The 279139-nt window shown below is 36.9% G+C and overlaps 1 protein-coding gene across 1 annotated transcript; it reads right to left on the bottom strand.

The window, feature by feature from the left end:
- Window positions 1-40082: 40082 nt before the first annotated feature.
- On the bottom strand, window positions 40083-194765 carry SEMA3E (semaphorin 3E). The gene is made up of 17 exons (XM_072866597.1): window positions 194640-194765; window positions 119013-119173; window positions 109088-109147; window positions 104171-104290; window positions 86261-86354; window positions 78822-78941; window positions 76638-76780; window positions 73758-73872; window positions 73346-73415; window positions 71915-72059; window positions 66650-66872; window positions 63874-63965; window positions 62647-62688; window positions 59395-59561; window positions 53290-53357; window positions 51627-51766; window positions 40083-40535 (listed from the first exon to the last, which is right to left on the bottom strand). Exons 1-17 carry the CDS (start codon window positions 194752-194754, stop codon window positions 40083-40085), a joined length of 2328 nt encoding a protein of 775 aa, XP_072722698.1. The 5' UTR covers window positions 194755-194765.
- Window positions 194766-279139: the final 84374 nt, after the last annotated feature.

Raw genomic sequence — 279139 nt, 5'->3', positions numbered from 1 at the left:
CAGCCAGCAGGTTGGGGTCAGGATCACAGAATCACAGAATCACAGAATCGTATATGTTGGAAAAGACCTTTAAGATCATCGAGTCCAACCTTTAACCTAACACTACCATGTCCACCACTACACCATGTCCTCAAGCACCTCATCCAAACGTCTTTTAAATACCTCCAGGGATGGTGACTCAACCACTTCCCTGGGCAGCCTCTTCCAATGCTTGACAACCCTTTCCGTGAAGAAATTTTTCCTAATATCCAATCTAAACTTCCCCTGGGCAATCTTGAGGTAATTTCCTCTTGTCCTATGGCTTGTTACCTGGGAGAAGAGACCAACACCCACCTCGCTACAACCTCCTTTCAGGTAGTTGTAGAGAGCGATAAGGTCTCCCCTCAGCCTCCTTTTCTCCAGGCTAAACGACCCCAGTTCCCTCAGCCGCTCCTCATAAGACTTGTTCTCCAGACCCTTCACCAGCTTCGTTGCCCTTCTCTGGACACACTCCAGCACCTCAATGTCTTTCTTGAAGTGAGGGGCCCAAAACTGAACACAGTATTCAAGGTGCAGCCTCACCAGTGCCGAGTACAGGAGGACAATCACTTCCCTGCTCCTGCTGGCCACACTATTCCTGATACAAGCCAGGATGCTGTTGGCCTTCTTGGCCACCTGGGCACACTGCTGGCTCATATTCAGGCAGCTGTCAACCAACACTCCCAGGTCCTTTTCCACCAGGCAGCTTTCCAGCCACTCTTCCCCAAGCCTGTAGCGTTGCATGGGGTTGTTGTGACCCAAGTGCAGGACCTTGCACTTGGCCTTATTGAACCTGATCCAGCCTGTCCAGGTCCCTCTGCAGAGCCTTCCTGCCCTCAAGCAGATCAACGCTCCCGCCCAACTTGGTGTCGTCTGCAAAGTTACTGAGGGTGCACTCGATCACTTCGTCCAGATCATTGATAAACAGAACTGTCCCCAACACAGAGCCCTGGGGGCCACCACTTGTGACTGGCCACCAACTGGATCCAGACCCAGGAGGCCCAGGGCCGGGCACTCACATGGCTATGGCACTGCAGGAGCTGGCACTCACATGGCTATGGACTGCAGGAGCTGGACATGAGGGCCAAACAGTAGAGGCTGTGAGCTGGCCCCGAGGACCCCCAGCCCAGGCGCTAGGAGGGGGCAATGCTGTGAGGGCCCTGACAGTCTCTTTCCTTAGTAATCCTTCTTTATAATCTCCACACTGGTATTTTCCTCACAGGTCGTAGGGGGGATAGGGACAGGGGGAAAGAAGACAGTAGAACTCCCAACTGTTTGAAACATCTGTTAGAGTCTCCTTGGCAGTGCTTCAAAGCTGAGGTGAACTCCCTTAGTGGAGCTTTACAGAGACACCATTTGGTCACTGATGTTTGCAGCTCACGTAACTGTACTCCAAGGCTGCAGAGCTCTGAACAGCTTCCTTTGCTTACATCAGTAAACTGCTCAAATGAACCCAAAACAACTAATCTGTCCATATGCATCTGTATTAGCATTTGCAGGACTCCGGCCAGAGCACGGCAATAATTCTCATCCTGTAAGTGGAATTATAAAGCTGCTCATAAATAACACGTTTCAATTTTCAAGCTGTGTCAATTGGACACAGACCACAAAGCACATCTTTCTTTTGCCCATTTAGCTGCCAAATGGAGTGTGACTATTTGCAGATTTAGAGTACACTTTTCACACATCCACTAACACACAGTAAAAGTAGAATAATTGTACAAACTTACCTGCTAGCAAAATCAGAATGTAAATACAGTGAGGCTGAGAATTAATTTGAGGGAATCATTTAAAAGTAGCATTGAAAGATTATTTGCGCTAGTCATCGTACTTTGCCTCTCCATTTCTAGGAATGCATTAGTAAGCTCTTTTTTGTTTTGTTCCTGATCAAGTCCTATACCCTCAGTATCTAATAAAATTAACGAGGCAATTATCTGGCAAGAAAAGGTAACTCAATAGCTTATTCATTAAGAATGCTCTGATAAATAGTCACAGCTTGGACTTAGTTCAGCACAAACTCAAACTGTATTTATTTTAAAGAGAATTAAGAAACCCAAAAAGAAAATGCCTTGAAGAAATTCAAACCAAATGTGTTAGTCCTAAACCCCACCACAAAATTCAAAGAGAACTTCAAAGATAATTTTTTAAAATTGGTCTTTGAATGTGTAACAGTGTGAAGTGATCTAATTTTCTGTGAACGCATTTAGAAGATGGTAAGGAAAATATGAAATTACAACAGGGTTAGTCAAAAGCTTTGGAAAAGAGTAGCATGCAGCAATTAAGCTAAAAAATGGCAGATTAAGGTATTCAAAAGCTGCAAAAGAACTCTACTGCAAAGTGTGTTTTAGATTTCTAATGTCCTCCACTATACTGGCAGTCAGTTAGTTCTACAGTTCTGATGTAAATATCACACTAACTGCTTGCCCAGAGAATTTGTTGAGTTTTCATCCTTGGAGATGGAGACAACATTCCCCAACTGGACACAGCTATGAGCAACCTGCTGTAGCTGAACCTTCTCCATGCAGGGCAGTTGGACCAGATGATCTCCAGAGGTGCCTGGCAAACTCAAGCTATTCTAGGATTGGGAAATATGTCAAAACAGGTAAGACTGAAAAATTCAGTGTTTCTTACCAATCCAAGTGAATGATTAGGGAGCACAGAAGTAATGCATGGATGAAATCAGTGAGAGAGACAATGCAGAAACTAAGTCTTAAACAGCAGGGAATTACAACCATTAATTTATTTTACTGTTATCTTCACATTTTTTATTTATTCCTCTCTGGTTTTTTTTTCCCTGACCAACAGATATAAATTTTTAACATCTCTCTAAAATACACAGTGGATTCCAGACAAGAGTGGTTAATTATGCTAGGATCCTTGAGCTTGGAAAATCTATGAATGAGCAGTATATGATAGACAACCATAGAGTTATAAGTGGCATGTTATTTGCTGACTCTTCCAGAACAAAAACCAAAGACCATCGTTTGAAGTCAGTGGCAGACAGGCTTAATATAAACAAAAGGAGGTGATTTTTAACAAAACAGGTAGTTTATTTGTAGAACTCATTACCAAAGGATGTTATGAATGTTAAAAGTTTACATGGATTCAAGTTGAGATTGGACAAGCTCATCCACTAAGGATTACAAAATGCAGAGAAGCCACATATGTCTTGAGCAGTCTAAGAGCTGAAAACGGATGGAGCTTCCAAGATTGTTAAGGGAAGGAAATCACACATGCTTCCACTGTTCTTACACTCTTCCCCGGACATCTGCTTGTGGCCACCAGAGCAAGCAGGATACCAGAACAGTCATTGTTATGAAAAACCTATTAAAAACTTACTCTAAACATTTTTCTAGCTTAACATCAAGATATTGAGTGTAACAAGTCTGAGTGCAAGGGATCATGTGTTTATATAACAGAAACTAAGAGACAAAATTCAGATATGTATCCACTCAGGTCCACAGTACACTTTTGCATCAGTATTCATGAGCTGAGCTAGCACAGTGCACCTAACCAAAGTTTCCCTATATATTTTTTTCAGGATAAGAAACAGTTCTATATATACTGACCTCCAGCTTTAAACAGTTGTAAGGGAGTTGAAATTAACATAAACTATATTTTACCTGTCCTGTCACTGTACACAATTTATGTTTCTTAATTCTTACTACTACTTTTCTTTAAATGTCTTTAGGCTTAGTGCAATAAAATTTGCCGTCTCATATCCATCATATTCTAACTGCATGCATTGAAATTAAGGAAACCTGACCGGTTGCAGTGATTCCCCATCTTCATCAAATGTCATCCACCCCCAAGTGTAGTTCATAATTAAAAACAACCCAAAGAAAATCATGAAATCATCCCTGTGGTTGGAAGTCAATCTGTTTTTCAAACTGAATATCTCTGGGGCTAATACACACTTTTAACTACTAAGTACCAGCAAGCATATTCACTATTTTTGGAAAATAAAAAAAATAATGTGAGGGAAGTGCTACAAAATATACACAATGTCTAGGTGCCTTGCAGTCTTAAAGCTGCAAGAGCCCAAGGAAATTAATTCAGACTGAAAATGCTGTTCTTAAGTCACCTGGCTTTTTTTTTTCCAATGACTTAAGAACAGATGGCCAGCCTCAATCCAAAATTTCTTTCTTTTCTGAGTTTGATTCAGCCCCACAGTACAATTTGTAAGTCATTTTTCCTGATTAAATTAAACATTCTGCAATGGAAGAATGAGCTTTGATCTGCTTTCAGGACATTTACATCTTTTGTATGGTAGCTTTTACACAAAATGTAAATTGATGTTATGCAAGATAGGCTATGGTAATTATGATTATTGTAATTGGTTACAAAATGTGAAAAGAGGAAAGCGGGAGTGGGAATTAGAAACTAGAGCAAGATGGAGAATCTCAGCTTCTAATGTTATAGGATACAGAATGTGCACTTGGCTTGCAAAAACCTCCAGATGCTTGTCAATGAAAAGTGAAAACAGGAAACAGAAAATCTGGGAGATCTTAAAGACAGATGCAAAGGGAGTGAATTTTGAAGACTGAAAGGATCAAAACCAAGTCATTCTGAAAATTTTGGCCAGCATGTCCAAAGTTCCTGAACAGAGCATGGGGAGATACATCCTATAAATAAAAATAAGAAAGTTTTCAGAATCTTTAAGGAAAGCAAATTGTACTCAGGTCTGGAAATCCAGTCAAAATGCAAGGAATAGATTCTCCTTCCTCAAAACATCTTTCATACAGACAGATTTCAAGATTAGAGAAAATCATTAAATCATGCTGCCTTACACCCCCTCATAGAGTAAGTCATAAACTTTCAAGTAGACTTGTTCCTACCCCAGGCTTTAAACCAGTATAATTTAAAAGCAGTCTTAAAGTATTTTATACTTGAAGCATACACGTAGTGTTTATGAATATTTTCTGCATTAGGGAAGAAAGAAGAAGCTATTCTCACCCTTTTATTTAAGAAGCAACTTTGGGGGTTAAATTGGAGGCTTTGTCATCTTACATCCTCTATGTAACCTCTAGAGAGAAAAGACTTCACCATTGACTATGCTGGAGCTCAGGGAAATAAGCTGTCTAGCTTAGCTGCCAGTCAAGGGGTGAATGAAGGCCTTCCCCTTGACAGCATTTTTGTAACTAACCAATGGTTAACGATTTAATAACAATTAGTTAAACTGCCAATAGGCATACTTTGCAAAGTCTATTTTATCTTTTCCAATTTTCCTAATGTGGATTAACTATGAAAAATTGAAATACCAGAAAACCTAGAATGACTACTTATTTCTTTATGTAGATAACTTTGGTTCCTGGAGTTTGATTCTTGGTCAGGTGATGGATCTGCGGAGAGTAGAAAAGTTGCATGCTGAGCTCAAGCCATAAATGTCGTGAAAGGAATGAAAATCCTTCAGAGTTAGATTGAATACTGCAATTCAGAAGACACAGCAAATGTAAATCACATTCATTGCCGATCCAAATGTTTTCTCGGTTAGCTACACTTACTCCCAGGGAATTTTATTCCTTTTAACAAAAACTGTTACTTAACTGAACTTCCAATATGAGAATAGGAAGTGGTAAACTACAGTATATAAATAGATCCACACTAGGATTTCTCAGCAAGAATGTTAAGGATGAGGTTTGTCAAATTTTCTTGAATGTATCTTTTTGGTTCAAAGAACTCAGTTAATTTATATCTGCTCTATAGGATTTGCTTGATCTACACCTAACTGATATTCCTTGGGTGGAGTCAATAATTTAGAACATTTCTGGAGGACCAACATAAACCAGGTTCTATCCCTGCTGATACTGCAGCCTCTCAAACAATCCAAAACATAAAGAATAGCTGCCATCATGAGTTCCTCGAGTGACCTACAATTACATCACCTTCCCCATATATACTGTTAATATTTACTACTACTATATGCCTAATTACATTTCAAAAACATCACATTGTCAGAAACATCAGAATGATAAAGATACAAAAGTTTTTTAAAATGCACTATGAAGTAGATACTCATCTCAGGTAAGAGATCACAAGGTCAAACTAACACTGCATATTTAGGAAACCAATTAAGTACATAGGCAGCTGTTTCAATTAGAAGATGGAGGCTAATGGACCTTAACATTTAGTTGCTTTTGCTGTCTTATGTTACATTTTTTCCATGCCACATAGGGAGTTTGCCAGGCAACTTTTTGTCTGTCCCAGGCCATCACCTGATACAGAAGTCTCCAACAAAGGTACTTCAAGTCCTGATTCACTGCTAGGCAGGTGGTGACATTTTGTCATCCCAAATTCAACCATCTTCAGGAGGATACAAGTGTGAACTTACATGCTTTTTCTGAATCAGGCTGCTTTCATGTGTCAGGAACTTTAAGTATAATTTAAGTCAGATTTCTCAATGTGGATTTAATAGCAGTTATGGGGGAGGAAGCAAAACCCTCATGCACTTCTTTGAAAATGGAGTCTGTTAGAGAAGACTCTAAATCAAAGTGTCTGACATCCTGCCATACATGTGAAATAATCATCTGCCAGAATGCATTAGTGGAGGGATGAATTACGTACCAGTGCCTTCACTGCAGCTAACATTAGAGTCTGATTCGTACTCTGGTTTCATATATTTTTTGTTACTTGAGGAAAAGAAACAGAACCCCTGCTTTTCCCTCCCCCACAAAACCCCACAATGCCAAACAAATAAGATGATTTTACAGCTGAGTCTGTTTTTTCACATTTCTTTTAGGAGTTCTCATTTCAGTCCTAGATTGGTGTTTTGATTTTAGATACTAAAACAACTTTTAGCTGTAGCTATCTGTACTGAAAGCATTAATTAGTGAGAACAGTGTAGGAAAATGTGTGCAGGCAGTCAAAGTGCCTTTATTTTTAAAATAAATACAGATGAACACATTTGTATGTCAGCTTGTTTGTTTCTTTAAAAGCCCTGGGGTTTTATTGTGAAGTAATTGTGAAACAATGCCATCAAATGGATTTCACAAAACACATCTTAATGGAGAGGCCAGTAAATATGTTTATTACAGGTCTTTGTTCCATGGCAGAGCTTAAAGGCTGAAACTGAAGGCAGGGCCCCACTTAGGCTATCCACTGTATAAACAAGTAGAAAAGGAAAGTGCTTCCCCGAAGAGCTAATAGAACAAGTTATGAAAGGAGACAGCGAGAGATGCCCAAAGCCACATGGAAAATAGGTAGTAGAGTAACAGATTAGAAGTCCATTTTTCTCGCTGTCCCTGTCAGACTTTTTCTAGTCTCATGGACAGAAGATTATCTGGTCATAAATGTGACCTCAGTGGCCTGACTTTGGCTCTGACAGTGTCTGTGCTTTCTGTGATGGAAATGGACACCCCTTCAAATAACCCCGTTGTCTGGGCAAAGCATTTACACCACACACACACAGACACACACACACATTGCGGTAGCCTCAACATACAGCTGTTTTGTCACATTAAAACATAAAAAGTGGATGCAAATCTGTACAAAAACACTTTACGATAAATTGGAGTTCCAGCTCCCATCATCCTAGTGACACAAATAATGCATCTTTCTCTCTGCTGTTATCCCACAGACACCTAGCTTGCAGACATGCAAAAAAGTGAATAATCTCCCTATTGCTGCTGAGTCACTGTCAGTGTAACACCTGCCTACATATTTAATGAATCACAGTAATGTGCCATGATGGCAGCGCTAGTAGGAGAGCAGAACGTGCTGGGGATAACTGGAGGTGTATGTGTGGAAATAATGCTCTGGCGCATATTCTTGAAGTGAATATTTCAACTCTGACATATCTAGGAAAGGATAGTTTATCAGACCAAAGAAAAGTCATCCATGTATTCATCTGGGGACATGTGTGGACAGAAATGCAGAAGCAAATTAGGGATAAATACTTCTGATCCAAACCGCAGGTTACAGCTGTCTTTTGCAGCATGGAAGAGGGAAGGAGTGAGGGGGAAAACAAAGCAGCACATCAACGCCATCCTGCTGAATTAGACATTGCTGGAGAATACACCCCAGGAGAGCGCGCTGTGTTTATGAAACAGACTGAGTGACCTGACTATTCTTTGCAGTTTCTAATTGTTCCTAAAAATATATTATATAGACTTCTGTGAAGGAACAGGAAAAGGACATGCTTGGATGACCGGCTTGCCGTCCAAATATACTGGGCATATTGCAGTGAACTGGCTATTTCTGTAAGTTGATATCAGGCCTGTGTGAGAGGGTTTGCATCGGCTTCTAGGACAAGAAGGTCCTGTCACCACCATTCACTGTGACTTATTTCATTTGTCCCACAAAAAGGAACTGTTTTCTCTGCAACTTCTAAGCTATATAATAGTTTCGAAATGCAGAAGAAAAAATTAAAGAAGCTATTAATGGAAAAAGTACCTGTATATACTGCTTTTGCTACTCTCACTGAGAATAACTGTGTTTTCAAAATCACCTGGCCAGTTTTCACTAGTTTCCCACAAATTAAAGATATTTGATATCTTTCTTTAATTCCAAACATCCAGAGTCAGATTATAAGGTGAAAAAGTATCTTTAAAAAAAAAAAGTTTTTCTTGAAAGGAAACTTGAACTCATAAGCCAGAGTAACTTGAAAATCTCAAAGTAGAAGGTATATTCATTTTAAAATCTCCTAATGTCACTGTTTTCAGATAACTGTGTATGATAATAGTCCAGTGCTCAAACAGGGCCACTTTGCAATATTTATTTGGCCCAAAGGAAAAAAATGGAAGCATTCTGCTGGGAGCTCACTAAGGCAATCCTGGATTCTGGACTGAACTCACTACTCTGTCCTATATTTGACATTAACATAATCATTATAGAATTGTTTAAAACAGGAATGAGAAAAATACCCAGCTGAACTGTGGGTTTCCAATGTTGCAGTGACCACCTATCTAGTGGAATTTTTCCCAGGTGGTCTTGTAAAGCTTATTGGCTAAGCTGCATTAACATGTAAATTGGGAAATACTTAGCCATAGTAAATGAAATGTGGGGAGATGTAAATGCATCATTTTTTTGTGAAGCAAACTATTTGTTATTGCAGGTATAAAGTCTGAAAATGCTAAAATAGCCCATATATTTTCCTTTGACAGTCTTGGATTAGTAGAATGACATTCACAACAAGGACATTTTTACTGCTGAACATAAACTTCATGGATTTGGTTGTTTGCAGTACAGCTTTTTTTAACAAAACAAAACAGCAAACAGGGCTGTAACCTGGATGCTGTACCAACCAGAGGGTACACTAGATAGGAAAGAAACAGCAGCCAGATGGAACGCAAAGGAGAGTTAACCTTTTAAGAGAGTTAACCTGTATTTATAGAGCTTGCCTAGAATTAGTAGTAATGAGATGAGGGAACTTAAACAATTTTGCTTTACAATATACCTCTTTCCTTAACCAATATTAATATCCCATATATTGTTTTGTATTGGCACTGACATATCAACAGTTTATTAGCATCTGAGGACATTACCTTGCTCCATTTAAATAACCAAAACCCATTCCTCTCCACCACCCCCAGTAATGCTAAATTCATAGTCTGGAAATATTCCTATTTCTGTATTGACCTATCCCTTTGTAGTACAGGTCTCACATTCTCAGTTTGTTTTTCCAAACCTGACTTTTTTTTAAAAGAAATATTTTAACACTACCACTCTCAAATACCTTGAATTTATAAGGCAGCAAAAGAGCACTGTGTACAAATACAGGTTTTCCAAAACTTTGGGTACAATGATGCCTTCAGAGCTGTCCTCTGCTCAGGAGGTCTAGGCTCATTCTCCTTTCAGACAACAGATGTTGCAAAGCTCAGACTCCTAGTAGGCTGCTGGTATAGCCAGACAGGGACTGACAACAAGACAATACATAATAAGTGTACCACAGAGCATTATAAATTAACATTAACAGCAGTTCCAACCAGAGGTGACAAGTATAAGTGCCCCAAGCCTACCTATACACATTACAAACTTAACATTTACTTTTGAAGTTAAGGTAGCCAGAACTTTGTCTAGCTGCAAGATCCAACACTTCCACCTTAGTTTGGCATCCACTGATCAGGTAGTTATACACAATGCGACAATACAAAATTGCCACATCCAACTGATTTTATATGCCTTCCCTTTCTGACAATCATCTTCCCCAAGCACTTCTCCAAAATTCAATGTAAGCAGACATGTGAAGTCTCACACTTGGGGAGCGAGACTCACATGCCCGCTTTGCACGTTGCTTGATAAGCACTGCAGCACTGGCTTTTCACTCAGTCTGTGTCATGGTTTAACCCCAGCCAAGAGGGGAGGGGAAGGGAGGAGAGGGTTGGAGAGCAGATTGGAAAGAATAGCTGAAATTATAAATCATCACAGTATGATATTTAATCATTGTATGATTATTTAATTGTCAGTCCTATAATCATTACAGGTATACTATGGTGATCAAGGCTAATCTGTATCCATTCATCCAGTGATATTTTTCACATTAAAATTAAAGAGCATCTATACCTTATATCAAAAAATCCAGTTAACCCGAGAGTGCATTACAGCACTGTAAAATCTGAAAACCCAAAGTTGTGTAAAAATGCATTGGAGTACAACAGGCAATGCTTGTATTTGCTCACAGTCATCTGAGTGACACAAACCCCTCTTTGAAATACAGTGTTCTAGCCCACCACCAAGGTTAATGTGTACACTCATGCCTCACCACATTTCTACGTGACTGCCTCGACATACTAAATGTTAGGTCCTTTGCATTTTCCAGGCATTACGATCAATCACTTCCAGCTCTGCATCTGGCCTCTGTTTTGCAAGCCTGGTCATTCTTGACTATTAGCTGTACTGTATCTTTATTAATCATACCTGCTATCAACTTCTTAGGTCAAAATCACACTGATAACTATGGAGACAAATTATGATTATTACAGAGACCCAAGAGAGAAAAACCCTTCTCAGAAAGGTTGTAAGCTAAAGTTAATAAAACTTTAATGATCTTTATATTCAGTTGTCACCATTTAATCGTTTGGAGACTGATCCTTATTCTTTTGCCCAAGCTTTTCCTGCTACTCACACACACTTCAACTTTTATGTTTTTTTTCCACCTTCCAGGGTGGAAAAAAACCCATAATTTCTTTATTACATGGTTTGTTTGTTTTTTTGCTGACCCATACTAGTTGTCTTTAGTGAAGAGCAAGGATTGCTGTTTTTAAAGGATCACATTACAATCACAGCAGCTGTTTCCTGAGCCCTGGCTAAGTCCTTTTTTATAATTTGTTCATAGTGGCTCTAAATCGGTTCCTGCCTCTGCCACATTCAGAGAAGCCAAGAGTCTTTTTGATCTGGCACTATTATTTGAATGGATAAAAAATCCTTGTCTGTGAACAGAATCATTTAGACCATAAGTATGAAAGGGACACATTCTAAGCAAATTCAGATTTTATTTGGGGAGAATATTTTAGGCCACCAGAGATATTTTCTGAATTGTAATCATAGTTGAATGCACCCTTCCACAAGTAAGTCACAACTAAGTTAAACTCTCTACTTAAGAAAATCAGGAAAGAATATAGCTGAATTGTACTGCCTAACTCATTAATAAAAATATTACTGGAATATTTGTGGACATGGTGAAGGTTGGGACAAAAGAATTCTATCAGTTTTTATTTAGCTAAAGATTCTTTAACAGAAGTACTCCCGGAGTTTTGAGCAGCAGTAGAGACAAGTGCGATCTCAAAGTCTGTGTGCAGGCCAGCAACCAAAAAGGGTGGTGAGGCACTGGAACAGGTTGCCCAGAGAAGTTGTGGGTGCCCCATCCTTGGAAGTGTTCAAGCCCAGGTTGGATGGGGCTTTGAGCAACCTGCTCTAGTGGAAGGTGTCCCTGCCCATGGCAGGGGCGTTGGACTAGATGATCTTTAAGGTCCCTTCCAACCCAAACCATTCCGTGATTCTATGATTCTGTGAAAGTCCTGTGTGCCAGTCCTGATTCTAACTCTTGGCAGGTAAATTGCCTGTGATTGACTTAATGGCCACTAATTCAAAAGAGCTATTTCCTCACTTCCCTGGGGTAAATCAGTTACGAATTGGGAAGAGTGATTAGTTTGTATTTTATGTGAAGAGTGCTTTGACTACAAAAATATTCTGTAAGTGATGGGATTGTTTAAGATGAAAGGAATCACAAGCAGATTTGAATAAATCAGACTCTATATGTAACCAAACTTTTGGTGTCTAAGAAATGTAAACCCTTGAAAATATGAAAAAAGGAATTTCTGTACTTTGACAGTTGCAAGATGGAGTACTGAGAAAAAACAATTGGTGATATGATCAGTCAAGGAAAAGTTAGGAAATAAAAGGAAATGTGTGAAAGACATGGCATTAGTTAGACACCATCATAAACCAAGAAATTACTGTAGAGATTATAGACCTACAGATCTTTTTATTTCAGAACAGCTTTTTTAATACTACTGTGATATAAAACCTATTCAGATGCTTTTGATAGTGCACATTCAATCATGATCAAAATCACCCTAAAGTCAGTTTAGAGGCAATTTCAGGTTTTGGGGGGTTTTACTTTTCCGCTAGGTGTGATTTTTGCATTTCTTAGCTGAAAACAGTCTCATCAGTTTCCAGTTAATTTCACTCTCCATTTCTCCTGCACCATTCACATCGACATGGTGTCTGGTTGGCAAATACTGCAATGAAGTACCAATTTTTTCGCTATTATTGCAGAATATTCACAGAAAGTACATTTTGAATTAATAAGCACTAGTGTTTATTTTAGAAATGTGATTCTGGAAGTTATATTATAATATGCAATCAAGGAAAATAAAGCCAGGCATTCAAATAATGTAAAGTACCAGGAAATCATGAATTTATCCTTAAAATAATAAATTGTTTGAAATACATAAATGTTTAAATATTGGTTACCTATATTTGCCTCTCACTTTCTAAAACAAGTCTTTGAGTCCAACATTTTCATACCATTTCAGAGTCATATGGGCTATTCTTTTAAAAAGAATATTAGAAAGTTACAGTTTAAGTTAATGACTTGTATCCATGAGCTTACATTTAAAAAATGGCAAATGGTGGGCCTTACAACACTTATCAGGTCTCTGTGTGTAGTTTTAAAGGGTCTCTGAACTTCTCACAAACAAAACAGATCAAGAATTATTCTGTAACTAATTTGCTATAATTTATTTTTATATATTTTTACAAACAGACCAAAAGGTTCTCAGGCCTGTTCTTACTGCTAAACTGAGTATGAGAAACTGCCTCTGATTCCCTCCTGACTTATGAATTATTGGAGATTTTCTCCCCATAGCAGCATTAATACATCTCAATTTGTGTCACTACCTACCATCCCTGTAACTATGTCTGTAGCTTTTTTTTAAAATACAAGGCTTATTCCCCACTGTAAAGTAAAGCCTCGTAACTCAGCTGTAATAAAAACTGAAGAAACCCAGACGACTACAAAGTATCCCCAATTCACTCTTTTAGATAAAATCTCATATTATTTCTCTTTCAGTGCTGTATTTTCTTTGTAGTCATATTTCAACCAATGCTATACATATCTTTCCTTGAAAAAAAAAAAAAAAAAAAATGCCTGGCAGCCAAGGAATAAAGACAGAAAGAAAAGGAGCCGTTAAGATACAAAGACAAAAAGGAAAGTTTTCCAAAGCCTTTTCTAAAGGATTTAAAAGCAAAATTAGAAAATTTAGAGCCTCACCCCTCTTTTCTCTTGCACCTCATTAAATCTACCAGGTAGTCAAATCCTAGATCTACCCCTTCCTAAATTCAAGAGGTGTGCTTCCAACTAATTTGGAAGACAGGTTTCAGATACTAAATTTTTCTGATGCAAAAAGTTTGCAGACACATTATCATCTTAAATCTAATAAATAGTGCGTGTTTGAGTCTAATCATAGCTTAAGTAATTAGAAGAGTCATGGTAAGTTTGGTGATATGGATTCCAGACTCCAGCCGCAGAGCAAATCAATATGGGATGGTGATATTTCCCCTAATGCTCTCCCATCCTCCAACTTTTTCCATCTCTAGGAAGTTCCTAAGCCAGATGTGTGTTTCACAGAACACAACAAATCTATCCTCCCTGAACTTGTCCAGTTTGCTTGAGCCTGTGAATACCCTCAAATACTTTCATGGGTATTCACCTGTTGCATGACAAATCACCTCCTTTGGTTTGTTCTGAAGCAGGTTCCTACTAGCTTAATTTGATTCCCCCCCAGATTTTGTGGTGTTAGAGATAGTGACTAATCATTCCCCACCCACCTTCTCCATGCTGCTCACAATTCTGAAGTTCTTCATTACACAGCCCTCACTCAGCTCTTTTCCTGGCTGGAACGGCTTTATTTACTCATTCCTTCTTCCTGGTATGGAACCCATTCCATACCTTTCACCTTTCTCTTTGAGGTTACACATTTCTGGACCACCCTTCTTAAAAAAAGATACACTAGATTTGAAAAAGGTTGAAAGAATATTTAAGGTGTGGATAAACCATGTATTTGTATAGCAGCAAAATGTCCAGAGACTCTCATTTGAAACAGAAGATTAAGATTTTTTTCTCCGGTTCATCACTTCACATTGATTTCCAGTGGTTTTTTTTTACCATTTTACCAGTCCCTTACTCTCATATTGTTTTCAGTCTGCCCTTGTTCTTATTACTTTCAATAGCTTATTGATAGTGGGAAACTTCTTCATCCCATTCCTTTTTCCAGTTCTTTTTATGATTTGTTGAACTGCACAGGTCATAGCAGAGATCCCTGAGGAACCCCAGTGGTGATTTCCTTCCGTTATGAAAGCTCAGCATTCATTCCTTCCTTTAGATTTCAGTAAAATAGTGATTACATTATTTTAATAACAATCCACTTATACTCTTGTAACCTAGAGCTTGGGCAACTGGGTCTAATTCAGATTGCCTGTTTACGGCACTTCACTGAATCCTTGTAGCTCTTCCTAGGTGACCTCACACACTACCAGCATCAGTCACATGGCCTTTCCTTCTTTCATTAGTTTCATTTGTAATTTTATTTCCTTGGGACAGCACTGACAGGAAAGTACACATCCTATGCCATAGCCAGCAAAAGCCTACGAGGTATATTTTGGAATATACTTTCATGTAAGCTAAGTCAGACAACGTCTGAAAACATAATGTGAACAATGTCAGCTTCTTTGTGGCAAGCTGTCTGGCAGTGGTGGGAATAACTGAATGCCAGGCTATCACTGCTGTAAATAAAGCAAGCAGCAGGTAAATACTACAAAATTATACTATATTTTTCAGCATTGTGTTGATGAATCTTGTTATTTCGCCTTGTAGTTGTCCAGTCTGTATTAAGCAAGGCATAATTGTAATTGTACTTCTGTTTTCTTGCTGATCTTTATTTTTAACTTTGAAAGAAATAAGCGAAACTAAAATACATTGTTATCCTGCTAGAATGCAATTTTCTGTTGCTATGGGAAACAAAGCTTTGTTTACCTAATGGGTTGTTTTGCTACAAAGGGAAAAATATCCCCTGGGGATCAATACAGATTGTGCCCTGTACTGTCACGTCTTATGACTAAGAGAAGCAGAGAAGCTTCCAGAGGGTTATGAACTTCAGTTAGCAGAAAGGGTTAATTTGTTCTCCATCCTCTTCTTCCCATCTTCCATTTCCTCAAAATGAGCACATACATGTTAATTCTTGTACTGCAGCACATTTTATCACAATGCTGAGTTGTCACAGAAGGTTTTACTGACTAGTATATTTTCCTATTATACTGTTTCTCCAAGAAAGATCATAATGAGAACAGAGAATGACACAATATTAATTCATTTGCATTATAACAATGGGAACGAGAACAGAAAAGCACATTGTCTTCCTATTGTCTTGACAATGTGATGGGTAGAAGAAGGCCAAAAATAGCCTGAAATGTCCTATGACAATCCGATGAGCAGAATGAGCAACAAGAAATTATGCATTATACTTCATACTGCTCTTGAAAGCCAGCAATGGCAGCGTTGTGAAGAGGTGACATACCAACCATTTGCTCTTAGGCTATGGTTGTGTGACTTATAGCAGCTTAGCAACTTATCTCTTCACAGCTGTGCTGCCTTTATGGCCTTTTGTACATGCTTTTAGCTCTCTCATTTATGAAGCAGGATATGTTTAGACTTTCTGACAGCTACATAAACTAACTTGTTTTGCCCCACAACCAGAAGGAATTGGGAGCAAGCACTGAGTCAGCCATGGCATTTCAGCTGATAAGGGGCAACAGCTTCAATAATTAAGATTTCCTTTGCTCAGCTACCAGCAAAATCACAGCTAATATCAACAACTATATTTGTTTTATCTTTTACAATCACTGAAACAGCTATAGAGGTATATCTACAAAGGGGCTTGCTGCCATTTTAGTTACCCGATAGGTAAATCTAGTTCTTCATAATTAACTCGTTTTTGTAGCTATAGCCTGTAGTCTTGTAATTCCAGGAGGAGGTTTACCAGCTATGAAACCTCCATAGAGGGCAGGTGTGCAAAGGTGTAGAAGAAGCAGAAGTTACCTGGCACATCTGAGGGTTCTTTCAAACCAGGGGACTATAGCTTGGGCCACACTGACACATACCTTAATGCAGCCATGAAAGTCTGATGTTTTATTGGATGTATAGTCTATGTAACCAAATAAAATATGCTGTAACATTCTGTAGACTGATAAATTATTTTAATTTTAAAATTTGCTTTATTTCAGTGCAGAAAAATGTATTTGTGGTGTTGCTGTGCTTTTGATAAATTTTCTGGAAGCACTTTCATTTTTTTACCACCGCCACTTCTTTGCTCAGGATTCCCTAATGCCTTGTTTTCTGAAGACTATTAAAACTATCATCTGTTTATTTTTCACAGTAGTCATGTGATAGAATTCTCATTATTTTTGTTGTATTTATAATTGTTAATACTCCTCTACACAGAGTTAATGATTAACTGGCTAGTACAGAAAACAGAATGGAGGAAATCAATATTGAGTCAGAGGAGTAAAATAACCTGAGTGTCTCACAAAACCTGCAAAAGAAAGCAAACAAAAACTCAGGTGACATGATGATGAATGCAGAGTAATTGTAATAGCAGAGAATAGAAGAAATGGCTTACAGCTCTCTCCCCCTACACTCCTATTTGCAGTATTAAAATGCTCTGGCATTGCCTCTTGAAAGTAGAGCATGCTTCTGCTACAAAGGACAGTGTTCTCAGTACTAGACTGAAATAGGTACTTAGTAGTGGTTAGTTAGCTGAAAACCAAGCAGGTCCTCTAACCTCTTAAAAGGAATGGTAATTTCTGCCCTGTGTATGTCCTCAGACCAGACCAGCTCCTAAAAGACATCCAAGCAGTTCTGATTCTGTTCAAATTATACTTAACCTCACAAAGTGCTGGAAACTGGAAGCACAAATAATCCAGGTCTGCACAAGCCAAATCTCTTCTCTTTGTCTTACTCCCTGTCCCAAAATCAGGGACTGCAAGGAGTACAACTACCAGCAGACTACAAGAATGCCACACTATCTTGGTATTTTCTCAATATTGGAAGAATTCACAAAAACTTTATGTTTCCAGATGTACGTAGGAACAAAGTAGGCTGGAACATGTCATCAATTAAAAATGTCCTTCTTTTCTAGAACCCAAAATACAGCAATTCACACTTACACACATCTCTTTGTCCCAACAACTCAGACACAAAAATACACTGTCCTAGTATAATTAAAACCATTTAAAAATATTTAACAAGTTGAAGTGTAAGTAGTATGAGTGCATGAAAAAAGGTTATTTTTTAAAAGTTTATCAGACCTTCAGGGCAGAAGGCAGCAACCATGGAAGGATAAAAGTTTTCAGCAAAATCAGTATGGATAACCAAGCCCTTCTCATAGGGTTATCAGCTGTGACAAAATGTGCATCACAGGTTTCAAGTTACTTTTTAGCAACTTAGTCTTTTTGTGGCTGTTGATAAAGCAAGAAAGTTGCTTTCTTCAGACTTTCAAGAGTCCCTGAGATAGGTAGTACTACTGCTTAAAATACAATGCAGTAAACATGGATGTTCCAATAATAGAAGTGGTTTCCTGTCACAGAAAACTGTATTCATTGATTTTCACGAAGACTGGATTGCAAACCAAGGCCTCTTTTGAAAGGAAACAGTATTGTTAAATTGCTTAGACTTTTTAAAACTTAGGCAGAAGAGTACTTTTTTCTGTTAGATTTAACATTATGGGCCTCTACAGTGGTATAAACAGAAAATATTCCAGCAATACCAGACCATGCTAGGTATGCTAGGCATCTGTTTTGGTTTAATCTCCATTTGTGTCATGATATCAGCAGCACATAACTATTCTTTCAAACAAATACTCCCCTTAAACTTTTCAGATGCCAGAGAACAAGAAAAGTTAGTAATACATATTGAAAACTAAATCCATCAGGAATGATGTGGGCTTTTAGTGGTTTGGTTTTTGTTTGTTTTTTTTTTTTTTTTTCCAAAAGAAGCATTTTATTATCTCTTACTATCTCAGAGGTACCAAAATGAATTAGCAGCCTAAATCTGTTCACTTCCAGTGAGTCTCTGAAGTGTGTGTAGTCCGGACACTGCTGCCCACTGCCAAGTGCAGCAGATACAGAACTCGGTGCTCCAAGGGCTCGTTGCCAATATAGAGAGTTCCTGGGTTTTACTCTTAGCCCTACCTCACAGCCCTAGCAACTCCACACATCTTATATGGGTGTAGGAACTTTTTGTAGGTCCTCACTGTAGAGCACGATTCTTTAGTACATCACATGTTTACTCTAAGGCTTTTGCGTAGAAGGAATTCAAAGCTATATTTCACTTCATGCATTAAATACGAGACTTGTGATTCTTGCTTCACAAAAATCCCAGAAACTCACCAAAGTTTTGACAATTCAGCTGTGTAATGTCTGTTCCTTATGTTCCTGTGTGTGCTTCTTACACCTTTAGCACTGAGGATGACTCACCACCCGAACACAGCCGGAGTGAGAAAAACGGTTACAGCCAAGGGACAAAAATCAGCTTTTCACCCTGCCCAGCTGCAGGGCTGTTCTGTGCTCACATGGTATGCACAGCTACTTGGCAGGGCTTTTAATGTGACACATGGCTGTGCCAGGCATAACAGATCGTGATACACTGTCACATTAAAGCCCATGACCCATATAGCGATGTCTGTGTCAGGGACCTGAGTGCAGGGACCATCTCTGCACTCTCTCCCTCTGCCAGAGGTTTGGTTGCTGGTGTTGGAGGTCAGCTCTGATATGGTGCAGCTGTGTAACCTTGCTGACTTGTTTAAGAAAGAGGTCCTTTTGCCCTTTGCTCAGGAGCTGCGTTTAAGCTCAGGCCCTTGCTTGAGCTATCCTGAAAACATGCCTTGGACTTGCTGAGCTTGACCGTGGTCCACAGGCTTGACTTCCCAGCCAGACCTTGGACTTGCGTCATTGCTATGGACTTGTCTGATCATCTGGACTCTGGGCTGAGCCTGGCTCCCATCCCCAGCCTGCCCTGCTCACCTTGCTCAGGGGCCGTGGACCTGGCCTTGGTTGGTGAGGCCACTGCCCTGCCAGCAAAGGTAGCACGTCCCCATCCCTTGCTGCTCCTTGGCAGTCTGGCCCCTTCCACGTTCTCTTCAAATCTGCAAGAAAAAAATAAGAAAAAAAATAATAATAGGAAAAATATTTTGAAATTACACAGTGAACCATCTGTACTGGAGATGACAGGGACCTGAAATTAGGACTGAGGTACCACTGTGCTATACTATTTGTCCAAGATAGCAATTAACTTCATAAAAAGGAGTGGTTTAAATCCTCGTTAGTTTCTATCTATCTTTTCTTGCCCCATGATGACATATTGGCTAATGCTTGGAGGTCATGGAGTATGTTTGAGATAATGTGACACCTTCTGGAAAATGTCCCCATATTATCAGGAACAATTAATAAAATACTGTATATATAGATATATTTAAGCTTTTCATTAAGCTTTTTTTTTAGAAAGAGAGAGTGACTTTGACTTTTCCTCTGTATCTTCAAAGTATTAATGACATATCAGAGGTCTCGCTACGAAGTGATAAAATGAAGTTATCAGTTTAAATACTTTTAAGCATTTCTAGCATCAACATTGACTTAGAAGGTGAAAACTGAATCTGTTCCAAATCTAATCCAACAATATATGACTTTTTCCCCCACAAAAATCAAAAGGAAGATTATGATGAGCAGGATAGCATCAGTGTACACATATGCAGATAGGAACTTTTCCTCATTAAGGAGCTATCGTATATTTTATGTATGCATTTGTGCTACTTTTTAATGTAAAAGTTAGCACTCGTATAACTGATTTTGTTATAAGTATTTATCCCATCATGAACTTGATTCTGAGGATGAGAATCTTTTTGCCAAGATCAAAGAGATGACTTGTTCTCTACACTGACTATACAAGAACACTATGGAAACTAAATCTCTGACTGTCAGATGTTTACGTGTAGTTTTAGGTTCATCTAGATTCTCCACAGATACTTTGAATTATTCTTATAGCTTACATTTTAACATTAATATTCTATTGTTGTTGTTATTATTATTATTATTATTACAATAAATCAAATACAGCTTACAGTGAAAAAACCTCAGTCACATCAATCCGAAAAATCAATGGTTTAAAATCTATTCTGACAGGCACGTTCAGCAGAGATAGACAGTTGCACTAGATCATATATTGTACCTAAGCAAATAAAAAATATTAGTAAAAAAATATTAGTAAATTCTGCCAAATCAATCATTCCAAAGTTAAGAAACATCACAATTAATTACCTCTGTGGCTTTAAATTGATCCTTGAATGTTTATACGTTCTTTACAATCTGTAACAAAAGGAAATCATAGCTCTTCCAATAGGATTCCTGCCTTATTCAGGGCACTAAATGAACAATAAGAAGTTATTCAATATTTTGCTTTATGCTTCTACCAGTTATCCCTGATGCCTTAAATTGTGTACAATTTGAACACACCTCCAACCAGAGAATTTCTTTGATGTTCTGGTCTCTGAGTGCATAATAAATGCTAAGTGATTCATTTCACCATATTTCTCAAGGCACAAAAGAGCCAAAGTACAGACATCTTTTCATTTTCTTTTTTTTTTTCAGTTCAGTTAGTTTACATATAGGTATGTGAGGAACAGACTATACCAGACTATATCAGACTATACACATTTTAGTTCACAGGTCTGCATATGTGCCATGGCAACATCCCATCTCTGTATGATAGGGGCACACACCAATCCTATGCAATGCCTTTCCAATAAAACTTGGTATAGGTCCTAGGTGGGAACGGTGGATGCTTAGAGCATCAAAACTGCAGATCATGCATTACATTGTGGTAGCTAAGTCTTAGTCTTTCCAAAGAGATCTAAATCCTGCAAGGGCCCTGTCACAGCTCTCAGTGACATGGCCAGGCTCAGTAAATCACACGTGCAAAGGGTTACGCACCTGAGCAAAAGAAGCCAGAGACCAATTTAACAGAGATACACCTTAAGCAGCAAGTGGGAAATGGAGAAGAGAGTAGCCCAAGACCTGACCCCAAAGTTAAATGCATTGTTACATTGGTCAAGAAGCCACCATCTATGCCCTTTTTCTGATTATGAGAAAATGCCCCCAACACTGGAGAGCTGATGAGTTGCCAAGTAGGCCTTGTTCAAGGGTCAAATAAAACATCTGTAAACCATAGAATAACTTCCTCTATTTTACTGCCTACCTGGGACAGCAGACTGCTCTTATTCTCCATCACTCACCTGAGGAAATGACTAACTCATAGCAAAAGGGACCAAACTGCTCATTAGTATAATAAGGAATGTCAGCACAGCTTCTTCACATGTCCGTTTTTGTTTTGTTTTTTTTTTTTTTTTACCTTGACCTGGATGGAGAAGCTTCAAAGACTTGTTTGGCAAAAATCATCCAGCCCAGTTAAGCTCAGCCAGGCACAGAAGTCAGTGAACTGAGAAATAAATTTATTACTATGATCAGTGGTGCAGTGATTTCCAATTCAAGGATTAAGTATGCCTCCCTGCAGTTTGTATGGAGGGAATAGAGTCTGTCTATCTGACAAGGAGTTTGGTGTTTTCAGGAACTCGAGCTAAGATGGATTCCTTTCTAATTGCTGAGAGAGATGGCAATGAATATTTATGATTTGTGGCAGCGTGACTGGTGGGTTTGAAAAGGAATTGATGTTAATTCTTTGACCCAAAGATCTGCTAGGACACGAACCCTGAACACAGCATTATACACCAAAAATGTGCACCTCTATGCCTCAGGCAGACGATACTTTCTTTCAAATCTTTTTTTTTCTTCTCTGAAATGGGTGGGTTTAGCCTTTTTTCTTCTCTGCATTTGGATACTTAAATTTGGACCACTTCCAGGCCTGAAGTTCAGATACTCATCCCTATAAATGGTAAATTTAAAGAGGCAAAGGAGGAAGAAGCATGGTAAAGGCAGCATCTTTCCATGATCCACGGACTCTTTGAGAGATGATCAGAGGGAGGCCAGATGATCTGCAGAACATGCATGCCACTGTTTCTCATCCACAGGGCAGGGACTTCCACATGGAGTGGGAGAGTTTTTCATTCATTTAGGGGAACTATGGTCTTCATATTTAATCACATCCTTGCACACAGATCATAGCATTTCCACTCATTAATAATGACTCCAAGTAGCTGTGCCTCAGCAGTTGCACACTATGGATCACTACATACCTATAGCATCCAGCCAGAGCTTGGAATAGATATCCTACCTTCCATCTTAATTCTGAGCAAATGTAGCAACACCATTAGGCTGATTTTCGCTAGTTAGTTACCAAGCCTCTAGGGTTCTTACTACCTTTTGGTGTTTGATAGCAGATTTTTAAAAAAAGACAGACTATCAGGACATTCCTTCTTTGCAGCAGTAGCTTCCAAGGTATTTTTTGAAATTTTGGAATGGAGTATAGACAATAGACTAATGCAATATTTTACATGCCATTTATAACTTTCAATGCACGAGGTGCTGGGTTTGAATATATATTCATATATTCATATATAACTATATATAAAACTATATTCATATATTTATATATTTATACATATACAAATATAAATCTGTGTATATATAATATTTTCCTTGAATAATCTTCTTCTGTTATGTATATATATTGTCCATTTTATATATTTCTTTTCCTTTGAGAAAAGAAATACGTGATATTCCTTAGACCAAGTAGAATGAGGAAAAATCTTAAGGCATTATTTTATGGCAGCTGTAGTTCACCTCACTTCTGAAAAATTAAGGTGATGATTACAGCATGAATGTAACTATCTCCCCTTCCTCTTTAATAGGCTGCTACAGTGCTAATAACTCGAGAGCATATTCTTTCACATTAAGGTTACTAATTAGTTTAAAATCCCCCAATTTAGGTAAAAAATGCAAGAGTACTGACTTCATTTTGCTTACTCCATCTTCCCAACATCCATTTGCTTGGAGTACTGTACTGAAAGGCAAAAGATTCTTCTTTGCCCAGGACATAAAATTTTGACTTCTGGTAGCTTTGTGGTTTAGAGAGAGGGATAAAGTTTTGTATTTCAGAGCATTATAAAATTTTCAACCTATAGGAGATGGGAAAGAAGCAGATTTTTTGTACCTCTTTTATTTACCAAGCAATACCTGTTCCTATGGAGCTAATATATTCTTTCATTGATGGACAGGTTCTTTCAGCTTGCATGGCTGTTGCTACTTCCCAAGGCAATTTTTGGTCCAGCATTCCATTTACGGCACTGTTGAATTTAACCAGTGACAGTTTTGAAAATGCAAATTGTGAACTGTAGAGATTAAACCAGATTCTTTCTTTTTTTCGAATGAAAGATAATAATGTTTGGTACATCTTGTATACTCTTCACTCTATAAAAATTCTTTCCAAATAGATTGTGCAAAATTCTACAGCCCTTTTTAAAAATAAGGTTGGTTTCATAAGCACTGGTTTACCGGTTTGCTTTCCTAAGATACAGATGCTGATTCAAGGAGTAAATTGCACACCACAGGTGGCAGTTCATCAGTTTCATATTTCTGTCCCTTCAGGATTTTTGGGTGAATGCCATCCAGTCCTAGAAATTTGTTACTCTTCCTTGTACCCATTTCTTCCAAAATATCTTATACTGACACTTCTATTAGGGACAGTTCTTCAGCTCATCCTATGAGGAATGTGTATGAACCTTGTTTAGGAAACTCTCTAACACTTGTTTAGTGAACAGCACATAAGATAAATTTGATTTAGCTGTTTTCCTTATCGTCTTTGAATGCTTCTTTTATGGTTGTCATCTATTCAACATGTGAATTCTCTAGCAGGTTTCCTTCTCCTGATGTATTTGAAAATTTTCATTATTAGTTTTCATGCCTCTAGCAAGTTTCTCCTTAAAATATTTTTTTCTTTTTTTCCTATTCTAGCTTATCTCATTGCAGTTTTATATTTAACTTGACATTTTATCCTCTTCTGTGCTTTTGTTTTAAAAAGCCTCTCTTTTTGGAAGGATGACTTTTTGTTTCTAATACTTATTTTCTTTGCCGTTTAGCCATGATAGTTCTTTGTGTGTGTGTGTTCCTCATACATTTTGTTTCTTTCCTTCTGATTAGTGGTGTATTTTTAAATGTAAACATCTAATAAGACAATTTTAACCAATCTTTGCTTGGAAGTGTTTTATACTGTTAGCAGTCTTTTTATTTTGTTCTAACTTTCTTCATCTTGTATGTATGGATTCCCCCTTTAAAGAAGGTATATCCTCCACAAGGATGTTAGATTTCACTGCTGTATGGCTCCCATTACTCAAATATGAAATTGCTGAATACGTTATTACCACTTCATTCTTCTGTCCTGAACCAGGGTGCTATTGATGTAAAAGTCAGTTGGTCCCTTGTGAATGCACTAACTGCTCCAATAAATAGTTATACAAGCTGTTTTAAAGTGTAGCTTATACACCATGTTCCACACGTTCACTTTGATTATGGAGGGTTAACTGAAGATTTACACTATTCTTGTTTTTCTTCATAATTTTTGTAATGTTTTTCATCATTTTCAGACCATAGTCCTCCTTTTATATTTTGGTCCATGTATAACTCTGCTATTACATTCTAATTCAACCAGGAATTTCAATCCATGAAGATTATGTGACATAATGTGACAGAGATGGCTTGCTTGACTCTTTTTTTTTAACATAAACCTCCCTCTCTTTCACAAGTGCAATATGCTCTCTCATTCCTAAATAATTGGACTATAATAATAGACAGTATGATGATTATTTTCTTTCTATCAAGTTTCCACCTGGCATATTAAATATATATTTCTGTCTTATAAATATATATTATTTATCATAAATATGTATTATTCAAAACTGGATATTTTCATCTTCCAGAATTTTGTCAAAGCATAATTGCATAGAAGTATTATATAAAAAGTAAATTCATGTAAAAGTATCAGTACAGATAGTCTAAATCTAGCTGCTTATTTTTATTTCCCCATTTAACTGAATTTTATATGTTTAGCTTTTACTTCCCCTCTTGCCTAAATTTTGTTTACTGCTGTTATATCCTTTTTTCTAAGAATCTGCTTAAGGAACGAATGATCTCAAACTATTTTTTCATTTTTTTCTTTTTTCTTTTTTCTTTTTTTTTCTTTATTGATGCGCAGTTCTAAAACTTCTTTAAAAAAACTAAGTGCCAGACAACATATTTTTCTTTAGATTCCATATTTCTTGAAGAGCTCTCAGGTTTTTTTAACCTAAACCATTTCTCTTTATGTAAGTGGGTTCTGTCTTTCTGCCTGCCTGTCTGTATATCCCTGTGCTTAGAACTAAAGATATTTAGTCTTAGAGCTAAAGATATTTAGTCTTCAGAACACCGTCCAAGAAGTTCTGATCCAAAGCCTCCAGCCAAAAGTCTGCATCTACCAAGAGGACCTTCTCTCCCACTGCAATGTCCTTGTTGGTATCCTCACGAACTGCCAACCACTGGCTCCTCTACAGCACTCTCTAAAAGGCTGCTTCACTGTCTTATGGCTGCTTTGCATTCAATGGACTCTAGAATCAGAATTCACCCGCATATAAGTTTTGTAACTTATATACCAGCTCTCCATCCTGTCTTTACTTACTCCTAAGCCTCTCAAACACAGATCTGATAGAGGCAGCAGGCACATAGCTATAGCTTGTTCTTTGGCACCTTTATTTCACATTTCTCCCTTTTCATATGAAGGCCAGCTGGGGCCTTGTGTACCTTCCCACAATTCACGCTCACTTTTTAAGCACTGCAAAACATATCTGCATGTACACATTTAGGCTGGTTATGAGAGTAGAGAGTAAACAGTACTTAACATGAAATCACCTATGGATTCCAGCTGTTCCTGGAGCTTGTCAGCTGCAAGTACCATTTTTCATGCCATAGCAACAGATTGTAAATAACTGTAAGACAATAATTTATTTCACTGGGGAGGTGAGGTGGCTGCAGACCACTTGTCAGAGGTAAAAGATTTTGGAGCAGGCTGTGTAAGAATCAGACCAGAGGAAGCTTGAACCTTGGTAAGAGGAGGTGGAAACTGGCAGACCAAGTGTCCCATTTTGTGGATTTTCAGCTGGTGGGGTAAGGGTAGACCTGTACGCTGTTTACTGAACCTAGATTTGTGATATATTGCATTTTAAATATATCTGTATAAAGTTCTAGTTCTGAACATTTCAGCCCTGTGACTTCCTCTACTTCCAGTCCAAGCTGGAAACACATTCCTTTGTGTTTAATTGCTTATAAATTTCAGCTATTCCTGACAGATACAAATATGAGTTTTAATGCAACATCTTTAGGTCTTTAAGCATTTGTAAGACAAAAAGTTATTTGAAAGCTGTGCAATCTGATTCTTATTCAGGTTTGTTACATTTTAGCTATACAAATAGAGTGTAAAGGGGTCATATGTCAGAAGGCTTTCTGAATTCTTAGTTTCTGGACTTACTGTTATCCAGGTGTTGGAGTTTTTGCATCTCTTAATCAAGCTATTTAGGGTGCCCAGTTAATGCACCAATGAGAGCAGCCAGGCCAGCTCAACCAAGTGTTAGATACTTCTACTTCTTTAGAGAACTCTTAATTTCTTAGGTTTGTACTGGAGGGAATGCCACGTAGGTTCTGGTTGGTGAATCAATCAGGACCAGAATGAATGGGTTCCCCACTACTTTAGTTTTTATGAAGTGTTTACATTTATGCAAACCACATATATATTCCACACCACTATTTGCTAAGAGGTGTATTTCGTACATACATTGCACATGTTTACGTGTCTGCAAGCCTCAGATATGCACCTAACTCATAAATGGAGGGCAACACATGGAAATAATTGAAATAATTCTGGAAAACAAATAGCTCTGGAGGAAATTTAAGAGTTTTTAAAAAACAGTTTCTGATGCAATTGAATATGTAAAATGATCAAGGATGCTTTTTGCAACAGCAAATCCAGCTTACGCATAAGCTGTTCATCCTGGTTTTTTTTCTGTTTCTACTGTCCTTTGCCCCTCCTGTGCCTTCTGCCCAGTTGTATCAGTCGTTGAATTCCCTGCTTTGGTCCCCTTTACTAACCCCACAAACCCTTGTTCAGATACAGCTGAGAGGGGGATATAGGGGAAGTAATGAGGGGCCAGGACTAGTGTAGTTGGAAGACAAAAATTACTCAAGCTGAGAATGTGGTTATGGAATGAAACGGTGACAAAATTCAACTCCTAATTAAAATAGCACACTTGATAAATTATGCCGCTCATTTGCCTCCTCTTTCTGATATGTGTACCTGGTGCAAGTGTATTATGCGTTACAGCTGTCCTGGTTTGCAATGTCAGGTAGCAAAAGTGACATTCCTAGTTCTTTTCAGGAAGTAGGACATATGGTGCCTATTTGCTGCGCAACATAATTGCATCTTCACCAGTTATCTCAGGTATATCCAAAGGAATTAAGCTGTGCTTCAGAAATGAGACTCTGGAGAAATTATACAGTAAACAAATTCTCTCTGAATGTGTTTGTCCACATTCCTTTTCTGTATAGTTCTGTAGATATTTAAACGTTTGTTGGGTTTTTTTAAACCCTGAAATCTACTTCAATACCAAATGACATATGCATGCAGCCTATTAGCATGCAGTATCATTTAATAAACAAGAAAACTTAGGCATATGAGCTAGCTTTCAGAATCCACAATGAGTTTTTCCAAAACTGTTCCACAGTTTGTGTTTATACATTGCTGTGTAAATCTAATCAACTGCAGATATTTCTCTTTTAAGAATACTAACCATGCCAAGTGTGCTAAAAGATTGGTTTCAAGTTCCTCAAGCTAAATCCCTGATCTGAAGAAGAGTCACTCTCTGCTAAGAAGAAAGTCTGTAGCTGATTTCTGTGAAGTGCCTAGTGTGGTGTTTGCATCTAAATGACATTTTTAAGTACAATAATTAAAAAAAAAATCTTCACTGGAGAAATAAGGGGAACTCAAGAGACTGCTGTTGCAAGAAAAGCCTCATGGAGGTAATAAGAGATTTGAGAATGCAGTCATAGCAGATAGGAGATTCTAAGCAGAAAACTCCTAGTGTAAAATCCTCATTTTATGGGAAGAGAATGCAGGCTTTCACTCTGAAAACCCAAATTATAGACTAGTTTTGCAGATAGCTTTAAAATGTTTGAAACTGATGATATAAACAGAAATGGCAGGAGTATGAAAATGTCAAGGTACCAATAGAAATAGCAGAAGATGTCTACAGGCAAGGTTATTGTCCCTTGTGTAGTAATTATCAGTTAACTCAGCAGTTACCTTGGAGTTCATACATATAACTTTTGACTGTACCTTCATTGGAACTGGATAGGCAACATCTAACTGTAAAAGCTTCAGCTCATACTATCTGAAACATATTCATATCATCTTTGTTATAATCACAACCCATATACAGTAGGACTAGGAATCATAGAATCATAGAATCATAGAATCATAGAATCATAGAATGGTTTTGGTTGGAAGGGACCTTCAAAAGATCATCTATTTCCAACCCCTCTGCCATGGGTAGGGACATCTTTCACTAGATCAGGTTGCTCAAAGCCCTGTTCAACCTGACCTTGAACATTTCCAATGATGGGACATCCACAACCTTTCTGCTTAACCTGTTCCGGTGTCTCACCAAACAAAAGAATTTCTTCTTTACATCCAATCTAAATCTACCTTCTTTTAGTATTACTACAGGCCCTGGTAAAAAGTCTTTGTCCATCTTTCTTATAAGCCTTCCTTATAGATTGAAAGGCCACAATAAGGTCTCCCTGGAACCTTCTCTTGTCCAGGCTGAACAACCCCAACTCTCTCAGTCTTTCTTCATAGGAGAGGTGCTCCAGCCCTCCAGTCATTTTCATGGCCCTCCTCTGCCCCTAGTCTAACAGGTCCATGTCTTTTTTGTATTGGGGACCCCAGAGCTGGATGCAGTACTCCAGGTGTGGTCTCACGAGAGTGGGGTAGAGGGGGACAATCACCTCCCTCTACCTGCTGCCCACGCTTCTTATGATGCAGCCCAGGATATGGTTGGCTTTCTGGCCTGCAAGCACACATTGCCAGCTCATGTCCAATTTTTCATCCACCAATATCCCCAAGTCCTTCTCTTCAGGGTTGCCCTCAATCCGTTCAACACCCAGTCTGTACTGATACTGGTGATTGCACTTGGCCTTGTTGAACTTAATGAGGTTCACATAGGCCCATTAGTCCAGTCTGTCAGGGTCCCTCTGGAGGTTATCCCTTTCTTCTGGCGAATCAACTGCACCACTCACTTTGGTGTCACACAGATGCTGAGGGTGCACTCAATCCCACTGTCTGTCATTAATAAAAATATTGACAAGTACCAGTCCCAGTTCCCTGAGGGAGACTACTTGTTACTGATCTCCATTTGGACACTGAGCCATTGACTGCAACTCTTTGGATGTGGCCATCCAGCCAGTTCCTTATCCATCAAATAGTCCATCCATCAAACCCATATCTCTCCAATTTAGCAATAAGGATGTTGTGTGGGATCTTTTCAAAGGCCTTGCAGAAGTCAAGATAGATGACATCAGTTGATCTTCCCTTATCCACCAACACAGTCAATTCATTGTAGAAGGCCACCAGATTACTCAGGGAATTATGGACTTTATGAAGTCCATAAAACTTTTAATTTTAATTTCAGATAATATAATAATGGAAAGCAGAAACAAACCCATTCTAGGGGGAAAAGAAAATGAAGAAAAGCAGGATAGGGCTAAGCCTGGATCAGAGTGGCATGGGAAGAACTTTCTTTCTGAGCCCTCGCATGGGAACTGATTAGCCTTCAGCATACCACATGGGTATCAGTTAATCTGATCATCATGTTTCCAGTTCATCCATTTGGTGAACTTCACTTAATTGCACTACATGTTAAACAGCAGGCGTTCCCAACTCAGAGTAATGTTCTTCTTTAATGATGCAATTCTGTCTTGTTCATGTTATTCTTGGGTAGAGCCATCAGGTGTTTGATGCCTGGGAAGCTCTGATAATTGGAGTAGCTACAGGGCTTACTTTCAAGTCTTGTAGTATGTATGTATGCCAGGGCTACCGACAGTATCAGCTTTTCATCATTATAACTCAGGCCTACCAGGAGGTGAGTTTTTTTCTATTCTGGACATCTTCTGAACTGAGAAGAATTAGCAGTGGTGCTAACAAGTCAGGAGCAGCTCTCCAATTAAGTCCCATAGAGGGCTGGGAAAGTCATACATGGATAAGGCCTAGCTGGATCGTGTGCGATCTCTCAGCAGCTGTCATTGCTTTTACGAACCTGTGTGAAATATTTCCTTCTAACTCCATCTTTTTGAAGGTTGGAACTTCATTCAGTCAACAGGAAAATCTGTATGCACTTTCTTTTCCCCACTACCCAGTTCTGTAGTGAGGTAAGAAACTGGAGAAACAAGTTATAAAACATGCAAAAAACATAGAGCAGAGAAACCTTCTTCAGTTTTTAATCTGGATATTAAGAGGCACCAAAGAACATGTCATTTTCACGTAGTACTTTCTCTTAAAGATAAATGTCCCTGTTGAGGCATGACGTCTCTCTTTGAGGACCAAGTAAGAGAAAGATTTTACAATTAACTGGCACACAAATCTGAAACCAGAGAAAGATATAAGTAGCTTTACTTTGTGTTCCACACATAATAAATGTGGTGCAATTAATTGAACTGTGATGTTCACAGAATCACAAACTCACAGACCAGACCAGTTTGGAGGGAACCTGGAAAGGTCATCTGGTCCAACCTTTTATGGGAAAAGGAGCTTATATGAGATTACGTTATTTGCTTGTGGTAGAAAGTCCCAAAGAATTCCTGGTAGAAATGGAAAGCAAAGCATTCCTTGTAGTGTTGAACATGTTCAGTCTCTATCAGATCCTGCCTCTGATTTAAAATCAGTTTTCTTTTGAACAGAAATCTGATCCTTGGAGTAGTATAAATCAAAATATGGAGAGATTGCTTAGCATGGAGATCTGTGTGGTAGCTATCTGCTTCTGTCATTAAAGAGGAGGGTGGAAATTAGTTGCTACTTTGCACAATATTGTGGAATAGCCTTGAAGGCTTTGACAAAAGAACCTAGCTCAATTGCCTGAAATATGTTATTGGAAATGTTTCTTCTTTTGCCATGTATTTGATAATCCCTACATTGTGCATCTTACAGTAAAGTCTCATATCTGTCATGCAAAGCACATGAAAATAAGAAGTTTGTTTCTATTCCTGCAGCACTTGTGTGGTACACCAGAAAAAAAAGCAACAGCAGTGAACATATGAGACATAAACTTCTTAGGACTACAATCAGTACAAATGCCTCTTATTGTGTGCCCCCAAACTTGTCATGTTAGGACATAACCGACTCTTGCTGAAAGAATCAAAATAGTTTGTCTCCAACGAAAGCAAAGTTAGAAGCAACTTCTTTTAAGTCTGTTACAAAATATCTACTGATTTCAAATTCAGCAGGTTAGCTTTACTTATTTAAGGTAAAAGTCTTGTATGCATTAAAGAAAGACGCACCACCTGTGCTGCATAAATCACTGCCTTGGCTATGTCCTTGATTAATCAGACCTTGGTCTATTTGCCTGTCTAGACCTTGTGTGGGGAGAACAGCCTTTGCTGTGCTGCTGACAGGAAGGTTCAGTTTCAGGTGAGAAGAGATTTCCCACAACGTGGCTTTTGTTTATGGTTTTTGGTATTGGTATTTGGTTTATATTTATGGTAATTGCTTCATTTGATACACTTTTTAATGTGGCTTAGAAAAACCCAATTCTTATGTAGGAGATGGACTGAATGTGGGACCAGAAAGAGATTATAGTCTGTTTTTCCGCTCTCCCACCTTTGAAAGTCTTTTATAGCCTTATGCCTAGTGAGAGGGAAGAAACCCCACTTCCCCTATAGCCCAAAGAGAATAGGGGCTAAACACGATTCTTCTGCGGCCTTTGAAAGTGTTGCCTGCATGCATAGTCAGGTACCACCAGGCTAATAGATTTTTTTTTTTTTTTGAGGGCTTTGTGTAATTGCAGTGATGATGGCCCCCTGTGCAGACTGCTTTGCAATTGAAAGCTCTGTGGAGCATATGGCATCTGCTGACCAAATGGTGCCATTTGCTTAATTTTAATTCTGTGAAACCAGCTTTCCAAGAGGGAAAATTCAAACTACAGAAGTTACTAACAAATCCTTCTTTTTCCTGCCTCCTTCTCCTACATTGTACAATATCAAATTCACTGAAATGCAAGTAGTTATTGAGAATGAGAAATGGTTCCCTACATCTTCCATCCACTTCCCCACCAGTCATCCTACATCCAACCCTCTCCCACCAATGCATCCTCTAATCTGTCACCCTTTCCTCGTGCCATATAGCTTTTGCAATGTCCCCCACAAGACTTCACAATCCATGTGTTGTCTAATCCCCTGGATCAGAGCAGAGCTGCATTTGAGCTCACTGAAAACAGCCAGTGGTGAGAATCATGTCTACTAAGGCATGCTCCCTGGTACAAGCTGTAGAAGTGGCAATCCTCTTGGCAGCTTCAGCCACACTGACAGCTACAGAAGAGGATGGGGAGGGCTTTAGCTCGTACTGACCCTACGTTCATCACCAAAGACACAGTCGGTGACCATATTAACCAGCCACGAAGCACCGAGGAAGGGAAGCCCAGAAAGGCTACCCTTGCAACTGTTTCTTCTACTCTGCAGTTTCCTAGTTTGTGCATTTTAAGTGCTTTGAAAAGGATAGATGGGATGGAAAACATTTAGATTTTTTTTTAAGCTAAAAAATGTGTTTCTGCCTTTCTGGAGCAAATTCTCTATGAAATAAAAAATTTCCCCACAATTCATAATCCACCCAGGCACAGGAACTATGACAACAAATCACAATTCAAGGTCTTTTCTAAAAGCTTCTGTGGGTAAGAAGTTCTCAAATCATTATAGACTCTAACTCCACACCAATATAAATAATTCGCAGCCAAATATTCACCTGCCAGCTCACAGTTCTCTGTGCCCAGTGTAACATTTAATGAAATTCACAAAACAATGTCACAAAAGTGTGGAAAACAGTCAAAAAGCCAGAGCACAGAAGAGAAATGGTAATGTTCTAGGCTGGAGCATTCATAATTTCAAAAGAATATTTTATATTCTGGGGGTTAAATTAATTGTTACCATGTGTCCACTCTTAAAAGGTCAGTGCACGTAAAAAAAGAATTGCTATATTTTTTAGATGTTAAGAAAAAAACATCTTTGCTCTTTTTCAAGGTGATTAAAAGGCAGAAAGATAGAAAGGTAGGTATTCTTTGGAAGTTATACTTCAGGTTTATGAATGTCTTTTTTCACAGAAATGTGGTATAAAAGTGAGCAAGCACCTAATTCCCCTAGTTTCCAAGCAAATCTAAATAATAATTATTTTTTATTAAAATTAGTCTCTGATGAAACATGACCTCTGAATAAATGAGAGTACATCACTTAATGATTTCTGCTGTTTAAAAAAAAAACAACCCAAAACCAACAACAAAATCCATCTGTCCAAAACCATTCCCCAATATATTTTCTTGTTGAATGCTGTCAGCTTCACCCTCCCAACTGGCTTTATTTCCTAGCTCTCTAAGACAGAACTGCTCAGAGGTAGTTACCATATTTTCAGCTATATTGATAGCTCTGAGGTTTTGGAGTATTCACTTTGAGACAAAAATTAGCTTGAAATGGTCTTTCTGATTACCTTAAAGCATCATGGTGGAATAAATCTGACTAATCATCTGATCCTAATGAACACATCTAAAAAGGACCTTATAGATTGCAATCTAAAATTTTCTATTTTTCTCCAACAATTACAAGGAAAAAAAAAAGAAAAAAACCCCACCCAAACAAACAAAAATCACCACCTTCCCCCCCAAAAAAAACCCCAAAAACCAAAACCCAACAACCAAACCAAAGAAGTCTGAACATCCACAGGCTGTTGTGCTTTAAATATTAATATGGACTGTAGCCTGGACTCAGTCTGACAAGACCATGAATGGACATCACTGTCAAGAGGCTTTGTATTCCTTGATAGACTTACTAACCTCTGATTTTTCACTTTGACCCTCTTCCAGAAGTTTCCACCCTATAGCAGGAATGACCGAGCAGGATGTGTTAGCCTATACTGCCATAAACTGAAGCTGCCTGAAAAAAATGTTGATTAGTACAAACATGCCCTTACACACTGCTTTTGGAGCACGAGCTGGGGTCTCTGCATGGCATCGCACCATGTTGATTTAACTTGCCCGCTCACCTGGCACCGCTCTGTACATCGCTGCAGCGCGACACTGCATTGTGTCGTGGAGGAGCTTTGTCTGGCCACAGGCCGTTTCTGCTCCTGTAAACAACAGAGTAAGGGATGCTAAAATGTATTTTCATCCCTCTGGTGGCTGTTGTGAAACTAAACAAATTTTGAACATTAGAAGCACTATCAAATAGTCATTATTTTTAATGACTGCAAAATAATAATGTAGCAAGTAACACATTTAAGCAGAATAAAATGCAGTAAATTAAATACCAATGATCTGTATGCCTGAGTTAAAGCTACAGGTGGAATATTTCCATTACCTTGATTTTGACAAGGTCCACAGTGCATTCTTCAAATTCTGATTATTGATAGCATCTTTTAATATATCTAGCAAATTAAAATGCAGAAAATGCTCATGGTGGATTAATCATGCCCATTGGCCTGCAAATTTCATCTCTTATTATTAGGAAGAGGAGAAGATAGTGAGTTACAGCTCTTGTGGGTTATGATGATGATGATGATGATAATTGACATTATTACGTGCCTTCACAGACGTGCTTGAAATCCATGTTGAGGGCACTGGGTGAGTGTGATTCTTCAGAGTGGGAAAAAAATCATCATGGGCTATATGTGTGATTTTGTTGGATATGCTGAATTTCAAACTGACTAGAGATACTCTGAGAGTTCATAATTTATATATAAACGCACCCACATTAAATATAATCCTAGACTGTACTTCTTCAAACGCGGCTTTTTAAAGATATGCAAAAACACTCTCAAAGGCATGAAATTGTGCAGCTGAATTAACTGACGTTGCAAGTAAAGAGTTGTTCTGTTTCAATGGAGTTTTCTGGGTGTTGCAATTAGGGAAGTCTACTGAAACAAGTTATTCACAATGACTCTTTAGCCCACAGATGTTCTGAAACAAGATCTGTGACTCACCAAACCATTCATAGATCCAGGCTTCTCCTCCTGCAATTAAATCTGGTCTTTCTAGAGATGGATAAGAATCTCAGGGAATCTATGAATTGGGCAACTAAGGCTCCTGTGCTCCAACTACGTTCAACTATGCTCAGTCCTGCAGCTCTTGCTTCAGCAAATTATGAGCACATGTGTGCAAAGGCTTAACAATATATTTCCTGGTTCAACATTACATGACAGTCATGTCCCAAAGGGGCAAAGTTGTTTTGCGAAATGGGATTACGGTGGTGGATTAGGTTGATGTTTGGTAAATTTGTTCAGAAATGTGTGCATCACTGTAAAACGTTGATTAACTCATAGCGACTAGTAGCTTTACCTGACATTGCTAGCTCTGCCATTTTTCTGTTTATAATGCTTGTCACATAACTTATTTCCTCAAAAAATTAAAATTAAAAAAATCACTCATTACTAGTGGAGAAAGTAAATATCACCCCAAGGAAAGACTTGTCAATCATGGCTTCATTTACGATAAATATTCGTGTTAACTGGACATGAATTCTCCTTTAAAAGCAGGAATTTGGTGAACTGAACAGGATTCCAGGGCTGATAGGAACTGCAGACATCCTGCTAGGTTACAGATGTAGAAAAGCTCACTTTCAGTGCCTCTTATCTGGACAGTGCAGCTTTCAGAGGCATTTGTGCCTTCTGGACCCAGAGACATAAAGTTGCATAAATAACTCCAGCTTCACTGCTCCAAGGTAGACTAAGGAGATTAATGGACTTTGTAAAAGAGAATCTGACTGACTGTTTTTTTGGGGGAAAATGAAATGTATTTTTTCCCCAAAATTAAAAGAAAATAAAAGAAGAGAAACTCTATAACTGTGTTAGTTATGTTAATTCAAGCACTTCTTCAAAAGTGACTGTTACCTCTGCTATTCAGGCACCTGAATGTGGGGCAATTATTTTTCTCTCTTGCCTACATAAGGAGATCTGTTTTATGTTACAGAAAGACTGTGTAGACCCTAAAAGCCTATTTTGAGATATACAAGCTAGGAATTTCACAGCAGGCTAGCACTCTCCTGTCTTGATGTCCCAGCAGAGTCTGAGACCACAGTAGTTTGTACAAGGTGACAATAATCTCATTGACAAGAAATGAGCAAGAGTAAAGAAAAATAAGTGTTTAGTCCAAGCGATCTGCCTTGTCCCTCGTCAGGCAGCAGGGCTTTATCCAAATTGTTGTTTCTCAGTGAATTTCTATCAATTATAATCTTCTGGGTTTAAGTGACCATGTTCTACTCTCAAAATCCATTCATGCAGGATGCTGGTCTAATCATAGCTTTCCCAACTCTACCTGACATTAACAAATTAAATCAATTCATTACCCTGTGCCACAGTTTCCCACCTAGCAACCATATACTAACATCCCTCTGTCCTGATCTGAGATCTGCTCATAAAATGCATGGTAAAGGGCATCTGTAAATAACAACGTGTGACTAGTGATCTGCACATAATCATATTGTCTTGTGAAAATAAATTATGATAAATAATACAGATTATTTCAGCCAAATATGGTTCTTAATTATATTTATAATTTGACCACTTCATGCACATACAAAATACATCAAACTCATAATGAAAAGCAGACCATGCGCCCCAAATATACAAAGAAGCATTTTAAATAACATTGTCTGTGTACGAGCACATTTGTGCGTATCCTTCCAAAATACATTGTCACTCTTTCTCTTCTTCCATAGATGTCATAGTACTCTTTGAACAAGACCTTGTAGTTCTGAATTCTCACAGGCACTGCAGCCATGAAAGTTGTAAGGTGTGAGCTAGAAATTTAAATTTTAAAAGGTAAATAAAAAGTTAATGTAATTCTCCACATGTAACCACTAAAGGGATGGGGAGCTAAAGATACACACTCTCGTATTAAATCAGGAATCCTGATTTGCATATCACATGATTTCCACCTGAAATCTCAGAGTAAGACACAAAGTTATATTTGTTCCATCAGGCTGAGATGCTGTTATTCCTTTCTAACAGTCCATCAATGGTACATTTGGCACTAGATACTAGCAAATGAATAAGAAAAAAATAAAATATAACTCCCATTACTGTTGAAAAGAAGTGGACTCCATAATTCATCAGAAAAGGATTTCAGTGGTGTTTTAACAGTTTTCCATCAAGGATGCCAGTGAGGATTGTATAGGGGATTAAGTATAAGTCAGGGATGCTTGTTCTGTGTATGTTCTCTCTGCCACAGCCTTCAGTGCTAGCACTTTCCATATAACTGTAAACAAACAGAGGATCCTAACTGCAACTAAGTTCCATTAAACTGCCACAGAAAAGTGAGTTTATCCAGCCTTCTGTATCAGATCAAAGTTAGCAACTGCGTGAATTCATGCAAGGTTGTGCACGGTGTCCGGTCCCATCTCTTAGACAGGCATTCTAGCTAAACGAAGTGCAAACCCTCAGATAAATTGGTTTCCTTAACACAACTGGCTGATGGAAAGATTTTTCTGCTGCTATACTGACCCAAGGTGAAACCCTGTTTTCCTCATAGTCCAGTTGCTGACAGCGTGCCCACGTGCTCCTTCCAAACACCGGGATAGTGTCTGTTCCCAGAGGAGCACAGCAAAGCTCGCTGGTCCTGCCAGCAACTGCGAGATCCTCGCACACACAGCCTATTTGGAAAACACGGGGTTAGCATTGATTGCTGCGTTTGTTAACACAGCAAACCTATCAAATCTCTGTTATCCAGGCTGTTAATTCCCACTAAGTCTAAATTCTGTTTCCTGATCAGAAGTTCAAGCTCAACATGAACCTCTTTGTGGCTGATGAATCTCTTTTATATTTTCTTGGTGGCATCAAAATCTGTATCAGCTTGGCTATTTCCCCTATTGACATCATGTTCTCATTTGAGGAGTTAACTCATTTGTGACTCATTTGTGTTTATAACTTCCCTATCTTTTTTTTTTAATTTCCAATTTAAAAAAAAAATCCAACTCGTAATATCAGATTTCTCAAGTAGTGAAATGCTAGTTTTTCTTCATTTTCTGCATCTGGGGTTTCTTGTACTTAAAGAAAGATATTTTTTCTTTTTTTTTTAAGTAAGTCTTGAAAGACCTAGATTGTAAGTGACTTAGTTCTTTGATCTCCTCTCCTGGTATCACTCACAAGAGCAGCAAACCAGCCCTTTTGACCAGGGATCACATATCAGGAAAAGATTTACTTGGAGCAGACCCTGAAACTACAGAAACACAGTGCATAATGCTGTTCTTGTTTTTAATCTACCTCCTAACTTTTTATGACTTCATTTTACCCCAAAAGCACGTTAACAACATAAAGTATTACTTACTTTAAATGCTGTATTTCCAGCATAAATTACTTCCAAGACTGCCTTCTAAATCTGTGGATTTAGCACATGGAGACTAGAAGTGTGTGCTGAAAATAAACCAGCTGTGGATCTGGGTAATACTTCTTCGCTATACCCATTTCTTAAGAAAATAGATGATAATATCGGCTTTTCCTTTGTTTTGCCACAAGAGGGCACTCCCTTAATTCGTGTCATTACTAAGGCAATGTCCGTTACTAGAGACGAGATAGACTCGTTTTCTATCTATCTAAACCGTTATTCCAACTTTTATATAGATGAGTTGAAAAATTTCATTCTGTTTGTGTTCTCAGCATGCATTTGACTTACATCAAATTACTAGGCAATATTATTTAGCTGTGAGAGCACACTGCGCTTCATAAATGACTGATAAGACAAAAAAATGGTGGGAAGTAAATAGGATTTCCCTTCATTATCTTTAGAAATAGCAGTACACTGTATTAATACAACTCATTGTTCTCAGTGATAAACTCAGGTCACAATCAAAAGGAAAGATCTTAAGACGTGCCGCTTTCAGAAGCATGAGAAATTTGTGAAACGAAGAAAAGATATGTGTTATATTTTTCATCCGCTTGTGAACGCTTAGCTATTTGAATTTGCTTAAATATGCCATCATATGCAACAATATACAGCGCAAGCATGGTCCACACAGGAAACTGATTCAAGCACTCAAAGTCTGAAGATTGTCACGACCTCCCTAATGCAAAACTTTGATTGCATTGACCTACTTAGAATCAGATAGTTAAGAAGATTTTGTTTAAAATGCTTCTAAACAGTCATCATGAGTGTACAGTATAACTTACCATAACATTTTTGTTTTCAGTCCCGATATTTTATATATATAAACCTGTGTCATTTACCAAAACCAAGACTGATTTCTCCCTCTCACTTAAGTCCAAATAAAATTTCGTCCAGAAACAGTAGATGGATTTTTGTCCATCAAGAGTCAGCTATGTTCCTGGGCAACCGGTAATGCTCTGGCCTGATCCTTGCCTTCTTCTCCTGAGGGTTGGCATATTTCCACTTGGATGGAGACATTTTCAGCTTTTTTCTCTTCTTATCTGTACACCACACTTTTTCACAGTATTCCTCCACCCTCTGGAAGTTGCTGTAACCTATTAGTTGAAGAAATTCTTTGTACCATGGCTTTGATGCCTGAGGTATACTGCTCTGCATTGGGCATGGCATTTTGTGAGGTATCTCCTCCTCATAGTCTTTATTGAACATTTCATCTACACGTTCTTCCTCAACTATTTCCAGGGTGATTTTCCTAACAGTGTGAACAATGCTGTGTTCCACTGTCTGACAAAAATAGGTCCCTGCATCCAGCCGATGCAGCTTCAGGAATAAAAGGCCAAGGTCCATTTTGATTATTCTATCATCTGTCTTCACCTAAAAAACAAATTAACACAGTTATAGAGCACAGGCCTTTACTATTACATTAACTCAGTGCAATAACTTCTGAAATTTACTTTCATGAATATAATATTACATTTCGAGAGGAAGATTAGGGATCCACAATCCTTTAATTCACAGTTTTTAAGTAATGAAAGTATTTACTTGAGGTAAAGAAGTTGAACTGTGAAAGGAAAGCAATCTAGAGAATCTGGCGAGCATGGTAGAACAGATACTGGAGCAGACAGTTTCCTGTTTTCCCAGCATGGGTTAGTCACTTGTGGCTAAATCACAGAGGGAAATAAGGTTGAAACATGCAAATAGACTACTGGATGGAAAACAAATGGGCATTTGCCAGATGACCTACAATAATTGTCCCTGTGAATGCTCTTATACATTGACAAATGTTTTTGAGGCAACACTCACAGATATTTTTATATCTAACTGCAGGACCATTGCGATCTTAAAGCCTCAGTTCTGAGTTTGGTGTTTGAGTTCCCCCTACAGCTCCTTGTGACGGTGTGCTTCCCCTGCCCCCGACCTTTATCTCCTGTAACCCTGCTTAGGTGATAACCACCAGCGGTGATTGTAATGGATGCATCTGGTCACGATGGCTGCATCAGCTCAAAGTGAATTCAGGAGACAGATAACAACACAATAGCCTAGGGCTATTGTGCAATGCGCCCACCGAAGAAATTAAAACCTGTGGTCGGCATGCAAATATGACTATGGGTCAATCATCTTATCCCCATAAATAGTGAGCAGCCCGAGAGCCCTTTGAGCTCTCCTGCACGGCAGCGGGCTGCACGCCAGGATCTCCCCTTGAGCAGGGACGCCTCTCAAGGTTACTCCTCGAGGTTGAGAGATTCCTTGCCGCAACAGATCCTCGGTAAGTGACTAATAGCATGCTAAACTTTGAAATCTTAGCTAAGTGATATAAAGGATTGATTGTGCATATATAATCCTTTAGATATAAACCGTTGACCAAGTCTGGGACTAGGACTGGATCTAGCCGCACCTAGACTCCTCTCTGAGACGGAGTTTAGAAAGCAAGGGGATCCTTCCGAACCTCATGACTCAACGGGAGGGTCTCCCTGACAGTTTTGTCTGACCCTGTCCTCTATGCAGTAAATAATCAAGTGTGCCTCGCCATCGAATCTTGTTAAAACACTGTCGCATTGAACTTTGTTAACTCCCTATTCTGTATCAATAAACTATATTTTTACTTCTCTCTTACGAGTGAAGCGCACGCTCCTCCATCCGCGACAAATTGGCGTAGTCGGCAGGATGGCAAGTAGTATCACTGATTATTTACGGAGGCATGGAGTGAATCAGTCCCAAATTCTCAGCAGAATGGACTCGTGACAATTGGCATAATTGGGAAGCCATTGAAGAACACCTAAAAGTAACTAGAGGCCACACAAAAAGATGGAAAAGGAAAGGAATTATCTGCAAGATGCTAGGTGCCTGTTTAGAAGCTGCACATCAGGAAAGAGACAACAGAAATAAAAAGGAGCAGGACCTAGAGAAGGAAATAGAAAGTAGAAAGGCAACTGAGTTGTTACTATCTTTTAAAATTGAACAACTCCAGAAACAGTTACAGGAGGAAAAGGAAAAAAGACAAAAGTTGGGAGAAAAGGTCGAGATGATGCTTATACAGGCTCCCCGCCCCCCCGACATCGTACAGATTAGGAAACTAATAGTATCCCCTGAAGACTGGGATGGAGACATCTGGGGTGATCCCGATGATAGCGAGCCAGAAGATGACGACCCTTTGTTCCCCACAAATCCTCCTGAGTATGAAGCCAGACCCATTGTTAAAACAGAAAGAACTGTGGGTCCTCGGGGTGGTCATCCGCGACATACTACGCGAACCATCCCCTGGGATCCGTTGCAATTGACAAATTTGCAAGAGATATAGCAGAAAACCAGGTGAAACTGAAACGGAATACTTGTGGCAGTATGCCTCAGTGGCGGTGACCGAATAATGTTGACTGAGGATGAAGCAAGTGGCTATTGGGGTCCGGGATTTTTCTTAAATTTAGGACCTGACCCGACAAATACACCTCATTCTATCACCAGCCGAGTAGCTTATTGGGCTGGAGGAATAGACAGCATGGAGCGAGGTGAACCTTCCATAATTCCCATTCAATCTTTAAGTGAGCTCTCTACAGCCATCACAAAAGCCGCCTGTATACAAGCCATGCACAAACGAGGGTCCCATGATGTCCCACTGTCTGCTACAGTAGATTTCGCAATGTTAAAACCACTGATTAGAGGAGCCCCGGCAATTCTTAAATCCCATTTAGTTGCAAAACGAGATGAGATCAAGAAAGACACAGAGCACAATGAGGGACTAGGTGAGAACGCTCAAAATGCCCACAAGCAGCTCCCTACCTGGGCAGAACTGATGCACGGCATTGTGAACTACAGCCGTGAGATGGGCTGGGACGATGCACCAGCTGAAAACAAAACCTGAAGCCCCGGGAGGAGATCACAAAGTAAGACCCATAAAACGGGGAACAGAAACTAGATCGAAGGGAAACAAATTTAAAAACCCCCAAACGGAATCTCAAGAACAGAGGAATGAGTTGTGGAGGAATGCATTAGCTTTAGGCATTCCCAGAGCTGCAATTCAAGGTCAGCCTACTGGCATAATTTTGAGTCTAATTGAAGCATTTCAAAAACGAGATAACGGTGAAAGGAAGGAGCGTATCTCAACTCCTCTGCGCCACACCCCAGAAGGAGACAACCCCTTCCTCCCCCTTAGGGAGGAATTGCAGGGCATGAAGTCAAAAAACGAGTAGTGTCCGGAAGGCAATTGGGCCTGCCTGTCCGGAAAGTGGAGGCTTATCAGTGGATAAGTGATAACGGCCCATACATTTTAATTCCAGTTGGTCCTCAAAGACAATTGGTAAAGTTTTTAATAGATACGGGAGCACAAATTTCACTATTAACACAACAAGATGCCGAGAAGCTGGGTGTACAACCCAGACGGCAAAGAGTTAAAATTACTGGTGTGAACGGAGCGAGTGTTCAGTGCCAAACTGCCAAGGTCAATTTATGGCTCCCGGGCGAGAAGCGCATGTCAAGTACTCGCTTTGCAATTAAAGCTCACCATGAAAATATTTTAGGTTTCGATGTTTTAAACGGACGAACCTGGCGCCTGCCGAACGGCAGCGTGTGGTCCTTCGGCTCGAACATCGATCCCAACCCCAGCAGAAGCCGGGAGGCTGCAGTGCGGGCACTGCGCGCAGCCCCTGCGCTCCCCGAGTCAAAAATCACTAACGTACCGCAATACCCCATGTCTGCTGCGGCACGAAATGGAATTTCTGAAGTCATAGCTGATTTGGAGAAACGACAAATTATCTCCAGAGCACTCCCCATATAACTCACCTGTCTGGCCCGTCCGGAAACCCAGACGGGAGGTGGCGTTAACAGTCGATTATCGGCGCCTGAACGCCAGTACAGCCCCGCTCACAGCTGCTGTGCCAAACATTGCCAACTTAACAGCTACTTTGCAAGCAGCTGCACACACCCGTGGATGGCAGCCCTAGATGTAAAAGATATGTTCTTTATGGTTCCCTTAAAGGAGGAGGATAAAGAGAAGTTTGCTTTCACTTGGGAGGGAATACAATACACCTTTAACAGACTCCCACAGGGGTATAAACATTCACCCACGATTGCTCATGCTGCGCTTGCTCAACTTTACAGACAGTCTTACGCCCCAAGAAGTGAAACTGTACCAATATATAGATGATATTCTGATTGGAGGAACTTCCCCTGAAAAGGTTGGGGAAGCGGCAGCAGCAGTATGGCAAGCACTAAATAAAGCAGAAATTGAGATTCCACCTGGAAAATGTCAGGGACCAAGTAAAGAAGTAAAATTTTTAGGTACTTGGTGGATAGCAGGCAGTGCAGTGATTCCTCCAGATACCTTAAGAAAAATTGAAGAGCTGCAAATGCCCCAATCAAGGAAGGAGTTACAACAATTAATGGGAACTTTAGGATATTGGAGGAAACATGTGCCTGGATTTTCTATCATTTCCCGTCCCTTATACTCACTCTTAAGGAAAGGCAAACCCTGGGAGTGGAAATTAGAACATAAAGAGGCAGTCAAAACTCTAACTGAAGAGTTAAAAACATATCAGTCACTGGGACCAGTGCACCCCATAACCCTATTATAGCTGAATGGGGTTTCGCCGAACATGCTACTTACTGTAACCTGTTCCAAATTGAACCCGATGGGCCAAAAAGACCTTTATTGTTTAGCTCAACTGCATTTAAAGAAACAGAACAACGATACTCTGAATGGGAAAAGGGACTTTTATCTTTAGTCCGAGCAGTTAAACAAGTTGAGAAAATACATCAGGGACAACCTGTGCAAACTAGAGGACCATTTAATTTACTAGAAGCAATCCTAAAGGGGACTGCTCCCCCAGAAGGAGTTGCACAAAAACCCACTGTCCGAAAATGGTATGCCTACCTAACAGGAGTTGCAGAAAATATGCAACTAACTGAAGGACACACTAAGCTTTCCAAATTGCAGATGCCCATAAACACAGACCCTTTAGCTTTACAACAACCTTTTAAACCTTCACCCATTCTGGATGCACCACCCCTCACTGAGGGTACACCAACAGAAAACATTTGGTTTACAGATGCTTCAGCAAAAAGGGTAAATGGTAGAGAAATGGCAATATAAGGCTGTTGCATTAGACATTACCACCGGCAAACAAGTAGTAGAAGAAGGTGAAGGCAGTGCACAAGTAGGAGAAATAAGAGCAGTTGTTTTGGCAGCACAGAATGGAGCAAAAATCATATATGTAGAACTCCTATGCTGTGTGGGCCGGTGCCACACAGTGGCTCTGTCAATAGGAAACCTTGAATTGGGAAGTAAATAGATCCCCAGTTTGGAGAAACAAAGATTGGCAATTATTACTAGATATAGCCAGGAAAACACCTTTCAAGATGGGATGGGTAAAAGCTCATGCTAAAGATAATCAACCAGCCACAAAGTGGAATCAAAGGTAGATGAGCTAACTAAAATTAGGAAAATCACCTTAAATCCTGAGTGGTATCGACTGGGAGAATGGTTACATCAAAACCTAGGCCACACAGGTAAAGAAGCACTTTACTTTGCTGCACAGAGTAAAGGCTGGCCTATAAATAGAAAAACTTGTGAAACTATTCTTACAGAATGTCCTCAGTGTAGACTGAAATTACAAGCAGATCATCCTGCTAAAGCACCACCTTTACATATTAATGAAGGCAAAACTTTATGGTCTACATGGCAAATTGATTATATCGGACCATTCAAATCCTCTGCAGGATATCGATACATCCTTACAGGAGTGGAAGTAGTCTCCGGCTTGCTTATGGCGACTAAATGTCGGAAAGCCGATGGGCGAAATACAGTGCGAGGGCTATCATTTTGGTTCTCAAATCTACCTACTCCTGATGTTATCCAGAGTGATAATGGCTCACACTTTTCTTGTAAGGAAGTGCAAAATTGGGCAAAACAAGAGGGAATTAGATGGGTTTTCCACACCCCATACTACCCTCAATCAAATGGGATGGTAGAAAGAGCTAATGGCTTGTTGAAAGGAGTCTCAAACCACAGGAAGCTCCAATGGGATACGAGACTTCCCAAAGTACTCCATCAATTAAACAATCGGTATGGGCCTACTGGAAGCCCTGTAAGCCGAGGCATTCTTTTAAAAACTGAGCTTAGCGCTCCACCTACTAGGAAAAGAGAATATCCAATGACATTACAGCCAGGACAGCCTGTGATGGTCAATTTACCATCTATCGGTACTGTGCCTATGACTTTAACTAAACCTCGTGGCCCACTTGCCTGAGAAGCTACTGATAGCAGTGGTGCAAAACACAGAATTAGTTCACGATGGATTTTTCCTTCTTCTTAATGGGGTAACCTGTTCGGACTCTCCCCACCGAAACAAGTCTCTATTTTCTCTTACAGCACCCCACAAGATGGCAGATGGAAATGCTGTGTTCATGTTACTATTCCAAACCCTAACAATGCTGCTCTTCTTAGCATGTGGTCAAAGAACCCTAGAATGGCCATGGTCCCAAGCTCGTGTTAAGTACACTGGAAGTATGGGAATACACTCTAGTAAGGGGGATTTAAAGCTTTCCACCGTGGTCATGCACGGAACTGAAACATACTTAGAAAATGAATGGAGCTGGGATAAAGATGAAGCTGATGATAAAGTTCCCCAGCTCCGAGGAACAGCAGGGAAAGAAATTAAAATAGGATGCCGGATGATCAATGGGTCTACCCATGAGAGAGCATCTCAGATTTCTGTGTACAACATTACATCAAGGCCAATAGCCAAAGATACGAAACTTTGCGCCTTTGAAAAACTGGACTGTTGGTACAATTTTACCTTAGTACAACCTGTTTTTGTAGTCTGCCTCTGGGCTCACCATCGTGTGGGATTATCCTTTAAATTTAAAATAGACATTATTAAGCCTAGCACAACATCCGCCCTGACTGTAAAGGATGAGACAATTCTATCCCCACAGGTTTCTGAAGTTGGACCATATGTGATCAAAAATACAGGCCAACAACAAGTGTTATTTAATCCATCATGGTCTCTTAAACGAGCAGAACTACTGATGCAAATTAATATCTCTGCAATCAAACCGACCTGTTCACCATTCCTAGGTACGTCCTATGCAGGATGGTTAGCATGGTTACATGGGCGAACCCTCACCTCTCCAAGACGAACAAGGAGAGATGTGACCGGTATCATAGGGACAGGATTGGGAGTCTTAAATAGTATCGATGCTAAAGTACTCGTGAACAAACTGAGCACAACAACAAGTGATTTAAACAAATTAGAACACCCATTGCGGTCTTCTCTATTAGCATTGGGAACTAACCAATGGCTCTTATCTGATATATTACCTCAGTGGAAAAGAATTAATGAAAGGGACCACCAACTGATTGTGGATGCACTTGGTGTAGCCCAAACCAATGGTTCTCTAGCTCTTAGTTGTATCCAAGCTCAACTGTGGATGCAATCTATGGTAGCAGCAATTATAAGAGAAGGTGAAGAGGGCACCTTACCCACTGAAATTCGAAAGGTAATTTGGGATAATGCAACTAAATTTGAGAAAGAATTCCAGTCCTGGTGGTATTTAGTCAATTTCATTTATGACCCCATTAGCAATAAGGCCACAGCTTTTGTCTTAACAATACACAATGCTTTGGTATACACCATATACCCAATCATTGTGTTGGGATTAAATCACAATGGAACTGTACTCTATCCATTAGAACATAGAGTATGGGCCCACCAAAAATGGAAACAAATGGCAAACTGTTGATGTTAATGCATCGTTGTACAGGAACAACAAGGATTTATTTGTAGAGTAACACCCTCAAAGCCCAAGACATCTGTCTTGACACTGAACAAAATGTTTGTCATATCTGATGAAGCCCCTGAAACTGTACTTGTATGTGTTTGTATGAGAACCCTTTGTGATTTTATATTTGTAGATAACATTACTGTAGATACAAGCAATCGCTCAAATATTTGTGTTTGTAACTTTACAAAAATTGTGGGATGTGACTTCAATTATTCAGCTCCTGTTACGTCTTATCAATTGTTACAATCTAACTATACATTGAGTCGAGATTTATTGCCTACCCCCATTGGAATGAATCTTACATTGGTGAAGAAACTACTACAACCACGATGACCTGTGTCAACTGCTAGAACATACGAAACAATTGGACACAAAACTCTGATCACCGTTCATCATGATGCAGAAGAGATACACCATGTCTTGGAAAGAGTAAAGAAGGATGGAGAACACCATTGGTGGGAGACTCTTCTTGGATGGTCACCGACAGCAACGAGTGTTTAATCTTATGCTTCACCCAGTTGTTATTTTACTAACTCTAACATTAGTGTGTCTATTGCTTATAATTATATATTGTATATAAAGGTTTGGCACATGATAAAACAAATAACCCAACTTCAACCACCCAAAACATACAAATTAACGCATAACAAATAGCAGTGCTTCACTGTCTACTTACTGTGGATCTATAAGTGCATAAATTATCAATATACTATTTATGGCACAGAGGCAAGAAGGTGACCCGTACCACCACTCTGTGAGAATAAGATGAATTGACTATAGTCACGGGGTGGAGTGTGACGGTGTGCTTCCCCTGCCCCGACCTTTATCTCCTGTAACCCTGCTTAGGTGATAACCACCAGCGGTGATTGTAATGGATGCATCTGGTCACGATGGCTGCATCAGCTCAAAGTGAATTCAGGGAGACAGATAACAACACAATAGCCTAGGGCTATTGTGCAATGCGCCCACCGAAGAAATTAAAACCTGTGGTCGGCATGCAAAATATGACTATGGGTCAATCATCTTATCCCCATAAATAGTGAGCAGCCCGAGAGCCCTTTGAGCTCTCCTGCACGGCAGCGGGCTGCACGCCAGCATCTCCCCTTGAGCAGGGACGCCTCTCAAGGTTACTCCTCGAGGTTGAGAGATTCCTTGCCGCAACAGATCCTCGGTAGTGACTAATAGCATGCTAAACTTTGAAATCTTAGCTAAGTGATATAAAGGATTGATTGTGCATATATAATCCTTTAGATATAAACCGTTGACCAAGTCTGGGACTAGGACTGGATCTAGCCGCACCTAGACTCCTCTCTGAGACGGAGTTTAGAAAGCAAGGGGATCCTTCCGAACCTCATGACTCAACGGGAGGGTCTCCCTGACAGTTTTGTCTGACCCTGTCCTCTATGCAGTAAATAATCAAGTGTGCCTCGCCATCGAATCTTGTTAAAACACTGTCGCATTGAACTTTGTTAACTCCCTATTCTGTATCAATAAACTATATTTTTACTTCTCTCTTACGAGTGAAGTGCACGCTCACTCCATCCGCGACACTCCTGAGAGCTAAGTTATTAACTACGATGCATTCACAGATGCTAGCAAGCAGGGAACACTGAGCTGTCTAATCCAGCCATCAGAAGTGCCCAGGAGAATGGAATCTCCATCTTTCTATTTAACAATAAGATGCTGAATATAAAGCAAAAGAGAAGTACTGGGTGATGAATGGCTTGAGAGCAGCCTTGCAGAGAAGGACCTGGGGATACTGGTGAATGGGAAATTGGAAATTAGCTGGCAATGTGCACTTGCAGCCCACAAAGCCAACTGCATCCTGGGCTGCATCACAAGAAGTGTGGCCAGCAGGTCGAGGGAGGTGATTCTGCCCCTCTACTCTGCTCTGGTGAGACCCTGCCTGCAGTACTGTGTCCAGCTTTGGAGTTCCCAGCACAGGAAAGACATGGACCTGTTGGAGCAGGTCCAGAGGAGGGCCACGAAAATGATCAGAGGGATGGAACACCTCTCCTATGAAGAAAGACTGAGAGAGTTGGGGTTGTTCAGCCTGGACAAGAGAAGGTTCCAAGGAGACCTTATTGCAGCCTTTCAATATATGAAGGGGGATAAGAAAGATGGAGAAAGACTTTTTACCAGGGCCTGTAGTGATAAGACAAGGGGCAATGGTTTTAAACTGAAAGAGGGTAGATTTAGATTGGATGTAAGGAAGAAATGTTTTACACTGAGGGTGGTAAGACACTGGCACAGGTTGCCCAAAGAACCTGTGGATGCCCCACCATTGGAAGTGCTCCAGATCAGGTTGGACAGGGCTTTGAGCCGCCTGGTCTAGTGAAAGATGTCCCTACCCATGGCAGGGGGGTTGGACTAGATGACCTTTGAAGGTCCCTTCCAACCCAAACCATTCTGTGATCCTATGACTATATTATTCTACTTCTCTCTGCTTGTAATTGTCTTTTTCTAATGACTATATAATTATTCATGAAAAATGGAATAACTTGCAAGGGGAAACATTAAACCAAATTCATCCTAGTAGTATAAAGACATACTGGAAAGTTAGAGTCTGTTCAAATTTACACTCCTGGTTCCAGTATCTGAGCTACTAGGTCTAATGGGATGTGCATATAGTAGAACAGCCTCCCCCCCCTCACAGTTCACTACCTTCTGTGAAAGACCTGATTAATAGTTCTATTGTAAGAATGATTATGCATAGATAGAGATCTTCCAGCTAAATACATGAAGAAATACCAGGTGTGAAATTCCATGCAGAGATTTGGGACTTGGACAAAACTTCAGGCAAAAATGTTCCTGAAGAGGGGATTTTAGACAATTTTAGACATTTAAAACAGACTGTGGCATCCTTGTTTATTTTTGTATTCAGTGATTTACTAGTCATTTTTTAGCTGACCAAATGAAGCTGTCTTGTTAAGCATGAGGTGATACCACTGGCTATAACTGCAACACCATCTAGTCTGACTTCAAAGGCAGCCTGCATCAACTAGCTGCCCGGTAGATCTCTTTATTATAAATGTCCACATTTACTATCAGATGAGTCCTACTCAAGAAATCTGCAGATGTCTATGGCTAAGCTGGGGTCTCATGTTCACAGTAGAGACTAGCTGCTAGGCGGTAAGGGAACCACCCTTGTCCTTCGGTGGTCTGAGGCTTTTCTCCCTATGTCCTTCCACATACTAAGGGGGGGTAGCTACACTGATGTATATCAGAGAAGTATCGAGGAATAAATATAGTAATGCTTATGAAGCAATTTCATAAGAAGGTAATATATGTAAAAGAGGCAGAAAATCCACCAACACCCCTTTTCAGAAGGTTCTGTAATGTAATGGGTGAGGCAGCAAGAATGAATAGATGTTAAGCTAGACTAACATTGGGAATAATATGTACATATTTCACCTCTGCAATAACATACCAAGAGAAGTGTTGGATTCTCTTTTGTTTCAAGATCTTAAATCAAGTTTCACTACATTTCTAACATCTGCATTCAAGATGCTGAATGCAAACACCAGATGAAATTCTCAAGTCTATTAATTCAAGAGAGCAGATGAACATTATGATTTTCCCTTACACCCATGTACATTTCAGCAACTGATGACAGGCCTTTCAGTGAAGATGTAATATTCCTAAGCATGGTCTCTTTTTGTTGAAAGGTTAGGCAATAAGAATATTTACCTCTTCCTTCTTAGCTTCATGTGCTCGCTGGACAAACCAGATTACTTTTGCTTGTAAGGTCCGAGGGATGCACTCCAGAAGGGTGCTGTTGTACTCTATTCCATAAACAAGTCGCTCCTCAGTCTTCTCCAGGACTTCACCTGGGAGGAAAAGAAATGTTTTAAAAATATGTGTTACTGCCAATGCTTGTTACACTCCATATTCAGGGTATATTTTACTTTAATTCAGATCCAACCAGATAGTGACTGAAAAGTAGTGTCTGGTGAAGGTCTGGCTTGCTAAGTGAATTTTCCCATCATCTCAGACTCTCACAGGATCTGGTCATAAGATAAATGGACCAAATTACGCCATGATTCAGCTAAGATAATACACAGAGAAACAGATCTCAGCCTTTCACACCGCTAATTGATTGTGCCTGGTTCTTATGAATAGTTCATCTATTTCATTTTCACTCAGTGAAACAGGAGGATTCAATACATGCTTAAATATAATAAGTAATTAAATATTTTTAGGGTCAAAATGAGAACACATAGTCTTTTGCAGAAAGAAACTCCTAAAAGCTATAAATACCTTAACCAATATAATACATATCCATGTTAGACACATGTAAAATTAATGTATATTTTCGGCCCAAGGGTGCTAATAAAAACAAGGTGAATGAAATTAATCAAACCTCAATTCTGCTTTTCCATCCAACAGAACATCTGGAGGAAGATAAATTAGATGTTACACTGGAGGAGACCAATTGCCTCATTAATGAAATAATCTTATTCCACAGTAGTGAGAATTATTCTTGAGACCAATCAGTTTTATCCTCTAAAAAATACAGGGTTTGATATCATTGTGATTTCTCTGTTGTATTTCAAACTTACTGTATAATTAATATTTCATATTGGAATATACTTTTCCAAAATCTACTATATCCTCCAATGGACTCCAATTTTAATGAAGCTTTCTCTGGTAAAATATCTATCTAATATTTAATATCTAAAATATCTTTCCTTTGACTATTTATCTAAAAGAACCTTTTATATTTGATTTTTTTCTTCTATAAATGTATTCGGTGTTGTTCTGCAAAATATTGAGGATGTCCAGGCAACTGTTTTCTGTCTGTTTTGCCATTCCCAATACCAATGTTTCAAACCATCACTTTCCAAGGTTTGGACAACAGCATTAGACACAGTAATCTACCTTTTTTTAGGAAAAATCTTGATAATGACCATAAATACACATTTGTGTTCTGACATGTCATTTTCCGAGTCTGTGCTAGGAAGGTCCTTCAATTCCCACTTCTGGATGAGTGTCCTGGCAGTATTTCATATTCATTTCAGGATGCAGCCCTGTTGTTTCTTATCCCTGTCCCATCCTTCCACTTGCATTTCTGTTGGAAGCCCTTGAGATGCATTAGCCACATCCCTGGTCTGAATGACAGGGCTGCAGGACTACATAAACGCTATGGGATGCACCTGGACTGCCATCGAAGCAAAGTCATTCTTGGATCTGGATGACATGGGCTCATCCCCATGGCTCTTATAACTTATTATAGGAATATGCCAGTAAAAAAACCTCAGGTGAAATCATGGTCTGGCTCATACTCTTGGCAAAGTCTGTGCTCTCTGCTCCAGGCATTTGCTAGCAATTAGTAAACGTGTGAGTAGATTACCAATGAACTGCTGGCCAAAGCACTGCTGCGCTGCATTTCCGTGTCGAACATCTTGTCTGCGGAAACGTCTAGAGGGGAAAAAATTGAATTGTTTGAGATAACATGTTTAGCTTACAGATTTTTAGGTTTATGATAAAGTGGCATTCACTAAAAACATAAGGAGCTAAATCTTGATTCCTAAAAATTTAGCATTGTTGTGAGAAATACTCATTTATGCATTGGTATTTTCTTTCTACTCAACCTATTGGGGATCACATGTCTGAAAAAAAGAAACACACTTCTCTGGGGAAGAGGCACAACCACGTGTCTAGTTTATATATAACTACACTGATGTTATAAATACTAAAACAAGATCTTCTGAACCAGCTGGGCAATGTTCAGTGCTAGGAAGAGTCAAAGGGACCTTTAGCCTGTCTTTGGGTTCTCTCTCTCTGGAAGCCAAGGAAGTTTTCCTTTTTTAGTTTAGAACAGTTTGCCATGTATGTGAATGGTAGTTCTTTCATCCTTCACTCTCATGTTATTTTTTTCACTTGGGAATCTCAAAGCGCAGAGCAAATACTTTATTTTATTACATCTGTGTAGCAGATAGTTGTTAAGCTCATTTTTCTCAATAGGGAAACAGACACATTAATGACTTGCCGATGCCTAGAAAGTGAGCTAGTGGCAGAACTGTGGTCAGGACCTGGGAGCCCTGGCTGCAACTTGAAATAATGCAATTGCTGTTGAGAGAAAAATTGTTGTGAGTTTTGGGCTTTGGGTTTTTTATATACATTTACAGAAAAATAATGAAAACCATAATTGTACAGTGCATTCCCAGAAGAATTGTACTTTTATATGGCAATTTTTTTTCTCTGACTGTCCTGATAAATAAAATTAAGATTGCTTACTAGGGAAATGAAAGAGCTTATTGGAATGTCATATCTTGCCAGATGTGGTATGTCCAACAACCTGGAATTTAGTTATACTAAGGATACCTTTCCTATATTTTCATAAAGAGTAATTCTACACAGTATTACCAATGCCATACATAACAGATTAACAGAAAGATGCAATGCAGCAAATCTTACACAGCAGATATGTGTACAGTATCTATCATCTATGATAGAAAGAAGCAAAGCCAAGCAGTTTTGTTATTCTTTGCATTTACTATTTAAATAATGCTTTTCTCCAGTGCTATGTGAACACAAAAGGCAGAATTTTTATTTGGCACAAATTGAATTCACTGAAACTATGTAGATTTACACTGTTTAAAGATCTTGCCCATGGACGTTACTCATCGTATTTCTAAACTGGCAGTAGAGAGTGATTATTTTCTGAGTTCTGTCACGCGTACGGACTTCTGATCCAGTGGTGCTGGTGGACCAAGAGGACAGCTTTAACCTTTACTGATATTCAGAGCAGAATCAATGTTTTGCCATTGTTGTTTCAGGGGAATCTGCAAATTCAGTGGGGACTGTGTTGGGCCTTTTAGGCAGAAGTGTTAAAAATACATGCATATTATTAAACAAAAACTGAGATTCTGAGATAGCAACAGGGCTTTATCATGCCCTGGGAGTTCTCATTGTAATGTATAGATGCTGCAGCCATGCTTACTGATAACTGCAAAGTGTCAGTGCTGAATAATGCTGCCACCAGCTTTCCATATCTGCGTATACAGATTATTCAGAAGAGACATTCTCTTGCACGAATATACATAAATACTATAGACATTAGCCTTGAAAAAAACAAACAAGAAAACCCCGCTGCTGTCAGGCCCAGCAGCCCTATCTAGCAGGAACAGGACAGTTAGCAGGCATGTACTATTTACTCTTCAGTCCCTGAAGATCATTGCAGAGCTAAAAAAATCCTAGTCCTGTAAGATAGGATATTTCTGCAGTTGTTAGAACCATTCAAGGAAAAGAAACATTTGTGTGATAGAATTTTACTGTTGTGAGTGTGAAGACTGGGGAAGATACATTTACCAATGCCTTCACTTGCTATTTTTTTGAAGAGAAGGAAAAAACAGGGAGAGGTGCTCAAAGAGAGGGAGATGCTGGAAGATAAACTTATTTCACAAATAATACTGACATAAGCCTGGTATTTGTTATTTTTTCTTAGTAATAATTTCATTCAGAATTACATGAATAATAGAGTACCAGACAATTTCTGAGATAAACTACTATAAGGAATAATTTTCAGTGACTAGCAAATGTACTGAATATATCTGGAAGAGTCTTTTGCAATCTATAACTTCATGAGTTTAGATTTCAGTCTGTAACTCTGCGCTTTCAGGAACTTAGTAAAAATGATCTGCAAGAAAGTGATCCAGTCGTCATCATCATCATCACCATCATCCTCATGTTTCTTTATTATTTCCCAGGGATAGATGAGGCAAAGTCGAAAAGTCTCAGGGACAAAAGGCATCGTTGCGATTTGCACAAGTGAACCAGTAGACTGAGTTTGGGTTTGCCGAACCAAATGTTACAGCAGGCAGACATTTGGGCCAGCACCGGGATTCGGCCGCAAGGCGATGGCAGCCCCCGCCCCGCCCCGCCCCGCCCCGCCCCGCGGCCCCTTCCTGTGGCGCCCCCTGGCGGGAGGCTGCCGTCAGTGCAGCTGCACCACCCCCCCTCCAGCCGGGGCACCCGCTGGCGGGCAGACGGCGAGGAGGGCCAGGAGGTTTGGGGGAAAAAAAACATAGATTTGGGAAAAAAACCCCATCTGTTCAGAGCTCCCTTGCTAACCATAAGAGATGAAGCATGTGTTTTTGTGTTTGCTGGTGGAGTGGGTGATGGAGAAAGAGGCCAGAGAGGGAGAGAAGGCAGGAGGGCGACTGTCAGCTTCTTAAAATTAGCTAAAGCATCACAGGTTACCAGACCTACCCTAGCTGAAAGACATTTTAAAATTACTTCAGCCCTTTTTCAGCCTGGATGGTGAGCTGGCACAGCAAAGAATCTCACTTGTATAATTTAGTGCTTGTTTAGATAAAAATGGAACCTGCTTAAATCAGATTGCAGAGGTAATAATGAACTAAAGAATTTCTTTAAGTCCTGGACCTCTCTGCTTTCTCAAGCGCACTTCATGGAAATTGACTGCCATATAATTCCCTTCTGGCATCTTAAGTATTTGCAGTATGCAGGAGCTGTACACCTGTAACTACCATGATATTGTAGTGAGCTGCACTGCCAGCATCAAGAAATGAGATTCTGGGCTCAGTTTTTATTTGTCCTTAATTAAATCCTATACCCAATTAATTTTCCAGGCTATGCATTTACAAGGAATTATAATATAGGCTTTCACAATTCAACAAATTAATACCAGCTGTTAAGCAGAGGCGTTTTTGTATTTATGGTGCAGTTCTCTCTATATCCTGTACATGCCTTAAGTTTACAGTTTTTCTGTTTCATGTTTCTCATGAAACATGTTTTGGAGGCATTAGGAGCTAAAGCAGAAAGCATTTGAATCAAAGTGGGGAGGACACATTGTACATCCCTGCTTCGGTTCAACTCTTCACCAGTAGGACCGGAATTAAGAAGAGAGCTCTTAGCAGTGCTCTTACTGCACTAGCAGGGCTGCTCTTGCAAGTCAAAAGCCCACCTAAATGTACTGTATGAGGGCCACATTTGAGCAGATAGTGGTAGTATTAAAGCCAGCTCAAGTGTGCTGTAATGTAAGGCACAGCTCTGTAAGTCCTGATGAAGTGAGGGCTGCCAGGAACAGGGGGGAACAAGTGCTATCCAATGCCCCTCATACTCACATTACTTGTACTACCCTGTACAGCTTGGGCAGAAACCTGGAGCCCTGAGACAACGCCAAATCAAGATGTGTATGCTCTGGGATGTAGCGTTAATTGTATCGGGAGCCCAGGGCAGCCATGGCAAGGTTATTGCCTGCTCAGGGTCACTTGGTATCAGAAAACTCCATGTTTTCTACTGAGACCTGCCTTTTCCAGCAGTGCTCTCCACCTGGTACCCAGTGGGAGGCACCTTAAAACAGCTTCCATACACATATCCTGAGTAGCTCTCCCTGCCTCTCCATGTACCACACAGTTAGTGTAAGCTCATAAGTTTAAAATGCTCTGAGCTTCAGCTATGAGCCAAAGTGAACAAAGCAAATGCCATCTGTCCGTCTCAACATTATTAGTTGTTGCTGGCTGTTCCCCAAACTCTTATATGTAAAACAAGTTTTGCAGACTTCAAGAACATTCAATTGAGTGCAAATCCCTTCTCCAACTGCTGCAGTGCTTATCTTAAGAGAAGGAAGGTGATAACAGCAGTATTTTCTTCTTTTAGAGACTGACCTGCTGAATGTTGGGGAGGTAAGGCACAGGAAGGTGCCTGGGGTGCTGCTCATATCACTCAACTCTGGATAAATGTGTGTGTCAGGGGACTTAAGGGCTGCTACTCTGGAAATTGTCTTAGGTGAGAAATATGCTAAAAATGTACAACAGAGTTCAGGACCAAGTGAGTTTCTCTTATCTTTTCTTAGACAATAAGTAGCCTGCAGAACAACGTAAATGCTGATACAGTCCTAGCATGCTGCTGGGAAATTTTTTAACCCCCCACCTTCCCCAAATGACTTTTACATCATTAGATGAGTAACTCATATGCTTTATAATTACGGTAATCCAATTTCTACTTATACTGTAGGAAATTGATCTCCCTGGCCCACTATATAGCTGCTCATCTTTCTTAATCTGGGGCCTGAAAATTTTAGCCAGGCTCTTTTCACATTGAGCAGACAACCAGAGCCCACTTCCTCCCTTAGGTCTGTTTTCAAGAGGCATGAGAAGACTATGCAATCCTGCTTGTAACCGTGGTGTAGATTTCCTACTTGGTTTAAGCTATGCCTTAGTGCAATAAGTCCAAGAGATTCTTAATTATCTTGAGTCATTGGCTGTATTTCTCACTTTTACATTTTAATGTGCCCTGCCCAAAAAGTCGGGTTACCCAATGCTTTCTCTGTTTATTATCTTTTAGATAAATCCAGAGAAAAGTCTGTTGTGCCTGACCATGGTCAGCAGTGCACTTGTTTGAGTGTATCCAGGTTCATGGAAATATAAGGTGTGCAGGACAAAAAACCAAAAACCCACACAAAAATCCTTCCTGTTTTTCCTTAAGAAACAATAATGTTTGGGATACTGTGACTTGGTTTTGACTGAACCATCTCCACTGGTTTTCAAAACTGTCTCCAGAAGTTACTCAATTAATTCTAATCCTTGCAGTCCATGTAGGTCTAATATATATAAGCATATATTTGAAGAAACAGTCAATGTAAAAAAGCCACAGAAAGGATTGAATTATACACTACCAAAGTTTTGCTGACTAAGGCTAGAAATTACTCTCTCTATTGGCAAAGCTGACTCAAAGTCTTGTGAAAAGGTCTGGATTAAAATATGCATGTTCTAGATGCTTGATCAAGTAGCTGTGTAGCTGAGTTGGAGAACCTGGGTTTGAGAGGGAAGGGAAGAGGACAGATATATGGGAAATTACTGCACAAAAGAGTGAAGGTCAAGAGCCATGAATAAGTGAATGGTGATAGAAAGGAGAAGTCCCCCCAAGGGAAGAATTAAGCACCCAAATTAGGTTCGTGCTTTGAAATGACCTCTAGAGTAACTTGTCTTTATAAATTCACTGAAGAAAGCCTAAGCCTAACCTTAGCTTTTGCAGATAGTCTGGTTTCATTTTGGCTGGTGAACGTATTTGACTATTAATACAGATTCTTCTTTGCTTCTTTTTGAAATTCTGTTGTATATGTCGTAGTAGTGTGATATATTTGCTTTATAATACTACCAAAATAGGTCTCTGATGTTGTAAAGAATCTTTCCTCTGCACACCAAAAGATGTATAAGGAAATTGAGGTTTGTTTAAAACTTACTGCAAATAATTACTAAGTGACTTTACTTCATTCATAAAAATATTCCTGGTACTGCAGCTTATGCCATCTTGTTAATTTGGGTCCTTTGCAATCCCCTAAGGTTGCACTAATAAATTAGCAGCTAACATATCTTCTTACTGCTCAGTTATTTTTATGAAGGGGAGATACAATGTACTTTGTGTTGCAGTAGGAACTCTGTAGTAGCAGCTATTTTGCAAAAAGGGTATCACAGAAAGCAGCAGTTCTCACCTCTTTGCCTGCATTCCTGTGGGATAGTATCGGGAGCAGGAGATCCCATCCCAAGCGCAGTACGGATCTCGAGCGAGGCAGCAGTCCGCACAGGCGGTGCCATACATGTCACACTGGTGGAACTTCACTTGCGCTATGACTGACTCGGATCCAACGTAGAGCTGTTGCTGGAAAAAAATACACCATGTACGATTAAATTCCTAGAACTTCCACTAAAACTTCTGTTACCAATGAAGTTATTAAAAAATGTAAGCTTTAGCGTTGCTTGCCAGTTGTGCATCCAGCCTGTGCCCTGAGGGAGGCAGAGTTACTCTGTAGGAAAATATCTGATTACAGACTAAACTGTCCTGCATGAGGACAGAGGAGAGAAAGAAGGTAAAACAAACACGTTTATTTTGGCATTTCCTCGCTTCTGAAGTTTCAGATTTGTAAGCTTTTTGTTTGAATAGGCAGGGTTTTAAGTTTCTTTTTCTTCCTCAAGATAGTTTCCAATACCTCCCTCTTTACACTTCTCTGGCACCTAACTGACCTGCGAAAAAAAACTTGACATGAAAGACTTTAAGCAAAGAAGTTCAAATTTGCAAAGGTTATAAGCAACCTCAATCTTAAAATGGGAGTTATCAAGTAAATTTAGCTCTTGATGTGGCTACTTACAATATAATCACATATACACATGCACAGTAGTACTATGATTTGTGTTATCCCTCAGTGCATAGGAGATAGAATTTTTTTCCTGGCACTGCGCAGTCTTTCCTTACAAATTAACAGGTCACAATCTACTTCTTTAATATTTATTTGTAGGGGTTTTGGTTTTTTTCAGCATTAGTGCTAAGACTGTTTGAATCTCGTGAGTTCACATACGTGTCCTTTTCAAATCAAGTGAAAGATGATCAGTCTGATTCATGAGTTGCTGGCATAATAAATTCAGAAGAGAATAGATTGAATTTACAGGGATTTGAGAAAAAATCTTGTTGCTGGTGAATGTAAATGGAGTGAACACAGAAATATGCAGTGTGCACTGCAATAGGAACTGCTTATGCATGGCTCACTTCCATGGTTTTACCAGTCAGAAAAAGGATTCCTAATGAACACTTAAGTTGTGCTTATCCTAATGGACAAATTTAGTCCCTAATTCCCACTCTTAGACCAAGCTTTCAAAATCTGATACTTTAAAATTCTTAAAGCTGGAAAATACAGGCAGCTCATTTAGTCTGGCTTGCCTATCACAAAACATGAAATTTAAAACTAGGAGAGGCTGGTAACATTAATGCTTGAAGACTTTTTCAGCTGAGGTAAACCAGGTGATAGTAGCAGGAACTCAATCTGCCAACTGGAATGAAGAAGAAACCAAGGATCCTTGTTTGAGGGGAATTCTTTCTTGTCTGCAAAGGCTGCAGTGTGATTGTCCCAGAAGACATGAACAACACTCAATGAGACATATGAGATGGGATTTTCTCTTTCATCTTTTAGCAGGGGTAAAGACTACTCTAAGTCTTGGTTCATCAGAGGAGGGCAAAAAGTATCTGATACCTAAAACTGAACATCAAAGAATAACATTCCTTCCCAGCCTTTGCAGATAACTAGCTCAGCCCTGAAACACGGTATTTTATTGTACCGCTGACTTAGTGAAGACTGGTTAGTGTTATAAGGATATGGAGACAAAGCTAGCAAGGAGGTCTCCACAGGTTCACAAACTCCAAGGTCAAAAGAGACCAGCTAAAATGCTCAAGCAGATAAACTATGTAACTTTTTTCACCTAAACTCAACTAAGTTATACTTCTGCTTACAGATCTCATTTTAAAGACAAAATGACTTGGTGCCAAACCTGTCCCTAACATGTATTGCAACATTTAATTGTCCTCAGTACAAGAAAACTGCATCCGATTTTTAAGTTTACCTACATTCAACAAGATGAAGTTGGTTATTTAATCTTGATATTAAATCTTCATATATAATCTTGCCATCAATGTTCGAGAATCCCTATACACATACACTAGGAAGTCACTTTGCTAGGTAAAATTTTATATCTGTTTATCCTGTTGTCTCTCAGTCTTTTCTCTGATATTTTGAAAAGCTGAAGCTACTTTTACTTCTCACAAGAAGGTTTATTCTTCAACTGCTAGATTGCTTTGGCAGCTTTTTTACATTTTTCTAGATACTTCTTGAATTAGTAGAGTTAGCAGCCCTCTTGAGAGCTGGATGTAGTGGAGGAAGACTACTTCACTTTTATACAGTATCTCCTTTTTACTCTTCCAACATAACCGTTTTACCATGACATTTCATTGAGAGCTAAAGGTAAGGCAAATGTCTGAAATGACACCAAAGTCTTTCTCCAAATAATTACTTAGGCGCAGTGCTAGACAATCCAGAGCTGCTTTTCACATGGAAAAAAATTAGATTGATCCAGGAAATAATTCAGAAATCTTACACCTAAGATCCTCCTCTGAATCACCATCAGAGGAGTTTGTCTTTCTACATTACCTACAGAAAGAATGCGAGTTGACTGGACACCAAGACTAAAATGATCTTTTGGGGCACACTCACACCTCCTAGTAATGCAATTTTCATTCTTTGTTGCTTGTGTTTCATTATGTTTATGTGCACCTACATCGCATCAGATGTTTAAGATCTATTAAGATATAACTATCCTGGGATGTTTATAATGGATCCATCCTGAGATGATATGATGATATGGTACAGATATCTATTATATGGTACAGATGAGAATCTACCTACAAGAGTAATAAATTGGGTGTATATATAAGCAGAAACTAGCAGAAACTCAAAAGGGAGTCAGATCCAAACAGCCCTGCCTTTCATGGGCATCTGAATATGTGAGAGAGCCAGCAAGGCTGTTTTTGCACTGATATCCCCATGGGGCTGAAGTCTGTCTGCATTTATCAGCGAGGAACTTTTCTGTGAGTTGCCATATCCACCAAGCTAATCCATACTGTGATTACTATGCCAGTAACTCACGAAACAGATTGGTTTTTACTTCCTTTGATATGAATGATAGTGTGAACTAAGGAGTTTTAACATTAGAATTGAAAAACATAAAAACTGCATAAAGGAACAGAGAATATAACCATAAGTTTATATTACAAAAGGATTACGTGTATCAGACCAGATCTCATTATAGATGATGTACATCCATCTGTCTATCTATCTATGTATCTATCTATCTCTACACAGTTGATAGCTTTGTTATGTTTGAGTGACAATCTTCACATTTCAAACTTGTCAAATACTTACCCTTTTTGAAGAGATTTCCATAGAAATAATAGGAACCGGCACCTAAAAAATAGGAAATATTTCCTTGCTTAGAAAAAAGAATATCCTTCTGCTATGACAATAAATTAGGTAAAATGGTATTGATGTTTACTTATTATATTCAGCTTTGCTAGATACTTTGACTTTCTTTCAGTTCTGATGCTACAGAAAGTTGTGAGGAAATTGTGACTTTCAGAAGTATTGCCTTAAAAGAGTTTATTTAAAAACAACCAGCCAACACTTAATTCAGGATTATCGGAGCCACAGGAACACTACAATTTCCCTGTCAAACATGACATTAGCTCTTGCCACCACTGAATCTCTTTTGTCCTACTTGAGAGTGATAAGTGGAGTGTTCTTTATAACAAAACATTCATTGAAGATAAGATAAAAATAGCAGGAATTCCTTCTTTTACCATTGTCCTCTCTGCCCTCTGCTCAGATTTCCTGCAGCAATGGCAAGACATAGCCCCTGAAAACCAGCTCAAGAGGGGCAATTTCTGTGATTTTCCCCCTAGGCAACAAGTCAATAGTTACACTGCCTAAATGCAGGTACCAGATTTAAATATCTAATTTTGGATGTTACATTTTCCCTATGGTTGCAAGTAGGTTAACCTCCTACTTTATGTGGCTAACATGACATACTGTGAATACTCACTAAGAGAATTTCATTATATTAATTTTGCCACATACCAAATACTGAGCTTTAGTCATGGGTTATCCTTAAACAGAATGGAGTTTTGCCTCACTAGGACTCAGGTTTACACACTGTAAAGACAGATTAACTGATTCACTCTTCCTGAGGAATGGGCTTTTTTTATCTGGACCTCATTTAAGCTTCCAAGATTGTAGTAGGCACATTTTTGTGTATACAGTTATACTCTTTTAAATACTTAATTGGATATGAGGGAAAATTAAATAAAATACACTAAGTTTCTAATTGAAAGTGACACTACAACCTCCAAGCATGCAAACAGAAAGACAGTAGTCCTGGTTTGCTGTAATATGCTTCAGTACTTGGGCTATAACTCCACCTCAGAAAAAAACTTCAGTTGAAAATGAAGATTTCCTGTCATAAAATAGCTAGATCATTAGAAAATTTCTTGCACACAACTATTATATATTTGTCTATGCTCAGATTTTTTAGACATTTTAATTCTGCAGAACATTCAAGACTTGTAGATATGCTTCATATACAGTACAGTTCACCTTAAATACTTGCAGCTCTTCAAGGATCACTTCTTCCATTGATTCTGTCTCTTGGTTGTAAATTGTAATGACTTTCAGCACAATTCCGTTATCTGGGAATAAATTTAAAAAGAAAAAAACAAAACAAAATTAAATGTTATAATTGGTAGAAACATTTATATGGCCTTCAAATACATTAAATGACTTCTTCAAACAGATAATAGATAGAAATTGTAAATATATACAGATAGTTGCATATTGCTGTTATTGATGAGGATTCTTACTCTTAGAAAATAAACACATATGACAGTTTGTCCCTGGCAAATAAAAGTCAACCGAGACATCCCTGAGATATATGATGAATTGACTTGTATTTTTCAAACTCTGGGTCATAACCCCTTGGTGAGCTGCAAAAGGATCAAAGAGAGTGACCGTATTTCAGAAAAAGAAATGAGAGTAGGCAGGAGCTGAGTCCATCAAGGCAACGGAGTGTAAAGTAGCTTTAATTATAGGATCTGAATGTTTACATTAGTTAGGAAGCTACTAACTATCCTTCATTGCTGGCAGCAGCTCCGTTCCTCCAGGCAAGAATACAAAAACTTTCAGGGGTTCATTGTCTGCAGCCCTTGCCCTCCTCTAGGGAAACACTGAGCTGCTGTTGAGCTGAAGGTGTTAATCAAAGGAAGATGAACCAAAAAAAAAGCTGCCCATTCAAAAAGTCTAAGGCACATTGTAGTTTAAATTTTTCAGCCTTTCTGTCACTACAACTCTTGCAGGAAATTGAAACACACAAATAGCATCTGGTGTTCCACCACTTCAGCTTTGTCTTCGTGACTATTATTAGAATAGTCTTGCTTTCCTTAATCTGAAAATCTGTCATCAACAATGGCAATATCACTTCCTTTCTTCTGTTACTTTCAGTCACCTTTGATTTACAGGGGAAATATTAAGCAGACAAGCACTGGGAAAGATGTTCGGCAAAAGATCAAAGGGGCAAACATAAAGAGGAACGATTAAACTGGGGTCATACACCACTTCTCAAAGAGAATATGTAATCAAAGGCATCCATTTTGTGACAGAAGAGTAAAAAGAAATTGCGTTCTGAGTTCTGATTTTCATAAGTCCCTCTTTGAATCCTGCTGACAGACAAGTGAAAGTTAGCCCTGACATTCAGACTTCATCTTTGATGAACCTTTCTAACCTGCACTTCTACCCTAAGGAAACTTCTGCTTCAGCTGTAAAACTTCAGCTGTAAGACCCTGTTTACTTTTGTTACACAGCAGGTGTTGGACTCCGATAAAAAACGATTAACCCTTTCTAACATTATACTGCCAAGAGAAGCAGTGAGTTTTTTGATGGGAGCTTTGCCAGAGCAGACAATGCAGGGTTCATTTTATAGTTTCTAAAGCCCAAATTCCTATGCTGGAATTTCTTGTCACCTGAGATTAGACATCTTGAGAAGACTAAGCAGCTGTTGGGTGCCAGTCCAGCACAGCTCTAAAGCAGACACTTAAGTCCCCTTGGATTCAACTTTGCTGAACAGAGGACTCGTGTACAAGAGTATTTGATACAACATCTCAATCACAAATGCAAGTGGAAAATATGAAAAATCTAGGCACTATTATAAAATCTGCTCTACAGAGATAAGTGATACATGGCACAATGTTTTATAGACCACACTAAGTCCAATACTGAGACCATACTGAGGCCATTTTAAACCTTAGAAAGCAGCACTAATATAAATAAACCTTTGCTATTCTACAAACATGCTTCTTTTGAATGTTCTCAACACTGAAATGTGCTTATCAGAGGAATTTCATTAGTAAAAAATGATTCACTGTAACTGCTTTCCTAGACAAAATGGTCAAAATGATTTGTGATACCACTCCTGTTGTTAAATTGATAAAGTGTGAATTTATGAATCCTTGGATTTTTTCCAGACAGATTAGATGTGACTAAAGTCTTGCCTAGTTCCAGGCTTTCCTCTTATTTTCTTAAGTTTTCTTATTTTTCAAATATCATTAGAAAGTGTTTTTTTCTCTGGTTGCTTAGAGTTAGGGCAGGTCTATGATATATTTTACCTTAATCGTATTTGTTTGGTAGATGTTTAAAAATCCTCTATGTTTAAAGATGTTTAAAAAAGCTCTCTGTATCTTACGAAAATGGCACAAAAGAAAGACAAGAAAACTTGGCAGAAAAATTCTAACAGTTTCTTTTTAAGAAATTTGGGTATTTCCTCCTTCCTTCCTTGAGCTGTGTTGTAACCCAAATCTGGAAGCTGGCAGTTTCTTTTTAACAGCATCAGCTAGACTTGTGTTCTTCAGAATTGGGGAAAATAAACTGTGGAAAAAGCCAGTAACTTGAACTGATATTTTTGAAAATCGTATCACCTTTGTTTCTCTCAGGTCTCTAGGTTTCAGCTCAGAACTATGATCAGATATATGACTGTGTTCTGACATTTTCAAAATAAGGCCAGTTGTTCAGGAAATTAATTTAAGGTTCTTGTTTGGAAAGAAAAAAAAAATGGAATCCTATACTTAAGTTTCTCTTCCTAGTCTTTAAATGTTTCTCTACCATTATTTTTCTATATAATGTTATCAGCACAGGGAAGCACATGCCTAGAATGACTAACCTCCTTTGTAAGGTGAAGACTGGCACAGTCATGCAAAGAATTGTTGTTAAAAAGGAATGTTGTATTGATTTTTTACTTTTGGACTATACACAACTTAATTTCATTCATCCTGGAGGTAAAAAAACCCTACTAAATAAATTGTCTTCCTTGCTTTCTTAAATTTACCTGTGCCAATGAACAAGACATCATATTGCCCATCTTCAGCTTCCACTCTGTCCACTGCTATTTGTTTAAGATTGTACTTTCCGTCTGTCTTAACTAGTATTGGTCTTTTATGAACAGGCTTGATGGGATGATACATCAGTGGATGACTCCTGGCAAAATGGACAGCTTCATCAGGATAGTCTTTAGTGGTAGTGTACAGACCACCATTCACCTTGCTGGCACACTGCAAAAACATAAAACATAGATTAACCTGAAGGTTTGCCAAATAAATTGTCAGAGACAGGTCTTGTTTTCAGGGGTAATGACAAGTCTACAGAAAACCTGGCATGAAAACAGGCACAGAAGACCACAGTAGGAATTGGGACAGTGAAGTTTGTGCTTTATGCATGTGTGGATTATTAATGATGAGAAGCCAAGAAAGGGAATGCTGAACAAAGCCTTGGCATTGTCATGCTTAGAAAGAGGGAACTCCTTCTCTGTCATACTAACAGTAGAATAAATAATGACCCTTTTAGATTTTGACAAAAACCATAGTGCTTATGTCTTCCCCAAATTCATATTGAAGATGTAATCAAAATAGCCATTGACAGAGTTGGGAGAAAGGGGTTTCCTGTCCCAGTAGAGACACAGCCATGTAAAGTCAGCAGAATACTAATGCTTGAAATCAATCTCTAGTCTTATTACTTTTGATTGCAAAATGTATTACCATAAGAAACTAAGCACACTTAAAAATGATGCCAGCAGCAACAATAATTCTTGATCTTAGGTATTCTAACAGTGTTACATTTGATTCTAATTCCTAACTCACAATGACAGTATTATATATCACAGTTTAGCTTGAAATACCAATGTTTGTATTGATCAATCTACTGTTTTGCAAAGCAAATAGACTTTATGTCAATGGCTGATTAAAAGAGGCTTGCTCCTTCGGTCAAATATGCAATTAGGGATAATTTAATGCATTGAACAGAAAAGTTAATTTTAGGATGCTTTGTGAAGGATATAGTGTTCCCTAACTGAGCATAGATTCTACATTTCCAATTTGCTTCATGATGTCTAATTGAAACCATTTATGATCAAGCTGGAAATATCTCAGTAACCATTTACTTTCTTCAAATATTCATAAGACAGTGTGGTTTTAAGAAGCATTTCAAGCAAAGCCACAGTAGCAGCCTTTCTCTATTTAAATTGGATTTTTCAATCAATAAAATGAAATAAAATACTCTTTATGTTTACTGGAAACAGTAATTTTAAACTTGTGGTCAACTGTAATTGACAATAACAAACTCCTGCACTTGTCAAGTGGGGCAATGTTTGTTTCCACTTTTTGGGCTTAGCTACAGGAAAGTATTTGTTCAGTGTTGACTTTAAAGTAATTGTCTAATCAACCTAGTGATGGAATTTCACCGGCTGTTTGCAATAGAGGCAGAGCTGGAGCATGAAGACAGGCTAAACCTCTGCTTTTCATGCACTGCACAGCATATCAAGTGAACAGGCATTGCCAGGTTCCCTTTGCAAAGTTCTAGCCCTGGATAGATTTAATAAAAATAATCCTTCACAGGCTTTTCATTTTTAATTAAATAAAATCAAGTAGTCTGGAAAGGAAACAGAGGATGCAGCCATCTCTGAAGTCTATCAACACCGTTTTTGAGGTAACTGATGTCATTCCCAGAAGCATCACAGTCTAAATGCACTAAAAGAATCAGCAAAATAGGAACAGAGATTATGGCAGAAGCAGTGCTTCAAGCAGACTTCAGAGAGCAGCGGATTGCAGACTCGTAACAGTCGTTTTCTGTTTATTTAGCTTTAAACTCTACTCTTTCCTTATAGACTCCATATTTACCCATTCAATAGCTAAGATCAAAGAGTGCTGACTCTCAGAGATGCCTAATAGTAAGTTATTTTTGGCCTCTTGTCACTCCCGTAATGGGAAAGGTAGTGGGATTCAGCTTACCAATATGCTGACCTTTTTTTTGGAGTGTGAAACCTAACACTGTGGGCTACAGCCCGAAACATGCTTTCTCTTCATGCTACTGGAAAAGTGTTGAAAAGACCTCTAAACTGTGTCCTAAATGAGCAGCCAAAAATGAATCAATTAATCCTCTGTTAGCTACAGAGCCAGCTACTTCGGCCTCTGATGTGCTCTGCAACATATAGAGACAAACATGGTTAAATCGATTAACACCCAGGAAAGACCTGGTTCCTCAACTAACTTGTTGCATGACATTGGGAAGATTACTTGCGCTCTACTTTTATCCCTGTTTCAGCTCCTATGCCTTGCCTGTTGGGGAGGCTACAATCCAGTCTGACCCAAACGTAGCCATTCAGAGCCAAGGGAAAGAAGCATCGAAAGCGAGTGGAACTTAGGGCAGCCTTTCTGTAAATCATTGTCAACTTCGCTGAAGTGCTGGCTCAGCATTCTCTCCTTCTTGCCAAAAACCCACCATTTAAACTTCAGTGCTAGGAGATATCAGTGTAATGACTGTAGTCATTTATACTGAATTCCTTCCTGTGTTTAATGCTAGTCCAAATAACATATGTGAGGTGTTCTACCACCTGGAAAAAAAATGAATACCACTTAAAGAACTTGGACCATACCATCTTTGTAAAATATACAGCCATTCTGCAATCCATGCATGGTACTGTCTCATTATCTGGTAAAACTGCAAAACCTGTAAATTTGCTGTACAAAATGTCAAACAGGAAACCAATAATTCCTTTGAATTCAACCATTTTGCTCAAAATGAGATAATTTACTTATCTGATTTTCTATCCTCACTCAATACCAATGACTTTGATCTACATCAAACAAACAAAAAACCATTTGGTATTGATGTCAGCACTGCTACAGTGGTAACTTATTGGCCAAGATGGTCAAATCATATTCATAATGTTTAAATCCTAGATAATCTCTTTTTTGGAGCATCCACCCCTGCATTTTGACTTATGGTTCTAACCCCAAGAGAAGCAGAGGAAACCATTAATTTAAAATGAGAGAGGACATGCATTCAAAATCATAATACAGGGAGAAAGGCTGTACTGGCATGGACTAGATAAGCTAATAGGCCTTTTCACCTCTCATTCCTGCGATTCAGTGATAAATGAATTGTATGCAATGTTTATTTCTGCAAATGATTGCTTTTAGTATAAAAGAGAATATTGATTCAGTTAACAAAGGAAAAACAACACTGCAAGTAATGCTCCAGCAACTGTTTATTCCACCGTTAAGCTCAAGAGAGCGAGCCCCTAGCCTGCAAGAAGATAAAGAAGTGAAGTGTGAAAACTGGAGTGGGGGGGGGGGAATAGCCAAACAGCTATTAGAAATGTCTTTGCATCTCACAGTGTAAAAATCTGCACAGTGCTGACATGATAAGGGGTAGACCTTCAGTGAGTGTAAACAAAAACAGCTTTGCAACATATGACAATTGCCATGGGGGGGTAAGTAGTTGTATTCCCAAAAGGTATGGGGCGAAGAAGAAATGCTGGGTGTGATGCTTCTGTGGGTTAGCCTGGCATTGCCTGCTGTGGGGCTCCTCCTGACTTGCAGCAGGAAGGGGAAGGTGAGGGAGGCCCTGGCTGTGCCCCTTTTGTGAGATGCTGAGGGGCCCCTGCAATGCAAAGGGCACCCTCAACCACACTGACAGGCAGTGAACGCAGGGTCGCTCTCCTCACCCCCCGAGCTGGGATTTGAGAGTCTTGGGGCAAGATACTACAGGGATAGAAACTTCAGAAACACCTAAAAAGAGAGTGAAACAGGAAAAGGGTTTGAGACGAAGATTACTTGTGATGCCTCTGCAAAATCAACATAGAAATTAGGAATTCCTTGTAGAAATTAATTACCTGTCTGTAAGTAAGGAGTTTGTGATTTCCTCCAGAATTTCTATTCACCGAATGAAAAATCTAAGTGCCAGGGGAACAACTCTCTACATGACAGCACCTGTGTAGCTGCAGAGTATGCTACAATAGTTGCCATATTAATTGCATTTTTAAAATATGTCTTGTTTCTTTTCTTCACTTAATGTCCATTGAAAAAAAAAGTAGTTTTAAAGAAACTTGTGTGAAAATCAGCGACAAGCATGAGTGATTTTTCTCATTTTGGTTCTTTGCAGTGTTGTTTTAGTATTCCTATATTCTTTGTAAAAGGTACACAACAAGAATGTTAATAAGCTTAGGAACCTGATAATAAAATGTCTCTCTGTGATGTCTGAAAGCAAAGCAATGAATTGTGAGGGTGCTAAACCATTGCTTCTAGAAAGAACAGTCTTGAGAGAAGGACCTCAGGTGATGCTCAGGATTTACTCCTTATCTACAAATGTGTTTATTCTGATTAGTTACTTTTGTTAAAATCTGTGTCTCATTTCTCACCTGGCCACTGACCTAAATCATAGAAATATTGACATGTGATCCTTTTTGAAAAAGAGATTAAAAAAAGGAACCAAAACCACCTGATCTTGAAATAGGGGATCATTTTTTTTTTTTTTTCTTCCTTTAACAATTGTTAAATGCCCTGGTTTCATCAGGCAATAGCAGGAAAGTGAATTGCCTTGTGTAAGCTTGTTTTTTCCAGTAATGAGCTTATTTACAGTGGAAAATATTGCATGTATCTGAAATATATATATTTTTAATGTAAATATAGGTACATGTTTCTAGTTCATCCTGGCTTTATTTTCCAAGTCAGTAAGGACAATTTGTTCTCCAGAAAGTTCTATTAGAAGAAAACCTCATGGTTCACTCAATGCACTTAAATACATTTGATTTTTAATTTATTTCTTTGGCAATTAGATTCAAATTATCAAGGTTCAGATGCAAAAAACATGTCAGCAGTCAAATTTAGAACAGTTATTCTAGGCTCAATAGAAATTGAGAATCCTTCCCAGGTAATGCACTTAACTGCTTCTGAATGCAGCATCTGACCCACCTTCTACAGTGGCCTCTTTCTACCCCTGTTGCCTGGGGTCCTAACTTTGGGACTTTAGGACCTTAACACAAGGTTGCTAAATTCAAGTCCCAACAGGATTCTGAAAAACCTTATATGCTTAATTCCACTATTTTCCTTTGGGAAATGTATGGTTCTAGTATTGATTAAACTTATTGCTGAGACATTCCACACTTTTCCAGAAATGCTAGACTATGTATATATATATTCAAATAAATATACCCTGGACTGTGAAGTCAGGAAGATTTGTACATTAGATTTGTACATGTCTGCTTTTTCTTCCCGAATTCATTTACATGGCAAAGCAATGGAAAATAGATTGTACTTACTGAACCAGGTCTAGGATAAGGTACTTTTCCTTCGTATAGAGCCCAGTGGTATTCAGGTCCTTCTTTATGAGCATATGGTCCATTGAAAGCTGCTCGGACACTTGCCATGTGGTAAACACATATAGCATATCCTCTAAATATATTGCTATGAAGTAAAATTCAAAGACATTATTAAAGCAGTACGTCACATTCTGGACATATAATACTGGTATTGTGTAATTAAAAATAAGTCAGATTTCAGCAGTATTCAGGGAGAAAAAAATACTTATTCTTTCCTATATGCTTTTCTTGTAACTGCTGTGCCCAATGTTCTTTACAAAGTCTTTAATATATTTATAACATTTCTCTAGGAAGCTCCGTGTTGTTATCCCAAAATTTGAAGATGGTGAACACAGGCTCTAAATTACTTGTTTATAAACACAGAGGAAGCACAGAAAACTGAACTCAGGTCTTATACGTCTTTGATTAGTGACTTAAACAGTTAACCATTTTTCTTCTCTAAGATATTTCCTGTTGTTACTTTAGAAAGATGGGAATCATCCAATGCTGACTGAAATGAACAGGAGTCTTTTTATACTGAGTGGGAATGTTGGTTGGTGTTATTAGTTAGATCATCAAGATCGATCTATGTAGATTAATCCATATAAAAGTATCTTTTTTACTTTTAGTTTTTATTCACTTAGGTCTGGAGAAGCAATTCATTATTTTTTAAAGAAGCATCAGTTCTCTCTACAAATACATTATCTCTGAAGACTCCAGAAGGTGATCCAGACCATTTTAATTAGGTGTCCACCTTTCTCTGCTGGCATAGGGAGCCAGTAGGAAATGCTAGGTGCCTGCATCCCTAGAGGACCAGATCTGCCTTGCTTTATTAAAAAAAAAAATCTGGAGAATGAAATAGTTGCAAAAGTAGAGCTGCGCTTCTCTACCAGTTACATCCTGAAGTAACAGTTGGATCTCCAAGAAACAGGTGCTGTGTGCTTGCACTTGAACTAGGCTGCAGTGGAAAAGGAGGCCGCCAGCAACATCACAGCTGGTGTTTTAGGCTTCACTAAGAAGTTAGTAGGAATTTAAGCTGCTATCTACTTAAACTTGAGTTACAGTGGAGCTCTTAAAGGAAGACAGGTGGCTCTCATAGGCTGCTCTTATAAGCATGCAGGAGTGTGTATACTTTGACACTAAGAAATTTTCAAGCAGAGAAACATTTAATTAATTTATGATCCAGATAGACTGGATCACTGAATGAGACTTCAAGACCCTGAGCGTCATAGAGCAGTTTTTACATTAACAAGGAAGCCTACTGTGAATAGAACAAGGATTAAACTGTTTACTATATATTTGCTAAGGGATATTTATAATGCAGCTTCTGTCTCTTCAACAGGCTGTTTAAACATTCCTCTGTTGCTGCTGTTGTTTCTTCTAGTTATTTACCTTGTAGTGTTGAAGAGGCCAAATATCACTGGATTTTTGTTATCACGAGTTTGCAGCAAAAACACATCCTCTGTAAAATTTAAATGCAATGTTATTGGTCACAAACTACTTTTCACAGCCCCAAAAGAGAAACTTCATTGCTTTTTAAAAGTGTAATCCTATTTTACTCATATATGCTATTTAATTTTATGCAGATTTTAAAAGAAATCTTTAAAAACAATGCAATCAGTAAAGGCATAATTGATGATAGTCAACTCCATATGTATAGAAGTTCACATACATTGAAAACAAAACGCTAACAATCATTCCCTGTTAATGAATAGAAATACAATATTTGACAGTAAGATGTGTTATCATGAAAGTTTATGTTTTATGTGATGGTTTTAAGTTTGTTGCAGTCTAGGATATTTACCTAATTCATCAAAATGCGTATCAATTCCGTTTCTCCCAGGCACAGAGCAAACTAGCCTGGTTTTGAGGAAAGTGCTCCATTTATTCACGAGCATTCGCTGGCCTCCCATATCATTCTGCGTAGAAAGAAACAAATGCTGATGGTAATTTGAATGAGTAAGTCTAGAAGCACAAACATCTCTGCTGAATTAGCCGCTCATTGTATGTTTTAATGTCAAAAGCATGCATTTTCAAACCACACGTCTATTACTAGTATTATTTCTCTGGAGTCAGTTTTCAAGCAGGATTGCACTGATCAAGTCCAGGTCTCATTAAGAGCTGTGGGTTTATAAGAATTTTTTAATTCTGTACCGCATCCATGGATAGTTTTAACCGTACAGCTTTGTTAAGCTTTTTTATTTCTCTTTTTTGTTAACTGGATGTACTCAGTACATTAGCAAAGTTTAGCTTTGCTTTGGGAGCTCAGTGCAGGGTTAGATCAACACATTTGGAAACTGAAGCCCTGAATCTATCTATAGAGCTCGTACAGCTGGGGCAAGTCTGAGGCAAGTGTCTACATGGTGTTCTAACAATTTCTCAACAACTTTAAATAATTCCTGCTTTGCTATGGCTGTCTCATCTTTTTCTTGCTATTGCAACTGTTGGACAAGAAAAGGGGGCATTTAGTATTACTTAGTAATCAGATTCTGTAACCTTTGGGTAGCATCCTCAAAGCTATGGCCTTATATTCAGGTAGACTGTGTAACTGACTGTTGAAGGCTCTGTATTAGGCTTGCAAAACTCTTCTCACAACTTCATTCTGAACTACTGAAATGAATTTCTTTCTTCAGCTTCACATTGAGATCTTATAAAAACAGAGATCTATTTTCCTCAGAAAAGTGGAAATATACAGAGTAGGTACCTCTGTGTTACAAAACCTGTTACAGATCAGATGAAAATGTAAAAGCTGGGAAAAAAAGCCAGTTCTTGAATCACCAGCTAGCTGTTTTTTGTATTCATTAAATCAAATTTGAATTATAGCATACGGCTGTGAAGTTAATGTCCAGATGATATGGAGTTTTGGGCAAGCGGAAGAGAAAGGTCTGTGGGATTTTGGTTTAACCCATAGCTAGAGATAAGACATTCAGGTGGATATATTTCAGACTAGAGAGAACTATTAAAATAATCTATTCAGACATCTACCAGAACATAGGCCAAAGAATTCTACTTCAGATCTTGATGCAGGCTTGAATTCAGAAAGCCAGCAGACTTCGTGAACATTAATGTCTTAGGCTGCAATTTGGTACTTTGCATACTTCAGATATTTTAAGTTATACATGAGTACTCCTTAAGAAATTTTAATAAGCAGTATGCTGGTGAGCATATGTGACATATACTATACATTGAAGTAATAGAAGATTTTTAACTTGTGTCTTGCTCTTTGCACAATAGTTTTAGGAATGTATCCCCTACAGTTAGGATGGAGAATGCAATTTTTTTCAGAAACAAAATCAGATGCTAAGAAATAAACTTCTAATTTCTTCTTTTTAATCAAGCTGATGTAGTCCCAATGGGAATGGGAGAACTCCTCTCATCAGCCTTACTGTAGTTCAATTAATAGAAAAGGAATGCACCCAAACTTCCTCAATTGTTCAGAGAGGACCTATTATGGGCAGCTTAATCTGGAAGACCATATATTAACAGTGCTCTTCTCCAGCATCTGCCCAAGATCTCCTTCTTGTTTGTGGGGCCAGGGAGCCAAAAAGAGATGGGATCAACACACCAGGAGCGTGGTCTGAGTGGGAAACGGATAATCGTGCAGGGCAGTGGAGGGAAGCAAGGTCTTTCCTCGTGACTTTTCTGCTCCTTCTAGTAAACCTTATGCCTGGCTATGATAATAATTTGCTGGACAATTCAAAGCTTTTTCTAGTTTTCTATCTGCACAATTTTCCTTCATTGCTGTTGAGAAGAAGAGGAATGAGAGATGAAATGAAAACATTAACTAGCTACTATTTATAAAGCATTCTATAGATGGTTGACATTGCACCCCTCCTATCGTTCATGCATCAGAAAGAGGTTTTCAAAATTTACAGAATCACAGAATAGTTGAATTTGGCAGGGACCTCTGGAGATTGTCTAGGCCAACTGCCCTGCTCAAAGTAAGTTGCTTTCAGCAAGTTGCTCAGACCCGTGTCCAGTTGGGTTTTGAATATCTTCAAGGATGGAGACTCTGGGCAACCTGTGTCAGTGTTCAACCAGCCTGGCAGTAAAAAAAAGTTTGCTTACATTCAGATAGAATTTCATGTGTTTCAATCTGTGCCCTTTGCCTCTTGTCCTGTTCAGCTGGCTACAAAAGCCAGCTGTCTGATAGGCTAGCCATCGATCCTCCACAAATGCAGGTGAGTTAAGTCCCCTCCTTGCTGACAGAATAGGAAGGCAAGAGGGAACGTCAGAGAGGACTGGTGTCTGGGCTGGTCCTGTCACCAGAAATGTGAGGGGACATCAATTTATGTCAGCTGTGAGAGCTGCAAGAGGCCCTGGACCTACAGCCAATACTAAGGGCGATGGAGCCTTCATGTGAATTGAGAATATGGATGGTAAGAGAGTCCTGTGGGCAACTGCTATTACTGTTGCCACGTATCAGGACAAAGAGAGATGGAGTTGAATAACAAGATTTCTGAACTTTGCCCTCCTCTCTCAGCAAAATTCAGTTTCAAGCCCAGATTTCGGATTGCTTTTGAATTTTGTAAGCTTGAGGCTGTTTAGATGCAGGGTTTTCATTCAGACCTATAACTTACTCTCACATACATTAACAGATGCCATATTTGCCTGGGGGAGAAGGACCAAAGAAAAGAATATGCTTTTTTATCATTTAGCTGTGGAAACAGAAAAAGGATCTTACCGCACATACACGTCCCACTCTGGTATATATGGCATGAGTGCTTGTCTCGGCCTCTAATGCTTTTTCAGTAAAGAAGAAATATACTTTGTTATCATCGTGGTCTTCATTGTCAGGAATCATGTATGAGCCAACAAATTTTGGTTCTTTAAAAGAAAACAAAAATTAATTTAATTCAAGTTTATTAAAACATTCTCTTATTTTTTCAATCCTTAAAATCAGCTGGTAGCAAAGAAAAAAATAAAATTAAAGAATCAGGGATCTGTCAGTCAGAGAGCTACCTAAGGGGAACAGGGTCATAGAAATAGAAAAAAAATTATTTTTTTGTGCGTGGGTGTCTATAAATCATGTGGAATACATTAATGTCAAACTATTTTTATAGCTCCAGTTCACAAATCAATATTCCTTTGTATGTGTGCAGGAAAAACATTCAGGACTTTTTCCAGTCCCGTTTTCTGGGTTTTATATCTTTTAATTTGATTAGGCTAAAACCTGGCACTGATATTCACATAATAATCTCTGATCCCAAACCAGGTGTAGGAATGTCAACTTTGGACAAAAAGCCTTTTAGATAAACAAAAAGCTCTGGTGGTTCAGCTAATAGCTGTTATATGAACATATATCTTCATAGTTAGAAGATGCATTGTGTATCTTGGTCATGAAATAAAAACCTTCCAAATTTTTCCTGTTTTGACATTGTGCTGTAAAGTTGAAACCTAAGTTCAGACGTCAGTCCATGCCTTGTATACCTTTTAACCCTACACCAAACAGAGCTGTGAATTATTTAATCTCACTGAATTGTAGCAAAATTTTTACAAGTTCTTTAAATGAGAATATCATTCATACAATTAGTATGATTTCTTAAGAAGCAGTGGGTAATGTAAATATTTTCTAACTTCCTGTTCTCCATGAAAACAGTCATTGTATTTGAAAACACTGATACAGCACTTGCTAATTTTCTGAAGTGTTTTTAATATGCATTTAAAAATATTCGCTTTCTGCAAATTTAAATTTCAAGTATAGACAAAATGAAAACCAAAGTTTGAGGCCATAATTTAGATAATTCTACATTTAAAATAATGAAATCTTCCAGAGAGAAGAGAAGAGAAACTTCATTTGCATATTGTGAACATGCAATTGATTGTTGCAACCCATATATAGCCAATCTGAATACTCAGTTCAGCAAAGCTCTCAGTATTGGACTTAAAGCATATCTAAGCATGTTCTAAACATATTTTTTTTAAAAAAATGAAATTAATTCAAGTCTGAGGTCAGATTCGTGTAGGAAAAAGTATGCAGCAGAACTATTTTCTCTCTTCTGATTCAGGAGAAAACTGCCTTGAAATCTGAAAGAAGAAGCTTCTATGTCCTTTAACTGAAAAGATGATGCTCACCATATGAATCACCATAAAAGGCAAGTATTGACTCTCCTTGCCAAACATTAGCAGTAATTATGTCACTGTTATGATGAAATATTGCAATACTTTTGGAGCAAAGCAAATCAAGATTCTGACTCTGCATTTCACAGACATTTCAACGCTTTGAAATTCAGTTACATTTCACATTGAAGGGTATGAAACAATTTCTAAATTTCCCAGCACATTATTTTTTTCAATATTTTTCTTATGGAATATTGTAATTTTCTTCTTTAAAATTACCTGCTTTAACTTTTTATTTCATTTAACTGTATGATCATTGTATGTTTATTATTTTGCATTATTGCATGACATCTCTTTACTACACAACTTGGCAAAGATTGGGTTGTTTTATTGCAACATAAAGGCAAAATGATCTCATTTAGAAAAAAGTGCACTGTGTTCTAATTAGAATCTCCCGTTAATTAAAGAGATAATTTTAAGATATTATTTTAGTTACATCTGGCATATCATGAAATAGTATAGAATATGCAGAGCATAAATTAAAAGCAATTTTAAAAGTGAAAAATGAAGGACTTAAAAGTTCCACTTGTTAAATCCAGTATGTAATCAAAGTAAAGATTTCAATATGTTCATCCTGCCAGGAGATTCATGAAAAGTTTCATGGAAAAAAGATAGTTTAAACAAATTCATCTCCAAATGGATATACCTATGCAGGAACAATATCATTTTAATTTCTGGTTAAACAGAAATTCTCTAGACATCTGAAACACCTCTGGTTCCATGTTATTCTTTCTCTTTCTTCCCATACCTTTCAACAGGCGCTCACTATCAGGTTCAGTTCGGAGATGGGCCATGCGATTCATGGTGCGAAATAGAGCAGCATCTCTTCCCCAGTAGTCACTGTAGAGACCAGTAAAAAGTTCACCACCTGCAGACCATAGATTAAAAAACAAAAACAGAACACTCTGGTAATGCTCTACTTATTAATTTCATTGCATGTGATAGCAACGGCATTATAAACATGGCTCATTAGTATTTCCTCAAATTCAGGTAAGAAGACGAGTCAGTAAGTTACATATAGTCTAAAGAGCATATGGACATTGTTCCTACCAGCACTGCAACATTCACAGCTGGAACAGAATGAGGAAAAGAATTTTAAATGTCATTCATGGGCTTGGCCTCCTTTGCAAAACTGACTTAATGACTTTGGGATAGATTCACACACAAAACATGAAGGCATTAAATTAACATCTAACCACATCCACCACAATAACATCTGCCACATCAGGCACCTAAATTCAAAGATTTCACTGTCATTCGGTTAATGCCTGGTCCTACCCTTTGTCAGCACCTAAATTTTCACCAGTGCAAAGACTCTGAGCAGTGGTTTGCTTCTGAGCACTTCCAGACTTGCCCTGGTCTTGCTAATGAGAAGCAACAAATTGCTTGGTCCCAGACTGGAAGGGATGTGTTGGGTTTATGAGGAGCCAGAAATAACAGGAGCCAGAAAATGGGATGAAAATACAGCAGCAGGTTTCAGAGGATGCAGTACTAAAGAAAAGAATAGTGATAGCTGCACCAAACCAAGGATTTGGGCTACACTGCATGGATACAGCTCAAGGCTAAACCATACCTGAATCCACAGATTGTACCTCAAACAGAGGGGTGTTTCCTGAGCATAGTTATCAGATTTGGCTCTGTACAAAACATGGCTGAAAAAAAGATTCATTAGTGAAGCACATACTGAAAATACTGGAGAGCTGGATGCAGTTATCTCCCCAGCTGGACAGGTAAGAAGCAGTACCTGTTACCTTAGAAGTGATTTCTATAAACAAGCATGTTTTCTTAGGCTGAGGAGGTTTTCCAGTCAGCCTACTGGAGCTTTTCCACTTTACCTGAAATAACTACAGTTTGGGTATAACTTACTGGCTCAGGGGCTTAGGTGTTCAGTGGACAGACAAAAAGAACATATTTTTCTCTGGTCTAGCAATAACTTGTTTTCATATCCTTAAAATATTCACCAGAGCAGGGACAGGAGCTGAGATCTCACCCATCCTGTACAACTGGTGATGAATATTTCCTGAAAAATTTATGGGAACGGAAATTGGGTCCCATTTTCAAAGGATTTAGGTGGCATTCACAAATTAGCAAGCACAGGAGAATATTACAAATAATACGCTGATTGCCAATAACTGTTGAAAATCTATATGTAGTTTGGTACAACTGGATCACACGTATGTTCAAAAATCCAGCCTATCTCTCTATCTGACCCATCTAAAATTGTGGTATCGGATATATTTTACTTTAGTGAAATACCAGTAATAATTCTACCTTTTAGTTATGCATGGGTACAATTCCCCTTAACTGACCAAGCATTAAGAATAATATATTTCATATCCTTGTGGACTTAGATTAGAAATTTTTTAAACCCAATTTAAGAAGCAGACTGTTACTGTCACTAGGTGGCATCCTTATGTTAGAAAATAAAGCAGCAGGAATTAAACTGCACAAGAAGAGGGAAATAAATTATTTCCAGTTCGTTGCTAATCTGAGCAGACGTTTCAGTGATGCGGCTTCCTACCCCCTAATCAAAAGAAACATAACTGATCCATTCAAATAACATTTGCTGGCATTTATAAAGGATTAGAGCAAAAGCAAGAATTTTGCTTGTTGATCTCCCTCAAAGTGTGAATTTTGTTTCTCTTAAAAGATATATATTACTTAAATGCTACCATAAGTTTGAGTAATGATTCTGAAAAGTTTATAGTTTGGCAGCTGGGCCTGGTTCAGAAACCTCTGCTGATTCGGAGCTGAGTGTAGTTTTGCCTTAGGCTTCACCATATAAAGAATGGATATTGCCTTGTAAAATACATTTAGTGTAAAATATTGGCAAGTGAAATGAAAAGTAAGTACAAATTATAGCATCAGTAGAAGTTAAGGTTACCCAAAACTAATAGAGGGCTTTATTTTTTAAACAACACAGAGCTGCTTAAACAACAGAATTTGCCAGGGTCTGAATAATGTTCCAAACAATCTTCACAACCCTAATTAATGAGTTACATTAGTCATAAATCCCCCTTTAAGAACTCCATTGGAAAAATGTCTCAGACTGCCTGGGTGTTTTTTTTAATTATGGTGATGTGTAATACAAAACATGATGCTTTTATCCTTTCAACACCGTAGTGAATCTTGGAAAATGCATCAGTGCAGGGTAAATGATTCGTCACATATTGCTAGTGATCAGGATTGACATTTATAAGTCCAGATGTTCAGAAGTTTGGATATGAAGCCTATTCCTTCTGTTTGACATAGGTATAAAATGTTAGTATATGTAACTAACCTGCTGGTATGGCATTCTGCCATATACTGAGGAAATTACCACTGATTTTATCTGTGAGATCCTGGGGGAGAAAATGGAAGTTCCAGTCTTGGATGGATATTGTTCCATGAAAGATATTGCACAGATACAGAAATTAAATCTGATTTTCATCCTGAAGTGTTACTAAACTAAAGACAAGTCCCAAGTGTGAGCAGACAGGTCACCTTGCCTAAGGAAACCAACGAGACCATATTGACGAGCGTGACTAGCAAAGATCTCAGCACAAGAACATTCAACATAATTTTGAGGTCTTTTGCACTTTTGACATTAAAAGGATCTTCTCTTTTCCTCTTCAATAGTCTTTTGCACATCCTTTAAATCCATGTTACAAATTTTGAACATTGCTAGGTTTTACAGGTGCTGACTAATTCTAGATTTAGAGACAACCTGAGGTTGAGGTTTGAAAACTCCTGACAAGATTTCTACTCTTTTCCCCTCCATTGAAAAGCTACCACTACATATCAACTCACTCCTGTCTTGGCTTCAGGGTTTTATACTGCTGCACATCACACTGATAAACCAGTATTTTCCAGTGAAAATCAACTGAGCAATTTCACAGACCTTCACCAATCCTCCCCTCTTCCAGTCTAACTCAGCTTCACAAGTATTTGACAAATTAATTGCTAAAATTTAAGTTTTAACACAGCCTGGTTAATCCTGCTAAAACAAGAATAGAAACTTTCTTCTTTCCTTATTTAAACAAACACACAAAAAATCCCATGGACCTCAAAAACCAGTTTTAGCTCAAGTGATACATGCATACTTTTTAGCTAGCATTCTTTTCAAGCAAATACATCAAAGTTCAATTGGGACCACTTAAAAGATACCTTTATTTTTTGCCCTTTTCTCAGAGCAAAATATTAACAAACCCAAATACAAACATCTTCTAAAACCAAGAATTCCTAGATGACAGCCCTTAAAGTAAAACAAATAGAAGCATGTGATTTCATTTTAAAAACTTAATATATATACAAGGGATTTCTATAAATAGGCTGCTTCCACCTTAGAAGTGGGTTTCCTTCGTTTGTTATTGGCGTGTTTTGTGTACCTGCTTCAAATTGGAAGGTACAGCAAACTATTATTCACCAGTATCCTTTTTGTGTGAAATCCCCATTACATCACTTTCTACAAAGTGGAGTAGCTCTGTTATGAATAAAGGAGTAGAACATAATGAGTAGAACATAAGCAGCACCTTTCATGCATTTCTTTGACTGTTGGCCAGTTATCACTCACATGACAACTAAAATCAGAATACCAATTCACATTTTTAGCAAGTGATACTTTTCACAGTAGGAAAAAAAACAAATTCAAAAGAAATTAGCTAGTGGTAGCTAGTCCTTAGTGGTAAACTTCCTCTGTATATTCGTATTTTCTGTCTGTCATTCAAGTATTCTGTCTTCTGTTTTGAGAGAAAATGTATTTATTTTAGTTCATTGCCTAGAGTAAAAGAAGAGACACAAATACATGGAACTGTTTTAAAACTGTAAAAACAGAAAATATTATTGGAATGGATTCCCTGGATAGAAAACATATTCAAATGTAGTTTAGGTTTTTCACCACTTGCTCGTGATGTATTGCAGGTAACAAAACATAGATATAAACTAATTTCTCAGCTTTCAAGAGCAAGTGTGGTCTAAGCTAATTACTGTGCATGATCTGATATCAAAAATAGTTTTGGCTATTGAAAGCAGATGGGAGAGTTCATTAGAAATAGAAGTCTGAAAGTTTTATATACTGTTTATCTAAACATACGCATTTTATTCATCCTGTCTGCCATCCAACTTCTATTCTGTTTCCTAATGCTGGCAATAAATTGCTAAAAGTTAATTGTTCATAAATTGAGGAATTCATCACAAGCTACTTTACCACTGGGACAGATAACCTGTAATAAAACTTACGACAGCATGGATATTTAGTTTTAAAGCCAAGTCACGAACTATTGTTTTTTGAAGTGGGTGTTTTAATTGATGTGTTGAAACACATGAAGAGATACAGAACAAGACATTCTCTTTCTTCCTAAATTAATCTAGCTAAATCTGGTTCCTATTAGTGATGGTACAAATGATCTTTCAAGATCAAGATTTTAAAAGCTTTTAAACTTTTATCAGAGGTATGTAAAGTTTCCTTGTTAGTCTAATCCTCACTGTTAGTCAATAGCCACGCTGGTGTAGGCTACTCTCTTAATGTGAGTTACAGAGGTGGAAGCAGGTTTTGAATTGTTTAGTTAGGAAGAAGAGGATGCTAGGATGTGAAAGCCTTTGCTAACAGGTTTGCATAAAACCTTTGCAAGGACTTGCACATTGGCTGGATCTACATGGGAGAGTGGAGGCAACTGTCTCCATGGGAGACTGGTGCAGCCTCCAAGAGCATGCTGACTCCATACCAGGAGCGGATTTAATTTTTTAAGAAAATTGGAGTGCATGAAGAAGAAGGAAACCTCCAAGCATTGGAGGAAAGACTGGAGGACCAGTTCTGGAGGGTGCATGGTGTAGTTGTCATCTCCTGTTATGGGGTCATGGCCACCGTGAGCTGGAATCAGGGCTCGGCTGAATGAAGGAGCATCCCTTCCTTTACAGTGCACTTAGCATTAGAGGTCTCAGTCTCATTTTCACATGTCCATTAAAAGATTCTTTAATATTCACCATGTTTGCATCTATGTCTTCTACCCTTTTCAAATGGATACCTACAGAGATAAAGGATATACATTCTGGAGTCTAAGGAGCAGCATTAACTCTGTTTATTCTGTAAGCTGCGTGTCTCTGGTTAGTAGAAGTTAGTAGAATATAGTAGAATACATGGAAATACAGACTTCTTTAGGACATTTTCCCTAAGTGTTGGAAGTGTTTAATTTCAATAGTATAAAAAGTATAAAAGCATAAATAAAATAATAAACTCTTTGAAGAATTTTGTTGTGCTTTTAAAATATCATTCTATGATCACTTGAAATTATAGAATTCCCAATGGATGCCTAGAAAAACAGCCTCTAAATATCTTTCTCAGGTCATATTAGTTTTGATGAAGGGGTGAAAGTTTGTCTATTTTTTGGTGTTGCATCAGTGATCTGCTAAAAATGTTTTATTTTCTCCTGTTAATTTTGCCACATTACAGAATTGTGAGCTTTGTGAGATTGATTTTATAAGTCTTTGTCAGTGGATGTCCAAGACTCTGATCAACATTTATCAGAGAATGGCTTATTTAATGGATTTCTCTTTCAGATAAAACTGTGAGGACCTCCCGTAATCCAGGCAAACTAATAAATAGGCCAGGAACACAAGGCCTAACCATTAGTCTTGAAGTGCTCAGTGGGACAATCTGGCTTCCATTTAAGCAAATAAAATTCACATTGATCTCACAGTAGGAACATGATCAGGTTAATTTATTTACTTAGTTCTGTCTCAGGAAAGGTTGAGAAGGACTTCAAGATTAGACCATGAGGTTTCAGGCCTACAGCAAATTCCATGGGATGAGTCTTTGTTCCCAGGCTGAGCTAAGACTGGAATCTGTTAAAAACTGTAGAAACAATTTAGAAATAAGGGTGGAAGAAAAGCGTAACAATCTGTGCTTCATGGATTTTGGAAGGTCAGTCAAAATACAGCATTTTTTTCTGATTCTTTCATGACTTCTTAACCCACTAACTCTCAAGAATTTGAGCTGTATTTTTTTTTTAATGGGAATGAACAATATTTTGATGAATTGCTGCAATTTGAAGGTTTGGCATTACTGGTGAAGATTCTTCTTGTAAGTAATTTGTTAATGTAAAAGAACAAATAAACTTAGCATGTAAAAATACATCTGTCACTCATGACCAATACTCCCTCACCACCATGGGTGAGCTGTATCATTGTAGTTAATAATCAGAGACTTCGGCTGTCTGATTTTAAGATATGAAGTCAAATGTAAATATCAAAAGGCTGTAATATCCTCTAACTTTTTTATCCCTGAAAAGTAGAAAATTTGGTCTTTAGCCTCTTTTTTCTAGCTGTTTCTTTAATGACTATTCCTTTTGAATGCTCAGTTTTCATCTTATTTATGTTTTCTAAAAAGATAAATCACTGTGTTACTCCCTAAGTGCACCTAGCTTTCACCCTTTACCTGCTGTTCCAGTCTATTTTTAGTCAATGTACTAAATTTTGCCAATATTGCCAAGACTGGGTTTGCTTGATCTCACAAAGTGTTTTCAGGAAAACATTATAGAGGAAAAGACATGTGGTTTGCTATGCTACAACTTCAAAGGTCCCAGCCCTACAGTGATATACTTACCAGTAAGGCACACAGGAGCACCAACTCAGCACAGCTTTCTGGCACTGCAGGACTTAGACTTAGAATTATATTTTTATAACTGTCGAGTATAAGATCAACTTTCCTAACAGAGAATCACCAGTTTTGGATAGTTTTGTTAGAAGGCAGCATTGAAAAAAATCTATTTTGATCTCAAAAGTTGTAATTTATATAAACAATAAATGCTCGATATAAAAACAGTTACATTCACATTTTTACAAGATGCTTGTTACTCAGACTACGTCTCAGTAGATGAAAAATAGTAAATTTTGTGTATTTGTCTCAGTGGTGTAAAAGACTAAGCTAGACATTTTACTTTGCTTTGAAGGAAAGCAGGAAATTATTGTTTCCAAAATTATACAACAATCAATTACCTCTTCAGGATGGCACGTGTCATATAACATCTACTTACTTCAGTGAGACACCCTTGCTGCCTGGGATGTAATATTAATGTGGGCAGCACCATGAGGATTAAGTTTGACATGTGGAAGGTTGCAATGGAAGACTGACAACACTTTGGTGTGCGGAAGAAAGAGACTCAGAATGACAGATTGACAGGACCATGAAGCTTGTGACATAAAGATCATTACCAATTAAGATGGAGGTGAAGGAAGAACTGGGGTCAAAAGGGCACCTGCCTCGTCCTCTCTCAAATTTGTGCGATTCCAGTTGAAACAGATGATCCTTTAAAAAAAAAAAATCACAGAAAGCAGCATAAACCCTACAGGCAAAGAAAAAAGTCCTTAGAGATGAGCTTTAAATTTGTTATACCTTTGTAATGGATTGACTTCATTAGGGAAAAAAACACAATTACGGTTGCTTACTGATGTACTAGTAAAAATTCTCTAGGTTTCTACAAATCATCTTTGTGTGTGCACTGCCCAAAACGAATCAGTAAAATATGCACTAAAATTGTACTTGTTTCATTTCTGTGGGAGTAGGGAGTGAAGATTCCTTTATCTTTTCTCCAAATTATCTAAACATTAAATAGATATCTAGCCATGGAATGCATTTTCTCTCTTTAAACATTTTTTTCCAGTAGTTGTTAAATATATCATGCTGTGTTATCTTCTCTTGGTAGCTTTGAGATGTTTATATCTCATCTTCATAAAAATATGTTTAGGAATGAATCCCCAATTATGGTTTTCAGAGCAGATGTGATTTCTGCAGTGGATTTAACAGAATATCAGTATGAAAAGAATATTGGCAACTTAGTTTAATTTGTCTGTATAAGGCTTTAAAAGGCTGAGAAAGAGCTTACAATTTAAATTTTCATTTGCAATGCTGCATTTGTCCCAGCTTTCTCAAAAGAGCCCATTAATGTCTGATTAAAATATCAAGTGAGAGCACAATATTTTTTTAATTTGTATATCAACAAAAAAGCATACCACAAAACACCGGGATGGAGGACAATAGAAGGGCAAATAGAGAGAAAGCTATGAAAGCTTCATAAAAAATACACCACCCAGCCATTAAGTGTATGACTAGTAAACATTTTGATAGTCTAGCAGTTCCAGTTCTGTGTAACAGTTTTACTCAAACGTCTACTGATATGCAGATTATATCAACATATTGGATAAATGCAACCTACCTGTTCAGTAAACTAATCTCAGGTTCACATTGCTAATATACTAAGGCAAATGTTTTGTGAGACATAAAATTACATGTGACAGGATCCTAATTCCCCAGAATTTTGAGGAGAATCTGCCTGGATCTCTCCCTTAGAGCAAACATTCTCAAAGAGGTCTAAGAGGCTTTTTAACCATAAAAATCAGGTTTTATTAGACCTGACTTTTCAGGTATTTATTAGAATAACCAGTATTCACACAGAAAAAAGCTTGATATATCTAGACTGGACAAAATACTGTCCTGGTAGTCCTTATTTAAGTATATGTAGTCCTTTTAGTCCTTATGTCTTTATAGCAGGTTCTTCTTCTGCTGTTGGTTACATTCATGTAATTTTGGGGAGTTGTAGCATATGCAGCTTGGTCCCTAGAAAGTTTTGCTTCTGAGAGGTACAGAAACCTGATTATGTGTTCCCTCTCTGCAATGCTGTATTCCCCACTCTCCTTCAGATCACTCACCTATGTCCACCCATCCCACCCTACAACCTACAAATCTCTCTCTTCCCAAGCAAGTGTAATTGCCCCAAAGCGAAACTAATGTTCTCTTCAGGTAGCTCCACTCATGACAGTTATGGTCTCCTGAAAAAAACATAAAAAGACAAGGAGCAAAGAAGTAGAAGAGATACTGACCATTGCATGAGATGGAAAACTGGTAAGATAATAATAATAATAAAAAAAATTTTAAAAGGACAGAAAGAAAAAAGATATAAGGAAAGTTGGAAAGTTGTAGAGCTGTTAGTTCCCACTCATTGATGAATAATTGAATATTTGTATGTGTTTAATTTAAAACAGTTAATCTTGAATTTCTCACAAGCCCCTGCCCTTCAAAGCATTATTCACTCCTTAATCCCCAGATCAGGCAAGCTGATGTACCTATCTTACATTCCCATCTGTCTAAATAATATATGCCATTTTTCTGCAACTTCTGATCAAAAATTGGGATGTAACCCAGAATGCAGTTCTGGAAAAATAAGATATCTGTTTCATGTCTACTTGAAGTGAACAAACCACCCCAATATAAAAATAGCAAGCAAAAACCACACAAAATTTAAGTAAGTGTCCTAAAACCCACAAGGTAACAAGGCATTCAGAATCTCACCTGTCCAGAAGCTCCTGTGTTAACCTAACCCTGGCACATTAGTGCCTGATGTTAAAGCTGATGCAGCAGAAAATAATCATCCTGGGTAGAGATGGGTAGTGCAGGAATATTATTTTCTGCTGTATCAGCTTCAGTTGCACATCATTAGTAACTATTCCCCCTCTGCTGTTGGGTAAATGTCAAACAATGAAGAAATATTTCCCTGTGTGTGGAAATCTCAGCCCCATTCCATACTTTTCAAACATCACATACCAGGTATTTTTCAAAACTAAATACTATAACATTTTAGGTCATCAGTAGAAAAAAGAGTAAGGAGAACTCAGGAAGAGAAAGAAAAACCTTGTGAAACTGTACAAAAGGACTGGAAGTCATCTTTGTCATAAAATATGATGTAAAAATGTAAAAATATGATGTAAAATCTAATATTTCTAAACAATCTGACTGTCTGATGTTATTTATTCTCTAATCAGGTATTAAAAATAAAGTTACTCATGAAAAAGTTTCTCTTCTGGGATCTCAACTAAACTATTTGTCAATACATCAGTTAAAGAAAAAAAAAGATTTTTAGAGAGAAAGTTGTAGGAGTAAGTGGAGAGATAAACTGAGAGTTAAAATTTAATAGATTTTTCTAGTCTTAATGCTTTCTGTTCACTTTTCCCCACAGAAAAATAAAAAGGGACTTTTCTATTAAAGAAAAAAGTAACAAATTTAAAACTTATTACAAAAAAAAAATAGGTAAAATGATCAGGTGTGGAAACAAAATTATTTTGAAAAAATACTTGAAGAAGTATTATCCATACTTTGTGGTTTGTAGTGTATGGCTCATATTTCATCCTACATAGGGAACAGAAAGTGAAATTTTTGTGTTGTAGAACAAGACGTGATCCCACCAGGGATCACCATGATCCACCATCATAAACCACACTTCATATTCAGGTCTTCTCCTGCTAAATGCCACTAATGCTCAGACCAGGGAGACTAGGCCGGTATGGGAGTCTTCCAGATGATGTGGAAGGATTTTGTGTCACTGTACACCAAATTATAGTATCACAATGAAAAAGCTACCAATGTAGCTAACCATTCCCCTGAGAATCCGAATGAAATCAACGGTAAAGATAAACCCATCTCTTTTAACATTCATGACATGAATGTGTTTAAAACAGCTAACTATGTGACCATGGCATGAAAATGTTAGGCAGTATGCATAGTATCCTTTCATTATCTACATTTTAACAGCTGGAATTTCTGAATAAAAATTTTAGTTTAAATATATAATCTAATGCTAACACTGAAGGCAGACAAAAATTTGGATTTCAGCGCAACTTGGAGAAGTTTCTAAGTGGATCTCTCCAGTTTTGATATAAAGCAGGATGTGTATCTCATAAATGCTTGCAGATGCATGTAAGTGTCTGAAAAGTCACTGAAAATGTAAGCAATGACTCCTTCAAGAGAGATTTTCCACCTTTGCCTTTTAGGACAGCATACCAAATATTCCATGGTTGCAGTAAGTTATTCCCATCACTGGGACAAGTAACTGAAGATCAGGTGTTAGATGTGTCAGCTTCCATGGGATGCCAGTTTAAATGAAATAAGCGTTACACATTAATAATCAGCTTTGAAGGCTAATACCATAATTCTAACCCTCCTTGCTGTTTGTGACATTGGAATCCCTTGAGAAATGTCAGAAGAAAACTGACAGTTTCCTCACAGATTATCCAACACAGCAATTCAACATTGCAATTTGTTTTACGGGCACTTTTCAGTAGTTAGGGTAAAAATTATGCAAAAACACATACGGAGGGCTGGGAGTGGAATTACAAATTTCTACATGTAGTTTGGGAAAAGAAATGGGGCTCTAGGTTTGATTTATGATACCTACAACTCAGGAAATGTAATACAGTTTCAACTATTATTGAAATAATAATGTTGTTTAAAAAGAAATAGAAGATATTTCCAAGGGCATCAAGCATTTTGCCATTAACTTGATATGAATTGATAATTTTAGACAATGAAGAATAATGTAGGCTATAAATAATAATGAAAGAAAAGGTCAATCAGAGACATTAAAATTTAAAGACTGCATTTAACTTTTGTTGCAGAAAATTGCTTTCTCTAATGCCAAGTGCTGCTTTGCTCTGATTCAAGAAAGCATTTATGCATGTGATTAATTTAAAACATATGCTTACTTCCACTCCTATTCAGCAAAGTACCTAAGCCTATTCTCAATGTTAATACAATGGCTGTATCTTTTCACTAAATCAGGGACTTAAAATTATAGAGGCTTTGGTTGGGTTTTCCTGTGATATTATTTGTATGAGAAAAAACAATTTGATTTTCTGTAAGGGGATTTTTTTTCCACTTTCAATTTTTATTATTTTCCAGGTAACAAAAAAGTAAAACATATCATACTGGCAGTTTTTAAAAGGAAATTTAAACCACTTCAGAACCTTTAATTACATTCTTAACTGTGCATGCATATGCTCCAACAGTATAGCCAAGGTCTGCTCTCCAGGAGACCTGTGTCTTTTTGTGGTTGGTACTTTTTTGGTTGGGGGCTTTTTTTGTGGGTTTTTTTTTTGTGTTTTTTTTTTTAAGAATTCCATGTTACATATATTGCAGGATGGTAAATCATATGTAGAGTATTGTGGGGAGAGACTGTGCAGATTTTTGTGAATATAGTTTTTAACATTGGCTATACTACTCATTATTACTGTAGCTCACTGGAAAAAATTCATCCTTAGCAGTAATGATCTCATAGTTATTCAACCTTAGAGTAAGAATGACATTACATGCAAGAGCTGTTTGTTGCGTTTCATTTACTAGGGGTCATATATTTTAGACTTTTTTAAAGAGAACTGTGAATAAGAAAGTTCACGTGCAAAGTACCTCAAATGGGAAAGCGTAAAATAGCCATGCATTGCTTGTGCGAAACTAGGAGAAAAGTTCTTTTAAAAACCTTAATAAAGCCATGTGGTTCTAATGCCGTATGATGCACTCTTTTTTCTGTTCAAGTAATTCCTAAAGCATCAAAAAAGGGAGTGTAAACATCAAAGATTCACCTTATTTGATCATAGTGCCCTGTTTGGGGAAGAAGACTGTTGGGAAGGGATGAGGATATATTAGGACACACTGACTCCACAGGGAAAGGACTTCCTAATGCACCGTCTGTCTGACAGAGTGACCTGGTAAAGTGGGTTTTCAACAAGGGTCATCAGAGTTGGAGACTGAAGCCCAGAGCAAGAGGGAGAGCTGCAAATAGAGAGGATGTGGGAGGGAGAGGGTTGCCAAGGGGATGTTCACATCCCTACTCTGAAGACAGCATGTTCAGAAGCTTTCCTCGAACCTCTGTACAAAAGCTGTGAGGTTAATTTTCACTTGCAGGGTTACATCCTCTCACAGAGCACTTCCATTGAAGTCCATTGCAATTTTGCCCTTGTTCTTTATGAGAATGACACTGACACCCTTATCCCAAAATAGGGAATATTGTTCTTGGATTCACTGGTTCCATGTACTCCTTTTTTTTTTTTCTAATACTGTCTTAAAACCAAAGTAACAAAACAATAAAGTAACACATGGTAAAAACTGTGGTTTAAAAAATTCACCAAGGTAGATACACAGTGGGACACCGTTGCAGCTTTATCAACAGTCTTTAGTGCCATGGAAATGAATGTAACTTATGAAATCTCCAAGACAATAACAGACTTTATTCTGTAGAAAATAAAATTCAAAAATATGTAACATAGCAGGTGTGCTATTTCTAAACAAAGAAAACCTTTGTTGCCCATATGTACTTTCCCATTTATTCACATAATTTTTAAGTCTGGTTTAATCTTAACACTGCACCTTTAAAGTGCATGGATGGCATTTTGCACATCCATATGTATCCATGTGCACTCACCAGCCTCACATGAGGAACCAAAGAACTTATTCCAAAATGAATCATATATAAGATTTGTAGAGCATTTCACTGGTGTAACTGGATTTTTTTTCTCATGTGAGAAATTGAATACTGAGTGAATCCAGATAAATTTTGTGACCACAATAGAAAGTGCAATGCACAGAATAAACCTCATCTTGATTTCCATTCTCTTTTGCACTATAATGTTTTTAGTATAAATTCACATGACACTTTTTTGCAAATATTCTTTTGTTCAGTATATTCTCAAAACATTTTTTTCACTTCTTTTCTTTTTTCTTGTATACTCACTTATCCTTACTTTTTTATTTTGACATAGAAAGACACACTGAATACATTATGCAGAGGCTTCTTTTAGGAAGGATGAACCTTGACTTCCCCATTAAAAAAAAAATCTGAAAAATTACAGAACATGTCTGTAAATCAGCAGAAAATATAATTCAAATATAAGTCTCTAAAATGAACTCTCAACTCCATGACCTGTCTTAATCTGTACACTTGCCTCATCAGGAAGACATGTGGTAAAAGAGATATACAGTAGAATACTTTATCTTTGCATAACAACAGAAAATAACATACTGGGTCAGGCCTGAAAAGACATCTCACATCAGATAGCTTTTTGTATTTAAGCAGACTAAATTTTGGTGCTAAGAAAAATGTGTATTAGCAGTATCTGATAACTATAGCCCCAAATATTAGGTAGGTGCCTAATTGATATAAATCCAACTAACTCATTCAAGAAATTAAAAATCTAAAACCAATAGAAAATGAATCAATACCATGGAGTTTATATAAAGGAACCTGTGCTCCAAATACTTTAATAAGCTCCTGTTGCAACCTACTAGCCTATTTAAGTCAGCATAGCAGAGGCGTGCAGCTATGTGGGTGAGTAAAACTGTGATGTTCCAACAGTGAAAGAACCTTTCATTTCATGATGTAATATCTTCTTAAAAATATCCAAATACTAATTTTCAAAAGGATCTAAGCACTAGGAAAAAATTGCTCTGCTTGTTGTCAGAGGATTAGTAACTTTGAAAATTACACCTTCCATGTTCACTCAGCTTTATTTTCCGAGCCAAATGGGGATACAATATTAGGAATAGAGTCCTTAGAGAACTGGCTGAAATAGTCAGTTCTTTGCTATTTGACATAATTAAGACTATTTGGGAGGCAGTATTTCTTCTGAGGATCTGTTTTCAATCCTCTTTGCTATCCAGTGACATACTGAAAAGATCAATTGTCCTATGGGATGAGACTGCATAAAATATTACGGACATTAAATCCTCCCTAAAAATTCAGATGTATTTTTCAAGTCTATGCATTTTATTCCACAGTTAAATGATTAAGACATGTTGGGCTCCAATGTGAAAACATGTTTAAAATCTGGAGCTATGTCAGACTGCTGTCTGGGCTTGCTAAAAGATTAGCAATTTGTGACTTGTGTCAAAATATCTGGCCTAAAGTGACAAAAATAATATCTTTCCCTGATTTAATGCATGTGAAATACTCTGGCAATAGAAAAAAAAAAACCCAAGCCTGCATATAGAAATCACAGGAATTTATCCTTAGCAGGTCAGAGTGTTTAAGCAGAAGTGATTGACTTGGTCAGAATTTTAGGAGACACACCTTTGTATGAACTTAGCTGGACACATAAACTCATTAGGGTCCTATGGCATAGAATAGGAGCTTTAGCAAAGTAAGTTATGATTATATTGCACTAATGTGACAGTTAGTATATATGAAAGTTCCAGGCACCGCATAAGGGGTCTCTAGAATTAAAAGGTTTGAATAGGTGTATATGGACATACAGTCTTATGACCAGGTGAAAGAGGAGCTAAAGATAGTACAAAATTGTTATACAAAACTGAAGGGATTTCTGTGGGGAAGTGCACAGTCTTTACACAGAGCCTCGCTAGTCAAGACTTTTCTTTTTCCTTGATTTTGACAGTAAAACTTGTGTTGAGATTGTGAGGGTCACATCAGAGCAAATACCAAATAAAAGTCCTCTCATCTAATGATTGCTATCATAACAACTGGGGACAAAGGTCATGAAATAAAAATAAAAAAAGGAAGGATACAGGTCTATGGTTTGAGCCTACAGTCTAGGTTTTGGTGATGGATGGAGCAACAGATGCATTGGGCATGGAGAGGACAACAGGTACGTTCCACAGAAAATGGATTTCAGAAGGAAAACAGATACCCTGAGGAAATTCTGTCTATCTCCGTATTGTGGAGCCTTAGATAGCCAACAGTCCTTTTGCAGAGCTTCAACAGGGCGTGCCAAAGTGGGCCATTCTGGAAGGAAGGGCAGAGGAGTGGATCCACTGCCTCTTGATGACACATATGAACTGCAAGTAATATTTCTTTTTAGTTCACATTTTAATCTGGAATAATTTTCTTGGATAGATCTCAGTCAAATAAGAATAATTATCAGTCATAAATTATAGAAGAATTATGGAATATTAAGGGTGCATTTTATAAACCTGCAAAAATATTAACTAAACCCTGTCATTGTTCAGTTTTTGCTGGTTTTAATTATGATGACTAACATCTGATTGAGCAGTACCTCCACACCTCAAACAATGCCATAGACTTCACCAGGTGCCCTCACTTAGAAAAATACTTTCTCTTATAAATAAAGGTGGCAGAATCTAAAAATCATTATGATAAGAGCTGGAATATTTAACCTACCCCCATCAAATTACCACACAGGTGGAGTATTTCTTTCTCTTCAGGATAATAGTATTATCTCTCTGTATTGATTCATTCTCTCCTGACCATCTGTCTTTAATCTTGCAAAGGGCAGGTTTAATACGACAGAAAATTCATTTCATATGGCTGATCAATTCACATTCTCTACTAATCTGCCAAATTGAACTTAAACTTCATGTATGACCATATTTAGACAGTATTCAAAGGTAATGAATGTCATTCACCTCATTTTATGGATGGAGAGTACTGTCAAACAAACCTGTTGTCTGTTACAATGTGTAAGACTGACTGATAAGAACAACTGTGCTGATACAGAATACTTGGCTTTCTCCAGGGCATTTCACTTAGTACATAGCTATTTGATGAAACAATGTGCAATATCAAAGTATAGTTGTTATTAGGTAAGCATTGATGAATCCTCCTTTACTGAAGGTTTCCCTAAATTTTGTTCCTGATAGAAAGAAGATTTTTCAGTTTAGCAGTGATTTAAAAAATCATATGATTTCTTTCCTAGTAAAGTTTACTGAAAGAGTGTGGGGAGGGGGCATGAATAATGAAGAGAAAAGGTTAATGAGAGCTCTGGGTGCATTCAGGTTATGGAATGCTCTCAGTACTGTGTTAAAGGTCAGAAGTTAACAAAGTAGATTTTAATACAACCGTATCCAAAGTGGTCTATCTGGGAATAAGAAGCACAGTTTATATCTGAAGTACATCAAAATGCCCTAGAAGGTGGAGGTTCAGATCCTCGTCCGGTCTACTTTCATACATTAGACTGAGGTGCCTCATTTAGGATCTTTGACATACCAGGTGCCTTGTTATGGCTGACAGTGACAGGCATCTCTAGAAATCTCTTCATTGACTTTGTCATATGAGACTGCTAATTAGGTGCCTCAACTAAGTGTGTAAACTGGGATAACTTTGGGCTGCAGAGAAGAACTTTGGGTCAAGTGCAAAATGCTAAAAAGAGATTTCTTAATGTGATGCTGTGCCAAGAACTCAGCACTTAAGTCTATGAAAAGAGGAATCTCAAACAGAAGTAGGGTAGTGACCTTGTCTGTATACACACCATCGAATAGCAAGTCTGGTTCTAGTGTCTACACTTCCAGAACATGTGAAAATACTGCAGAGGGGTCACAGGAAGGACACAAATATGATTAAGGAATCCTTGTGACAGGAGGTTTAAGGAGCTATATTTATTCAGCTTATCAAAAAAAGTGAAGAGGTGGCTTGATCTTTGTGCATAGGTACTTACATGTGGAAAAGATGTGGAAAAGATAGTGGGAGACTTTTCAACTTTGCTAAGAAAGGCATATCAAGTTTAAATGACAGGAAGTTGAAGTTAGATAACTTTAACCTTGAGTAAGTGGCTATTTCCTAACATTGAAATAAATTAAATATTAGGACAGCTTACCAGAGAAATAGTGGAGTTACCATTATCTGGATTATTTGAAATGACAATACATATTTTCCTGAAAATGTTTTAATTCAACACCTGGGAGAAATTATCTATGCAGTGTGTGACTGACCACATAAAATGTTCTGATGGTCCCTCCTGGCCTTTGTTTCTATTTATGCAATACCCATTATCCCTTTCCTGGCAAAGCATGGGAAGAACAGAATTGCCCTTTCTTCATTATCCTTACTGAACTTCACATATACAGCTGTTCATTAAGGTAATTATTATAGCCAAAACTCATAAACTTTAATTTCTCACATAACCATATGCATTGGTTTGGAAGGAACTTTTTCACCCTGTTTCACAAGAGGATGTTTGTCTTTTTTTTGGAAGGTTCAGAGACTGGCCAGTTGTGGAGGTTGGGTTGTTATCTGAGCTTGTGCAGAAAATGTTTTTCATGTGTTGCTTGGCTAGTACTTTCCCATTTTCTTAGGACTACATAGATAAGCCATGGGTTCAGTAAGAAATACTTCCTCAGGTTAGGGTTGATGTGGGTCTTCAGCTTTTTCTTTTTCCATTTGCAGCATTCCCTTCTACTTAAAACCTTTGTTTTAAGCCGTGAGCGTAAGGGTAATGTTCACCTAATTAATTTCCTGCCTAATATGAGTTTAGGTACCGTTTTAATCTCTTTTGAAATGCATGCATATTTAACTTCCAAAACCAGAAATGCTTTAACATAACTGAAATTTGGGGCTTTTTGATGTTTTGGTGCAATTTGACAGCCTGTGATGCAGGCATTCAGACTGGATGAAGTAATGAACCCATCTGGTAAAAAATTCTATGACTGGTGTTGCTTACTTGGAGCACTTCATATATATGAACACTTGATATTGGTTTAAACATTACCCAGCTTAATGACTAGTTTCACATGAACTATAGATGCAGAGGACTGCAATAAATAAGCAATTTCATACTATTTAGGATTGCAGATTCAATTCCATAAACAGAGTGAGCTGAAAAACCTGCTAAGATTTAGTGGATGGCATTCTAGCTGGTGGCTTTTTATCCATGCAGAGGGACACTGTGTCTCTGAGCAAATATTTTCAGGGCAAGAATTTGTCACACATTCTAATGAAGGACAGACCAACACCCACTTCTGTTTGGTCAGTGAAACCAGATGTTTCTCCTTCTTAATCATCTGCAAACTGAGAACGGAGATGAGGTAATAAGAAAAAGCATGGAGAGGGAGTAACTGGGCAGATCATTGTTTGTTTTGATTATAAAAATACGTCAGAAACATTATCCTAAAATAATAGATATAAATATGTGTACAATTTTGTTACTTAGCAAAGCTGAAAGAATGATGACATTACCAAATGCTCGTCAAGAGCAGAAAAATTATGTCATGTAAAAATTAAACTGAGATATGACTGGAGCATTCTCTCTTAACTGCCATGTCAATTCACTTCAATTTGTTAAAGCAAGAGCTGAGGAGTTCATGTTGCCTACATTTGTTTGGGGTAGAGAGGCAAATGGAAAGATTATTGCACAGTTGAACCTTATCCTGTTTTTACTTTGAATCACAGAATATGTAGAAAAAGAAGTGCCCCTTCCCACATCCAATGAATTAGAAATAAGAAATTGGAACTTGACTGAACTGTCCTCCAAGCAAATACACCTGCTGATTCACTAAAGGCAATTCCTTTCTAACAGACCTTAAAGACTTAGACTTGAGAGCTGTACTTCCCTGATAAGCAGAATCTCATCTGGCTAATTGAAGAGGAAACAGCATAATAAGGAATACATCAGATTGGGAACACCTAGGAGAGACTCCCAGAAACTACCAGTGCATATTGTGGAAAGGGTGACTTAGTCCACCAGCTTTCTGAGGTGGAGAAATACAGCTGTAGGCAGTTTTAGCCATTGAAAATGGTACTCTGCCAGCTCAATGTACATATTAAAAATTTACAGCGTGTTCTGGAAGAAAAATTCTTCCCACAACTTTCATTCCCTCAACAGGATTTGTCATGCACAGATGCCTTCCTCTCCAGGAAATCAGGTCTATCTTGCCACCATATAGTTTGCAAAAACTTAGGATATTATTTCTGCACATTGTTTTCTTTTGGACTTTCCATTCATTTTGCAGGTCCTATGGAGGCAGAGCAATCTCTTTAGCCGTATTTGGAATTTTTTCCATCTGGAATTTTTAAAGGTGCTTTATGAGTTAGTTAACAAGGCAGTTTGGATCACTGGAAGGTCCCTGGAGCACCCCTAAAACCTGTCACTGCTGAATAGGTAACTCATTAAGATAAAATCATTGCCTGACTGCAGATAGCTCATCTGATTTGTCTAAAGTTCATCATAATTCACCTAGGATATTTTGATCTCTATAGAACAGTAGTGGAGTACTGTTTTACTAGAAGCTAGATGTGGAAAAACATAGACTGAGACAGAAAGCACTTCTTCCGGTACTCGTCTTCTACTACCAAAACTGAGACATTTATATAAATGCAAAAGGAAGAGACTGGATGCAGATGCTCCCTCCCCACCCCCCCACCCCTCCTTGTTGGCATCAAGGCAACAGGAGTGACAAATGTCGATTTGGTGAGAATGGAAGCAGAGTAAATTTTTTTCTCTGCACTTTTCTTCATCTTCTATATTTGGTTTGAAGACGCATCTCAGATTTTTTCTCACAGAGCACATGGGAAGGATGCATATTCAATTCATCATGGGAAATTTGGGGTGGAGGGTCTCTGACTCTTGCTTTCTTCAGAAAAAAAATGTTGATTTTAATGAAATGAACTCTCCTTCATTGCTGGATGATAAACAAATAGAAGCTGGAGAAACCCAGCCTTTTCTGACCTGTATAGATTTTTGACATTTGGAAGCATTTCATGAAGTCAGTGATAATGAACTCACTGGCTGGCAATTAACTTGCTTATGTTTTTTTGGACAAGATTTTGTAATATGGTCTTTTGCAAACACCAATAGTTGTTCTGTCTGCAAAATCAGCACTCCTATTTTTCCCTGTTAGTAATTTATTGCTAAATGGCAGAAAAATGTTGGGTAATTTGCTAAAATGTTTAAATTTGGGAAACCAGCATTCATCAGAGTCAAAGTAATTAGAAAGAGAGAAAAAGATAAAAAGCTGCATGTTGCTGTCAGTGACTATAATTGTATATTTTTAGAAAGGTAATATCTGGCAACAGCTTAACTAAAGTGAACAGCCTGGAATTCCAAAACAATATCAATTAAACCAATATTACAATAGAATGACTGCATTAAGCCGTTATATATTTAACCTTTCAAATGTATATTTAGTGTATCACAGAATTTATAAATAATTTGATTTAGAAAAATATATTTGGTTAGACTCTGGTGGTACAACACAAGTTTAAGGTAGAATTCAATAAATCCAATATTTATTGCTTGTTGGTTTATATGATCAACATATTCAAATATAATTATTTATATTAAGACAAAACAAACAGTATCATGAAATTTCTATAGACCATGAAAAGCATGAAAGAAGCATTTAAACATATATAATGTATCATAGTACACTTTAATTGTGAAAGATTTCAAAGCACATTTCAATTACTACATAGTAAGTTAGATTAATATTTTCTAGAGAGACAAATTGACATTTTTACTGTGTTTTTTGAGAAACTTAAAGGTTCTGATTTTCAGTAAATTCCAATGAGTAATGATCGCCAGTGAGGCAATAAATTCTCTCTATTTTTGGAGACAAAGTCTCCTTTTGGCTTCACTATTTATTGACAAGAGCTCAGTGTTCTGCAAGACACAGCTCAAACCTGTTTTTGATAAGAAAGTATGAATTTGTAGTTGCATAAGAATGTAAGACTTTATACAGGAGGCAGAATGCTCCTTTTCATAAGCTGGATTGCACCTCACAAACACATGTTAAATACTACATCAGGATGCTATACAGTATGATTACGATCATGGTCATGGCTTTGGGATACTCTCACTGTTCAAATGAAGAACTGCAATGCATCATTTTCTTACCAAATGGCTATTCAGAAATGGATTACTGTATATAAACTTCTGTTGCATCAACAACGAAATAAATTTTCCTGCAGCATTGGACTAGTGAGCACCAAGAACAAGAGCCTCAGATGGATATTTTGTTCCACCAGATTTTTTCTCTTTGACCCACTCAGTAAATTGCAAGAGATAAGGTTGTAGAAAATGTATTCCTGCTATTCTATCATGTTCTTAAATGCCTACATCTCTAATTTGTACTTATATACCATTTGTGATTTAAGAACCCTGCAGTTTTTACTGAGAGGGTCGCATCTTCCCTTTGCCATCAGCTCAGGAAGACCACTGAAACTTATGGTGAAGGTCCCTGACCACAGCGCAAATATTTCCTCTGTGTTGATACTGCAGATTCATAGTTCCATATGGAAGAGTGAATCTAGCTTCATATGCTGTGTTAGCTAGGTATCTAGATACATAAAATCTGCTATAAGGGCTTCCTTTTTACCTCCCACCCTTTATACCTCAACATGTCTGCAAAGTGTCATTGTTCAAATGCATATGAGCCCCAAATACACCTTGTGCTACTTAGTTAGATTTTACTTATATGGAAGTTCAATATATTTAATAAACAATGTCAACAATGTCTAAAAAATGTTCCTTTCAGCCAGCTGCATATTATGAACTGCATTTAACTGCATATAACTGCATATTATAAACCAGCATTTACCCTTCAGATAAAGTCTGAGTTTTACTAGTTTTTTAAGAAAGGTGGTTTGGTTCCTGTTTAGAAATGGAATAGTATCATTATATTTTTAAGGCTGTTTTGTTTGTTACTCTCCTTTCCATGACAGTCAGACAGTGAGAAAGAGGCAAGAGAGCTGAAGTGGAAGAAATGGGGAGACTAATCGGAAGTCATTGGATCGGGATTCTCTGACCAAACAGAGAGATCAGCAAACAGACTGAACTGCAGTTTTCAGAGGAAGGATCTTGTCCCTTTGCTTCCTGCAGTTACACGATGTCCTTATCAGTCAAAGAAAGCAAGATTACAATTTGCCCACTCAATCACATACCAAGTGTTATTTTTAACCTACCATACACATGGCACCTGTTTTTTTTTAATCCTGATGGTCAGCTTTTCAGATAATGGAAAAAAATATAGATACTTATTAGAGTAGCAAATATATTTCCTGTTGGTCTACACAAACAGAAAAATGGTAATTTTCCCATGACTTCAGTGTGGGTAAAATTTTAGAACTTCAGTTTAACAAGGGAGAATAATAAACAAAAAGAAGGGAAGGAAGGACAGTGATTTAGAATACATAAGGGGAGGATCATGGGCCACACATTCTTATATACAAGTCTTGTTTCTCATTTTTTGTTTGTTTGGTTTCTATTTTTATTAGACTATTGCTTATGCTTTCTTAAATAGTGTTCCTAAATATACAGGCATTGCTTCCTTTAAACTGTACCAGGAAGCCTGACAGGAGGTTCATGAGAGGAGCAAAGAAGACAGGCAAAATTGCCTTATTTTAAAATTGCTTATTATTTAGTTCCTTCCTCAATTTTAGAAGACAATGTGTTTCTGCAATTCACATAACTTCAAATGTAAGTGCTGTTCTGGGGTCTTAACTTCTGAGATGCTTCTGATTTTAACAGCAGTTGAAGGTGCACAGCATGGATTGGATCCTTGGAGATTGTTTCTGGTGATGTGGTTCTAGTTTGGTTTGTCAAAGGGATGCACCTTTACTCAGAAAAGCTTAGTCAAAAATTTTTACTAAAGTAAATAACTTAATTGATTTATATGAGTACACTTTAAAAAAAAAATTATCTGCAATTAATATTTATTTGAGCCAAGTGCTTATTTTAAATCCGCTCCAGCCCCTGCCCTCTGTTTTCCTGTTGTTCTGATCAATAGACCAGTAAACAATACTGTAGGTATGGGACAAGTCTGAATTGTAGCTGCTTTAAATCATTAGGTCCAAAACTGTCAGTTAAATGTGGAGTACAGCAATTAAAGTGATGTAAGAGACAGAATAAAACCAGTTTGATTTGGAGAGCTTAAACTGAAATTTGTGAGAAAAAGAATTAGGAGAAACACATTATTTATAAACTGATAAACTGAGTAATTCTGATGTGGAATAAGTGAGAAAAAAATTTCAAACATAATTCAAAATTTAGCTTTAATTTTCTAGGATATAGGAGAGTTTTTTCAATTTATCCAAGTTCAGTTGCATAAAACATTAAACACAACACTTTTGTGTTTTCTTTTCTATATGTATACACACACATCAACTGACTATTTATAATGTAGCTTAAAGTTTTTGGCAAATATTTCGAAATATCTGGAAATTGAAAGAAAAGCACTTGTGACTATCTATTTTGAAGCTTTAATTTTTCTCATGGTCATCAGTAAGGTTGGTCTTTATGGTTCACTCTGTATTATTTTATAAAGAATATCCACAAAATTGAACCTGCCTCCAATGTGGACTTATGTAATTGCAATCAGCTTGAAAATTCCACTCCTGACCATAGGGGGAAGCAAGAATTCTCTTGGATGGTGCTTTAGCATCAGCTCCATGACAAACGCTCAGCTTTACCAGGAGACATCACTAAATATGAACCAACTAAGCAAGACCGTTGTCCGGCATCTTTCCTGACATTTGCCAGTAAAAGCCGATCTTACCTTTGGGCTACAGATGATCTCCATCTATTAAGTCCCACCTCACAAAGTGCGTGACCAAGAATCCCTGGTCAGATTCCTAAAGCGGTTACCACATGCGCCTTTATGATAAGGGATAACTTTGAGTATCCAGTTTTCACTAAGTCTGGACTTCCAAGGTCCAGACCTAGTAATGTAATTTATAACTTGTCCACAAATTCAATCTAATAACAGTTGTAGAAATAAAGCCCTTCAAAAAGGCTTTTTTATGTCAGGAATTTCAAAATATATTCATAAACTCCATATGTTTTTTAGACTGGCAAGGAAGCAGGATGTAAGCAGGATCATCCAGTCAGCATTTTGGCCTCCATGTAGCAATGCATAGGTTGCATATAATCAGGATTAGGTTGAATGCCTAAGGAGGCTTATACACTAATTTAAAATGAGAGATTGGTATTTTCGCTGATTCTTTAACCCTGATCTAATATAACTGAGGCAGAAAGGATACAGATTTCTGAAAAATCCAGACAATTTCTCCTTTTGCATAAGAAATGTGTTGACAAAATTGATTATATGCTGCACTTAATGATCTTCTCTGAAGTACTAATTCACTTGGCTACAAGTGTCATTAAGGAGCTAACACACACATGTTGGATATGATCAACATTAAGAAGCTGAATTTAACAAAAAATGATTAAGGTATTCCATCTCCCATCAAAGTAATGTATATTTGTTTTTATACTGTGTATAATTTCATTAAAAAATCCCACAGATTTAGCTAAAAACCCCAAAATATTTAATAATTTTAGCAAAAAATGCTGTTAGCAGCTTACCTAGTAATAAAAGTCCAAGATGAAAATTAATTTGAGTTCTTTGCGTAATTATCCAAAATATACTTTCAATCATTAGTGAGTTCCTCTAGTCACAAACGGAATTTTAGACCAGCATTACATTTCATCAGCAAAAATATCTCTTGTATGGTTTGTATGAGAACTCTGAACACTTGAATTTAAATATTTATTTCTAACCATAGAGGCTTTGCTGGAATCCAGCCTAAAGGAGTCACTACTGTAAAACAAAGTTCTTACCTCTGATGGATGTCCAGCTCTAATAAAAGTACAGAGTGGATCGAAAGCTCCTGTTCCACAAGCCAGAAGATGTGTTCTGTTGTATCGGTGAAGGACACGGATGTAATTTGCACACTCATCCTAGTTTACATAAAACATAAACATAGGAAAATATGAGCATTTTTTTTTTAAGATTTCTTTTTTAGTATCTCAGGTGCCCTTAGGTGACATTCTGCATATTGAAACTTTCTCTTCTGTTAAATACAACATCTTAGTTCTCCCACTTCATACTAGTATCTCAGTGCTACCAAATTCATGGATGGACACTTTTGACATGAAAAAAGCAAGTTCAGAGCACTGATTTATCACAACTTATTTTAGGTGCTTAACCAGTTAGGAGTTATTAAGTTATAAAACACACTTTTGTGCTTCTTTAATCTCAGAGATATTCTGCAAATCTAAATATTTGTTTTACTAAGTATTATTAGATGCACTAGCCATTAGACTCAGAGCATGAGATGTGAACAGTCAGCAAATAGCTGCTCTCTCAAGTTAAATAAACTTTATCTCAAGAAAAATAACACTTTTTTCTTACTTTTTTTTCCATAAGACCACTGCACCATTAATTTCTTGTGTAATTAATTGCTAATCAATATTTTTTTATATTGTATAGCCTCATGCTTTATCTGTTCCCACTGTTCAAACCCTCCTTTGAAGAAGAAATTATTCATTTCCCCCAGGGCAATACTGTGGGACTCATTAGTGTATTTGCAGCTTCATAAATATTACAATTAAAAATTTTTCAAACATCTCTCTGAGATGTGGGGTCATTATCCTTCCTGTGCTAAATTAGAAATGGAGACAGTGAGATAAAAGTATCCATTGATTTTGAGACTCCTGGGACTTGGTTTTACAGAGTATTTAACATTTTGCAATAATTTCTGTGTTTGGACCAAAATTTCTGTTCATTTCCATTCATTCCTCAACATTTCTTCAACTCAGACCCTGAGTTTTAAGACAGTCACATCAAGTTTAAGGAGACAATTATAACGAGATTAATCTTAGCTAACTTTAGCTATTCTAAAGTTTAGACATGTAATTTATGCTATTCTCCTAGGCTTTTTCAATAGTCGAAGAAGAAGGCCAGACCTCTCCAAAAGGCAATTAATTCTATCTTAAAATGAATGTGTAAAACAGAGTGGAGGAATTTTCTTTTTGAAAACTTGCTGTCCTTCACTGATGACTACTCCAGTTTTCGGACTGCTATATTTATATGAGAATAATCCTGGGTCTTATTGACCACCTGCAAGAACTTAATGTCACAGAGGATGAATCTGTGGCAGGGCCATGGGCAGAATTCAGCTCTTGCAAATCCACATTGGGTTCAAAACTAAGAAACTTTCTTCTTTCTTCAGACCCTTGTGTCATGCAGTGTAAGTCTTCCAACTGCTCCAACAAATAAATAAGGATCATAAGGAAAAATTCTCCTTTGCTACAAGATTCTCCTTAACCATTCACCTTGAAGATATATCATGGTAATTGAAAGAAGCAGGTAACCTACCCAGGCAGGTAATGTGTTGTGCAATTAAATATTATATATATGCAAAGGACAAATCAATCTTGCAATATCTTACTTTTGGAATTTTAACTAATGTGTTACTTTTTTAAAAAGGAAACTAAAAAAAAATAAAGGTCTTCCTTTACATGGCATCCACATGGTCTCTCACCTGGACAAAATTTTTCAGACCCACTGAAAGAAACCTGCTACTTGAATTGGCAGACAAATTGAGAGAAGAATGAGTTGAGATTAGTAGGATGTGATCCTCTATACATGGATCAATGCTCAAAGACAGAGGTGCCCACTTTGTATGTGCATTTCACAAACATTTGCTGACTGGTGGTAGCAGAATGGTAATACACAGGAATTCTATGATGCTTTGCAGTTTTTAAATAGATGCTTTACTGGGCACTGATGTTGTTCCTCATTCTCCCTCCCCTCCAAGTATGACCTTCCTGACTTATCCCCTCTGCTCTCTCTCAATGGTGGTCTGGTCTTTACTCCATGGTTTCCTTTTTTATCCACATATGTCCGCAGCTCTTGATCTTTGTCTCAAAAGCACCATAGAGGACGAGAGATCTTAGGATTTTTTTTTAAATGGGCAAAAATTACACATTTTTTTCTCCTGTGCGCCTTCATAGAAATGCCTGAAATTTTCTGCAGAAAAAACAGGATGAGGCAGATACCAAATATAGAAAAAAGTAATTCTAAATGGCTAGATTTATCATTTATAAACAAATGAAAAAAAGTGCTATTCTGGGAAGTGTCAGGCAACTAGGCATTGCTCCTGACCCCACTGATAATATCCTGTACACATAACAAGGAAGAGATGCATCAGCCAAGGGAATATTAAAATAAGTTTTCTTCCTACTATATTAATTAATTAAATGTTGTAGTTTTCTTTAGGACACTCCATAGACATATTAATAGATCTGTGGAATTTTATTCATTTGAAACTTCTCAGTGTGAAGGAATTACTCATCACTACAGAATTTGATTTCTATATCTGAATGATTTCCAATTTTCATAAAATAATTGAAAGGATCAAAAGCTCTCACACCACAGGCCAACAGGTGTGTTTCCTGGCACACAGGATAAGAGCAGAAGGATTTTATTCCTTGGCTTGATCTGGATCAGAAAAGTATGGCCTGAATTTAAGATGATGCACATGTTGTTAAGACAAGGTTTTTCTAACTGTCCTATTAAGTCTATTACAAGCTCTCTGTGTTTATGACTACAATACTTGCAGTTTTACTGCTACAAGATGAACTGATAACTGTTAAAGGTTGTAAGAGCTTGTAAAAGTGGCCTGTTCTTTTATATAGAAAGAGGTAGCAGAGAACACATGAAGTACCTCAACACTGAGTTGGTTTATTACAACATTTTCAGTTCTATTAAATATTAATTATGCACTGAGTAACAGGTCTTTTGCAAAGGAAAATAAAGAAAGAAAAAGCATGGAAATAAGCAAAAAGCTTTGAAAGAGCACTGATGAATGATTTTTTTCTGACTTTACAGTGTGAAAAATAACATTCAGAACTTAGAAATGGCAAAGAGTTGATTTTAAGACATAATGCCATTAAGCCAATATTGGTTTCTGGCTACAAAAAAATGAAGGTGAAAAGAAAAGTAATAGGAAAGTTTTTGATTCTAATTTAGATTCCTTTCAAGTTGAGCAGTTTAACTTACTGAATACTGAGCATGGTAATGAAAATTACTAAGGTTTCCCTGGCATTAATTAGTCTCACTCATTCACATAGTGCCACACATAATTAGGTCTCATATGAGGATCAGAATATTGTTTGGTATTACAATATTTCCAGCTTTTACAATTTTAACATCTTTTTCTTAAAGACTCTGGAGTCTTGTGTTTATTTAAAAATTCTGTGGTTTTCTTTTAAAAAATAGAGACACCTAACTTTCACAGCACAGAGAGATGTGAGAAACATATGAAGTTATTTCAATGATCACATTCATTACAATGCAAATTTGAAGACAATAACAGGCTGGATTGTAAAAGATTTTTAATTTTAGGGAATCTCATGAGCCTGAGGGGGATACCTTTACATTGCATTGGAACAACAGTACCTGTTTCTCTATTTATTTATCCCAAATAATTTTGTCAAAGTGTCAGAAAATCAATCCCATCATGCAGTGGTGAAGGAAAGATGATAGAGCTTTAACTGTAATAAAAGCCTATGCTGAGAAGTAGTATTAAATAAAGCTCAAAGAATTTCGGTTTTGGATTCATTTAATATGACCATGAAGTTTGGATAATGTAGAAAAACACCGTTTTCCACCAAAGCCACCTGAAATTCTCAAAGGTACAAAAGCATCCAGAAAAATGCAATGAACTTTTAAGCTACCTCAAAAAGGATCAGTTCTATGCCAGGTGAGTGTAAGGAGTAAAGTATCATGTTGGTTTTTATTACTACTATTATTTTCCAGTCTCGTTCACCGATTCCCTTGAAGTGGAGAGTTCTCATGCTTGCACTTCAGCAGAAATCTTTATAGCTTCCTCATCTTCACTGGGAATATGTTGTTATCACCAAGGCTGCCTGTTTGCTGTGTTTGTGTGGGAAAACTGTGCATGTGCCCTTCTATGTCCTACATTCCTGTCACTGTTGCTGTAAAATTATCATAATTTTCAAATCTTTTGGTACAGTGTGAGCTCTCTCAGCTGTGCAATTTATTAGGTGTTGTACTTGCTGTGTGTTTATGAGGTGCAGATAATGAGCTTGGTGCATTGCAAAATTAGAGCTCCCATCCAGAAGAACTTTCTTCATGTGGTGCCAATGATATCAGCTGCTGTATGTCAGTGACCTTTCAGGTCTTTCCCCAGGAACTGATTACAGTCAAAGCATTGGATCACAAGAACAGAACAGTTTCGGGGCTCATTAAAACAGAATATTTTTATTAATATACCATAAGACCTGTAGGGCAAAACAGTTTAGGGTATATTTTATAACTACTAATAATTTAACTGCTTTTTTGAAAGTATTCTAGAGAATGTGAATTTTAAAGATAAATTAGAATGTGAAAAAGTTTGAACAGAGAAGGTATCCTATGTATATGAAAATAAAGGGAAATAGAAATGGGAAATTACGATTATTAAGGTATGTCCTTTGATATCACCAGAAAAAGAATTAGGAGAAAGTTCAGATGATCAAAAGTGTTTATTGCCCATTTATGAGCTGGTTTGAAAAGCAATTAAACTAATAATTTAGTATGTTCACAGTAGTTACATGTTTTTAAGCTGCAACACTTAGAATTATATCTGTGCTTTGATCTCTCCGAAGTTCAGGGATGCCTGAATCCTTGTTTTGGACCAGTCACTGGTATAATTAAAGTATACTTGATTTGTAATTAATGATACTTACAGCATCTCTTCCTTTAATTATGCATTCTTCTGCCTGCAGAGGTGTACTAGGCCAATGGATCTGAGGAAAAAAAAACCCCAAACATAGAAAATCATTCAATTGGCAGTCTGATCATGTCAATCCAGCTTTTCCACTACTTTTCATGTGAAAAACTCATAGAACACAATTATAGAATCATAGAACAGCCCAGATTGGAAGGGACCTTGAAAGATCATCTGGTACAACCTTTCGTGGGAAAGGGAGCATAGATGAGATTATCTAACATCCTGTCCTAGCACATCTTTAAAACCTCCAGTGGTGGAGACTCCACCACATCCCTGAGGAGGTTGTTTCAGTGATTGATTGTTCTCACTGTAAAAAATTTCTTTATAATCTCCTGGAGCAACTTGTACCTGTTGCCCCTTGTCTTCTCCATGTGGCTCCTTGTGAAGAGAGCACCTCTGTCTTCTTTGTAGCTGCCCTTTAAGTACTAGAAGTCTAGAATTCTGTGATGAGTTCCCCCTTCTCTTCTCCAGGGAGAAAAGACCTAACTCCTTCAGTCTTTCCCTGTAGGGCAGGTTCTCCAGCCCTTTGAGCATCTTTGTGGTCCTCCTTTGGACCCTATCCAGTTTGTCTACATCTTTCTTGAATAGTGGGGCCCAGAACTGGACACAGTACTCCAGGTGAGGCCTGACAAGTGCTGAGTAGAGTGGGATGATCACGTCTCTATCTCTGCTAGTAATGTCCCTGTGGATGCAGCCCAGGATCCAGTTTGCCTTCCTTGCTGCAGCAGTGCACTGATGACTCATGTTCAGCTTGTTGTCCACCAGAACCCCCAGCTCCCTTTCAGCAAGGCTGCTCCCCAGACACACAAATCCCAGCCTGTACCGGGCTCTTTGGTTATGTTATCCCAGGTGCAGGACTTTGCACTTGTCTTTATACTTGACTCGTCATACCGTATATATACTTTTAACTGTATGTTATAATGTTTAATCAAGCTTCTGTTACCATTTGAACAGTTTTCAAGTAAAATATTCCAGTTTTATTTTTAAATATCTATAAAAGTTTACAATAAGGTAAGAAATTTTTGTTGAAACATAACTGTTTTGCTTAGGGTAACTCAGTAAACTTAATACTAGCCAGAATTTAAAGGATGTTAATGTATTGAACATTTTATATAAATTCAGTAGAAACATCTCTGCTAAATTGTCAGTGACTTTCAACATAGAATATTAATTCTGAACTGCTGATTTCCTGCTTTAAGTGACACTTAGGAAAGAAAATGGTTTACAGTGAAGTTAATGAGGGTCAGCAATTAACCTCATGGGAGTAGGATTAGCTCTTCACAGTCAATTACTAGAAGTGAAGCCAAATTACAGAAGTGAGATTTTTTTCAGTTACCTACTGTATAAAATTTATGTTTCATTCCAGATGCATGATTTGTTTGGATGAAAACAATGTTAAACAATGACTAAGGAGACTAGAATGATTACTTAATTTCTTAGAAATTTTAAAAGTGAAAAGAAAAACATGTTCACTTCAGTGATATCAGGCTTGGCTGAAACCAAATAAGTGTCAAAAAATGGATGTCATCATTAAGAAAGTTTTGTCAACAATCCAATCACAAATTATTATTCTATCTGGAAAACATTTTAAATTTAAGTACTCCTTCTGCTATGCTTTTTTTCTTCCTTTTTTGTAATTGAATTGACTTAGTTTTCTTGAAATAATTATAACCCAAGAAAATCTAGAGATAAATTATAAGAAAAGTAAATTACAAGAAAAGCAGGGGTAAATTATAAATTCTGGAGGCCTAGTGCTTAAAAGCAAGAGGTCAGCTATGTTATTCTTGTCAACTTCAGCAGCCTCTCAGTGTTTAGGTCTCAGTGCCCAAATCAGAATACCTATGTTCAGACACCATCTAAATCCTGCAAGGAATCTAAAATTAATCAGAACATTTCTTTTTCAGACAGATGATCTTATAGTCATCTATGTATGACCAGAAGTAACTCTAATCTAGGCTCTGTATTTCTGCTGTGTAGTCTGGGGAGGTACCCGAACTCTGCTGAACTCCCATGAGGGCACTCATCCAGTCACCCTGGTCAGACCATTCCTGGTTCATTCAGTGCAAACCTCAGGGTCCACAGTCATTTACTTTACTTGCCGGTCAAGGATTGAATAGGCAACCAAAGCCTAGAAGTTAGGAGATATGAACTCTAGGATCTCCAGAGCCTAAAAGTTTGAAGTCACAGCTTCCACTTCCCAAAGAAATGTTCTAACAGGCTAAAATGGAGCTTTTGCCCATATCAGGTGTAGGTGGCTGTTAGGAACAGAGAAATCACAGAGGGAATAAAACACTTGACTCTGTAACTTAATATTAAATACACTGTGTGTAGGTGATTATTTTTGTATTTGGATACTTAGTCCCAGTGCTATTGAACGTTGTGTGCATGTTTATATGCACGTTTTCCACTGAAGACATACTGAATTAAATGCATACAGAATTAAGAGAAAAAAGACAAAGAAGTAACCCAAAGCCCCTGCTTTATCTGGAATGTTGAAAAGCAGCTGCAGTATAAGCAACAAGAATTTAGTCCTTAACACAGAATCATAGAATGAATCATAGAATCATAGAATGTTTTGGGTTGGAAGGGACCTTTAAAGATCATCTAGTCCAACAGCCTGCCATAGGCAGGGAAATCTTTAACTAGATCAGGTTGCTCAAAGCCTTGTCCATCCTGATCTTGAACACTTCCAATGATGGGACAGCCGCAACTTCTCTAGGCAACTTGTTCCAGTGTCCCACTACCCTCATAATAAAAAATTTCTTCTTTATATCTAATCTAAATCTACTCCCTTTCAGTTTAAGCTTTGTCTCTTGTCCTGTCACAACAGGCCCTGATAAAAGTCTCTGTCTTTCTTATAGGCCCCCTTTACATATTGAAAGGCCACAATAAAGTTTCCCTAGAGCCTTCTCTTCTCCAGGCTGAACAACCACGACTCTCAGACTTTCTTCATAGGAGAGGTGTTCCAGCCCTCTGGTCATTTTCATGGCCCTCCTCTGGACCTGCTCTAAGAGGTCCATGTCTTTCTTGTGCTGGGGACTCCAGAGCTGGATGCAGTGCTCCAGATGGGGTCTCATGAGAGTGGAGTAGAGGGGCAGAATCACCTCCCTTGACCTGCTGGCCACACTTGTGATGCAGCCCACGATACAACTGGCTTTCTGGGCTGCAAGTGTACATTGCTGGCTCACGTCTAATTTTTCACCCACCAATATCCCCAAATCCTTCTCCGTAGGGCTGCTCTCAATCCATTCATCCCCCAGTCTGTACTAATATTGGGAATTGCCCCGACCCAGGTGCAGGACCTTGCACTTGGCTTTGTTGGACTTCATGAGGTTCGTATGGGCCCACTCCTCCAACCTGTCAAAGTGCCTCATGATGTCATCCCTTCCCTCAAGTGTACCAGCTTCACCACTCAGCTTGGTGTCATTCACCAAACTTGCTGAGGGTGCACTCAATCCCACTGTCTATGTTGTTGATGAAGATATTAAATAGTATTGTTTCCAGTACAGACCCTTGAGGGACACCACTTGTTACTGGTTTCCACTCGGATATTGAGCCATTGACTGTAACTCTTTGGACATGGCCATCCAGCCAATTCCTTGTCCATCCATCAAATCCATATATCTCTAATTTAGAGGTAAGAATCATAGGCCTTACAGAAGTCTAGGTAGATGATATCTGTAGCTATTCCCTTGTCCACTGATGTGGTCACTCCACTGTAGAAGGCCACTAGGTTATTCAGGCATGATTTGTCCTTAGTGAAGCCATGTCGGCTGTCTGTAATCACTTCCCTGTCTTCTGTATGTTTCTACGTATCTTCCAGGAGGATCTGTTCCGTGATCTAATGAGAAACAGGGGATGTGTGCACAAACCTCTTGCAGAGATGGAGAGCTTTGCTTCCTGAGCAAGTTGCTCTAATCAAAAGACTAATATATAACAGGAGCTACCCTCTGTCCCTGTATCCACAACTGTTGCTAGGTATCTGCTTTCCAAAGTGACTTCTGCACAAATACTTCTCCAAATGAAACCCTGTTCTGTGTTTGTTCAGCCATATGTGTATTTCCTATTGGGATACTTATAATGGCTTATCTTAGCAAAAGCTGCCTAACAGGAGGAGTAAGAAAGGCAGACATCTCTGTACATTTTCCACAGGCTGTGCAGAGGTGTAGGAATCTCTCTTAGCTGCTTGTAGCAAATTACCTACCTCTAAGGCAAGACCATGTTAGTTGCCTGAAGTAGATCGGTCTGAATTATGACTTTAGTAATACATATGAGTCTCCTGAAGAAGCTTTTTTATCCAGAAATTATTTTTTAAGACTCGTAACTCTTATGAGGTTTATGAGTCTTAACATAAATGAACATTGTTTTTAATATCTTCAAAATTATTTTAGACTGGAGACTAAAAAACCTCTGCATATCATGAGGATTTTGCGATCATACCAAATTTCAAAATTCGATTTTACATTGCATCTTAGGTCTAAGCACAGTAGTCAAAGATATGTACAGTAAAAAAAATTCTGCAAAACATAAAAAAATAAATTGTTTTTAATCTTGAAATCTTCATGAGGCCCAAATACCTAGGGCTTTCTGTTGAAATCTTCATGAGCTAAGAATCTTTCTTAGCTCAGTAAAAACAACTGAGATGAGCTTCTTGGTCTGTTATGATCATTTGCAAAGAAATCCATAGTAAGTGGCTCAAGGTAGTAATACTTTACCAAGCTGTAATACTGTACTTAATCATGTTTGTGTAATTACTGCTGTTTTACTTAACTAGTGTAACATAGGATGTGTTTGCACTGTATGGAAATCCAGATATTAATCAGCTGTAATGGTAGCCTTTAACCTGCCAGATATTATTTTTCCTGATGTTTGTGCTTCAAAGTTATGACAACTACCAGCTTTAACTTTCATAGAATCATTGAATCATTTAGGTTGGAAAAGGCCTTTAAGATCATCGAGTCCAACTGTTAACCTAACACTGCCAAGTCCACCACTAAACCATGTCCCTAAGCACCACATCTACACGCCTTTTAAATACCTCCAGGGATGGTGACTCCACCACTTCCCTGGGCAGCCTGTTCCAATGCTTGACAGCCCTTTTGATGAAGAAATTTTTCCTAATATCCAAACTAAACCTCCCCAGTGCAACTTGAGGCCATTTCCTCTTGTCCTGTCACCTGTTACTTGGGAGAAGAGACTGACACCCACCTCTCTACAGCCTCCTTTCAGGTAGTTGTAGAGAGCGATAAGGTCTCCTCTGAGCCTCCTTTTCTCCAGGCCAAACAACCCCAGTTCCCACAGCCCCTCCTCATAAGACTTGTGCTCCAGACCTTTTGAACTGATTCTTTGCCAGGATTACAATCTTTTGGCAAGCTGTCAATAACTATTGTTGGGAAATTTTCCTGTGCGTCTAGACTGGAATAACATCACACTAACATACATTTCACTGGGCTGCGTGCTTGATATAATTATTGGCTTGGACATAATTTTTCAAAACTTTTCACCCCTGCAGGTTGCTATGAAATAAATTTTTAAATTGCTTCTTTAGTGATGTTTTCTCATCTTGCACCATAATGTTATCATCCTTGAGACCTGGATGATATAATTTTAGCACTGTATTTAAAAGACAGGAAAAAGCTACTTTTAAATATATTCCTCATGGGCAAAAATGGAATTATATGGCAATGCAGACAACAGCTGCTGAGCAAATTCAGATAGGGGGAAAACTTTAATTGGAGCTGGAATGCTAATTAGTGTCTCCAAACAGCTTCCTTATTCAGTCACCAGCCTCAAAACACAGGATGGCATGTCTAATGAAAACTAATTTCAAGAAATTATATGAGCTTTAATGCACTTCAGGCCAAAATAGACTACTGTGAGAGCTAGTCTGAACTCTAGTATATGACAGAACAATTAAGCAATTCAACTATCCCGTCCCTGGTTTAAGTCAATAAATAGTGCTCAATTAACACATAACTTGTGTTTGGCTGAAGCACAAATTCTGTAAAAATATATATATTTATCAGCAAATACATAGCCACCTTGCCTCTTGAGAGGTAATTCCAATGGATAATCAAACTCACTGCTAAATTATGTACTTCTTATTTCAGTTTTAATATATGTACATTCCTACATGGTTTTCAAAGGAGATACAAGCAAGCCCTGCTCTTGCAAACTGGTGTTCAGCCAGCTCTGGAGTGGAAATAGAGCTAGCTTCACTAGAGGCAGGATATATTATAAGGGCTCTATAGTTTATTACAACAGAGACATAAATCCTAATCTGGAGCTATCTCATACTAGATCAGAAACAGCACATTGAATTCTGCCCACACAAACCTCTTCACAGAAGTTGGAAGGCTTCTCTTCAGAGCAAGGCCTTCATGAGCCTTTTGAAGCAGAAGCTAGGAAGAAAGAGTGTCTGTAAGGAGTTTGTGGACAAATAGGAAGTGCAGGGTTTTTTCACTCCAACAAGAGACGAAAAGTAGAACCAAAGGTCATCCTTCTCTATGAGCTGTTAGATCAGTGGCGGTGAACTACTGGCATTGGTTCAAGTTTGCTGTCAACAAAGACCTGCTCTGGCACCAATTACAATGAACTGAAATACTTTAAAAAATAAATTTGGCACCAGATATCAAAGAAAGTTCTCTATCAGTGTGTTAGGTCATTATAAGCCTTAAAGACTTTGGATCAAATCCCAAATACGCATAAAGTTTGATTCCAAATGCGGCGTCAAAGGGAATGAGATCTTAGGGAAAGCAAAGGTCACATGGAGGGTACCTCCAAAGCTTTGGCTTTACACAAGGTTTCAAGTACTTGTATGGCTTTAATTATCTGTAAATATTGATATCTACATTTCATAATCTCCCTCATTCTTGCTACTGTCAGTGTTAGGGCATTCTTCATACAGAAACCAAAGTGCGTGAGTAAGTAACTTTGTTTCAAAAGCTTACATTAAGATATGTTAAATACTCTAAGCAAGAAAATTTCTGTGTGTATTATATGAAAGGAGGGATACAAAAGGTACAAAAAATACAAAGTAGGCAAAGGAAATATAATTTTGCCAATGGAGAAGTGAGACTCTGTCTTTGTCCAAGATGACATGGAAAGCCTATGCCACAGTTGAGAGCTCAACCTGAATTTCTGTATTCCCCAACCAATGCAAGAATGCTGGTTGAAGTTTTCTTCCCTGAAAGATTTTTCCCATTTTGTATGTATCTTTTCTTTACTGGATATGAAAAGTGGTCAGGAAAATATGTGCTTAACATAATGTTGGTAGATATATACACAAACAGCTAATAGCTTACGTGAAAAAGCTGTAATCTACCCTTCAAAGTGCTGCTTTGTATTTGAAAGCTGAAGACAATTGAACTTTAAGGAAAAATGTAGTTTATTAAATGCAGATTTATAGGATGCATACCTCATATGCATCACAAGTTGAGTTTTTTGGAAATGCTGGATTACTTTGGCAGTCAATAGGACTCAATGCAAAAGCATTTTATGTCCACTAAGCATTTTGTTGTTTTTCTTTCGGGGTCTTCTAATATGCTTGCTTGAACTGAATTACTGGATCATTTTACAGCAGAAGGGATACATGTCTGATTGGGAATGGGTTTTACTTTTGTTTTTAGAGAGCATATTCATATGTCAAATTGTGGAAAAAGGGATGGCAATGAATTAAAACATATAAACTGTTTTCTAGAACACAGAAGATGAAAAAGATCTATGCAAATCTGCCTCAAAGCTACCAACTTCATGAAACATCGCTTTTGCAGCTAGTGACTCATCCTGGTTACCAGAGAGAGAATAAAACCCAGGAACTTGCCTCCACTCTTATACTTTCACTAGGTTATAACTGGTGGTTTAGATTAATTAAGCTAAAGTCTTCAATCTGAAAGAAAAGGTCAAAGGCTAACCAACACACAGTTAAAGGCAGATTAATGAAGAACTTTGGTACTAATGAATCAACCAGTCGATTCCAGGAACTTCCCCCAATGTATCTCAGTAATTAAGCTCTCATATAACAGAAATGTCTCATTCCACACTTTTGCTGATAGTGCTGTGGGACAATCAAGTTTTCCCTAGCTATCACTGAATGAGATCTGCACTGAGTGAACACTGGGAAAAGAGAAAAGGATCATGACATTTGTATTCAAGGGAGCTAAGTCCCAGAGAGGTCATGTTTCTAAACATGGTAGGTCAAGCTCCATTTATTCCAGTTTCTCATCTTTTGCACATCATAAAAGCAGGCAAGCAGGCAAGAAGAACTTCCATTAATTTGTCATACTCTGCACACAGGTCTTAAGACAGAGAGTATGGTTTCAGGGTAAATGGCTGATCTTCCATCTAAAAACAAGAAGGAGAGCAATGAACTTCAAGAGTGTGTCCAGATGGGACAATGGTGGTTGGACAGAAGCATAAAGTGTTCTATCCTGTCATCTTTCCTTATACAGATTTACTGCCAAAGGGGGAAGAAGAAAGGGGGGAAAAAGCTTATTTTATAGAGACAACAGCTTCCTAAATGTTTTAATATCCCTGAGCTCTAATATCTTGTCACAGGATATTAATAACTTTTATCAAAGGGAAAAGGAGTTAACTCATATCTCACTGTGGAGGGGCAAAGCTCAGTATGTAACATTGCTCTCTGAGGAGTTAAAAAAATCTATTTCATTTTTTTTAATGTAGATAAATTCTCAAATGGCCTCCCTGAATATATCCATTTCCCCATAGCTAGAATTGCCTTTCCCAAACAGTTTACAAAAAGGATAAAGCATATTATATCTGTTCACAGTAGAGGAACATGCTAATTACACTTGGAGATAAGCAAGGTTGCTTGTGGTAAAGTTTACCAGAGTGTTGGCATGAGAATAGTGATATTCACTTACAACAAGGGGGCAGAAAGAAAAGAATTTGAAATATCAGTGATCAATGCAGTATGGAAACCAACAAAATCATATTTCTCTAAAGGGGCTTTATTTACTAACTTTTTCATTAATTTACTAATTTGAGAATGAATGAAAAAGTATCAAAATACCTTGGGGAAATTTCAAAAAGTAGATAAGGAAAACACTGAAATATTTCAAGACATCGTTTATCCACAGTCAAGATGGTTGAGGCAGGAGCAATGCTCCTCCAGCTTCCATTGCCACTGCATGCTTCCAATCCTAGGTGCCAAGGGCAGAATTGAGTAAGGAAGCCAAGACTCATATCAGCTCACACTCTGTCCTCTCCACTTCAATTGCCAGTTTGCCAGTCAGCTGTGGTTTCTATGACATACCAATCTCTCTGGCAGGATTATGACTTAAACTACCTTTCTCCCACGGACCACTGAATAGACTTCAAATGCCACTTTCAGAAACTACTTAATAGCACCTCTGGCTCAAAGCCAATGCAAAATCCAGTTTCTAAAGAAGGCTAAAAATTAGCTGCATGGTTTATGTTGCTATTGAATACCTTTTATAGTTTATGTGCTAATTTTTTTTATTTTTATTTTTTACATTTTCTCTTTTGCTGTGGAAAAGTCCCCCACAAATACCAGGGAGAAATTATACCTTGATAATATAGCAGGGATACATATAGCAGAGATACAGAAATCAGGCATGCACAAAGTGCGAGATGCTCTAAACATCTGTAAACACGCTGAAAAACAGTGAGAAATAGCTATATGACCCCCAGATCTCTTCACCTAGAGTGACCCTTACGGGTTATTACTGGGGAAAAAATGGTAATTAGTGTCTTTTTCTTAAATGTAAACATGACCTTAAAGTTCGTGCACAAAACATCTACAAAAACTCCATTATCTCATTTCCAGTCATGCAAACTCTGATAGTCTGTGCTACACATTATGACACAAAGTGACTAATATATATAGCTTTTTACTCCACCTCTCGGTAGTTGTCGCTGACTCGATCCAAACTGAGGGAATACAAGAGGTCTCTTCCTCCCACGAACAGTCGCTCTTGATACTCATCCAGCAGCATTATATGAAGACCAAGATATCCAAATGGGCTATGAAAGACTGATGTCCTGTTTAAATCCCAGAGCTCTGAAATACAATCAGAGTGTGTGTGATAAATACCAAACAGCTTAGCTTTCATGGCTTCATTTTCATATCCTCCTAGGGAATTAAACAAGAAGTTGTGGGACATTAAAATGCTAATCATATAATCTTTGAATAAGAGACACAAAACACCTGGGAACAATTTTCAAAACAAGCCAGCTCTCCAGGAGGTTTGTGTATGAATCTTTACATCATAATCTTTGTGCTCAATATACCATGAGATGGGGAAGGGGGAATGTTCTTAACATTTTCTGAAAAAGAAAAAACACTGCTTAGGACATGAAGTGCAAACGGGAAAAAAAAAATGAACTGATGGATACTGAAAAAAATGACTGGAAATTGTCTCCTGGTCTTTCCCTGAGGCATGTCAAACTGCAGGTTTTTTACTGTATGCAAAACATTGTTCTGGTTTTGTTTTTGGGGGGGGATGGGGTTGCTTGTTTTAAGCCCAGCACTGTCTCCACTCAGTTTGCTGAAAGTATTGCCACTAAATTCAGTGAGAACAGTATGAAATCTGTAAAATACATATTTATAATTTTCCAAGTGATTACTGATTTTGTCAAGAAATACACTGGCCAGTTAAGTGCTGCTGTGGCTTAGCTGCACGTGATCCAGACTAAAGTCGCTTCCACAGAGAAAGGGAAATTCATCCCGAGTAATGCTGCAGAAACTTGGAATCAGGACTCAGGAAGGAAGAAAGAGGCAAGCACAGGGGTCTCTCTGCACTCTCAAGCAGATGGTGCAGAGCACGGCCTGGCTCGCAGCAGGTCAGAGAGGCTGAAAATCATTTTGCTGTCAAGAAACCTCGAAATAAGTCATTACAAAGAGTACCTTAGGACTGCTTCCAAAACAGCGGAGCTGGGACTAAGAGAAAGGAACTATGTTCCTATATCTATATTGTGGCGAATTATTTTATTGTGAAGAAACAAAAATCACTCTTGGTAAAAGCAACTAAATTCCCTTTAGCTTATCCTCACAGCCATCCCTCAGCATAACTTTTCCAATTGTTTGGATGTGGCCTAGCAGCTGATGTTGGAAGAAGTGGAATTGTCCCAGAGTTAGTGAAGACTAGAAATGGACTCTCATCCAGTTTGGGGTGGAGGCTCCAGCTCGTGTGCCACACCAGTAGTTATGTTCATTTGTCCATGCTGCACCTTGTCAGCCACATAGAGGCCACAGCTGGTCTTCTGCAAGAGGACTGGTCCTACATGTCAGAAGAAGTCCTTGCACAGGTCTATCACTACGGCATGCAGTTGGGATGCCATATATGCAATCTATATATGCTGTGATTTTCAGAAATTGATGTATATCTTTAACTTGAGAATGCAGCCTCATAAGGTTTCTAAATATTAAACCACCAAAATTCATAATAATTATAAAAAATTTATCCTGTGTGCCCTGAGAAAAGGGCATTTCAAACCAATAAGATTTGAATTCTATATTTGAATTTGAATTTACCTTACCCAGAAAAAGATCTAACATGACCAATTTTCCTCATAAGATACCTTACTTATATCCTAAAGTATAGAAAAGAACAAATATTTTGAGCCAAGGCAAAAAAAATAGTATTCAATGAGGATATTAATTTAATCCAACAATTTGCCACAATTTCTTTTTCTTTTAAATTTTTATTGATATTGCATGCATGATGATAAGGGAATTTTAAAATAGGATAAATATGTTTTGTTCCATTTGTTGACTAGGTTTCCTTCAGGTCAACAGAAGCTGAAAGCTACTGGTTTCTCAAAGCTGTTTCCCTAGATGATAAAATTTCTGTCAAAGGACTTGTACTAGAATTCAGTCTCAGCCTCACAACTGATTTATTTCCTGAGCTATCTTCATAAAGAATCTATTGATTAAATAGCTATGGAGATTAATGTTAAAATCTAGACTTTCCATAACATTTTTTAACAGTAGAGGTAAAAACATTTTGTGCCTGGGTGTGACTGGCCTCATTTAACAAATGGAAAAACTAAGTCACAGAGAGGAGCATCATGATGAGCAGAACAAGAAACAAAGCTTTTTTGTCTAAGCTTTGCGTACCGACCAGTAGACAACTATACATTTTTTGACAGTGATACACTCAGCACAAAACTGCATAGCAGTGTGGAAATGGTGCTTTCAAAGCAAGCTTCTCTCACCAAGCAAATCCAGAAGAACATTGCTTTCAGAAGAACATTGCTGTTTCAGAAGAACATTGCTTGTTTGTGATCGGATTAGACACAGAATGCACGCAGAACTGGAAATATTCTTTTGGTCCTAAATAAAGCCACTTTTTATTTGCAAGAATATAAACGATCCAATATATTTTATTTTTGAGTCAGTCTTGGAGTTAAAAGAATTGCATTTTAAATTCTAGTTATATACAAGCCACAAAAGGATACTGTGGTAGCTTCCCCTGATTTATTTCCATGTTGTCCTGAAGGCAAATTTTTCATAAATGATACAATATTTCTTTACATAGATAAGCGATATAACTCGTGTTCTCAAGGAGAACACAAGGCACGATGAACAGTCCTCTACCTCATCACATAAACTGGTAACTACTCATGTAAGACTTAGTCCTGCTAAGTACACCTGCAACTCTCATTGTCTTAAATGAAAGTTGAGAATATTAAACACCTTTCAAGATCAAACTTGTAAAAAGAGATATTTCTAGGACTACCTCCAGCAAAGCTATACAGGCATGTTTTTGCCGTGGGTGTAGAGGCAAGCACAGAAGTGAACCTGACATCTGGAAGGGCTGGAAAATGCCAAGCAGTGGGACCTGGGGAGCGATTTTGTTACTGAAACACAAATGTACTAGTATTATGTAGTTCTTTTGAAAGGTACTAGGATTTCTGGGCGTTGTAGGACATCTGAGATATTGGGATAGTGTAGGCAAATAGGATACAGTACCTTCTGAATGCCAGGAGAATGGGTGGGATATCAGGGAGTCTAAAATGGCACTAGATGCCTGTCATTTCTAGGCAACTGAATCTTACCATGACCTGGCTTGATGTAAATGACCCAGGTTTTGAAGCAGAACATCATTCATGTATTGCTGTGCCCTTCAGCAAAGCTGGTTGACTTCGATGTAGCACTGCAGGAATGCAGCTGTTCTGCTTCCAGACTTGGGCTGCTGCAGCCACAGGTTGCACAGCCTGCACACTCATTTAGTGAATTGTTAGTTCACAGATCATTGCACTTTGCAGTGTTGAGATACCCTGAGTCATTTAAAACAAGGCACAGTTCCGAGTGAAACACTTAAATTCAAAGCTCAAAGCAACTTTCCCCAAAATCTACCCTCAGTTACTTTGAAGAAGCTTATGCTTGCAAGGGTCACCTTGTGACTATAGACTCCTTAAGGTGTCAAGAGTTGTGCTCCTGGTCATGCCCACACTCTTAATTTGAAAAATTCAGTTTCTAGATCATGCCTAAACTCGAGCATAACCCAAAAAGAGGTTGTTCTTCTACCTAATACTAGGACTTAATAGCTACATTTATGCTGACCACATCTAGCATACTTACAAGATCAGGTGCAACTGCAATTTTCTTCAAGAACCTGGCCAGAGAAAATATAGTGCTGCCTAATGTTTTTTAAAATATTCTAGTGGCTGAATCAGTCATCTGAGAAATAGCAGACATGAGTTCAATTTCCTTTTCTAAATGGATTGAAACCCAGATCTTTCTCTTTCCATAAAGAGGTCTAATCACAAGCTATTAGCTACTAAATGGGTAGGGAAGGATGGATGCTTTCTCCATTTCCTGTTGAAGCTGTGCAACAAAATATTCAAGCTTCAGGAAGACTGAACAAGCAGTAGCATGACTCTAATATAGTAGTTAAATTGCTTTTCTGGGAAAGAAGTTCTGGTTCTAGTGCTCGAAATAGTCTATGCATTTTATATTAAACAGTTAGTGGATAAAGTATATAAACTGTTCTAGCGCATGGACCAGAAACCCTTGGCTCCTCTTTCACATGGGAATGGCTAAAGATTTCAGCTGAGTAAAATCCTTCCTTTTATGGAGTTTCTGTAGATTTTTGTGACAAAAAGCATATATCTTCCTCTATAAAGATCTTGTGTAAAGAAATAAAAAGTAAGAGAAAAAGAGGATTAATTGTTCAGGGACAAAATATTGTTAGTGCTCAACACACAGGACAAAAGGGAAAAGACCATTCCTACTCCTATCTTTGGGGAAAAACAGAGCTTCAAGTTGCCTTGGTGTACTGATCCCCAAATTTGAGAAAATTTTATTCAGCTTTTGTACTAAGTGATCTTGCTTACCACACTTTCTTTTATAGCAAATCTACTTTGGTGAATATATTCATATTATATCCTCTTCAACAATATGGATTCTGTTAGCCATTTGTCAAGCAGTGTTAATTATATTCGTAACAGCTGATTTATTGAACATTTTAATGATCAGTATGTAATTCTTTCTAATTTCTAAGATTGTGTTAAAACAGCCATTTCTTCTATTACAGAAAAAAATGAAGTCACCCTTTTATTATGTTATTTTGGTATTTTTTAAATATAAATGCTTGATAAGTAAAATATGCTTCAGACATTAAATGCAAAAACCTCATTGCTGCTCCACAGCAGCCAGAGTATAGTGAATTCTCCTATATAACATGTTCTCAGAAATTAAGCATGTAGTGAGTAAGATAAAACTTTGAACCTTGAATATAGACAAATTTCTCTATAGATTTTTTTTCCTCAGGGAGTGAAAAAGCTGCTGTTGCTCTGCTCTGTTTTTCATAGCATTACATCATCACAACTGCACAAGCCTATTGCTTTTGCCCTTTTTTGCCCTCATAAAAATCTTTGGTTCCCTTTTTAAATTCTACAGAAATATAGTCTCACCTCCCACACTACTTCATTCTGCAGAACATTCTTCCAGCAAAGATGTTTTCCAGATGCAGGGCACTGACAAATGAGTCTGGCACTTTGAACATGTTGAGTATGTAAGGTGGACGTCTCAGTGCTGCTTTACAGGAAGAGGTAACGACTGGGGTTGCCTTCTGTCCCCATCAATAATGTAAAAGACCACAAACATAAAGTCTAGGTAATGTGAACACCTGAATGACATTTTGTGTTTCCAGTTATCAGCATAGTCCTGGAATATAAATATTAAAGTGGAACAAGTTTTATAAGAATTTGGTGAGCCTTATGTAATTTTAGTTAATTTGGCTTTTTGTTATATAGCTGACAAGTGATAACCAAAATCTGCTTACATGTGACGAGAAAGGGACAGAAACAAAAAGGAGGAAAAACAAAAAGGAGACATAGGGGAGAGCCTGAAATATCTGTGACACAGTTTATGAACTGCAGGTTAATAATAAGATCAGGCAATGCAAGTATCCTTCAGTTTTAAACCACCAGTACTTCAAGGCAGATTACTATTCAAGGGTACTCTAAAGAGTCATCCATCACAAGGACAAAAATATAATCTTACAAGTGGTTGGATCTTTCTGACAAGGTTAAGACCTCTAACTGGCAATATTCTGTATAAAATTGGTAACAGCAGGCAGAAGTTTTCTTCCCTGGGAAAAAAAATAGAGATGAAAACTCACCCAAAAAAACTATGCTGCTAAACAATATGAACTATGCTGCTGAACCAGATAATGCATTAGCAATTTTTACTTTCCTGTGTTCACAGTCATCAGTCATCTATATTGTTGCAAAAATAATTATAGAGTCATCACAGTGATTGCCAGGTAGTGGAAGGATACACTAACTCAGGTGAACCAGCAACCAGTTGAGCAATAGAAAAGGGAGCAGTGTAAATTGGCCAGAGCTGGCTGAAGTCAATGCTACCGCATGAGGTTTGCCAGCAAAATCTGAGCCAAGAACTTTAAAGGCAGGATTAATTGCACATAGCAAACTAACTAAAAAATCTTGGTAGTAGTAATGCTGAAAGTTGCCCCTATACTTTTAAAGCACAGTTCTTAAGCTATTTTAGTATCTTATTTGGGGAACATGAATCAGTAGGAGATAAACTTAAAAGGCTGTGAGGGAGACTGAAGTATGAACTTTCACCGCTTGAGGTTTTATCTGTGCGGCTGCCAGGCAGATGCCTCAGAAACTTGGCAGGGTAGGAGACAGAAAGCAAAGTCTAGTAATGACAAGCAAAACCCCATTAGTCCATAACTACTCTCACATGATTCAACCTCTGCTCTTAACAGCAGGTGAGTTTGGCTATCTAGCTATATTTGGAGAATGTAATTGGCTTCATGAAGCGAGCTGGTGCAGCAAAGTCCATGAATAATTTTGTTTGGTTGGTTCTCTTCCTCTGAATGTGTGGATCTAGTGATGAAGTTTAAATTACAGTGAAAACTTCAAACAAAGAACTTTCCCTGTGAGTTTGTTCAAATTACAGAGGCAAAAGTTTCTGAAATTAAAAGGTATCATCTGGAGAGACAAGAATATTTCCAGTCTGTATGCAATACAAAACTCTCTTCTCTCTTTTTTCTAAGAATATTGGACAAACCTATAACTGGAACATATAATAAATCATAGGGTATATTTTTGTTTTTTCTAATTCTATTCAGTTTATGGCACAAAAATTTCAGTGGAACTTGAAAGTCTTCAACACAGCTAATCACGTTAGCTCACGTCCTAATCCTTGATATTTCCATTTCAAATTATTATATGTCACATATATATTGTGACATATATACCTGCTGTTACATCTAGCAAATATTTAGTTTTTCCTCCCTGCTGGCAAAATAACATACTCGGTTAGTCCTACTATAATTGATCTGGGTTTAGTTACTAAACAACAGAAATATAACCATTACAAATCTACCAGGGCTTATAATATTGATATGCTACATAATACTAAAAAACCAAAGTGTATGCTTACACAGTATTTCAAAATGTTTCTAGTTCTTGCTGGAAACTTCTACAGTGTACACTAAATTAAAAATAATCACACATAATCTTCATACAAGCTGGGTTTACTGCAATTTTAACATGCATTTCTAGAAGCACATGCCAGTCCAATAAAAATTATCTGGTATTCAATTTAATGCTGCTAATTCTTGAAAAGAAATTCAATGCAGTGTAATAAAATCTTGGTATTTTTCATATTTAATCAAACCTACCTAGTAATGATGCGCAATTTACAGACTGTATTAGAAGAAAACTTCTTTGTAAATCAGCTGAAAACAATTACAGTACCTGCTTAACAGGAGTGTATATTGAAGTGCTATTTGTTTTCTGACAGTAATATATGTGACCATACCAATTTCTGGACCTTATTGTTGATTTTCATTACAGCAGTAGTAATCTACTATGGCTTCTGATATAAGGCCTAATCCAGAGCTCATCTGCCATTTTTCCCAGTCAAGTTCATTAACTTTGAGCTAGGTAATCACACCAATATAGATTAAATAGATGTGAAACAGTATATGAATAATAGTTTTCCTCCTGTATTTTATCTGAACCTGAAAACAACAGACAGGGGACCAACTCAGAATGAGAGGAAACCTTCATAATTCCAATGTTAAAATATTATTTAAAGGATAATTCCTTCCATGCATTCACAACATGCTTTTAATGACAATATTTAATATCTAATAATATTAATTCAGTCAACATTTATTTTCAAATATTTTAAATTAAGCTTACTATATTGATTCCATATCTATTTCCTTTTAGCTGGATACTGCTTGCCAGGTGATGGATCATTTATTTTTTTGATTTGTTTCAGTATTAGATAGCAAATTTTGGCATGCATTCAAACACATTTTCTATGGTCAAGTTGACATACTCCTTATAGCAGGGACTGTATTATCAAAGGAATTTGTTTAGCTTTCCACTGTGATTTTTCTCAGAAAAGGTATACACATTCCCAAAGTGTTCTCTGACAATGCAGTTCAAAAATGTGTTTGTGATAGGAAATATTAAACCATATTCATTGCTTATGCAAAATGACATAATACCATTGCTGTTACAAGTCCCCAGGTCTCAGTCCAAGGTGGCGTAGATGTTCATTCGCGTGAGCAATATTAAACCAGTATAATGTGGCTGCCTAGTGACTTCAAACCCTGATGATCCTGATGTCTTTAGTAAAGCATTTTGAGCAGGTGATAATAAGTGATAATATTGTGGATAATAAAAATATTTATTAATGTTAGAAACTTTTTCATAAATGTAGAATGCATGATAGAAAGCTTCAGAAAAGTGTTTGTCTATAAAAACATTCCAGCAGAAATATATATTGGAAATTTTTAATATGCAATTATTCCAGTCTAAGGATGACACAAGCATCCATGAAGTAGTCTTTGAGCACATTATCCACTTCATCTGATATATATCTAAGGAAGTAAGCACAGAAAGAAATGTTCTCTTTAAATTATACTCACAGAAGACATTTTACATTATGTTTAATATCTTAATAGTGTCAACAAGTGAAAGAATCAATTTATAAAACTCTTGAGTTTTAGAAGATACATATGGTTCAAATAATCACAGCCCTCTTCTGATGAAACACAGACAGTCCAGCTTCTTGAGGACTTGATTTATTAAGGTGTACAACTTACTACATGCTTATTACCACACCAATCTGGGAAGGGTAGAATTCTTCCTACGGAGAGATCTAGTGTTTTGACAGAAAGAGAATCTGGTGCTTTCATTTAACATGAAGATGCCAAAAGTCAGGGTTTTATGCTATTCAAAATGACTGTTAAATTGAATTTCCTTTGAAAAAGATGGAAAAAAATGAGCTATCCCATGTGACTTTCAGGGGCATATGCTCTTGGGCAGGATGGCATGTGATTGACAGTATACGTAAGGCTATCTGGAATCATCAACATGATAAAAAACAGAACGAAAGAGAAAGGAGGCATTGTAACAAAAGCAAAAGGCAGAGGGAAAATTGAGATGGAAATAACTAAAAAGATGAAAGGAAACTTTCAAGGTATTTTTTTCTACCAAATCAATTACTCACAGCAAATGCAGAGTTTGAGATAATATTCCATAGGTGAGTTTAGAAAGATTTTCTAAACCTCATATATTGAAATAAACTCGTTTTACTGAGCACAGCAACTCTAAACCACAGTGAATGGATTTGTGTAGAAACGAGTACACTGTTACCCCAAAGTCTGTTCTCTTTAATTGAAAGAATAGCTTCTCTGGAAAGATTTAATTCACAGAAAGGAGACAAGTATTCAGCTGCTAAACATGAGTTTCTTCAGAAGACCTACCTAATTTGAGTTATCTAGCACTAACATATCCATTATTTGATCCTGTTTTTCCTGATATGTCCCAAATACTTTTAAATATTAATGAAAATTGAATACATCAAAGGTCTGTTTGTTGGCTTTATTTTAATTATGTTACCTTTTTTATTATGAGACAGATTTTTATGAAAGAATTCAAGCTCTTATATTGTAGGTGGGATATGTCATATTCAGCTTTTGTTTTGTTCAAAGTCAGGTGTTCAGTTTAAGATATTTATCCAGCTGTCTTTTTTTATCAGAACAGGAGAAAGAGGCATTCCCAAATGGCATTTTAAAATTCCTTTATAAAAGAATCTAAACACATATAATCCAAAAGTTGTCATTTCTACACTCCAAATTTTAAGGAAGTCCACTTAGTTTTAGATACATAGTTAAATGTAGATTAATTCCACCCCAAAATGCATTCTATACATAAGCTAAGGTTGTACTTTGTCAATGTTTGCAATTTTAAGCACTGCAATAAAGGACAATACATAGAAATAACTGTCTTTAAGAATCTTTGTTCTCTACTGTTTCTGCCCCAGTATGCCTAATTATCTGTAAAATGCTGCTTAAGTTAAATGCCTTGAAAGAAAGAGACAGAGAAAAGCTTTATTTGAATAACTTGGGACATACTTGAAACCTTTCAGAATCAATAAGGCTTTGCAAATACTAGCAGTCAAAACCAGAGACATGCTTCTACCATTTGACTTTGAGCCAGTAGAATTCAACAGAGTTGATCTTAAGTAGTGTAACCGGAGAATAAAAGTCAATATTAGGCAGCTATTAATGGTCACATAACTGTTATGAATTGTATTACAAACCATTGCATATTATCCTTAAACCTTCACAGATACATGCACCCATCCTCCCCTTCCTTTTTTTTTTCCACACTACTCATTTGTTTCTGGCAGATTTTGCAGGGCAAGGGCGAAATCCTAGTGCTTGTTTAGAAGTTTATTGTACATTTGACATAAACATTATCTTTTCTCATGGTAAATTTGAGCATCCAGCAGAGTCAGACAATAGACTCTACGGAATTTCAGATGTAATTTGCGCTCCTGAACCCTTCAATGCTTTTAGAAAAATATCCACTGGTAATAAAAGCCCTGTCAGACTGTAGAGAAATCTGCATGTAGAGGGAAGAAACAATCTCCCCAAATTACAAGTAACATCTCTATAACCTCATTTGACCTGATGATAACCATAAAAAGAAAGAACAGCCCTTCCTCCTACAAAATGAAACATCGTCTCAGTATGACTCTGTCCTGATTCATTTTGCATAGTATGTATAAACACCATATGGGGTGTTCCTCTGTTAGTCTTTTCTTCACTGTACCTTTAGAACTTCACCTTCATCTTGATGCTTGGTTTAGCACTGGCGCTTAACTTCAGATGTTTTGGGGGTCAACTTGTCTTTTCTTCTTATAGCTGACTTTACAGTAGATAGAACGTAAGATAATTTCATTAATAGCCTTTATTTCTCACAAGGGCTACTGATCTTTAGAATTCTAGAGATACTATAGAAATGAGGGGTTGATACAGCAGATTCATTTTTATATACTAGAATGTTGTGCAGAAGCCCATAGTGACCTAAGGATTAGATCATAGGATCATAAAATCATAGAACCGTAGAATGATTTGGGTTGGAAAGGACCTTTAAAGATCACCTAGTCCAACCTGCCCTGCCATGGGCGGGGACATCTTTCACTAGACAAGGTTGCTCAAGGCCCTGTCCAACCTGACCTTGAACACTCCCAGTGATGGGGCATCCACAGCTTCTCTGGGCAACATATTCCAGTGTCTCACCACCTTCATCATAAAAAATTTCTTCCTTATATCTAGTGTGAATATACTCTCTTTCAGTTTAAAACGATTACTCCTTGTCATATCACTACAGACCCTGGTAAAAAGTCTTTCTCCATCTGTTTTATAAGCCCACTTTATATATTGAAAGGCCGCAATAAGGTCTCCCCAGAGACTTCTCCAGGCTGAACAACCCCAACTCTCTTGGCCTTTCTTTATGAGAGAGGTGTGTTCCAGCCCTGTGGTGATTTTCATGGCCCTCCTCTGGACCTGCTCTAAGAGGTCCATGTCTTTCTTGTGCTGGGGACTCCAGAGCTGCATGCAGTGCTCCAGATGGGGTCTCATGAGAGTGGAGTAGAGGGGCAGAATCACCTCCCTTGACCTGCTGGCCACACTTGTGATGCAGCCCACGATACAACTGGCTTTCTGGGCTGCAAGTGTATATTGCTGGCTCACGTCTAATTTTTCACCCACCAATATCCCCAAATCCTTCTCTGTAGGGCTGCTCTCAATCCATTCATCCCCCAATCTGTACTGATATTGGGAATTGCCCCAACCCAGGTGCAGGACCTTGCACTTGGCTTTGTTGGACTTCATGAGGTTCGTATGGGCCTACTCCTCCAACCTGTCAATGTGCCTCTGGATGGCATCCCTTCCCTCAAGTGTACCAGCTTCACCACTCAGCTTGGTGTCATTCACCAAACTTGCTGAGGGTGCACTCAATCCCACTGTCTATGTTGTTGATGAAGATATTAAATAGTATTGTTTCCAGTACAGACCCTTGAGGGATACCACTCACTACTAGGTTATGTACTGCTCAGCACTGCAAAAATATGCAGCCCTGGACAATCCTTTTCTCTAGGAATTTGCAATCTAACTGGAAGACTCAGCCAAATAAGAAAGAATTTCCATTATGAAGTTGGGGAAAATGAGAAAATAATAATTTCGGTTTTCACCAAATTCTCCAGGGTTTGGATTTAGCCCTACATGGTTTGCAAAGATCATTTGGGAAGTCTGTATGTAACTGTTGGACACTTCCTATTTTGAATGTAAGTACAATGGGTGATTCACAAGGCTACTGTCCTGTGATGAGAATTTGTCCTCAGAAAAAAGGGAACAGAGCACACACGAGGTGTTAGAACTGGGAGGAAACATTTTTCGGCCATGGAAAGAATTTTTAAATGCTTTGAAAAATGTTTCCATCCCAAACTGGAATAAAATCTTCAAATACAGAACATTTTCAAACATTGAAAAAGGTTGCTATGTTCACATTGATGTGATGGAACTATTTTGATAATTTTGCATATTTTATTTTGATTAAAGCAGTGTCACCTCTTTATTATAAGTTAACTCACATTTCAAAATATAATGTTCTTTGAACGAAATAAATAGAAGTCTTAATTTAAAATGTGTAGATATCCTTTTTTTCTGCCAAAATACTAATCGATGAAAACATTCAATTTCCATGATTTCATAATGTTTCTTAGAGGGAAAAAAAAAACCCAAAACCAAAACCAGGATCCATATAACAAGCAAAGAACTTCTGCATACTTTTAAAGCACCTACTGTTATTCATTCTAAAAAATGTTAATATTTAATAAAATTTAGTTACCTCTAAAACAAAAAGAGCTTTTGAAAAAGTGTTTCATTAGTTTAACTGCTATGGATTTTTCATAGTAGTATGTAGAAATGCAAAGACGTAGAGAAGAAAAGACACATAGAAGACAACATTCAGAAACCTTTTAAAGGATTACAAGACAATTTCTAAATATTAACTTTGAGATATGAAGATTACTTTCAAAATTAGCTTCAATATAAATATGAAAAATTTTAAGATATTATATTAGAACTATATATCACAAGTACCAAATTACTGAATCTGACAGCAATGCTTTTGTTTACAATACAATAGAAACAGAAATTTATATTCTGCACATTATTTATGAGCATGGGACTATCTGAGGACATGTTAGTTTTGTAATACATACTGCATATTGCTCCAGTTTTTATCCATCAGGATACAATTGTCCATTCCTGATACCATGGAAAATATGTAAAAAGAACATCATGAACTGTATGTAATAGCTTGTCACAGAATAATATATTTATCAAGCTGTCACACGTAAGTACTCTTAGGAATTAATAGGTCCTAAACATATATTATTTAACTGAAAGCTCTTTAATTGTTTATATTATATTTCATTAATACATTATAGGAAAAAGTTACACTTAAGTAGTTCTGCCATTTACTATACAAGCTTAACTGAAGTTCAAGGGAATTTCCTCTCTTTAAGAATTAAAGAATTGGGAATATTTTATTCTATTCTGACCCTTGTAGGATTTTATAAAATAGTGTCTGGTCTGAAGGAAGTGAGACAACTTTCTTTATAGAGAAAAATAAAAAGCAGGAAAAGCATTAGAAAATGCTCATTTGTGTAGATGTAAATGCAATATATGTAGTTTATTTATGCCAGCTTTATTCACAGAAATAAGTATCATCTATATAAACAGTTTCTGATTTTAACAGGCACTTTTGCAGAGGGATATATTTCTCAATCTAAGATTTTGTACCAGAGTTATGTGCCAGTGGATGGCTGGCACTAAGAGATCACATGGTCCTGATGTGTGTTGCATTTGTATCACAAGAAAACCAAAAGGAAATAGTCTTCATTTCATCTTTTGTAATCTCGTACACTGTTCAAGTTGAGTGTAAGCTAAGTATAAAACATTCTCTCCCCACTTTCCACTGTTGGAAGCAATGGAAAATAAAGTAGTTAAAACACAGCACAATTGTATATAATTGCTTTGGAAAGAAAAAAAGGAAAACAGGAAAGAAAGAAAACTGCAAATACTGGAAGGACAATACAAGGAATTGTGTTGGGTCATTTAACAGTAAGGATACAAATAATGTGAAAGTCAGATGTATTAGCTTCAGAATAATCTGCAAAGGCAAGCACCAGAACTCCTATTAGATGAGCCAATTAAAAAAAGATAGGAGGAAGCATTTGGCAATCTACTCGAGTTAACAGCCATGCACTAGTTGCAAAAGGATTAGCTATCTTCCAGGGTATTTCCCCATCTTCATTTTCCATGATACAATTTACACTAAAGATCAGAGTTTTCTATACTCACAGGATATTGATACCAGGTCATTAGTTAGAGGTGTCACCTTTCCAAGTAAAACATTTCTGTGTAACGGTAAGATAAAAAAGAGTATTTACATCCATCTCCTTGGGAGTACAAGCATCTGAGGAAAACATTCGGTGATCCATAGAATGTTTGTGTGCATGTTTGTGTGCATGTATATATGTATGTTCATATGTATATATAAAATGTTATTTCACACAAAGGTCTCATTTTATAGGCAAGGCTGCTTGCCATCTCAAACTATGCTAATGAAACTGGTGTTGGCAAATTAATAATAAATGTACAAATATGATAACTATAAGGAGGATCTATATTTTAAAAAGATTATGGATCAAATGTAAATTTGATGAAAGCAAGCAAGTTTTTTTTCCTGTTGCAACTTATTTCTTTTTTTTTTTCCTTTTGAAACTAGTCTCAGTGACACCATTACAGAAAATAAAGATCATATCTAAAAATTGTCACAGGGCTAATTTATACTTACACATTTTCTATGCAAGTCTAGCCCTGTGCTACTATTAATGCCATTTGGCAATAACTATTTTCTCTGTGATTATCAGTTTTTTTGTCCATGGCCATCATCATTATTATCTGAATAGCTTTAAAAAATGCTAAATAGCTATTGAAAACAATTACTTTTTCTTCCCTATAGAATTTAGCATTTTGCTAATTCATAGCTCTGTTGGTCAGTGTCTCTGTATCAATTATTAAATTATTTCAAAGAGCCTAAATTTTTGGAATTTGCACTGCTTGCTTTCTTGCTCTTTTTAGAAGGGTTATAAAGATCAGAAGGCAGGTCCTTTAGAAGGATTTATGTTCACTGTGTATCTGTTGGTGGGTTACTATGATAAGGGTTTACATGTGCTGTTATAGTAAGGCAGCAATACAGATGCTGACTGTACTGAAATCTAGTAGCCATGGTGTTCGCATAGGTGCCTTGACATTGTCAAGGCGGCTGTGGCTTCCACCAAGTCCAGCTACCCCTGTTCTTGCATTTATACCAAAAATATAAGCATCAGCCCTTTAACACAAATTATGCGTCTTGAAAAACCATCCTCTGCTTCAAGTAAGTTGTACTGAAGACATGTAAGGAATCCCTTCATGTTAAATATTTACTCTACCTCCTTTTTACATTCTTATGTAAGAGAGCTTTAAATGAAAAAACAAGTGGAGTAAGTCTCCAGAATATTACTGTAAACATTCAGAAGTTTCATTACACAAGAGTTCTAGGAAATTTGGATTCATTTATGCTTAATCACCTTCATCTGTCTTCCAATACCACCCAATTTGGGCTTTCAGTCACAGAACTCAACACACAACTCTAAACACTAAATTTCACATCAAGCTACAAACTCTATACAGGTACTGGCATTTTTTCTTGAGTTCTAATGAGCCTTTTGGGGGAAAAAAGGAATAGAAATATAGGTGATTAGAACGTAGTGTAAGAAATCCTGAAATGGATGGATTTGACATAGATAGGGATTCAATTTCAAATGTGCCATTCAGCCTTAGTGTCTCCAGGAGAAACATAATAGCAGCAAAAGAAGATGGCATGAAAATTGTGCAAAAGATAGTAGCATAAATTGCAAGTAGTTTTGCACTGCTGAAACATATTATGAGGGCCAGCTATGTAGGGGCGAAACTCATTTCAGTTAGACTATTTCCACTGGCATAAATCAAGTTTCACTTACTTATACCTGTGTGGAATCTGGCCCTTGATGCACTACATTTCTGTTTCTGATTTATTTATACATTCTGCTGATCTAAATTACAGAAAGCATTTTCCTGTGTTAGGAACAAGAACATATGATGCCTACTATTAAAATCCAAAACAATTGTGATTTACCAAACTATTTTAAAATAAATTTAAAAATGCACATCCAAACCTACCAGTAATGTTTGTAGCCCTTTCTTTTATGACTGCAATGATCTCTAATGACATTGAACTATCAGTATAACTTTCAGTTCAGATGGTACAGATTCATGTGTTTAGACTAAAGATTGCAGGTTCAGTCTCCACAGTATTTGGCCTCTCCTTACCCATTAATCATGTGTAATAAGTGGCAGAAGCCTTCAGAATGTATTAACACAGGTGGACCTTTGGTGCTTATTTGTAGCCCTGTTGAATAAGCATGCTTCAGGCTGTTTGTATAGGTCCAGTAGCAGGGTTAGAACTTGGGAGTGATAAGGTTACCTAAACCGTAGCACAACTAAAGAAAGTCAAGCCATCCAAGAAAATCAAGGTTGATTTCTACATGTCACATTTTAAAACTAAATATGTACTTTGCCTGAGGAATGCTTTTGAAACAGCAAAGTCTGGTAGGAAAGAATGTTTTAAGAGCACTATTTCAGCAGGGACATTTCTACTGGGAATAAATAAACTGCTGAACGTGCCTCATTTTTTAATGCCCCACAGATGTAAACTGTACTTGATTCTATTGTCTATAATTTAATTTAATGCTTGGAATGTTGCAGTAATATACAGTAACTGATATGCCCTTTGATTGAGAAACAGCCAGACCAAAAAAGTTTATAATTTTTCCTGCACTATAGAGCCTTCTTATTGTAAAGAAAAGATTAGTTTTAGCATGAATTTCTATTATTCAATCTTTATTAGAAATGACATACAGAACTAAGAGAAAGACAATGCCTGCTTTATGTCTTTTCTTATTAATTGGAAAGCTTTTCTGTTGTAGATGTATGGGATTTTTCTTTGTGTCATTAATTGTGAACAATATCTTGCAAATTTAAATAATGGTTTGATAGAAGCATTAGTTGAATAGCACCATCAGCAGTACAGTGAAATTCTTTTTCTGCAATGATAGAATTGTTTTTTACCTATCCTTATCCTCACTCCTGTTAAATGCTTCTAATTCCTTGAGGAAGCAGGGACTTAGCATTCAGTGCAGTAAAGATGCAAAGGAGTGCAGTAATATTCAAAAATACTTTTCATTTTGAAGTATTTATAGTCAGAGAATTGACTTAAATATTTATATGAATGCATAGCACTACGTAGTGACTCATGGTGTAATAGAATTTTAATGGTTTATTCCATGTTGTTTCAATACATTTCTAAGACATATAGATTAGAAAAATAATATATTTTGATGTGTCAATGCTTTGCTTTCTTTTCAAATCAGAATATTTCTGTTGTTTTGCAGCTGTTCCTCAGACAACCAGCCAGATATAGGATATCTATGTTTTAATTTTTAGAAGGGACTAATGGAATATTTATAATGCAAAAATTGCTCAGTTAAACAAAAAATGTATTTAACCTTTTTTTTTAAACTCCCGTTTTTCTGTAGCCAGAGACTAGTGACAATCTGTTAAGTGGCCTGAAGGCTGTCTTATTTTTTCCATAAATCTAGACCTTCCTAATTTTATGAACTTTATGTTAGGAGAGTCTTTTGTGTTGTTGTACTCACATAGACTAAAATTGCCAACACAGGTGCAAGATATTGCTTATACTCAATTTATAACCTGTTTTACAACATTGTCAGCTTCCATCATTTTAATGTGACTGTTGCAGTACTGACTTTTCTGAATGTCTTTACAACTGGAGTGTTGAGTGTATGTGAGAAGCTAATGTTTTTAAACTGCAAGTTTCTCTTCTGATTGTGGGGAAGATACAGAACGTGTGACAGAACCATGGAGACCATGAAGCCAGAAGAAAATAAAAGATAAACAATCCAATTTCATTTCATTTCATTTCATTTTCAAAATACTTTGAAGTCAATGCTTCTGATTTTTAAGCTGACTCCATGATTTGACATATACAGTTGACTACTTAGGTTGGGCAGTGCTTAGTTAGACAGTATATTACCTTTTGTTCCTTTCATAAATTAATTTTGACATAAGCAACTGACCTAAAGTTATGCTAGTTATGTGCAAAGTCTGCTTCTGACAGAAACAAAACTCACACAGAAGAGACTTAAGATCACTTCTTAAAATGGAGAATAGTGGACAACAGATCTATACACTTCACATGTTTTCTGTGCTTTGTGCTACAAAGTAGCTAATAGGAAATCAATGTCAAACTCAGGGATTTGTAAGTATCAGTTTAATACTGTTTAATATATTATAAACAAGGAAAGGTGGTGGTACTAGACTGCTTATTTATTTACTCATGCATACGAATCAATAGAAATAGAATATTAATCATTCATTAACATCATAAAATAATCTACTTCCTTCTTCTGAAGAAGTGGAGATTGTTGAAGGCTCAATCCCTTGCTACTGAGGATACATTCTGAATACAAATATTTACATTCCTTGGAGGATATTCTTCTCCACAGAAGCTAGGAGCACTTAGCTTTGGCTTTATGCCTAACTACACACCTTTAATGTGCGACTATCTCAAAACTTTTGGACACTGTATTGTACCTAAAGGTTAAGTGTGGCATGTTAAGGAGAGACCAATTGCAATTTAAAAGGCAATAATGGCATTAAAATATGCACTGCCATAGCTTCAGTAAGGTCTCTTGTCTGTTACTGTCAATAGGAGCTTATTAGGGTTTGCTTAATTATGTGTGCATAGGGAATGATATAGTTGCTAATGGTGTGGACAGTAGCACCTGAGCTGCGTTTCAGAGTAAGAAAAAACCCAGCATTTTAAAACTGATCTTCACATTTTGGCACTTCACTCTATCCATGGCGGACGGTAGCAGGTTTTACTTTCAGAGCTGCTGAGAATCTCCAGTTTTCTGCTGACTTACATGAGGAAAAAACATGGGGAAAAAAAGAGATATTTGGTAATGTCTAATTTAAGATATATTAAGTAGCAGAAATATGTTAAATGGGCACCAGCAGCACTGCCCAGAAAATCAATTAATTATATGGCAACAACAGGGTTGCTGTGCTAGATAATTACACAACTTTACACAGTGCTCAGCACATGTGAATCTGCCATTTAGACTTGGTGAGCTAACAGACTCTGAAAAGTATTCCAGCTTATTTAAAAGTCTACCTTGAAACTGGAAGCTGATCTACGGTTGGCAGTTTGCTTGCCAGCTATTTTATTCACTTACAAGTTCAAAAGATATAAGCTTCTGAGCTTCAAGGCAGAGAGAGGGAAGTTGCCTTTGAAAAAGCAAGGGGAATAAGGCAAGAAGAAGATGACTGAGACTAAAACTTTTTATGTCTTGAAAAGAACATGCACTGACTACTGGAAAAGCATCAGTTATTAGTGCTGTGAGCAGTAATTACTATTACTAACAAGCATCCTCACTTATAGATATGATAGCACATGTTTTAAGACAGATCCAGTGGCAGATTTTTAATGAGCTCACTTCATAGTTACAAATACTGCGTTGCTCCCCCACAGAAGTGGGGGGGACGTAGAAGTGTTTAATGTCTTTTCTCACGAAACAAAACTAATAGTTAATTTGCTTGCTGTTTCTGTAAAGATCTCTTCTTTCCCTCTGAACTAGTTAGTGAGCCACATATTAATTTTCTCAGTTCAGTTTTATAACAGATTTTGAAAAATTCTTAGCCCTTTTTGTTTTATTATATGGATGTAGCCCACTGCACACCATGCAGCAGCTTCTCTTTGTTCTTCCATGTGTGCTAACACCAGAGATAGTTGTTAGCATGCAAAGAACATAACTTGCAATGCTGGTGCTGATGCACCTGGGATAGGAGCAGAGTCAAAGGTTCAAGAAGCCTCGGTGAGAGCTTCAGAGATGGCCACAGGTTTTTACTGATTCTTTTGCCTCTTCTGCACTTCTCTGTGAGCATTTTCTTCTGTGAGATTATCCACAATTGGAATGAAGAAGTAAAATAATGGTTTAAAGATGACCATTTGGCTTCTGCATAAGTGGATACTCTCATTTATTGTAGTTTAACTCACTTCTTTTCACTCTTTATTGCTTCCAGGCATATACTCAAGCCATATAATCTGTCACTGAACACTGAAGTTGTTTGTCAAACACAAGTATAGGATTCCAGCACTGCTGAGGCTTGTTTTTATTTATTTTTTCCCTGCACGAACACCATTAGTGCATGTGTGTCAACTGAAATTCAAATTGTTTTCATTACATGTGAAATGGAAAATAGACTAGCAATGGCTTTTTCTGTTCAAATACTTTGTTAACATGACACTCCATAGAAGACGTAGAATGAAAAATAGTTTTGCCAAGAGAGATGAAAACTGTGTGGTGGAGAAACCAAATATTATGGCAGCAGTTTAGTGGAAAGGTTCCCTGGAAAGCCAAGGCTTTTTGGTGGATAAGTGACAAAAAAGGTGACTATCTGGGAGGATGATTAATTCCCTTTTGTATAAAAATGCTATAAGAACAATTCTCAAAAAAAGAAACTAGCTACAAATGTCAAGTATGAGATACTATGAATGCAAAGATTAATCAAACTGGGCTATATCCCATTAATCTTATATCTCAAAATGGCATAAAAAGAGCTTTGCTTTTATACCTTTTTTATGCACTGTTGATGGATTTCATGCATTTTTGTGATGTAGCCAAAATGTCAGCTTGAGAAATGTTTTCACGTGATCAAAAAGCTCAAAATGTGTTATTTCTGTTGCATGCTGATGAATGCAGGAAACTATATCATAATAAATTGCAGTCTGAATCAAAGATGACTTTATTCATCTCAGCAAAAAAATTTAAGATATTTAACAAAAATTTATAGAGGAAAGTCACTCTGAATCATGTTTTCTCTATTCTGCATTCCATTCAGTTATGAAATGTAGATGAACAAAGAGATAATTTTCAGAGACTGGATTAAAATTAATTTGTACTAAAAAGTGAACATAGTGAACAACTCTGTATTAGCAGTCTTATAGGAAAAAACTAATGAATTATATTCGGTACTTGTGATCATTATCTAAATTGCATTTAGCCACTCTTATTCTCAAATAACAAAATAACAAATAACATCAATAACAAAGAGCTGTATCTGATGCAATTACAACACAACCTGTACAGCTGTGAAACTAAGGCCACCTCTTCTGTTTGAGAAGTATTAATGCCGTAATAAGCCCTGCTAGTGTGAAAGACCATGGTCTCCTTGGCTGCATAAGTATTACTAAATAAAACCATTTTATGGCTCAGAGGCCACATGGCATACATCCATAAAGCTAAACTGTTCCACTGTCTTCATCTCCAAGCAACATAACGTCATCCAGCCCCCCTATGTAGAATGGTCCTTGTTGTCCTGTCTCCTGAACCATGCCCAAATATTATTTGGAAGAGTGCTAGGTTTCACAGTTGCCAAGAAGAACATAAAAAATTTAAATACTAGGGATAATCACAGGTCAGTGCTTCAGTGGGTGCTTGTGCTCTGGATTTGCTTTTAAAAATTATATGTAATCTTTACGAAGTCTATCCCTGCTAGGTTGGTTTTAATTTGGATAATTTCTTATTTTATTGCATGTCTATTCTATTCCAGAATAGAATAACTATTATTTAACTGATATATTACAGCAGAGGTGAGAGACGTAAGTGAGAAGAGTTTCTGTTGTCCTAAGCATCTCACGTGTGCAATAAAGGGACCAGTTCTTTGCCTTTGAGTTTGAAGAAATAATAGGGAAACACTCACTTGCTGTATCATAGCCAAGGGGCAATAATGAGCACAAGTAATGTTATCACAGCAATGTTAAGGAGCAGTGGTTACTTCAGTTACCATCAACAACAGCTTAAGAAAAGCACATCTGTAATCTGTTGATTAAAATCTAGTTAGAAGCTGCTTTGACGTATTTAGGCTGACCACATAGCTCAATAATAATAATCTTGTTTAATCTAGGAAGCATTTGAGTATGGAATGCAAAATTAAGAAATGTCTTTTATTTTAATTAATCCAAATCTCATTCTGAGGGCATGTCCAGTCCCTAAGAAATTTGTATCATGGGAAAGGTTCTAGGATATAACAAAACAAGCTAGTTCACAGTGACAATATATGAAATAATTGCTTCAAATCATGGAAATTGTAATTACATTGAAGATAGTGAAGTAATATAGGTCACTTTTACCCAGCATGGTCTCGTCATGAGATAAATACATGTTCTACAGTAGGTATATATTCATAAAGCATATGATATTGTGCATAGGTACAAACTCTGGTCCTTAGGGAAAACAGTACAGTTGCATGAAAAATACGTTATTTTTTATAAGTAACTTAGCAACTGTGACTTGTTCTAGAGCCAAGAACAGAATCTAAAAGTTGTAGTCAGAATTTTGCTTCAATGTTTTTTCCTTCTGTCATCAGTGCCCCCCACATTCAGAACTGCTAGCATTAGGTACTGATGTGGGGATTCCTGCTTGGAGCAGAGCTTCAGATACACTACTCAGCATATTGAAAGGACGTGGTTTTTGGGCAGGGGAGGGAGCTGTATACTATGTCTCCTTAAGGAGTAATCTACAAATGATTGCTGTTATTATGAATGCAATATTTAGAATTTCAAGCTTTTCCCTTTTTTGTGTATATTAATATAATCTATATTATAAACCATAATAGTGTAACTCTGCCAACTTCTTACTCAACTAAAGCATGAAAGAGTTTCATTTTCATATTTCTCTGCTAACCTCTGCCTTCTCACTTCAACTATGTGATAAATCACCATCTTATTTGCCAAAGCCAACTTTTCTCATTTAAGAAATGAATAATAAGCTTGAGTGTGCTGCAGAATCAACCGTGCCATGCCAATATATCCGCACTCACTTTTTGCTGTAGGCGTAGTGCTACATTTTCCACTCTATAATGTAGACATGCTGAAGTGCATAATCCAAAATTAAACAATCTAAACTACAATACCACATCAAAGTAGCACAAGGGAGTTAATTAGCCCCACAAGAGGATTACAGATATGTTTTCCACTGCCTCAAGTCCATTTAGCAAATTGTTCTGAAACATTTTTCTGATACTAAAAAGAGAATGCAAGATTAGCTTTAAGTTAAATCATTTGCTTATATTGACTGGCATTTTTTTCTGACTGGCAAAATCTGGTGCTTCAGGAACTATGAATAACTCTAATACTGACCAGGTGACATAGTATATATGTTGCCCCAGAGTCTTCTAGTATATAATACACATCTAGAAGCATGAAAATGGATTGCTACTATCATTAATGAATAAGTACTAATGTCAATAGCATTAATAGCTCATAGCTAATTCTATTAGTACATTCAGTTGTATAAACATTCAGTCCTGTAGGTTGCTGAAAGCACATAAACCTTTTAATGTGCTCCACCTTATGATGTGGATATAATTTTAAACAATATTGTATATTCGTCTTCATATTCGCTTACCAATAGTACTTGAGAATATAAAATCCTTCCCAACTCTCTGTTAAGTGTTACATTTAATTAGGTCCTTGATAACTAGATCACATTTAAATACATTCAGATAAGATTAGGACAAATAAAAAGCCACAGTAAGTAATCTCAAGTAAAAATAAGATTACATTATTAATCTGGGCTAAATATCAGCTCCAAGATATTAATGTCTTCAATATTTTTAACTATTAATAAAACACAAATATTCCCACTGCACACTTCCAGCAGTTGAAGTTTGAATACTCCTCTTCAAGAAAATATTTGCCTTTTTTTCAGTATACTAGTGTTGTGAAAAATGTGTCAATAGACAAAATTTTCATTAGCAGTATCAAAGCATAAAACATAAAATTAGTCGAACACCAACAATATAAAACCTTAAACAAAGAACTTATGAAACCATTTAAATTAATAAAGCATCGTGTTTATATTGTGTAATATAGTTTTACTACATTTATTACGTGTAACACAGTTTTAGTTGAAAAACACAGAGCATGGTAAGATTTTTCAGAATTGTTTAGAAATTGAGAGCCTACTAAAGTTTTCAAAAGTACCCATACAAATTAGGCAACCAAGTCCCATTATTTCCAATCTGGCTAGTTTGGAAAATCACTTTGATCCATTTTCAGGCTAAATTCCTTTGAAAATATGACTATTTGTGATGTAAAACTTTCTGTCACTAACCTCTGGGCATGTTTTCTTGTTTTTACAAGAAGCTCCAATCTAAGGGCATAAGCACAAATCCAAATTTATTTTTTCAAATATTTTTTTATTTTTTCTTTGTACAAGATAAATACAGATATTTGTATGGTACAGACATGTTAATGTAACATTTACTTTATTTCTAAATGCAGAATTTAAAGATTCATGATTTTTTCATTGTTCAGCAGTCTTGGATTAGAACTTTCTAAAAATAGTAAGTATAATTTGACAAATAAAAATGTCTGCATATGTTGCAACAGTCCCATCTCCTCATCACTGAAGGCTGTTAGAAGGGTGAAAAACTCTTATACCTCTCAGAGAAAGGTGCAAATATTCTAGAAACCTTAAACTGATGTTTCTTTCATTTACTTTAATATATTCGAAGACCGTTTTCCCAGGAGAAAAATGTAAATGAAATTCATTACAAAAATACAATATTAAGAATGTAAATAATATAGTATCCTGTAGAGATCTGTTGTTTACCTTTTATCATCTTCACCTACCCTTCATTGTATTACATTTTGTAACCTTGCTTGAAGTACAAAGGAAAAAAAAAAAGGAATACTGATCTAAGGTTGCTATATATAATCCTTTACTTTACACTAACATTTCCCTTGAGAATGAATTCATGCCATTCTATAAAGCAGAAGAGAAATTGCAGATATTTAGGAAAGTGTATGTTATGACGCTTAAAACTTATTACACTTAAAACCAGGTAAATTATACAAAAGAAGTCTCTCTAGAGGCCAAAGACACTAAATACAAAGCCATAGAGAACAAACAAACAAACAAAAAAAAAAGAAAAGAAAAAGAAAGAATATAAAGAATCTGTCTCATCTGCTGCTCATTAGTGCACAGTAACTCACAGACTAGATAAACATATAAATGGACTCCCTGCTGTTTATACCTAACCGTTGTTTACATGGAAATATTTTCTATCAGCATAAATGTGGCCATATTCCATTCTGGTCACATTTTAGTGGCATGTTCATTCTGTTTCATTTATAAGACCTCCTGATGTCACATAGAAAACTCTGAAACAGTCTATTTAGGGAAAACACTGTTGTAATAGAATATATTTGTTGTTTCACTTTTGTCCTTGCCTTATTCCTGGATACATTTGTACAAAAATAGTTTGTCCCTCAAAGTTTATTTTCATTTACTGCTTATAATTTTTAGCTGAGGTCATATTTCTAAATTTGCAATTTTGTAGCTGCTTACTACTGTCTTGCTACTACACAACTCAAGCAGGATTTTTCTATGGCATGAGCTATGATGAGTGGGAGATCATCTATGCGGAAGGAAAGGAGAGGACACTGCGCCACGCATTGGCACTGTGCACCCTGAGCCATGTACATCACCAACCTGAGACTTCTTTCAGATCATGCTGCTTTATTTTTTTTCCTGAGTAAAAGTCATTAACTCTCACTCCTGACCTGCAGCAGGGATACCATGTGTTCACAGAACTCTGCTGTGGGTTCTGGCACTAGAAGTAGGAAGCTGGAGAAGTTTTACAGAGCTGCACAAAATTTCTACCTTCTCATTTGGAGTCCCAGTCCATGGGCTCAGCCCTGGTAGGTAATAATGAAGCTTGTCCTAAGGCTTGATACAGGAATTATTGCTCAGCATCCTCACCTACCCACGCCTTGTATAATAGTATTTCCCAATTCGATTGGAAATACTTTGCTTAATAGATTTTAGGAGCCCCTTTTTCTTTTTAAGGCCAATTCCACTGTCTAGCTGATAATCTCTCTGGGATCAGCCCTTAGATTTCTGTTTTCTCCTTCCCTGTGGGTTCCAAAAATCTTGTCTGCAGCTTTTAACAGTCATTTGTTATGGACCTTTATGCTCACCACCGAGCATTCGGTACTATTACAATTTCATCCAGTTTATTTCAGTCTAACACTTTTTTCTTAAGGTCATCTATTTTGTGCATTATATGCTAATTTCATTAGCACACTGCTTGTTTTTCTGCCAAGCCATTAATGAGTCTATTAAATAAGATGCATTCTGTGAACAACCCTTCTGGAATTAAAAAAAAAGTCCTTCTTCAAGCCCAGTTACTCTCCTTTCTTTATTTATTTTATAAGGTGTGTGCCAATACCCGTCCAACCCTAACTCTTTAGCTGACTAATAGTATCTCATAGCACTATATTAAATATTTTACTGAAGTCTAGACACATTTGCTCTACTACATGTCATCTGTCTGAAGAAATGAATCATCTATCAAATAACAATAAATTAGTACAAATAAGTGCATTTATCTTTGATGAAGCTGTCTTCAGTGTCATCTTGCTGTCGATTTAATTCCATGTTTTAAGGACTGTTTTTTTCCTTTAACTTGAAGAGATACTCCACCTAAATTTAGCAAAACAGAATGTAGGCATCTAGTGTAAAGTAGCCTTTTAGGTTCCAAATAATCAGTAGGAAGACATAAGCATATGTGAAGAGTAAATCACTTCATACATATGTACCTATATATATATATACACAGACAAATTTGGAATTGAGATACCTATTTTCTCTCTTGAATGAACTGGGAGCCATCCAGATAACTGGATAAGCCTATAGCTTGAGTTGAAGAAGATTGTGTCCTTCTGACTTGAGGTTATCAAACTCATGGGGTTTTTTTCCTAAATCAAATAGAGACACTTCCCTTGTATATATCTATTGTTATTAATTATCTTTTATTCCCATATTCGATATTACTACCCTTATTGAAAGCAAATGTTCATATAGCTTTGGGTTATACTTAGATCATCTCTAAGTTCTGCCCAGTCCTTACTGAACAGTGATCTAATTGCCATCTCCTTTATGTTCTTTCTTTCAAACACCTAAAGATCTTACAGCTGCAGCCACTGTGAAGGCTAAGCTTCCTAGAAGTTTTAAAAAAATGTGTATTATATAAGCATATTGAATGTGGCATCAGGAAATAAAAAAGAAAAAACAGATTTTATTCTGCTTTGATGGAGACAGACTAGGCATATTAAAGAAAAAAGCCCCTACTGACTTTAATGGGTATAACTTAATGGACCTTAAGAAAAAAAGCATTGATGCAGCCAGCAGACATATATTCTACGTTTTTGCTCAAAGCATGTCTGGGAAAGCATGTCTCCCAGTTCCAGCCTCCCAGCCTCCCATTGGGTACAATGGAAGTACTTGACTAAGAACAGTAGCTGAACAGACAGCTTTTTCATTTCACAGGCTTTTGCTGCTGCATTTTAACATGCTCGCTACAGATATTTTTTTCTGAAAGCCAGTTGAGGGTGCCAATTCTAAGGATACTACTCTGAAAATAACAGAAAAAAAATCCGCTTCTGTACGTATAAACATAACTATATCCTTATGTCAATGTTATTTTTTGTGCTTTTTGATATCAAATTGGACAGCAGTGACACAAAGCCTGTAATATGAAGTAAAATGAATTCCAGATGGATTGCCTCAGTTTGTTATTTCAGTAGCATTCAGAACAATTTTAATTTATTTTTACTAAAAATTGTAGCTTACAAAGATGCCTTTGATGGTGTAGCTCAAGGGTGTAAATACATAATATATACTTGTGCTTTAAAATGAAGACCACAAAGTCCTTAAATGTCAGTAACAGTAACAGCTAGTCAGATGCTCCAGCGTATGAGATTTGGAACCTTTAGCAGTGGTCTTCATCAAAACTGTTCTAATAATTTTAGAATTTTATTATTTTTATTTATATATAAAATGAGGACACATATCTAAAATTCAGCTCTATATCTTTCCTTATTTTGATTTAAAAATTCTTGTCTATCATTAACCGTTCATTAGGAGACTTCAGTGAAATCAGTGTGAACTTCTTTCATGATTAGGGTGCAGTTCAGTTGGCTTAAAAAGGTATGTCAGTGAAGATGGAGAGGGCTTATGCAGCCAAATGAGCAAATGTGCATTTGACCCTCGCCTAACAGTTCATTATTTTGGAGGGAAGACTCTAAGGTTCTGGTTCCTGCTTCTCTGGACAATTTTGACTTTTTAAATCCAGAGGTTGCACATACCTTTCAAGGTATGAAGTATAGGATCTGATGACATTTCTTGATTAATTGAATACACTAATCACTGGTTTATTGTTTGGAATTTGAAGGCCAACGTATGCATGGTTGAGACAGACTGGATCGCATTCTAAAAGGTGAGAAGAAACAACTGGAGTGGCTAAACATAATTGTTGTCTTGCTACGTCCACTGTGATTTCTTTTTCATCAGAAGAGAAGACAATGAAGATAGGTTGAATATGGATTGAATTGGGTTGTTTTTAAAGATTAGAAACTATGCATTATTTCACATATGACCTCCTATAACAGAAGACTGGTTGTTTAATGATAAAACCCAACAATTCAGTTACTAGGAAAAAACAAGTGTTTTAGGTTAAACATGGCATGTTTAACTGGCTGAAGGTTGTCATACTCAGCACTAATTTTGGTTTCAATTTCCAAGGAACCTCAAGGGGAAAAAAAGAGAAGCAATTTTTTCTGACTGCTTCTCTTCAATAGCCTGAATATAGGAGACCATTTCAGTCTTCCAGATCCTGGATGTTCTATCATTTCCTTTGCACCCTCCTCAATAATTTTTGAACCATGTGGATTCAGAGTCGTTCCACCCCAAGAAAGAACTTATCAGAGGCACCCAAGCTACATACCCAGTAACTAAATTCTCTAATAGTTAATGGAGAAAAATATGCCCCTCCAAAGAATAATTTAGCCTACTTACGATCAGCATTGCCCTCTGGAAAGGCTCATCCTTTACCACTGACTGCATGAGCTGCTAGTAAATCCATAATATTAATTTAAGCATTACAGGTGCCTGAATTTAGATAAGATGAACATATGCTCTGACTCCTATAATGAATGTAGTGACACAGATGTGGTTCTGATGTTATATGAGATGTTGCTTCCATGCTGTTAGGTCTACAAATATCTTGTGTTATTGGTGGAGAATGTGCTACTTTGATAGTCTTTGAGCTGGGAAAGTTATTTTCAGTCACAATGCCAGTACATTATGTATGGTGGCAGTATGTGTAGTGGGTAGTGGCAGTAAATATTTTCCTGCCTTTGCTAGTTATTTGTCTTAGCTCTGAACTGCAGAGAACCACCCACTCAGCTGCAAGAATAGTTCAGTCCCTATGCCATTCAGTCTTCACTGCAGACTCTGGGACCACCAGGAATGTCCAAATATCTGAGCTCCAGATTGTCTACACAGTTTGCCAGTTACTATTTACTTGCTAGCCAAAAAATTGCATGCTTCATGTCTTGTACTAATAAAGACATTCAACCCTATTTATTTCATTTAAAAAGAAAAAAAAAAAAGTAGTACTTACTTAACATTCATTTGAATGTTATTAGAATATACATCAATCAGAGTTAAGACTATTTTGGTTTTAGGCCAAAGGAAATTACAGATACACCATTATTTCTATTAATTGCAACTAAAGTACTTTTCAAAACCTCACTAAGTGCCAAGGAAATTGCCATCAGAAATTGCAGTGGTAACTCAAGCTTTTGTAGCAATTGCAATTCACTTGCAATTTCAATTGTTTTCAGTCAAGTGCATTAGAAACTTCTAGAGTTGCTGTCAAGGCTTCCAGAGCAGCAGGCATTTGGCAATACTCGCACAGCCAAAGAAGTCAGAAGACTGGGCTCTGCTTTCACTTTTTCATTTACAGAATTCTTTCATTCATAGTACTTCTCAAATAAGATCTCAGGATCACATTTAAAGGACAGGTTAATGACATTATCCTTGCATCACAGCCTAGAAACATTTAAACTTAGAAACATTTTTTTTCCTAAGGATGTAGATATATGCCTATATGCCTTATGAAATCTCATGTTAAAGGTAGGACATCCAACTTCAGAAGTCTGATATGTAGATATGTTCTAGCTGTGTAATAGCTCTACAACAGAGAAGTGAGTCATTCTAGGAAGATAGCTGTTCTGCTCATCCTTGTATAAGATCAACATTGCTGAGATGAATTGCACTCCGGAAGTGCTTCACTGGTTATAAAGGATATATTTATAAAGGATATATTTATAAAGGTTATAAAGGATATATATATAAATATTTCTCTTCACTGGTTATAAAGGATGCCCATATGACAAGCTCAGGTACAGCTATTGGCACAAGAATTAGGTAGTCCTATTTATAAGCGTATTACTGATATGATAGATTACCCCTATCCATCTGATTCACTTGCAGTTCCAAAGTTAAAAACTGACTTTTAAAGACTCTTTATCTAACAGTGTTGATCCATCTGTCTTTAATATCTTTGGATTTCAGAATCTGCTCACAACCCATTTATAGAGCCATTGTCATCTTGGTACACAGACTATGTTTTTGGTACTTTTTCTACGGAGGACTGTCTGTTAGCACATTGTTTTTTCTCTCTAGTCCTCTCAGATTACTTACATTATCAAGCCAACATACAAAAAAGCTATAAAGCATCTGAAACATTTTCAGTATGATTCTGTGATAAGTAAACAAAAATATGCTGTCCTGCTAGATATAGATTAAACTTCAAGTTTTACCTAAATCTCCATTATCACCTATTCATGCATAGTTGATCTGCAGCACGACATTCTGTGCAGCATTTAAAGCAAAACTTCCAGATCTCTTTCAATTACTCTGTTAAAATATTTGGCACAATTTGTCTAAGAATAATGTTTTACTTTCATGTTTTCCTGGAAGTTAGCTTAAGTTTAACAGGTTATCAGTAGATCAAAAGATCTGAAAACATGGAGACTGAAATAAAATGATAAATATCAATGTGCTGGAACTAGAACCAGAGCTTCAGGAGGCGAAATTTAACATTCATGCTTTTGGTCTTCAGTTTGGTTTGAAGTTTTTTATCCAATAAAACAATATGAAGAGGGACAGCCTCCTGGTTAAAGCTGGGCTGAAAGTTTTTTTGTTCAGTATTTGTTAGTTCCTATTCTGATTATAGGATAGTCTTCCAAGGAAGTATTTGAAAGGCTATTACAGGTCATCTGCTATAGACCACGTTCCAAAATTCCTATGACACAATATTCAGATTAACAATACATTAGTGAACATGACTAACATGTCTGATGACTTTATGTTGTAATCTTAAAAGTCCAATTGTTGCTGGTTCTTCAGATCACCTTCAGCATCTCAAATCTCATCAGAGTAAATGAAATAACTTTTTATTGGTTCAGCAGTTACTAGGGGTAAAAGAAATCACTGAGGCCAAAGCTAAGCCTGTCACACTGAATAGTGAAATTAATCTGACAGCCACAGTTCCTGCTGAAATCACATAGTGTCTTGAGGTCTGCCCATAGCTGGTCCACAAACAGCAAAGGGGATGTTATCAAAACTGAAGTTTGGCTGATTATGGAAAATAATTGGTTAAAACTTCAGTCTCCCCCAACACCTCTGGAAAACCTAATATCAATGAGGAACAGATCACACAAATTCATGCAGCCCTTATGATCTTGGATTACAATTTGCCAAAACTTCAGAGATTAAACAACCTATAAAAATGTTCTCACATAATTCAGAATGAGAACCATCACTTCTGAACCAAATGGAAGATTTCACAAGACTTTTCTTTTACTTAGCCTGATTAAACCACCTAAAATGGTCTATGAGAAAAGTCCAGGTGAAACTGTATATTCTGTACTGATGCAGCCTATATGTCTGTGCATGTTTCAAAATAATGAAACCTGCCTTGGAAAAAATAAATTAATGTACTTGGAATCTTAAGAAACAAGCAAGCAAAAAACCCAACACCACACTCATTCTCACCTAAGATGTTATGACCTCTTAGCGTAGAATGTTTACAAATATTACACAATAAAAGCTAAAATACCAGTTCCAACCATTCCTTTTATTGGACTGGTTCTCCTGAAATAAATTGATTTTATTTCTTTTTAAACCAAAGTAAATCTGTATGTATGGTATCATGTATGGTAATTCTTGGTGGGTTTATGGCCAATGTCATTTTACTCTACAAGAGCTCACTTCTATGTACCAGCCATTTTGCACCAAACAACTCATTAGTTTAAAGTCACCAAAGAGGTTCCTCTGATAAATTCATAAATTATATCTTGCCATCTAGTAACATATGAGAAGGATTTTTTCAGTGGACTTATAAATTTTATAGGGCTGACCAGGAGATTAGCAATTACAAATTGTCTCCATAAGTTCCTCATCACAATTTAAATTGAAATATTCTTGTTCTTCCTGTCAGAATGCATTTACTTCAGAGAGAAAGTTTGTTTTGGGGCTGCTTCACACAGTCTTTTTATACCATTATATTCATCTCAAACTAGTATCACTGAGGCAGTGGAGTCCACTAATTACTGGTATAGAGATATTCATAGCAATACATCTATATAATTTTAGCAATACAAAGTTTTTCCAGAAATCTCAAGTTTCACTTCATTTTATTTTAGTCAACACAAATAATCTCATAATCCTTAGAAGATTCTGCAAGCACAAACAGAAGCAAACAGCTGTAAATCGTGCTGAAGTAGCAGTAAGGAAATATGTCACCAAAATACCATAATGTTTTCTCCATAGCCTTCAGGCAATTTCTCCCCTTTCAGGCAACCTCTTAGATTTAAAATGCCTGCTTTGTGCTAAAACTTCCATATCATTAAATCAAACTCTTTTTTTGGTCTAAACTATTTCAGTTATTAAAAGATATAATCAACATCTTTGATGGATTAAGTAATGATCCAATAAAACTGCACTCAGCCAGAAGATACATTTCTGACTATGTAACTCCTAAGTTGAAGAGTTCCTTTATGAAATAAAATAAAAAAAAAAAAAACCAAACAATTGGCTGTAATTAGTCTATACCTGTTCTAAAATGCAGTGAGATAATCTCTTTTATTAACAGATGGTGAATATTTAAGACTTAAATCCTCCAAAATACAGGCTAATGCAGGTATCACTGTAATCAGAAGCACATGATGATGGGGAAAATTGTATCCCTAAATTTAATTAAATACAGACATAACAAAGAAACGTTTATAAAAAGATTTACTTTTTTTGGCTTGTAGGCACTAAAATGACAATAGCAATTACACTATATACCTTGCAACTGTTTGCTAGTTGAAGTGGATATTGCAAAATTACCCTGTAAGATATGTAACAAATGCTCGACTTTATGGCTTAAGAACAAGCTACCTATTGGACTGCAAATGGATCTTTAATAATTGAGATTTTTCTCAAAAGAATAAAACGTTTTGACTCCTTTCTAAAGTGATGAATCACTATGTACATTTAATTATCATTCTAGAAGCCAAGAAACTGAAAAAAAAATACAAATTATAAATTAAAATGAAGCAAAGAGTGCAAAAGCGAATTTGATTAAAATAGTACAAAAACGTCCATCAGTTTTCATGATACCAAGGGAGGCTTAAACTACGAGCATAGTTCTACATAAACTACGAGGCTTAAAATATGAGCATAGTTCTTTCCCTTAATTTTCCTTAATAACTTTTAATCCTTATATCTCTTATTAGCCTGTATTTGAAGATAATTGATTTTCTAATATTAAAAAAACCAAACAGATTTGAACAGCATGTGCATTGACTACGTTTAACTATATATAGATTTAACGTGATTTAATAAGTCTTTTCACATCTTTAGGCCACTATTTTTCACTTCAAAATCAACTGTAATGATATTTCGGATCTTCACTGCTGAAAACATAAACCCATCTCCTGCATATCTAAGGTATTTCAACCAATATTCCATACTATGTCAAGGCAAGGGGTATGGAAACTCAACCTCATCCCTGCTTTCCAGATTTTGGGAGATGCATCAGTCTCCCATTATTCCCTGAGGAGCGACAAGAAGTCAACAAGGAGACTTCAGTTGCCTTGAGAAGAAACTGTTTATTTCTCCCCCACAGAGAGCTAGAGAATGAATAGATAGAGAAATCTGCTTCTGCAAACCATGAAACAGTATTGCTCTGGAGAGTTCAGGATGGTCCCAGTCAGACCTTCTGTTCCTGCAGCTGGCTGCACCAACTGGCCCAGATATATCTTCAATTAAGAAAGCCCTTACCATTGGTTGATGTACAGAAGACTAAATAATGCTGTTCTAGCTTCTCAGGATAGATACATGAAATTAAAAAAATGAAATAAAGGAAAAATAAATATTCTTGCCCATAATACAAAAGCGTATCTTTTGCTCCTTTAGGCCATTACTTGTCTTCACACTTTTCAAATTTTTCTCCTATCCTTTAAGTTTCTTTCTTTTTATGTGTTTTTAAGAATGTTAAATATGACTCCAATATGTGGCTATTATCTATTCTACTAGGTTTTAATGTAGGGTTCATGCACATGTATGCAAAATCCAAAATGGGATTAAATCATTGATTTTCCATAGTGGCATTTTCACCCTTCCTAGTTTCTTCTCTGTTCTTGTACGTTTTAGTAATAAACTCATGCTAACATCATTAGATGGGGAATTAGTAGAGGCTCATGTCCCTTGATGTTAGCTGTCTAAAAATTAGATGTCCAGTGTAAACAAGTACAGAGGGATCCTACATCCCTGTACACTTAGCCACAAAAGGTAGTCACCTGGAGATGGAAATTCAGCCCACCTACTACATGAATTACCTTTGGAAGTGTCTCTTTCTTTCCGTATACCATAGAGAAAACCTGAGCTAACTGGACTCTTTAAGTAAAGTTAGGTGTGACGACTATAAACCTTAGTTAACCATATTTTAAAGTAAGGTTTTTTCCTTCTGTGTGTTTCATAATTGCTTTTAGCATGCTTTATTTTCCAAATTACTTTCTTACTATGTTATTGGCAAATTTTTACTATTATCTTCAAATAAAATTTAAAAAAATAATGTTTTCTAGTGGGAAGTTATTTTCTCCCATATGCAGACAAAGGCACTTTTCTTTTTGCATAAGCTTTCTTTTTTTCATATTTTTAGTTTATATGAAATGCACAGGGCACAGTCCTCTGACAATAGTGGTATTGCAGATGGAGTAAATCTGAAAAAAAAAATCTATAGTATTTAAAAACCAACAGCTATGACTTATGATCACAAGTGCATTAAAGTCTTGTCCATTACTGAAGCAGATCCTGACTCATCTGTGATTTGACTGAGAACATTATCTAACAAATTGGTCATTAATTGCTGTTGAAAATCAATTCACTGAAATAATGGCTTAAAAATATTGCTGAATGGTTTGTCATGAAGGATATATATAAGTGAAGATAAAATGCTTTAATTTCAGCTGCAATTTATAAGTTATGTCTGGGCTGCCAATCACATCTAACAGTCAGGGCACTTCTTCCAGTAGTCGGAAATCCTGTCATCATTTTCACAAGTGGAAAGTAATTGAATTAACTGCAAAACGCTAACATTATCCCTTTTCATGTGCACCGAGAAGAAAAAAAATTACACATCTTAGAAAAAAAGAAATGTTTTAAGACAGAAGCAATTAGGGGTCATAACAGCAGACTGACCCCCTTTAGATTCTAAATTGCATGAGTCTCTCTACTACATTATATGAAGGAGCTAAAAATATAGGCATTAACTTGCAAAAGAAAAAAAGCAGCAGGAACCTAAACCTGTGTCTCAGGGAAGTCAAAAAGTTCTGTAACTGGCTAGAAGAGGATTCAGACCTGCTCCTCAGCACACAATATATATGACGTGTGTGTATATATACACACACACTATCATAATATTCAATATAGTAAATATTATAGCCCAATATTAAGTAAAATCTTAGCAGGTTGATTGGAAGTTGTGTTAGTCATAATGAGCTAAGAAAAGGTAGAGGGAAAGATGCTAAATTTCCATAGGGACATTCAGCTATTTTCTCAACATGATAAAAGGGGTACTTTTATTGTTTTTGTCCTACGGTAAAGGCACACAAAATAATAATAATGATAAAACATTTTACATCATTGAGCCCATCTCCTCAGAGGACAACTGTGCATTAACTCAGTACATAGCTAACACTTTAACGCCATACCTAAGGGCTTCTGTAATGAATTTAGTGAGAATGAAACTAATGGCCAAACAAATTACAAAATGCTTGATTATGAAGTTATTAACACTTTGTTACTTTTGGTCAGCCCTGAAGTGGTTAGGCAGTTGGACTAGATGATCATTGTAGATCCCTTCCATTCTATTCTATTCTATTCTATTCTATTCTATTCTATTCTATTCTATTCTATTCTATTCTATTCTATTCTATTCTATTCCATTCTATTCTATTCTATTCTATTCTATTCTATTTAAAACAGGCCAATTTTTTTTAATTACTACTGATTTATAACTCCGTGAACTCTTAGAGTACAGCCTGAGAAACAGATACCTTTCCAGTTGTGCAAAAATGCTCTGGGTCTAAACTAAATCATCCCAAATCATTAATCCTGGTTGAAAACAGAATATTGATACCAAGAAAAACAGTTCCATAAGGTGGGAAAACTAGAGCCAAACTGAAATAAGCCGAAATAGAGGCTGTTACAGTCGGCAGGAGCACGCAGGTTATCTGAAGCTTCTGGAGACACCTCATTGCAATCACATAAAAACTTAGTTGCCTCATATTAAAGCTCCTACAGTTCCCATTGGGATGCCTCTTTATTTTACTTTCAGGTTCCTTCTGTGTACGTGCAGAACTGCCCCAGATCCAGAACTGTTGCTGAAAGTAACAGATCAGCAGAAGATATGCAAATAAATTTTTGGGCTTTTCTGAGCTGTTTCACAATTGCTGTTGTCATGCTCCACATTTTACACCAAAGGGCTATCATTTAATATCAAATTCATATGATTAAAAAAAAAAAAAGTCTATGAGTAGAACTCATATAAGCAGAATTTTTCCTTTTCTTTTAATCTATCAGGCAACGATCCATTTTCCAGCTACCAGTACACCATGATCCTATGCTACGACAAAACCAGCAGTGCACAAAGCTATCAAAATAGCCAAAGTATTTTTACCAACGGGACAGCTTCATTTAATTGCTGAGTGAAATTATGAACTTGGTTTATCACTTTACAAAGCACTTCTGAATCCTTTGGGACAAAGCAGAATTAAGAATATAACTTCTTATTGCCATAACAAAAACATAAATAGGTGTATACTATTGTATCCATATCTCATTCTCCTTCATAACACTTGATGTTACACAATAGATTAAAAATAAATTACCTAAAATACTTTCTGTTTCTGTCTTCACCTAACATAAGTGAAAGTTTTGTCATCAGTTTAGTGGATGAAATAATTTTCTTATTGAAATCAATTGGAGTTAGGCCCTCGCTTCACTTGGCCACAATTTCACCTGCAAGTGAGGACCAAAAAAGGTTATTATGACTATTTAGTTTGACCTCTTTCATTACACAGGGCATAAAATTTAATTAAGTAATTTCTGCATCAAGCCTAATAACTTCCTGATGAGCTCAAGTACATGATTTAGAAAGACACTCAGCTATAGCTGCTCCATCACTTTGGCTAGAAAATTCTCCTAACAATTAATTATTCTCCTTATTAAAAAAAAGAGTGTCTACATAATTTCCCATGCAAATCTGTCTTATTATGTCTTTGTCTACTATATTGCCGGTGTCTAAAAAATAAATTATTCAATGCTGGCATTTTTGGAAGGACTTCTTATGAATTCAAGAGAAACACCACTTTTTTTTTTTAACTTTGTATGGCCATTCAGGCATAGTGATGGGCAAGATGCCATTAGATATTTTCCTAATTAACACAATTTAGTCTCAGTTGAAGACATAAATGCTCTCTGAAGCAAAGATGATAAAAGCAGACTAAAAGAGCAAATTACACAAGTGAGCCAAATTAATTCTAAAGGCGTAAGACAAGTCGTATATGTCAAATAAAGTGAGAGAGGCAGATAAGCCAGAATGGTTCTTTTCAAGAAAAGAAACAAAAAAAAATAACTATGCCTTTCCAAGTAAAAAAGCACCATGCAACATAAATCCGGTATTGCTGCACTGACCAAACAGAGTTTACACATGGATGTCTGTAAAATATAAAGGGTAGAACAAATAGCAGAACTATCACTATGATTTCTACTGCATGCAAATTAATAACTAAAGAAGAACCTGGATTAAAATTTTATATACCTTGTCTAAGTCCCTTGAGAGATGGTAGCATTCATAAACATTTTGATCATTCAAATTGCTAAATACGTTAAGGAGTTTATAAATTGGTGAGAAAGTTTGAGTCAGTGCTTTCAACTCGAGCCTACTCTATAAAAATTATGTCCGCATGGAGAAAGAGGGAAAAGAGAGGAAACCAGATGCTGAGAAAAAAGAAAAGGGAAGTCATCCTATGTCTCGCTGAAGCCAAGCAATAGTGTTCCTTGACTACAAAACTGTGACATGACCTAAGTACACTCAGCATAGTCTAAAAGCGATCTGATATTTCTAATTATAGTCTCTTTTTTATCAGAAATTGGGGGGTTTAGCTTTCTTGCACATACTTCAGGACAATTTGTCCTTGTCACCTGTTCTTATTTTTCTAAAAAATAAACTCCTTATAAAGCTGTTTCAGACAGGAGAGATATGAAGGATTTGTTTACAAGCTTATAATCAGCAGCATATGAACTCTATAGTGGGGATAAAGTTACACATATTAACCTCTTGCCTCATTCACGAAGATCTGAAGTTTGGCCCGTGATATAAAGTCTCAACATGAATGACCTTGTGAGCCATAATTAAAATTCCTTGAAACAAAGGTTTTTCAAAAGTTTTAATAGTTTGCAGCACTGGCATATGTGGCCCGCGCTACTGGGACACTGACTTACGCAAACTCACTACAGCTGATATCTGACTACAGCAAAACGTGAGGATGAGATGAAAAGATTATGTCAAGTTTTGCTACGGAATAACTCTTGATGCTTTTCTCCCATTAGTGTCAGTATAAGTCATCTTCTTTCTTACAGCAAAAGAAATAAAAAGAAAGTGTAATTACAGTTGTTTTTCCTTTTACACCTTGAAGATTGATGAAAATGTATCTTTGCATTAATATAAATGAAAAATGTAAACTTGGCAATTTTGTCCTAGTAAATCATAATACAAAAGAGTTTCAGAAACTGTTCCTAAATAAATGGAATTACATCTATTCTAGTTTCAGGCAGTGTGGAAGGACTTCTCTTTTGGAAATATTTTCATGTGTATTTATACCACAAACAGAAGCGTCTTTCTACTTTCTTAAGGAAGCTGAATGCTAAACTTGAAGCATGCTACACAGACTTTAGACTATGAATGCAAGTATTATCTTTCCTGTTTCCCCAAAAGAGGAATTTTCTGCCTTGGAGGAGTACGGCCACTCAAACAGCAAAGCTAGCTGAAACCGCAGTGCTGGAGAACAGAACCGTGTTTTAATGGAAAACTTCCTTACAGAAATGTAAATTTCTTCCTATGAAGTTCTGATACTTAAAGATATGGGAAACATATATACTTTAAATAATGTACATAAAGAAATAACTGATGTTGGATTTCTCTTTTATGTGTGAATAAGAATTTTGCCACATTAGTTGCTTCTTTTTTTTAAGTACAAACATGTGAATGATAAAAATATACATTTATAAAGAACTAGTTAGAAAAGGTAACTAAATACTGAATATCTATTGTGCATTAATTAGTGAATGAAAAAATCTGTGCAACTTGTGCACAGGATTATAACTCTGAGCAAATACAGTACGGTGCTAACCCACAGCACAGGAACAATTACTGCAAGGGCTTTTATGAAAAGCATATATTTAAACAGGAATGAAACTTTATAAACCAAAAGTGTGGAAATATATGTGTATGCATATATACATGTATATCTATGCATATACGTATAAAGACACACATTAAAGAATGGTGTGTATATATACACTCATACACACACTACATCAATATACATATAAACACATAAACACAAATGCACACACTGTTATCTTCAATTTAACACTATCTTCATCTTACTGTATCAGAAGATTATAAAATCACAGGAAAATTAAGCTGCCAACTATTTCACCTTTATCTAATGCCAAGTTATTTTTTTAAATGTGCACCTGGAGCCCAGTGCCTCACTTGGTGTTGGCAAAGTTCTCACTGAACTTCAAGAGCACCAAATTATTACCTAACACTGGATTGTATCAGTTCAAGGATACTGTGCTGCTTTCAGCTGGGACAGACTTAATTTTCTTCATAGAAGCTAGTATGGGGCTCTGTTTTGGATTTGTGCTGGAAACAGGGTTGATAACACAGGGATGTTTTTGTTACTGCTGAGCAGTGCTTACACAGAGTCGAGGCCTTTTCTGCTTCTCACCCCACCCCACCAGCGAGGAGGCTGGGGGTGCACAAGGAGCTAGGAGGGGACACAGCTGGGACAGCTGACCCCAGCTGACCAAAGGGCTGTTCCATACCATATGGCGTCATGCTCAGCATAGAAAGCTGGGGAAGGAGAAGGAAGGGGGAGATGTTCGGAGTGATGGCGTTTGTCTTCCCAAGTAACCGTTACCCATGATGGAGCCCTGCTTTCCTGGAGATGGCTGAACACCTGCCTGCCCATGGGAAGGAGTGAATGAAGTCCTTGTTTTGCTTTGCTTGTGTATGTGGCTTTTGCTTTACCTATTAAACTGTCTTTATCTCAACCCACGAGTTTTCTCACTTTTACCCTTCTGATTCTCTCCCCCATCCCACCAGGGGTGAGTGAGCAAGCGGCTGTGTGGGGCTTAGTTGCTGGCTCGGGATAAACCACGACTTTCCTCCTATTTTACTAGAAACACCACTGAAGCTTTAGGGGCTTTTATAGAGATTCTTCCAGCAAATCACTGAAGTTTTAATGCTTGAATATCTTCTAGGCCCAGTTCTTAGTCGTGCTGCTCCAACTGTGATTAGAGAGAGAGAGAGAGTGCAAACGCTACAGTGCCTTTCCCTTATCTTGATGTAAAAGCAGCAAATCAGGTGTATAAAAAGAAAAATATGTTTTTCAGATTATGAGAATAGGGCAGCAGAACCAGGAGGCACAAGCTGTTCCATGTTTTGATTCTTTTACTAATGCAGCTATTCAGTAAGGCAAAGAAAAAAGTTGCCGCTGGTCTTTTGTAGGTGTATGGTCTGATTCATATGAACATCTGTCATGGTTTAACCCCAGCCGGCAACTAAGCCCCACACAGCCACTCGCTCACTCCCCCCTGGTGTGACGGGGGAGAGAATCGGAAGGGTAAAAGTGAGAAAACTTGTGGGTTGAGACAAAGACAGTTTAATAGGTAAAGCAAAAGCCGCACACACAGGCAAAGCAAAACAAGGAATTCATTCACTCCTTCCCATGGGCAGGCAGGTGTTCAGCCATCTCCAGGAAAGCAGGGCTCCATCACACATAACGGTTACTTGGGAAGACAAACGCCATCACTCCGAACGTCCTCCCCTTCCTTCTTCTTCCCCCAGCTTTATATGTTGAGCATGACGCCATATGGTATGGAACAGCCCTTTGGCCAGTTGGGGTCAGCTGTCCCAGCTGTGTCCCCTCCCAACTCCTTGTGCACCCCCAGCCTACTCGCTGGTGGGGTGGGGTGAGAAGCAGAAAAGGCCTTGACTCTGTGTAAGCACTGCTCAGCTATAACGAAAACATCCCTGTGTTATCAACCCTGTTTCCAGCACAAATATCCAAAACAGAGCCCCATACTAGCTACTGTGAAGAAAATTAACTCTGTCCCAGCCAAAACCAGCACAACATCCTTATTTGGAACACTAGTTAAGCATAATTGCCATCCTAAGGAGGAACGGATTCATATTGAGCTAAAGGGATTTACCAGACATAACTGTGGGACCAAAGTGTATTTCCTATGTAGATGTATTCACAGAAATGTTAACATTTTAGCTCTTTTAGAACATTTCAACATGAATGCGTTTCAACATACCCTGAAATACAGAGACACTTGAAAGTCTCCACTAGAGTAGAGTGAAGCTGTAGAAAAAAGTATTCCTGCTCCTAGGAAACACCTAGCTGCACTGTCAGTAAATGGGTGTTTAAAACTCAGTTTCAGCTGGCAGATGTCCATCGGTGAGGCTGTAAACCTTCTAGAGTGAGAAACCACATCTTTCCATCTGTGTTGTGATGCGTACAGTTGTAGTTGTACTTCTCACTGTGAGATTCATAATGAACACAATGGAAGGAATGAAGCAGAATCAGGATCTCAGATTTGCTAATGATTTATCAGAGTTACTTCAGATGCCCTCAACTCAAGCTGAAAGCACACAAACCCACAAACATCATTAAGAAGTCACTCTTTGCAAACCCATACTTCTAAGCTCAAGTTCTCAGTGCTCACTTTGCTGTTGAACTAGATTATGCCTTTACCTGCACTCCAAGCAGGAGGCTGCGTGTAACTCCTGGGTAGCCCAGGGAAACACTGTGACTCACAGACATCCCTCTGAGTCATAATTCCTGCCTTGCTTCCTCCTTGCTCCCACAGCCTTTCCATTTGCTTATGGTCTTTTCCAGAAATAAATTACTGTCCCACCTCCGTGCCAGCTCAGCTACATTGGCCAGCAAGTGGAGGAACGGAGCCAAAGACAGTGCTAATTCCCTGTCTGCACCTTGTTAACTGGGCTGGGCAGGCAGCAGAGCCAGCTCAGTGCTCCAGGCAGCCCTGCCAGTCTGGGAAGCTCACAAAGGAATACAAAGCTTTTGTGGGTTGTCGTGTTTTTACACTTTTGTGGGGGTATTTAGCTCTTATTCTTAATCTAACCATTCTCATTAAGACCCAAGATAGAGAGCCCAGAAGAAACTAAACTGCACATGGGTTTCAGTGATTCAAGAAGTAAAAACATTACAGATATATAAATAAACAAATATAACTAGCTACTGGCAGCCAGTCTCCCAGGGACTGACATTGTTTAATAGGGATCCAGACCAAAGAAAAATTTTGTGTCCAGGCATTGTTTTATTTAATACATTTATCCATTGTTGTTTTTTCTCATTTGTCAGCAAAAGCAAACTTTATTTTCCAGAACAGACCTGAGATAGCTGAAAAGTCTTCAAAGCAATTAAAATTTAACTTCTGAATTACCAAATCCCTAGTCTGAATCAGTTAGCAGATAAGTAGGATCTGCCTCTCCCAGACTCATATTTTCACTCCAAATGCTGATTTTTAAGGCTCTGAGAATAACCTATTAGAACGACTTAATAATACATTATCATTCTTGCACACTTTTAAATGACCAGCCTCCTGCTCAGAATTTAAAATAGGAATTGATGTGAAAAGCAAGGCAGGGTTACAGCAGTCTCAGAGAAAGCTAATTTCAGTGCTACAGCACAGATGATACATGCAGTTTTTATTAGCTGTGTAATAAAATTGTGCAATGAAGATAACAGTTAAAACAATAGTTAGAAATTTAGTTTGAAATACTCAAAGTTTGTATGAAGACAACTGCCTAAATATGTCGAGGACTTCAGGTTCTGGATGTCCAGAATTTCTTTAGCCAGGGCATTGCTGTAGCTTTCAGGTTACCATATGAGAGTCTTACTTTCACTTCTATCCTTTCTTTGACAACTCAAATAGTTTTATAAAAGTGATAGCTGCAGTGGGAGGAGAGGCAAGGGTCCCCAACACAATATCAAAAGTCTCCACTGGAGTTATAGGATAAAAGGTTGAACTGTCATCAGCCAAGAAAGGAAGCTGAGTTCAGACCTCTTACATCTCGAATAAAAAATGTTCTACCTATTAAGTTAGGTGGGAATGAAGCTATGTCAAGAGAGGAAAATTCAGACCTCTTCTCTTCTTCAAAAGTAGATGATTACCTTTAAAAAATAAAAAGGTTCATAGTCCTGTCTTGCAGATGTCTGAAACCATTAATTACCTCAGGACTGGGACTATAATGTTGCCCTTTTTTTCCTATTGACTAGAACAGTGCAATTCCTGAGTTTGTTTCTGACTTTAAGTAGTATATTTGGCAGAGTGTTGGCTGTTTTCAGTCTAGTGGGGTACATAACTTACACATGTAAAATGTGACTGTGCACTAACATAGGGCCTTAGTCTTCATTGCAGAGGACGAGAGTCTCAATTAAGTACTGGAGCGCCTGAATTTTTATTGAATCAGGCAATATCTTGAGTTGCCTTTTTTTTTTCTGGTTCATTCTCTCATATCTCACATTGGGGACATAGCAGGATACATAATTTATTCAGTTTTGTTCGATTTAGATTATAACAAAGAAGCAGGATTTAACTTCTCTGTTGTTCCCGTATTGTCTCATACTTGTCTAAATACCTTCTAAAATCAAGCTTCCAGTGGTTGCTAGCCCTAATGAGGTGATTGTTCAAGAAAGAGAGGGTAGATAGAACAAAAGAAAGTTCATCCTATAGTTATTTAATGATAGTGCTCCTTACTGTAGAATATTTCCACTTTATTACTTTCTGGCCAGTTGCTTTCCAAGATTATGCCCATTATGATAAAATTTTCTTCAGTTCATCTCTCCCCAATGGTAAATTCTTTGTGATTATTATGCGAAGTTGATGAGCTAAATAAATTTTAAAAAATCAACAAATAGAATATAACCCTCCCAAATATTTTCCATGTCCATTTTTATGTAAAATTGCTGATGAAATAACTTGTAAAGAAAAGATTATGTATTTTGGGGTTTTTTTAATAACACTTTATGACTTAAAAATCAAATTAAATCTGAAGGCCATCAACTGAGCAGTTTTTAAATTATAGCTCTTGGAACTGGACAGAGACACCATAAAATGTCACTCTTGAATATTTTTAATGCTTTTCTTAAAGATGCCTTCACTGGCAAAGCCTGTATACTTTGCAAACTGGAAATGGCTCTGTTTCAACGAATTTATAACCTCTACTAGAAAATATTTCTATAATAAGAAACATACAAGCTTAACTAAGTATGCCTGAGAGTTACGGGAGCTTGGAGAGCTCCATGGGGTTGGGGCAACATGGGGGGAGAACTTGCTGGCCTGCAAAAGTGGTTTAGCTAGGAAGGGAAGGAGACTGGGATACAAGATTCTCAAGTTCTTGTCACTTGCCTCTATAAATTAAACAAGTGGTTAATAATAATTTTTCAGATGTGGCACTAACATGGGTAGCTTAAACTGACTGACTTTTCACAGTTGCCATGCACAAGCATGTTGTTGTTTTGACCTCTGTCTTGAAGAGGGCACCAAAATTTATATAAATGCAGAAGACACATGTTGGCTTTCCAAATGAGTAAACCAGGCAGATGGCTGATCAAACGAGCACCATATATTTAATGAATGTTGTACATCTAAAGTGCTCTGAGATCTACAAGGGAAAAGTAAAGTCAAAATACAAATAGTTGTGATACAGAAATTAATACGTATAATAGCTAAGTGTAATTTAAATCAATTTAATCTTCACTACCACTCAAATGTTGTCCACGGTATAGTGCTATGAAATGTTAGATTTTAGTTCCAACCATAAGTGGATACATCCCATAAGTACCTTTGTCATTCTGACAACATCAAATTTTCAAATTTTTCTCTTGCTTGAATAAGGCTACTTATGTATAATTTTAAACTTTCATTTTATATCTTCATTTTTCATACCAACTGTATTTCCATTCCAACTAGCTTTTAACCACAGCAAATAATAAAGTCTAAATCCCTTCAGTTTTTTAAATCTTTTACTCTCATGTTGCTTTTTAATAGGCTGTGTTTCTTTCGGAGATGATCAAGGGAACTTGAGATATTTTCCAGTTTGTAGACAAGCCTTATTTCCTTCTCTGTTTTCCATGTTCCTAACTAAATAGTGCTACAATGTCTTGTTAAACCAGTATTTAAAATGACCCTCCCCAAAATAAAAAAAAGTTAAAAAATAAAAAAGGAGCCCGTTTTAGCTTTGAAAAGCTTTTTATACTTAAAATGAATTCATAAACAAGAGATATTCAAGATACTACCTGAATCTGGTGAATTAGCATACCTGTTTCACTGAGGAGAGTAATTCACATGAGTGTTCAGTGGATTACACAGTAGGTATCCAAGTAACATCTTAATGGCTAAAAGTCTGGATTCTTCTCAGTTCTTGTCTTTTTTTTTTTTTCCCCCCTCATCTTTTCTGATCATTGTATATCTTTAACCTGGCTTCTCATATTCATCTCAATTATTCTGGAGCTGTGTGAATATTTAGCACTGATGGTCACCTGGTGAAGTACTTCCCAGTAGTTAATGGCCAGGTAACTAAGTTAAAGGCCCAAAGTAAAGTTAAAGAAAGACTCAAGAGTAAGAAAAGACCCTAGTCAGAGCTCACAGCGATATAAAAAAAAGTTAGGAAAAAGTAATGGAACTGATCTGTCTGTGTATGAAAGGTTAAAAGACTTCAGCAGAATATGCGTACAGGGGACTGAATAAAGTACCTGTTTTCCTTAGAACACCAAACGGTAATGAATACGTAAGAAGAATTGCACTCCCAGTTATTTATTAATGATAACACTTTCAAGAACAGGCACCTTTATCAGTAAGTGAGAAGACGAAAACTCTTTTATTGTGGCTGCTCCCAAAATGGAACTTTCTAGTTCTAAGGAAGGAACCCAAAGATCTCCAAAACTAAATGGTCTAGGTACCTAGAATGCTGCAACAAGTAGAGAGAAGATTAATAAAGGAGAAATTAGATGTTGGTGATCTTTCCAATGAATATTTTAGAAGTGTTGACAAGGAGAGTCCTAAGTCCAAGACCTTGCATGGAACCATTTGACTCCAGGGCTAAGCTTAAATGTCATTATTCAGGGATCTCACTGAAAACAGTGGTTACCACAGGCATAAAGTTAGTATATATTAAAAAAAAAATCAAAATGTTGACAATAATTCCTTCACTAGTATGAATATGAACAACTCACCACACTCAACGTGTTGTGAAGAGTTTCTGACAATGCAAAAACAAACCCTCAGGTAAAGTTTAGGCTTCAGGTAAGATGAAGATTGAATTCTCTAGGAAAACAATACACATATTTCCATTTTCATAAATCATGGTGTTCTGACTATGTTAAAATGTCAAGAGAAAAATAAAAAATGAATAGTGAGTAGACAGACCCTTTTCTCACCTCTGGAGAATGTTTTTCTTTCTTATTTTTGAATTTGCAAGTATATATATCTTTTCCTTTACAAGACATCACACAAATATGAAGGGAACTGAAGGGTAAAAGGTAAGAATACATAGTTGTCAGATCAATATACAGACTGATGCTAAAAACAAGTTTCTAGTGCCCCTGTCAATCCACGATTCTGTTGCAAACAGTGAAATAAAATTAAAACATGAGATTCTTATTTACAAAAAGGGGTGTTATATTTGAGAACCAAGCAAGAATATGACAAATTCTCTTAGAAATGTTATAATTACCCATGTTCAGACTGACTGAATAACCTGCTAGCTTTGCTTCCATATCATTCTGGTTTCCATAGAAATTAAACGCAGTTCAGTTAAATACTAACAAATAATGTATGGTTTTGACCACCCAACAATAACACCATGATTAGGGGTTTCTAAGATCAGATTATGGACTGCTTCCAAAATTAGACTGTGTTTCTTGGTAGCAAGAAAAGTTTTAAGAGTCAATTAGTTTCTGACTGAATGTGCGGTCCCCATGCTCTTTTTCAGTCAAACAGAAAAAGTAACTTTACAGATCTGATGAAGGTAAAGAGAAGATAGGATATATCTTGTTAAAAATGAATGGCTCAGAAGTCAATGTGGATGATGTCAGATGACTGTCTCCAAGAAATTGCAGACAACTATACATGTGATTGTGTTTGGCCTTCTGTGCTGTGTAGTTATAAATTAATAATCTAGATTTTGAACCCTATTTTGTCTGTGTAAATTGTATACAGCATCATTCATGTCTGTGCAGCAGTATACACTGCAGACAACTCAATTTTTTTCAGTATGATTAAACCAATATAAGTAAAGAATTTGACCTATGCATATAAAAAGTGAATTGAATGCTCAGAAGAATAACATTTTAAAGTTAGGTTTTACTAGATTACAAGATTACAAAAATGAGAGCCATCTCATTAAACCCTATTGCCAGAATAGTAGTGAATTGCTTTAATACTTATTTTGCTAGCAAGAACAGGCAGTATATGGATATGCAACCAAAAATGAATTTAATACTCTAGATATTTGCAGACAAAAGCCAAGTTGTGCTCCCTGGGAACAGAAGAATCTTGCTACAGATTTGTACAAATGTCACCCTAATCTCACTTACATCCATAAGAGATAAAGGCAATAATAACATAAAAAATGTTAATAGCTGAAGACATATAGATATGTCAGACTATTGTAATTCAACTAATCTTAGAAAAGCATTTGGTTGTCCTTTAAATTGGTATGTTTATGGATATTTGATACAAAACTGATATATAATTTAAAATATAGTTTAAAATATATATAAAGCATTTTAGGGAGAATTATAAATAGAAGCTGTGCTAGATTATATTACCAGATATAAGTATAGTCATTTTTATAGCTGTCTTTTAATAATTCATACTTTTCTTACAATAATTTTTTATACTTTTCTCACAATAAGATAATTATGTTGTTAAACTGCTACATGTGTAGCAAAAAGTTATAATTGTACTTAAAATAATAAAAAATTCAACTAGTTTATTTGAATAGTTAACAAATATCACTTGAAAATCACCTATTGTTCTCCTCCTCAAAGACAAGTGTATTTCAAAGGGCTACATTATATATCATTTGAAAAGTACATGTGTACTTTCAGAAATTATTCATTAGGAGAATTAAATAGTTAATGGTAGGATTTTCAAAGGGATTTAAGCGGATTAGATAAGGACTTGGTCACTGAAATCCCACAGCCTTCATTGAAAATGTCAACTAACATGAATGTTTCAGTAATTGTCACACATGCAGAGTCACTGATTTATGGTTATATTGTATTTAGTTATAATGTACTCGAGCCAAACAAGTATCTGAGCATTTGAACAGAAACTTCTCTAAAAATGCAATTCACCAATAGGAGGAGTAGTCTAGTGTTTAACTCAAAATAAAATGGCTAAGTTAAAGAAAAGTATATTTTGTTTTCAGGTTGCATTTGCCTGAAAAGAAACATTCTGATTCAGTTTCTTTGTGGAAAATAATTTTTTTATTTTTTATGAAGTAAAAAATTTCTATGAAGAATTCCACTTCTCAGGTACTTCCATCAAAAAATCCTTTCTACAAATAATTACAAAAATTAATTCACATTAATATTTACTTTTTAGGAAGCAACAAATCAGTAGGGATGACTCTGCTAACACAGTTATCAGTAATGCAAATGGATTGAGTGGAATCTCTTGTTAAAATTCCATGATATTCCAGACATGGCATCTTAAACATTGTACTTGAAGTTATGTGTCTGTATATGTAAGACTTTAATTTAGAACATAATTGGGAAAGGTGCTAAAAATGTTAAAGCATAGCTGGATGGATCCCAGAAAGTTCTGCAGTTGTTATATTAAATATCAAGTCACATTAATGCTTTATGAAAACTGAATGCATGCAGAGTCCCTAGATTTATCCAAACTATTAAAGTGACAGCTACTTCTCTCAACTTAAAACTAATTGCTCATTATTAAATATCTCTGTCTGAGTATGTTAATTAAGCATACTTACATATGTTTCTAAAGAAAACATATCCTGGAACTCTCTTTCTTTTCAAAGAAAGGAACACTGCTGAATCTATACTCCTCTCTGCTCTCTTTTCTAAGGGTTTTTTGCTTTTAATAAAAGCAATGTGATGTGATTTTAGTTGTTAGTGTCTAAAGTTTTCCATTTCCAGTGCTTTTTAAAACAGTGAAATCCATTAAAGTCAGAGAAAACATTATGCTATACATAACAGAGTATCCTTTTCAACCAGAATTATTTTTTTTCCCTGAGGATGGAAAAAATATGCTGTGGTTAAACAGGATAAAACTTCCTACATTTTTTTCTTTCTTTTTAAATTCAGGCTTGCAGTAGCAGATAAAATGATATATTTCATATGTTTGCTCAAAGTCTAATGAAAAAAAAATGTGCATTAGATGAAAATGAACATTAATGATGAAAGGGTATCAGAACTGCCTTTATAAATTAGGAGTCTATTGACAGTGAAATTGTACTAAGCCTGTACATGCCTATGCATTCAACAGAGCTGGACTGAATTATGCTAAATAAGAAATGTCCCAGAAATTTGAAGGATATTAGAGAACATTATAATGATCTATCCCAAGCCTCTGCACAGTACAGGCTGTACTATTTCAATAGTCAGAGATATGAAAAAACTCTTTCTTGTACCAGAGATATTCTGATAGGAAATGCCATATTATAGGCACTGCTAGATAAATATTTGTATTTAGACATATATGTTTATTGAGAAAACTTTAACGTTATTTAACCAATATATATATAATAGATAAATATATAACATTATTTAACCAATATATAATGAGAACCCAAAGACAGAATGATGTCCTCATATCAGCTAACAAAGACTAACTAACAGTATGCAGCTGAATAGACATATAATATTTCCACATATATCAATTAGTGAGGTCAGTTTTCAACATCTATCTAGACACAGACAGCCATGTAAAATTATACATCAATATCCATTGAGACAACTGGAAAGTCTAGGTTATGAGGCTTTAAAATTTTGTGCCTCTAATTCGGCTCCAGTAGCTGTGAAAACAATCTTCCAGGTAGGTAGTATGATTTCCTAATTGATGTTTAGGCACTTCCATCTAAACTGGGAGACAGGTGAGTTTACAACCCTTTTTTTTTTTTTAAAAAAATACAAGTTTATGCAATATCTAACACAATGGAGAGTTTATCTTTACTTTACTGACTCAAGTTATTAGTAAACTTAGTGAATAAATCACTCCCTGTTGGATTCATGATAGAGGCCAAAGATTGAGTGGAAATGGTAAGAACAACATTGCACTTTGTAGCCAGGTGTGATGATTGCCTCGGTACAAGACGGTTTGAGAATGTCAAGCAGATGCCAGTCTTTAGGAGAGGTTGTTCCTGGTGGTACACCAGGTCCCAGACAGAGCAAAGGCCTCCACTGGCTCTTGCAAAACCTTGTTCAAGCCTATTAGCTAACCCAGAGTTGCAGTACTGTATGCCTACCACCCTATGCCCTTCCAACTTTCTGGCTGGATATATGCGTCGCTGGGGTCAAAAAAAAATTATTAATCCATACCAGCACATGTAGGATGACTTGCTTTATTGCAGCCCTTCCTTTTTACACCTGTTTTGTAGTTAAAGAGAGTGACTAGAAGTTTCTCTAGGAATTGAATCTGAAGAAGAATTCATGTGACTGGGAGCATGCTTCCAACTGTTTTTTCTTCCAACTGGTCTTGTAAAAGTCTTATCTTTGCCAGGATGATGGGCATTTTTGACAAGAACTATGTTCACTTTGATACAGAAAAAATATCTGCTACACTCTAATTCAGTTGATTATGATTTGAATGTCTTCTTTTTAAAACAAAATACTGTAATGGTTTTGTTTATATTTGGGAAATGGTCTTCCACTTAATTATCATCCATCACTACACACATGGGCTGGCCCAGCACATCTCTGCAAGTCTAAGGAAGCAATAGGTATACTGAACCTGCACTGATGTAAAATAGTGAAACCAATGTAGATCCACTGAAGTAATGGATGATACGTTAATTTACATTGAATGGTAATATAAATTGCAATGGAGTTGCAATTTAATTTGCACTGAGTGGCAATGGTAGTTATTTGATTATATTAAAATTGAGTACTGGGAAACCCCAATACCTGGCATAAGCAGAGAAAATGTAAGTAGAAACTAATGTGTATGTAGCATAACAAGGAAAATTTTAATTCCTGGATTACTCAGTATCTCAAACTGGAAAACTGTTCTTTCAGACAGAAGAAAAGTGTGGTGCTATTGAAATATTTGCTTCATGAATAAGTGTGTAGTCACTCCAGGAAAAAAAGGTGTTTGAAGTATGATGATTGAAATGCCAGGTGTAGACTAGACTCATTTTACGTAATAGCATTCATTAAAGAACAAAATTATCATCATTGTCAGAATCAGCCCTGATTCCTACTGTACTGCTACAAACTTTACATTGATTTATCACACAGAAGTTGTGAAACTGTGTTTGTACCAATACTTAAAACGAATAGTTAAACCAGATCACACAAATTGTCTCAGACTCTTCAGGTTTCTCTTATGTAGAAAGGTTATAGAAACAGCCAGGTGTGGACAAAATTTGCTCAGGGGTTGTTATTGCACACTTGCCCAAACATCTTTTTACAATCAATCACTTCAAGATGTACAGGTTGAGACGAGACATACTCTTATTGAAACAATTGCTGCTGCAAACCCGGTTGTGCAATCTCCTAAGCAAACTCTTCCAATACAGATATTGACTTTCTGCTCTGGAGGCCACACTTTTGTATGAGTGTGTTGGAGATTGCAGGCATTACAATTCCTTTTGTTAAAACAGAATTCAGCTAGTCAACTGAATACACTGAGTAGGAGAAAAGAAAACTGGGCAGCCTTTTTTAACTGTAAACATCATGTTCTCTCTGAATAAGTGCAGCTACTTATCACTGCAGGCGAACAACAGGACTTCCTGCTGGTGAAAGACATATGTTATTTCAATATATAAGGTGAAAAAAATATTGCTCCATGAGATGTGGACAGATGTGGGGTTTTGGACCTGTAGGAATGATAAACTGTCTAACTGATCCATAGTGAAGTAGAAAACTCTACCCTTGACTTAATTAATAGTCCAGGAAACTGGCTATACTCCATGGATCTACTCCCTAGTAAGCTTAAACACCAGGGATCTCTGCTTCTCAATTACATGTAGTGAACGGCAATTGTTACACTCCATGCAAGATTTCAGTGTCCCGCAGGCTACTCAAAATTGAAGTCTTGAAGAGAAAATTGAAAACATGAGATTTGTTGCTTAAATTGCAGAGTGGTCTGCAGCATCTTTTGAAAGTCTGGATTTACTGATGGAAGAAGGACAAAGTGGTTAATGGCTCTTACTGCCTGGGTGAACTACAAAGGTTCAGCTAAGATATGCTAAATTTCATATTGTAACAGTTCATCTATTTTCCAGACAGTCCCACAGGATTAAATAACCTAGCTTTAAAACTTCAAGTGGTATTAAAATGACAAGGAAGCCTTCTTTAAACACCAAGGTATGGTATTGAAATATTGTATTTAGCTATACAACGATTACAAATAGTCGAGTCTTACATCTCTTAATATAGTTGCAAAATCAATATGCAATTTATAAAGCAACTTACTGGGAAGAACATGAAAACAGCTATCATGCTTTATAAGTATCAAAATAACACCTTGTAAAATACAATATTTAATAAAGACAGCAAACATTATATTTAATTAGTTATGAAATCCAAAACACTACAAGAACCAAATAATAAATAACAAGGTATTCGAATCAGGACCTGTGCAGTATATGAACTTTCTCTCTAGAGACCAGTGACATAATCTGAAAAGTGAGAATAGTTTTTATAATAAGAGTATTTTATGTCTGTATTTATTGTTGTTACATCTTTCAAAAAGAAACAGTATTAACTTATACCAAAATTTATGTTTTAATTCAAGCAAGGATATAGCTTTTGCAAGATTATGTGTAAAAAATTCATGAGATCTACCCCATTGTTGTTCACACTTATTTTCCATAGACTGAGCTGTGTATTGGTAAGGAGAAAAAAAGTGCAGATACATAAACATACACACAATCCACTTCATCTACATTGCATCTGTCTGGGATCAGACTGAAAATTTTCTGCAGCTATTGCTGTTATTTGAAATAATAATAATAATAAGTAGAACAATAATATCACAGTAACTCAAGTAAAGAGAAACCCACATCTCCTTATCAAATGTAAGGAAGTAAAAAAAAAAAAGCTATTTTGAAAAATTGTATTTATTATGCCAAGTGAGAATTTGGCATTTAAGGTTGTGTCAGATTCTATCAAAGCATAATGCAGTATAATGCGACATAGTTCTTCAGTTCAAATCTGTTTTCAATGTGCTTATGCATGCCAGCCTGAGATGACCAACTGTAGTTGCGGAAAGGCAACATTGGTTTCCATTCCAGCAGTTCCAAATAGCCAATTTGTCCTAAAATTGCTTACCTCAAACTGTATTCCCAAGTGCAGAACTAGCAATGTAAGAAATTCAGAGTTATTGGCCTGATTTAAGATGGGATGAATATACAAAGGAAATCATATCTGAGGGATTTTTTTGTAATTCTATATCTTCCTCTAGAATGTTGTCACACTTCCATTTCTGATCCTAGTTATAACTACAAGGGTAAAAAAAAGGCACAAGGGAAATAGCAGAGATATTTAGATAAATTATCTAAATATTTAATATCCCACAACATTGCTGTTCTTTGTTTTGGTTTTCATTTCAACAAAGTAATTGTTTTGGAGGGTTCCATTATATTAATCTTTACTAATGACTAGTTTTAAAATAAGTCAGTGACTTCCTATGTTTTAGTTGTAAATGTGTTTATGATTTTCCTAGAATGTAGGTAAGGAAAACAAAGAGGCTACAGCTTCTAATGCAGAAACTGTAGGAAAGAGTAACAAGCTTTCAGCCACGAGATCTTTTGCAGGTCTCTCAGATGTTACATTTCCACCACAAATGTAGGACGGTAATCTCACAGAATGACAATTAGCATTTTAGTTAGATTAAGAGTGTCCTACTGAGGAAGATAACCCATCTAGCCCACTGACTACAGATCTGAAAGATTAGAAGCATCTCCCATTTCTTCAGTGGGTATGTGTCTCTAACTTTGCAACATGGGACAGCGTGCAAAAATACGACTAGCATAGGTCAAGATTAGACTGATATTGATCTATCAGTTTAGATGAAACTCTTCAGTTCCTGCTCTCTGACTTTCTGCTGTGATGACCTGGACCCTATAAATAAGGAGAAGGCTGTGGATTCTCACAACAAGATGTGAATAATATATCTATTATGATTCTGTTTGTAGCATGCGGGTAATGGGAGTATGTATAGGCACAAAGCCTGCTGAGGTAATTTTAAGAAACCATGCCAGAGGAAATGTGTCACAGTGGCACAGCCTTACCCAATTTCGATTTATGAATCTGTACCATCCTGAATCAAATTCCAGTGTTTTTTCAGATGTGTTTGGTTTTGGTGGGTTTTGGTTTGGGGTTTTTTTTGGGGGGGAGGGGGCGGTGGGCAGGGCAGGGAATGACTTTCTCCCTTTCCTTTCCTCCTGGCCCCCCAAAATTGCTTCAGAGGGTGCTCACAGACTATTTCTTTTCTAGTATATGTGCAACCACAGATCCTAAGTGCATGTAACTATAGGGATACAGGGATAGCTAATGTGGAAAAGACTGTAGAACCATAAACAACCAGAAACTGGGTGTGCATTCATAAAAACCCAGAAAAATTACTTAGTCATACTATTTTATGAATCAGAAGGGAATACTCTGCCTGAATATGATTAGTAACCACCAGGGCCTAAACTTAGCTTTACTTCCCAAACAGTAGAAATTCACCAGCATACTTCTAATACCTTGAGGAGATTTAGTTAGCTATGAACAGAAAGGAGGAAGTAACATTTGAAAGGATCACACATCTTCACTACTTCACACTGTTAATTTGGGCTTTTACTCAGTTCTCATTTATATAAGAAACCCGAGGCCAAGTTTAGGAGTACTTCAAACAAAATGAAAAGCCCAGCTTGGGCTGTGGTATGTGAGCTAGTTCTGTCCTGATTTTGCAATGAGGAGGCAGTGAAAACAAAACTAATTAAGCTTCCAAAAACACAAGTTCCCTCAAATTTTGGAAAAGATCAGAAGAGCCTCAGCCAACTGAAGCACTAAAAAGTCAGAGGATATGTTCACAGAAGTCCCAAACACATGTTCATATGCTGAACTTGAGCTTCAGCATGTGATATATAGCTCAAATCTTGTTCAGCTGACCTTAATGCATACAAAAATTAACACAAATGTGATGTGTATGTAAGTAAGAAGGCCTTTTCCTTTCTCTTCCCCTTTTCCTATAGAATATTTTTCTAGAACTATCTGGTCATCAGCTGAAAGACAAGTTAATCTTGAAATGACATAGAATACAATGCATTATTCATCATATATTTCTGAATTCATTATGCACTGTTTTTTACAACTCAGAACAAATCCCACATACTCTTATATCATCAGTCATCATTATAAAATCCTTATCCAAAGGAATGTATGCTTTTAACACAGAAACAGACACAAAAGGGTATTCAATTTAGAAATGCTCAGCTTGGGAAAACAAAAACATGCCACTTATTCAGTAGTCATGAATGATCTATTGTTCTGTTCAATTATGTCACTCTCTTTCCAGATTATCCAAGGACAGAAAAAAGTTTGAATCTGCTGTAAAACTCTGGATAACCTGAACACTACATCAGAAATTTAGTCTATTAATTTAGGCATATAAATTTTACCCAGGAATTTATTGCAGATTGAGAGTTTACATTTGTCTTAGATCAAAAGTTTAATCTTTTTAACTAAGAATTCAGCTACTGTTTGTCCATGTCTCAGAGTTAACACACAATTTCCTGCTACTGGAATTCTTTAGATTTTTATCAGGTTGTAGTGGAAATTTAAATGAGCAAATAAAAAATAAAGCTAATTTCTGAAAAAAGTTGACGGCTTTCTGTATCCAAAAGTTAGGCAATTCCACTACCAACAAACATGTTCTATTCTCAGATTAAATGTTTTAAATAATAGATAATTTGTCAGAAAATTTGTAGGCATTTCTCCTTATCTAACTAGATTAATAGTGTTATAACTACTGCTGGTCTGAAATGCGCACCAGTTACAGCTATTGACATCTTCTGCAGTTGACCAACAGTTTGATGTCTCTGTTCTCATTGCCATTGACTAATCTTAAGAATTAAAGTCATTAAAATTTGGAAAGAGATATGTGGGTTATGAAGTCCAGCTCCACCCAACTAAAAGTAACCCTAAAACAAGTGCATAGTTTAGGAGAACTCCCAAGAGTTACTAATATTCCAAACATCAGTATTGGCTACAGAACACAACACAGTTTCCAACTTCCTGTAACAATCTGAACACAACAGACAAAGCTGTGAATAAAAATTGACAGAGGAAGGTAGTTCAAGCATATTGCCAATGATTCTCTTAGCAGGACTTTGTTAAATTAAAGTTATAGCTGATCTGAAGAAGTGCCAGCATCATGAAGGAGGAGGAGAAAATTGGGGAAGAGAGGAATATTTATTTTGACACCAAATCTGGTGGTCAGTTTAATCCTGATGATGTCAGGACATAACAAACAGGTACCTGACAAATTTATGCCAAGAGGAGCATGAAGCCTGTCTCTGGTTGTTGCCATTCTCCAGTGCTGCTCAGAAAAAAGAAGGAAAAAAAAAAAAGGAAAAAAAAATCCATAAAACTTGAATCCAAATTTACAATCAATAGAAAAAAATCTTTTCTCACCTGCAGAAAGTAGTCTAGGGCCTGAAGCATGGGATTAAGACCATATAGACAGGGTTGAAACAAAGGGTGGCTCTGTGTCTTTTCCAACACCACAAAACAAAGAATCATAGAATCATTTAGGTTGGAAAAGACCCCTAAGATTATTGAGTCCAACCCTTAACCTAACACTATCAAGTCCATCACTAAACCATGTCCCTAAGCACCACATCTACACGCCTTTTAAATACCTGCAGGGATGGTGACTCAACCACTTCCCTGGGCAGCCTGTTCCAATGCTTGACAGCCCTTTTGATGAAGAAATGTTTCCTAATATCCAAACTAAACCTCCCCAGTGCAACTTGAGGCCATTTCCTCTTGTCCTGTCACCTGTTACTTGGGAGAAGAGACCAACGCCCACCTCACTACAGCCTCCTTTCAGGTAGTTGTAGAGAGCAATAAGGTCTCCCCTCAGCCTCTGCTTCTCCAGGCTAAACAACCCCAGTTCCCTCAGCCGCTCCTCATCAGACTTGTGCTCCAGACCCTTCACCAGCTTCGTTGCCCTTCCCTGGACATGCTCCAGCACCTCAATGTCTCTTTTGTAGTGAGGGGCCCAAAACTGAACACAGGATTCGAGGTGCGGCCTCACCAGTGCCGAGTACAGGGGCACGATCACTTCCCGGGTCCTGCTGGCCATACTATTCCTGATACAAGCCAGGATGCTGTTGGCCTTCTTGGCCACCTGAGCACACTGCTGGCCCATACTCAGACAGCTGTCAACCAACACCCCCAGGTCCTTTTCTGCCTGGCAGCTTTCCAGCCACTCTTCTCCAAGCCTATAGCGTTGCATATATATCAAAACATAAACTGTGCATATATACCAAAACATAAGATGTGCAAGGACTAATAATCAAAACCATAATTACTTATTTCCACTATTTCTACTGTTTAGTTACATAAAAATTTTTCTAAACCAATCAAGCTCTATTTAAGAACTTTTGTTATCTTCCTTAAAAATCTCTACAGGTAAAAAAAAGGTTTTATACTGTACAGAATGAAAAGGTCTTCTAATACTGATAGATTTTGTAAATCAGGCTACCAGGAATACTGATATGGTACCATTTCAGTGCTGTGCTTCAGTCATTACATTGACAACACCCAATATCTTCCAATAGCAAAACAACTCATTTTTGTAAACCTGCTCCTTATCTAGGCTTTAAATAAAAATTACCCTAAATAAAAAGTGATAGTTTCTAGACATTTTAAGCATGTGCAATTAATATATAATAACTCATTGAAATTAACTGATTTATTTTGTACTAAATTGGTTTAGTAAGTTAAAGTAAATCCTCTACCTTGAGTTGAAAATTTAACAGTTGCTTTCTGCATTCTCAAATTAATATTCAAATATAGCAAAATGAAGGTCCACTCAAGAAAATCAGACGGGACAGAAACTCCTCTGTTTATAAACAGTTATAAGTTTTTCTTCATCCAGACCCCCCTAAAACTGAGCAAGACACTTATGCCACAAAAGAATGGGTAGAAACACTGCTATAGTCTACAAACAAGAACCTGCACATAATAAATACAACTGTTGAAACAAAGTAAATATATTCTAAAATATGATAAATGTATTTATTTCTTAAACTGATGTCTGTAGAGAACATGGAGAGTACCATAAATATATGGTACTACTTCTACTGGAGAGAACGTTAATGATGTGGTCTTGGCTGAGATCAATGAGGCCACACAAAAGAATAATATTACATTAGAAAATGTCTTGGACATCGCTTTTGTAAACTGATTATCTGGCATAATAAAGAAAACATTTAAGGAAGTTCTATTTTGCATGTTAAATGATTCCTTCTTGGAACGGCTTGTTTTGGAACATAGCAAAGGAAATGTTAGTAAAAAATTGAAAAAGTAGTTATACTTGAGACATTGAGTAATAGTGACCACATCAGAATTAAATTTGGCTCTCTTCAAGGAGGAATAATATTAAAAAAGGAAAAAAAAAAAAGAGAAAAATTAACCTTATGATATGAAACTTCAGAAGAGATTCAAAACCAAAAGCAAATCATATAAAAAAATAAAATAAAAGGACCAAAATCATTTAAAGTTAATTAAAATCCTTGTATTACTAGCCAGAAGTTACATAAACACATGATACCAATACTACCTATCTCTGGTCCTTGAAGAATCAGGAAAATGAATGAAAAAAAAACTCCACAAAGCAAAGCAGCAAGAGTCTTGGATAGTTTTTTTTGCATCAAGCAGAAACCATTTTAAAAAAAGAAACAGCCCACTGAGACCAACAGAAGAGAACCAACCATGACACATGAACTGATGGGGTTTTGATGCATGACCAAGTTATGATGAGATGACAAGTTAACATGCATCAACTGACTTGTGATAACTGGATGTCTCAGAATCAACGTAATTTTGGCCCCAAATTACAATGATTCTATGAAGCTGCTTTAATTTATATTTCCTGCAGGCTGTGAATGTGCACCCGCATGCCACATGACTTGCTAAACCACTGCAAAGTGAGTGTGTTCTTGAGTCCTGTGTTTGTGATTTGCGAGGCTACAGTGAAATCTGAAGAATGAGTAGTCAAACTGAAAACCAGAAAACCAGTCTGCAGAAGGATGTGTGTGTCACCTGGTCTACCTTGCAATACATGAGCAACTGAGCATTTCTTTGCACTTTTTCTTCACTACAATAATTTAAGCAAATACCTGCTCATGACATACTTGTTTCAAGTAATAATAAGTCTCTGTTCTAGAGAAAAAGTACCACTTAAACTCACTGATAATTTATTAAGGAGTTATTAGTACTTATTGACTTTCATCAAAAAGCAATTTTGCCAAACTTGGGCACTCTTAAAATGGGAGATCAGACTTTCCAAAAAAGCATGTAATATTTCAAGAAAAATGCAAAGATCTTTCAATTTACTGTCCATTTTTTCCAATATTTGGGGTTTCTGTTTCCAAGAATTCTTTGCAATGATGAACACTATAATTTTAAAAACCTAATGTTTATATTCTTAAAAAATTTTAGATGTCAGAACCTAGGACTTCAAAGAAAAATACTGTAGCTCAATTTATTAATATGGAAGTCTCAGCATTGCTAAAACAGTTCATATGGAATTTTTGAATCAAATACTTATCTGCTAGAAAAAATAAGCATTCTTGTGGAGACTAGAATTGAAAGACAACACCTGTCATTTTCTCTTTAAAAGTGTTGCTACTGTTTCTAGTAACTGAGACTTGTTTTAACATTCCTAAACTATCTGCAAAATTGAAGCTAATTAACAGTATCTAGATAAACATTACAAAAAAATAAATGGCAGTAGCTTAAGGAGAAATTTGGTTTCATCAGCACACTAGAAGTTTGGAATGTATTTACAGTACAGTCAATAAAAGGAAGAAGGTTAATTTATCTGACTTAGTATCTCAAAGCACTTTAAATAAAATGCTGCTGTACTTAAGTACTTTGGAGGTTACTGATAAATAAAACTGCTTGTTAGCACAACTGCTTGTTAGCACAACATAAACCAATTTATTAATAGTTTATCACTCAGAACTGAGTGACACTATCTAAGATAATACAAAGTAAGCAAGAATGTTTTTCTTTGTTATTACTCCTAAATTAGAATATGCTCAATTACCTATACATTTTATTTTCAATCTTGTTTGTCTACACAATTGTCAGCTGCTAGCCTGATAAGCTTTTTTTTTTTTTTCACCTGTTCCTATTAGCAAGTCTTTTGGTGAAAACTAGCTGATACTGACATAGTGGGATTGATTTAGATTAGATAAATCTCTGTCTCACTAGACTAGCTATCTGGTCTTCTCTAAAATTCCCAGTCCGTACATTTTTCTAGTAAGGACGCTTTCATCCTCCACAGTCATATAGACTTTATGTGGTCTTTTTCTCCAGATGATCTTTTCCTTTAACACTATATTGACCTGGGCAGTCTTCTTCATTCCTTGGCTTCTTGCTTTAGTATTCTTTTGCTAGAAAGCTCCACATGTCTGTACATCTCCAAGACTCTCTGGGAATAAGATCATGTCAAAATCCTACAGGCAAGGGCTGGGATAGAATCCTAACCCATCTGAAAGCAGGGAGTATCACAGAAAATCTCTTTCAAATACTCATTTATTGCACTGTCCCCAATTATTGGTAAAGGACAAAAAATTAAGAACCAAACCCTACATAATTATTACTTTTAATGCTTTTAATCCTTAAGAATGCAGGCCTTTAACTCACATAATAAGAAAATATCTTCAGCCTAAATTGTGCTTGGTGATCAGCTGGACTTCCTAGGAACAGCTACCTGCAACACAGTAGAAAATTGAAATTTCCATAGGAACTATTGGAAAAGATAATTGCATTGCCACTGAATTGACAGTAGGTTATCTGACCGCTACAGAAATACCAATTTGGAAGGATTAAAAGAGAGAATGATGATCTATCATAGTAAAGATTATTTGATTATCTTGTGATGAAAACAACAGTCTAATTTCCTAATAAAATGAGGCTTGCTTGATCACTCTGCTCATTGGTGACACAATCCATTTATCAGTTTGTTCCCTATGACATGTGAGAACCCTCTGACCAATTTAAAATTTCTTGGGAAAAGGGTGTGGAGTCAGGGCAGTCTAAAAAACATTAAATTTTTCCAAGTTGCATGAAAATCAGTAGTTAAGAAATGGAAATACTCCATTAGTTCCTTAACCAAAAGGGAGAACAAAGTCATTATCCAATTAATCCAATTAGCAGGCAACTGGTCAATTAGCACATGCAAACTGGCTGGCCAACAAGCGCATGCAGAAACAATCATACCTCTGCTACTTTTTGCCCACCTAGGGAGCCAAAAAAGTGGCTAATGAATATAAAGAATTCCAGGAATACTGTTGAAGGTTACATGAGAGGGAGATAGTTGCTATAAGGGAGACTTTAGTGCCTGGGATACCATGATGTGTGCTGCAGTAGGAAAGCATTAGGGTTTAAGAAAGGTGAATATGATTTTGGAAGGATTAAGTGATTTGTTAAGAAGTAGACATACTAAAAGAAAGAAGAAATAAAGGGTAAGAAAGAAAGAAGAAATAAAGATAAGATCTCAGATTATTTCAGTAGGGGAAAGAACAGAGAAAGCCCAAGGGACATGAGATATAAGCATATAGGAGATTATAATACATTTCTTTCACTTTTCATGTTTATTTTCTGCTTTAATGATTGTCTCCTATTGAGGCATGTCCTTGTTAATATTTCTTATTTCTGATGTCACGCTGCTCAAAGATATTTCAGTTTTACTAGGCAAAACAATAGGTAGTTGGAAGGAAGTTTTATTCTCACATTCAGGTTAGATAATTCTACTGGGAAAAAATTATGAGATTTAGCAAGACTTAAATACTTGAGGATCCCAGGAGCTTGTTGAAAGTTTTTCATAAAACTTCAAAGTGAATCCAGATTTCTCAAATCTAATAGATTATTAACACATTATTGGTGATCCAATCAGTCCAACAGAAAGACACTCAATGAAAGAAAAGGACTGTAACTCTTCTTTCCCAAAATAAATATTTTAATTATAAAAGGATTTGGTTTAAAATTGCACACAGATATGTTTTACAGGTCCTATAGCTTCTATAAGCATCACATCAAATCTCTGGAGTTTACCATCTAAGATATCTACCAGCAGTTGTGAGGTCTTTATTGAGGTTCACCATCTATGTTTCAGCAGGTGTGAGGTCTTTACAAGGGTAAAAATCAGTAACTGCTTAGGTTAGGAACTGATCAGTTAAAAACAAGTATTGTCCAATCAACAATATTCAGGTCAGCCTGAAGGCTTTCTTATCCACTTATGCAAGCTGTTCTCAGGAACTACCTCCACCCTTCAGTGCTCTCAGATGCATTTTTAAAAGTTTGTAAACAATCCTGTAGTGACTAAGTAGTATCAGCATTATTACAATCCCTGTGAAAGCAACTGCAGAACTCCAAGATGCCAACAGAAACACGTTATTACCCTGTGATACTGTAATGCAGTTACAACAGTAAGTATGGGACTCAGGTGGATGCAGTAATAGCTAACCTCTGCCATCAGAATTACAATGTCTGGCAAGAGCAGACCTTACAGACCAAAGGACCAAACACTTATAAAGCAAAACCACTGAGACAGAGTTTGCACAGAAATCCACATCTGTAGAAACTTATCATCATGTTGTAAACAGTTAAACACAGAAGCCAAACCACGCCAACAAGGTTGTAGCAGGACTACAGTCATGGATATAGTGTATGACTAATTCAGAAAAACTCTGAAGCACCTTTTCGTCATAGATTAGAAATCTACTTTCTTTGTGTTAATTTATAGTTTACACCATTTAAAATATAAAACATGTTAAGACATGACAAGTCTAACTCTCAGATATTTCCCATGGGTCCTGCAACACTCCCAGGCAATAGTGTCAGATATCAGTACGTGTCAATATGTCTGTTACCTTTCAACAATCCCAAGGTAGAACATTTCTATGCTGCTATCAAATTCACAGCACACTTCAGGAGCTGTTTCACAAGAATGTATAAACATCAGTTATTACTATTTTCAAATCTCCATGCTGTAAGTTTTTTGTTTTGTTTTACTTTTAAATTAAGAGTACAAGGAGTTTTCAACAGCCCAGAGATCTAATTTAACAGCTCAAGGGTTTTAGTGCTATTACACATTAAAGCAGTAAATGTGAAACCACAAAAAAAATCCAATCCATTAACCTTATATTATGAAGTAATTTGTTGTGTTTTCTAACAAAGTAAGGGGTTGTTATGTGTCAAGAAAATTACAGAGACCACATATAGCACTTGTAACATCTATTTCACAATTCCAAATGACAAGTACCCACACATATTACAGTGCTCTCCAAAATCCTCAAAGAAACGTTTTCTGAAAATACTATTTTCCTTATGACAAAGAGCATGGCAAGTTGTAAGCCTCAAGCCTTTTCATAAGTGTTTTAACGAAAGAATAAAATGGAAAGAGAAATTATACACATAAATCAAAACTGTCAGAGTTCCATGTTGTTTTGTAATGCCTGGGGTATGGGCAAAATAGAACAACTTTTGTCATTATTGGTTTTAATCAATCACACTACAGGGATGGCCACAAAGAATCTGTGCCTTAGACTTTGATCTTGCAAACAAACTCCAACTTAACTTTTAATCAACGGAGTCATTTGTCTGATTAAAGGTACACACATGATCAAGTATTTATAGAATCTAAGTTTTAGGATGTGGTCTATAAGGCCGCTTTGTGTGCAGGGGAAATAACTTAAACAGCTTGTATATAACCTTTGTTTATTACTGCTTCTTGGCCAGACAGTAGCTGAGCTCTGGCAGGCAGCTGTGAGAGGCTCACCTATTTCAATATGATAGTGCATCAGTTCAGTTTAAACTGTTCTGAAAGCTGCTTAACCTAAGTCAGCATATCATGCTTAACCTAAATCAGCATATTGTGCTTAACCTAAATCAGCATATTGTGCACTGAAGCAGATGTAGAACACATCTGAGTCATTACTGTGGTCCAGAGATAGCTGTGTCCAGCAGCTATGGTAGCCACTTACATTGCTCAGGTCACTGCTCAAGTGACTACAACTTCATCCTCATCTTCCAGACGATTATTAGATCAAAGACACACTACTTACTTAGTAATAATATCTTCACTTATAGTTTATCAAGGCAATACTGCTGCAGCTTGTAAACTCTGCAGTAAGCCATTTTCAGTTAAAGGGTTTTATCCTTGGATGTGTAACATACTAGACGTATCATCAGACATTCATCCCACATCCATCTCACCTACTTTTATCTAAGTGTAAGCTAGGCCTCTGGTTTAAGCTGACCATTATTCTCCTTTTATACTCAGGAGAGACAGAAATACACTTCCAGGCTAAGTGCAACAACCAAATGGATCATCTCTTTTAGAAAGTAAAGTCAGGAACAAGGAATATCCTGTCAACTCTTTAGTCACAGAAGTTTGTAGGAGGTTTGCTATTGTCATTAGTAACAGTGAAATAAGGCCTCTGTTCTATTTTTGTGTTAAAGTTTTCATATATTTAGCAGTAGAATTTAAGGACAGTGTGGTGCATTCAAAGCTGTTGTTGGAGAACCACTTTTTACTGGAACTGTTTATTTTATCTTCTAAATGTGAAGCATTGTATTTACAAGAATTCAAGTATTTTAGAAATGAAATAACTCATTGCAGTGTTTGAGTGTTGACTCACAGAAGCTGCAGTCACTCAACAAGGCATACTATGGAATCAATAAAGAGCTTGGGACTGTTTGCAGCCTGGTTCTGAGCTATAATAAATGCTCAACCTGCTGAATACTTTAACACCTCCTCGATAGTGTGTTTAGAAGTGACTACTATCCCAGATGCTTGTGTAACCTGGAAATATGCAGAAAGACATGGTCATGCCTAAGATAGGAAGAGAAGGGAAAATAATGACTTACTGCATGTAAACACAGGCACATAAATCAAGACATTTTTTCAGCAACAACATTAATAAGAACAAGATCTCTAGGACAGCTCACGTCTTTCTGGGCTCCCAGAAAACACATATTTTCAATCTTTGCATCATACCATTCTCAATCAACTGTGATGAAATATTTAATACATAAAGGAATGGGTTTATTTTCCTTTACTCTTTGCTTTTACCACACACCCACAGGAAAGCACTTGGCTTAATCATAAATAAAGAGTTTCAGGAGCTCATGGAATTGAGCAACACTTTCTAACCTTTAGCTTTCTGGCTGAAAAATGACCTTCAGTGATGACCCCAGTGAATAGTGCTATCTGGAATAATTCCCTCACATCAAGCAACCTATTATTTTACTATTATTAAGTTTTAGTAACACTGCTGGGAGAAACCATCTGTTAAAAGAGAAACAAGGTACTGACCCTTAGGTATTTGGGGACTGTTGTTTTCTGCAATCAGTTTAAGGCAATTTTCATTCATTTTGTACAATTTCCTTTCACCAGTGTCAGGAAGATCAGAATAAGAAAAGGCCAACATCCCTGTGATGTTTATTGCACATCAACAAATAAAAGATATATTTACAGCTGCATTCACCATTTTACTAGGCCTATTAAACAAACGTGTTGTAAGGAAAAGCCTATAAAGCAAACTTAGCAACAGTAAAAAGCCCATTGTTTGACTCCCCACAGAAGCTTCAATTGCTTCACAGTATGAAGTCAGGAATCCTTTAGATAAAAATAAACACAGAAGGAATAGAGAACAGATACATTAAGGATGTTAAGAGGAGTGAAGTCTTCTTTCACTGGATGCCTGTCTTCCAAGCACTGGTTCCTTGGTATAGAGAATTATTTTGCAAATAGTTTGGAAAAAAAACCCCATCATCATACTAGAGGGATCCAGTCGAGAACCTTTTAAATTTGTATGTAAATATATTTTTGGGGATTTAAAGAAAGAGAAACAGAGGATAAACTTCACATGATGCACTGAACGAGTGAATTTCCTAAAACCTGAAATTCTTCAGTACTGATGAAGTAGAAATGTTAGCAACATGATTTCACAAGGATCATAAATATCTTTTTTTTTTCTTAGCTGCTGCTGCCAAATCACAGTCTGAAGAGGACTATATATTGCCTATCATCAAATTCTTATAAATAATGAAAATCTTCTGCTCAGGCCAAAGGGATATGAGAAGTCATCAGTGATATTTTTTTTCTTTCTCCTGATTTTGGCTAACAGGCTTTGTTTGGTTGAGTTTGTTGTGGGTTTTTTTTTAATGAATAAAATTTTTGGCCTTTTATTTCTTCTGTATTTTGGCATATAATATTCATAGGGATCCTTTGAACTATATTGTAATAGATCACACAAAGCACAAAAAATCTCATGTCTGTCATACAACCTTCCTTGACTGGAAAGATATCCTGCACAACTAGGTTTCTGATATGAAATCTCAAATCAAGCAAATTCAACTAAGAGCGGTAATACAATTTTAGAAGCTAAATGTTGCATGTCTATGGCAAATTAGTCTTTGCCATTATAGGCTTGCCTTTGTGTTGACTTTTTAACCTGCAGAAGCATTGAAAAAAATCAGGTTTTAATCCGTTCCCTGATACTGGAGATCTAAGTACCAGGAGTCAGACAGTAACAGGCAGGTGAGTTAAAGAAAGTGCTATGGCACCAAGTTTCTCCATGGAAGGCAAAGAGACAACATGGCAGAGGATATTGCTGTTTCCTGGTAAACTTCATTGATTTTGTGCTGTGACGTGTACAAGGTAAATGGATGGCACTTCCACCCGGCAAATGAAGTTTCAGTCTGAAACACTGCACTGCATTCAAGGACAAATCTTAGGTCATTATATGTAACTGGAAGACTCTTGTTGACTTTTAATAAGAGTTGAGCAGATTTTGATTGACAGAAGAGGTAATAAAGCATACCAAGTACTATATTGAGACAGGGTAGCAAGACATGACATAAACAACCACCAATTATCTGCTTTCACCTGAGACTAATAAAAAGTAATTTAAAGATGAGATTCAACTTTTATTCCATCAAAAGCTATTTTTCAGCTACATGAGTGATCCAAGTTTTGCAGCTATTGGCTACACACACAGTCTGTGTGTCATGCCAGGGCCAAGATGTTTGGCAGGCATCACTTTGTTGACAACTTTGTGGTTACAGACCTCCTGTACATACTTGCACAGAAACTGTAAAAGGAACTTTTGACATGCCATTATATTCCGGACGTCCTGCAAATTACAGGTAAAATAAGAATGAAAGTAGACTAGAAGAGAAACAAAGATTCATCACTAAGATTATATATTCACCTAAGGCAGTGCAGCTAAACAGTGTATCCAGATGCCTGATTGTAATGTGCTGTAATTTACAAGTCCTCTGAAAAGGTCTAACATCAAGAAATGTCACAGAGAAACCCTGAGAAAAACCAGAGAAACCCTTCCTCTGTTTGTAATATTGTTTCTTAAAAACAAACAAACAAAATTACCTCAAAACACTTTTGCTTAGGTGATTTTTAAAGGCATGAACATTATCACAGGGTAAGAAAAAACTGAATACACGATACATTCCTGCTTTACATTGTTTTGAAAAGGAAAAAAAATAAGTCTGCTATAAAATAGTTTGCCAAAGGGATGCAGCATGAGTGAAAGCATATCAATTTATAGCTTCATCAAAACTAACAGAAGATGGCTAGAGAAGAAACACAGTGAAGTCAGCTTTCAATTGAATTCTTTAACGAGGTGAAATCTCTCTTCCAAAATAAGAATTTGTAGCCTTGAGGATGATTAGAAGAACCAAGATCGAGGGAAGAAGGAATTTGTCAATGTGAGACGAAAAAAGTAGGGAAACAATAGGTTGGTAACATTTGTTTTTGAAACTATGCTCTGAGAGAATCATTATGGTTTTATTTGATTTATGTATGTAGTAAACTCATTCAGTTCCTCAAACTGAATATTGGTGATGACAATTTAAGTTTTTCATCAATTTAAAGATGGAGTTTATTTTAAAAACTTCTCAAAAATTGCATCTTCAAAGTTATTTATGTCCTTTCCTTACAGGAGTTTGGAATCATAACTAAACTACATTACAGATTTTTTTACAATGCAATATTTTCATTCTTTTTCTCCTTAAACATTTTCTTTCATGTTTAATCATGAATCCTTAACTGATTATTTAAATGCCAAACATTAACTAACTAACACAAAACATTTTAAATAGTATACTCAAGTTAAGAGAGCTTTTTTTTTTTGTAAAACAAAGATTATTATCTTTATCCCTGAAGGCTATGAATTTCTTTAAAAAATTAAGATTTTTCTAATTAATGCTGGCTGCATGCTATAACTTTATCATATTTGCCTGGCTACATGAAGAAAACCAGGGCAGCAGTTTTAATAATATTTACTATTCCCATTGCACACTTTTAGAATATTTATTGACTGAAAGTTTCTCAAAAGGCCTGAAACAGATGCTCACCCTTGCACAGCATCCTGTAAATCATACAAACAGCATTAATCCTGTTTTCATTTAAGTAAAAATATAACACTTACTTTCAGTGAAAGAATGATGAGTACAATATCTGATGAAGAGTTTAAAATAGCAGATGGTGTTATCACTTTGAAAGCAGGGAGGTAGCTGCATAGAAGCAGCAGCATGCAGGATATTCTGCTCTTGCACCTTCAGATGGTACTTAGTTCTTTAAAGCAAAAGCAGGGAAGTGATTGATGTTAAGCAGCAAACAGTCTGCTGCTTGCATCCCTGGTGGTGGTGCTTATCGCTTCAGAGTTCTGTTACAGCAATACTTACAGAAGCCTTTGTCAACAAAATGCAGTTATGAAAGGAACTAGTGTGGATTCTCTGCCAAAAAATTCCTGTCTTGGTGAGAAAGTCCCTCTAGGATTACTTGGAAACACTCCTGAACTTGCTGCCAGTCACCTCTTGTGATATGGATGAATAATAAACCTAAAACTTGTCCTAATTGTTGGTAAAGAATCAGTTGTCTGTCCAGTGGGAGAAGGGATGCAAAAGCTCTCCTCTCTACCCCACAGGTGGCCCAGAGATATTTATGTATCTTCCTCTAAGACATTTCTAAGCTGACATTTACTTCTATGTGGCCTCGAGAGTTTGGGTAAGAAGAGACCTCTTGTCACATGGTTTTTCCAAACACTCATAATTCTGGTTATCAGCCCTTATACCCAAACACATTTAGACCTGGAGCCATAATACAGGTCTTTAGTTCCTAAACCCTCAGAATTGTACTGCTCTTTAATTCACTGTAAGAAAAATCCAAACTTCAATCTGTTATATATATGCACACATATTTTATAGATACATATATATATCTGTGTATATACACACACATAATCATCTATCTTTTTTTTATACCAACTTCTCTGGACTATATGTAAGCATAGACCACAAGCTAAATCCTTATTCTCGTACAAATTCAAGATTATTTATATCTAGCATGAATTAACATCTTTCTTGAATTTGAATTTACCTTGATAGGAAAACCAATCTTTCCTAGTCATTCAAAATCAAAATTCTATTACAGTGAAAGCTGTTAAAAATATAAAACTTTTTCGTGCATGAAATTGAATCAGTCATGATTCAGTTATGGGTTATGTGGCTAGTCATTAATTAGCCATGCTTTATGTGGCCAGTTGATTACTAATTGAAAATACTATACTTGCATTAAATATATTTACCTTCTTCAGAATTCACAAATGCCTGTCTAAAAATTCCCTACATTTTTGTTATTCAATTTAGTCATTAGTCCCTGAGTAAATTTTGCTGCCACCTAGCTAAGGAACAGAGCCAGTGAGATATCATGGATAAGCATGATGAAACTCTTAGTGTTAATTAAAATGAAATCTAAATTACAATTATCAAGAAAGTTAAAGTAAGTGTGCTGAAAGTCTGGCTCCTGTAAATGGCAATGAAACATTTTTTCTGTTGTAACAGACCTCAGCAGCCCTCAAAGATTATTAGCCATCCCTAACGTACCTAAATTCTTATACATTAAATGTTTTATATTACACATTCTACATATTAAAATCTGTATATGAACATGGAGAGTGTCACTTTTCTCCTGCAACATTTCAGCTCTCCCTTCCTTAGTTGTCTGCTGCTATTTTTTGAAATATTTATGCTTGGAGAATAAATTTTCCAATCCAGATTATTTCCTTCTAAATTCAGTCTGCTCCTTCTGCCTGCTGCAGCTTGACTTTACTATAGAAAGTAGCAAGCAGTTCCCACAGAAGGTAAAAGGGAGATATTTGGATGGATAAGACAGGCACAACTGCTACTTAACCATACCTTTTCCAGACAAGAACAGTGTCAAGTGCATAGCTGCACAACTTGAGATCAGGCGATGCCAAAATCCCTCAAGTCACTCAAGAGCAATGTAAATGGGTAAAACAGAAAACAGATCCCTCAAGATCTGCAAATCTCTGTGCATAACTGACTATACCAGATCCCATTGCAACAACAAAATTGTACAGATCACTGTAAGGGCTCAACATCTCATTTTCATACTATGCTACCTTTGCTCTTTACCATGTTCACAAACTAGGGGGAAAAAAATCCAGTTAGAAATACACTGCAAACCATGCATAATGCTTGAATTATACAATTACATCCTTCATGGGCTCTTCAGGCCTACACGCTTCTAGTGTAGCTCTATTAGGCTTATATAAATATATCCCTCCTGTCCTCTGGAAACCCAATCCATTTCAATCTGTAATGTAAATAGTTTCTTTTTAACATGCAGTGTGTGCTGATTTCACCTTAATTATATATTTCCCATTGCGAAAACTCGAACTGTGGGATACTGGGAAAGAATTTAACCAGCAGCCTATAAAGAATAGGGGCTGAAGCTTGGTTTCCATTAACACCTCATTAGGCAGAGCCTGTACTGTACATAAAATGAGCTAATGATTTTTAAATGTAGTTGTCAACCTATAACTTAATAATGTAGAAACTTTATTTCTCTGTAATATTGAGCAAGCGATAATACATTTTTATCTCTACAAATCAACATGAAGCTATTGGAGTACATTATTACTGCAAGCAAGTTCTTCATTCATCATCATCAAACACTGACCTTTAGCATAACCATACCACTAATACCACAAGTGGTACTAATTGCAGTGTAAATTTTCTGATAGACAAAAGGTGACGGTTTGAGGAAAACACCTTCAAGTCCTGGATATAAATATAGTTCAGCTTACTAAAAATGAAGTTAGAACCATAAAATAACTGTTAGGTGGTTATAGGATTAATTCTAATCCCATATAAAGGAATGGCAAAATTCTCATGTTTGAGTTTACTGAAAATAAAGACGATCCTCTACCTTACCAAAACTCACCATTACAGTTTGCATTAACTTGACAGGTTTAACAGTAGTTCAAGAATGCAGGACTTTCATTAACTCCCACTGAAGCTGAGTAAATGACCACAGAGTCAAACAGGGGTTGCACAATATATCCCTTAATTGGCAAGGGGATTGTGGTATTCCTATCCATCAGATGACCCCTCTGCGCAAGGGTTAGGACCTGATCTTGTTGCAGTGGGTTTGGAAGCATGTGTGCTCTGCAGGTGAAGCCTGGTTTGCTGTGAGAGCAAAAAGTTCTCATTCACTGTCAGTTCACTACCCTTTCACTAAGCAGCACTTTAAAGAAAAAAAAAAAAAAGAGAGAAATTGTGAATTTATAAAAATCAAAGAAAGAGTCTCCTTTTCTGATTTGTGGAAGCCTTCTCTTGGCTCTTTAAAATAAGAATAACTAGTTGTAAATACTTCTTCCATAACAAAGAAATTTAATGTCCATAAACCTCATCATACTCATCATAGAAGCTTGTAACTTACCAGTCAGCACTAGTCTATCTTGCAATGGCCTGAATCCCAATTACCACCAGCATCCACAGTTACAAAGGGAGGCAGTGAGCAGGCATGCTTACTTTCATGTTTCAGGGTCTTTGCAGTGAAATTTATAACTGAATTTACAGCTACTCCACACTGAAAATGTACACATATGGACTTCATTGTCTGTACCAAGGCAGCAACTCACAGGCCAGGCTGGAACAGCTTTGTGAAGAGGGTGCACGACCAGCTCTTCATGACTACCCCATGCCTAGCTGGTACCCACAGCAGCCTCTCTCTGGAGTCAAACCAATTAAGATGAGGGACCCTCCTGCTGTTCCTGTTTGATTAGTGAATGCAGCAAGGACATTTACTCGTTGTCTTCATGCTTGGTCGCTACATTCTTTTGGCTGGGAGAGTTGCAATAGCTGTTCCCACGGTGCAGGCAGGTATGCCATTTCTAACCTTTGGCTCGGGATATGTGGTCATGCACTCACTGACTGCAACACAGCTTGTAAAATCAGTCACATTTCATAAGTGTGAAAAATGTGACAGGGTATTGTACGAGGTGAAATATAAGATGGTGATGTGTGTGTTCATGGTAGAGAATTTACTTGGGACAGATCTTTCTGTGTCATTGGATCTGAGTGAACTGACATTAGGCAGGGAAGCTTTGGCCCTCTGTAGAGAAATGGATGTTTTAAAATCTCCTTGAAAATATCAGAGTTATGATGTGTTATGGCTAAATTACTGGCTCCCTGCTGAAAATGGAAGTAGTATGCAGTGAAATGTACACTGATTCCAACCAGCGGAAAAACAATTACAAGTGAGCACAGAAGCAGTTAATAGTTGCAGCACCATAGTAGGGAGCTTGCCAAAACTGGCAGCTAAGCCAGAGTCCTGAACCACAATAACAGTAGGTCTATTTGTCTCATTTACTGTGCTTTTCTCATCTCCCTTACCCCATCACAAGCAAACAAATATCAATAATAATGATAGCCTTAGTAATTACACCTAGAAATAAATCAATGTTCAAATGCACACTTTCAACAGTAAGAGATATGAAAGGATTATATAATCAACATTTGTCACTCATTCCTACTGTACTCTGAAACCATAGGCTAAAAAAAAGTGGTTTATATATTAAAAGGGGTCATATAATTCATTTCATTGAGAGCAATTAATTGTTTACTTACAAGACAGCTTTCCATGACAAATCTTTCTTTCTTTAAAACGTTTCACTACCCTATAAAAGCAAACCCCATTTCTTATAGCTTCCTAGCAAGACATTCAGACCAATTATCCTATTCAGCTTCTCCTTTCTTTATAATTGGTAATTTAGCTTGCTATATAAAACACAATTAAACCTTGTTTAGACTAAAGCTGTCTACACGTGGAGCTGTAGCCTATGCTAATTCTTAAATCTTAGCCATACTTAAAATAGGTATTCTAATGCAATTCACACTGATGCAGCTTAGTTATCACTTTCATAACCACAGAAATGTTCTTGAGTAAATTAGCATTTGCTCATTCCCAACTATGTCAGCAAAAAGGCATTTTCTTTTCATCTTTGCATAAGAGATAATATAAAAATACTACTGATTGGTCAATCATCAATTTATCCTGCACACTTACATTTTTTCACTCCTACTGCAATAACTGCCTGTCATATGTTTCTAAGTACATAATCTACAAATGTATGTACTGCTGCAGAGAACTGAAATGTCATGGTTGTGCACAGGTATTTTTATATATACACAGGTTTAAAACCAAATCATAGGGAAGAGTTTAAATCACATGCAATCCAGAACTGAAGAAGGACATAGTCTGAAGGAGCTAAGGAAGAATGGTTCAGGCTTCAGGTAAACTGAAAATTTATTTAAAAAAAAAATAGAAGTACTTCTTTTCTTTGGATTAGTCAGTTAAACTGCAAGCAGACTTACATTGGCAGTTAGTCATTTTAATTATAGTGTGATGACACTTGCTAGTTTAGAAAATGAATCATATGGTTGCACAGGAATTCAGTCTTTTTGCCTTAGCTATATTTGTAGATAGATAGAATTCTAAAAGTGAAACAGACATTTAATTGTTTAAGGGTTACTTGATGCATAAGAGTATATTTATTCAGCAATAATTTCAGGTTATCTTCTCAATTTATTTTATTAGAGACCAGACATCCTTCTTACAGCATGGAGGCTAAGACAGAATGACAAGCAAATCTAACATGCTTTCAGGTAGAAGAATATTTCAGTAGCCTAAAATCCTCAGCAAGTGCCTTAAATCTTCCTGAATTCAGTAAACTTAATTATGGACTCAGTTTAGTACAAGGAAACAAGTAACAAGATTTCTGAACAGGAATATTTTATTCTGTCAAAGGACCATAATTTAACCCCAATGCAATACTTTCAGTGCAGTCAATGAACTTGCATTAGCATAAAGTCTTTAAAAACCTGACACACTGACCTACCTTTATGTGACAGACGTAACCTTGGCTGCCTCGTATCTGTTGCTTGACATCCAGTCGGTAACTCTAGTAACAAGCCATATAGTGCCAGGATTAAAAGGTCCTGGGCAGATGCCATCCTGCCCAAGATCAAATTCTTGCGCTCTTCACTTAACTGCTGCTGTTTGTTTGTTGTTTTGGTGGGGGTTTTTTAAGGCTCCAAGTTCCACTTCTACTTTCCCAGTGCAGTTAGATCTCTCTCTTTGGTCAGTTTGTGGGGTATCTCTATGGGAAATTCAATGTTCATCAGAGAAGCACACAGCCTCAGCTAGCCATTTGTCAAGCTGTGCAAATGTCATGTAAAAATATTCCCTCCCTAGGACAATTGTTTATAAAGTGCGAGGACATTCCAAGGCGTTACTCTGCAGTGTTGTGTCTTGAGCTCTCTTTAGTAACTCTGCCAGTGGATTCAGGAAGAAGCTGTATTTTCAGTCCCTCCTGCAAGGCAATTCATTCAGAGAAGGAGGGAGAAAAAAAAAAAAAAAAAAAGGAAGAAAGCACCCTCCTCCTTGGTGCTCTTCAGAACTCAGCCCCTTGCTCTGACTTGCCAAACAGCTAGTTTTAATTCACCTTTCACCTTTTCTAATTAAAAACAAGAAGTGCCATTCCCTCCTGGAGTTGCAGGATCCACCCAGTGGGGAAGCCGGGCTGTCAGGCTGCTGTATTTACTGAGAAAGTTCAGGGAGGGTTGAGGCAATGTACAGTACTAGCTGCTTCTAGGAAGCGTTTTAATCCACGTGCCGTGCACTGATTCCTCAATTGCTTCGTGGTTTCAGTTGTAAAGCATCGGGAGAAGGGTCAGAATTCCTCCTGTCCCTCCCTTTCGAAAAGTCATTTCAGCTTTTGTTCCCAGCTCAGTTTTAGAGGAGGATTAACCCTTGAATTAACTATTTAAGTACATTATCACTTAGAGTCATTAAACAGCATGCTACTAAGTGGATCAGAATAAAAAGATTCCACTTGTATATCCTTTCTTACTTTAAAAAAAGGTTTAGCTTTGTGATTTTTTTTCCCCCAAATGTGGTTTTATACACTGGTTTCTCCCCATTACATTTTAAATGTCTGTAAGTCTGGAATCTTAGGTCACTTATACAAGTCAGTAAAATTACTTATCTGACTAGAAGTCTGTAGGATTGGGCAGTATTTAAAAAAAAAAAAAAAAAAAAGCCTGAGCAAAACACTGTGATAGCATAATAAACAGCATCAGATTTACAAGTGTCAAGCAGCAACTAACAAATACCAGAAAACTTCATCTCTTTTTCATGTCATTTATAACTTAAAAATATACCCACAGCAAGAACTAAATTTTTATAAATCAAGGCATAGATCTATGTCTGGAGTACATTAATTAAGGAATAAAGTTCCCTGTAATTAAGACCTCATGCGTAGAATCATTTAGAATTTTGTGAGCTGCATTTTAGTCATTAACAATTGCACTTTTTTTAATGGGATGGAACATTAAAGTTAAGTCCTTATGCTTCTCATTGTTTTATACAGAAAAAGAATCACAAAGAAAGGAAAATGAAAACTAGTATATGCATTTGACAATAATGCACTCAAACAAATTTTGTAGCCAACAAAAGGTAATGATATCTGGAGAGAAAGATTTAATAAGAAATTACTGTATGCCAACAAACTGAAAAGAACCCAGTACAATAATATAGTGCAATGATAATCATTGTAATAGCAGGATAACTGGATGGGAGAAGACAGATCTGTTCAAGAAGAATAAAAAATATGAACTACTAGGACAGAAAAAAAAATGCAACCTTAGTGAAAAGGCAGAAGTAAATCATGAGAGTGCCCAAGGACTGCTGGAGGCTGTGTAATCAGGAGCAGGGAGGAGGTCATGTCTACCTGTTAGTTCTCCAACAGCAGGTCACGTATACATACCTGGGCTTGCTTTAAATCAGCTGGAAACTGTGCCAACAGCAGTTAAACCACAGGAGCAAGAGCTAAATCACACAGCTATTTGCTCCATTTCTTGCACACAACTGCAGGTTGCACTGAATTTTATGCTGATGTGCCGGCTGTCAGGCAGTAGCTCAGCATGTGTACTTGAGACATTGTCAATGGAGAAGGCAATGTAGGCTCTGCCTCCAAGCATTGACCTCAGCATGGATGAGTTTATCATCTACCTGATGGGGTCATTATTATTGGCACCTTTCTGTAGTACTGAGGCATACAAATGTTCTGCATAAGACCATTTAAATCTGCTGTAAATGAGCACGATCTGGTGCCTGTTGGGGTTAGTGAAGACTCTGAAAATTTTCATTTGTCTTTGGATGTGATTCTGTGAGTTCTTATTGAAATATTTACATTTTTCCTCAAAAAAAAAAAAAAAGATTCAATTAATAGAATTCTCAAAGACTCATTCTTTCTCAACATAAGTCTGCAAAATTTAAACATTTCTGATTCTGAGACAGTTGAAATGGATTTTTTTCTTTGAATGATCCTGATATGGATCTTCCTTCTAATTTAATGTATGTATTTTCAAAAAGGACACAAAAATCCAAATGTTAGCCCACAGTATGAAAACTAAAACCATATTCAGTGAATAAAGCAAACATTAGTGCAAACCGCAAAATCTTTCCTCTCTCTAGAACTTCTCTCCAAGCTGTAGTAGGGTGTTATTTATCAATTTTCCCAAGCTGCAACTAAGATTGGATGCTCAACAGACTGTGTAGTTAGACTTCAGGTATCCTGAAGTGGTACCAAAAAGTTAGTGCAACAAATTCAAAACAATTTCCCCAACTTTAAATTTCTGGTTTCATTTTCCAGTTGGGGAAAGGCAACTGAGGGGTAAAAGGGACAAGGGAGCTGCTAGAAACTATGGGCCGTATTTTGTATTTAGATAAGATGTAGGGTGCAGCAGGTCTATTCAAACAAGACATACATAGAAATAAGGGCAATTCGACGCCAACATGAGCTTACATGCACTCATGTGCATTTCTAACCCTACACATCTCCAGCCATTACACAGCTCCTTGGCTCCCTACAAACACATGACCCAGGGCTGGAGCTCCAGTACAGTCAGAAATACCCGAAGAAGCTGATTTTCATATTTGTGCCCAAGGACAAAGCTTTTTTGTCTGAAATCTGATTCTCAAGCAGGGTGGGCCGTGCGGGTGCCTCAGGCTCCTTCCCCTGCCTGCCAAGGGAAGGGCCGCAGTGCAAAGGCGCAGAAGCAGAAGCTGGAGCTGCTGCTCAAAGTTAAGGCTTTGGCTGTCAGCAAGAGGTGCCAGCATGGGAAAGCTGGGAACGGCTGCTGAGCACGGGAAAGATGCCTGCACTGGAAAGAGACCTAACAGAATAGAAGAGAAAGGGAAAATTCACGTATCGGTATATGCAGGAAACAGATTTTTTTTCCTAAGAAAAATTAATGTTCTCACAGGGTGAATCCTTACTTTATTTTTCTCAAATTGCTGTATAAGGATTGCAAGCCTTACACAACATGTTTTGATGCAAAGCAAGTAGTGGAAAGGTACACACAATTTCAAGCCAAGAGAAACGTGTGGCCTCAGGCAAGGCAGTCAAGCTCTTTGCCTCAGCATCTTTTCCATTAAATAGGCATACAGTCTTGCCTCAAGGGGTGTTTTGAGAGACTTTTTCCTAAAGGTTTTTTAACAGTAGGTAGAAGGATGGCAACAAAGATGTTCAAATATTAGGATTCAGTCTTAGATGAGTACAAACACAGATGCCCCAGGGCTGTGGAGCCCCCATGTAGTACAGTGCTGGGTCTCTGAAGAGTAAACAAGGTGGGTTTACTGCTTATTTTCTGTTAATAAGGCAAATAGAACAGATCTTTGTCAAACCCGAGTTTGTTTCAGTAGTAAAATCTCCAGTTAAGTAAATGCTGACAAATAAGTAAAAAATCATGCCTGGAAACCTGTAAGTAAAGAGTATTTGAAAATTCAAATGCAAACCCAGTACTTGATTGCTGTGGTAGAACCCCTATAATTACACTGTCCTAAAGAGGAAGACAACAGGTTTTCTTACTAGAAAAAGAAAAAATAAGGTTGTTGTATACATTTGCATGCTTTATGTACAGTAAAGAAGTCCATTAAAAGAACTACAAATTAATTTTGAATTGTTATGTAAAGCCTGTGAACCATAGTTTGATTTGCTGCAGCCGCTGCAGATCCAGAGCAATTCTCATGAAGTAACTAGGCCTGTAAATCTAAACACTCTAACACAAAATACTTCTGACATATTGTGTGAACTGGTTTAACGGATAGAGTGAAATGTAAACGCAGGAGCATGATATAAATAAGTAGATCTGCAGCTACTAGCACCAGTAACAAATTCTAAACATCATAACTATAAAGCAAAATGAAGTGTTTAGAAATTTTAAAGCTGGGGTGGTCCAAGTATTGCCATAACCATAACTTAAAACCAGGTTTTAAAGTTACAGGATTGCCTTCTGATGATGATGATGATATACTGAGCCATAGCAGGAATTATCTTTCTTTATTGGACTGAGCTTGCAGGTCAAGAAATGGTGTGCAACCCCAAGAGGAACTGTATGGCTTTCACTGACGTTAATGATACCTGTATCTTCTTTAGTACTCTAACCTGTGGTAGCTGTATTGCACAGGTAATCATATCTTCATTTATTTAATAGACAAAGCTTTAAAAGACTCTTAAAGAACTTCTTCTCTTATAGTACTTCAACTGTAAAACTTTTTTATGTCACTACTTATTCACTGGGCGTTGCAGTTCTTATTGACACATCAGCTTTCAAATTCTATCATACAGAAATCCTCCTACAACAGATGTAGGAGATCTATAGGAAAGATCTATAAGGAAAGATCTGTATGTCATGTAATTGTTATCTCTGTTTTATCTCTGCCTTTGAGGTGGGAATTCACGTCTGCTCCAATCTCCATTACAAACTGGTAACTGGCTCTCTTGCATCAGCAGTACTGGAAGAAATGGTAACACAAAACTGCTTGTCATCGGCATGGTGCAGGTGCTGCAGCCTCATAACTCCCAATCAACCCATAAAAATTTCCATGTATGCATTAAATAAGAGCACTGACAAGACACAACAAGAACACAAAAAAGCTGATCCAACAGGTGAGTAATCATTCAATAATATCTTCTGGGATGTCTCTCAACGAAGGGAGCAGAACCACCGCTTGGATGACCCCACTGACCCTAGGGAGGATATGCTAACTGATAGTAGAAGAATGTTGCCAGATCCTGTTTGATACAAGGAAATAACAGGAAATAATAATAAAACTTAGTCCTCATATGGAATTTTCAGATTAGAAATGTTTGAGGCCTTTGCTTTTGTCTGCAACAGTTGGATCCTAACCCTATGTGAAAGTAGATGTGTTTATATGTAATGTCTCCAGGACTGGGAAGTGTTATTTCTCTTGTTTTATATACAGTGCATTCTCTCTTTGATCTAAGATAAAATTTAGACAATATTCATTAAGCAAAAGAGTTTGACTGAACATGAACCTGTACTTCAAGCTAGCCACAAAATTACATGGTAAATTAATGCTCTGGAGGAAAAAAAGAATTCTCAATTAAATTACATTCCTCTTAATTCCAGAAAGACTGTGTTTTGACAGGTAAATATTGAAACATACTGTCCTTGCAACATTGTTTGCAGTAACGTCATTTCTATGACTAATTACAGGTGAATGTCAATACTGCTTGGGACATAGATTGCATACCTTGGTTAACCTATAAAAAACAGGTAGAATAAATATTTCTTTCTTCAAATGCAGACCTCTTGAGGGATTTCTTTATAGGCTGCACTAAAAAACTGGCATATCAGCATATCTTATTCCTGAAATCAACTCCATGTGCCTGACTTACGATTAGTACATGGGTCACAGCAATCTGTACGGTTAGTTATGGATGAAAATCAAATTACTGATTTCTCTAGGGGAATGTATTTTTGATGATATTTTTGCTACTAAATAATTGCTGAAGTCTCTCAAAAGAAAAAAAGAATGAAACAGTTGTTTGTTGAAGATCAAGATGAAATATGGCATGTCATATTTTCAACTGATCACTGAGCAGGAAATAAAAATGTAATGGTCAAAAGTCTAATATTAAGTAATTATGGCTATCAGATATTTCTTATTAACTGAGAATGAGGAATATATTTTATTAAAATTTAATGATGCCCTTTTTTATCCCAAATGAACAATGTGAATATTGTGTAGTTTTCCCTTTAAATGATTTTGCTTCCAATTGATTGTTTCTTGATTCTTCACTATTTAAAAAAGAAACAAAACAACAAACAAAACACTAGTTATATAAGAACGATATTTTATGCCTTAAAGGCGCCATTTAGTTACTTTAGTTCTTAGCTATGAATTTCTTTATGCAAGAATGAAGTGGTTTGGCCATCGACAGAGACAGCTGTAAACAAAAGTTTACTTTCCTTGATCAGACACACGAAGATATAACCTACAAATTTTCTCTCTGAAACCTGCGGCCATCTTTTAATGCAATTATCATCTTAAAGGTGAAATGGAAAAGCATTTGTAAAAAATAAAAAAAAATAAAGCATTTTGACCACAAATCAGTTACAGGTTTTAAAGCTGCAAATGCATTTTGATGCAAAATATTTGAAAATCAGTTCCAGTTTTATTGCCCGCTAACAGATTCCACATTCCTACTTCAGTAAGGTGATAACATCATCAGTCTGGACATAAGTCCTGGGCTACACTTAGTTTGTAGTTTTACTTACATCTATTAGTGGAAGACATACGCCATGACAGATCCCAAAAGCAGAGGGCAAGAACTGCTATATGCTGTGATTTGCATCAGTGGGATGTAATCTGCTTTCAAGAATGAATTAGATTTCTTGTGACAGCAACGTGGGTCCAAAAACTGAAGAAAAGACAAAGGAAAGCTAAAGACACACTTTCGGGCATTTAATATGGAACATGCTTTCAAGTGAGCTGTCTGTATTCAACTGCAATACAGAAAGCAGCTTAGTTGATATGCTTCTGTGTCAGAGTGGTTAAAGCATTAATTCTCTCCTTGGTTTAGAGATGCTTATAGGTATATATCCTGCTTTGAATCCCTTTACAGCTGTCAGGCAGCTAACATTTAGGTACTGTGATGCTGAGTACTGAAGCTCACAAATCCCCAGTATTTTGCAGCAATTCCTGGTGAGCAGTGGCTGATCTCGCTGTAGCCATAGACAGCTTTGGGAAGTGCGGGAGGTGTCAAAACTTTCAAATTCTGTACAAAACGTCTCAAAGGAATGAGGAGCCCAGTGTGGTGGGAACTGAACAATCTATTTCCTTTAAAGTCTTTAGAAATCCCAGCATTAACCAGATAATCAGTTTCAAAGGAGAAAAACAAAAAAAATCCATTGCTACATTTCTAACTGCTTTACCACACACACACAAAAATATGCAACCATAGCCAATAACATCTCTATGTAAGAGAACTTCTTTTCTGATTGACTTACTGCCCTTTGCTGTGCAGTAGTTGGAACAAAAAGATCTGGCTTCGCATTCAGAACTTGGGTGTTCCTTACACAATAAACACTTTTTTTTGCCATCTGCTTTATTATTATCATGAAGAAAGTCATTATCATTGGATTTAGCTTTTGACATCTGTCTAGACAGATATTTATTTGAAGCACAAACACATTCACTTAAAGAAAAAAAAAAGAAAAAAAAAAACAAAACAAACCAGAGGCTTTAATACATTTTCTTTATTGAAGAACCAACAACTTCAGCTTTCAAGAAGTCTCTGGACAGGGTATCAAACAACATTAAGTTAATCCTTTAAATTACAACCTTGAGGAAATGAGAGAGGAGTGTCAGTCTATTTTACAACTAGATAAGTGAACATTTTATCTCAGGAAAATCTGTTGTCTGCCTGTTAAGATCATTTATATCATTATTAATGATAGACAATTATTACCCTCATCTGCTAAGATACTGCCATATTCATAGTCATTTGACCTTGTTCCAGTAACAAAATCAATGCTTACAGTCATTAGAATAACTACTCAGAAATCCAGTTTTACAGCTGTGTAGCAAAAGTGCAGTAGTATTGCCAGATGTGAGAAAAACATCAAAAACTGAATCCTAAGGCTGTGTTGGCAGATACAGAAATTTCATATACAAAAATTTCCCCAATTCAAAAGAAGAGCAACGAGATAGAAGCATAAACAGGAGGCAAGCAATTGTCTGTGCGAATGTGGAAAGCTGTCCTCAGGCAAGAGGACACTCTCTTGCCATAGCTGAGCTGAATTCAAAGTGAGAGGCTGGAGCTATGAAACAGGGTATCAAGAAAAATCAAGGAAAGCGTCGTGGCAGCAGGATGAGTTAGACAGCGGACTATCTGGCTCGGGATGTGGTTAAAGCCATGTTATTTGGGGCATTTTTAACTAGGCTACCCTGCCCTGCTGGGGAGGTGTACTGGATGATGTATCAGTTGTTTTCTGTCCCTAGATGCTATGATCTTATAAATGTTGTGGCTCAGGACCATGTCTATTTTGAATTAACAAAACCACTTTGTATGTAATGGGCAAGGCAAGGATTAGAGAGCTGATTAATTAGACCAGTACAAGACTATTTATATAGGGACTTTGTATACTTGGTGAGGGCACAGTGAAAACCACATTTCTCTGGTTGATCTCTCTGTAGGGATTCTCTGAATCATAATTTGTTTTTATATAAGTGACCATCTTCCTCCAACACCAAAGGAGGGCATGACCTGAAAGGGAAAGTCACCATAGACTGTAGTTTAGTCTGCTGTGACTTCCCTGCTCTAACACAAAGCACATGTGTATTCCCTAAAATAGAAAAGTTAAAGTAGGCAAAACCAGAAGGACATACAAATTATGTCTGCCTGGGGGAAGCCTTGATTTACAATACAGCAAGTTATACAGTCTGGCATTGCTGTGCTAGTTGATGCTTAGCATAATTACCATAGCAGTTACTATGATAAAGTTTTAAAAATAACAATAATTAAAATATTAGGTAGTTGTTAAATCATCTGGAATACAAAAGCGGTCTGTAAAATGCAGAACCCTCTCATTTTGGTTCCTGTGTATCACTTCTGCAGTCTGTGTAGCTCTTATTTCCTCAGTTATATTTTCCTAAGGTTTCAGAGCCAAATTATTGCATCACCAGAAAGGCTAGAAACAGGATGGCCTCATTTTCTGGTTGTGTAAAATGACTTGATTCAATTTCTATTAATAGGGACAGCTAGGAACACCAAATATCCTGAAATTATAACTCTATTGGTAAGAAATGTGAATATGCTAAAAACATTCATTCAAAAAAACCCCTATTTTATGCGTTAAATTCCACAAACTGAATTTCTGGGGTTACATCAAGTTAGTTGCAGCACTATTTGTGAGAACTGGAAACACAACAAAAAAAATACACTTCTTCCGTTCCAGTAATCCAAGGCAATACTTCAGACTTATCCTTCAGACTACAAACAGTCCCACTGATTTCAACAGCAGCATTCACGTGCTTTAAGGGTTCAAAATCCTGAATTTTTTAGTAATAGAAAAATAGGAAATAAAACAAAAAAATTTTGTTCCCAGTAACAGTGTTAGAAAAGAACAGATTATTCCTTAGTTTTAGACTTATTTTTCTCATTATTCCAGATAGAAACCACATTTTTTGCATCTGTACAGTAAAAAATCATTTCTGAGGTGGTGGAAAACTGAGGTTTTATGGGGTAAGGTAGGCAGAGCTGGATCCAGAGAAGTGAGGGCAGGCAAAGGGGGCCAGGGGTGGAAGTCAGATTGGTTGGAAGGTACCTCTCCAATGCTAAGAGGATTGGGGGATCCTTTGTGGCTACAAGAGTGAGTGGCACAAACTGACCTGTGTCCATGCTGTTAGGGTTAATGCACTCTAGTGCAGATTGGCTACATCCACTTACATAAATCGTGGACCAGAGGTTTCCCTGTGATCCTGAGTTCCTGAGGTGTGATTATCACCCTGTGTGTTTTATTAGTTTCAAACTGTCTAACGATACCTTGGGGGTTGTGTTGCAGTTCACTAGTTTGGCATTTTTATGAAACAAAATTAAGGTTCTGTGATTGCATGCCATCAGATGAGTTATGAAGGAGGCCTGTGAGCTTTTCTGAGGATGCAAAGCCTACAGAGATAGTGTTGAAGGACTGTGTAGGACAAAGACCGGTGCAGCCTTTTTGTGCCACCTGCCAAGAGGCATCCCTGGAGTGAATTGCCTCCTGGACTGGAGAGAGCTGGTTGGAACAGTCTGAAAAAGAGTCAGGGAGCAAATGAAATATTAATTAGTCCTGAGCTGGCTCAATGAAAAGAGACTGAGATGGACTCCAAGAGATTTTAGAGGGACAGGAGTGAGGGCAGGAACCTTTCTCTTTGTTCTCCCTTTTCATCTGTGGGACAAGAGCCATTCCCTCCTCCCCACACTTGCAGACCCCTCTGCCTTCCCTGCTGCAGCAGCCTTTGGCTGCACTCAGTGCTCCCACTGCAGAGTAAGCACTCTCCCTTTTTCCTTGCCACTGACACCTCTCCTATACATCTTCCCTTGTATCTTAGGCTGACATGAAGGCTGAGCTGCTTCTACACAGGATCAGGGTGGATCGGCTTCCTCCTCTTCATAAGGTCAGGGTCCGCATGGGATCCAGAAACTTATGCAGCAGAAAAAGTGTTCCTGCCTCCCCTGGCCTGTGCATGAATAGACAGATATGAAACATTCAGGCTCAAAGACTCCTTCCCATCCCAGCTGCAGGCGAAGGGGATTATCTATTGCCTCTTGCTGGACACACTTGTAGGCAATTACCTTTCTCTGTTTATGCTGTGCAAGCTTTTAACAGTCAGATACGATTCTGTGAGAACAAATTCTAATCAGAGTCTATCAGTTATTTCACTTTTCTGGAAACAAATATTATTTAGGAGGCTAGGTTAGTCACTTCTGTCATCACACAGCTCTAGCTATTCTTCAGTTTCTGGCCAAATCTTTGTAATCTGTACAGTTTCTTTGTACCACTTATGAAGTTTCTGGAATATGCCTTATTCAAGGGAATTTTTCTGTCCTTTTTCTAATTGTGTCAATGAAGCAAAACAACCTATTTGTAACTGAAATTACTGCTTTCCTCTTCGAAATGTTTGGGACTTCATTTGGCCCCTTCTTATTTCATACTTGGTGCCGTAATGAACAATCACCATAGGTCATTTCTGGTCTCAAGGTCAAAGGATGTTCAAGTTTGAGAAGATTCACCTGAAGCTTACATTAAAGTGATTGTTATGAATCCAAAGAGAAGAGTGTCATGAATTATTTGTTATAGAAGAAAAGGAAGTAAACAGTATAAGCTGCAGAACTTATACCCTGTTTTGCCTGCACTAACACTTTTCCTGGAGAGAAACAGGATAGTAGACTAAGGGTGCATCTGTCTACATGAACACTCTTGCTCTCATTGGGACTATGACTTTGGAGTGAATTTTCTGATTCACATACCACGCCTCGGTTCGCATTGCAGAGCAGTGGGAGAAGATGCAAACTGAATTCCTTTCTGATGAAACTGAACTGCAAGATACATTCCAGGATTGCACCCAACATGCTCCTACTGTTACTGGGCACTAGTCCAAGGAATCAGACTAGAACTAATCCAAAATTAAACTCCTGGAACTCGTATAGCATAGATGTCAGGTCTTGTTAATGGTATATGAACTGATCAAAATGACTGTTGTCTCCTGGCTGCTGACAAATTCACATTGAATTTATTGAATAATTTCAGATACAACTACTTTTCATGGAAATAGCAAGTGATTAGGCTCATAAAACTGTTAAAGCAAGAGTGTGCATCTTACCTATGTTGATCCAATAGAACAGTGATTAGATGTCCAGATGTGAGAGATCCAACTTTAAGCTATGTCACAATTTGATTTAAACCCATTAATTTAAAGTCCTTCTTTTTTTTTTTTTGAATGAGGCAGTGCATAAAGTTGACCCGTAGTCCAGTGGTTTTGCATGCCCACCTCAAACAAGAAGATTATCTGACATAGATCTACTTGGACCTTTCCTCTGAGGTTCACTATAAATATAATCATTCATTCAGCAGAAACAATTTTTTTTTTTTTTTGAGAAAGAGACAAAGAAATTCACATTCTATTCAAATGGAATCTTTGTTTTCACTTTTAATATACTGAAATACAATTATTCACATAGCACTATTCACAGGACCTCAGCAGATCTGGCACTCAGTTCCCATGTTCAGATCATCAGACTAAAACACGCAGCAGAATGGAAGCCTGTCTGAGAAAGATTACTATTACTTGTCACGTTTATGGAAATGTGCCATTTTCTTCTAAAACAGGGGTGTGCTTGATCAAGAAAGCCTGCCAACTAAAAGTATATATTTATAAATACATAAATCTTGATCAGCCATAGCTGGGAGCTTATTTCTCTGTGGGCTGAACACCCAACAAATGACCAATTGACTTCACTGTTTGAATAGCTGTAAGATGGGAGGAATTATTTTGTACTGAAGGTCATATTTTATTTATTTCAGTTCAAGGGCCAGTAATTTTCCACAGTTAATATCCTGTTTTTAAAATATCTTTAAATTATCTCCCTAAAAATAAAATCATATATTCACACATGTCTTTCACTGCCACTTAACTTTCAGAAAGACTTGATTTTAAGCTTGTGTCATTGAACTAGTGCTTTCCACAGATATTCTCAGGAATTTGTCTTAGGATAAAGATTTATTTGAGTATTATCCTCCAGATTTTAGTGCTCTCAGGATCTTTTGATTATTCTCTTACAATTTCTATAGAAGACCCACAACCTTGACCCCCAAACCCCATGATCTGAGAAATATATTAACCAACTATGTTTTCTGCATTCAGTAATTTTAGACTTTCACTGGGTAATTATTCACCAGTATCACCTTTCTCAGTCATTTTTGTGGGAAATTAATACTTATGAAGAGTGCTGTCCTGTTTGAGAGAAACAAGAAACACAAATAGAATTCACCAGAAATGAATCTCCATTCCTTTAGACAAAGGAGGGAAAGAGAGCACCTTGGTACCAAAAACTGTTTGCAAGGTATATGTCAAAGAGGAACCAATGCAAAGAGGTGAAGATGATAGATGCATAGTGAAATTGAGAAATGCCATTTCAGGTAACTGTGTTTTTAGGATAGGATATGAGAAAAGTGAAGGCAAAAGTACAAAAGGAGGTTTCAAAGGAGCTAGAAAGAACATGGAAACTGCCATAGTAGGAAGTTCTCAATGACTATGGCTATGGAAAGGATGGGCACAGATGGTTCATGTCTACAGACCACTTCAACTTTGCCTCCACAGCCACAGCAGCAGGAGTTGCAGCATCAGTTCAAAAAGGAGTTGCTTTTGGGCCTAAGTATCTTCATTTAATTTTAAAAGCAACACCACACAGAGAGAGACAGTGTACATTTTGGTGCTCAGGTGTACCTCAGTATTGACGAGGGAAAAAACACCATCAGTCTTGTTCATAAGAATCACATGATTTTATACAATCAAATCTATCTTTGTGCTTTTTTGCTGAGGCCACCATGAGATGTCACATTAAACCTAGCTGAAAATGGGACTCAGCCCAAATATTTCACACTGACCACTAGACAATTAAACTAGAAATTAGCATGTTGTAGCTGCTAATGTTCCAGACTGGATTTGGACTGGAACAGATCCCTAAAATGCTTGGTACTCTGCAAGTTGTGAATTTGAACCAGAAGTTTTATTCTGTAGACTGTATTAATTTTGGAACTGTATTTTTCGTAAATTTGTAATTTTACTCTGTGTTAGTTGGAACATAGAGAATACAAAGCATTTAGGAAGAATAAAAAGTAATAAGCAGTAACAGTTTTAAGAACTGGTTTTAATTTGGATCTTCGCCTTAACTCAGGCTGCTCTTCATCCCTGTGGGGTTTCTAGAGCCGTCCGCATTTAATTGACCACTTGGTAGCAAAAAGCTCATTTAAATTTCCTGGTCTTTAGTCTACTGTAAAGGCTCATAGCAGCATTTGTGATACTGCTTTGACCAAAATGCCTGAAAATGCAACTCTTTTTCAGGTTGAAATTCTTCACTTCTTTCCCCCTTATAAATAACGTATAACATTTGTGTCTGAGTTCCTTCTATTAAAGATAATATTTTTATTAACACCAGATAGTGAAATGTGATTCCAACCCTCACTGGATATTTTGGATTGAATTCCCTCATAATAAAAACATAATAAAAATAAAATGTGAAGTGTTTAGACTAATTAATAATTATTTCTCTTTTATTGCAGATAATTTGCTTTTAGGCATGGATTTTAGTCTCCCTCAGACCTCCCCCAGCATTTTCTTCCCTTTCTATAAAGTTTCTTTGTATGGATAATCTCTACAGTTAAATAATCATCACATTAAAAGAAAAAAAATGAAAGGGATCTATTTGTAAAGTTTGTTTCTGTTTTGGAGAACAGGCTTACAATTTTGAATCTTTGGTGTGAAGATCATGACATATTGGTACAATGTTTCCTTCTGCCAAAATTTGACTGGCAGCAACAAGAGCTGGTTTTATATTTTATAGGGGCCACTACAAAAACACTGTCTCCATCCAGAAACCGGGAAAATTATACAAATATTTCTACTGCTCAGTGAGCTAATTTTCTAACCCAACAAAAAAAGGTTTAACAAACCTTGTCGAACAATCAAAGTTTTCACCCAAGGAAGAAAAGAGCACACTTAAACAGGTTGATAAACAGAGCAACAACAACATAATTACTAGAGGATAAATATAACTGCTTAGCAGTCTTTTTCTCCTGGATGCGATTCTTTTTAAAATAACTACCTCTTAAATGTAACACATACAAAACCAGGTATGTCTTAGATCTCTCTATTTGTCTTTTTCATTTTTTAACTCTTTGCTCCACCCAGTGACAAGACATCTCTTTCTCCTATGGCTTCCTCTCCCCTCTTCTTGGGGATGTAACCGATGTCTAGGTCTTGAAGCTTAAATAGGCCTTGCATGAACACTAAGCACAGAGTTCTTTTCACCTTAATCTTAGTCAACTACTAGTGTAGTTGTCTAAGAAATCTATCTTAGGCTATATTGCAGGTACATCTCTTTATTGACTGTAGAGGACATTTAGATGTCTATGCTCTATAACATAGTTTAGATGTCTATACATATTTAAACAGCTAAATTTAGCTGAGCTAAGATCTACCTGAATTGCTCAGGTTTGTCAAGAATGCAATGAGTCTCCCCAAAATACTGACTATATATTGCATTTTTCAACAGAAAACGTGATTCCTAATTACAAGCCCATTTCTTCCAATTGGCAGCCATTACATAGCACCATGAATCATGCACATCTTTTTTCTTATTTCATCAGCTGGCTATAAAAGTTAGTTTCAAGGTCCAGAAAAATGGAATTTATTTGAATAACAACTAGGCACCTGCTTCCTTTCACAGTTGCTGAAATGAATGTGCAGCTTTTTGCTGCTTTCTAAACCACATGACTGCTTTATTGGAAGCCAAAAGAACAACTTCAGGAAAGTCAAATCAAAGATGCTGAACAGCGACACATCATTTCTTTCCTAAAGGGTTAATTCAGCAAATAAAAACACAGAATTACATTCAGGAGATCCAGATTCAATTCCTGGCTCTGCTTTTGTGATATTTGTTCAGGTCACTTAATTTCTTCGTGTCTGAGGTTCCCCATAAGAAAAACAGAGATATTACTTTTCATGTCAAAAGTATACAGCAAAGATATTTTATTGAATATTTATGGATATTTAAGATATCAAGTCTGGAATACAAACATCTTTTGGATAGAAAATCATCTTATAAAAGTGTATATATTTTTAACTTCAAAATACTTTACACATCACACTGTAAGATTAATTCTTCTTATTCATATATTCCCTACTTAAGCAGCCACAACAGAAACAAGTTGAATTTTAAATAAACTGTGTTCTTTCATATACAAAAGCTAAGATAATCTGCTTTCCCAGAAGTTTGAAGCCCTTTAGAAAGTTGCACAAACCTAATCATTTTAAAACTTTTCCTAGAAGTCTCATGCAAAACTTGTGGAAATGAAACAACTTGGGTTTAAGAAACATCACTTGTCATGTAAGGGAGGCAGATGTTATTAATTATCAAAGTAGAGATCATGCTCATACTGCACAAAAGCAGAAAAAGTGTAGTAGCACTGTAAGTGAACCATAAAATAACGATGTGTTATTTTTGCTAGAGGTGGTAAAACTAACATCATATTTGGTAAGAAGGAATGTTGCTTTTCCTTTAAAAGAAAATGCTACAGGAGAAATCTCTATATAACTACTGTCAGTATTGTTCATCTGAAAGACTTTTTCTTTTACATTGATTTCAGCTTTTATAATGGTACTAAACTGATGAAGTTTGCACTAGAATGGAGTGACAAATTGTGGCACAGTCCAACAAGTCAATGTGATGTGGTTCTGCTTCACTGGCTGCTTATGTGAATCTGAATGACCTGAAGAGGTCATTTTTTTCTCCTTCCTTCCTCTCTTTTTTCAACTGTTCAACAAAACATTTTTTATGACACACCTGAGTGTGGACTAGTACTATAGGCCCCAACCTCAAATGCTGGCATATAAGTAGACAGAAGCTATTTTTTCTTATTTTCTTTTGCACTCAATTATCTCCAGAACACCCAAGACATCAAATGTATTGAAATAAAACTGTGTTACTCCTTCTTCTCCCAACATCTGTTATAAAGCAAGGAAGATACATTTCTGAGGCAAACCTGTACTCCTTTACACTTGCAGTCCTTTACACATCATGTGATAAATTTGACTTTGACACTTATTTTTTTATTAAATTTTGACCCTTAGTACAAGGATGCTACAAGGTTTAAAATTCTGTAGGTATACCAGAATAGTAATTGTAATAATAATCCATTTAACACAGCACAGAACTTGTGTGGTTTTCTTTTCTTAATTTCTATAGAAAACCAAAACATTTTCTGATAAATACAGAGAAAAAAATGAAAGCAACTAAATACTGGAGTCAAACTAATACAACTTTTTTACTGCTGACATTGCTTTTGATTTTTCAAAGAATTCACTTTCCAAAATTGGAAACTCTCACTCTCATTCCATATTTGGAATAAATTATATCACCATATGTTTTAATTTTTCTTAATGATTCCCTCACATTGCTATTTACTTTTTTTCTCAGTTCAAAGCTGATCTTCAGCATTTGACATTGCAGATTCAAATCTAAAATTATCGCATGAGAAATTATAAGCCAGATGAGTAGATTCATTAACTTCTTTAGTACTGCACACATTTTTTAACATTGCTCACATGAATCTTTACTCATGTAATCACTTGCGTCTAGGCTTTACACAAGTCTTCTAGTAGCAAACTCCATGGAATATTAATTCTGCTTGTCATTAGGTAGATAGGTAAGAAACTAAATGAATTATTTAATTCAAAAAATTGATTTTATAAAATATCTATTCAACTTAAGTTAGACATTGATAGTAATTGGAAAGCATTTAAACATTGAGGAGACAGAATACAGACCCATTACCCAATAATCCCATCAAATTTACAGACTTGCAGATGAAATTTCACAGGTTTCAAATGCCCTACTTGTAATTAAAAAAAAATAATAATAATATTGTTTTCACAATCAATTTTTTCCTCTGCAGATGTGAAATCTGCTTTTTCCAGGTTACATAGCTAGACCATAGTGCTCTCTAATTCCATTTAAAAATAAGAAGAAAAGTAAGAAACAAATTTTTAAAAATGTACCTGAAGTAACATTATATTTATAATTCTCCTAAGATATATCATACATTCTTTGTACAGGAAACTGCAACATAGGAAGGAGAAGATCTTTTACGTAAAGAGAGTAGTCAACCAGTTGGCAACTAATTTCTCCAAACTATCTTGCGCTGGGCTCTTTTCTAAGGACAGTCACCCGCCTGCTAGACCCAGTGGCTGACTTGGTAGGGCTTTTGATAGCTCCTTTGCTGTGGATATAGTGTGATATCAGAGTGCCTTGTGGAGCTTCAGCTAGCAAGAGCTCCACTTGGCAAAGTTGCTGTCTCCTTTTCACACAATCTGTAGTGCGCAGCCGGATGTGTGGCAAACGTGGTTCAGTAATAGTCCTGTACATTTTCTTTTCTTATACCATGCCAAAGAAGATACCCTTCTACCTTGGAATGAAACATGAAGTTAATGAGAAGAAAAGTCTGAAAAACAAACTATGAAACAAGTTCAGAAATAGATTATTCTTGGTTATGGACCAGTGCTGCTTACAGTAAAAAAGATACAGTTTTCTTTTATTTCTGATCACTTCCATGCTTAGAAAGTTGAAAACACACATTTCCAAGCAGGCAGAAAATTTTCACATGGTCACTCAACATTTCTCAGCTTTCATGTTGAAGACCCTTAAAAGTAGAATGCTTAGTTTCATTTTTATCTTTCTGGACCATGTCTTTTACCTCAGATGGACTCCAGATTTTTGGTCTATGTGTGTTAACTCTTGACATTTATGTGAAATTGTAGTCCAATATTTTATTAGGCTACTGGAATAATTTTTTAAAAATTTATTTAGAGTTATATGGAAAATTTTATCCTTGTTTTTATATAAAGAGCACTGTGCTATTTATTCAGTGACGTAACATTTTCTGTTTCTCAATTCTGCTTCATCAGCATCATTTAATATCACTTTGACTGTTTCTTTGCTTTTTATGCTGTATAAAATACTAACAGCAATGCCCTGTTGTCTTCCCTCCCTCTGCTTGAGCTGGCACTTTAATCAACAACATGAAAGAAGGGTGGTTTCATGAAGTTCTTGCCAATAGAGAGGGCGTTTCCTCTGAATGTAGATTCCTGCCCCCCACCTTCTCAACCAGCCCTCCCAGGAACTTTACAGAGTTGACAAATAGGCAAGGAGGGGCAGCAGGAGGAAGGATGTTTGCAGCTGGTCACTACTGGGCATTTGAGTTAGCATAGTGAATAATATAGTGGGTGAAACTGGTAAGTAATAGGACCTGTATACTCTATAATTATATTTATTAGACTTTTAGAAAATAAAAATTCAGGTTTTTAAATTACTCATAATGAAATAAAATATGTTCAGAGTATGGCTGGATTACTTGGGTCTTCAGGACAGCGCGATCATTTGTTTCAGGTACAGAAGTAAGAAGTGAAATTTTAAGGAAAGAGTTAGACAAAGACAGAATCACATTGGTGCCCCTTGAGGATACAGTGATATGATTCTGGTCCATCTAGTTATAGAAAGTTTCTGATAAAATGATTGAGTAGCATCCTCAACTTACATAGGAATAAATACTTTCTAGAGAATACAAGAGCAAGGCTGTGCAAGATCATGAACATTTTTTTTTTCTGTCAATGATTAATATGCTTCCTAAAATATAACTATTACAGTGAATCACACTTGTCAAGTCTAGAATTTTTTCCTCTACAGTGGTGGGAACCACATAATTCAGAGAAAGATGCAAGAAAAATAATGGAAAGCATGGAGTAACTTTTCACAGGATTACATTCCTGGCTCCTTGTTTGATAAGAATTACCAGCCAGAACAAAAACATACTTGAAATCTATATTCTCATATCAAGGAGGAAAAGTCAACGAGAAAATGATAGTCCTGGCTATGTTTCTTACATGCAAAAGATTAAAATTGCTTTTGCTTTATAGTGCATTCTTTGATAGCTCAAATGCACTGGTATTTCTTTATTGTGTCAAGATCAGGAAAGAGATGTTTCAGAAAGCAGAAGAAGAGAAAAGATGAATTAATTTCTGACAAGAAAAATCTTTACATTTATTTTGATTATGTTAATGATTTTACTTGACTGTGAGTTCACATTCTTAGGTAGCTTTGGTCTGTTGATCAGTCTTAAAAAAGACTGCACAATCTTTGGGTGAAGATAGAGAGAAATATTTAAACTTTCCAAAATGCAGTCCAAAAATATATTGCCTGCTAAAACTGGCAAAGTAAGTATCAAGCTATGTCACCTCACCCTGACCTAAATTAGATCCTTAGTTCATAAGAAGTCCCATTTATTTCCCTGAGACTATTCCTGGACACAGGTGATACTCAGTCTAATTAAAGTCATTCATCTGCTTTTAAGAAAATCTAAATAAAGAAAGCCTGAAATGGTATTCAATGATTGCACACATCTTATGTTAGAAAACAGAGATCCTGAAAAGAGTCCTATTGGCTGCATGATTCCTTCAATTCTTCAACTTATACTATGAAAGTTGAATCAAGTGTTATTAATGCGAGGAGAGAGACTTCCAGTGTTTGCTCTGATACTTCCAAAGGTAAGTTGTCAGTAACGATTGTGTATTTCTTTTAATGTCATCAGAAGCAGTGAGTGAAAACAAGACAAAAAGACAGATTCACAGAAATTATGGCTGTTTATCAATAGGATTTCCAGTGCTACTATTAAGCCTTTGCAAAATGAGAATAGAAATATCAAGGATACTTTAATCTTGTGGTGAAAGGCACAATGAGAATCCGTGACAACAAATTTGACAGAAAAATTTAAATAAAAATAAGGTCCCTATTCTTTCTCAACACAATCGTGTTACAGATTAGGAGGACACGGATTCCCCACTTCTAAACCCTCAAAATAAAACTAAGTGCATTTTGGAAGCTGTGCTTTAGTCACATGGAGTTATTAGATTCCATACAGGAAAAAAAAGATTATTTTTAATATTGAATTACACCTGAATTATATATACCCTGAATTATGTAGGAGGTCAGACTATATCAGTTAATGGCACTCAAGGTATTTATGAATGACATTTTCATCAGAGACCTGTGACAGGGTCTGATATAGCATATGTTTGTTCTCTTCTAGGAACATGTCAATACTTACCAAGTTGGAAGCAGAGCATTATGCACAGAGGTTGATCTCAGACCTTGTATTCTCCAGGTATTTTCCAAGATGTTAAATCCTTTTGATGATGCCCGTGAGATATAAATCAATATTTAAACCTACTTCTATTTTTTTTTTCCTTAATCACCACAGAGGATTTCAGCTAAGGCTCTGCTGTGTCTGACAGTGACCATTATCCAGTGCAACATTCCTGATATTTGCAATGACAGTTGACTTTGGTTTATCTGACATATTCTTTCATTGCTATAGCTACTTTCCAGGAGACTTGGGTGTACTTGGCAAACATCATGCATTATAACTATTAGATCCCCTAGAAACAGTTATGGAGGCACTGAGGACAGGCTGGCACTTCCTCACATGTGGTTGGAAAAAGCTGTTTGTTTGTTTCTTAATGGATAACATACCCCCAAACAGAGTACGGTTATAATGGTTCTTTTATTAAGACTGATTTATGTAAAAACTGATTTATGTAACAGTCAGCCATCCTTCTGAGGAGCTTAACTTCCAAAGGGATTGTGGAATATAAAGCCATTCTTTGTCTTTAAGGTTGCTACCAGCAACATGTAATAATAGACTGTAAGTCAGATGGAAAAAAGAAAAAAATTATTACATACTTAAGGCACATGTCTACTCCAGACAAAACTTATTTTTTTTTAAATTCTTATTCTGTTCAGAATATGGATCTTAACTGGTTTTACTGACATTAATCTTAATGACTTTAAAGCTATGGATCACATTCTAACTGTAAAATCAGAACACAAGATTCAATATCAGGACCTAAAACCAGAAAAATATACAATGACATGTGTCCAAACAGACAGCGTTCAAAATGTGCATTGATTTATTTTTAGGACTATGCATACTGAATATCAATCACAAAGTTACCGGTGCTGCGGCAGTTGAAAGCCAGAAGATTTTTTCCTCTTGAAATACATTGGTATTTCAGATTTGTCTTATTTCCTTTCTCAAGCAGCTGTAGTACTCTTCATTTGTTTCTCTAAAAGCTCCTTCAAAATCTAGAAATAAAAATATTTTGTGACACTTGCAATTTGCTCGAAGTCCCATCAAACCAGTGTATAACCATTCTCCGTGGAAGGCTCCCCAATGTCCCTGTGCAACATCAGTTAGATTACTTTCAACATGAGAAAAGATTTCAGTAGGAAAGCATTACAGCAACACTCTATGGAGTGCCGTGTAGCTGGTGCCTTCTTTTATTTAGATGACTTGATTTTCTCCCACGTAAGTTCTCTACTAAAAATATTAAGTAAAATCTTTATATGCTACCATTATCTCACAAACTGACGCCAAATAAGTTAGTAAAGCATTGACATATGAGTGTCATAATCATAGTCAAGGTTACTTGTGCTATTAGACAATTGAAAACATTTTACTCAGTATTTAAGAAAGTAAATGCTTGGTCTGAGTACCAGCTTAGCATTAAGACTGTGATTTACTGCCTGAGTTAACTTGTTATTCTTGACTGATAAAATTAGCTAGCAACTAGCTAGAGTTCTTGGCACATGAAGATACTAAGTGTGTCCCGGTATAATCTTTCAATGAAAAAACAAAAGAATGAAAGAAAGTAGAGAGCCAAGATCCACAAATATTATATAATGAGGCCTGTTCATTTATTCTTTGTAAAACTATTACAAAAAAATTAAGCTCCGGATCTGGGAAGGAAATGCTACATTGCATCAGACGAAAAAATGTGCCCTTTGTTCCTACTTAATCTGGACTCTCTTCTTGGTTTTGGGCACTGATTCCTGCTTGTCAGTGTTAATCCCCAATTGTTCCTACCTTAAAAGCTATCTGATTGAACTTCTTCCTCAATCACCCTCTAACAATTGGATTGATTCAATACATTCATTCAAAGAAGATGAGAGAAGACATGAGGAGAAATAACAAGTGTGTTTTTTTTCTTGTATTTCAGAAAGACACAGCAAGGAATTTCAGACATTAAATGCAGAGCCTTTGGGGCAAAACACATTAACACCAACTTTTCTACACTGTAATAAGTGGACTTGCAAAACATTTCCTACCTAAAATGCACAGCCATCATTTCCATTTGACAGCTTTAGATATGATCACATTTCTGCAGGGAATTTGGAACAGGTGAGAAGGTAGAGAGAAATTGTTACACCAAGACTGAAAGCAACACTTTTGACAGAGATAGTCTGAGCACCCTTTTTCCATTAATCCAATGGAAAGAAAGGCATTGTACCATATTTTGATAGTGCATAATATATAGTTCACATTACTGTAAGATATTCCTATTGATCTGTGCAAGGGCGAAAGATAATATGCTAAAGCTCCTCCAATAACCGTGCTTGTTCTTGGTAAGCTAATTTTTTGCCCATTCCACAGAAGACAAGAGGGTATTATGGACTGAAGAGTGGAGGCTGATTTTCATACTTTAAGCTGGAGAAGTCCATACACTCAGCTATAGAGATCTTTAAATTTTACGTGGCAGCCGTAATGGTAACTACCCAAACAATCAGTGTTATAGTGTTCTTCCCAACTGCCAGAACTGAGCTTTTATTATAGGAAGAGTTCAACAGGAATTGCAAAAACCGTGCTCATTTTTATTATAAAACTGAGGCCAGACATCATTTTTTTTCAAGTATTGATAAACAAGGTCATCACTAGGAAAATATGTCTATATTTATCTGTTGTGGGAATGTTTAAAATGCAGTGTGTTATTGCTCTAAAGGGTGTGGAAGGCGAAGGAGCAAAAAGCAAGAGGGAAGGAATAAGCAGAACAGAATAAAGTATTTTCTCATGTAGAGTTATGGCATCTTTTTTATCTCCTCATGTAGGTGATTGTGACTGTGCTGCAAAAGCTCAATTAGACATGAACTGTGATCCTTTGGGGTACTGTACTGATGTTAAACTGAGATGAAGTTCTCTCCCACATAAATCTATTTCACTTTAGAATTTAATATGGATGAAGCAGCTTTTATAAACCTTCCAACTGAAGAAATATAATAAGATTCTGACAACTTTACTAGCAAGTGTCACTTTGCAAATATATAAATTTATAAACAGATTTTCTTTCTCTAATCTTCTAGAACCAAGATGTAGCTGAGAATTCTAGGTGTTTGGGATCAGATCCATAATGGCATATGAAATTAACAATAGAGGCTCTTTTCTTGATATCAGTAGCAACTGGAATTACCAGCCAAGATGTAGTCCTTCTTATACTACATTGTACAGATATTTAGTGAAATACTGTCCCTGTAAAGACTGAAATTTGCAAAAGAACTGAAGGAAGTAAAATGTCACAAATTTTAAATTTACATATATTAATTTATTTATGGCTTGAACTCGCATGGAGAAAGATAAGCATAAGGCAGGAATGGATTTATCAGGGGTAGAGGAGTAGTAGCATTGCTGCAAACAGAAACTAGAGATTAATTTTGTCTCACCTATATTTTTACCTGTAAAAGTTAGATTTCTAATTTGAAACCCCAAGATACCTGTTGGACACTGATAAGTTTAAAAAGGATAACTTAAAAATCACAGACAATCAGCACTCAAAATGAGTCAATATTTCTTTTTTTGTTAAGTTCTAAAATATTTTTATTTGCTTTAGTATTTAGCAGTACTGAATGTTGCTGCAATATAGTTCTTCTGTTACCTAACAGTTTCAAAAAATCATACTGTGATTTTTCAGCACAACCTATTAGTTGTACTGAAGAGACTTGTTTGGAGGATTTTAAAATTTATTTTGTAGAACTCATACCTAAAAAAGCTCAGATTAGCTTTCAAGTTAGGCAAAAAGAAAATATTTAAAGATGCATTTAAAGATAACAGATAGATTTTATTCTGTCAGTTGTTCCCTGCCCTGAGTTAGTTTATTGAATCCAGTGGTACTAATTTCAGACCTGGGGAAAGAAATGTGCTATTGAACACATACATTAAGTATGACTGCTATGTTGTATCATTCACATACAAAACACATGTACAGAGTGACAATGTGATTTTCACTTTCCCTTTTCCCTTTTCAACCTTATTCTTGAACCTTATGACATTTGAGAAACTTCCAGTGAAATCAGGCATCATATGAAGGTATAAGGTACACAGAAGCCTCTGTTCTCTAAAGTGCTACAAGCACCAAAACTGTTCCTTTGGGGTGGCAAGTGTTAAAACAAAAGCTATGTTAACAGCTGAAAATATACCAGTACTTAAATTCTTTTTCCTTTGCTATAAAACCGATCATGGAGTCAGGCCTGTATGTTTTTCCATATCCTTATAGACAGAACTACTGTGTTGTTAACATTGGTAAAAATCGAAGCATTTGTTACCCTGAAAAGCTCTATTTGTTGAAGATCCAGTAAAGTTCAAAGATTTTTCTTCTTCAGTCAAACAGGGCTGGCTACACTGGGCTAAGTGTTTATTACCACCTCCTTTCACTCGTGCCAATTAGCACCTACCAGTGAACACAAAGACAGATGGTCATTGCCAGTGAGGGCTTTCTGTCAAGAATTTCCCTTTCCTAAGTACAGGTTGGGGGGGCTGGGGTGTAGGGAAGAGAAGTTGTATAAAACCTGCTTTGTGTTTTTACAGAAAGGGACCCAGCAAGAAATTTTATGATGTTATCACACCTAGTTCTAAAATAAGAATTCTATTTAAACAGAATAAGAGTTCCATTCTTCATCTTATTTTTGAAACTTTGCATAATATAAGCCTAAATGGATTTAGCTCAGGTACCTTGGAAAACAAGGAGATTTACAACGTTGTTTCTGACTGCTTTTCGAGTACAAGCAGTTCACAAAAAATCCCATTTTTTAGATTTAGAAATGCTACTATTAATCCTGCAAAAAACTTCACAAATCATTGCACCGCCAATAAAACTCTGACCCACTCATATCAGGGAATTTATCTGCAGTAATTAGTTGTTATTAATAATAATGAAGTATAGGAACACAAAGTATATTATACTAAATAGAAGTACAATATCGTATTATTACAGAAATTCTGAGAGATATTATCCTTTGAGTAAGATGTAAATGTAATAAAGCTAGATTTGAGTGACACAGAGCCATAATTCTTGGATCTTGACTAAACTTCACTTAACTAATTGCCCCTATATCTATACTCCTTACACTGGTATGAAGATTCCTTATTACTCTCCTACCTTCTGTGTCACCTTGATGTATGTTCACAAGGCTGTTCTGTTCTTTCTCCAGCCGTAGCTGAATTTCAATAACAGATACAGTGATCTAACATATAAGCTGTAAAATTTGAGTGCTCCTGGGTCTTTTGACAAGGGCTGCTATATGAAAGATTGTTGTCTAAATAAAACACCTCTTACCGTGCTCTCCAGCTCACCATTTTTTTCTTCCAAATATCATGTCTTTCTACTTTTGCCTTATCTGCAGGCACAGATAGTTTGTCAGAAAATAGTTGTATGAATTAGAAATTAAACCCTTGTCAAGTGGTGGAGGTTAATGGGGCACAAAATAAAGACCATATGGATTGGGGGAACAGATGTGTAGCATGTGTATTATTTTAATGTATGCCTTTTCTACTACAGTTTAGAAACCCCTTATTATAATGTTGCAATGTTGCAAAGAATGTTGCTGAGCTCATCAAGATGGAGGAGAAGGAATGTTCATTACTGTTTGTATTTGATAAGTCATCTATGAGAAATGCAAATATTTGGAGGAACCTAAATTATGCACTGATTGTTAAGAGGGTATAGGCTTGTACTGTTTGCAATTGAGTGGGTTTTTTTTTTCACGGTGCCATCAAATAACTATTTAGAGTTAAAATAGTAGAATATAATTTTTAGTGTATATCTTTATAAATAAAGCATAGTTAGAAACAAGATCTAAAGGGTGCCTCAAAAGCATTTACCCTTTTTTTCAAGAGTGACCCTCATTGAGACTTCCTCTAAACACTGAAATCCTTGCTGAGATTAGAGCACAAACTCCAAAATTGAAAATATTGTTCTGTATATATTTCACTCTCAGGATGGTACGGGAGGGTAGATGCTAATACCACGACTGTGGTAATGTTATTAGGTAGGTAGTAGCTATTTTGATTCTGGTATTTCTCACTGCAACTCCTTAATTATGTTTATGTATTTACATGGGATGACACGTACACATTCAGTTCACAAAATATTTTTCCCCTGAGTAAAGAATTTCAGGTTCTTGTTAGGTGAGAGATTATGCATAAACATCCCTTGCAAAACAGACTAACTTGAGCTGTGTGCTGGAGTTGTTTTTAAGCACTGCTGCATAAGTACTTCTGGAAGCACATGGCATGCTCTGATATTTAATGTTTTATTCCCATTCATAGGGTGAAAGATAGAAATTCCTTAGTTTGGTTTATTTTGTATTCCTTCTCTTGTCCTTATTTTATGTCTTTTTTACACCCTTCATTATTTTAAAGACATCTTAGAGAGCTTCTGGTCCTTCAGTGAAATATTCCAGTCTTGGAAATTTGACCTTTTATGTGTACATTGTAGAAAAGGAGTAGATTCATAGCTTTTAAGGCCAGAAGGGACCATTCGATCATCAAACCTGACCTCCTGTATAACACAGGCAAAAGAATTTCCCCTCTATTGAGTCCAATAATTTGTCTGTAAACCATCTAGTAACAGGATGTTATATTTTAAGAGTAGTTTAAAACTGTACAGGTCTCATTTTAATTTTTCAACAGTGGTTTCAGTTTATCATTCAAATAATATTTATAACAGAGAATATCTGTGTGAATATTGCTAGTACTTTATAAAGATCTTTGGCTAAGTCTTAGTTTAGTTTATTAATCCATTGGTGAAGCATATGTTGCTTTGCATTTCAGTGGTTACAAATCAGAGTCTTACAATTCTCCAAACCAGAGACTGTGCTGCCATTAGACTAAATCATTTCATCTCACTCACAGGCATCCACTTGCACCCACATAAATTATCAAGTTTAAACTCAAGGCTTACTTGTTAGTTGTGAGTACTGCATAGTTTCTGCCAGATTCAGCTTTCACTGTCCTATACAGTATGGAAAAATGAAAGGGCAATATTAAATTACCAGTTCACATCTATTTACATCGCATATAACAGCCTTTATCTCAGCTTTATTGAGCTCTGACTCCTCGGCTGTTTACAAGTTGATGGGAAAAGTTACATTATGCAACAACTGAGAGGCATGCTGTGGAAACAAGCTCAGCATAAAAGACCAGCAATGAGAATCATGTTCAAATTATACAGTTTAAAAAAAAAAAAAAGCATGAATGCACACCAAGTGCTCTACTGAGCTACAGTGCAAAATGGCTTATCTGAGAAGAACAGGAATAATGGCTCTCATGGAGGCTTCAGGCTAAGTCAAACCCAACTCAAACCTCTTAACCAGTAAAAAAAATGTGAAGGAAGAGTGCAATTCCCCATCCACAGCTACTGTCGAGTGGAAGAAGGCTTTTTCATTTTCACTGAAATGAGTAACACTCAGACTCACCTACTGGTAAATGACTGCTATAGAGCACAGAATGTAGAGATAGACATATAGAGGTGCTAATTTATAACACCTCACCAGTTAGAAGAGAGATCAATAACTACAACCATGGTGAATAAAATGTAAAAGATGTAATAGATGTTATAATTTATTAGACAAATAGATTATACATAAATCAGACAAAGCTGACACAAAGTTCGCCACCGCTAACTCTGTGGTTGTCTGAATGGGATAGAAACCAGGGAAAGTCATCTCTGGAGACACTTGCAGTCTTAAGTCAGGAAATTTACTGTTTTGTCAGACATGGCTAAGAGAGTTACTATTTGTCAAGAAATAACAGATAAGTGTGCAATCTAACTTCTGGAGAACAACTGGACATTGCCTGGAAGCTAACCAGCACATTAGGAATATTCAAATGCATTTGGAGTCAAAATCCCCAAAGAAAGGGAAATGTGAATATGTTCTAGATGGCATATTAAGAGCTAATTTCCTGAGGGATTGGAGGGACCTCCACATTTTGAATGGGAATCACTATCATGCATTGCCAAGTTAATTATGAGTAATGTTGGCATATCGCATCACAGACTCGCTACTGTCTTGAGCAGGAAGGCAGACCAAGGACCAGGTTCATAAAGAATCTGTTAATATAGTATTTCATAAGCAGGCAAAGAGATGCCTGCCAATGCACAGAATCAAAGGGGAGCCATAGGAGTGTAGTTAAATTCTCCCAAGCTTGAGCTCATGCATCTTGCCTTTTGGCCTGTTGGACTTGGTGTGGCTGTGGGCTGGCTTGGAACAGAAGGAAGGACAGCCCCACAGGCAGAGCTTGCTTACCTCTGTCGTTTAGAGGTAAATGCCACCCAGATATGTTTGGCAAATACAAAAAAATCACCTACAAATGCTCACTGTGGCCTATGAAGGCACCGGGGAGATATGTTAGAAGCCAAGCTGAATCCAACCATGAAAGGACAACATTTTTGAAAACTGCATGATCAAAGGATCAGTTGAGAACGGTTCCACAGCAATCACAAACCACACAAACCCCTGGGAGATGAAGAAACTATTAATCAGAAAAAAGAAATGGAAGCTGGCAAAATCATCTCACTACAATTCAGTGATTAGATCACAACTGGGAGAGAATTCTGCAATTTGAAGATTACAAACAAGGGAACAAGAAAACATAGTTATGAAACTCAGCAAGGCAATACTGAAGGTTATAAAATAGAGACATAATACTAGACTAACTATTCCGTACTTCTTTTTCAGCTTACAAGGTGTCTTTTCAGACCATAACTAGAAGAAGAAAGAGTTGAGTGGGTAGAAGAATCAGGATGGACAGCAAGAAATACATATTTGAGTGAATTTTATTTTTCTTTGAACTTCATTAATTTTCTTGGTGCCAAAGGTTTAGCAAGTCTCCAAAGTAAAAGATAATCTACAGTGCCTGAAGTCCGTTTCTGAACCAGGCAAAAAATCTACAGGTGCAGATAAGGAAAAAGATAGGGGAAAGCTGCTGAAACAGAGGGGAGACTTTTATGCACTATTTATATTTTAAAATAACAGAACAGATAAGCAAGATACTGAAAATTAGGGAGAAAGGATTCAATAAGTCTTTGAAAAAAGAAGAATTTTGGCAGAATATGTAGGCAGGGACAACAAATACAGAAACCAAACACAAGTTTGAGTAATAGCTATGCCATCAATATTTAGTGTATGGTAAATATTAAAAGTTTAGAAAAAATGAACAGGAAATGAATGCAGAAAATAGTTTTCAGGATATAAGCATTTGTAATTTATATCTGTTGCTTCTCACAGAAAGAAGATAGCGCCTGTACAAGAGGTGTAAACTCCTGGCTCAGAGCTGAGAGCATCTAGGAGCCAGAGTCTAGGAGCCATGGCCTTGTGAAGAGGCAAGATGTAACAGAATATGTGGTCATTGGTGTTTTGCCTCTGTGAGAGACAGTGATACCCCAGCCAGCCTTTTCCATAGTATTTATAGGAACACAATGGGAACAAGAGCAGATGCCTCACCAGAGCCAGGTAACTGGCTCACATTTACCTTCATGTGGGGCTCTGCTGATTTCCTGAAGTTTCTAAATTTAGCCACGTTCTCCCAAACTACCAGCAAGAAAGAAAAATACTAAAAACATAAATGCAAATCACCTTGTTGCATCTGCACACTACTGCTGGAGCTAGATCACAGGATGTCCCCATCCTTAAAATCATCTCTGTGAGCTCTTTTTTTCTTGGGGTCTCCAGTACTCCAGACTTCAGTGAGAAATTTCCATGAATTGTTAAATGTTGCTGTCCTGATTGCTGTCCTCAGTGCTGCCCTGCTGGGGTACTACACTACATGGTCTTAAATCACAATGTAAATGTGGCTGATTGTAACCACTATCTTGCACTGAACTAGAAGTGAAATGTGAAATGTAGGTGTGAGCCCTAAACTTAGAGTATTATTATAACTGAAAGGGTCACTGCTGAGGTGCAACTGGCTAGGAAGAAATGCTCTATCAATCAGCTTGCCACACTGAAAAGAAATTTGCTTCAAAGTCTGTGGGAGTTATAGTATGAATTTGGCCTCTGAATTTTAATATGTACCTTCTTGTACCCAAGGAAAAGATAAGCACATTTGCAGAGGAATGCCTAAGCAGAGGAATGTAGAATAACAATTCTTACTAGGCATTGTCAAATAGCTCATGGTACAGACTCTGAAACCTCGTTTCTCATCTCTAGCCATCTTAAGTTCATGTGCAGTGAATCAGGCTTTAATACACAGGATTCAGGGGTAGAACCCCTTTCCATGCTTCTCTGTGCACTTGTATTGGGTCTGGCTGAGGTGGAGTTAGTTTTCCGCATAGCGGTCCTCATAGTGCTGTGCTTTGTATTGGTAGCTAGAAAGATGTTGATAATACCCCAGTGTTTTGGCTACTGCTGAGCAGTGCTCACACAGCGTCAAGGCTGTCTCTCCAACGTTCCACCCTCACCAGTAGGCTGGGGGTGGGCAAGACCTTGGGAGGGGACGTAGCCAGGACAGCTGACCCAAACTGATCAAAGGGATATTCCATACCATATGATGTCTGCTCAGCAATAAAAGCTAAGGGGGTGGGGGGGAAGGGTGGGGGAGGCAGGGGGCATTCATTATTACAGTGTTTGTCTTCTGGAGCAACTGCTATGAGTACTGAAGCCCTACTTCCCAGGAACTGGCTGAATATCACCTGCTGATGGGAAGTAGAGAATAAATCTTTTGTTTCCCTTTGCTTCTGCACGTGGCCTTTGCTTTTGCTTTATTAAACTGCCTTTATCTTGACCCACGAGTTTATTTTCCATCTTATTTTCTCCCCCCGCCCCTGTCCTGCTGAGGAGGGGAGTGATAGAGCAGCTTGGTGGGCACCTGGCGTCCAGCCAAGGTCTACCCACCACAGCACTGTAAATGTTCACAAGAAAAGAGACATATGACAACATTACATAGAACTTTGGAAGTCTTAATGCTGACAGACACAATGTCAAACAAGAGAAGATCAGGCACTATGACAATCAGCAGAATGCAAAGGGGTAATTAACATGGAAAATGGATCATCTGAGATGGCACCAGAAACCACAGCTGTGATCATTCAAAAAGTGTTAGGCAAGCACTCTGAAGCAATGAAAACATTAGCGATGTGTTACTGGGAATGACTGCAGTGGACTGCATGGCCTCCTTCTGTCCTGAAGCATTACTGTAAAGACTTGTAGTTTAATGCTGAAATAAAAAAGGGAAAAAAGGTTAGCAATGCTGTGATGTTAACACCATAGACTTTGAACCTAGAAAATATATACTAAGCAGACAGATGAGCACTTATATTTGTATTATTTGAAGGAATGGAAGTGAGAAAGTGGCCTGAGCACAGTCCGGGAAACCAGAACTCTTCAAGGGTAATGCTGTCTCTCCCAGAACATTTTGTTTTAGCTTGGAGAAAAATCCTAATTTCTTTGCCTCACTTTCTTCCACCTGTAAAAAAAAAATAAAAAGTAATATTTTTCTGGGCTGCAAGAGGAAGAAATTAGCAGTGAATGTTGAATGCTTTGAAAATATGAAGTTGCTACTCAAGGGGACTACACAGGGCCACTAAGTTTAGCTACAACTTGATGTGACTGAATGGGCAGTTTTCAACCACAAAACTCTCAGTTTCTGAGATAGGTGTGGTTTACTAGCCTATCACATGCAGTTTCTAATTCTGCTGCTGGACAATTTTTGGAGAAAAAAAAATCAATATTGAGTCTCAGTTTCCCTGACTAAAGAAGGCATAATGACACTGATCAAATCAAAAAGATGTTTGAGATCTATTTATGCAAACCTGTGTATAAAAGTCTGGGTTGTCTCCATAAACTTTGTAGATTAATCTCAAACTTATTGGTTTTTGAGGCTTTGGGGGAGGGGTACATTGTAGCTGTAATACTAATTACATTCATAGGTGAATATAGCCTTCAAATTCAAAGGACTTAGGGTACTTTTAAAAACACATTTATGTGCTGATTCTCTTGCTCAGTACATGTACAATGACTGTGTGCAAGCCGACACCTGCGTTTCACTAGTATTTCCTTCAAGGAATAAAGAAATGCTATAAGTCGTGTATGAATGCACGTTTATAATGCCTAAGGATATAAAGAGGATAAACAGGATGTGGGATATTCACGACTGTAGTGAATTTACTGAGCAAAAGCAATAATTTGTTCATTTATAAACATGATGGAGATTATGTAAGTGCAACATTTCTACCTGGCATTATCATCTCATCCATGCTGCAACCCTAACTGCTTTAGTTCCTTCATCAAAGTAGCTGGTCATTCCTGGAAAGGTAGGAGCTCTCTGAGGATTAACTAGGCTGCTATAGCTGGTATAGGTAAGATGTCACGGTGGTGCATATAATTCTCTGAGGATGGCTTTCTTTGCTCCCCCCGTCTCTGTACCATTTTGAGAGCCATGTGCTGGGGTCTATTGGGGGTTGAGGGTGTTGCATTCCCCATACCTGTTCTTCAAGATGTAAAGTTAAGATACTGCCCTAGTCATTAAAGCTTTCTTTGCAACTGCTCCAGCAAATTGAGTTTGTACCACACAGACACAGAAATATTGCAGTAAAATAAGACTTTGATGAAAAAAATGGAAGGAGTTTGTTGAATAAAAGGTGCCTGAGGCCTTGTCTTCACAGGAAAGTTTTTGTGTGTAAAGCTAATATAGAAATTTCTGGCACACTACCTACCTCTAGGGCTAGACTGCTCACATTGGGAGTTAATGTGGGATAACCAGTGTTCCATAAAATCACATCCTACCTTACTGAACACTAACTTCCCTTTTTAGACAAGCCTGGAAAGTTTGAGATTTACTCGTAAAAAGAGTTTTGAAAATGCAGTTCCATCTGACATTCTTGTGAAAAGTAAATATAACCTGCTATACGCTTAACAGTGACTTGTTCTTGGCAATTCCTTTTAAAACAAATGAATTACTAACAAGACATTGGGTAATGGTATCTTGTCTGCAGAGATTTCTATTTTTATATTTTGCTAAGCATAGTTTGATTCTTGGCTTTGTAATTAAAAAGAAAGTGACATTTTGAGTTCAGTTTTCATGGAATCAGCAGGCATTGCAGGCAGCTGGTAAAACAAGGGAAAAGTTCTTTTACCTTTTCTTTATAACTCTATATGACTATGATCCCATATGAGCCAGATTTCTGCACCCAAGCACAACCCCAAAGTCAACAGAGCTCTGTACAGTCATAAAAAGCTCATTGCAGAAACATTGTCCATTTTCTATCATCTCCATTATTGCTCGCAAGTAACCTCAGGCCATGTCATGCAATATGCGTAGTTATCTGTGGTGCAGCTATATTCTGCAGTGGGCCTCCAAGCTGTGCCCATTAGCAGATGAGTTGTAATGAGTGTTGGTTTCTTCCCTTCCTTTCATTTGAAAGGAAACACAGAAATGCAGGGGTACAGAGACAGGCAACAACGTGGGGGCACTCAGGATAGACCTGGGAACAAAGAGTGAAGAACTCCTACCTTTTAATGTGGGCTCAGACAGAAACTGCTGGTGGTAGTAGTATTTGTTTAATTTTTCTTCCTGTAGAGCAACTGTCACTGTGGGGATGGACATCCCAAAGTCTGTGCAATGCATTCTGCAAGCTGATGAGTGTTTTGTTGTACTTCCTACTACAACTGTGGTAGCACTTATGATTCATAACCCACCTGATTGGCTAGGAAAAATTCCAAGGTGTAGAACAGTGATGGTTTCTGCAGAGAATCAGTGCAATTATGCTGGGATAAGTTCCAAATATAACCCATTTTTTTAGATGAAGAGACATGTTTTGAAGACATGCTTTCAGCTGGGTTTTGCTTTGAAACTGGAAAGTTCCTGTACACCCCCAAAAATGTTACTAGATCTGTTTTATCATAAATCAGGGCTCTTTTGGTCCACTAGGTGTTGGTAAGGAAGTCTATTTTCTGTTAAATCTGTAGAAGGAAAATACCTTATGTGTGTCTTTTAAGTGTGTGTATTGAATTTAGTCAGGTCTTGGGGAATCATCATAAAAATAGTCAGAGGGCTGGAACACCTCTCCTGTGAAGAAAAGTTAAGCGAGTTGGGGTTGTTCAGCCCAGAGAAGAGAAGGCTCTGGGGAGACCTTATTGCAGCCTTTCAATACTTAAAGGGAGTTTATAAAAATGATGGAGAGGCCTTTACCAAGGCCTGTAGAGACAGGACAAGGGGCAATGGTTTTAAACTGAAAGAGGGTAGATTTAGACTGGAAGGAAGAAATTTTTTACAATGAGGGTGGTGGGACACTGGAACAGGTTGCCCAAAGAAGTTGTGGCTGCCCCATCATTGGAAGTATTCAAGGTCAGGTTGGATGGGGCTTTGAACAACCTGACCTAGTGAAAGATGTCCCTGTCCACAGCAGAGGGTTGGACTAGATGATCTTTAAAGGTCCCTTCCAACCCAAACCTTTCTACGATTCTATGACTTTCCAAATTGTGCCTGATGAAATCCAGTTATGCAGCAGATTTTACTGTGACAGATTTTACTGTGACTAGGACATCTCATCTGTAACCCAAAATATCTAGGTCAAATTTTGACTTTGAGGAAATTAAAAAGGATTTACATCAGATTTCTTTGTTCTAAAACATCTCTAGAAAAAAGAAAAAAACCCCAAAAGCTAGAAATAGGCAACTTCCTTTTTTGGTTGTTTGGGGTTTTTTTAATTGAAAGAAAAAATCTCTGTTATAGAGCCTAAAGGCTTAAATATATTACAAGCATTTTCCAACTCAATAGCCATACAATGTGATCATTAATGAGTCACATAAATCTCGCATAAAGCTGTATTAGGGTCAAAATTATTAATTCACATGTTGCAAGAATAAAAATAGGTAGGAAATAAAAATACCTAAATTAAATTAATACCCAAGGTTGGTGAATTACTTAGTTGCTTTATAAATACTGTTTTATTACCTTTTCCATAGCATATGACAGAAATATGAAATATAGGTTTTGAAACCTTAAGACAATACCTTTAGAAAAAGCTACAGAAAGCAATGTATTTGGATGTACTCAGATTGAGTCTCATATATGTAACAGGAAAGTAAAAGGCTACCAAATTTAACAGATAAGAAGCTAAAAACAAATTGGGGTAAAAGATATCCAAGACATAAGGTGATTGAGACTTTTGATTTAAATCACCTGTGCTCAGGTAAAATGAACAGTCCATTGACTTTACAGACTTTGCTTTCATCCCCTGTTCAGAGCAACTGGAAAATGCATCTGCTTACATGTACTTTACCATAAATACATTCAAAGGGTTTATTACAAATTAAGTTTGTTGTATGTAACCAGAATTTGGCACCATGCATTTATTTTTCATTGTTACTAAGTACACTGTACTTAGTGCCAACAGATGCAGAAATCACACTTTTTTTTTCTTTTTTGGCTTTGCAAATCATTATTCAGGTGACAGTGATCAAAGACTGGAAATTAGCTTTTTCCTAAAATACAGCATGAGTCATTGGCCCGTGCAGATGTAAGCGAAGGCATCTTAGCCTGTCTGTTTTCATACAGAGAAATATATTGTTTTGCTGACACTAAAAATGTGAACTGCAATCAAGACATACATAATCTCTTATGGTGCAATGGGAACCATGTTTGTTCCTAAAAACAAATATGAAATACTTTCTGTAGGATTTGTCTCTGCATAGGAAGTTTGGACACTTGTACAATTTGCACTGAATATAGAATATGCTCCATAAATACTGAACTTGCCAAATCATGTGCACTTTTCTGCCAATGCAGTGTGAAACACAGAGGTCCATTACTTTCTTCTTATTCAACAAACTCTGTTCAAATGGCATGACAGCATACACAGTGTAATGCTGTTCAGATTCGGTCATCAACGGCAGCAAAAACCACAGTAACAGTGTAGAAAGTTATGATAAATGAACAATTACCATACCTTACACTGAAATTATTCTCTGTACAGCTTATCCAAGATCCAACTGGTTGTACTCCAGATATAGCTACGGGATTTGTACCAAATCATGGCTCTGAGTTCAGGCTCGGATTCCTGACACTGAACATCAGCTACATGCTGGGTCGCCCTCTGGCTGTGGTTTGGAATGAGCCGACTAATTTTGTAGGATAGGAAACTTTTGTGCTTATAGGACAACTATTCATACTCAAACTCTACCAGAAGCAGAATTAATAGTCTTTTCCAATTTCTTTTTTCACTATACAAGATAGAGACATCTTAAGAATTCTAATACTTTCTTAACATTTACTTAGATATGCTGTATTCCCATAAAAGCCAACCAAAATGAAGACATGTTAATTCTAGGACAATTAAAAAATCAAAACCCATTTCTCTAAAAACAGATCAAATGTGTAAAGCTTCCATGATTTCTGTATTTTTAGTTTAAAAAAAAATGGAGAATTCTTTTGAATGGAACAAAAAACTTTCTTTTGACCTAAACCCAAAATTCTTGTCCAGAATCAAGATGTTCAGAAAGACTTCCAGCTTCACATGTGAATGAAAATGAACTACAGTTAAGCCATTTGGAATTTTTCAGAGTTTTATTAGAAAATATATACTAAAAATATTTTCATTTTGATACAGTCATTTGGTGAAGGACTAATATTAGTATTATTTTTTTCCCAAAGCAGCTTTATCTTGAAGAAATACTATCTACTTTCTCAGACATTGACATTTTTAGATACTGTTATGTACTATACTTTATATTAAAGACTGTATTCTAGAAATATCCAGCTGACACACAGAAAAAGAAACTAGGGGTCATTTGAAAAAGGACCACTTCCCAGTAGGAGTTCTTATAAATCTCTTGTGAAATGAGATTTATATTGTCTTGCCTGATACTAATAAGACATAATGAGTAGAATTTCTGAAAGAGCTATTGTAGCCTATCTGCCAAGTGGAAAACTCTACGTCCAAAGCACTAATTAGACTGTTATCATAACTTACACAAATTGTGAATCCAAACTGAAGGAATCCACTGGGACTAGCAGACTGCTCCTGGTCTCCTGTTCACATAAATTTAACTGTAATGACTATGTTAACAGAACTCATTTGCTGAAATACAGGTCTATGCCACATGTGCAATTTTAACTTCAGAAGGTACCTCCAAAATCAGGAGTGAAATGGTGGGAGAGAAACTCTATTCACTGCAACTGGGATCAATTAACTGGTTTTGTTCTTGCCAAATCAGTATGATATACATTTACATGTGAAATGTATTTTTCAATAATGTTTTGCAAATAACTAATTAATTAAAATGAGACTTCCTTAAGTAACTCTCTATTGAATGAGTTAATAGATGGAGTTAAGAATATATATATCTTCATATAAGTTTACATATATATATGCATGTGTATATACGTGCATGTGTATATACATGCATACAAACATATAACTACACTTCTAGGAGAGAGAGGTATATATAAGCATACAGACACATACACACAGAAAGAAAGAGAAAAAGAAAAGTGGTAGTGCACAGAGTTCAGAAGAGAGACTTTTCTTTGAAAAGTATTGATAGGATTCCAAGTTAACTGTTACTTTGAAGTTGACCTATCTAGACCTTTCCCTTATAATGAGCTCCCCGAAGAAGACCACAAGGTTTTTAAAATCAATAAAAGTTACATTTTTATAAGAAAGAAAGCTAGAATTTGAGAGGTTTTTTATACAGTGGAATATTTTAGAACTCTTTTTATCCAAGGAGTACAGAAAAGAAATACAAAATATTTATGCACCAACTTCCCTTTTCCTCATGTGTCCTTGCAGGTGGAATTTTGCTTTCATACAATGTAATTAACTCAATGATCTCTGAAATGCAGTAAACTTTGTACATGCTCTGATCCCTAGGGAGTTTCTCATTTTTTTTCATCTAACCTTGGCTGATCAGTCCGTTTTTCACAGCACCTTCATCATCTCTGAGCCTTATTTCCCCAGTCCCACACTTACAAGCTTTTGCCTGTCACCCCCTGAAGCCTCTGATACTTTCTCTCTTTGCCCCCACGTGATTCCATCTCACCTAATCTTCTTGAAAGAGGAAAATATATGACCAAGAACAAATGTGATACAAATCTTACCCATCATAAAGACTAAAATGCATAAAAGACAGTGGTTTGGAGGATGGAGTTTGGAGAAGAGAGGAAAGGGCCTTAAATGAATCAAGAAAGTTCTGAAACACAACCAAGCAAGCACTAAAATAAATCATTGTATCCACCAAAAAGAAGATGATATTGTCTCTTACACACAATCAAACCTTCTTCCAGACAGTTTTTTCTAAGACAGTTAAATAGAGTTATTTCCAGGCACTGAGTTTAGCTTAAATTAGATAATGTGATGAATAGACTGCACAATAAACCTTCTGTAGTCAGTGATCTGTCTGTGTTGGCTCCTCTTTATTCCTCATGAGGAACTGTTACTGCTGTCACATATACTTCCAGAGCTTACTTCAGCAGAAAATGGACCAGAGATTGTTCCAGGAGCCATGGACATTATGGATTTTAACACTCCTGCATTTTTAAGCAACCAGAAGGACCAGACTGCAAGATTTTCACCAAGTGGCATGAGCCATTTGTAAGGAAAGAATGAACTATGAACTTACTTTCATCAAAGTTGACTTATATTTTTTTAAAAAACATACTTTTTCTGAAACACAAAGGCTATGTATATACTACTGGCAAAATGCTACAGAAATTGAGAGCTGAAGACTTCTTTCTCCTGAGCCCAAACAATTGGTAGTGTGTTGGGAGAAGAAAAATTGTAATTGATTATGCTGGTGTTCTGACTGAGCATTAATGATCCCAGTTTCTCTTCCCAGTGCCAAACTCTGTTCTGATATTTTATGAAAAAAAACCCACAAAACAAAAACCTTTATTCCCCACAAATCAAAAAAGAAACCCAAGGCATGTGGGAGTAGCAATTTAAAAATCACAGTGACCATACTAAAACTGAGCAGCTGCTACAGATGCATTGCTAGAATTTTTCTCTTGTCTTCAAGATACATTATTAGGTGCAATCATAATCTTGTCAAATAAAGGATCATTGTTTGGAATAACACCATGTTAATAATAATGAACAGTGATGGAGAACTGGCTAACACCCAAAAGTTTCAACTTCACTTTCACTGAATAAATATTCCAAATGCTAGTTGCTTATCTGAATATTCAAGCTTCTTGAGTCTACAAATGACAGCTGGAGATCTAGTTCTTTCAATACGTTTGATATCCTTTTTTCCCCCTTCAGACAAGCTATACCTTAGGGCTAGGCTTTCTTGAGTTACATTGAGTGGCATTGATTTTGTCTTTAGGTTAGACATGGGAGTAAGCCTCAAGAAGTGTAGACTCAGTGTTTGGCACAGAAAGTCCATCTAGGTCTCAAGTCACAGACACGTGGAAAGTCATGGTGCCATAATGAGTTACCCAATATAGCTGATCTGCAATAACGTTTATCTTCAATCTCTTAGCCTGTGACAAGTGTGAGGTGATTTACATTTCTTTGGTCCTCAACAAAATACGTGATGAAAGAGGATAAGGATTATTTGAATTACTTCACATTTGCCACAAACCAAGAGAACGCAAAAGGACAGTTACAACATGTTGGTTGCTATTCAGTAACTTGTTATCTCCGTGGGAACTTGTCCATGTGTCTAAGCCCTTAACTCTCTACCTCTTGAAATGAGATAACAGTGCTACTTCCTCTTCCCTTTTCATCTTAGATGACTGTAAATTCATCAGGCCTAAGGAGGTCTCATAATAAGTGACTTTTTTGTTGAGACTACTTCTCCTATACGAATAAAGGAAGTTCAATAAATAATACCTACTTTTCTTGGCTCACTCACACAGATAAAAATACAGGACTGTTGCCAGCTAAAGATATTTCCGTTTGCAAATATTATCATGTGATAAATCACACACTGAACATGGGATACACCATCCGTGGCACTCGAATCTCACAGCTTGACCATTCAACATTATCAAATTTTGTTTAAAGCTCTGACTTCTTCAAGGTGACCCTGAAGAAAAAAAAGCACAGAAATGGAAAATTTCTTCCCTAAAGTTATCTAGCAACCTGAAGGTAGAGTAAGAACTAGGTAAAATTTTAAGCCCAGTTCTCTGCATAGCAGATAATGCTGCCCTGTTATATGTTAGGTTTATGCAAACAAAGAGCTATAGCAATTTTTGTGAAAGGAATCTATTTTTTTCTCTGAATACTTTTAAAAACATAACAATTTTGCAATTTACAATAACAAATTAAAGTTTCACAACTTGCTTATTGACTTATGAAGTATATCAAGAGCACATTGGAAGCATAAGTATATTTTCCTTGCATAAAATAGTCTCTTTATGCTATTTTTGTAAGCCCCAGTTAGTAATAAACCATTCAGAATGGAACAAGTTTTTCAGATTGAAGTCAGTCAAAGGAAAATGGCAGCAGGACAAAAGACAACTCATGAGCAGAGCCTTTCTGCAGTGGCCTCTTATGCTAGTCCAAAATGGTAAAAGCAGTGAGACCAGGCAGGAAACTTGCCATGTACTGTGTGCTATTCTTGGTGGAAAAATACATTCCTGGCCTTGGCATCAAAATCCCACAGCAGTAAATCTCAACTCGTGTGTGGCCGGAGAGTCCTGGCTGCAAGATTAGCGTGTTTTGGGAAGTCAGGTGAAAGGGAAACATGGATGCTGGAAACCTGTCAGAGTAGTTTCACCTCCAAAGAAAGCAGAGATGGACTGGATGACCTGAGAACAGATTTGTTTAACAGCTACTTCAGGAAGCGTACTTCCAAAGCATAAATGCAGTTCACGTACTTTCGCATTCAGGGGTGGTATAGCACTGCTTGTTATTAAGAGCACCCAGTAATTTCAATCATGAGACTTTGCATTTAGTTGTTTACAGTTTTGACAAAACTAGTATTTTAGGATGAACTTCCACAAGTCTGCCATAGCTTGTACCTTTTCTCTGAAGGTTGCAGTCACACCAAAATGTCCAAATTAATAAAACAAAAAGAAAACCTGTAACAGGCTGAGAATAAGTCTGAGAATAACACTGTGTGACTATGTCAAATTCTTATCATCCCTTTCTTTGAGAAGATCTTGCCTTAAGCATTCAAAATAGTAGGAAAAAAATTGGAATATGATCTTTGGCTTTGGTGCAGAGACAGCTGTGGGAACAAAGCCACCACACATACATACAGGGAAAATCAGACTGAAACAGAAAGAGGCAAGGGGCTCTCTGGTGAGAAGAAAAATTGGGAGAAGATAAAGTGGAATCAGCAGGACCTGAAAGGTGCCACTTAATCTCTTGAAGGAGATAAGAAGGTTGGAGAGTAAAGGAGGAGCATGGTTTGAGCTGTGTATTTGTGCTTCATCATCTTCTGCAGTGAAAACCAGTAGCAAAATGTATGAGTATTCATTTATCTCACCCACATAAAGAATAACAAGCTGTGATTATAGACAGTTAATAGGTGGTTACCTGTGCAGTAGACACGTCTGAACAATGAATCTACAGTTCAAACTTGTTAGTGGCCAAGAGAGTGGTAATGTAATAGAGTTATTATTTTAATCAGTCTGGGTTTTGACGTGTTGATACTATGCATCCAAAAATCTCTGTAAATTATGAACTCTCAAAATCAGGAAATAAGAAACATTCTTTTTCATTTGAAATATGATGCAGTCTTTAAATATATGACTAAATTTTCTTCTGCCAAAGGGCATATCACATATATATGCACAAGATGTTTATTTATCTTTACACAAGTAAGCTTAACCTTGATATTTCCTTAGTTGTCAGAGGCTGTTTTAATAATCTTATTTTAATATATACTTCTACGTTCAGTAAACATACAATCCAGAAATGACCATTATCTTAATCCCTTGTACTATTACAAATTTATTTGCATTTGCTGTTCTCACTGCTTGGTGGAAAGTCTGGAAACCTAGAGTTAGAAAAGAGTGACTATGTGATCTCTTCACAAGTGCAAAGCAGTGGCTGTGCTTTTCCAGACGGTGCTTCACACTGAACCTAGTAAGCTGTCCTGTCTGCTGCCACTAGCTCTTCTGGTGAACCACCTTATCCTTACACCCAGCAGAGTGCAGAAACCACAAGTTATCTTTTTACTTTTCACAGAACCCCATATTAAACATGATACAAAGAATTCAGTAAATGCTTGAAGGTAAGATAAATCTCACTGAACTTTCATCATCATTGACCGGGGTCCCCCAGCACTGAGAGGTGAGGGAGAAGGTACCACCAGACTAAAATGGGTCGTTCACGTCACCCATCTTAAGTTCCTGTTTCAGAAGGGAAAGAATGGCTTGGAATGGCTCCATGATAGACCCCGATGAAACAGCTAACCTTAGAGAAGATAAGCCCCTTGTTACACAGCTTTACAAATACAGAGCTCAAACACAGTGCTGATGAAAAACAATGCAAAACCTTTCACAAATATGAGGTGAGGCACTTTAACTTAAATATTTTTAACACAGCCTCACGTTCACCATGAGCATACAGCAAGTGGAGGGTCAGTAGCTCTAGTTTGTGATAGGCACTAATTCATTAACTTTTGATTGAGCTTAGATCCCATTCAAAGTCTGCTACGAAGACGTAGTCAAAGTACTAAAGGCTTATAAATCTTCTAAAACCAGAAGTTATGTGCTTTTGAAAATTTATTATTGATTTACATTTCTCATTCAACCAAAAAACTTCTCTGTAATAGTAATTCTCATATCTGTGTTTTCCCAAGTTTGCTCTTTGCTGTCTCCTTTTCATGAGGAAACGTTGGCTACTAAATATCACCACAGGGATTGTTAATATATTTATTTAAATTTATATTTTTGATGCATAATTTCCCGGATGAGAATTCTTCATCACTGAGGATGGGAGAAAACACAGAAACATTAAAAACCTTTTCTCTCCAAAACTCTGTTCTTTTCTACAGAGAAAATAGAAAACTTTCTAACTTATCTCACCTTAGTGTGGATACCAACCCTTTTTTCTTTCAAACCTTGCATAATTTTGGCTGTTGATTCAATTTTCACAACTTTTGCTGGAACTCTTTGACTAACATTATTTTTAATTTATTCTGTGTTTCTACACACCTCTCTGCAGCTCTCTAACTAAGCCTGGGCAAGCCTGTCTCTTTCAACAGTTTGGCCAACAAAGGTAATTAGGAATCCTGCTCCTGTGGGCTCTGCAGGAGAAATATTAAGGAAAATAAGCAAGAACAGAACAATAAATATTTTCTCTAGCTGAAAAAAATTCCACAAAAGACACCTGCATAATTCATCTTTCCAAATTTCAGATCACTGGATTCAAGATTTTGACAATGTTCAGTGTCATTCGGAGGCAAGGGCATCTCTGCACCGTTCAGATAAAAACTAATCTCAGTCTTCTCAAATGTGAGAAGTATTTTAAGCTCAGAAGAAGCATCTTGGTTCATTCCAAATCTGTCCATGTACTGTTGTATATTTGAAAATCATGCGGACTCAGATTTTATCTGCTTAATCAGTGTTCTGTCCAAGGTTATTTCTTGCTTAGCTATTAACTGTCTTTGACTTTCTGTGTCTAGGCATAGTTCAATTTCTGCAATTAATTCCTTTTCTTTTCTACATTCACCTGCTCTTTTAAATTACCTATAGCTTTCCAGGCCCTTTCCATTCAGCAGTTGCTTTACTATCTTTCCTTTTTTTACACATTTCATAGCTTCAGGAATCCCTTTATTTCTCGTAACATTACAAAAATTGCTGATTCCTCTTTTGCTCTGAGGACATTCCTATTCTCTCTATATTCTTAATTATCCACTCACTTCCTCAGAAGTTATTTACTGGTATGTTTCAGCTCATATTTTAGACCAACAGTTTACAGGTGCTAATGTTTTTTTAGCTTCTCTTCTGTCTATGTTGCAGGTCCTTATTAAGGCATGCTGCAGCCATTACATCAATACAGAATCCCCTCGAATAAGGAAATTCTCATTTTAGCAGGCCTTGCCAGACTTTGTCGCTTTGGCCTGTGACAAAGGGACACAATTACAAATGAGAACCGCTGTGTCCTCTTCTTAAGTATTTTTAAGGACAAAAGAGAATTTATGTAATGAAGTTCCTACATGCTCCCCAGAAAGCACTTGGCTTCTGCAATATTTTCTGTTTCTCAAACTTATGAGGTGCTACTTGGTTTATAATTTATGTTCTGGCACAAAGTGCACTGAAACCATATACTTTTTAAATGAAACACATGTATGATATACGGTAATAGGTAGACTGAATGCTACACAGTGAAAAACAAAGTAAGCTCCCAAAACACAAATTCTTCATAAAATATTTAAAATAACATATAGTGATGCACTATTTCTATACACTATTGTGTAATGAAAATGTTAATCATAGAATGCTTTGGATTGGAAGGGACCTTTACAGGTCATCTAGTCCAACCCCCCTGCAATGAGCAGGGACATCTTCAACTAGATCAGGTTGCTCAAAGCCCCATCCAACCTGACCTTGAATGTTTCCAGAGATGGGGCCTCCACTACCTCTCTGGGCAACCTGTGCCAGTGCCCCACCACTCTCATTGTAAAAAATTTCTTCCTTCTATCTAGTCTAAATCTCCCCTCTTTTAGTTTAAAACCATTACCCCTTGTCCTGTCACAACAGGCCTTGCTAAAAAGCCTGTCCCAGTCTTTCCTATAGGCCCCCTTTAAGTGCTGAAAGGCTGCAATAAGGTCTCCCTGGAGCCTTCTCTTCTCCAGGCTGAACAACCCCAACTCTCTCAGCTTGTCCTTGTAGGAGAGGTGTTCCATCCCTCTGATCATTTTTGTGGCCCTCCTCTGGACCCGCTCCAACAGGTCCATGTTCTTTTTGTGCTGAGGGCTCCAGAGCTGAACGTAGTACTCCAGGTGGGGTCTCACCAGAGCAGAGCAGAGGGGCAGAATCACCTCCCTCGACCTGCTGGCCATGCTTCTTGTGATGCAGCCCAGGACACGGTTAGCCTTCTGAGCTGCAAGCACACATTGTCGGCTCATGTCCAGCTTTTTGTCCATCAGTACCCCCAAGTCCTTTTCTGCAGGGCTACTCTCAATCACATCATCCCCCAGCCTGTATTGAAACTGAGGATTGCCCCGACCCAGGTGTAGGACCCTGTACTTGGCCTTGTTGAACCTCATGCGGTTCACAAAGGCCCACTTATCCAGCTTGTCCAGGTCCCTCTGGATGCATCCTGTCCCTCAGGTGTGTCAACCACACTACTCAGGTTGGTGTCATCTGCTAACTTGTTGAGGGTGCACTCAATCCCACTGTCAATGTCATTGATGAAGATATTGAACCGCACTGGTCCCAGTACGGACCCCTGAGGGACACCACTTGTCAATTATCTCTATCTGGACATTGAGCCACTAACTGCTACCCTCTGGATGCGACCATCCAACCAATTCCTTATCTACTGAACAGCCCACCCATCAAATCCGTATCTCCAATTGAGAGAGAAGGATGTTGTGGGGGATTGTGTCAAAGGCTTTACAGAAGTCCAGATAGATGACATCCATTGCTTTTCCCTTGTCCATTGATGTGGTAACTCCATCGTAGAAAGCCACTAGGTTGATAAGGTAGGAGTTGCCCTTGGTGAAGCCATGTTGGCTGTCTTGAATCACCTCCCTGTCCTCCATAAGCTCTAGCATAGCTTCTAGGAGGATCTGTTCCATGATCTTCCCAGGCACAGAGGTGAGGCTGACAGGTCGGTAGTTCCCGGGGTCATTCTTTCTACCCTTTTTAAAAATGGGCACAATGTTTCCCTTCTTCCAGTCACCAGGGACTTCACCTGACTGACATGACTTTTCAAATATCATGGAGAGTGGCTTGGCAGCTACATCAGCCAGTTCCCTCAGGACTCTGGGATGCATCCTATCAGGTCCCTACAGGTTAATGCTGTAGTTCATGTCAAAATGACCTGTGTTGGAAAGTCTACTGCTTAATAACTGTGTAGTGGGTGCTGAAATACAAAGAGAAAGCTAATGAGCCAATGTTAGTGGATTGCACTGTACAGGCTGATGGCCCTACCATTGTACCTCATCACAGGCCAGTGAACTTACTTTCAGGCTTGAGGGAGAGTCCCATATTACCTGCATAATCAAAATCTTTTCCTTCCCAGAGTTTATTAAGACCAATATGGTCTCACGAAACATCTCCATCACAAGAAAATGTCATTTTCATATGGGGAAAAAAAAACATACAAAAAAATCAGAAGCTATCTCATCCTCTAAAGATTAAATTATATCCTTCATTTTTATACAAAGTAAAATCAAGCCCTCTCCCTTATATTTTAGTCACACTGGCTTTATAGCATTTTATAAAACTTAATCTTATGGGGTGAAAGAGGGATATTTCTCTGTGGGAAGTTAACTCATTGCTGCAGACTATGGTTTGTGATTTGAAGAGCTGGCTGCAGTTGAAAAGAAGACACTAGGGTCAGTAAGTCCTGCGTGAGGCCCATTTACCCTGCTACCGAATTCCATCTTATCTTGGACCAGAGGGAGGCTTCTTCAAAAAACAACTCAGATGATAGACAACTATTCTGCAGTATTCAAATGAGACCAAACCTAGCTTTTTTTTTTTTTCCTAAAACTCAAGATACAGAATCAGTATTATCCTTTAGAAAAAAAGAAAAAAAAAGTCTGCATGAACTAAGAGTGTAAAAATTTAACTGTGTTCAGTTTTTGATACTAACCTTCTGAAATATGGTGAATATAAAGTAAATCTTCCACCGCCTCTCTCAATGGAGATGAATGCCCTAACAAAGGCATTTAAGATGACTGTCCCAACATGATATAATTCATCAACCCAAAGGTCAGAAACAGATACCATCATGTAACAGTGATACAGCAGAAAATCAGCAAGACATGAAGACTTCAGCGTACACAAAGTTCAAAATAGTCTTAAAAGTTGAAGCATATTTCCTGAGTAACAAACTGTCAGGAGCATATTAAGTCTGTCTACTTTTTCATCTGGCATCCAGACAGACTATCAAATAGTATTCTTGGGCTCAGTCTTTATTTTTAAGTCAAGTCATTCAACACTGTCAATCAAATTAGTCTAAAAGTTCTTGTAGTGGCAGATGATTAATATGTTGGCAAAACTTCCATTACTTGAGCATAAAAGTAAGGATTTTCTCCTTAGAACATTAGAGTTTATCAAAGGATAAAACAGAAATTATGGAGCAAATCCTACAGAACAAAAGTCACCATCACTCTCATTATCTCTTATTTCAAGTCCAAAGAAAAAAAATTATCTTTAACATAAAGGTATTGCAGCATAACTATATGTAAATAAGATTAAATAAACCCTGCTATTTGTAAGTGGAGTATAGGAATGAAAAGAATAGAATAGTCAAGAACAATGTACTGTTGGATATAAAGGCTATAGTCATATATGCTTGGAACAGCTCATACACCCCTACAAAGCAAGCCTTCAAAATGTTTGTGATGAAATGTGCATTTATATTCTGCTGTTGACCATGAAGGGTAATTGTTACTCTGTAAATTCAATTAACTATGATATAAGGAAAAAAATGCTTGTAAAATGCATGTTAGATTATATGATTAAAAGGTAATCACCATAAACACAGAAGCCCAGCAGCATGCAGGGGAACAATGTCAGGCTGAGAAACCCCAGTAAAGTAGTGTGAACAGGGCACCTGAAACCACTTCCTTGAGGCTATCCAAAGAGAATGGTGAGAGCTTTGTCCCTGGTGAGAAGCCCAGGGACACTCATTCATGCTTAGCTTTGCTGAACTTTGGAACATGGAGTCACAACAGCTTCATGTTCATTGAACTAGTGAATTCAGCAGCCTCCAGCATTTTAAAATAAAGTATTCCTAAATCCTTACAGCTTGAAATGATGACCCACTAGCACAGTATTTTTCTAGCAGACACCCACATTCAGAATCATGTTTTAACAAGCCTCACTCTTTCCCTCCACCCACATAATATAATTAGAGGAATCCCTTGGAAATCCTCTCAGCAATAATATGACACACCTTCTATCAGAACAAGATAATTTTATCTTTCACAATTGTCCTAAAAGCATGTAAACCTGGTATGTTGTAATATTAGAAATTTTGGAGAGTGATCAGGAGTTAGTGTTTCTACCATAAGAAAGCCAAAGGTGCATTGTGTTGCCAGTCATCCACAAAGGTTGTTGAAAGGAGAAAGTGTATCTCAAAATGCAAAATATGAGAGAAGAAGAAACACCTTAACTTTTCCTTTACTTTTTTTTCTGTTACGTAGCTATGATAGTGTATTGACTGTTGGCCATTCCTACCAAACTGATACAATTGATCTGAACTTTGCTCTTGTCCTAGCGTATACTCTTTGTCTTCCTCAGAAAGCGTTCCTACATAAACACTGAACAACTCTGATTTCTTATTTTTCTCAAATTCCTGAGACTTCAATAGGGAATGCAAAGTTTCACCTGAAGATGATGACACATTTAGTGTCTTATGACACTTTCAGCAGAGAAGTCGGAAAATCCTTAATCATAGACATTAGACAGCTGTTTCTTACCAAATTATGATTGATACAGTGCTAGCTGGTTACAAACTATGGTCTCATTTCTTAAGTTTCTGTTGAACTGTGTTCAGCCCCACATCCAGGCAAAACAAATATCCAGTTATCCACACAGGTTCCCTGAAATTTATGCTGGTTGACAGCAGATCACTCAACACCTAGGAACTGCCAGAAGATAATAACCCATACCTCATGACATAGCCTGGAGAGGGATGAGTCCACCAGCTTTTTCTGTCCATGGATTTGCCAAGACAGAGCATTCTTCAGCTCCTTAGGCAATGTAAAAGCTGTGATTTTGTTGCTAGAGCTTCATTATATGCTTAAATATTGCGGACCAAAATCTCCCTTCATATACTTGATAATCAATAATCAACCAACTAACAAAACATAATCACTGATGAAAAGAGTCAAGCATATGTGTCAACCATATTCCCTATGTCTGAGAATAAGGAGTTATATGGGATGATTATCTGATTTAATATATTCTTTCAGCTAGACTGAAGTTTATGGTGCTGAAGCTAATTGATATAGGAGTGACCTCTAAATCTAAGGCTCTGGAAAGAGAAATGTGTAAGTATAGATTCTGGCAGGAATTGGAATATCTTCTTGAACATTTTTAGGTTCAATATCTTGAAAGTTACTGGAAAATAAATTGCAAAAATCTAACAATCCAACATTATGATTGAAAATATTGTGCTGAAATTACAGGAAATTCTCTTTTATATACAGCTTGTACTTTGTATAAGCATAGAAATTTAATAACATATCCAATAAAGTACTAAATATGTGTTTGAGGCCAAGCAACAGTTGTGGTGGGAACCATCATTATGAACTTCCTGACTTTGGTGAAAGTAAAACCTATATGGGAATGTATTATCTCCATTTTTAAAGTTTCAGGTTTGAGCTCATAAAAAAATTGAAAGGCAAAAAACTCTACTGATAATCCATTTCTTAATTAAAGCCACACTATCTTAAAAAGCTCTCCAAAAGATCTTTTTAAAGCAATGATGTGTCCTTGATCAACAAGAACATATGCATCACATTTAATGAGTGATATTTGAATTTATGTAGTTTAAAAATATATATTAACGTCATAAAGGGGATGTAGAAAATAAGAGAAAGATAATCTTTAATTTAGTCCAACAGCAAAGATCTGAACGCAAGCATATTTACTTACCACCAACATTTGAGGTGTTTGGTACAAGTTAATCAATTATAACAAAATCCAGGTCTTTTTTTCTCTTCTAAGTTTTTCTCTTCTAAGATGCTGGAGCATCTTTTCACTTTGGACCTAAGTTATGGTAGTTGTCAAAAAGAAGATACATTCAACAAGCAGTGGAAAAACACCAAAAAGGGAAAAACTGCCAAAGCAAACAATAATCTACATGAAAACACACTACAGTAATTCTGCATTGATAAAGAATTATGTATAGTCTGTGTGTAAAGACATTTTTTTTATTCTTATAGTAACAGTTCAAGAATCACTGAAAGCAGAAACTAATTGAGGAACAGATTCACAATAACATATATAAGGAAAATTCCATGCTTAAGGTGTCAACCAATAGTGAAGTTGTATTTTCCTTCATATTCTGTTTAACTTTATGCAGTACTCTTTACATTAACCTCTCTGCTCTCACTGTGTTCAATAATAGCATCTAAAATATTGTTATTATTTTAAGTATAATACTATATCAAAACATTTATAGCAGTAAATATACCAAGCCAAAATACTTTATTAAAACTTCTCAGACAATAACAGCTCAAGCTGTAAACCTGGAAGACAGCATAACTGAAAGCATAAAAGTGATGACAGCCACTCTTACTGGCTGTTCTGAAAAATAAAGCACTAGGAGTGAGGTAGATTAGTCTAGCAACTATGTGAGCTAAGCAAAACCTTACTAGAGTAAAACTTAGTCCCGAGATGTTTCACTCCCTTAGATTGTTTGGTCCAGACAACAAAAAAAAGGAAGCAGATAATATTGAGGTCATATGACAGTCAGTTTTCTAGTTCCCAAACTATGTGCTACCGCTCAGATCATCAGGATCAAGCAAAATTCAGAAGACACCTGGGGCAAATCTCACTGATTTCAAGGATAAACTAAACAAGGATAAACTATATGCAATCTGAGAGATACATGTTCAAAAAGCATTCCTGGAGAGACCATTCTGATAGACACCTGTGCATAAATTATGTTTCAAGACTATTAGCATGAGACACACATTATGATGCACAGTCCACGTATGTTGACAGATAATGAAAACATCTATTTTCACAGCCAGTATTTCATAGAAAATCAAATCTGAATGAAACTTCAGTAGTATACATCTTTTGTTTCCAATCATACTTTGAAGTTATACTGCTAAATATAACATGACTGAAAGGATCCAGATGAGAGAAAACTGACACACATCTACCTGCTAGTGCTAGAAATTTGTACAGCACGTGGTTCAACTGCTGTAACACATGCTTAAAACAGCATCTTTGCACCTCTGGAAGACAAAGAAGTTGAAAAACAAAAACAGATGACCAAAAGTTTGTACCAACATGTCAGAATATCTCAACTTTTGTTAAATACAGTCTTTCATGAAATATTTATCAAATATAAAAATAGGTTGAAGCTCCAGCTGTAAATGTACTCATTGCAAATTTTGGCAATGACTTGAAACGGTCCAGGATTTAAAGCTAACAATGTCATGAACAGGAATGTGAAAGGATTGGAAAGTTAAATAAAATGACCCTTTTAGGAAACCTTTAGAGGCCTGAAGTACTCAGTAGATTTTGGGTATATATTAACAAAAGAAAACTGAGACCATTAAAAGCATGAGGGAGCAGAAACTATTCTTTAGAGGGTGGAAAATAAGGGGGATATTCAAAGCCTGGAGAAATGGGATTACCCTACATGTTATGCTTCCATCTTCATCTGTGATAGTGTGGGTAGGACCTGTACCCTGACATGCTGGCAGACACATACATGTATCTGTCTTGCTGGCTGATGAAATAACACAAAGTTGGTGTGCCAGGATTCACAGTAATGGAGGAATATGTGAAAGAATGTTGTGGGGTTTTTTAGACAAAGGACATGTAGCTTTTCAGGTTAGAAACAAGAATAAAGAAAACAAATATGAAAGTTTTCCAAGCGATTTAATTATTTTATAGAGTGAAAAAATGATGAATTTTATTATTTGAAGAAATATACAACATTCAAATTTCCTACACTGGGGGTAAAAGTAACACTAGCTTTCAAACACTGTTTGCTTTTTTTATTACTTCTTACATATTTTTAAAGAATAATGACTATTATTAGAAGGAATTGACATGATCTTTCCATATTTGTAAAGGCAAGCTCTCCCACTGACTTTGGCACAGGCTGTTTGTACAGAAAGGGTGCTGGGTTGGGCCCACAACAGCTTGCTTTTATTTAAGCTATGATTTTCATTACTACAGCTCATGTTTGTCATCTTCTAGGGAGTATTTTCTTCCCTAATCCTTTCCAATGCTATATACCTAGGGTGTGTCTGTTCTGTGGCTTGAATGTGTGCTGAAATGTATGTAAAACTACCTCTAATTGATTTTGTCATACACCTAGGAAATGGAATATTGTGCCCTTAGACCTGCAGCATTTGTTCAGTCACATAATACTTTTGCCATTTTGTGCTGTTTAGAGGTCCATGGCTATTAGTACATGTGGCAGCTGGTTTATACCAGTCCCAATATGCCTACATGTCCTGGAATTACACCTTTGACTGCAGAGTAGGCAGGTCAAAAGGAAATTGCTGAGAGTTGGCTCAGCCTCCTGGTTATATCAGTAGAGATCACTTAGATAAAACCACTGAGGGGTGGAAGGAAGACCATGGCTGAAGCAGAAAGTCTTAGTTGTCTCCCCACCTGCAGGCACTTTTGCCAGATGACACAGCTGTTTACCACCACTATAGCAAAAGTACAGGTGTCTCATACTGTGTACCTTAACTGAAGGATCATGATACATCACATCATGCTACCTGATAATCCATTTCCAATTTAAGAAAAGGCAACGGCAAGCTGGCTTACTTTGAAACATCTGCTTAACACTGTTATGTTTAAAGTTAGGGCTTTGATTAAGTGCTTTGATGACTCAAAGTCTGACTAGAGAATAAAGACAAGTGACAAAATGCTAAAGTCAAAACAATCTCGTTAATCTTTTTTTTTTTTTTCTAATTTATTGGCAGATAAGAACTTCTCAAGATTTCATGATACACAGTTATACAGTAGAAAGTCAAAGGTGTATTTTCCAGATCATGCATCATCCTTACATTGATTTTCATTAGCTTCTTAATGTTGAATCAGCCATTACCTACTATGTCAACATGCATTAAGAGCTACCATTAAATGGCTTTCTATTTATTTAGCTTCAGCTTGAGAGATGGAGGGACCTACTTTATTGAAGGCTTTCTTACTAAGAATGTTAAAAAAATTTCTAAAATGTTACACCTGCTGCACGCAAAAATATCTTTGCAGGGCTGATATAGAGCTTAAGCTTTTTTTGCTTTGGTGTGTTTATACAAGGTAGCAGTATTTTTAGTCAGTGTTGATCTGCATACTGAAACTCTATTTTCCCCTTTGTTCTACAATCCTGACTATAATACCTGAGATTGCTTTCTTTTTTTGGGGTTGACATTAAATGTGGTCAAAAAATGTGAAAGAACTAAAGACAACAGCCCAGGTGGATACTAAGTGAAAACAGATTAGAATATGCAGAACCTTACAGAGCAAAAGCACAGTCACTATGTCCTATTTATATCATCCTTTCATCCCCAGTTAGCTGTGAGTGATTTTGTTTGGAATATCTTCCTAAAGAACACTTGTGAGAAGATAGGAAGATAAGCATTGTAGCTTTGCTTCCTTTTAGTCAAATAAATAGCTTTAGGCTTAACTGACAAAAGATATACTAAACACAAACAGCTTCCATGTGGGATTTTTTTTTTTTTCAGTCTTCCACCTTCACAGTTCCTTTTTATGGTTTGGGAGATTTGGGTAGGATTTTTTGAGGGAGGAAGGAAGAATAATCTTCTGAGTGGGTGGATTAATTTATTATTTACTTGGTTTCTCTGCTGCTTTCAAGGTATTCAGGGGTAGCTCAACCTTTTAAAGCCACACAGAAAAGATAGTTACACAGATGAGCTCAGTGGTCTGGAGAGCTGTTTAAACTCTTCATCTTCAGTTTCAAAGACTTCAGATTCCCAGTCTGTAGCAAGCAAACTTGATGTAATGATAAAAATAAGTCTGTCTTTTTTTGACTCATGTTAGCTTGGCAAAAGAAACAGAAGAGTGAGATTAATTCAGTCCTGTCTTATAACTCATCAAGAAAAGCACTCCCTTTTGTTTAATGCATAGTTTTATGCACAGAATAGCGGTGCATTGGTGTATTTGGTACAACGGGGTAATTGTACAATTGTATCCAGGCGAAGTGATGATAAGATAAGTTCTTTTGCTCAGAACAAAATAATGGAAAATATTGAAGTCATTAAGTAATAATAAATTCAGGACAGTGATTTGGGATCTTTCAGTTGTTTTAAGTATAACTACATTATTTGCTGAAGTATCTTTTGGGGATTTCAGCACAGGAATATTAGTAGAGAAATGCTACTACATATTAGTTGCACAAAGACATCAAACAAGTTAGTTGAATAATTGCATACAGTACTTGGATTTGTAATGGGCTGCCCAGTCCAAATAATTATCCAAAGTGGAGTAACAGTGAAGGGAAAAAAAAATTTAAAAATCGCTTAATTCTATTTTAAAGATTCAAGAGTTACACTTGGATATTCTTGCCTGGGACAGCAAAGTGGTGAAACATGGGCTTCCTTTAAGGCATGGGACAACTCCCTTAGAAGTCAGGGGGAATGCACTGGTTGCTTTAAGTTACAGAGGTATTTAAGTGCTATACTGTAGTGCCTGCCATAGTACTGGATAGGGCTTGTATTCCTGAGTTCCTCCATCATGCAACTGCATTTCAGGGAGCCTCCATAGTTGCCTCCATAGTTAACTTTAATAACTTGACCTGTTTGGAGATACTGGCATGTGACAGCTATAATCCACTGCAAAATCAAGTGTTTCAGGATGAAAACTGGCTTTAGTGATATGTGAATGTACCAAAGACTCAGTTCTCCTCTATTATACTCACATTAGTATGCACAAGTTATTGTGATAAGAACTATCCTCAGCTGCATATACTTAACATTGCAATCTTATTTGACTTCCATTGTAGACTAAATTAACTCACGAGTTTTGTTTAAGTTCAGCCAGAGTAAGTGGAATCACATATACAGTCAAACTAAACCTATACTAAAGCTACTTTGCTGAAATGGCAAGATTCTTGAAGAAAGTTTTACTAGCTCATAAAAATCTTTTCATCCATGTGTTCATGGAGAGCTATACAGTTTATATCTGCTCAAATCTCCACCGAATCCTTTCTCTGTATTTTTCACCCTCTGACTAAACTTTGGCATGACTAAAAGAAAAAAAAAGTCCATTTGTACTTGACAATCCTTGACAGAAACTTAATCTCTCTATCAGCACTGGCATGTGCTTTGCGCTGTACACATCACGCCTGCTCTGAAGCAGTTCTGTCATTCCTTCAGGACAACTTCTTTATGAGTGTCTGAGTACTGAACAGAACACATATAAACCAACTGGCAGATGTTCTTAGTAAATCATTGAGAAGTTCACATTAAAAATTAGCCACCTGCGTATTTATCTGTTCTTTTATAAGTATCAATAAATTATTTAGAACACTGAAATGTCTGTTTGAATTTATCAGTAGATTCTTGTTCATAGGTATTTCTGTTCTAGTTTCTCAGGAATCAAAAAGATAGGAGAATCATTTAAATATAATTATTAATATATAGCAAACAGCATAATCTCTGGCTGCAGTAACAGTTTCTGGCCAAAAAAACCCCCAACTCTAAAAGAAACAAGGTATTCAAGTTTTATCAGTTTTACTACTTGCTTGTTTCTTTAAAATAACAGATGCCACCTGTCAAATACACAGGTTCAAAGCAGTCCTAATATAGTCTTTCTCTTTGGGGACAGACAGAAATTTGCTACCTGCAAATTCTAATAGGTTCAGTTTTCCTTTTAAAAGCGGTCCACTGATAATAGCAACACAAAACCTCCTCTTTCTTATTTGTGCTAAGCTGCAGTGAGAGAATTATGTGATCAGTTCTTACTGCTGAGAATTGTTTGACAATTGAAATTCCTGAAATTCAGTAATATTCAAACCTAGTGTCTGTTATGTCTTTTGTCCTCCCAATTCTTGTCACCATGGCATAATTAAGCTAACTGAAAGCTATATGGGTTTTTGGCTCCTGCCCAAGTTCAGAAAAACTTTATGAGATAGTTAGAAACTATGAAATTAACAATTTCTGAATATGTGCACATCTGGAGATCAAACAAATGATCAGAGCCCTGGCACTTAGTTGAAATCTGGCATTAGGTACTATAAATGGTGGTAGTTCTTAAAGTTCTTAAAATTTAAACCAGCTCCATCTGCAACTAATCAGCTGCCTCCCAATTGTACATGTGAGACGGGGGATCAAATAATAGCTTGAAGATCACCTGGTCCTCATAAAAGCCTGCTAGAAGCTTGGTTGAGGGGGAGTGGTGAATAGGCAGGCTGGCTCTGGCAAGAGACTTTAGGTTGAGAGAAAAAGCATGATTGATACCTTGAGCTTCTGTTGAATTACTTTCTTCTGAAAGAGTCAAACTTTGTGTCTGAGGGAAAAGGACTAAAATTTTGTACTAGGAAGTATTTCACCTGAGCATGGTTTGATAGAGCACTTTCAGTTAGGGTTTTTTTCTTTCAAGACCCTGATTTTTCTCATAAGCAGATTCCAAAATTGCTACAAATAACTAGGTCAATATGTAACTAGGTTCTTGCTCTGATTCATCCTGTCTCTTTTTCACAGTAAAAGCTGCTTAGGGATGTTAGTGAAGTTAGGTGATAAAAATAACATACATGGGAGCGTTTTCCCTTTTAATAAAGGATTTCAGCCTCAGCTTCACTATGGGAAGGTTCTCTAAACACTCAGTATAAGAAGAAAATGGTATCTTGTCAAGGATTTGATCTTCACTTTTTCCTCTTGGAAAAAGAAAGCTTTGAGAGGTTTCGTAGCTTTGAATTCTGAGCTAAGGCAGGTACCTGCCAAATTGTCAGAAGGGTAAATGTTAAACCACAGTATGCTGCTTTATTATTTCTGACTGTTCAGCTTCTTGAGCACAGAGCTACCTGGAAATTCCCCTTTGTAGTGTGCAGTAGCCTCATGCACCGGCTAATGAGATCCGATGCCTACCCTGAGTACATAAGTGTCCAGGGAGTGGGATACCCAAAAATTTGGCCAAGACTTTGCTGTTATCATGTTACATGTCTTAACGCTCATACATAACTTGGTAGCTCTGCTCCACTGCTTAAGGTTAAGAGAAGATAATAATGTATTGACATGAAAAGGCAACCTGAGTGGAGAGTGGAAATAAAATGCATCTCTAAAAATCAGCTTACTCTTGACTGATGTTACTGAAGAAAGTTACACAAGAGTGTTGTAAAGACTGAAATAGAGATGTTGAGGTTCAGATGTAAAATAAACCAATTAAACCATGCTGTGTGATATAAGATGAAGTCACACATGATGACCTGGTTAGACCAACAGCATTAGTGAATAAAAGCAGAAACTCCATCAAAACCAGATGCTACATCAGTGTTTAACTATCATAAGCATAATACATTTGGAAGTGAGTACTGTGAACAAGGTATTGTGAACTCATCCTCCATTTTGAATATAAGCACAATGCCCTGTAGAAAGCATACAACTTAAACCATAGTCTTAAAAAAAACGAATAGAGCTATATAAATAGGGAAAAAAAGAGGAAAAAAATCCAACCCTTGTTGCTATGTTAGTCTTTGGAGCAAGATCATGCACACATGGAAATCAATGTCAGTGCTGCTTTTTTAGTTTTCCTCCTGTGTCATAACTCTCATAGTTCCTGGCTGGGAAACAGATGATAACAGAGCCAAGTCTTAATAAACTCTGAGTGGGGTACTCCAGCTGAACAGAGCATATTTTGAGCAGAGAGATTCAGTAATTGCTCATAGCAGGAATTGTAGAGTTTTATTAATTGTATGCTGAGGCTGGGGAGTGCGTTAAGGCACTTGGAATGTGTGGCATGGAAGCCAGGAGAGCTTCAGGAGACACTGTGGCTGAGAGGACACATTTCTGAGGCATTACTTATTCTACCTCTGTAACAAGGGACAAGGGGGAGGAAAAGTGCCACAGCATCAAGATCGGTATTGCAAGAACATAGTTTTGTTATACTAGATGATGCTGAGACAGAATGAAACAGTCCTGACCCCAAAGAGTTGCAGTCCAAGTGAAAAAGCACAAGAAATATATGGACTCACAAAGAGGACCATGTGAGGAAACATGTTTTCGTTCAGAGTAACAGGCAGGAATCTCACCCGAACTGGTGTCTTAACTGCTTGTTCATTTTGCTTCCCATCTCATGGAAACACTGAAATCTCCAACAAGGGAAAGAGAGCAAGTACATTGAAATTAAAATCTATGTAATGAAGAAATCTTCCCCAACCAATTTACATCTAAGAAACAGTGAAAGCAGTAAATTAATCTTTTGCTTATTTTCTTCTTGCTTTCACTTCAGCGAGTCTAGGGCAAGGCCACCAAGATGGTTAGGGGGCTGGAGCATGTGACGTGAACAGAAGCTCAGAGAACTGCACTTGTTCGTCTTTAGACAGAGAAGGCAGAGAGGACATCTTATTGCTACCTTGAGCTACATAGTTTAAAATTAGCCCTGCTTTGAGTGTTGGGGCTGACCTGATGACCTCCAAAGGCCTTTTCCAACCTTTGATTATATGACTATAGGAACAAGGACTGGAAACTGTCATAAATGAGAATTTCTCAAAAAGTATTTTACCCAATGAACTTAATATAAAGCATCATGATACTGTAAAAATCAGAACAACTACCAACATTGCTATGACACATTTTGGGATTGAAGATGAAAATAGATGAGGGATCACAAAGCCCTTAGCTTATATTTGACAATACAGTTCAAAGGCAACAAAAAGGCCAGCTGTATGGTTTCAAACAGCCACAAATATTAGTATAGTTAGAAAGTTAGCTGTTCAAAAAATCCGCAAAGGGAAAATAGACACTTCCACCTCCTTTCCAAATCAAATACACAGAGCTGTTATTGCATGAGCATTTTGTTCAATTTATTTGTCTTTCTAGCACTTAGCCTCAAAGCTTGTCTCTGCAGATAGATTCAGAAATTTTTTTAAAGTCCAAAAAGATTAGGGCAATACACAAAGTATAAGCAAAGTGGTTTTTTTTATTTTCCCAAGTGGAAACTCTGAAGATATTCCTCAAATCATATATTTCAAATACAAGCTATCAGCATACTCTGTCTGGCCAGACGTGACTGTAATAAGTAACAGTGATATTTTCTTTTTTGTTCAGATCAAACTCAACAATCTCTAATGTCTTTATGATACACAGGATATTCACTAGGAGTTAAATCCTCTTCTCCACGAAGTCTTTCGTCTGAATATCTTTTAATAAGGCAGATTCGCAAAGGTTGTAGGAGGAAAGGAAACCTCTCTTTCTCTGCCTAATTAAACTGTAGAAAGCAATTGAAGCACTCCATTGTCTCTACCCAAACAGGTTATCATTACTTTGTATGTAATTCATATAATTTCATATTTTATGATGAAAATTGTATGTCTATATAGGTCTACTGTCTATAAACAGAACAACTGTGACTAGATCATACATCTACAACAAAGACATCTACATTTATTAATTGAATCCCACTATTCTTTCTTGAAATCACTATAACAATATGTCAAGGTAGATTAATTGTATTTTGGCCATAATCCAGTTTGGACAATGACATTCTTCCCACTAAAACTTCCATGTAAGTAGTGCAAGGACATCTAAGGGCATGGCTTGGTCCTGAAATGTTTGCTATGCTGTTATTTTTCATCAGTATCTTCTGCACATAAACAAACACTGTTGTTTTTTCCCCTTAAACAAAGAACAGCTACATTTTTGTCAATTGTATATTTAATTTGATCTTCTGGCAGCTTCCATTTGAAAAAAAGACTCTTAACATTTTCCCTCAAAATAGGTTCTTCAAAGCAGTTTTATTAAATTTATGTATGTTTATGAATAAGTAAATAGCCTTTCTTATGTTAGAATTTGTTCACCATATTAACACTCAGAATTCTGCTCTCTCAGGTACATGTTTTAATGGGGTTGCTTTTTAGTTTAGAAGATCTTCTAGAAAGAGTAAGCAGATTTAAAAAATAATATTGGTCTTACTAAACTAATATATTTTGGAATAGATTGTTTACAATTAATTAACAAGGTATTTCTTCTATTTTTAAGGAAAAGCCTAGTTCAGCAAATTGAATGTTAACACAGACATTAAGAGAAGTCTGCTTACACATGTAGCTGCAACTCATGTAAAACAGCAGAGAACTTATGAGGGAATACGCTTTTTAAAAGCATCTGAAGGAATTTAAATATGACCTATGAATGATTTCTCAGTGGATTAGCCCCTAACCTTTAACTTTTGTGACATTAGTCACATCTCATCTTGACATCTATAATGGAATATTCTCCTATTCAATTGCTTTAAAAGTGTCCGGTTTGACTTCTGATTGACCTCTGATGAGAGCTGATCTCTTTAAAGTTGTAGATTCATTCATCTTTCTGTAACACACTAATGATAGATGGAAATTATTTGTATAAAGTAGAAAAAATACTGCAGAAAATATTTCCTGAGATTAAAAATATTGAAACAAATGTTGCTGGGCTTGCTTTCTTCCTTTAAATCTGTTGAAATATTTTATTCCAAGCAACAATAAGAAATAATTCTTAGGTGTTCCTCTGATCTACTGAAAAAAAACATTATTACAGGGCAAAATCCAACAAATTTAAAGGAGGAACACATTTGAACTGAGAACTATACTGATAGATAAATGTTATTTCTCACAAAAAATTATCATCTGAAATGGTATTTCAAAACACCACTCTGCAATCTTAGTAAGTAAAGTATTTAAAAGGATATCTTAAATATCTTAAAGACAGATCTGGTAAATGGTAGCTCTAGAACCTCGAGTGGCCAATTATGAAAGCCTTTAATTAAAGAAAAAGACATCAAGATTTTGCATAGCATTGCCCATGAAGTCTATGAGTGAGATTCTGGATTCAGAAATATAGAAGAGATCAGCACCTGGATCCACAGCAGCTGATTTGTAATGATGAGCAAGGCCCTAAAAAATTGACCCGAAGTTTTCCGTTAGGACAACAATTTTTCTGCCTTTCATGCAACAGAAAATATTAATTACTGCCTATAATGGTTTATGTAGAGCATATATATTATTATCCTGTTAGCTTTTGCTCCCCCACAGCTGGTAAGATTCATGTAAATTCAACTACATTAAAATACAGGGGCACTACAAAACTGCTGATAGAGATACTTTATTAAGAAATCAAATACAAATAAAAAGCCACATATATAATATAGTTGAAGGAGGTTGAGCTTATTCTCATTGATTCTCAAGTCCAGTGAATGATTTGAAAGTAGAACACCATTGGCATGTGTCATTTTCCAGCTGAATTTTGGTGGAAATTCAGCTGGAATTCAGCTGGAAAATTCAGCTGGAAATTCAGCTGGAAAAACATTTTTTGTATGATGAAGACACAGGATTTTTGAACAGATTACAAGTGGGTATTTATTTAAACCAAAGATTTTTTATGTGTCTTTTTGTTTGGGTGTCAAAGATGATACCATCTGTTGGGCTGGAAGTCCAGCATTTGGGAAATTGTAGGACAGAAAATCCACGATACTCTAAAACTTGCTCTGTAGTACATTGGATGAATTCCTTAAAGATATAGTGCCAGCTACTATGTACCAGCTACTGACTATGCACAGACACTGTGTGTTCCTTGGATCTCTACTTGACAAGAATTTTGAAACAGTTGCCTAATTAATAATGTTTAGATACGTTAATTTTGAATTTAAAAATGCAACTGAGAAGCAGTCTATTATTATTCTCCTTTGGTGAGAAAATCCAAACCAGGAACACTTCTAATCCGTTACTGCAGCAGAGCTCTTTCTTCTCATGATGCACAGATACTTATAGTCACTAAGCTAAACCTGGTCAGTTTTTCAAATTCTCATGTATGGCAACTGATTCTGATCTCCTCTATACTTTTATTGTATTTCAGCAATCACATGTAATCCAGCATACTACAGGGAAAATGGGGCCTTGGAAAACACATTTGTCTGCAAACAATAAATTTCTCAAGGTCTTTGTCTGAGCAACCATCTTTCCAGTATGTTTTAACATGAAATCTGCTCACTTCAGAGGGTCAGAATTTCTGCCTGCCTCAGCATGGATTTGTCTTTAGGATAACAACGAAGAACATGCAGATGAACCATTTTCTCCAGGTGTGACAACTCTTTAACATTTTAACTTGAAAGATTTTCAATCCTTCCTTTTCATTCTCTCTCTAGAAAAATCTTATGAAGTAGCAACTGTCTTAGTGAGTCATCAGAACTAGCATGTCTAGCATTAATATTTACTACCAATCTTCAGATGACATAAATCACAATAGCTCCTTTAATATAAAAGGGACTGTGTCAGTTTATACCAGGAAAGAATACATACTGGAATGTAATATTCCAAATAAATTCAAAGAGCCTGTTAGAAGAATCATGGAGAATCATAGAGAATCATAGCATGGTTTGGGTTGGAAGGGACCTTTGAAGGTCATCTAGTCCAACCTCCCTGCAATGAGCAGGGACATCTTCAACTAGATCAGGTTGCTCAGAGCCCCATCCCACCTAACCTTGAATGTTTCCAGAGATGGGGCATCTACCACCTCTCTGGGCAACCTTTTCCAGTGTCTCACCACCCTCATTGTAAAAAATGTCTTCCTTCTATCTAGTCTATATCTACCTTCTTTTAGTTTAAAACCATTATCCCTTGTCCTATCGCAACAAGCCCTACTAAAGTCTGTCCCCGTCTTTCTTATAGGCCCCCTTTAAGCGCTGAAAGGCTGCAATAAGGTCTCCCCTGGAGCCTTCTCTTCTCCGGGCTAAACAACCCCAACTCTCTCAGCCTGTCCTCATAAGAGAGGTGTTCCATCCCTCTGGAGAAGAAATGTGATTGTTTACACTGAATCATATGACTTATCAAACTTCAGGCATTTTGGCTTTGAATCAAAGAGCCTCTGTCAAAGCTATTTTTCATGTTAAGAAGCTCATGCCTTACTATGTTAGATCCTATGCTGCTGTTTAAACCTCGGTCTTCACAGGCATAGAACTTTACTGAGCTATTTTTAAAAAGGACCGATTGATCGCACCAACTAGCGTGAGCTATAAAATGAATAATGAGGAAGAATGTACCCTCCCCCACCCTTGAATCTGAAAGTATTTTCTGTTTTGAATCTTTGGATCAAAAGAGAAGTGGTATAATCAAAATCAGCTATTTTCTTTCACTGCAAGAACAGCAGAAAACAATTGAATCTATAGTTTTGGAAATATTCTCCAGAAGTCTATGACTGGGAACTGAAGGAAAAATTCTGTTTCTCAACAACTGTGAAACTGTGAAGACAACAAACAGATACATACATTCCAGTCTGTGTTTTATTAGAAATATGATATATTACTGCAGCAGTTTTTAGCTGACTGAATACACCTAGTATTTTAAAGGGACAGAAGCTTTTCAACATAAGCCAAGATGAAACTTGCATTTATTATGCCTGCCAACTATCTTATTTCATCAAACAAAATATGAAAACTGATTTCAATAATATGTTACAGTGTTTAGTTAATAAGATACAGGAACCACCAAGACATTAAGAAATGACTGAGAGAAGCAAAGGACCAACAAATACAGAAGAAAGAGGATCTGTTGGGAGAACTATATGCCACCCTCTACATTCTAACTTCATTCTATACCTTTTGTTCATCATTAAAGTGTAAGTAAAAACAAAAACAAAAAAAACCCCAAACATAAAACCCCCCAAAAAACCCAGCAGTAGAAAAGACAGAGTAACTTTATGACTAGGTTCATGGGCAATATGCTATGTGGATCAGCTACAGAGATCAAGATATATGTGGTAAAGTTTTAATTAAATGAATAGGACTAGGACTTATTTTAAAAAATATCTAAGTTATTTTAATGGCCTAAAGGCAGTAGTCACCTTAATGGTAAGATGGGTAAGTCACCAATGTGACTTAGGAACCTCTGTCCCATGGCCACCTAAATGTTTATGCATACAGTGCAAGCTGAGGAACTCAAAGCTAGTTGCCTCAGGTTACAGTGACTGCACAGAGCTTTTTTTTAGTATGCAAGATCAGTAAATTATCTTCTATGGGAAGAAACATTATGTCTCCAAATGATTCCAACTCTAGAGGTTCCCTAAGCTGCTCATAAAGAAGAAAATGTATGGAAGTTGTCTGCTTGTATACCAGCAATGTGTCCCGCTATCCACCTTCCTCTACATAGTTCTCTACATTAGGGACTCTGCAGGATGAAGAATACTGGCTTTAGCTGATTTTTCTTTCTAAGGAATCTGTATGGATAAAAACTTCATTATCCAGGCTACACCTAAACAAGAGCAAACCAGTCCTGTATCTTGGTCCTTGGAAGTCACTTCCCTAGAGAGGGATGATTTCCCTCCCCCACCACACTCATCTACATGGCAAAGATGATGTTACTATTAAATTCCTATCATTTAGGAATTTTGAACTCTTATTTATGCAGTGCAAAACAATTTCATTGTATGAACATTTTGACTCTATATTATGTAAACTGCATTTATTTCCTGAGTGTCTTTAGGAATTTGTCTTGCTAATTGCCTACTCTGACATGTCGTACATCTGCATGATCTGAAGCGGGCAAGTTTGGGTATTTCTCTAATCTTACTAATGACTGCCAATTCCGTCACCATTGTTGAGCTGCTGCTATTTCCCCAGGAAACAAGGTATATGTATTTGCATTAGCTGCCTCGCTATCCATCTGTTTATTTGTCTCCCTGCATTCTCTTCCTAATCACCTTTGAACATTTCAAACAAATTTGAAAGAAGGAGAAAGTCTAAAAAAACATTCAGTTCCTACAAATTTTGTGAAAATAGCCATCTGCCTATTGGAAACAGATTTGAATTAGCAGTCCCGTTGTGGGAAAGACAGATCAAATTCAGACAGATAGGACTCATAGATCAGACAGACAGAACTATATATTGCACTCAGACAGATGGCTGGCCTGCCAACATGGCAACAAAGAGCGTGTGTACTTCTGGATTATCTGCAGCACATGTTAAATCTTTCCCAATTGTTGCCTGTGTTCTGCCATGGTTACTGCTGCAGGAAGGTTTGGGTACTGAAGAACACAAATCCATAAGAGATTAGCCTTCATTAGCCCCACAGCACCATGGAAATTCCTTTTTTTTTTTTTTTTTTGTCTTTTATGTTTGCACTGAAGATTTACAATATCAAATCAGAATGAGTTTGTGTTATTTTTCTTTTTTTAAATGAAACAACCTTATCAAACAATGTTCAAGACATAAAAGCACCTGGAATCTAACTAGATGTATTCTCCTTTATTTGAATCAAAATCAAAAAGGAAAACTTATTTTCAGAAATGTATCAGCTAAGAATTTAAGTCATAGCCCCTTCAAGAAAAAGTAGATACAAAAGACATAATGATGAAGATGCTATTTATAACACGTGAGTTGTATATCTGAAGTGTGAATGATTAACTCAATAAGTCAGCAATATATTTGCTGAGTTTGTACTTCCTAAACTATTTTAACATCAAAACAGCAAAATCTTAAAAGAAATTTGGAATCACATTTTCCCTTTACCTAATATAAAGATAATGGTCTTCAAGAACATTGCACAGCTGTCAAGATAATTATGTTTTGAGGCTCAGCTTCTTTTATTGATCATTGCAAATTACTGTAACTGTAACTCTTAGAAGGAATTGTATGACAAGTGACATGGAAGTTATACTCCTCAGAGGAGAAAACTGAGGTGGAATGGAAAGGGGCTGTCTGCCTGCATCTCACCTGACAAATCTGGAGACCACTGAGATCTGCTCAGCCACCTCTTATTCCTTCCATTAGATGTTTCCCCTTCATTGGGAAAGGAGAAATACAGATCTGCCTATGCTGACATTGTACTGCACAGAAAGAATCCCCAATGTCCTCCTGAAGATGCTTTTCATCCTTCTTTGCTTTGCAGAGTAGAAAGGACAACTTCATGCAGGTCAGGTTCTGGCTGACACCATTACTGGGACCAGCTCTGACACTTTTAGGGATGCTGCCCACACCTGCAGTGAACCATGGCCTGTGACAGGGTGTAGTACATATGGAATATAATGATCAGTTACAGTATGTGGTGCATAATGGGTGGCTACACTAAATTAGACATTCATTCAACATGACCTTATCAAATCTTTTGATGAAAATATTAATGATTTAAAACCTGTTTAAACAGCTTTGCTTAACTTTCCTATCATTAAAATTGATCCCCTGTGACTACAAAATAGAGAAAAAATGAAAAAAATGTAAGATTCCCCTTTAGTTTTCAGCTCTGACACAGATTTCCTGAGTCTGTATAAACTGCCTTTGTTTTGTGCCTTAGCACCCACCTCTAAAATGGGAATTAATAGTACTTCCCTACTTCAAGGTCTGTTTTAAGGATACATTCATTAATGTTTTTAGAGTGCCAGAGATGCCTAACTGATCCCGGGAGAATTAATTATACATACAAAGACCAAAATAGAATCAGGAAGGTAACTAGCTGAAAAATATTAGAAGTTCACTACTTATGCTGTATAGAGTTTATACCAGACTAATTATTGAACTTCCTTTCTTTTCCTGCTGCTTGTTATATAAATCACACCACTGCACTCCTTTCAGTTTCCTTCCAGACTAATCCTAAACTATAGAGGTACAAAGTCCTGGCCCACAAGCAAATGGTTCACAAAGGTGTAGTTTATTAAGAAGTATTAAACTTAAAATGGAGTTTCATTTAATCTTTGGCTTCCTACTGAAAGATGAAACAGTGTTATGCAACAGAGAAATTTTGCTGTGAATCCTGTGTCGTCCACCTCGGGATAAAAATCTACTGTTGCTGCAAAGAAAGACCTGGGTGAGGCATGGGGTAGCAAATATGTCATTTGAATTCCTTTGCACACAGACTAACAAGCGAAGTCTCCTACCCAGTGCACATAAGTGATGTAGTGGTTTTGATACTTACACCTTTGCTGAAAATTCAGGGATGAAAAGTCCTAGCTATTATTTATTTTTAAGTCAATTTATAAAAGGCTAAGTTTCTACAGCCAAAAGTTCATATTTAATTCTTATGGAAATTCTGTGCTGGGGCTAGTGCAGATAATATGCTCTGTTTCCATGGAGGCAAATCACAGTAATACAGCACGCAGCTGGGGGATGAAGAGGGAAGGTGAATTAGAGAAATCCTTGTTGCCTAATTTATGTACAGAGGGCCCTCTGGCTGCAAGGTGCTGTGTCGCTAACACAGAGAGGAGCCTGTAGCAGGCTGTTTGAGTGGAAGAAAGAAACCATGGATTTCAATAACCACTGAGAGAAAATATAAACCAAAAATCAGTGATACAAATAAGAAACAATAGTTCTCTTCAGATATCTAACTGTGCCTAATGCTAAATTGCTGGAAAGATCTAGGAGTGGAAAAAACAAGAAATGTAGTTGTGAGGTATAGTGAAAACAGATCACTGTAGTTCCAGGTTTCATTCTGTTAATATATTTCCATGGATATTGAAAATTTTTTAAAGTAAAAACCTACAAACAGTAACTTCTCCTGGGGGAACTGAAAAGCTGCTGTGAAAAACAATGCAAATTACTGTGAGTCTATAACTATTTATTAATCGTTTGTCAGATTTTGTTATCACACGTTTTAGACTTTGTAGCTGTTCACACTGGAGTAATAAGGTTGGCCTTGCAGAAAAAGACCAAAGGAATCTCAACCAGATCTTGACAATGAATTGTGGACAAATTGCAGTGAGGATTATTGAAAGCCAAAGGTGTGACTGAAACGGGAATGCATTGCTCTGACCTCTGCACTTATTTGTTTAACTCAGAACTTCAAAGGAGAGACTAACGTGGGAGGATACAGCACAAAAGGCATGAAATACCAAAACAGATAAACATCTATGAAATCTTGAACAAAGTTTTCTCCTAAAACAACTTCTCCATTACACTTTAGGTTTTATTCCTGTATTTTCAAAGTATTGTTATGGTTTCAGGTGAAATTATAGCTTTTGCATATTTACCACAGTGGGACAATCAGTTTTCTAGTTTTTAATTATGACATTTTAAAAGAATTTTTTTACCTTTCACAGGCTGAAGCCAGGTCCAATATCTAAATCTTAGTGGCAAATATTTGCTAAAAGATTGGATTAATACTATTTAAACATATCATTTCAAAGAAGTTTTACCAAGGCGTTTTCTAGTCGTTGAGAAACTTGTTAAAGTATATAACCGATATGTTAGATCTGATCAAAAGTCTATTTAGCCCAGTAAATTGTTTCCAATAGAGTCTAGATGTGAATGTCTAAACAAAGCATAAGAAGAGAGTAAAAATACAATTATACAACCCCATAATATTTCAACAGTTTGATTCTTGGTCTTACTGAGATGAAAATGATGTCCCTGATGGCTTTCACTTCCATGAACTTCCTCAGCCTTGCTCTGCATTCATGCAGAATTTACCACTAAGCTGTGGCAAGAAGTTCCATAGCTTAGGTCCTTCATAATTTTATTTAAAAGGCAACACCACTGTTTATTTGTTTCTTACTTTTTCCTTTCAGTTTGTTTGATGTTCCCTAGTTTTCTCAGTGGAAGAGAAGTTGAACAACAGTATTCACCCTCTTCTTGCCACTCATGATTTTAAAGGTGAAAATTCCATTACTTAGGCATTAAATCGATGCATTAAAATACCATCTTATTTCTGTCAAACTAAAACTTTTATAGTGTTGCTTCTTCATTTTGTCATAGCCGTATTTTAAGCACAGATTCTGCAAAGACTGAAATTTCCAATCCGATTACATCATACTAACACGTAAGAAAAGATCTCAAAGGATAAGGAATGAAGAGTAGTAAAAGAGCTATAGGTTCTCTTGCCTGATTAACAGTTTTTCTCTTAGAGACAGAGGAACTACAGGATAACATTTTTTATCTTGGTGAAGAAATTATTCTCTTTCTCTCTTGAGAACTTTTTCTTTCTTACTTTCTTATTTCTATTCAATCCTGTTGTGTGTTTACAAAAAAAAAAAAAAAACACACAAAACCCACAAAAAACAAACCCCACAAAACTGCATACCAAATCCTGAGGTTTGGGGTTTGTTTTGGGGTTTTTTTTATTATTAGAGTCTCTGAATTTGGAGGGCACATGAAGTTCTGTTGCATGGAGCAATAGGATCATCTCCAGGTAAAAGGTGTGTGGATTCTCATCAGGCAAGGGGAAATGAGCTAGTAAAGAAATAGCAAGACTCCTGCTGTCTAGCACACACCACATGTTACAGAATGCATGTTATCACCTGAAAGCTGAATTATGGACATTTTTATCAGGAAATATTGGGAACTGGGTTCCTTTCAGTCTCTTTCTTCAGTATTATAAAATGTTTCATGAGTATCATGTTCAGACAAGGAATAAACATGCATGTGCTGGACAGAGTAGGATTTGGCTGACAATTAATACAAGGGAAAAGCAAATAAATGCATGCATTTTTGCCAAATAAAAGCCTTCACATCTGATCCTTTTCTATAGTTTTCTGGTCAAAATGTAACAAAAATGGTACACTACAATGCTAAGAACTTTGATTTTTTTCTCCCTCCAGCTGTGAATCTTTGCAACCTCTCATTTCATACATTGTATTTCTATTTTTAAAAGAGGTCACCTTTTTTTTACTAAATAATGGCAACTGTATAACAACTGTAAAGGCTGGAAAAGGTGATTTATGGTCATGATCAGTAACCAGTCATTTAGACTCAAGTCCATTAATCTTTAAATGGACAAAGTGGTATTATAGCAGGCTTTCATTTTAGTCTTGATAACAAGTTTTGGATATTCATGGAAAGTAAAAAATCAAACCTAATTAATGTAAAATATATTCAACATAGCTATTGCATTATAAAGTAATTCAGTTATTAGAGATAATCCTTGTTCTTTAAAACTTTACAGAGATTTTTTCACATTGATATTATAAGTAATATTTTATTGTAAATTGGGAATCTTATTTCAATGAATTTTGCATTACCCAGTAACAGTGTAATAGTTTCTCTTATGTCACTAGAAATTACCATAGTTCTTTTACTTATCTATATTTTAAAATATATATCAAGTCTTTGTCCTTTTGGTTTTCCCCAGCTCTGCATGTGTTGCTTACCATTATAAATGCAATAAAACTAAGACTATACCACAGCACATGTTGGGGGGGGGGGTCTGATCATGCCCTGTATGTATGTGACTTAATTCATTGTGTGATTAAGATTTAAAAAGGTGGCAGGGTCCCTGAGCAAAAGTAATGGAAAAAGTTACGTTGTGGACCACGTTGAGGAAAGAAAACAAAAAGTTTGTCAAGCACTGGCAGGAAAGCAGGGAAAAAAGCCAAAGTCTTGGAAGAAAATAAGCCACCATTTGAGAGAATGAGTGAGAAAAAGAGGAAACATAGGCCCAGAATAAACCTCTTGATATTGGATAACTTGAAAAGAGCTAACTTCTGTGACTTAGACTTACCCTGATGCTAAGTTTTTATGATCTCAATACAAAGACACTGAAATCACTGTGAATCTTTCTGTTATTTGAATGAATTTTGCATCAGCCAGTGGCAGGGAATCACATCTCATACTGCATCATGATCCATCCATTCTGGAATGTGGTAAAAAAAGTGCAGGATTAATACTTTCCTGTCTTTATGCATTGCTAATCACTTTAGTAGCAAATATACAGTTAGAGTCTAACAAATCCATTTATGCTATCTGCCCCAAACTTTGCAATAAATGACCCGATGTTGTGTACTAAACTTCACGCGAATCAGAATACAATTTCTGAATCGCCTTACAATTTTTTCCTGTGTCTTTTTAAGTCTGTCGTTCCCACCATAACCTGTCCTCATGTTATATCATCTCATATCTAGGTGCAAATTATTATCATTGCCTTTAAGGATATCTAGTAAGAATTGCATAATATAACCCACTATATTGAGGAAACAAGGAAGAGAAACTTCCCGGGAAGATAACTTCCTGGGAAAACAACAGTGAAAAAGGGCTATAAAGAAACCGAGACAAGAAAACTGTATAGAATATGTAGAACATATTCTTAAAAAAAACCAACCCATGCTTAGACCAGTGAATGGATAAAAAAGATGACATATATTGAGACAGAAGTCCAAAATGAATGAAACAGGATCGTTTATGTCTGCATTTCTGAAATAGTGAAAACAGTCACACTGGATTTTTGAAGTAATTTTATTCCTTCATAGGATACTTTTCTGATGGGAGGTATTTTACCCTAAAACCCAGCCACACTCTATAAACTTCCCAATCTCTTTCTACAGATCTTTGTCACTAATTTGAAGTTTTAGAGAAAAAAAAGTAAATAATGTAATTTTAATTACGTCAGTCAACTCTTTTATTAAGAAACATGTAATTTTAAATGGTTAGAGAATTAGATCAGCTTTATGACCTTTTCTGTAGCTGTCTTGTCTAATTATACAGAAAGGACAAGGCTATCTTGAGATGTTGAGGAAATGGCTGGGTTAGACCAAAAGCTCTACAGGTGAGGTAGAATTTATAGAAACTTGCATAGCTTAAATGTTAGTAGTCATCATTAAAGCTGTGGGCCTTTCCAAGGACCTAAATACACATGCATCCTGAAGGAACATCTGCTACCAATTCTGCACAGTAGCTTCCCATACCCTTAAGCATCAGATATTTGAATGCTTACCATATGCCTGTACCTTTCATACTTGACAGCATACATCTAATGCCAAGCCTGCAATGCCAAGTCCTCAATGTCAAATTTATACAATTTGTCACAGCCTTCAAAGAGCCAAGGATGTATACGCTTCTGCTAATTGAAGGCCTTTGGTCTTCCCTGCCCACCAGTGCTGCAGTCTTCCCTACTCCCTTTTGCCATTGGAAAAACACTGTTGTTTAGTACCACCAGCAGTGAATTGCCTTTAAAGTGTATGCACACTTCAGCTTGCAGCAGCTGTTGGTTCAGCTGAGTGTTTTGTGAAGGTAATGAACCAAAATGTACAGGGGATTCTGGAGAAGATAATAAAGTGTTAAAGGGAAAAGTTTTCTCAACTGGCTTCAGCCAGTTTGGAGACCAGAAGTTTATTTGTTGTGCAAACATTGGAAATGTTTGCTCCTTGGATCAAGTTCGTACGTATTTGCATAACTAATAATTACGTGGTTACATTTGGCTTGTTTTGTTCTATATAAAGACAGACAGCAGAAATTCTCTTGTGTGGTGCTACAAGCCACATCATTTGGTTTATACAACTAATGGTTAACATAGTTCAAAGTAATGGTTAATATAGTTCAAAGATTTAAAAAGACTTCAGTGACACTTCATTTTACTGGTAAATTTAGCTGCATGAATTTGAAGTCTCCTTCCAGTTATTAACAGCTAAGAGATTTAAAATCAAATTTATTGTTTAATTGTAAATCACAATTACTGAAGCTTGTATTATACAAAAGGCTATTTTTTCCCTGAAATATAATTTATTCTGTACCAAATAGTCTCTTACCTCACCTTCAACTGAAATAATTTCTTCAAATATAGTCTAAAATGGTTTTAAGTCAGACCATGACAGTTAAGGAAGTGACCAATAGCTCCCAAGCATTTGCATTGAAAAATTAGGCTCATTATACTAAATATTGGCATGAATATTTTAAGGTTCTTGCAAGGTTCTTGACTTTAGGTGAAGTTGTGAAGCCCAAATTGGGATCACAGACCTGACAGAAACCCTTTGTTTAGGTACCACTTTCTAAACAAAGGAAGGCAGTGAGCCTTCAGACAGGCATAGAAACACAAACACAGGAATGACTCTGTTCAAATCTTCCTGTGTTCAGAGAATCAGAATAGTGTGTCCATTCTTTGTAGAATAAAGTATCAGATCTAGCTGACTAGATTCTCCTTTCAAAGTAAACTTGGTACTTTCTGTTATCATTTCTGATTCTCCTTTCAAAATAAACTTGGTCTTTTCTGTTATATCATCATTTTTCTCCATCTTCCACATAGTTGTATTAATTGCCATTACATATAGCTGACATTCAAAGCTATAAATTTATCAAAATCTTACAGACTGGAAGCTGGTCAACCCAAACAGTATTTTCCTGTTACATCATTCAAACATTCACAGAATGAAAAGTCACGTTGCAAAACCTTCTAAAATTCACTGTTGGTCTTATGAAATAAAAATAATTTGTCAAAAAATTACTCCCAGCTTCTTGATACTTGATGTACTTGCAGCCGGGTTGTCTAAAAACACATGCTTAAATATTGTAGTGGACTAGGGATCTAAGAAGCGGCAAGCATACCTTCCTTTAAGAACAATATGTCCTCAAATTTATTGTGTGTCTAAAACACAAGAGTATTAAAGGCAAATACAATCTGGTAATTATTGTTTATTGTCCTAATAATTTCTTGGGTGACTAGGAAGTCACAACTCCAATGCCAAGAGCAAGGACAATTGTTCTTCTGGAAATACAGAAATTAGTAAAATAGGAGAATCTTCTGGAAATCAGTGAAATAATAGGAAGAATTTTCTTCCTTGGACGCAGATATGTCATGCCCATGTTACACTCTGTTGGCATTTTGACTAGAGTTACCTCAGTGACCTATCACGCTGTGGGAAAAACATGGGAAGAAGGTCCTCCTCCTAAACACTGTAGGAGACTTCAGCTACCTGTCCTCTTCATGTCCCACCTTCAGTCTGAACACACAGCTGCTATGGACACTGAGGCAGGATTAATTCCTCCAGCTGCAGGTGCTAATTTGACAGCCTACCCACCCTAGGTTCATCCATGCTCAGGGAAAAGAAACAGGCATCTCCAGAAGGCAGTACCACTAATAGGTGGATTTAAAGAACTGACAGGGATTCATTCTAAATTGCCATGGAAAGGGTTTGTATATCTCCACTGATTAGAGAAACAGCTTTGGTAAACTTAGCTCCTAATTTAAATGTCTCAGATGCCTACGCTTAATTGGAATAAATAACTATACATCTAGTAACATTGAGTGGGATGTAATCAGTTTACCTACTCCCGGTACCCACCTCATGGTATCTTATTGCTATTCCAGTATACAGTTTACAACTACAAATTGGGGTAAACATGCAGCCCTATGAACTTACTGGGCACTGCTGAGAGGGCTATGTTAGCAATAAGACCATGAAACAAATAGCAAGGCAGTTTGTTCAAGAGAAAAACATTTTTGTGTAGTTCCTGATTCAATCATTCACTGTCACTTGTGAGAGTCACATCATCTCTTTTTGACTGTTTCTCCTTGTTTTGTCTTCTTGGTTTGCTACTCTGCACTAGGAAGTAGAAAAAGCTATTTACATAACTAATAAAGTAAATGGGCACCTAATGAGACACTCCATCATTCCTAAATACTTAAAAATGAAGCTGGCTATCAAGATACCTTTAAAAATCTGGCTTGACATTTTCTAAAGAAATATCTGTTCAAATTATTTGTCAATACAGTGACTAATTCAATGAGAACTGAGTTTCAGGTGGACTTGGCAGATAGAAAGTACAAAGCTTTCACTATGTACACTTCTCCTGTTTCAACACTAACAAAAACGGAGACAAGCATATCCTTAATTTGATTAGGAAAAGAAGATGTGCAACCACAAAGGTTCTCCCATGTCTCAATCAAATCTGAACACACTGTTACCTGTGATGCTAGTGGGAAGACTACAAAGGCCCTCATATCCCTTTGCCTTTCTCAAAGCTCTCTGAACAGTAATAAAACATTCTAAATAATCCTCATTAAAATGTAATAAGGTGGTACTATTTATAGCACATACTGGACGTTAGCCACTGGTATTGCTATTTCCTGGATCATTATATAAAGATAGTATAAAACTGCCATCATTATCGATACTACTATGAAATAATCATAAAGACACTTACAGTCACTGGACGTAAAAATGAAAACAAAGATTGAATTATTCATTGATGATTTAAAGGAAACACTACCGATAAATGTACCAGTGTGGCTTTGAGTGGGAAAGGCATATTTTTTTGTGACTCAGCTGTAGCATGTTTTGCATGTGTACTAAATAAATTCCACATATAATCCTTGAAATGTATGGAATGTTCTGTGAGTGTGTTTTAAGAATTCCTACCTCAGATTGTCTTCTGCTCTATGGTTTGTTTTTCTAGAGTGTTTGGAAGGCTTTTTGCAGTTATTATGTAAAGTCCTAATGCTACAAGTGTTTAGGATAATGTTTACCTTCATAGATAAGAATGAAGTTGAGTGAATACCTGAGTTTGCAAGCTTGCAAGAAGGCCTGTTTGGAATAACTCACTAAAAAAGTGTACATTTATCCTGCACCTCAAGGTTTCTTACTTAACAGGCTTTCTTCTCTTCTTCATATTTGGAAACATATTAAAGTGTCATTGAAGTTTTATCGCTCTCTACAACTACCTGAAAGGAGGTTGTAGAGAGGTGGGGGTCGGTCTCTTCTCCCAGGTAACAAGTGATAGGACGAGAGGAAATGGCCTCAAGTTGCGCCAGGGGAGGTTTAAATTGGATATTAGGAAATTTTACTTCACTTAAAGGGTTGTCAAGCATTGGAACAGGCTGCCCAGGGAAGTGGTTGAGTCGCCATCCCTGGAAGTATTTAAAAGACATTTGGATGAGGTGCTTAGGGACATGGTGTAGTGGTGGACTTGGTAGTGTTAGGTTTATGGTTGGACCCGATGATCTTAAAGGTCTTTTCCAACCTATACGATTCTGAGATTCTGTGATTCTGTGAAAACTAAATGCTACTTTCCAAGGCAGTTGCAAAGATTACTGTTCCTATAATTCATTATTATTCTTTATTAGTGGAATTATTTTTTTTTTGCCAGCTAAAAACTTTGAAGTCAAATATGAGGAAAGTTTCATCCTGGAGTGGAAGTTCAGTTCTATTCCTAAAATAGAATCAAGCTAAAATAAATTTTGGCCTATAAGCAATACCTCTTGTATTTGATACTCCAATGAATAATATCTGTTTACACTTCATTGTTGAAGAATAGTAGCTTATGAGGCACAGAAACCACTTTTATATTTTTATATAATAAAAAGATTAGAGAGTGCTTAATAATATAGATACAAAATTAACATGTCAAAAAATCTTTTTATATTGCCTTCTGCAAGTCTGCTTGATAAGTCAGCAGAGACCCCAGTGTTCTGTGCTGTCAAGTTTACCCTGGGCACATACCATTTTTCCCCTATTTCATTAAGTTAGAGCCTTAAAGTTATTTAAACAAATTATCCTTAAGTTACCATAGTATAAGCCACATAAAGTTAAAAGTCTATTCTATATTTCTTGTCTCTTCAATATAATTAATGACTGTTTGCCAAATTGTGCAAAATTATTCCTACTTTTTTTCCTAGCAGAGAACACGATTCTTTCTAATGGTTCTCAAGTTGTTAGATCCCATTACCAGTTCTTTCAGAAGGCACATCTTATTCCTTCCAGATCTCCCTTTTTGCTATTACTTGGGCAATTCTCACATCTTTTGTTTTAATAACAGTTCAGTTATCTCTCTAACCTCGAAGCTAATTAATGACCCACAGGAGATAGTCTATATTGCACAACCATAATGATCACTCGAGACCAACATCTGAGACGGTAAGGGTAATAGTGTTTCCAAACCATATGGCAAAAGGATTAGCTTTCCATCTTACATTCAGATTTCAGATCAATTCCAATTTATCAGTACGAATAATCAAAGCTTATTCCAGTCAGGCTACTTGTGTTATTCTTTACAGTTTCAACTGCATGTATGTTTAAAGAGTAATAATATTGGATTATTGAACTCCTTTCCTACTTGCTGGAAGGACCAAAATCCTTTAATCTTCACAAAATTGTGCAATGTAACACCTTTCATGTATTTGATACTTTATTTTCTCAACCAGCTTGTTGAGTCTGGATATGCCTATAGTGATGGTGTTGGCAGAAGAGACCAATTTCTATTCAGAACATCTTCTTTGACTTTCTATGAACATTAAACCATATTCCAATGAATAAATAATTTCATAATCATGCATTACTTTTTTCTTATTGCACTTTCTGTAAATCCCAACACACTTGACAGAGAAATCCTTTATCATTATCCCCATTTTAGAGAGGAACAAATGGCAGTAGTTTGCTTCAGGCAACACAGCAAGTGATTTTATTCTAACATGTCTTTGTTTCTTGAACCTCACTTTGCTGTTTGATTTGCCAAACCATAAAGCTCTTTGCTGAGGTTTTTATGTGTAGTGTTAACGTAAAGGATTTATTGATATAACTGCAGAGAAAGCATAATAATCTGTATCATAGATACACAGCCTATTGAAAGCTGAAATAAATATTATCCCAGGAGTCCCAGGAGAAGAAGAAAAAAGAGATATGGCAGATAGGATTAAAGCAATAATGGTATATTAAATCCCAGGCAATTAGCTTGACAATACTGGTAGGTTTAGTTCTTCTTTAACTGTGGATGGTAAGCAGGGACTTCCTTTTAAATTGGACTTTCAACAGCTTCAGAAATATTTCTTACTCTTTTCCCTCAAGCATCACATCTCTGATTTAATGAAGGTTGCTATCTACTCAAGCATTTTTGATAGATAGGTCACTTATTTTGGAACAATAGAGAAAGTAAGGAACTCAACTTCAGCTCTTATTTTTAGGCTGATTTCTAAGGAAATAGAAGAGATATTTCTATGTGTCTGTCTGCTTATGTGACCTCTAAATAACTCTGGAATACATTCACCAATTTCATCTGAATCTAACAAACTGATAAATGTTTTAAAGATGTGCTGTGGGCTTTGTACAGAAAGATGGTCTGGTAGAGACCTACAACCTTTACAATGAAACTCAGAAAAAGGGTTTGGCTTTTCACTAATACGGTAAAGCTATAGATGAATTATTACTATTTCCACCAGCTCTTTTCATCCCTGTTATCTGTGTTGTTGGAAGACCAGATACACCACTCCACAGCATTGGTCCTGGAGCTGCATGAAGCCTTTTTTTAACCTATAAACAGAGGTCCTCACTCTGCTGTCTGCCTGGTTTTCTTTCACAGGCACTAACTCACTTGGGTAATTAATTAAAAAAGGTGCAGCCAAGTGCATTTACCCCCTTTCTGTTGATGAGACAGTTAAATATAGTGAGGAGGCTAATGACCCTAAACGTTGTTTAGGCATAGGAACTGCACTTCAGTATGATTTGTTTCTCTCCAGGAAGGAGTGGAGAGAGAAACAGAGTGCATTTTAGAAGCCAGATACCACAGTAAATGAGCTATTTTCTAAGGGATGGAAAAGCCGTGCTCTATTTACCTCTATTTGTCAACAATAAACACACAGCCACTTTGCATACTAAGTGCTATTTTTCACTTCCAAATGCAAAACACATCCCATTTGATCAAGATCTTCAGGAATATTTCTGTGAAGTAAATGAATTCTTAATAAGTCCAAGTTGTTTAGATGGCTTGACTTCCAAATGCCCTACATGACACACACAGCTGAGGAAGAAGGAATTGTGACCCACAAAAAAATCAGTTTTTCTAGCCTGTTATTTTTGTATTTCCAAGTCCTATGCCAAATTCCCTTATTATATGCCGGTTAGTATATATTTTTATGTAAGTTAAACTAGAAACTGAAGTACTTTTTTCTTAAAAATTTTTAGTGCTCAGCTTTAGCATTCATTCAAGTTTGTCTATCGTGAGTCATTTGGATGCTTTTAAAAGTTATATGCTAACATTGTTCTATAGTTATATACTAACATTGTTAGTATATAGTTTATTTATATATAGTTGTATACTAACATTATATACTAACATTGTTAAACATTAGTGGACCCAGATATGCAATATGATGTAAACTGGGAAAGATACTGGAAATAATTTCATTACTATTCTTGGACATTCAAAAATAAGTACTTACTAAGAAGAATTATGAAAGTCAAAATACATATTGCAGATACTTAATAAAACTTTTACATTTCCATTCACCAGTAGAGTCTTAAGCACTTCTTAGAGAAACTGATTTAAAGAGACTGATTTAGAGCAGCCAGTGATAATTTCAGTATTTTCACTAGGAAAAAGGAAAAGAGAAAAGAAAAAGAAAAAGAAAAAGAAAAAGAAAAAGAAAAAAGAAAAAGAAAAAGAAAAAGAAAAAGAAAAAGAAAAAGAAAAAGAAAAAGAAAAAGAAAGAGAAAGAAAAAAGAAAAAGAAAAAGAAAAAGAAAAAGGAAAAGAAAAAGGAAAAGGAAAAGGAAAAGAAAAAAAGAAAAAGGAAAAGGAAAAGGAAAAGAAAAAGGAAAAAGAAAAAGAAAAAGAAAAAAAGAAAAAGAAAAAGAAAAAGAAAAAGAAAAAGAAAAAGAAAAAGAAAAAGAAAAAGAAAAAGAAAAAGAAAAAGAAAAAAAGAAAAAGAAAAAAAGAAAAAGAGCATTGGGAAATCAGGTGTCTAATACAGATTTGCTAGAAATAGCAGGAGACACTTTGAGACTACATTCATGTCTCGATACTTCCTGTCAACATCTGTCAGGAAGTAAAGTCTTTTACTGATGGAAGTATAACATAGAAAGACTAATCACAGAGTTTCATGAAGAACTGCAGTCAAGCCAAAACTGAAAAACAAAATAATTGGTTTACCCAATCCCAAATGATTAAGCTTTTCCAGAGAGCAAACATCTGTTCCTCTACTTAGATTTAATCATTTTGCCAATGCTATTCTTTCACATCATAGTCTATAAGGGCACTTTTTAAAAGTATCTAGCCAAGAGCTGAAGAAAAGCAAGAAGAGTCAGGAGTGCAGGTAGCACTCTTCCAGCTGGAGGTAACTCATGCAGGGATGGAAGCAGCCTGGCTATAAAATGCACCATTGTGAAAAAAATATTGACTGCAAACTACTGGCTTTCTTAGTAATGAAATAACTTGCAAAGGGTTGCTGGACGGAAATGGGATCCATGTAATTTTTTATGTTACACAAAGAAAGTTCTAGGTTAACTTTATGTAGCTTTTGATTTTTTTTAACCCCAAGTGCACAAGAAATCTTTAGTATTTTAAGTTTTTATCCAGAAAATTTCAGGACACAAAATCACACTACAGTCATTTTAAAACCAGCTATTTAGCCCAATATGATGTATAGTTTCTGCTCTGTCTGCATAAATCAGATCCTGCAATAATCATCAATATTTTAGGATTCTACAGTAACATAATTTACCTCTGTAGAAAACCTGTGCAAAAAACCCACCTATGGCTACAAAGAAAACCTTCTGAGCACCCTAAAAAAAATCACATATAAGTAAATACCATCACAGTTTTAAGAAATATCTGAGGAAAGTGTACATTATCCTCATTCATAATCTCTGCTTGATTGTTTAGGACAAGATTGCTAGCTGGTATCATCACACCACCAAAACCAGTGTTATTATGTTTCAGAATCACAAACTTTTAATATTGTTAAATATTAATTAAAATATATTTAATTAACATTAGTTAAAAATATAATCCCCTGGATTTATCTGTTGTACTTACACTCTGATTTCCTCAGTTTTACAGGGACTTTGCACACTGCTCTCTGTGAATTACAGTACGAATTGCATATTCTACAAACTAACATTCAACAGCAAAAAGTTAATAACTATGTCTTTGACATCAAAATAAAAAACACAAGGTAGACTGAACTATTCATGTTGCTTTTAAATTTATTAAAAAATCTGAAACTCACAGAATGGCTAGTTTTTGCTTCCAGAGTGCCTGAGAACCTGGGGAACCTAAGCACAGAACCTATATGCAACTTGCTGACAGTACATGTAACCTTGACTTAAAGTCTATATTCCAGCTAGGAATATATTTTTTATCAAAAATAAAAAGTTTTTATCCTACTCTCTTCGCTGTTTGAGAGTTATTGCCTCAGGCTATTCTGTGGGGCTTCTGAGTAGTTGTAACATCTTCTCTGGATGCCGTTTTGTTAGATTAACCTTTGGTTCTCAAAGGGTTATGCTTTTATTCATTTTCTGAATCAAACCACCATTGCATTCTCTTAGGAGATCCCAACACAATCCTCTGTATTAAACAAAGGAAATTGTTCATATGCCTTCCACAAGTTTTCTTTTCCAAATATATATATTGATCTCATAGCACTATCTAGCCTGAACACAGTTTCATTGTAAAGCATATGTGAAAGGCAAGAACTTCTTTTCAGTGGCAAACCAAAAATAAAGAGCCCCATGAGCTCTTTCTGTCAGCAGGACTGCATTTCCAGTTTATTTATAGCTGTCTAAAATGTGTGGTTTTATTTCAGTCTTCTGCCCACGTTACTGGAATTCATAAATTAATACAAGTGAGTGCACAAGTTAAGCATTACCTGATTTCCTCATTTTCCAAAGAGATTTTTTTCCTGACAACTCCAAAAGTGTTCAAATCGAAACTATTTTCCTACTGAGCCCAGCCAGACAAACTAGAAAGCAACGAGCATGAGCCACTAACTGGGGATAATGATTCTTCATCCTTGAAGAGGAGGATATTTGTTTTTTAACATTTTATTGGGGAATGTTTCTGACTTCTTTTTCATTCTTAGAGGAAAGAACCCATTTAGGGGATTTACTTACCCAGATGTAACAAAAATGTGAATTCAATTAGTTGGGGGAAAAAAAAAAAAGATGAAAGCTTTTGTGTGCTTTACTTTAGAAGACTGTTCTGAACCTTATGGCCAAGTTCATAAATATCTTCTAAGCTGATAGGAAAACTGACCTCATGGTCTGACCGCTGAATTTTGTTCTCTCATTGCCTACTACAGTTATAAAGCTTTGCTAGGAAGCAGGATACAACAGGCAGTTGGCTACATGCTACAGTGGATAGACCTTAAAGCTGGAGTTCAGAGGACCTAGATTTCTTTCTACCTCTCTGCTACTGACTGTTGTGTCCTTGGAAATGGATCTCAAGTCTCTGTACTTCAGTCTCCCCTTCTTCAAAGTGGGAACAGTCCAGCCATCTTCCCTGTAAAGTGCTCTCACATGCTCTGATGAAAAGTGCTATAAAAGAGTAATTTACTAATTCATACAAGCTGCTATATGTCACCTTCATATTGATCACAGTGGTTTATGCTGGCTTCAAAGTAAGCTATGGTTTAAATTAAATAAAATCAAGACTGAAACAGAGTAAGAGTGTCCCTACACCCTTTCAGCTTGTTTTAACTCCACATGTTTAAAATCATGTAGTTGCCTCCATTCCTGAGCTGCAGTGGTTTGCTAAGTACTGAGACCCTTTATACCTTCATTCATGAAATCTGACTCATTATCTCCTCTTCTTTCCCATGTTGATGTGGGCTGCCAGAAATTACACGTGGAAGTTATCCCTCTATACATCAAATCAAGGGAAGAAAGTCTGTTCCTTGACATACCAAAACATCAACGTGAGGGATTTTTAAAGAAGGGTTTGAGCACAGCAGAGGAACTGCGTTTGGCCTGGAATAATCAGAAGGCTGTTCCAGACCTACAGGGTGGCATAGTAAAAAAGGTGCAAAATGTTCAGTGGTTTCCGAAGACAAAGAGAGCAGTCAGAAAAGGAGAGCTGGCAGACTGCAGAGAGCAGGAAGAGGTGAGGAGGGCAGTGGTGCAACCAGGAGTGGACCTGTGAAGTGTTTTGAAAATGAGGAAGAGAAGCTTGAACTTAATATGTAAGGAAATAAGGAAAGAGCAAGCTATAAAATCTTTGCAGCTGTATTTTGGATTAAATGAAAGGAGGCCAAAAAGCTGAGAGCAACGGATGCTGCTCATCCAGGTTTGGAATTTTATCTACATGACTTCCACAGCCTAGCCCACCATCCTTTGATCTTTATCTTTTTCAAGTACTCCCCTTTGGTCAAATCTCACAAGAGCACTGCTGCTGTTGAATTGAAATTGCATTCCACTGCCAGATATTGGAAGTAACTTTCCTCCACTCAATCTAATCATTTTGTCATATCATCATTTAAAACATCAGCTAGCCATTCCTCTCAGAAAATTACATAAAGATGTTCTTTCTACTACTGCAAATCTCTTCACTGTTCATCATGCAGCATAATGTGTAGGTTCTCATGCCAGAGCTGCATCTAGAGTGGTCAGATGTTTTCTTTGCACAACTTGATAGCTGGGGTGAATTTGAGGACTTTCACCAATTGTACATTTTGATCTTTATTTGGAAATATTTAGTCTATAGCTTTGCACCACATAGATATCCCCAATACACCTTTGCTGCATAATGCAGCAAATGCAACAAGGTCTTCAACACAACGTCCTAAATGTATTCTACAGAATTTGGAACAATTTCAATCACATTAAACCTTGTACATTGATTTTCCTGTAAGTTTTCCTGACCAAGAATTTAAATCTGCCCATTTGGATTTGACCTCTCATATTTATTAATTTGTACCTAACAAAATAATAACCTATCAATAACATAATAATGCAGGTATTTAATGTTATGCATAGCATACTGCCACTAAAATTAATGAAAGTATTATTACGTATATTAATCATAGGTATAAGTATTTGAAAGACTTGGGATTAGTTTGACAAACTTGAAAGAAAAATCCAAATTTAAATTTTAATCATTTATGGTTATCATTTGGATGGGTGGGGGGAATTAATAAAATATATTTGCTTACAACCACATCTACCAGGCTACCCTTTTCAGTTAGACACCTGCAGGAACACACTGTGTTAGTTAGATTCCCTCCCTCC

The sequence above is a fragment of the Ciconia boyciana genome, chromosome 1 (genome assembly GCF_034638445.1).
Source record: "Ciconia boyciana chromosome 1, ASM3463844v1, whole genome shotgun sequence".
NCBI lineage: Eukaryota > Metazoa > Chordata > Aves > Ciconiiformes > Ciconiidae > Ciconia > Ciconia boyciana.
This window is presented reverse-complemented; position numbering and strand designations above follow the sequence as displayed.

Excerpts from the sequence above, each read along its gene's own strand:
- SEMA3E (XM_072866597.1), bottom strand. The coding sequence starts at position 194,754 with ATGGCATCTGCCCAGGACCTTTTAATCCTGGCACTATATGGCTTGTTA. Across the intron at positions 119,174-194,639 it reads GTTACGTCTGTCACATAAAG|AGCTCTGGGATTTAAACAGG; the intron begins GTAGGTCAGTGT and ends ATTGTATTTCAG. Across the intron at positions 86,355-104,170 it reads GAGCTGGACATCCATCAGAG|GATCATCTGTTTCAACTGGA; the intron begins GTAAGAACTTTG and ends TTTTTTTTAAAG.